The sequence below is a fragment of the Heloderma suspectum genome, chromosome 8 (genome assembly GCF_057233095.1).
Source record: "Heloderma suspectum isolate Gila_16-S chromosome 8, 16-S_ref, whole genome shotgun sequence".
Lineage (NCBI taxonomy): Eukaryota > Metazoa > Chordata > Lepidosauria > Squamata > Helodermatidae > Heloderma > Heloderma suspectum.
Genome location: NC_139465.1, coordinates 1,722,986 through 1,977,581, shown reverse-complemented (window position 1 = coordinate 1,977,581; position 254,596 = coordinate 1,722,986). Strand labels below are relative to the sequence as shown.

Here is a 254,596-nt window from a genome sequence, read left to right as displayed (position 1 = left end):
TAAGAATATACAGTGGAGGTGAGGAATAGATTTCAGGGATTAGACCTGATAGACAGAGTGCCTGAGGAACTATGGACAGAGGTCCGTAACATTGTTCAGGAGGCAACAACGAAATCCATCCCAAAGAAGAAGAAATGCAAGAAAGCCAAGTGGCTGTCTGATGAAGCTTTACAAGTAGCTGATGAAGGAAGGGAAGCGAAAAGCAAGGGAGAAAGGGGAAGATATATCCAACTGAATGCAGAGTTCCAGAGAATAGCAAGGAGAGACAAGAAGGCCTTCTTAAATGAACAATGCAAAGAAATGGAGGAAAACAGAATGGGAAAGACTAGAGATCTCTTCAAGAAAATCGGAGATCTCAATTTTTATTTATTTATTTATTATTAAATTTATTAATCGCCCATCTGGTTGGTCACCCAGCCACTCTGGGCGATGTACAACATACAATAAAACAGTTTAAAACAAAATTCTACAATAAAAACATTTCCTAAAATACCCTAACCCACCCCAAATGCCTGCCTAAACAACCACGTTTTTAATGCACGACGGAAGCTCATTAAAGAGGGGGCATGACGGAGTTCCCTAGGGAGGGAGTTCCACAACCTCAAGGGAAGGTTTTGTGCAAAGACGGGCATGATAAAGGACAAAGAAGGCAGGGACCTAACAGAAGCAGATGAGATTAAGAAGAGGTGGAAAGAATACACAGAAGAACTATACAGGAAAGATCTTAATGTCGCTGATAGCCATGATAGCGCCGTCACTGAACTTGAGCCGGACATCCTAGAGAGTGAAGTCAAGTGGGCCTTAGGAAGCATTGCTAACAACAAAGCTAGCGGAGATGAGATGACAGTATTCCAGCTGAGCTATTTAAAATCCTAAAAGATGATGCTGTTAAAGTGCTGCACTCAATATGCCAACAAATTTGGAACACTCAACAGTTGTCACAAGACTGGAAAAGGTCGGTTTACATTCCAATTCCAAAGAACAGCAACGCCGAAGAGTGTTCAAACTACCGTACAATTGCGCTCATTTCTCATGCCAGCAAGGTTATGCTCAAAATCCTACAAGCTAGGCTTCAGCAGCATGCGAACCGAGAACTACCGGAAGTACAAGCTGGGTTCCGAAGAGGCAGAGGAACTAGAGATCAAATTTATTTTTATTTATTTATTTATTTATTGCATTTATACCCCGCCTTTCTCCCTCTCGCAAGGAACTCAAGGCGGCTTACATTATCCTCCTCCTCACCGTTGTATCCTCACAACAACAACCCTGTGAGGTAGGTTGGGCTGAGAGTCTGTGACTGGCCCAAAGTCACCCAGTGAGCTTCCATGGCCAAGTGGGGACTAGAACCCGGATCTCCCGGCTCCCAGTCCGTCACTCTCACCACTACACTACACTGGCTCTCGCCTACATTCACTGGGTCATGGAGAAAGCAAGAGAATTCCAGAAAAACGTCTATTTCTGCTTCATTGACTGCGCTAAAGCCTTTGTGTGGATCACGACAACTCAGGCAAATTCTTAAAGTGATGGGAGTACCAGACCACCTTACCTGTCTCCTGAGAAACCTGTACGAGGGACAAGAAGCAACAGTAAGAACCGGACGTGGAACAACCGATTGGTTCCAAATTGAGAAAGGAGTACGACAAGGCTGCATATTGTCGCCCTGCTTATTTAACTTATATGCAGAGTACATCATGAGAAATGCCGGGTTGGATGAATCAGAGGTCGGAATTAAAACTGCCGGGAGAATTATCAACAACCTCAGATATGCAGATGACACCACCCTAATGGCAGAAAGCGAAGAGGATCTCAAGAGCCTCTTGTTGAGGGTGAAAGAGGAGAGTGCAAAAGCTGGCTTGAAACTCAACATTAAAAAAACTAAGATCATGGCATCTGGCCCCATCACTTCCTGGCATATAGAAGAGGAAGAAATGGAAGCAGTGACAGATTTTACTTTCTTGGTCTCCAAGATCACCGCAGACGGTGACTGTAGCCATGAAATTAAAAGACGCTTGCTCCTTGGGAGGAAAGCTATGGCAAACCTAGACAGCATAGTCAGAAGCAGAGACATCACCTTGCCAACAAAGGTCCATCTAATCAAAGCTATGGTTTTCCCAGTAGGAATGTATGGCTGTGAGAGCTGGACTATAAGGAAGGCTGAGCGCCGAAGAATTGATGCTTTCGAACTGTGGTGCTGGAGAAGACTCTTACGAGTCCCCTGGACTGCAAGGAGGTCAAATCAGTCCTAAAGGAAATCAACCCTGACTGCTCAGTGGAAGGACAGATACTGAAGCTGAAGCTCAAATATTTTGGCCACCTAATGCGAAGAGAAAACTCTCTGGAAAAGACCCTGATGCTGGGAAAGATTGAAGGCAAAAGGAGAAGGGGACGGCAGAGGATGAGATGGCTAGATAGCATCACCGATGCAATGAATATGAACCTGAGCACACTCCGGGAGAGAGTGGAGGACAGGAAGGCCTGGCATGCTGTGTTCATGGGGTCACGAAGAGTCGGACACAATGACTGACCAACGAGTGAAGTGGCCAAGTTTGCAGAAGACACCAAATTATTTAGGGTAGTTAAAATAAAAAGGGATTGTGAGGCGCTCTGAAAAGATCTCTCCGAATGGCAAATGCCGTTCAATATAAGCAAGTGTAAAATGATACACATTAGGGCAAAAAATCTCAGCTTCAAGTATAACCTGATGGGATCTGAGCTAGCGGTGACTGACCAAAAAAGAGATTTGGGGGTTGTGGTGGACAGCTCGATGAAAATGTCAACCCACTTCTGGCTGCTGTGAAAAAGGCAAACTCCATGTTAGGCATAATTAGGAAAGGAACTGAGAATAAAAGTTGCAGAGAAGTGCTACTAAAATGATCAAGAGGCTGGCGCAAAAGGAAGGACTTCTTCACACAGCACATAAACTATGGGATTTGCTATCTCAAGATGTGGTGATGGCCCTGAATTTGGATGGTTTTAAAATGGGGTTAGATAAATTCCTAGAGGAGAAGGCTATTGATGGCTACTAGGCTTGATGGCTATGTGCTACCTCCAGAACCAGAGGCAGTGAGCCTATGTACACCAGTTGCTGTGGCACATAGGTGGGAGGGTGCTGTTGCACTTGTGTCCTGCTTGTGGGACTTGTCAACAGCTGGTTGGCCACTGTGAACAGAATGCTGGACTAGTTGGACCCTTGGCCTGATCCAGCAGGGCTCTTACGTTCTTACATTTTTCTGTCTTGCCTTTTAACCCCTGCAAGTTCTGTTTTCTTTGTGTCCAGGAGAGGGTGCCCAAGAGCAGGTTTAGGAATGGCTGTTCTGTTTTGGATGATAATTCCATCCACCCTGTGGGCAGCCTTTACATTTTTCCATTTAGCATTGGCTCTGCCCAGTTGATGGAGCCAGGACAGCACCATGTGCTATTTTCCTGTTTGAATCTGGTCAGGAGGTATGCTGGGAATGATCAGAGATCTGCCTGGGCCAAGTGAGTCACTACAAAACATCCAGATACGTCCTTATCTAAGCTTCAAAGGCAGAAGGTTTATTTGCCTGCCATTCTAATTATTAGAAGGAAAGCCATAGTCTCTGGCCTTTGGAGAGAGAAATTCAAATGCAAAATCTTTAATTTCTTTTTTCACAAAATCTGGTGCAAAGTTGAACAAGCCAGCCTGTCTGTCTGTGTGGTTTGTGTGGCAAGCCAGAGAGACCCCCTCCTATACACATGTACACACACAGCACATGCAAAAGGGTGCTGCAGAAAGGAGAACGTTCCCTTCACCCAGCACCGCAGGACTGCACAGTTGGTGGGCCTGTCCCTTGTATGCAGTGCCAAAGAGATGTTGATCACGTGCTAGGAACAGCATCAGGCCTAGCTCTCTCCCCCAATTTTGTGCAATGCAGAGAAAGACATACCCAAGTCCTCTTGACATGAATGAGACATAAGAACGCCTTTAAACTTTTAACAGCCCAGACATCAGCACATGTTCTTAGAAGTCAGTTCCACAGAGTTCAGTGGGGCTTACTTCTGAGTAACATGTTCACAACTGTAGCGTACATTCCACTACTGTCCGGGGACTGAGGAACAACCATTTCCAACAGCCCGTAGACTATTACTTGGAAGTGATCTCCGCTGATCTTAATGGAAGCGTGTTCCCTTAGGGTCCTAGTCTTGCACATTTAATTTTTGCTTCAGGAGTGCCATCGACAGAGGCAACTCCAATATCAATGGGGCAAGCCGAAAAAGAAAGCCAAACTCTTCTCTAACCAGTTGCCACAGTCAGGCTACAATTTAGCATAACAGATCTTTGAAAACGTATTTGGGGAAAGTTGTGGCATTTTTATGCTTCCAAAGAGGTTGCAGTGAGAGCGGAACAGTCATTTAGAGATGGTGAAACAACTCGTGAGAATGACTCATCTTGCGCACCAGAACGGGTTTGTAAACTGGTTTTATGACACAAATCACAAAGTTTGTTCTTGGCCAGGGAGGAGGACGCCCTCAGGTAACAGAGCACATGGGTGGAACACCCATGTTTATGTCTTCCACATTTAAAATAAACACCCGCAGTCACCCTATTAAAGTGAGTCTAAAATGTCTGTATAAAAATTAATGTGAGACTCGCATTCCCCCCTCTTGTGAAGTCCCAAAAATAGTTTGCTTGGCAACATCATAGTAAGTCCTACTGGAACAGCGTAAATGCTTTTATTAGACCTGAAATTACAAATCATGAAAGCTTCAACTGCTGCAGCCAGGAATTACTTCCTGATTAATGTTTGAAAGGGTTTCTCTGCAGTTAACAAAGATGACACATGCAGAAGTGCAGTCCTTCCTTTATGCCAGGAGTGGGCAACTTTGGGGGGTCCCTGGGGCCACTTTCCACCCCCCGCCCAAAGGCTGCATTCTTGCTGCTGCTAGCAAAAAAAACCCTGGTGGCTTGCTGCCAAATTTCAGCAGCAAACGGCTATGGAAGCTTAAAAGGGTCAAATTTAGCTTGTTTTTGGCAGTGCGGTGGTGGCAGTGGAGGCTATGCCGGGGGAAGAAGGGTTGGATGTGGGCTGCAAACTGCATGTTGCCCACTCTTGCTTTATGCTTTAAAATCTTAGGGATATAGGTGACACCAGGGCAGGGTGGGGGAAATCTAAGAGGGCAAATGCCCACCAGAACAACTGCTTGCCCATCTTGAACTAATTAGAAAGAGGGAATGTGAAGTGCAGTCTTCCTCTTCTAGAAGACTGCAGTCTGCAAGACCAAGCTCACCCTCTCAGAAATTCCCTTGCCCCTTCTTTGCCCACCCTGTTTTTTTCTGAAGCTGCCTCTGCTAATGGACAGAGGCTGTAATGGCCAAAGGCCACATGCGGCATGTAGGAGTAGAGGTAAATCCAGCCCAGAATTCACTTTCTTTGTATAGATCTCATTCTGAGTACTGCTTGGCAGTGGGCACTGCTGGGGCCTCTGGATTTGCCTGAGGATGCTTGAAATCACCTTCTGGTGGCTGCCAGGTAATACAGCACACTCCTCTTATGCTAGATTTGTCTAATGCAGGAGGTGGATGGATGGCACATGGGTTGTAGCCTTTTTTTTCTTGCTTATCAAGTCTCAATAGTGGTGTTTATACGTTATACTGTTTTATATGAGTTGTTGGCCACCCTGGGTCCCTTGAGGGCGAGGTATCAATCCAACAAATCAAGCAGTAATAATGCATCATTATCTCTGCCGTAAGCAAGTGACGCACAAATTGAACACATGCCAAGGTTTCTCCTCCTTCCTCCAGCAACAGGCCCAACCTGATCCAAATGGCTGCACTGCACAATCCAAGATATACATCCCAGGATCTCTTGCAGTATCCCTGAGGAAGCTGGAATATACCTCTTGGATCATGTGCCTTTCCGTTGGTACCACTGCTTTAAAACCACAGATAGTCTGAACTCATTGTACAGCAGGCAAAGTGGAAAAAGCAAATTCAGTGTTGGTGATTGTTAAGAAAGGGGCTGAAAATAAAAGGGCAGGGCTGTACTGCTATTATATAACAAGACTCTGTGGTTTTAGTGGCCACATGTGAAATACTGCGGAGGGTTCTAGACACCTCATCTCAAAACAGGCTACCTGGAAAAGGGATAGAAAACGACGTCCCAAATGATAATGGCATTTTATTACCTAAAGCATTGGAGTTTTTTAGTTTAGGGGAAAAAAGGTGACAAAGGGCACAATCCTATGCATATTTAGACTGAAAAAAGTCCTACAACTCCCAACATTTAATGCTGGGACTTGTAGGACTTTTTTCTGTCTAAACATGCATAAGATTCTGCCCTAAGAGAGGATGTGATTGAGGGTTATCACGTTCTGAGCCACGCAGGGAGAGCGGATGGAGACAGCTGCTTGCTTCCTCTGGAATGGAGGGTCAATAGTGAAGTTAGCAGCAGTTCCTTCAGCATGGACAAAACAGGCCCTATTTCAGATGACATGCATATGCTTCCAAACAAGGCTTTTATTGTGAAGTTGCCCTGCCTCATTCATGGAATTTTACAGGGGGTCCAGATGTCATCTTCCACTTGTAAGCCTTCCATGTTTTCCCACCGCTTCTTCCATCGTTTTTCTTTACGCCACGACCACCAGCAACCTGCCAAAAAAAGAAATATTAAGGTACAAAAGGCAGAAAAGCAGCACAATATGTTTTGGTTGATAGTGCACTAGAAGCCGTGCGCTTGGAAGCACTGCCACTTAGCTGAAGGCAGCCTTCCCTAACCTCATGTTATCCAGATGTGTTGTTAGACTGCAACTCCCATCATTCCCAGCCAGCATGGCCAACAATGGGAGTTGCAGGCCAACACATCTGGAGGGCACTAGCTTAAGGAAGGCTGGCGTAGGGCACTCACTCTGCACATAGCACCATCTGAGAAGCATTAACGTGGCGTTCGTCTAGCTCAGGGAACAACTGAACCAGACAAACTGTTTTGTATAGGGCCACTTTATTGCTTTTGCTGATGAATACAGCTCTGATCTGAAGCCGCTGCTGCCATCTCCTCATGGACAATTATGGAAGGACTATTAGTATTATTAATAATAATAATCAATACTACATTTCTAATTTGCCCAATACCTAATGGTCTCTGGGCAGATTACAAACAGTAAAAAAACTAAAATGCCATAGAACAGTTAAAAATATAAAATACAATACAAATATTTAAAAGAATAAAATACAATACAAAACAATAAACAGCATAGGAATTGATAAAACAGCCATAAAAATCTAGAACTAGGTCTCCAAAATGCCTGGGAGAAAAGAAAGGTATTTGCCTGGTGCCGAAAAGATACTAATGTAGGCACCAGGCAAGCATCTTTAGGGAGTTTGTTCCATAAGTGGGGTGCCACCACTGAGGAGGCACTCCCTCTTGTGGCCACCTGTCTAGCTTTCTTCGGCAGGGGCACCCTAAGAGTCCAAGCAGGTACACGTGGGAGGAGACATTGCTCCCAAGCTGTTTAGGGCTTTAGAGGTCAACGCCAAACAAAATATATAGTTTGAGAACCCAACCTTTTTCTTGGAATGCCTTTTGTCTGTACTTCATTGCCAAATCACCTTAATGGAAGACCTCTGAAATGCCTGGCATTAAACAGTGTTTTTCTTTCATCAAACAATGTCACGGGTTTATTCAGTTATTGTTAAAAATTAAGGTGAATATTTTGGGAATGATCTTTTTTGAAAACCATGTCACCTTCCAACTCTCGCGTGACTTGCTGATTGAGAACTAGCTTGGCAGGTGCACCATGGAAACCCCTGTATCCTCTGCCCACCCCCCGCCCCCACTTTGTCCCCTGCAGCCATAAAAGAAGAGGAAGTGGGAGTGAATTCCTCCGATCTCTCTTGGGCCCTAATGAAACTCCCCTACAGCAGGAGGGAAAGCACAGTAATAATTATAAATAATAATACTTTTAAAAAAACAGAGCATGCCAAATGGAAAACCCTGAAGCAGTGAAGAGAGCCATTACTGATGGACACATTCATGCCATTCGGCATGAAGAGCATTCTTTAAAATGAGAGGAAGTTGCTTTTCTTCACCCTTCACTTGTAGCAAGCGCAGGATGCTGCAATCCATTCACAATGCAGAGGTTATTACAGAGGACAGCTTCCCTCAGACTGAAGGTGGTATTGCCGAGGAATGGCTAGAACTCCTGAGTCCACCCCTTTTCCTGGATAAAATGAATTGATGATCATGTGTCCAACTGGACTGCATTACTTGATTTTGCAAGAAGAGGTTATTTTATTTTGCACAGTGAAGTAATACATTCGGATAGCAAAAAAGCCAGGAAAAGCTTAGGGCAAGTTACAGAAATGCTTCCTATGCCTTAAAAGGCAAGTGTGTGTGGGAGGGGGGAAATGACCCCTGCAGTAGGCTTGATTGGAACAAGACTTTTCGGTTTGGTCATGGCAAGTCCTGATTCTGAAAACCGATTTTAACAAGCTGCTGGGTTAGTATCCCTAAATGTCATCCCCCAGGGTTCTTGGGGGAAGCCAGGGAAACAGGCTTAGAATTGTAGGGTGCTTCCAGATGAGACTTTTATTGTAGAATCACCTGCTCCGTTACCACAGGGTTTGGGGGGGGGGGGGGCTAGACATGGTCGTCTTCCATTTGCAGCGCTTCTGCGTTTCTCACTGCTTGTTCCATCTTTTCTCTCCCCATAAAAAATCCATTAAGGAGGGAAAGACGGAATAGCAGCACGAGGCCTCCTGGCGGGGGGTGCTGGGAGCCCTCCGTCTAGAACCACCCGTACTGCAGACATGTCCTTAAGGAGAATGGAGTTGTTCAGAAGTGCGCACAGTGATGCCAGCCCCTCCACAGGGCTGGTGATGGAGCCCTGCTGCCGAACGGACTTCTGTATCCCTCTGCTCACACTGTACACCTCACCACAGAGGGGAAGACTGCGACCAGGGCCCAACCCACATGGGAACGCTATGAGAAGCACTTTCATGTTATATCTGGATTTTCATTAACTCACTTTTGGTCTGTCAGGAGCACACGAATCAAGAAAAGCGGAGTATACACTACCTAAAAACCTCTTTTGTGTCACACAGCACTTGAAACCGCCAGACTTCAGGGTTGGGTGGGCAGAGTCCAGGGAGTAGAACTGAACGTCATCAACGCGTAGGTGCTACTCAGCTAATGAGAGAGGGTTGTTCCCCACCCCTGTCCACACTCGCCTGCTCAGGTAGATTTAATGGAAGTGCTGAATTAAGCCCCTGTAGTTTGCCCCGCATCTCCCCCTTCTCATCTACCAATGGGATATTGTGAATGATTAAAAGATACTGCGCTATTATGAATGGGAAAAACAGGCTACATACTGTGAATGGGTAAAGCGGCTACTGTGCTAGGCTATATATTGGGAAAACAGCTCTACTGCGATATAGTGAAAGGATGAAACAGTGCAGAGTAGTGCTAAGTGGGAAAGGAAGCCTGTGTCCAAAAGCACCCTACTGAGAAGTGGTGGGGAGGAAAGAGGGAATAGAGGGGCGGCCCCACCCCTTGATCACATCACTGCTAGGTCACAGCCAGGTCACAGAGGCATGCCCAGGATTTGATGTGAGGGGACGGAGCACACTGCAGCAGAATCACTTGGGAGCCGAGTTTAAGGAAAAAAGATGCACTGAAAGGACTTTCAGAAAATGCACCTTTTCTCGCTTCACACTATATCATCCGTGTAGATTTGCCCCTGATGATCTCGGTGCCTTGTTCAGCCTGCTGTCCAGATGCTAACTGGAGATGGGCAGCTTCAAGGCCTCTTTGCTCTCTTTCATCTTATGGTCCTTTATCTTTCAACCAGGCTTGGAGTGGATAGACCTTCAAGTAGAGGACTGTCCTCTGCAAAGTAGGACACATGGCTGCCCCCAATCAGGGAGGCCCTGCACTGCATTCTTGACCTCACTGAATGAGGAGACATGCCCACAATCAAGGCGGCTTCCATTTGTGCCCAGGTGGGGCGGGATTCTTCACTCTGGCATCCCTCGGGATAGGTGTGATTGCATTGCCCTGACTTCTTCCTATGACTTGGCTGGCTCTCAAGTGGCCAGATGCCCTGGTGTGGGAGGAACATTCCCCCATCCCCTGGGGTGATGGGACAGAAAGACGCCCTGATTAAAGGGAGCGCTCTGTGCGGGAGCTGTGTCTCTGTGTGGTGCAGGTCTGTGGCATGTGGGCATCCTTGGATGTGCATGAGAAATGAAAGGACCGGGGCTGAGATGACTGCAGTGAGGTGGGTGTCATTATGGGGAGAACAGCTCACAGAATGGTTGAGCCAGGCTCTTGAAGCAGCTGGAGAGAGATGAGTGCACCTTCCCCAACCTGGTGTCCTCCAGATGTTTTGAACTGCAACTCCCTGAACTCCCATAGTTACGGAAAACATGAGTACTTCTGGTGGGGGTGGTGTTGCTGATGAGATCCCCATGCTGCTTTGCCATGGAGTTCCATAGGGAAAGGGGAGTGTGTGTGTGTATTACATATATAATTTGTCTGAAAACCTTGTTTCCAACACGTGATCAGAGCCTTTGCTGAGTTATCTGAACAACTGATGCATAGTGCATACAGCTACAAGGAGTGTCAGACACACGTCGGTTACTGATCACGTTATTCTCCATCAAGCAGGATCGGGAGTGAGAGGATTGCCAGCATCCAGCTATCTCTTGGCACGTCTAAAAAGAAAGCGGAGGTGAGGAGGGTCAGCAGGCCGCCGTTGGCTCGCCCGCCTCCTCTCGCGGTGTCGTCATCACTTTCAGGCAGGAAAGCCTCTGGTTTTGCTGCGCCAAAAACAACAGTGGCCAGGAAGAAACAAATTGCAGTCCTGTTTTGGCTTTTTGTCTTGACTGTGTGATTTATGGGCCTCAGTGCAGCGATTAGAGATGAAAGAAAACATTCCAGCCTCAAGACCTGCACATTACCGAGGTCTCATGTGTCTGGCCTTCTGCATGAGTTACTGTAAAAAGGGGTGGATGGGAAGCAAACCCCCCCCTCAAAAAAAAGAAAAAGGGATTTTTTAAAAAGGGAAAATTACAAGGGCTCACTAGTCAGCAAGTACACCAGCCATCAACTGCCCAGCCACTGCTGTATAAAACCAAGGAAAACACCATCTCTGCCTGGAGGTGATCTGCGGTATTTGCTAGGCCCTTCTGGAGGTAACAGCCATGCAACGATCAAGGTCAACAAAGGCAATGTGGGAAAGTAAGCCAGGCACAGCTCGTGTGGAGGAAAGAGAAGGGGAGCTCGTGTGTCTCCCAGGAAAAGCACCAGCCGTGCGTCATAGGAGCAGATCAACAGCACCACCATCCGCTTAGGACAAGCGAAAAGATGCTTCTGTCTAACCACGCGGATGTTGCCGACTATGGACATGAACTTCCAAAAAGTAAATCCTACCAATGAGTGCCCTGATGCTTTCAGCCAAGTGCCACCAGCCCTTCTTTGTCATCAGGCTGCATTCCATATCTGTGCAAAATAAGTGATGGAAGGGGCCCTGTAGCCGATTAAACACCCTGCTATGGATGTCTGGTCATTCCGGTAATCAAACAAGCAGGGAAACATAAATATTGCTTAAGGACTAAGAACTGCCTTCTTGTACCAAGAGATATTCTAAAATGAGAAATTTGAGGGCCAAACTAGATGTGAATAACATGCATTAATGCAATTAACATGAGAGTCTGTATGGTGTAGTGGTTAGAGTGTTGAACTGGGAAGACATGGGTTCTAATCCCCACCTGGTCATGAAGGTCACTGGGTGTCTTTGGGCCAGTCCCTGGCTCTCAGCCTAACCTACCTCACAGGGTTGTTGTGAGGATAAAATGGAGATGAGAAGAATCATGTAAGCTGCCTTGGGTTCCTTGGAAGAAAAAAGGTGGGATATAGATAATAGTAGTAGTAATAATAATAATACTGCTGCAAATTTTTTGTTAAGTAAATAGCAGCTACCTAATGCAAATAGCAGCTCTGAGTGGAGGTGATTTTCATTGGGACTATGGTGTTGGCAAGAAGGGTTAAATTATCGCTCCTCACCCCGTGGCCCCAATGTTGGTTGTGCACACACACACATTAATTGTATACATGCAATTCATGTCATGTCTAGTTTGGCCTTGATCCTAATGCACAAAGTTGAACATGTGGGATAGGGCTTCTCCACACTAGGCTTTTTATCCTGCAACTTACTGGAGCTTCTGCTTCTAGATTCTTTGTGGGATTAAGATTGGCTCCTTACTCAGGCTAACACAGGCTTTTTTTTCTGGGACTTCCTTTGTCTGCAAGTTCTTTATGTTTCATTATACAGCCACGAGATGGTGCTGTGTTATGGCAGAAATGCACAGTTCCACACAGCCATTAAAGTGGACTAACATTTATTACTGCATTATCCCCGATCTTCTAAAAACCAGGATAAAGATCAGAAAGCACAGGAGACGCCCTGGAGGTTGACGATGTCGTGTAAAGACCTGCAAACTTTGGTGAGTGACCAATCACAAACATGCAATAAAAGCCTTGTGTAGAAATGCTCTTAATCACTACAGCTGAGTCCCAGAGCCTATTCTGAATGCTGGCTCATAATACAAGAACCCAGTGGGGTCAACCCATGAAGCTGAACAGTGGGAGATTAAGGACAGACAAAAGGAAAGTCTTCACATAGTGCATTGTTAAAGTATGCAATTTGCTACTGTAGGATATAATGCTGGCCACTAACTTGGACAGCTGTAAAAGGGGATTGGACAAATTCATAGAATCATAGAATAGTAGGGTTGAAAGGGGCCTACAAGACCATCTAGTCCAACCCTCTGCTCAATGCAGGAATCCAGGTCAGAGCATCCCTAACAGATGGAGCCTCATCTTGAATGCCTCTAGCGTGGGAGAGCCCACCACCTCCCTAGGTCATTGGTTCCACTGTCGTATTGCTCTAACAGTCAGACAATTGGTTCCATTGTCTGTTTCCCACCTCCCAGCTGAGCAGAGCAGAGCAAGCTGCTCCAGCTGGTCCAGAGACTACAGAAGCAAGCAAGCTCCCAGAGAGTGAGCGAACAGGGGGAGCAAACAGGAGTTGGCCAGGGGAGATTGGTAGGGGAGGCCCCTAACATTTTATTTTCTTTTTTCTTTTTTAACAAACTTTTTTTTCCATTTATTTGTCTTGTAACACACATTTCCACACCAGTGGGACTCTTCTTTTAACCTCCAGTGAGTAGAGGAGCAGGCACAGGCTAGTCTAGAACAATCACAAAGCTAGACACAAAAAGGGAAGAGGCTATGAAAGGACAAGACTCTCCAGTGGTGGTGACTTGCAAGGTGTGTGGAATGTTTGTTTTCTTGCCTGAGAACAACATGGCCTACACCTGCAACAAGTGCAAGTTGATCACACTGCTGGAAGAAAAAGTAAGTGGACTGGAGCGGCGACTGTTGACCCTCCGGGGAATCAGAGAACACGGAGAGTTCTTGGACAGAATGGGGGAACTACAGCAGCAAAGGGAAGACCAGAAGCTTGAAGAGCAACAGCAAGATGAGGCAGAAGTGGGAAATGCTGAGGTGAGGAAAAATGGAGTAGAGGATACTCCTTGGAAAAGGGTGACAGTTAGGAGCAGAACTAGATGCCACTCTGCACCAGTGGAAGCAGTGGAGCTGTAGAACTGATTACAGGTACTTGTGGATGAGACTGGAGGACAGCCTGCAGAGGAAGAATCACAGGGGAACCTGCATGAGAGTGAGCAAGAGGCTGAAGGTCAGTCAAGCAGAGGCGGTGAAACCCAGGCCTACAACAAGAAGAAGAGAAGAGTGGTAGTAGTGGGAGACTCCTTGCTGCGTGGGATCGAGACCCAAGTATGTTGTGAAGACCCGTGGACTCACCAGGTATGTTGTCTCCCGAGAAGACGAATTAGAGACGTGACTGAAAGGTTGCCTGCACTCATAAAGCCCACTGACAGGTATCCCTTTCTTCTCATCCATGTGGGGACAAATGATACCACCAAGCGGAGCTACGAAGAGATCACGTCAGACTTTGAAGCTTTGGGAAGGAAACTCAAGAACTTTGGGGCCCAGATAGTTTTCTCATTCATCCTTCCAGTAGTTAGAAGAGGGATAGAAAGGGAACGAAAAATACTCCGGGTGAATGACTGGCTACGAAGGTGGTGCCGACGAGAGAGATTTGGATTCTGGGACCACGGGCTATACTTCCTGGAAGATGGGCTGTTGGCAAGGGACGGGTTGCACCTCACAAAGGATGGGAAGAATGTGTTTGGCCACAGCATGAAGAACTTCATCAGGAGGGCTTTAAACTGAATCCTACGGGGAAGGGAGATGTAAAGTTGGGGGTAACAATGGACGTAGGCGCATGCACTGCAACAGAGAGAACAGCTCTGATAGCACCCAATAATAGTCTTCAGACACATGTAGGAAGAAAGCCAGACTATGAAGCACATGGTCTTCGATGTCTATATACTAATGCCCAGAGTATGTGAAACAAACAGAACGAACTTGACCTCTTAATACAGGAGGGAAATGTGTCTGGTGGTGAAAAGAAAATCCGATGCTGTAAATAACAATATTGTTTAGGAACCTGGAATGTAAGGTCAATGAATCAAGGTAAGCTGGAGGTGGTCAAGCATGAGATGGCAAGATTGAACATCAACATCTTGGGAATCAGTGAACTAAAATGGACAGGCATGGGCGAATTTAATTCAGGTGACCATCATATCTACTATTGTGGGCAAGAATCCCTTAGAAGAAATGGAGTAGTACTCATAGTCAACAAAAGGGTGGGAAAAGCAGTACTGGGGTACAATCTTAAAAATGATAGAATGATCTCAGTACGAATCCAAGGCAAACCATTCAACATCACAGTAATTCAAGTCTATGCCCCAACCACTGATGCTGAAGAAGCTGAGGTTGATCGGTTCTATGAACACCTACAACACCTTCTAGAACTAACACCAAAAAAAGATGTCCTCTTCATCATAGGGGATTGGAATGCTAAAGTAGGAAGCCAAGAAATCACCGGGATAACAGGCAAGCATGGCCTTGGTATACAAAATGAAGCAGGACAAAAGCTAATAGAGTTTTGCCAAGAGAACATGCTGATCATAGCAAACACACTTTTCCAACAGCACAAGAGACGACTCTACACATGGACATCACCAGATGGTCAATATCGAAATCAGATTGATTATGTCCTTTGCAGCCAAAGATGGAGAAGCTCTATACAGTCAGTAAACACAAGACCTGGAGCTGACTGTGGCTCAGATCATGAGCTTCTTGTTGCAAAATTTCGGCTTAAATTGAAGAATGTAGGGAAAACCACTAAACTACTGAGGTATGACCTAAATCATATCCCTTAAGAATATACAGTGGAGGTGAGGAATAGATTTCAGGGATTAGACCTGATAGACAGAGTGCCTGAGGAACTATGGACAGAGGTCCGTAACATTGTTCAGGAGGCAGCAACGAAATCCATCCCAAAGAAAAAGAAATGCAAGAAAGCCAAGTGGCTGTCTGATGAGGCTTTACAAGTAGCTCACGAAAGAAGGGAAGCGAAAAGCAAGGGAGAAAGGGGAAGATATATCCAACTGAATGCAGAGTTCCAGAGAATAGCAAGGAGAGACAAGAAGGCCTTCTTAAATGAACAATGCAATGAAATCGAGGAAAACAACAGAATGGGAAAGACTAGAGATCTCTTCAAGAAAATCGGAGATCTCAAGGGAACGTTTTGTACAAAGACGGGCATGATAAAGGACAAAGAAGGCAGGGACCTAACAGAAGCAGATGAGATTAAGAAGAGGTGGAAAGAATACACAGAAGAACTATACAGGAAAGATCTTAATGTCCCTGATAGCCATGATAGTGCGGTCACTGAACTTGAGCTGGACATCCTAGAGAGTGAAGTCAAGTGGGCCTTAGGAAGCATTACTAACAACAAAGCTAGTGGAGATGACAGTATTCCAGCTGAGCTATTTAAAATCCTAAAAGATGATGCTGTTAAAGTGCTGCATTCAATATGCCAACAAATTTGGAACACTCAACAATGGCCACAAGACTGGAAAAGGTCAGTTTACATTCCAATTCCAAAGAAGGGCAACGCCGAAGAGTGTTCAAACTACCGCACAATTGCGCTCATTTCACATGCCAGCAAGGTGATGCTCAATATCCTACAAGCTAGGCTTCAGCAGCATGCGAACCGAGAACTACCGGAAGTACAAGCTGGGTTCCGAAGAGGCAGAGGAACTAGAGATCAAATCGCCTACATTCGCTGCATCATGGAGAAAGCAAGAGAATTCCAGAAAAGCGTCTATTTCTGCTTCATTGACTACGCTAAAGCCTTTGATTGTGTGGATCACAACAAACTGTGGCAAATTCTTAAAGTGATGGGAGTACCAGACCACCTTACCTGTCTCCTGAGAAACCTGTACGAGCGTCAAGAAGCAACAGTAAGAACCAGACATGGAACAACCGAGTGGTTCAAAATTGGGAAAGGAGTACGACAAGGCTGCATATTGTCACCCTCCTTATTTAACTTATATGCAGAGTACATCATGAGAAATGCCGGGTTGGATGAATCAGAGGTCGGAATTAAGATTGCCGGGAGAATTATCAACAACCTCCGATATGCAGACGATATCACCCTCATGGCAGAAAGCGAAGAGGATCTCTAGAGCCTCTTGTTGAGGGTGAAAGAGGAGAGTGCAAAAGCTGGTTTGAAACTCAACATTAAAAAAACGAAGATCATGGCATCAGGCCCTATCACTTCCTGGCATATAGAAGGGGAAGAAATGGAAGCAGTGACAGATTTTACTTTCTTGGGCTCCAAGATCACCTCAGATGGTGACTGTAGCCATGAAATTAAAAGACGCTTGCTCCTTGGGAGGCAAGCTATGGCAAACCTAGACAGCATAGTAAGAAGCAGAGACATCACCTTGCCAACAAAGGTTCCTCTAATCAAAGCTATGGTTTTCCCAGTAGTAATGTATGGCTGTGAGAGCTGGACTATAAGGAAGGCTGAGCGCCGAAGAATTGATGCTTTCGAACTGTGGTGCTGGAGAAGACTCTTACGAGTCCCCTGGACTGCAAGGAGGTCAAATCAGTCAATCCTAAAGGAAATCAACCCTGACTGCTCAGTGGAAGGACAGATACTGAAGCTGAAGCTCAAATATTTTGGCCACCTAATGCGAAGAGAAAACTCTCTGGAAAAGACCCTGATGCTGGGAAAGACTGAAGGCAAAAGGAGAAGGGGACGGCAGAGGATGAGATGGCTAGATAGCATCACTGATGGAATGAATATGAACTTGAGCACGCTCCGGGAGAGAGCACAGGACAGGAAGGCTTGGCGTGCTATGGTCCATGGGGTCACAAAGAGTCAGACACAACTGAACAACTGAACAACAAAGGTATAACTGAGACTTGGTGGGATGACTCTCATGAGTGGAATACAGCAATGGAAGGATACAACTTGTTCGAAAAGAACAGGAGGAACAGAAAGGGAGGTGGGGTTGCACTGTATGTGAAAAATACGTATCTCTGCACAGAAATACAGGAGGAGGAGCTTGGCAGCCCCATTGAGACCATCTGGATCAAAATAACTGGAGCAAAGAATAAAAGGAACCTGATGGTCGGAGTCTACTACCGGCCACCCAATCAAGGAGAAGACAAGGATGAAACTTTTGAAAAGCAAATAGCCAATGTTTCAAGGAAGCATGATGTAGTAGTAATGGGGGACTTCAACTTCCCCACTATTTGTTGGGAGACAAATTCTGCAAAACATGGCCCCTCCAGGAAATTCCTGACTTGTGTGGTGGATAACTTCCTCCTACAGAAAGTAGAGGAAGGAGCTAGAGGATCGCCTAACCAACAGAGATGACTTGGTGGATAAAGTAGCAGTTACAGGAACTCTGGGGGAAAGCGACCATGTTGCACTTGAGTTCTTGGTTCTAAGGGAAGCAAAAGCTGAGTGTAGTCAAATGTGTAACCTGGATTTTAGGAAAGCTGATTTTAATAAACTCAAAACAATGTTCAGTAAGGTCCCATGGCAAGCGACTCTAATGAGAAAAGGAGCCCAAGATGGGTGGGAGCTTTTAAAAACTGAAATTCTCAAGGCACAATTACAAACCATTCCAACAAGAAGAAAAGGTGGAAGACAAAAGAAGAAGCCAATATGGCTTCACAAAAAGCTTAGAGATGACCTGAAAACAAAAAAGGACACATATAGGAAGTGGAAAGAAGGCCAAGCAACAAAGGAAGAGTACAGGCAGGTAGCACAGAATTGCAGGGATGGCGTCAGGAAGGCTAAAGCTGAGAATGAGCTGAGGTTAGCAAGGGATGCTAAAAACAACAAAAAGGCTTTCTTCAGAAGTGTGCATAGTAAAAGACAGAGGAAATAAATGGTTGTTCAGCTATTCAATAAGGATGGCAAAACGATAACAGATGACAAAGAAAAGGCAGAGGTGCTCAATTCCTACTTTGGCTCAGTCTTCTCCCAAAAGAGGGTCTATGACCCCCCTGGCAAAGGCGAAGTCCAGGCTGAAGGGGCAGGATTGCAGCTTGAGATCGACAGGCATATGGTCAAGGAACACCTCATTACTTTGAATGAGTTCAAATCTCCAGGGCCAGATGAACTGCATCCTAGAGTAATAAAGGAACTGGCAGAAGAGCTCACAGAACCGCTGTCTATTCTCTTTGAGAAATCATGGAGGACGGGGGAAGTGCCAGATGACTGGAGGAAGGCTAATGTCCCTATCTTCAAAAAGGGCAAAATGGAGGAATCTGGGAACTACAGACCAGTCAGTCTGACATCAATCCCTGGGAAAATTCTGGAGTAGATCATAAAGCAATCCATCTGGAAGCACCTTGAAAACAATGCTGTGATTACTCGAAGCCAACATGGATTTGTCAAGAACAAATCCTGCCAGACGAATCTGATCTCATTTTTTGATCAAGTCACCTCCCTTGTGGACCGTGCAAATGCTGTGGACAGAATATACCTCGACTTCAGCAAAGCTTTCGACAAAGTGCCCCATGATATCCTGATGAGCAAACTAGCTCAAAGTGGGCTAGATGAAACAACAATCCGGTGGATCCACAGTTGGCTATAGAATCGGACTCAAAGAGTGCTTATCAATGGGACCTTCTCGAACTGGGGAGAGGTAACGAGTGGGGTACCGCAGGGCTCAGTCCTGGGCCCAGTGCTCTTCAATATTTTTATTAATGACTTGGAGGAGGAGCAGGGAATGCTGATCAAATTTGCAGATGACACAAAATTGGGCGGGATAGCTAATACTTTGGAAGACAGAAACAAAATTCAAAGTGATCTGGATAGACTGGAGCGCTGGGCAGAAAACAACAGAATGACATTGAATAGGGATAAATGCCAAGTTCTGCACCTAGGAAAAAGAAACCAAATGCACAGTTACAAGATGGGGGATACGTGGCTCAACCACATGACAAGCGAGAAGGATCTTGGAATTGTTGTCGATCACAAGCTGAATATGAGCCAACAAGGTGATGTGGCTGCTAAAAAGGCCAATGCTCTTTTGGGCTGCATTAATAGAAGCTTAGCTTCCAAATCCCAGGAAGTACTAGTTCCCCTCTACTCAGCACTGGTTAGGCCTCATCTGGAGTACTGTGTCCAGTTCTGGGCACCACACTTTAAGAAGGATGCAGACAAACTGGAAAGGGTTCAGAGGAGGGCAACAAAGATGATCAGGAGACTGGAAACAAAGCCCTATGAAGAGAGACTGAAAGAACTGGGCATGTTTAGCCTTGAGAAGAGAAGACTGAGGAGGGGAGATATGATAGTGCTTTTCAAGTACTTGAAAGGTTGTCCCAGAGAGGAAGGCCAGGATCTCTTCTTGATCATCCCAGAGTGCAGGACACGGAATAATGGGCTCAAGTGACAGGAAGCCAGATTCCGGCTGAACATCAGGAAAAACTTCCAGAGTGTCAGAGCAATACAATGGAACATATTACCTGGGGAGGTGGTGGGCTCTCCCACACTGGAGGCCTTCAAGACGAGGCTGGACAGCCATCTGTCAGGGATGCTCTGACTTGGATTCCTGCATTGAGCAGGGGGTTGGACTCGATGGCCTTGTAGGCCCCTTCCAGCCCTACTGTTCTATGATTCTATGAAGTTTCCCTTGATGTTCAGCCGGAATCTGGCTTCCTGTAACTTGAGCCCATTATTCCGTGTCCTGCACTCTGGGATGATCAAGAAGAGATCCTGGCCTTCCTCTCTGGGACAACCTTTCAAGTACTTGAAGAGCGCTATCCTATCTCCCCTCAGTCTTCTCTTCTCAAGGCTAAACATGCCCAATTCTTTCAGTCCCTCCTCATAGGGCTTTGTTTCCAGTCCCCTGGTCATTTTTGTTGACCTCCTCTGAACCCTCCCCAGCTTGTCTGTATCCTTCTTAATGTGTGGTGCCCAGAACTGGACAGAGTACACCAGATGAGGCCTAGCCAGTGCTGAGTAGAGGGGAACTAGTACTTCCCGGGATTTGGAAGCGATGCTTCTATGAATGCAGCCCAAAAGAGCATTGGCCTTTTTTGCAGCCACATCACATGGTTGGCTCATATTCAGCTTGTGATCGACAACAATTCCAAGATCCTTCTTGCTTGTGGTGTTGTTGAGCCACGCATCCCCCATCTTTTAACTATGCATTTGGTTTCTTTTTCCTAGGTGCAGAACTTGGCATTTATCCCTATTAAATTTCATTCTGTGAAATTTCATGGAGGTTAAGGAGGATTCATGGAGGATAAGGCTAACAGTGGCTTCTAGTCAGGAAGGCTATATATTACCTCCAGCATCAGAAGCAGTAGGCCTCTGTATGCCAGTTGCTGGGGAACACGGGCAAGAGGGTGCTATTGCACTCCTATCCTACTTTTTGGCATCCCAGAGGCAGCTGGTTGGCCACTGTGTAAACAGAATATAGACTAGATAGGCCTTTGGTCTGATCCAGTACAGCTCTTCTGCTGTTCCTAATGCAAAGATTCAGTCTTGAAAGATTAAAGAAAACAAAGCAATTTGCCTCTCCCACTGATAGCCATTTCAAATGTGACAAAATTTCTATACCAGTAACACTTCCCTGCTTGAAAGAAGCACAACTGCACACAGCTGGTCATATTTAAAAATTGCACACACCTGTTTTCCTGCTTGTCCATTGAAGGATATAGACACATATGTGATAGGCAATAAATATGGTTTATATTTATTGCATTTTGCAATAAATATAAGTATATGCATTTTGCTACACAGCAGTGCTGTCCACAGAGGCAACTTGTTACATTCGAAGCTGAGGCCCTGAGTAACTGCAGCTCATATGTGGGGTGCTAGAGGAAACGTTTCTAACAGGATCACACCCCAGCACCTCTCCTTAGATCTTTTTTTAAAGATGTGTAAGCCACCTTTTGGGGTAAACTCTCCCAATGTGGTATACAATAAAAGGTTAAAACTGCAAAGACAATAAAGCAATGACAAAAACAATAATAAAAGTGATAAACTGTATCAGTTCTCCACAATCAGGGAGCTACTACCTAGAAGGCCCAGTCCGTCATACCTGCCAGCCAAATTGATTTTCAGGCGGGCACACAAGCAGGACCTCCCATGGTGATCTCAGAGTGCGGGCAGGTTCGTATGAGTGAACCACTGTTTGGCATGTCAATGAAAGCAGTTTTTGCCTTGTGCCAGATAGCGTCCCACAAAACTAAGGGTTAACAACCTGCTTGAGGAAAACCTTGATCTGCTCCAGAAGATGCCAAAGGTAGAAGGTCACAGGACAGGGGGATTCTAGGAATAAAAGGGCTTAAGCAACAGCAATTATCTCTCTTCAGCAGATCTATGGAGAACAAGAACAACTTGCAGATGAGGTGAGCTTCCCAGGTGGAATTTTTATTTTGGACTCCACACTCTTTTGCATCTTGGGCAGTGCCTTGTTGGTGCCATGACTTACTTTGTAACATCAGCTGCAACCAACTTATAGTAACAGTCAAAGGGAAATAGAAGTAGAGTTGTTGAAATTGATAAAATCTCTTTTACTGCTTCTGCTATCATTTGCTCAAAAAATATAACTAGATTTGAGATTGCCTCCGACATGGGCCACACAGGCAGCCTCCATGCCTTTTTGAGCAAAGCTTGCTGCACGTTCCTGGCAGATAATGAGGCCCCTGCTGGTGGGCTTGTTGAATCTGAAAGCTTGGGCCTCCCGTTCCTGCAGGTAGCTTTCAGAAATCCAAGTCAAATTTGTGTTAAACTACAAGCTTTAGTGAGATGACCATGAATCATTTTTTTCTGCATGCACTTCTGAAAGGAAGGCTGGAAACAAGGGAACAGCGTAGCGTCTTGCCCTGTTGGCCCACGGCTCCATTGTCCCCGATCTCAAAACAGCACGCCTCTGGTGTCGTCACCAGGTACACACCACTGCACATTTCTTGCATTGTGGGTAGAGATTCCACGACAGGGGGAGCAAAATTTATCAAAGGTCACAGGGACATTGGGTGCCACCTATATGGAGTCAGACCATTGGGCTATCTAGCCCAGTACTGTCAACAGTGACTGGCAGCAACTCTCCAGGGTGTCGGGCTCTCCAGGGGTTTCCAGCCTTGCCTGAAGATGCTGGGGATTGAACCTGGGACCTTCTGCATGCCAAGCAGGGGCTCCACCACTGAGCCATGGCTGTTCCCAAGTCAAACAGCTTGTTTTCAGATACATTTGAAACATAGGAATTTGTGCCTTTGAGATGTAAACACTGAACAGAAGCCCATGTAATTCAGCACAGAATCAGTGGATTGTACAGAAATATATATAGATGCTTCCAAAACATACGTCATCATGTGGTCTGAAAGACAGGAGGGGAAACTCATCAGCCTGACCCCCAAGATGCCATCCTTGAAACAGAGGCTTTCCCGAAAGCCCCAGATAACACGTGTGTCATCTTTCAGCAAATAACTGAATTGCTGCAATGAAAGGAATAGATTTGTCCCTACCTACATTTTTTGGGTTTTATTACTGCAGATAAGCTGGAGCCACCGTGCAGATAGGGAGGCATTATGATTATGTCTCTCTGGCCTGCCATTATCTCTGCCCATTCCAGCTCTCTGTAACATGATGGTAAATAAACGAAGAGGCTGCTGGGCAGGCCTCCAGCTCAGGCGGTTTGACTGGCTTGACTGGAAAATAAAGAGAAACGCACGTTTCCTGTGAAAAGGATGGCTTTCCACATATACCCCCCCTCCCCCGAACATATTTCCCGTGACTGAATAAACAGAGAACAGGAAGGCAAGACTGTCACTGGGGAATAATCAGGCAAAGGGAGAGGCACACACCCCATAATTCACTCAACTTTCATATCTGAGCCCCCTGGGCCTCCTTTCCTGTCCATTACCCTTGTCAAGGAGACCAGGTGAAGAATGTGGAAATATTGGCCTCCTAGAGCCAGTGCTTTTATAAAGGCATGTCAGATTAACCTGAGGGCTAAGTCACATATTAGGTTCCACTGCTTTCATTCTCCCAAACCCCATGATCTACTTGAATAACATGTGAATCAGGATTAAGTCCATGGAGCATTTGGGTCTTGAGTCTATAGCTCCAGAGGTTCTCTATTTCTTCTATTATTCCTGAATTGGATAGTTGCTCTATAGGAAATATTTCCAGGCCATCACAATTTTTGAAACACATTGCTTAATCCTTTTAGTCAAGTTTGTTGATTTGTGTTTTCTAAATTGAGTACAAAGGTCTGTTGTTTTTCCAATGTACTGATGGATGCATCATCCGAAGGATTTGCCTTCAACTATGTATGTCACAATATTAGACTTGCAGATGTTGTTCTCTTTAATGAAATAGATCTCACCAGATATACAATCTCCTTGAGAAAGGCAGGTCTCAATGACCACATTTCAAAAACAACAGAAGAGTTTACAGACAAAAGGTTACTTAGCAACAAATAGCTGATCTTCTTCTCAATCCTAATCTGATACCTGGAAGATTTTATGTATTGCCTCAAATCTCATAATCCTAATAGCCCATAATTCTCCATTGTTTCTGGCAACAACACAGGTATTGAAAGGAAATCCCTAAATATCGATTCACAAGTACAAGAGCTGGTTCAAAATCAGCCTATCATACATCAAGGATGCTAATGGTTTTCAATTGAGAACTGAAGTTGTAAATAAGTGGTATTAATTTGACACCACTACCATACTTGGAACATTTGATGTCATTTCACTTTACACTAATGTGCCAACTTACTATGATATTCAGGCTTAAGTGCATTTTTAAGTAGCCTTTGAGATGTAAACTCCTACGTCAGTTATCACCATCTTAGCTACACTGTTCCTTTCTTACAACATGGCATTTAACCAGAAACAGTACCTACAAATACAAGGCAGAGGCTGGTAGGGGCACATGCTTGGCTCCATTTTATGCCAATCTATTTATGGACAGCATGGAACCAGCCATCCTACAAAGGCAGGCCACTTGTAGAATGGTCGTGATAAACTGGCAACGGCCCAGTTTCCACATAACAATTAACTATGGGCTAAACAACCCATTCTTCAGCAAAGGAGATCGTCGTAGTGCTGGAGCTTGAGCACCTCAATGACGTCATGAGCTAAACTGTGAAGGGACACCCAAGATGGAAAGGTCATAGCAGAGAGGTCAGACTAAATACGATCCCTGGGGAAGGAAACGGCAACCCACCCCAGTATTCTTGCCATGAAAACTAACTGGATCAGTACAACCAGAGATATGTCGGTATACTATCGGAAGATGGGACTCCCAGGTTGGAAGATGGTCAAAATGCTACTGGGGAGGAACAGAGGATAAGTTCAACTAGCCCCAGATGTGATGACGCAGCTAGCTCAAAGCCGAAAGGACGGCTAGCAACCGATGGTGCTGGTGGTGAACGACGAATCTGATGTTCTAGAGATCAACACACCATAGGAACCTGGAATGTAAGATCTATGAGCCAGGGCAAACTGGATGTGGTTACTGGGGAAATGTCAAGATTAAATATAGACATTTTGGGAGTCAGTGAACTGAAATGGACTGGAATGGGCCACTTCACATCACATGACCACCAGATCTACTACTGTGGACAAGAGGACCACAGAAGAAATGGAGTAGCCTTCATAATTAAAAATAAAGTGGCTAAAGCAGTGCTTGGATACAATCCAAAAAACAATAGAATGATCTCAATTCGAATTCAGGGTAAGCCATTTAACATCACAGTGATCCAAATATACGCCCCAACCACAGATGCTGAAGAAGCAGAAGTAGATCAGTTCTATGAGGATCTGCAGCACCTACTGGACCAAATGCCAAAAAGAGATGTTATTTTCCTTACAGGAGACTGGAACACTAAGGTGGGTAGTCAAACGACACCTGGAATATAGAATTTTGCCAAGACAACTCACTGTGCATAACAAACACTCTCTTCCAACAACCTAAGAGATGACTTTATACATGGACTTCACCAGATGGTCGACACCGAAATCAGATTGACTACATCCTTTGTAGCCAAAGGGGACGGACATCTATGCAGTCGGTAAAAACAAGACCTGGAGCTGATTGTAGTTCAGATCACGAACTTCTTATTGCACAATTTAGAATCAGACTCAAGAGAATAGGGAAGACCCACAGATCAGTTAGATATGAGCTCACTAATATTCCTCATGAATATGCAGTGGAGGTGAAGAATAGATTTAAGGGACTAGATTTAGTAGATAGGGTCCCTGAAGAACTACGGACAGAAGTTCGCAACATTGTTCAGGAGGCGGCAACAAAAAAGTCCCGAAGAAAAAGAAAACCAAGAAGGCAAGATGGCTGTCTGCTGGGACACTAGAAGCAGCCCAAGAAAGAAGGAAAGCAAAAGGCAACAGTGATAGGGGCAGATATGCCCAATTAAATGCAAAATTCCAGAGGTTAGCCAGAAGAGATAAGGAATTATTTTTAAACAAGCAATGCACGGAAGTGGAAGAAGATAATAGAATAGGAAGGACAAGAGACCTCTTCCAGAAAATTAGAAACATTGGAGGTAAATTCCAGGCAAAAATGGGTATGATCAAAAACAAAGATGGCAAGGACCTAACAGAAGCAGAAGAGATCAAGAAAAGGTGGCAAGGATATACGGAAGATCTGTATAGGAAGGATAATAATATCGGGGATAGATTTGACAGTGTGGTCAGTGAGCTAGAGCCAAACATCCTGAAGACTGAGGTTGAATGGGCCTTAAGAAGCATTGCTAATAACAAGGCAGCAGGAGATGACGGTATCTCAGCTGAACTGTTTAAAATCTTGCAAGATGATGCTGTCAAGGTGATGCATGCCATATGCCAGCAAATTTGGAAAACACAAGAATGGCCAACAGATTGGAAAAGATCAACTTATATCCCCATACAAAAAAAGGGAAGCACCAAAGAATGTTCAAACTATCGAACAGTGGCACTTATTTCACATGCCAGTAAGGTAATGCTCAAGATGCTGCAAGGTAGACTCCAGCAATTCATGGAACGAGAATTGCCAGATGTACAAGCTGGGTTTAGAAAAGGCAGAGGAACTACAGTCCAAATTGCTAATATCCGCTGGATAATGGAGAAAGCCAGGGAGTTTCAGAAAAACATCTATTTCTGTTTTATTGACTATTCTAAAGCCTTTGATTGTGTGGATCATAACAAATTGTGGCAAGTCCTTGGTGGTATGGGGATACCAAGTCATCTTGTCTGCCTCCTGAGGAATCTGTATAACGACCAAGTAGCAACTTGGTCTGTAAGAACAGACCACGGAACAACGGACTGGTTTAAGATTGGGAAAGGAGTACGGCAGGGCTGTATACTCTCACCCTACCTGTTCAACCTGTACGCAGAACACATCATGCGACATGCTGGGCTTGATGAAGCCAAGGCTGGAGTTAAGATGGCATTAACAATCTCAGATATGCAGATGATACCACTTTGATGGCTGAAAGTGAGGAGGAGCTGAGGAACCTCATGACAAAGGTGAAAGAAGAAAGTGCAAAAGCTGGGTTGCAGTTAACCCTCAAAAAAACCAAGATTATGGCAACCAGCGTGACTGATAACTGGCAAATAGAGGGAGAAAACGTGGAGGCAGTGACAGACTTTGTCTTTCTAGGCGCAAAGATTACTGCAGACACTGACTGCAGCCAGGAAATCAGAAGACATTTACTTCTTGGGAGGACAGCAAGGACAAATCTTGATAAAATAGTTAAGAGCAGAGACATCACACTGACAACAAAGGTCCACATAGTTAAAGCGATGGCATTCCCCGTAGTAACTTATGGCTGTGAGAGCTGGACCATAAAGCAAGCTGAGCGAAGGAAGAGAGATGCTTTTGAACTGTGGTGCTGGAGGAAAATTCTGAGAGTGCCTTGGACTGCAAGAAGATCAAACCAGTCCATACTCCAGGAAATAAAGCCAGACTGCTCACTTGAGGGTATGATATTAAAGGCAAAACTAGAATAATAGAATCACAGAATAGTAGGATTGGAAGGGGCCTACAAAGCCATCGAGTCCAACCCCCTGCTCAATGCAGGAATCCAAGTCAGAGCATCCCTGACAGATGGCTGTCCAGCCTCGTCTTGAAGGCCTCCAGTGTGGGAGAGCCCACCACCTCCCCAGGTAATATGTTCCATTGTCGTATTGCTCTGACACTCTGGAAGTTTTTCCTGATGTTCAGCCGGAATCTGGCTTCCTGTCACTTGAGCCCATTATTCCGTGTCCTGCACTCTGGGATGATCAAGAAGAGATCCTGGCCTTCCTCTCTGGGACAACCTTTCAAGTACTTGAAAAGCACTATCATATCTCCCCTCCTCAGTCTTCTCTTCTCAAGGCTAAACATGCCCAGTTCTTTCAGTCTCTCTTCATAGGGCTTTGTTTCCAGTCTCCTGATCATCTTTGTTGCCCTCCTCTGAACCCTTTCCAGTTTGTCTGCATCCTTCTTAAAGTGTGGTGCCCAGAACTGGACACAGTACTCCAGATGAGGCCTAACCAGTGCTGAGTAGAGGGGAACTAGTACTTCCTGGGATTTGGAAGCTAAGCTTCTATTAATGCAGCCCAAAAGAGCATTGGCCTTTTTAGCAGCCACATCACCTTGTTGGCTCATATTCAGCTTGTGATCGACAACAATTCCAAGATCCTTCTCGCTTGTCATGTGGTTGAGCCACGTATCCCCCATCTTGTAACTGTGCATTTGGTTTCTTTTTCCTAGGTGCAGAACTTGGCATTTATCCCTATTCAATGTCATTCTGTTGTTTTCTGCCCAGCGCTCCAGTCTATCCAGATCACTTTGAATTTTGTTTCTGTCTTCCAAAGTATTAGCTATCCCGCCCAATTTTGTGTCATCTGCAAATTTGATCAGCATTCCCTGCTCCTCCTCCAAGTCATTAATAAAAATATTGAAGAGCACTGGGCCCAGGACTGAGCCCTGCGGTACCCCACTCGTTACCTCTCCCCAGTTCGAGAAGGTCCCATTGATAAGCACTCTTTGAGTCCGATTCTATAGCCAACTGTGGATCCACCGGATTGTTGTTTCATCTAGCCCACTTTGAGCTAGTTTGCTCATCAGGATATCATGGGGCACTTTGTCGAAAGCTTTGCTGAAGTCGAGGTATATTCTGTCCACAGCATTTGCACGGTCCACAAGGGAGGTGACTTGATCAAAAAATGAGATCAGATTCATCTGGCAGGATTTGTTCTTGACAAATCCATGTTGGCTTCGAGTAATCACAGCATTGTTTTCAAGGTGCTTCCAGATGGATTGCTTTATGATCTACTCCAGAATTTTCCCAGGGATTGATGTCAGACTGACTGGTCTGTAGTTCCCAGATTCCTCCATTTTGCCCTTTTTGAAGATAGGGACATTAGCCTTCCTCCAGTCATCTGGCACTTCCCCCGTCCTCCATGATTTCTCAAAGAGAATAGACAGCGGTTCTGTGAGCTCTTCTGCCAGTTCCTTTATTACTCTAGGATGCAGTTCATTTGGCCCTGGAGATTTGAACTCATTCCAAGTAATTAGGTGTTCCTTGACCATATGCCTGTTGATCTCAAGCTGCAATCCTGCCCCTTCAGCCTGTACTTTGCCTTTGCCAGAGGGGGTCATAGACCCTCTTTCGGGAGAAGACTGAGCCAAAGTAGGAATTGAGCACCTCTGCCTTTTCTTTGTCATCTGTTATCGTTTTGCCATCCTTATTGAATAGCTGAACAACCATTTATTTCCTCTGTCTTTTACTATGCACACTTCTGAAGAAAGCCTTTTTGTTGTTTTTAGCATCCCTTGCTAACCTCAGCTCATTCTCAGCTTTAGCCTTCCTGACGCCATCCCTGCAATTCTGTGCTACCTGCCTGTACTCTTCCTTTGTTGCTTGGCCTTCTTTCCACTTCCTATATGTGTCCTTTTTTGTTTTCAGGTCATCTCTAAGCTTTTTGTGAAGCCATATTGGCTTCTTCTTTTGTCTTCCACCTTTTCTTCTTGTTGGAATGGTTTGTAATTGTGCCTTGAGAATTTCAGTTTTTAAAAGCTCCCACCCATCTTGGGCTCCTTTTCTCATTAGAGTCGCTTGCCATGGGACCTTACTGAACATTGTTTTGAGTTTATTAAAATCCGCTTTCCTAAAATCCAGGTTACACATTTGACTACACTCAGCTTTTGCTTCCCTTAGAACCAAGAACTCAAGTGCAACATGGTCGCTTTCCCCCAGAGTTCCTGTAACTGCTACTTTATCCACTAAGTCATCTCTGTTGGTTATTTATTTATTGCATTTATATCCCGCCTTTTTTCCTCTTGCAAGGAACCCAAGGCGGCTTACATTATCCTCCGCCTCTCCATTTTATCCTCACAACATCCCTGTGAGGTAGGTTGGGCTGATAGCATGTGACTGGCCCAAAGTCACCCAGTGAGCTTCCATGGCCGAGTGGGGACTAGAGCCCAGATCTCCCAGCTTGCAGTCCAACACTCTTGCCACTACACCACACTAGTCAAGGATAGCCAATCCTCTAGTTCCTTCCTCTACTTTCTGTAGGAGGAAGTTATCCGCCACTCAAGTCAGGAATTTCCTGGAGGGGCCATGTTTTGCAGAATTTGTCTCCCAACAAATATTGGGGAAATTGAAGTCCCCCATTACTACTACATCCTGCTTCCTTAAAACATTGGCTATTTGCATTTCAAAAGTTTCATCCTCGTCTTCTCCTTGATTGGGTGGCCGGTAGTAGACTCTGACCACCAGGTTCCTTTTATTTTGTGCTCCATTTATTTTGATCCAGATGCTCTCGATAGGGCTACCAAGCTTTGGCCACATAATGAGAAACTGAAGTACTTTGGCCACATAATGAGAAGATAGGATACCCTGGAGAAGATGCTGATGCTAGGGAAAGTGGAAGGCGAAAGGAAGAGGGGCCGACCAAGGGCAAGATGGAGGGATGATATTCTGGAGGTGATGGACTCGACCTTGGGGGAGCTGGGGGTGGCGACGGCCGACAGGAAGCTCTGGCGTGGGCTGGTCCATGAAGTCACGAAGAGTCGGAAGCGACTGACCGAATAAACAACAACAAAACAACCCATTGCTAGCTGGGCCATGTGGCAGCAAGTATGCCTGCTGTCACTTGCCTGCTCACCACTTCGACTTTGCAGCCACTTTCTTCAACAATCCAGGAACAGCCCATTTCAGAAGCTGAAATGCCAAGTGGAACAGCCTCCTCCCCAACCAGGTGCCCTCCAGATGTGTCAAACTACAGCTATGCTGGCTGGGGGGTAGTGGGAGTTCTGGTCCAGCATATCTGGAGCTCTGCTAAATCAACGTCTGTGACGTCATTCCTTTGTTTTCATATATGACGTCATGTTTGACAATAGTCTCCTTAAACGACTAGGTCGGTTGCTTTTAAGGCTTTCAGGTGTGCGTGGACGGAGCCCTTCACCTGGAACTGGCCCTGCTGAGATTACTGACAGGTACCCCTCAACACGGATTTTTGCTCGTCCAGGCGAGCGGAAGACGGGACGTCATCACTCCCCAAAAGCCCGTATGAAGAACGCTCTAGCCCTGCTTATTTTCATAGAGTCTCTCCTTTGCCGCCTTCTGAAGGTCGGCATTTCATTGGCTGGCAGAGGGGCCGAGCGCGCGGATCCGATTGGCTGCTGCCTGCCCTGGCCTTCCTCCTCCCCTTCTCCCTCTCCCGAGCGGGCGCGGCTTAGGTACGGCGGCCCCGGAAGGCCAAGAGCCCTCTGTGGCGAGGCGGGCGCGTCTGAATGGGGACGCCGGGCGAGCGCGGCCTCGGCGGGGCCGGCCCGGAGCGCCCCCAGGGCGGGCCTTTCTTCAGGCTGGCCGAGGTGGCGAAGCGCAACACCGGCAATGAGGCCTGGCTGGTCATCCGCGGCCGCGTCTATGACGTCACCGGCTTCCTGGACGAGGTGGGGGCGGCGGCCGCGCCCCCGGCTGCAGGAGGGGCGCCCCGGCGGGCCTGGGGAGGGCGCTGTCCGGCCCCGGGGCGGCTTGTCGCACCCGAGCGCGCAGAGGCAGGCTGGCTTGCGCCCCCCGCCGTGTCGTGGACTGCCACTCCCGTCAGCCCCCGCCCGTTCGGCCAGTGGTCATGGACGATGGGAGTTGTAGTCGAAGAATCTGGTGGGCGGGGGGTCGCCTCCCCTTGTGCTGCCAAGGCCGCCGTGATGCTGGGGCTGGTTGCACAGGGCACTGATTTGGCATAAGCAACCTGGTACTCTCCAGAGGCTTTGGACTACAATTCCCATCAGTCCCAGCTAGCCTGGCCAGTGGTCAGGGACTGGGAGCTGTAGGCCATAACATCTGGAAGGCGCTGGGTTTCCCACCCCTGGATGGCAGCGATGTGGCCACCTCTCTCCCTAATCCTGCAGGCCTTGGCCCAGCCCAAGGAGCATGGCTAGCCACACGTGGGGGAGGGGCCGTGGCTCCGTGGCAGAGCCCTGCTTGGAATGCAGGTGGTCCCAGTTTCGATCCCCGGCAGCATCTCCTGGTAGGGCTAGGAAAGAACCCAGCCTGAAACCTTGGAGAGCCACTGCTGTCAGTCATTGCCAACAATACTAGTCTAGGTGGACCTAGGGGGCTGTCTGATTCAGTATAAGACAGCTTCTGGTGTTCCTGTGAGTAGCCTCCTGGCCTATCCATGTAAAACAGGGCTGCATTGACTGCATGAAAGAAGTAAAATGCAACAAAATAAAAACATAAAAACAGCTGGTCTTGGTACTGGCTGCTAGTATGATGGGGAGGGCTTGTATAACTTGGGGGATAGGGTAAAGTAAACACTTTGCATGCAGGAGGTCCTGAGTCCATTTCTAAGTATCTCCAGTTAAAGCAGAGGCAGGGCTCACCCTGAGATCCTGACTGGCTGGTATCATGGGCAGGGCCCACAGCTTAGCAGCTAATCTTTAGTCCTTGGTTTATTCTCCAATGAGTAATGCAGCCTTCCACAGGCTGGGCCCTCCAGAGGTGTTGTACTACAACTCCCACAATCCCCCAGTTAGCTCTGGGGTCTGACACTTCCAGAGGGCCTCACGTTCGGGAAGACTGGAATAATGGATCTCAATGATGTGGCTTGGAAAGACCCTGGAGAGCAGGGCAACCTTGTGCCCTCCAGATGTTTTGGACTATGACTGCTGTCAGCCCTAGCTGTATGGCCAATGGTTAGGGATGGTGGGAGTTGTACACTTTTAATACATCTGGAGAGCACCAGGCTAGATGGACCCAGTGCGCTGACTCCACACGGCAGCTTCACAGGCAGACACAAGTCTGTGTTCCTGGTGCCGACTTACTGATCTCTCTCTGTGATGGGAATGAATGCTTGCCAGGGGTTTGTTAAAGTGAAGTAATTCTTTGTGTGAACATGCTCCATTTTGCAACCTCTACTAACAGTTCAGAGCACAAAGGGGTGGTGTGAAAATGAATATGAGAAGGGTTGTCAAATATTTGGGATACTAAAAGGGCTATATAAATAGCTATTAGCAATATCAGTATTACAGGCATGATCCATTTTGCAGGAAGTGGTGCTGGCAGCTCTAATCAGAGTATTCTATATTTCAGTGCCTGGCAACAAGGTTATAATATGGTTTTAATTCTGATTTTCAGGGTGAATATGTGAAAATTCCCAATGCTGTTTCCTCAGAAACGTTGAAGTAACAGCAGTGTTGGGGAAAATTATTCAGCCACAGAGCAGTTATTTTAAACATACACAAAACAACTTTTCCCTCCCCTTCACTCTCCCCATATAGCAATCTACTCTGCCTAGACAAACAAGAAAAAGTCCTAAGCTTCTCGTGTTTGGGGGAAAGTGCCCCCCCCCCAGTATGAATCAGATCTAGATTGCAACTGCAAAAAGGGAGTGTGGTCTGGAGACTGAGGACTGTGGGTGGTCTGAAGGATTCTTTTTTCACTCTTAAGTTTGTAACCCGCTGTTCTCTCCTTAGCCCAAGCAGCTAAGAAGTATTGCATAAAAGCAATGCAAGACAACAACACAATACACAATTGACTTGGATTCCTGCATTGAGCAGGGGGTTGGACTCGATGGCCTTATAGGCCCCTTCCAACCCTACTATTCTATGATTCTAATATTGTATCATCAGTGTTTCATACCCCCCCCCCCCAATAATAACCTTTGGCCAATTACAGAGATAAAAACAAATGTCATGAAAACCACACACAATTGTAAAAGGCCTCCATAGGTTTCTCTGAATACATAATGCCTTGATGCCATGTTTCTAACTATTTACATGCTTTGGCTTTTTCAGTAATGTATTCCAGTGGTTTGGGACCACCACTGAGAAGACCCTACTGTACCTTGCACCGAACTGACGTCATGAGTGTGTGTGGGTGGAGACAGATTGAGAGAGAGAGAGAGAGAGAGAGTTTAAGCAGGGCCTCTCTTATTTGAAAGGATGGCACAGATGCACTCTCTGTGTGTCCCATCTTGAAGCTTCAGAAACTGCCTTGCACGCTCGTGCTAGCTAGTTTGTTGAATGTAGATTTCTCTTTTAGCTGTTCACGCTGCTAGGAAGCAAATCACAGGCAGCTGAGCAGTTAGTAAATTATCTTCTCTTCCTGAAACCTCCACACTGTTGTGACTGTTTCAGCAGGTGTTCCACTTATCCCTGCACTCTCCTCCAAGTTCCCTGTACTCTCTGCGGCATTTGCTCACTGAACCTCCCTTCTTGCTGCATGATAGTTGGATGGGATTGCAGTTCAGCCAGCCTGAAGGGCTACCACAGGCTCGTGGCATAAAGCAGAGAAGATCTCTTTGCTAAGAGATCACTGTACTCTGCTCCTGAGCTCAAACAGGCCCTGGTTCGACAGGCCAGACACTTGTTTAGTCAGTCTCTTTGAAGCCTGTCAGTTGCAAGGGAGATGATTTGAAACCAGTTTTATTTATAGTGTTGCATTAGAGCTTACATAATATAAATTAAGACAGTGGACTCTCGGATGGTAGAAGCTCATTGGAATGAGGGAGATCAGGCATCTCCAGAAAGCTCGGAATTGAATTCCTGAGTTGCTCAAGAGCTGTGTGTTTTATTTATTTATTAAAAATATTTTTAGGCTGCCCTTCATCTTCACAGATACTAGGGTGATATACATTGGACATGACAAAAACTAATAACTCAGTGATAAAAGAAACAAAACCTTCATAATAAACAGTTTCGAGACAGCTAAAACAATAGAGTTGACTAACCAACATGACCAAACTGAAATGAAACCGTTTTGACTTGGTGCCAAAAATATTATAGAATCATAGAATAGTAGGGTTGGAAGGGGCCTACAAGGCCATCGAGTCCAACCCCCTACTCAATGCAAGAATCCAAGTCAGAGCATCCCTGACAGATGGCTGTCCAGCCTCGTCTTGAAGGCCTCCAGTGTGGGAGAGCCCACCGCCTCCCTAGGTAATTGGTTCCATTGTCGTATTGCTCTTACAGTCAGGAAGTTTTTCCTGATGTTCAGCCGGAATCTGGCTTTGCTGAAGTCGAGGTATATGATGTCTACAGCATTCCCACGGTCTACAAGGGAGGTGACTTGATCAAAAAATGAGATCAGATTTGTCTGGCAGGACTTGTTTTTGACAAATCCATGTTGGCTTCGAGTAATCATGGCATTGTTGTCAAGGTGCTTCCAGATGGATTCCTTTATCATGTGCTCCAGAATTTTCCCAGGGATTGATGTCGGACTGACTGGTCTGTAGTTCCCATATTCCTCCTTTTTACCCTTTTTGAAGATAGGGACAACGTTAGCCCTCCTCCAGTCATCTGGCACTTCCCCCATCCTCCATGATTTCTCAAAGAGAATAGACAGCGGTTCTGGGAGTTCTTCTGCCAGTTCCTTTATGACTCTAGGATGCAGTTCATCTGGCCCTGAAGATTTGAACTCATTCAAAGGAATTAGGTGTTCCTTGACCATATGCCTCTTGATCTCAAGCTGCTATCCTGCCCCTTCAGCCTGCACTTCGCCTTTGCCAGGGGGGTCATAGACCCTCTTTTGGGAGAAGACTGAGCCAAAGTAGGAATTGAGCACCTCTGCTTTTTCTTTGTCATCTGTTATTGTTTTGCCATCCTTATTGAATAGCTGAACCACCATTTTTTTTTCTCTGCCTTTTACTGTGCACGTAGCTGAAGAAAGCCTTTTTGTTGTTTTTAGCATCCCTTGCTAACCTCAGCTCATTCTCAGCTTTAGCCTTCCTGACGCCATCCCTGCAATTCTGTGCTATCTGCCTGTACTCTTCCTTTGTTACTTGGCCTTCTTTCCACTTCCTATATGTGTCCTTTTTTGTTTTCAGGTCATCCCTAAGCTTTTTGTGAAGCCACATTGGCTTCTTCTGTTGTCTTCCACCTTTTCTTCTTGTTGGAATTGTTTGTGATTGTGCCTTGAGAATTTCCTTTTTTAAAAGCTCCCACCCATCTTGGACTCCTTTTCTCGTTAGCGTTGCTTGCCATGGGACCTTACTGATCATTGTTCTGAGTTTATTAAAATCAGCTTTCCTAAAATCCAGGGTACGCGTTTGACTACACTCAGCTTTTGCTTCCCTTAGAATCAAGAACTCAAGTGCAACATGGTCGCTTTCCCCTAGTGTTCCTGTAACTGCTACTTTATCCACTAAGTCATCTCTGTTGGTTAGGATCAAGTCAAGGATAGCCGATCCTCTAGTTCCTTCCTCTACTTTCTGTAGGAGGAAGTTATCCGCCACACAAGTCAGGAATTTCCTGGAGGAGCCATGTTTTGCAGAAAAACATTTTGCATATTGTAATGCCGGTGCCAATCGTACTCCTATGGAGAGGGTATTCCACAGTTGGGGTGCCACTATGGAGAAGGCTGTCTCCCTTGTTGCCACAAAATGTACTTCCCTTAACATGGAGAAAATTCTCCACTGAAGATCTTAGGACTTCCTATGATCAGACATGGGTATCTAGAATGTATTTTGGGGCAGGATATACTTGTTTCTGTGATCCTTGACTATGTGCTAAATTTAGGTCCCTTGTATTACTCTTGAAGAGTACAACTGCTCCTCCTTTTGTTCCAAATGTGCTCTGATGTGAGACTCTGGGAGTTTTAAAGCCAAAATCTGAATATCATTAGCACCAAGCAAAGAACCAAGGTTCCCCACTGTGGAGTGGCATAATCTTCTGGATGCGCCTCAACTTGGCTTGGCATATTGTGTTAAGAACATAATATGGATCAAACCAAGGGTCCATCTAGTCCAGCATTCTGTTCGCACAGTGGCCAACCAGCTGTCAGCTGGGAACCCACAAGCAGGACATGAGTGCAACAGCACGCTCCCACCCATGTTCCCCAGCAACTGGTGTACATAGGCTCACTGCCTCTGGTACTGGAGGTAGCACATAGCCATCAGGACTAGTAGCCATTGATAGCCTTCTCCAGGAATTAGTCTAGCCCCCTTTTAAAGCCACCCAAATTGGTGGCCATCACTACATCTTGTGGTAGTGAATTCCATAGTTTAAGTATGTGCTGTGTTCTACCGTTTGGCCACTTGGAGAAAAATTATTGTGGATGTGAACTGCCCAGACAGCTTTGGCTATGGGGCAGTATAGAAATATAAGAAATGAAATGAATGAATGGACTCTTGACTGTGAGTGAATTCAATATCTCAGTCTGCTCGTATATCAGATCATCTCTGGTTTTGAATCAGCTTTTCTAAGTGACATGGAAAACCAAGCTTTTGAGTCATACAAAGCTGTTTTTTAAGGGGAATCTTAAAACCAGAAGATACCAAGAAATTAAGGCAGCGCGACACAAGCCGGCCTTCTCCAAATGGTATCTTTATATTTACATTGCCTCTCCTCCTCTGGTAGTGTGAAAACCAAATTCAGTGCCAGAGAGGTATCAATCAGGGCTGTGTGCTCTCCATTCTAGGCCAAGCTGGTAGCTTTTGTTTAGACTCTTTCGATGCTCATCCTTAATTTGAAGTCCACAAAAACAAAGGAGAGAAGTCAATTGCTTTGGCTACTGGGCTGTATAGAAATGAAATAAATAAATTGTTGGTGGCCTCAATCAAGCCCTTACTGCGCGCTGCTTGTCTCTAGCTCCTTCTCTGTCTGGACCTTCTTCTGTGTCATTCTGGGGAGAAATGTGCGATCTGCCAAAGGGGGCAAGCTAGTGACGTCAATTGGAGATGACTCTCTTAACCTCTGCTCCCTGCCTCTCCCTTGGAGGAGTTTTACCCTGGGAGCAAACTCCACCGCAGGGCCCCTTTCAGCTCAATGAAGGTGTGCCTGGGCATGTTTTGCCTGCTCTGCACTCTCTGACCTGAAGCACTGTCTGTGGCTCCCGTTTTGTTGAAAGCAGATGGCACCGGGAGGTGGGGGGGGTGCAGGTAGAGGGGAACCGAACAACCGCTGGAAATCAAACATTGGCAATCTAGGAAGCTGCCTGAGATCATGTCAGCCTCTTTGTCTGCCTAGCCAAGTATTTGGCTCTCCGGGGGTCTTGGGAAGAGGGAGGCCTTTCCTTGAGATGGTTTTAGTTGAAATTGCCAGGGACTGAAGCTGGGACTTCCTGACCGCAAAGCAGGTGCCTCTGCCACTGAGCACGGGTGCCACTAAACATGTAGCAACAACAGTTCTGCCTTTGCTCAGTAATACCCATACTGCTAGCGAAGCAGCCTGCAAGCAGGGCTCCTGCATCCCACACCTTGGGAATCACCGAGAGACCAGAGCAACCAGGTGCCTGTTGCTGGCAAAGGGCTGTAATGCCACAGAGAGGGTTTGGAAAATGGAGGCAGGAGTCTTAAAGAGCTGGGAAAATATTTGTTTGTTTGCATTGAGTAGAAAGCTGGGCTAAACTAAAAGTGTACTCAAGGAGGCTCATAATAGAACAACAACTACACATCATGAAATACAAAATTATAACATACCAATATTGCAACTTTCCAAGTGTCAGAAGCACGTTTAAGGAACCATCATCAAAACATCTAAGCAGTAATCTGGCCAGCAATAAGGGGGGAAACCCCTTAAGATCATCAGTGCAGATCCTGCGTTTCTAGGTGCCTGAGTTCCCAGCAGCTGGTAATGTTTCAGGTGTGTTTGAGAAAGCTGAATGGCATTCTTGAGGCTTCAGATTGCAGCCCTGTACACATTTGCCTGAGTAGATATGTGTAGCATGGCACTGATGGAGCGCAAGCCTATGCATGTCTACTCAGAAGTAACTTGTATTGAGTTAAGTGGGCCTTACATTCAGATGAAGTACATCTTTAGAATTGTAGCCTTACATCCTCAGTGGGGCACATCTTGGGTCTTTGCTCCAGGAGGTGGTCAGTTGCGGCTGGCACTGTCTTTCCCATTCATGGCTTTTCTTTTTCACCATTCCCATGCTAAACTTTTCCAGCATCCAGGTGGAGAGGAGGTTTTGCTTGAACAAGCTGGTAGAGATGCCACAGAGAACTTTGAAGATGTCGGTCACTCTCTGGATGCCCAGGACATGCTGAAAGACTACCTCATAGGAGAGGTTCATCCGGTGAGGCCCCTTTGCATAAAACAGACTTCTTGTGGCTTTTGTGCTGTGTTTTCTTCCCTCCTCCTTCTCCTCGGAGGACACTCTTGGGACAGCCATTCTTTTTGTGGCCCATAAGAAGATCTTTTGGGGCTCCAGGGAGAAGGCGCGAGAGGCGCAAGCTGTTCTTTGCCACCTGATCTGTCAGGGCTTCTGGGGAGAGCGTGGTGATTCATGTAGCACCCTGTGCTGTCGGGTGGCTGTCACTTGTCCTGTCCAGAAGCCCATGGCTGAGGCCGTAGCTGTTAAGCTGTCTCTAGGAAACAGGAGGGATGGAAGCGTTGCTGCTCGGGTGGCACTGGCTCTTCTCAGAGGCTGGAGGGATTTCTTCCCAGGAGGTTTTAACAGCCTTTCCCTCTTTCCCTTTCTCTCTACAGTGTGACCGTGCACCCGATGCCTCCAAGGTAAGACCCACTCTTAGTGGTGTGTTTTCCCTTTCATTCTAAGATGGAAGAGTTCTTGGCAGCTGAAAACATGTCGTAAGCCCAGGCAGGTTGCTCCAGCTACTGCACGAGCAGGGATGGAGGGGAGCAACGGCAGAAGCAGGAGGACTGAACTTCTTTACGTCGCCGTGATTCTGCAGCTGAGGGCCTCCCTCTTGAAAGAGGGGTCATGGTTGGCTGGCTTCTCTCCTTCCTTGGGGGAGGTGTTGCAGCCCACTGGCATTTTCCGTAGGTGTTGCTCCTCAGAGCCAGGCTATTGGTGCCCTGCCAGCAAGGCTGGTGTTCGGCATGCAGTGTCTCCCCTTCTGCCTTGTGGCTTCAGTTAGATACTGAATAATTCCTTCAGCGCTATTCCTGAAGGCTGCTGCTCAGCTGTCTTCTACTGTGGGTGGAAAACACACCCCGGGACTCTGGAGTCTGTAGCACAGTACAGGCCTATCACTTCATCATCATCATCGTCATCCATGGCAGTATACCTCTGAATGCCAGAATGCTGGGGATTACAAGAGGGGAAAGGGCTAAGGCCTTCATGTGCTTGGGTTGGGGGCTTACACAGGAACATCAGAAGCCGCCGTAAGCTGAGTCAGACCGTGTGTCCATCTAGTTCAATAGTGCCTGCACTGACCGGTGGCAATGACCCTCTAGCATTTCAGGCAGGATTCTTTCCTAGCCCTACCTGGAGATGCTGGGGATCGAACCAGGGACCTTCTGCATGCAAAGCGGGGGCTCCACCCCTGAGCTATGGTCCTTCCACCTGAAGGCACCTGTTTGCCTACAGTGGGAAACAGGATGTTGGACTAGGTAGACCTTTGGCCTGATCCAGCAGGGCTGCTCTGATGTTCTTAGTAGGAGAAAAGGCTCTGGGGTAAAGGTCGTGGGTTTGAAGGCTGTTCATCTTTGCTGGAGAAACTAGGATTTCTTTGTCCTGCACCCAGCTGCCTTCAGTTGCAGCATGTGGAGTGGGTGGGGCTGGGAGCACTTCAGTTCTGGAACACCTGGGGATGTCTGAGCAACCCCTTCCACTCCCCAGTCCAGTGGCAAGGTCTCTGTGTGGGGCAGTCCCTGGGAGAACTCAGAACCTGACATTGCCAAGTAGTTCCCACGTTGGAGGGCCATCTGCTGTCTGTGTAAACAGAGCCGTGGGTTGCCCGAGCCACGCTGTGTGATGCCCAGGAGATCAATCATTGACAGCAAGGGGATTAAAACATTTCTCCAGCCTAGCTTGAAGCCCAGTCTGTGCATTGTCTTCTCTCTCCTGTCCCTCCCTGGCTTGTGTCAACAAAGGCTTGGAACGAGTGCAGTGTCCCAGCCAGCGGCTTACTGAACATGGCCTGAGAACATCAGGTTTTGATTCTGGATGGCACTCTTCCCCAACCTGGCACTCCTTAGATGTGTTTGACTGCAATTCCCATCATTCCCAGCCAGGATCATGGGAGTTGCAGTCCAACACCTCTGGAGGGTGTTGGATACCAGGCTGGGCAAGACCCAGGCACGTGCCACTCTGCCACTGGAGAGCGGCCTCCAGCTATTCCGGAAGGACCTGAGCAGATTCCCACTGCCTGGCGTGCGAGGCCAGCGTTGAAAATGGCCTTGTACCAGAAACCCTTCCCCCACCGCACCAATCCCCATGTGCAATATTAGTGTCTTAGGAAGCTGTAAAATAAATACCTTCTTGTGATTTATGGTACCCCTGGGGAGAAAAATAGCCTTGACCGTGTTGTTTCTACAAACATAAAAACACGCTGCAGCCGTTTCGTTTATAGACCCACCCAGATTTTAAAGTTTCATGGTATGAGATGAGCTGGGGATTCGGTGTTGTGTGTGTCAGCAAGCTAGAGAAGCAGGGCTGCCTTTGTCACTGCCGTCAGATGGCAAAGCTCCACTCGTTGACAGTGGGGCTAGCAGGGCTCCTGTGTTTTCCAGGCGCTTTGTCCCCATTTTTAAAAACAAAAAGTCAAAATGCTGCATGGGCACACCCACGTGTGTCCCTTTACACCAGAAGAGTGCCAGGCAAGCTGCTCTGGCACGAGTGCTGCGGAGCGAGTGCAAGTGGGCTTCTGGCTGGGTCCCGCTTACATCTGGTCTTGCCCAGGTGCCACTCACACGTGCACTCACTTCTGAGAAGTGGGATTTTTGCCAGGGGAGGGTGACGGGACACTGTGTGTGGTCAGGAGGCAGAATAATGCCCTGGCAGACGCATCTGAGAAAAGGCTCCCATGCTGTCTCCAACTTCAGGAAAAGACTTTGCCAGCTTCAGTGTCTATTTACTCCTTCGAATTGGTCACTCTGAAGAAGGGTTTGGACTGTTTGCCCCCCAACCTGGTGCTCTCCAGATCGTTGGACTGTAACTCCCATCAGCCCCAGCCAGTATGGCCAGTAGCCAGAATTCTAGGGGCTGCAGTCCAAAACCCCTAGAGGGCACCAGGTTTGGATATTGGGAGAGAAGCTGGCAGGTTTTCTGATGGCCTGTCTTCACCCCACCCCCTTTCATCATCCAGTTCCTGTAGTTTGTATCAGAATTTTCTGGGCCAGTTACAATGGGAAATCTTTTCTGCAGCGAAGCGAACAATCACACAAAGTAAATCCTGCCTGTCACTTCTGAGATCTCAAGCTGCATCAGCCATTATTTGTATTTGTCATTTTGAAATGGTCCCGTGCTACCCAACTGCTGCTTGCCAGCTGCTCCAGCATTGCAGAATGTGACAAACGCCCTTCTCAAGCCTGTCTTTGTGTCTTTTTCTCCCTCTGCCAGGCCTAACCGAAGGGTTGCTTTTGCATGCTCGCCTCCTCCCTAGCTGCTTGTTCAGTGTTGGCTTTCTCACTTTCTCTGCACACTCAGCTAAAGCCACTTCTGTGAGTCTCAAGAACTAATAACATCTTTTATAAGGGCAAATTGATGGGGCTAAGTAGTGCTTGCTCTTGCTTCGTCTTTTTAACAACAACAAAATATCTTAGCTAAAGGAGAAAACAGCCATTGCAGCTGGGGCCATTACAGGTTTTGCCCCTTGCAGTGGTGGGGAGACAGCTTTCCTACTGGTCTGAGCTGGTGACCAGAAATGCTCGAACTGTAGGGACCCAATTAGCAGCTAGCTAGCACCTGACGTTGCTATGAAGGTTATTTGCAAAAGCGATGCTGAATGTTGCAGAAGGACAATTGAATTGCCTTTAAGGTTAGCTTAGGGGTGGAGGGGGTTCTGATACAGCAAACACAGGCTGCTCCTGAGGCCAGTGGGGGTTTGCACAGGATTTGGGCCAACATTTCAGTTGGCTGTCACTTGGAAAGGGCTGTGAGTTGCCAGGGCAGAATAAGCTGTCAGGTCCTTCACTGGGAAGCAGACGGTGGTGATGCTGGTGGCCACAGCTTTGCTATGCCTTTTCTTGGGGGTGACAATGGGTCATTGATGAGGAAGTCTCGGGGTTCTTGTTAAAGTATAGCTCTGCTCATCTAGAGGAGCCTTCCCCCAACCTGGTGCCCTCCAGATGTGTTCCACTACAACTCCCATAATCCCCCAGCCAAAACATCTGGAGGGCACCAGGTTGGGGAAGGCTGATTGAGAGTGACCTCTAGATGTTGAAAACAAAAGTTTTACTTGACAGCTCCAGGAGTGAAGCTAAAAGACTTGGCGAGATTTGAGGTGCCTTACTTGCTCTTTCCCAGGGCCCAGTTCAGACATTCTTAGGTCTCTTGGGTGATGCAGCCACTCATATGAGTGGCTGGGATGCTCACACAACATTGCAGACATCTGTGTGCAGGGAAGTTAGCCCCCCCCCCCCCATTGGCTTGTGGGCTAACTCTTGTTAGCCACAGCATCTCCCCCCCCGCCCGCCCCTGGCTTAGATCCGCCTTCCACAATGGGGCATGTACATTGGAAGCACAGCTTCTGTGTGGCAAGGCTTCCTCCTTCTGGCTCACGTGAAGCTCTGAGGTCTTTGGGTTGGACTTTGTGGAAAGAGCCCTTGCTTGAGCAGCAGTCAAACCTCTTTCTAGATAAGGGGGGGCTTGTGGAGGGGCTCAGCAGGGGAATTGGCTTGAGAAATCAAGAGCGGGAGGTAGCTTCAGAAATAAATGGTGGCATGGCAGGAGGCAGAGACATGGGGCGGGGGGATAACAGAGAGCAGGGAGTACTACAAAATGGACTAGGAAAGCACATGTTGGAGGAGAGAGAGGGATGGAGGGAACTGACTGGGCAAAGCAATGGAAGGCTTTGAGAATCAGAGTTGGATCTATTCAAGAGGAACTTCCACTCCAATGTTGTGAGGTATGTTGCTCTCTTCACTGAAAGGCTTTGATCAGATTGACTTGATACAAACCTGGATCTCAAGCTAATACTTCTGCCTTTGCTGATGTCCATTGTTTGTGATGAATAGCAACCCCAAAAATTCGACTGTTGCTAAATTGCCTTCCTGCTCTTGGGTTGGATTTATCTGTTGGAGCAGCAAGTTTCTGTTTGCTGAAAGCCTTGCTTGGTTCCAAAACCAAGCCTGCTTTGCAAGCTCACCAGCGTATTTCAGAAAGTCTGTTGCACCTTCCAAAGCACCTCAGCATCTCTTCCTGTGGAATTCAGCTGAGCATTGCTGGTCCTTAAGCTCTTAAAATGTCAGAGCTTTAATTTCCATATTGAATTCTCTCTGAAAACCTCTCTTCCTAACTTTCCATGGAACTCTAGTCCTGTGGTTCCGCTTCTTACTGCAAATGCAAAGGTCTTCTCACCGTCCCTGTAAAACAACAGCGGTGCTTGTTCTGTAAGTTGACTGCAGACTGTGGGTTAATTTTGGGCATCTCATTTTGCAGCTTTTATTGTGCTGCTTTATAGTGGGGAAATAATGGAGAGAAATGCCACACTTGGCTCAGCCGTACAGGTCTTCTGAATAATAGTTATAATTGCCATCCTGTGCAGTCACGTTGGCCACCAGAAGCAGCAGACATTCCCAGTGCCCGAAAAGAAGCCTTCTGGTTGGGCTGCAGCATTTCCTCCATCAGTATTTGCTCTGATATTCTCTATGCTCGTGTTGTAACACTGAGTGGAAGAAATTCTCCCAAATGCCTCATGGTCCTCCTTGTATGAAAATCACCTGTTTTGAAAGTATTTTCTTGAACCTGGCACAAAAGAACCCCTGCAGGTAGAAATAAATTGTTCCCTCCAGCTTCTTTTATTTTCCTGCAAACAGCGGTTGGGTGCTGGAATGTGCCATCTACCACACAACACAAACCTACAAGCAAATGGCTTCTGTGTTGGTGTTCTAAACGCATGACTGTATCAGTGTGTTTGTTTGCACTACCACCGGCTATCTTAAATGTTAACAACTTAAAACAGTTGTTAATATTTGATTGTTGTTGTCATGGAATCTCTCGTGGTTTGTGCCTGCCCCCAGGAAGGGGAGTAGGAGAGAGTCCTTCTCCCTCCGCATCCCGGGGATTCTTTGCATCTCTCTCTTCTTTGCGGCAAGAGACGACCGGGGCCCCTTTTGTGCAGTCTGCCACCACCTGGGTAGAGGATGGAGCGCCAGCTCCTTGCTGTGCCCTGCTGGCCAAACCACCAGCACTGGATGCCCACCACTGCTGCCTGGACTTGGAAAAGCAAAGGAGCTGTGCTACTGCTGTGAGCAAGCAGCCTTGAGCCTTGCTGCTTGGAACTGGGATGACAGATTGGATGGAGACACCCACGTGGGAAGTGTGCCAGAGGAGGGATTAGGGCTGGGGCTAGAGAGGAGTGTGAAACAGGATCTCATGAAGGAGTTATGGGCATGCTTGACCATTGGCTGCTCTTAAAGGCAAAGGCACCTTTTGTAACTTTCCTCTTCAGCCAGACAATGGATAAGGCAGGTGGACAAGCTGGCCTTCTATGCTCTCCAGTTCTGAACTGAGGCCAAGCACTATGCTCTTTAAAAAGGGGGCTGGGGGTATTGGTGACTGCTGATGTAAGGCTGAGCCACTGTGGAAGAACACTGAGCTGCTTAACGCAGAGTTGCTGCTAAGAGATGTCTGGCTGGCACACCATGGGGGACTCACAAGCTAAAGCTAACACACAGGGCAAAAGAGCACCGTAACAAATAGCCCTCATGGTGGGCTGGAATCTCTTTGCTCAGGGAGCCCCATCATTTGCCAGTTAGCAGAGAGGAGCTCCATCATTGTTCATTGTACCAAATCGGAGAGCAAAAAAACAAAAGCCAGGGATGCATACATAATACCAATTGCTTAAGAACTTCCCTACCTCCAAGTGCTTGTAGATAGGACATGAGAGACTACAGAGATGGGAAGCTTGAAACTTGGTGGTATTGGTGGGAGAGCAAGCTAAGGAGTAAACGGGTAGATGAGAACCAAGACAGAGAATCTGAGCAAAGGTGGGTGATACCCTTGGGGAGACACTAGAAGAGGGAAGGAGGTGGGAGGATTGTTTTTTGGCTCTTCCTTTAGTAGCCAAGAATTAATAAAATATGTGTTTGTGTTTATCTTCTCAGGATCCAAACAATCCTCCCTCCAACGAGTCAAGGTAGGGTATTGTGTTACTAAAGTAAGCAAACACTTTTTCTAAGTAAGCTTGTTTTTAAAAAGAAGCTCCCAAACTGTGTGTGGATCAGCCTCCTGCATGCTGTGATCTGTGAAACAGCCATCTTCTTGTTGGAGGTGGCCACAGCAGCTTCAAACTGTGTGCATATGGAAGGTGGCTTGAATTAGGGGAACTTCTAGATGTATTTTTTATACATCTTTAGGTGATCTTTGAGGTTTTCCTTGCCAACTTTTGATGGAGGGCATGTTCATAATATTGTGCCATGGGTGTCACTCCTATGTAGCATGGGATTCCATGCCAACAGTGGTCATATCTTTAGCTGGTAACTACATGGCTTGGCTGCAACATATGGAAAGTTCTGGAAGCAACCCTGCTGGCCCAGTATGCATAAGTCACCCCAAGGGTGTATCTGTGCCTACAAACCAATGGCTATATAGTTCTGACATTACTCAAGGAACTGTGACAGCTGCAGCTCTGAAGGGTGTGTGAAGACTGCTGTGTGCAGAGGTCGCTGGCCTTCTTGCAGAACTTCAGTTCCCAGGGCTTGGTTGCTAGTTAAGCTGGTTTATGTTTATAGTGTAGACATGCCCTTGAGGAGTCATTGCCTCTGTCACCATCTCACATCTGTTGCTAAGCTGCACTGAGAAGGTCTTTCTTGTTTATCAGAGGTGGGCAATTTTGGGAGGTCTGGGGGCCATTTTTGCCCTCCCCCGACGCTAATTTTGAATTTTAAAAAAATTATTTACCACTAAAATGTAAAAAAAAAAAAAAGAGAGAGGGTCAAAATGGCTCCTCCAGTCTTTTTTTTTTTTAATTTTTTCTTTTCCAATTTTGGGGAGCAGTGGAGGCTGTATGCTGCCCAGCCCTGCTGTTTACAGTGCATTTAGCATAAATGTGTGTTAATGTTTTCCCTCTCTTCCCTTTTTCCTTAGTTTCTGGTCAGTCTGGTTGATCCCTATTCTAGGAGCATTGGTCCTCGGTGTAATGTATCGCTACTATATGATGGATGGCAAATCCTTGTGATTTGGCCCTTGCTGGACTGTTAGAACTGGAAAGCATGCAATGCTGTTGAAAACTGCGGGGTATCACTGCATTCTGGTGGCCTTCCAGATTCTGTCCGTCACGTTTATCAATCAATCTAGCAGCCCTGGTGCCTGCAAAGCCAAGCTGGAATCTGGGAGACCCACCATAATTTTTGTTGTAGTTGCAGAAACCGTAGCATCCTACCATTCCATTGTATTTCTTGATTCTGTCATCGGCTGACAGTCACATTTCATTCAGCAGCTTCTGGGTTGTTGTGGTGGATGCCTCTGATCTATGCCAGTCTGTCCTCTCAAGTACAGAAGGAGTTGGCACGCAGTTCACATTCCTCTTTAGAACAACGTTAGAGACACTGCTGCCTCTGTACGGGAGTTTTGAAATGGTTAAATAAGTATTTTTTAATGATCTTCTAGTTTATATAGTCCTAGTTGATCCTATGCCTTTTTAATAGGCCTGTTCTGTAATAAAGGACTCTCCAGTTACTTTGACTCTGCAGCCTCTGTTTTTCTGGCTGACTCTGCTATCACTTATCTGTCCTTCTGCCCTTGGTGTTGATGGCTACTTGCTTACATTTAGAACTCAAAGAAGCGTGTGTGGTTCAAAGTTGGCCCTTCCACCAACTTCCTACCAGAAAAGCTTCTGAACCCAAACAAGTAGGCATCAAAACCAAGGGAGAAGGAAGCAGTAGGAAACCTGCCTCTGGTATGAAACAAGCAATTATACTTTTTAGGCTTGAGCAGTGGCTGCTGGGGGTGGGGGGGGGGTGTTACTCACTGCTTCTGCTCTGGAGCCAGCCTCAAACAGTGCAAACAATCCGCACAAAATAGCCATTGTGTTGGGACACAGGGAAAAGCCCACTTCCCCCCTCATTCCCTCCAACGATGTTGCCTTGTGGTTCTAAGTTTGAATCCGAGATGTTAACTGAAGGGACAGCCATGAAATGAAGGTTGTCTCCTGAAGGTATTTCAACATTGCCTGTGTTCATAGAAGGTCAAGAACTACAGCTTCTTAAAAAAGAAATTTTAATATTTCATTTAAGACATTTCCATACCGTCCAATAGCCAAAGCTCCCTGGGCAGTTTACAAAGATTATAAACCTTACAAATGCAATATTGTACATAATATAAAACCATATATGTGCAGACATATGAGATAACTCCCTCTCTCACACATGTACATATGTATAAACTAACAATAAGACATCCTAGGAATACATCTAGTCTTTGTGAAAAAATGGCTTTTCCTTGGCTTGGCAGTCGTTCCTACCGGAGATCTTTTGGGTTTTAGGGTATGGAATTCCTGCCTTGAATGCAGCTGGTTTATGGTTCTGTGACCTTAGGCGGTGAATAAAAAACAATTCCTAGTGTAATCTTCCATTACATAGCCCACCAGCCATGTCTGAACAAGCCCTCCTGGTCTTTCCTCTGTTACCACACTGTCCACAGGTTTTCTCACCCGGTTGGTACTTTGATGAAATCAAGGCTCTTTTCCCAACACCTCTTGACCTCCAATATTTTGGAAAGAGGCTAGGCAACTGATATGCATAATAAAGTTTGTTTAAAATTGGCTTTCTAGCAGTGTTTCATCAACAACCATCCATCCTGTGTAGGTATCTGAGAGCCTAAAAGCCTTGACCATGGCCGGCAGTTAAACTGGTTGTATGGGCAACTCTATGGAAGCAGGCTTGAGTCTGTTTTTACGTGTTTGTTGAATTCCGCTGATAAGAAAATGTCTCTCGACTCTCTCCCTATCTGTAAATCCAGGGTTCAAATCTTGCCTTGGAAACTGATCCATCTGGAATAGCAGTTATGAAGGGAAACACTCAAGAAGCTATCTGGTTCTCAGAAGGGTTGGCTTGTGGAAAAGTCCTGCATCAAGGAAAACCATGTTGAGAGTGAGACTTGCTCAGATTTTTGTTCTTAAATCCTGAGCCTGTGTTAAGTGTTCATTGGCTATGTCACTCAAACATGCTGCTGCTTCTTGCGCTACCATCTTGGTGCTTATTTGTCATTTCCTGAAGGAGACAAACATCTGATTTTTCTTTGTGCAGGCCAACCTGCCAGGCATAGAGACAGAACAACCCTTTTATGAAGTTAACAAGTGGGCACCAACAAAATGTGGCAGTGTAGAGTGCTCAGGATTCCAGCCATTCCATTCTTCCTCTTCCCAGGTTTTCTGAATGCTCAGCTAGCATTCTGTGTGCCCTGAACATGCTCAATACTCATGGGGTTGTTTTTTAAGATCATCTCCTCCACCTCCGCCCTTCTGTGTTTGCTTTTCGCATAGATGTTTGGGTGCTTTTCTGCAAATCTTGGGGTTTCCCCAGGCTCCCTGATACCTCCCTCTTGTGTTTTGATAGTACCCTTTTGGCTACATAAGGACTGGAACTCAAGAGAACAAGTCTACATATGACGATTACAATGGTGAGTGAAGCTCGGTTTCCAATGCACAGCTCCCCCGTGGCTCTGCCTTGCTTCCAGTCAGACACCAGCCCTGCCTGACTTTGGGCCCGATTAAGAAGCCATGGAGGCCTATTGCATGGGAGATGGCGCTCCTCTCGCCTCCACCCTCTGCCTCATTTCGTTGAGGGAGGAGGTCTAACATGCAGAAGGTCCCAGGTTCACTTGCCAGCAGCATCTCCAGGTAGGGCCAGGGAAGACCCCTGCCTCAAACCTTGGAGAGCAGCTGCCTGATAGCGTCAGCAGTACTGAGCTAGGTGGGCCGATGGTCGGACTTGGTTCGAAGGCAGCCCCCTAGGTCCTTCCTTGGCGTTGCTGTGGACTGGAGCAGTGAGCAGTCCTTGAGTGGATACGTGGCTACCCAAGTTAGCCCTGCGATTTGGATGGCCACAAGGTGCCAAAGCAAACTGATGCCACCTCCAGCATGGGTGACTGGTTTTTCTAGTGGCTCAGTGCAGGGATGAGCAGCCTTCAGGGATCTACTTTGACTGTGCACTAGACCCAAGGAGCCACCAACCTGAGTCAGGGGGAGGAGACATAGTTAGAATTAAACACTGCTGAGACAGCTCCTGGTTACTCCCTCAAGGCTGTCTTCGTTTTAGCAGTCTAATTCTGTGTGGGGAGCCTCATGTTGTTGTTGCTATTGTTAAACAACTGGGAGTCAGAAACCCTTGCTGACGTACTACAGATCACACAGATCTACCACCAGACCCCAGTCGACCTTCTACGTAACCCTGGCTTACTGGACCTTGCCCAGTGTGCAATTGTGGTTGCCCATCTCCAAAAGGACATGGTGGAGATGGAAAAGGAGCACAAAGGGACAACCAAAATTGTCTGGGGCTTGGAGCACCTTCCCTATGTGGAAAGGCTAAATGGCGCTTTTTAGCTTACCCAAGAAGAAAAGATTAAGGATGCAATCAGCCCTAAACACTGTAGTGGGACTGTCAGTGGAATTCAACTTGGAATTCAAAGAGTTGCATCTTTGCCTGTGTTGTGAGGAAGTTTTACTCACACTCTCGGCCTCCCAGTAAAATGGATTGGCAGGAGATTCAGGACAGACAAAAGGAGGCACTTCTTCACACAATGCCCCATTAATTTCTGGCATTTGCTGCTACAAGATGCTGATAGCCACAGGATTAGGTGCCTTTTAAAATAGCATCATGGCAGAGGAAAGGTCTGTTGACAGCGACTGAATCATGGTGCTTAAATGGAGTTGGAGATCACATTTTTCTGACAACTGCAGGGGTTGGTTGCATTCATGTCCTGCTTGTGGGCTTCTGGGAGGCAGCTGGTTGGCCACTGGGTGAAATAGGATGGTGGTTTAGAAGGACGTGCCTTTGGTTTGATCCAGCCAGGCTTAGACTAGCCTTACTCAACCTGGCGCCCTCCAGATGTGTTGGACAACTTCCAGCATCCCCCAGATAGGTTGGGGAAGGCTGGCTTAGACTAAGAATAAAACCCTCCTTGAGAGAGAATGAAAAAAAAATATAGTTGAGAGATGAAAAGTCGAAACTTGATGAAGAGCTGCTGCCTTTCAAATACTTAAAACAACAAGTAGCCTGCCTTGAGCTGGAAAGGATTTATGGCAGGAACCAAAACAGCAACGCTTTGTCAACTTCCAACTGAAGGGTTGTGGGTTTGGGGAGGCTTTTCCATTAGTTCTTTTGTTTCTGGCCCAAGAGCAGGGAGTGGGACTATCTATATGTGCATGGAACTTCTGAAAGGAAGATGCATAGAGTAGGTTGCTGATGTTCTGGGTAGTATCCAGTGTTAGGCTTAACTTAAGTCCCATTCATTTCAGTACGTCTAAGTAGGATTAACATTTGATACAACCCACTGAGTTTGAGGAGGAATTGATGGTCTTTGATGGCGTTTTTCCCTCCTTTTCTCTCTTATTTTTACATAACTACGTACAGTGCAGTCCTGTGCATGCCTACTCCGAAGTAAGTTCCATTGCATTCAATGAAGCTGACTCCTAGGAAAGTCGGTATTGGACTGCAGCCTTCGAGAGTAACCCTGCAGTATCAAACAAGGCTAGTTCCTAAGCAAGTCTATACAGCACTGCAGCACTAGTCCATCTGGATCAAATTGCTTACCTGCCATGGGCTGTTTATGAGTGTAAACAGAAACGTCTGACTGAGCAGGATCCACTTGCTGGGCAGCTGAAGAGAGGCACCCTGGGCTCCTTGTTTTGCCAACTTGCCTGCCTCCTTCATCAAACAGGAGGAAGGAACCCTCTGCTGCTGCCCTTGCTCCAAGCGTTTATGGAAGATGGCAGGGAACAATCCGCCATGCATGAGAACTGGAGCTTTTTAAAAAAAACACTTTATCTAAATAAGTCTAACAAAATATATTACACAGGTTTGTGCAACACACAAATAACAGTTTTGCACCAGTTGCATTGGCTGCTGGCAGATTCCCGGGCCCAGTTCAAAGCACTCGAGTTAATGTGGCCCTGAGCTGTTTAGGGCTTTAAAGGTTATCTCAAGAAGGGGTGGGCAGAATCCAAGCTTTTGGGAATGACTTTGTTTTTTTACTAGAGCCCTGAGGTCCACTAATCAGAGCCAGGTGCAAAATGGGGGGGGGGGAGGCAGAAAGTAGAATCAATTATCTACTGCGCCCCATGAGACATACACTGTATATAGTACAAAGACAAACCTACATCTGAGGATTATAACAAAACTCTCAAAGCGGCCAGTTGAGCTGTACAAAGGCCTGGTCAAAGGCAACCAATGAATATTCCTTTTTACAGGTCAGGAACACAGGGAACTAAAATATGCAATTAGCACATGGTGATTTAATTTTTTAAACTTCCAATTTTACTTGCCCTTCTTAAAGTATTGAGAATGAAAAATCCTTGCAAATCACCTGGAGATCTACCTGGAGATCCCAATCTACCTTTTCTCACCGCTGATCTAAAGATCACCTTCACCCACACAATCCTGCCCATATGTTAAGATGAGCATAAGGTGGTTCTGCTCATATGCTTACCAGCTTGGCAGACACAATTCAAACAGGCCTTAAAAATGTTCCGGTTCCAGGCTATATTCCCCTAACAGTGCTCTATACCGCTTTTATTAAGCTCTTCAAATGTGCCTTGGGAACTTTTAATGGTATGGTCTCAGCATACACTTTTAACCTGGTGCCTTACATATTTGAGTGCCTCTCACTTTTTTCTGTACCCTGCCGTGTGACAGCTATGCCCAAAAAGGCAGCCTATAAATACTTAAACAAAACAAGGTGGCCAGTTACAAATGGGAAGAGATCTTAACCAATGGCTAAATTGTCCCGTCTTGCTCCGCCTACATGCGTGGGGAGATGGTGGAGTAATATAAAGGGGGAGATTTGTTCTGCAGTGTGGAAGGCACGCTGCAATTCCGGATTAAAAAACGACGACACCCCCCCCCCCCCCCGTGGAAGCAGCTTTGCTGAAAAGCAGCCCTAGGAAGGGGAGCCCGGAGAGGCTCCTTCCCAGTTGCCGCCAGCCCCGAGAGCGGGCCCGGCGCTTCTTCCGGCGGGCGCCGGCGCCCTGGCGCCGCCTTCCCCCGGCGGATGCCCCCCCGGGGTGAGGGCCTGCAGCTCCCAGCCGGGGGCGCGGGGCGTTGCAGTGCCACGCACCTGGCGGGCCCCGCCGGGGGCGGCCCCGAAGCGGCTCGCGCGGCCCCCGCGACATCGGCGCGCCTGCGGGGGCCCCGAGGCGGGCGAGGGCCCCGCCGCCCGCGCGGCCCTGCGCCCGCCGGGGTCTCGCTCGCAGGGGGCCGGCGCTCCTCCCTCCCTGGCGGCCCCGCGGGCGGCGCGATAAATACCTGCGGCCGGGCGGGCGCGCCGCGAAGGGAGGCGGGCAGCCGAGCGGAGCAGCGCCTCCCCCGGCCGCGGGACACGCCGGGCCCAGCGCCGCCGCCGCGCCGCGCCGCGGGCGAGCCCACCGGTGCCGCGGAGGCGCCCGTCGCCCGGCAGGCTGGAAGCGCGCCGGGGCCCCTGGCCCGGCCCGGCCGCCATGCGCTCCACGCTGGCCGACGGGGCCGCCCCGTGCGCCGCGCCGCTGCCCGCCTGGCCGTGGCGCGCCGTCGCGGGAAGAGCCGCCGCCGCCCCCCCAGGTAAGCCCGCGCGCCCTCCGCCGCGGACGCGGCCCCGCGCTGCTGCTGCTGCTGCTGCTGCTGCGCTCCTCGCCGGGCGGCGCGGCGGCGCGGCCTCTTCCCCAGGGGCGCCCTGGAGACGAACCCCGCCGCCCCCATGAGCTGGGCCACTGCGCCTCCCGTCGCCCCCAGGCAGGGGCCGTGACGAGGGGACGCGTAGCCCGACCCTCTGGGGAGCCCGCAGTCGGGGGAGCGGGGCCGCGCGGCCGAGGGGCAGACCGCGCCTCCCATCGCCCCTGGCCGCGGGCCACGCTGGCGGGGGGATGCTGGGGCGCGCGGCTGGAGCGGGCAGGCCGGCTTGAAGCGCCCGGGCCCCTGCCCGCCTGCCCGGCCGGCGCCTTGCACGGCGAGCCAAGGCCTTCGGGCGCCGCTGCTCTCCTGGCCGCCGGCCTCCGCAGTCGCGCGCTGGCTGGCCGCGGGAGCCGCTCCGGCTGCGAGCGACCGTCGGCGGCTGATCCCCGCCGAGGGCGGGACCCGCGGGCTCTCTTCCTGAGATCCCCGGAGCCCTGCGCCCATCTTCCTGACTTGGACGTATTCTGAGCCCCACGCCCCACTTTGCTCCCTGGCTCAGGCGTCATCTTTGCTGTGAGCAGCGCCTGTTTTGGTCATCAGCAACTGGAGCCCCCTCCCCGCCCGCCAGATCTGGCTACTGAGGAGTACCAGCTGCCCCCCACCCAAGGGCGCAAGAACAGCAGTAGCGCCAGAGATGGCACCCGGAGGAGGGCACTGGCCCGCCCCACACGAGTATGGAAGTAGCCCCCCCCAACAGCAACAACCCCAGAACACTAACTGCCGACCCCCCTTTGTACTTTGGCAAAACAGAGTTTCATAGGAAGATGTGTGGAAGGCAGGAAATGTGGAGTCCTGCTGTTGCTAATATTTATCTAGGGTCAGCACTTTGCTGTAGTTTTGGAAGTGAAGCGGTGGCTCTTCCCGCAGCGGAGTGACTGCCCTACACATAAATGGCAAAGAGTCTTGTGGCAAGACTAGCACATTTATGCTGGCAGAAGCTTTCGCGGACACTGTCCATTTCATGAGATGCTTGAAGAGTTAAACTCAAACTGGCAGATTTATGTACACAGGCCGTTTGGTGTTTGTGTGTGTGCGTGCGCGCGTGTGCATGCATGGGGCGAGGGGAGATGTAAACTGTGTTGTTGGAGAGAGAACTGAAATGCAGAAAGTGCAGCCAGGGAAAATTACCTAACAGTTGCCAATCACAAAACATTGTTGGATGAGAACACTGGCATCATTGCAATGGTGAGTCTACACATGGATTTATTTATTTATTTTAAAAAATTCTTGGCCACCTTTCAGGGCAGAAGCCCTCGCAAGGTGGCTCGCAACAATAAAATACATAAAAACAGTTAAAGTATTAAAAACAATACAAACATAAAACACAATAAAATAGCAATAAAAGCAACAATAAAAGCCGACAATAAGACCAGCAACAACAGCAGTGTTGTTCAAGATGTACTTGAATTAGGTCACCTGGCTTTCAATGCAAAAATGAAAAGTGCTCCAAGGGGTCCAACCCCCTACCCTTTTGTAATGACCCCCTTAGATATTGGTTTTACAAGGCTATGGCTAAACTTGGGGGAGTCAAGAGATTTGATTAAAGAGCCCATAATTTGAACACTGAATGTGAGGAATTTCTGATGCAAATTGGTAAGTGAGCTGTGAACAATTTGAGGGCAAAGTTCAATGATGTTGGCTCTTTTTAAAAATTATTTTTTAATTATTTTTGGTTAAGGAAAATGCCGTGACCTGTGGATCTTACACATCAAGAGGTTTTGGTCAGGCAAGAACTAACGAGAGAGCAGCCGGTACGGATGTTGAAGTGAAAATCCTGTTCTCCCAAGGGACATTATTTTTAATCTAGATTGATCTAGATCTAAGTAATATTTCTTAAATATCCCATCATAACCACCATTGGGAATGTAACATCAAAATAAAAGCTCAATCCTAAACTGAAACAAATGTAAAAAAATAATTGAAAGGCAGTGGTGCTTTATCTTACAAGATCAGAACATACCCAGGAACATAAAAGAATGCAATTAGGCAGTATAAATCGGCTTCCCAACTAATCCCCCGCCTCCAATATACTTATTTCTTCCCGCTCCAGGCCATCCGAATTCATTCTCTAGACCTTCTTCAGGGCTTTTTGAAATAAAGGCAATATCCCTATGTGCGTGTGTATGTCTTTATATTCAGCACTGACTTCCTGGTGGGGAGAGGGGCCAGGGTGGGGTGGAACTGTTTTGGCATCTTTCTTGATTCCCTAAGAAAAACTAGTACCCCCACCCATCGTCAAATCTAATATTCTCAGCTCATTTCCTTATAAGGTCAATCACCGTGCATCTCACCTTTTTCCCACGTGCCAGTCCGAAATGCATGGCTAAGAATGGCTAGTGCTAGATCCTCGGATGCAAGGACTGCGTCAGAAGTGCGAGAGTCCACACAAAATTTTGGGGGAAGAACTTCCCTTAGAGCTTGTGAGGTCTGTGGACAGAGTGGGGGGCTTACCTGCTAATGTCCAGGTTCAAAGACAGCAGGTATGGTGCAGGGGCTAGAATGTTGGATTTTAGAGTGCAGAGACCTCCCAGGTCCAAATATCAGCGGCTCAACCAGGAAGCTCACTCAGTTGTGAGGAGGGGATTGGAACTATGTGTCCATGGTGTCATGGCCCGTCTGATTCCACCAGCAAGTCAGGATCAATTCCTTGGGATGGCAGGAGGTAAATGGAGCAGTGCAAATGTCAAGTGCTCCGTGCCAGAATCCTGTGCAATGTTGGGACACAACACAACCCTTTCATCCAGGTGGGAGGCAAGAATTACACCCTGACATCTGCTGAAACATTGCGAGGGATCCTGGGATGACCCTTTTCGATCACCGTGTCAAACTGTTATGGAGATTATGAGCTGAGATGTAAGAGAAACGGCCCAAAAGATAAGTTGTGGAGAACTTTATGACAAGGAGTCTGCTCTGGAAGTGAGTTTCATTTATTTATCTTTATTTATTAATATTTAAATCCTGCCTTATTTGCTAACAAGTCATCGAGGCAGTGAACAACAATTTAAAACAATGCAGCCTTAACACAATAAAAAACAAGAACATTAAAAACAGTAAAACATTAAAACCACATAGTGGAAAAGGCTAAATTGAAAAGATGCATCTCCATGCCATTTCTAAAAGCCAAGGGAGTGGGGGCCAATTGCCATTCTTGAGGGAGCACACCCCCATTTGGGAGCAACACAGGCAAAAGCTGTTTCCTGTGTGCGCAACAAATGGCCCTCTGTGGGTAATGGTGTCCAAAAGGCTTCTCCTGCAGATCTTAATACTCAGACAGGTGAACCTAGCAATGTAGGCAGGCCCTTTGGTAGCCAGGTCCTACGCCACTTAGGCATTAAAGGTCAATTTATTTATTTATTTATTTTATTACTCGCCCATCTGACTGGTCACCCAGCCACTCTGGGCGATGTACAACCCACCATAAAACAATTTAAAACAATAAAATTTTACCATATATATTTTTTTTTAAATACCCTAACCCACCCCAAATGCCTGCCTGAACAACCACATTTTTAATGCACGACGGAAGCTCATTAAAGAGGGGGCATGACGGAGTTCCCTAGGGAGGGAGTTCCACAGAGTGGGGGCCACCACAGAGAAGGCCCTCTCCCTCGTCCCCACCAGTCTAGCTGTCCTGGCTGATGGGACAGAGAGAAGGCCATCTGAGGCTGATCTTGTTAAGCGGCCTGTCTGGTGTTGCTGGAGGCGCTCCTTAAGATAGGCTGGGCCGGAACCATATAGGGTTTTAAAGGTCAAAACCAACACCTTGAATTTGGCCCGGAAAACAACTGGTAACCAGTGCAACTCCTTCAGCACTGGAGTGATGTGATCTCGCCGGCGGCTGCCTTTAATCAGGCGAGCCGCCGCGTTCTGTACCAGCTGCAGCTTCCAAACCGTCTTCAAGGGTAACCCCATGTAGAGCGCATTACAGTAGTCTAAACGAGAGGAGACCAGGGCATGTACTACCGATGGGAGCAGATGGTCGGGAAGGAAGGGGCGCAGCCGCCGTATCAGATGGAGTTGATACAGCGCTGTCCGGCTCACAGCTGACACCTGAGCCTCCATGGACAGCTGGGAGTCCAAAATGACCCCCAGGCTGCGGACCTGGTCTTTCAAGGGTAGCCATACCCCATTCAACACCAGGTCAACATCCCCCAGCCTCCTCTTGTCTCCCACCAAAAGTACCTCGGTCTTGTCAGGGTTCAGCTTCAGCTTATTCCTCCCCATCCAGCCACTCACCGTCTCCAGACATTTGGACAGGGATTCTACGGCCAACCTTGGTGAAGATTTGAATGAGAGGTAGAGCTGCGTGTCATCCGCATATTGATGACACCGCACCCCAAACCTCCTGATGATAGCCCCCAGTGGCTTCACATAGATGTTAAATAGCATCGGGGAGAGGATGGAACCCTGTGGCACCCCACAAGTAAGTGGCCACGGGTCCGAAACCTCCTCTCCCAGTGCTACCCTCTGGTACCTGCCGGAGAGGAAGGACCGGAACCACCGCAATACAGTGTCTCCAATGCCCAACCCCTCCAGGCGGTCCAGGAGGATACCGTGGTCAACGGTATCAAAAGCCGCTGAGAGGTCGAGGAGAACAAGGAAGGACCATTCACCCCTATCCAGAGCCCTCCTCATATCATCCACCAAGGCGACCAAGGCCGTTTCTGTCCCATGCCCAGGCCTGAAGCCCGACTGAAATGGGTCTAGATAATCAGTTTCTTCCAAGTGTGCCTTCAACTGCACCGCCACCACCCGCTCAATCACCTTGCCCAAAAATGGCAGATTTGAGACTGGGCGAAAGTTGTTCAGAACTTGAGGATCCAAGGAGGGCTTCTTTAAGAGCGGTCTTATCACTGCCTCCTTGAGGGCTGATGGCATCACTCCCTCCTCAAGGGAGGCGTTCACCACCGCCCTGATCCCCTCACCCAGGCTCTCTCTGCAGCTCATAATGAGCCAAGATGGGCAAGGATCAAGTAAGCAGGTTAAAACCTTGAACTGTGCCTAGAAAGCAATTGGCAACCAGTGCCAGTCTTTCAGGATAGGTGTGATACAGTCCTGATACTGTGGACCAGTTAGCAGCCTAGCTGCTGCATTTTGCACCAATGAAAACTTCTGGGCACTCTTCAGGAGTAGCCCCATAGAGCACATTACATTAGTCTAACATTTTAGACAGAGGTGAAAGAATGGGGTTTGCAATATCACACAAGACTACCAGCATTCCTCACAGTCTTACACATTCACTGATCGATCCCTCTCTGTTTTGCGGGAAGGGGGGGGGGGCTTATGCGTGCAAGGGCTGCTGTGTGCATTCCTGCTCTTGTGCAAGCAATTCCAGTCAGTGGAGAGGAAAAGAGGCCAAAGGCCGGGGGGGGGGGGTCATTTACAGTATGCTTTTATATTGGGTGCTGCCGCCCTTCCACTTTGGGATTTTATTGTTTGCTTTGTGTGTCAGAACCAGGACCAGGACGCCTCAGCCGGGGGTGTAAAAAGCAGTAAACAAGGTCTTTAAAGAGTGCGGCTGCTGGTGACAGGGGCCTGGTTTCAAGGCATTGCACAACTTTTAAAGGTCTGCTTCAATAAAACACAGAGCACCGTGCCAGGAGAGGGCTGCCCTGGGATATGCAGTGGCATGCAGTTACAGAGCGTCTGCCTGGTGCGAGGCCAACCACCTCTGGGTCCCCCTGGGAAGTGGACTTGGCCCCACCAAGAGGCCTGCAGTGAGGTCTTGAGAGGTCAAAAATGAAGAGGTGCTGGCCTGACGGAGGAGAGCAAAGGTGCAGGGGAGGCTGAGCTGATGGCAGGGAACAGTCTTCTTGAAGTGCCCCACAAAGAGTGAAAGGGGGGAAGTTAGGAACACTGGAAGCTGCCTTATACTGAGTCCACCTATACCTTTGTCCGTCTAGCTCAGTATTAACATTGACTGGTAGCGGCTCTCCCTCCAGGGTTTCAGGTACGATTCCTTCCTGGCCCTAGCTGGGGATGCTCTCGGGGATTGAACCTAGAACCTTCTGCTTGCAAAGCAGGGGCCATACCATTGAGCTACAGCCCCTCCTGGGTGGCTGGCAGGACAGAGGCGGAGGGAAGATGGAAGCACTTGGGGCATCAGAAAGGCTGAGAGCACAGCACCAGCATTGACTGACTGGACATTTAATTACTGGAATACATTATTTCCAGGCTGGTGTGGCACCCTCACCATGACTGCGCTGTTCCATGGGCTGCACTTCGAAGTCCAGCCTGCCAGGATCTCTGCTAGGCCAGGGACGACAATACTGAGCAAAGAAGATCCATGCTTTGCCCTGAATCGTATTCCATAAGTTGTACAAGGATGCAGCCTAAAAAACTGATCAACTGGAAAGGAATAGAAATCACGTATGGAGCTGTTGCTTCCTTCAACACTTAGGTAAGCCCCAGAAAGGCCCCTTCATATGACGACCAGCCCTATTTAAAGAAAGTGTGGTGACGCACATGATGGGGACAGGAGCAGGAGCTGCCGGTTTATTATTTATAGTATTTTTATCCTGGTCCTGAGCCAAAAAGACTCCTGGAGTAGCTTACGTGCAAAACAAGACAGTTCCTGCCCAGAGGCTTACAATCTTAAAAGACATGACACACAAGGGAAAAGGGATGGGGAAGGAAGAGGAAAAAATTAAGCCACCTTTCAGCAGGGCGGGTGGAATGGAGAACTCAGACCCTGGATGCAGCTCCTTCGGGGATTCTGTGTTCTCATGAGCAAAGGCAAAGAGGATCCCGGAGACCAGCTGTCCCCAACCTGGGGCCCTCTAGGTTTGTTGGACTGCAGCTGCTGTTATTCCCAGTCAGCATGGTCAATGGAGGGAAACACACTGGCAGGGCCTGGGCCAGATTCCCTTCCACACAGACGGGGTGTTCCGGAGCAAGGCTATGCACTCCTCAAAGAGTGGCCCTGCCTCCCTCCTTGCTGCAACTCCTCCATTGCCCAGAACAGTTGTTGTTGTTCAGTCGTTCAGTCGTGTCCGACTCTTCGTGACCCCATGGACCATAGCACGCCAGGCCTTCCTGTCCTGCGCTCTCTCCCAGAGCATGCTCAAGTTCATATTCATTGCATCCGTGATGCTATCTAGCCATCTCATCCTCTGCCGTCCCCTTCTCCTTTGGCCTTCAGTCTTTCCCAGCATCCGGGTCTTTTCCAGGGAGTTTTCGCATTAGGTGGCCAAAATATTGGAGCTTCAGCTTCAGTATCTGTCCTTCCAATGAGCACTCAGGGTTGATTTCCTTTAGGATGGACTGATTTGACCTCCTTGCAGTCCAGGGGACTCGTAAGAGTCTTCTCCAGCACCACAGTTCGAAAGCATCGATTCTTCGGCGCTCAGCCTTCCTTATAGTCCAGCTCTCACAGCCATACATTACTACTGGGAAAACCATAGCTTTGATTAGACGGACCTTTGTCGGCAAGGTGATGTCTCTGCTTCTTACTATGCTGTCTAGGTTGGCCATAGCTTTCCTCCCAAGGAGCAAGCGTCTTTTAATTTCATGGCTACAGTCACCGTCTGCGGTGATCTTGGAGCCCAAGAAAGTAAAATCTGTCACTGCTTCCATTTCTTCCCCTTCTATATGCCAGGAAGTGATGGGGCCAGATGCCATGATCTTCGTTTTTTTAATGTTGAGTTTCAAACCAGCTTTTGCACTCTCCTCTTTCACCCTCAACAAGAGGCTCTTTAGATCCTCTTCGTTTTCTGCCATTAGGGTGGTATCGTCTGCATATCGGAGGTTGTTGATAATTCTCCCGGCAATCTTAATTCCGACCTGTGATTCATCCAACCCGGCATTTCTCATGATGTACTCTGCATATAAGTTAAATAAGCAGGGTGACAATACGCAGCCTTGTCGTACTCCTTTCCCAATTTTGAACCACTCGGTTGTTCCATGTCTGGTTCTTACTGTTGCTTCTTGACCCTCGTACAGGTTTCTCAGGAGACAGGTAAGGTGGTCTGGTACTCCCATCACTTTCAGAATTTGCCACAGTGTGTTGTGATCCACACAATCAAAGGCTTTAGCGTAGTCAATGAAGCAGAAATAGACGTTTTTCTGGAATTCTCTTGCTTTCTCCATGATGCAGCGAATGTTGGCGATTTGATCTCTAGTTCCTCTGCCTCTTCTAAACCCAGCTTGTACTTCCGGTAGTTCTCGGTTCGCATACTGCTGAAGCCTAGCTTGTAGGATTTTGAGCATCACCTTGCTGGCATGTGAAATGAGCGCAATTGTGCGGTAGTTTGTGACTAGCAAGTTCAGCAAGTTCAGTGACCGCACTATCATGGCTATCAGGGACATTCAGATCTTTCCTGTATAGTTCTTCTGTGTATTCTTGCCACCTCTTCTTAATCTCATCTGCTTCTGTTAGGTCCCTGCCTTCTTTGTCCTTTATCATGCCCGTCTTTGCAGAAAACGTTCCCTTGAGATCTCCAATTTTCTTGAAGAGATCTCTAGTCTTTCCCATTCTGTTGTTTTCCTCGATTTCTTTGCATTGTTCGTTTAAGAAGGCCTTCTTGTCTCTCCTTGCTATTCTCTGGAACTCTGCATTCAGTTGGGTATATCTTCCCCTTTCTCCCTTGCTTTTTGCTTCCCTTCTTTCCTCAGCTACTTGTAAAGCCTCATCAGACAGCCACTTTGCTTTCTTGCATTTCTTTTTCTTTGGGATGGATTTCGTTGCTGCCTCCTGAACAATGTTACGGACCTCCGTCCATAGTTCCTCAGGCACTCTGTCTATCAGGTCTAATCCCTGAAATCTATTCCTCACTTCCACTGTATATTCATCAGGGATATGATTTAGGTCATACCTGAACGGTTTAGTGGTTTTCCCGACGTTCTTCAATTTAAGCCGAAATTTTGCAAGAAGCAGCTCATGATCTGAGCCACAGTCAGCTCCAGGTCTTGTTTTTACTGACTGTATGGAGCTTCTCCATCTTTGGCTGCAAAGGACATAATCAATCTGATTTCGATATTGACCATCTGGTGACGCCCATGTGTAGAGTCGCCTCTTGTGCTGTTGGAAAAGAGTGTTTGCTATGATCAGCATGTTCTCTTGGCAAAACTCTATTAGCTTTTGTCCTGCTTCATTTTGTACATGCCTGCCTGTTATCCCGGTGATTTCTTGACTTCCTACTTTAGCATTCCAATCCCCTATGATGAAGAGGACATCTTTTTTTGGTGTTAGTTCTAGAAGGTGTTGTAGGTCTTCATAGAACCGATCAACCTCAGCTTCTTCGGCATCAGTGGTTGGGGCATAGACTTGAATTACTGTGATGTTGAATGGTTTGCCTTGGATTCGTACTGAGATCATTCTATCGTTTTTAAGATTGTACCCCAGTACTGCTTTTCCCACCCTTTTGTTGACTATGAGTGCTACTCCATTTCTTCTAAGGGATTCTTGCCCACAATAGTAGATATGATGGTCACCTGAATTAAATTCGCCCATGCCTGTCCATTTTAGTTCGCTGATTCCCAAGATGTCGATGTTCAATCTTGCCATCTCATGTTTGACCACCTCCAGCTTACCTTGATTCATTGATCTGACATTCCAGGTTCCTAAACAATATTGTTCTTTACAGCATCGGATTTTCTTTTCACCACCAGACACATCCACAGCTGAGTGTCCTTTCGGCTTTGGCCCAGCCGCTTCACTCTTTCTGGCGCTACTTGGAAATACCCTCTGCTCTTCCCCAGTAGTATATTGGACACCTTCCGACCTGAGGGGCTCATCTTCCGGCGTCATCTCTTTTAGCCTTGTGATACGTTCCATGGGGTTTTCTTGGCAAGAATACTGGAGTGGGTTGCCATTTCCTTCTCCAGCGGACCACATTTTGTCAGAACTCTCTGCCATGACCTGTCCGTCTTGGGTGGCCCTGCACGGCATAGCTTATGGCTTCACTGAGTTACGCAAGCCCCTTCGCCACAACAAGGCAGTGATCCATGAAGGGGGCCCAGAACAGTACAAGAGTTAAAAGCCTGTTAAGCACGGAAGCAATATTTTCTGCCAGTATGACTTGTATTGCTTTGCCTCAAATGCTCCAGGATGCTCCCTGCAAGGAGCCAACACCCCAGTCTTTACATCTGGAAATACAGAGCACGCATGCTCTGGCGGCAGAGCTCTGTAACCCTAGGTTTTAAACACGGTACCACAGCAGCAGCTTCTTGGGTTTGCCAAAGGCATTGTTAGCTTTGGCCTCGCAGGTCCACGGCCGTCCTTCCTCTAAGGATGCTGCCAAGAGAAAAAGTAACACACACAAATCCCTACCGAGCTTAGCAACTAGTCAGGAAGTGCCGGCGGAGCTGCTGACAGATTCTCATCATTTTCTGACTCATTTTTCCAAATGGTCATTGGAAAATAATCAACTACTTCATGCAGACTTTCAGGGAAGCACCTGCTAATTGTCCCCCCACCCCTTGATTAAAATAAAGACTGGTTTAAAAAGCCAATTAGCTCATCCCATTTAACCCCTGCATGTTGCATAATATGAACATAATATGGAGAGAGGGGAGAGAGGCAGCTGAGAAAGCCCTCAGGGCCTGTCCCAGCTGGATTCCCGGGGCCACCTGCCAGCAACAGCCCTTTGGGAAGGATTCAGAGGGGGGGGCAGTAGATGAGGATGACACCAAGCACCTGCTCCTGTTCCATCTGGACTGTTCCTGTCCCCAGGGCCCTGTGGGAAGGATCCTGATGAATTTTTTTTTTTTTAAATCATATTGTTTCTTGTGACTTTATTATTTTTATGTTACTTGTAAGCTGCCTTGCTAGGATTTGTATCCTGAAAAGTAGCATATGAATACATAAACATTCTGTTTCTATAGGAAGGCAGACATTTGTATTGCTCTTACTTCCTCTTAGGAGCACTTGCTAATTATTATGTTAACAGGACTGTAAAGCGAACACAGGTCGCTGCCCTATACTGAGTCAGACCATGGGTCCATCCAGCCCACAACTGGCTGTTCTGACAGGCAGTGACTCTCCAGGGGTGTCAGATGGGGGTCTTTCCCTGCCCCAGCTGAGCTGCCAGGGACTGAACCTGGAAAGCTCAGCATGCAAAGCAGGAGTTCGTCCGCTGAGCTATGGCCATTCCCGCAACAGCTAAGCCATTTAAAATAATTTGGGGGTGTTAACAATAAAAAGTGGTGTCCAAAAGCCCGTCCTGATCCTCACAAGCAAGTTTCACTGAAATTGATTAAACTTGTTCCTGGGTGTTTGGGGCAGGGCTATAAATGTGGAAGACTGGCTTCTTCCACGGCCCAGCCTTCCCCAACCTGATGTCCTCCAGAAGTGTTGGACTGCAACTCCCATCATTCCCAGCCAATGTGCTGGGAGTTGCAGTCCAGCACATCTGGAGGGCACCAGGTCGGAGAAGGCAGCTCTTCAAGGATGTTGCCAGTCCACAGCAACGTAAAAATATCCCACAATTAAGATTCAAAGGCCATTAAAAATAGAAACTTCCCACAACCTTCAGGATGCAATTTCAGCAGTATTTGAAAGTTGCCAGATATTATAGTTTTACTGTGATCCCCGTAACATTTGTGATTTCTCCCTAGCAGTTACAGATAGAGAGATTTTTGTGTGTGTCTAAGCTTAAAGAACAAGAAATCAAGGGGGTAAAGGAAAGTTAGGAAAAAATGCAGCCTAACTGTCCCAAAGTGTGGAGGAGGTTGAGGAAAAGGCAGCAAGAATGAAAAGCCTCTCAATGGAGAGAGATCGGAAAGATTGGGTTTGTTTCTTTTAGGAAGGACACACACACAAAAGTCTAAAGTCATGAATGGTATGAAGAAAACTGCTTATGACCTATTGTTTTTCTGATCTCCTACGATCCTGGGAACATTCGCAAAAAATGAATAATGGCGAATTCAGAACTGATAAAACAGAATTGTTTTTCCCACAGTGCTTAACTGGAATGCAGTAGGTTCATGGCTGCAGGGTGTAGCTGAGAACATGGATTTGGTGAGAAAGAGCTGGGTTCCAGGACACAGAGAGCAAGAATGGCCACAGCTCAGGAAGTGAATGCTTCCACATTTTGGATGGTCCCTATAAGCCAAGAGCAGATCCACATGCACTTTTCCTGCACTTTGGAGCTCAATTAGAAGTGCAGGAAGTGAGGCAAGAGAGGTGCCTCTCCGCAAGCACTGAACGTGTGTGTGACTCAGCCCTGCAGAGCGTGCGGTCTGCAGTCATCTCCTGTCTGCGGTTGAGGCAGGCGAGGACTGGCATGACTGAAGTCAGAGGACATGCGGACAGCGGGCGTTGACATACACAGCTCCCTTTCTTCAAAAACGGTAATGCAGGCACACCCTAATATCGCAGGGCAAAGCAACTTCCTCCATTGGCTGGGATTACATTTGACATGTGGTGGTGATGAGCCAGGAATATCGATATCCTTGGGAAGTGAGACTTAACTGGACACAGTCCCAACAAGGTAGATTGGATCTGGTCTTACAATTCCTGTGGACCAAGGTAAACTTGACTGTATTAAAACAACAACAAAGAGTCTTATGGCACCTTAAAGGTGGACACATGCATGTATTCTGGCATGAGCTTTCATGGCCACTTGCCAATGATGGACAGTGCCAATGAAAGCTTATGCCTGGGCAAAGAAATGTGATAGTCTTTAAGATGCCACAAGACCCTGTTGTTTTTGCTGGAACTAACACTGCTCCCCTCTGGAAATTGTTGACTCCATTTAGTTGCTTTTCAGTACTTTGCACTGACTAGACAGTGATGGTGAGAAGAAAACGGACTGTGGTTTTAGTGTTTTTGGTCAAAAATCATGCTGCTGTCCTCCTGTATGATTATTTGCAACCCAAGAAGGGTATAAAGGGGACACCTTGCACATTCTCAATTGCTCTTCTGCATTTATCGGAAGGGCCACATCTCTCCACATGCACCTCTCTGTACAAAGATCTTTAGCAGAGACCCTTCTCCAGAGACCCTGCTGCTTGAGGTGTGAGAGAGACTGGCTGCTGGGGAAAGGGCCTTCGCGGTGGGAGTGCCTCAGCTGTAGAATGTTCTCCGTAGAGAGGCTCACTTGGCACCTACCCTTGATGCCGGTTCAACATCTGGGAAAGACCTGTATTGAAACTGGCCCAGGCCTTTTAACATTAGGGTGTTTGGTCTCTGCTGATTACTTTTATAGTTTGTTCTGCTTTGAGCCTGGCTTTTCTTCATTTGCTGTTTTATTGTGTTTTGATCCTTGGCTGTAATCTGCCCTGGGAATTTATTTGAAGAGTGGGGTAAAAATTCCTATAATAAAGACATAATTATTATCCCATCGCTCCAATTAATGAGCTAATTGATGAGGGGATCATTACTATCTTACAGCAGCTTCCACAGCTTGGTGCCCTCCAGAGGTATTGGACTACAACTCCCCTCACCCCCAGCCAGGTTGGGGACAACTGTCTTATGGCTTCCATGGCACAGGCCAGAATAGGCACCCTCTCCGTTGCACATTTGGCTTCTCAACAGCTGGCCTGTGGACAGGCCAGAGCCACTGGCTTCAGAGCTGTGCATTTTTTCTTCCATGCTCCCGATGCCCTCGCTCCACCTCCCGCCACCCCAGCCTCCAGGCTTCCCTATGAGGCTGCCTATGCCTGCATAATTCCCAGCACGTGAGATTTAGAAAGGAAGGGCAGGGGGTAGCTATGTGTGAGCATATAAAGCCATGGGTCCATCTGCCTTAGTGCCGCCTATGGCAGCAATCTCCAAGGCCAGTATGAGCCAGTATGGTGTAGTGGCAAGAGTGTTGGACTGGGAGCTGGGAGATCCGGGTTCTAGTCCCCACTCGGTCATGGAAGCTCACTGGGTGACTTTGGGCCAGTCACACACTCTCAGCCCAACCTACCTCCCAGGGTTGTTGTTGTGAGGATAAAATGGAGAGGAGGAGGATAATGTAAGCCGCCTTGGGTTCCTTGCAAGAGGAATAAAGGCGGGATATAAATGCAATAATAAATAAAAATAATAATAAATAAGGCCTTTACCAGCACCTGCTACATGAGGTGTGGTTTTGTTTTTTTTTCCTTCTTGAACAGGGTCTTTGGCCTGTGCCCTTGTTTTTGTGCACAGAAAACTGGTGCTGTAGCACTGAGCTACCTCCCCTAACCAAAAGCAACAAGTGAGAGTCCTGTGGCACGTTAAAGAGGTGTAGATTCACGACAGCTTTCGTGGGCTAGAGTCCACGTCATCAGGTGCAAGCCCACAAACGCATCTGCCATAATATCAGAACAAACCTAGATGTGTTTGTGTGGACGTAAAGTCCCACCATGTCCAGTGTGGCTTGCTCCCTCGGAAGCGTGCTTAGGTCGCAGCCGCAAGCTCTGTTGCTATTTGCTGCCACAGATGGACAAGGTTGTGCCCCTCTGGAAGCTGCTCCCCCATCAAAAAAGGGAGCCTGGTTGTCCGCCTCCCCTCCCTCATCCAGGGCTGGGGCAGAACATGGGCAGCTGCCTTGTACGGCCAGACTGTTGGTCCGTCTGGCCCAGTATTGCTGACACCGACTGGCAGGAGCGGCTCTCCAAGGTTCCGGGCAAAGCTCCTTCCTGCCCCCACCGGGAGAGGCGGGGGATCAGGCCTGGGGCCTTCTGCATGCAGCGGGGCTCTGCCACCGGGCGATGGCCAGCTAACGGTACTAAGATCCCAGCCCTGGGGTTATGGACGAGGACTTCAGGAGGCACACGGGAAGCTGCCTTGTACGAAGCCGGCCGGCCCACGGCTGCCTAGCCAGCGGCGAGCGGGCGTTCAGCCACGGCGAGACGGCGGCTCGCCCGCCCGCCCCACGCGCGGCATCGGCCCGGGCAGGCAGATGAAGCGCGCGCGCGCGCGACGGGGCGGCGCCTTTCCGAGCCTGGGGCCGCAGGCGAGCGGCAGGGCCCGGAGCCGGCCGCGAGGCGCGCAGCTCCCCGCCGCCGCCTTGCTGCCGCCTCCCGGCCGCTGCCGCCGGAGCGCCGGGGCCTGGCCCAGCCCGGCGGGGCCTCCTGCCGGCCAGCAGGGCCTCTGCCGCGGCCCCGCCGCCGCCCGCTCCGGCGCACGAGCGCCAAGCAGCCCCCGGCCCGGCCGGCCCCCCGAAGGCGCAGCTGCGCCAGCCGCCCCCGCTCGCCGAAAGGCCCGCGGGCTTCGAGCGCGCGCGGGAGCAGCCGCCGGGGCCGCTTTCCCCGCGCGAGGGCGCAGGCGCAGGCGGACCGGCGCCGCCCAGGCTCATTTCTCGCTTCGCCTCTCCTTCCCCGTCGGCGGCCAAGGCGAGCGGCGCGCATGCGCGTCGAAGGCTCCCCAAAGCCGAGGATGTATTTATTCATTCTAATCCGGCGGAGGCCGCGGAGAAGGGGGAGGGGTGCGCATGCGTGGACCGTCGCCCCCGCGCCGCCTGTTGCCGGCTCCTTGTCTTTCCCCCTCCTGCTCCTCCGGTTTGAGGCTCTGCGCGTGCGCTCGGCTTCCGTGGAGTTTCGGGTCCCCTTTTCTTGCCCTCCGCCGCTCGTAAAGCGAGGGGTTGCGAGCTGGGGCGGCGCATGCGCAGTGTCCGCGGAGAGGGGGCGGTCCCGCTAGGCGGCAGCCACCGGATTCCTGTCAGGAGCGGCGGCGGCTGAAGAAGAGCCCGGTCCGCGCCTCCCTCTGCCCGCTTCCTCTCTCGCTCGCCGCCGCCGCCGCGGAGCCCCTCGGCCGCTCCGCCGCCGCCCTCCTCCGCGGCCTCCCCGCCCGCCCCGCCCCTTCCCCCCACCCGCCCCGCCCGGGCCTCGGAGCTGCGATGCCCTCGGACTTCATCTCTCTCCTCAGCGCCGACCTCGACCTCGAGTCCCCCAAGTCCCTCTACTCCAAGGGTGAGTCTGGGCCGCAGGGCGGCCGGCGGGGGGAGACCCCCGTCATTCCCCTCACGCCGCGTCGCTCGAGCGCTGCTGGGCCGGCTGCTTCGGAGCGGCCTGCCCGCTCGGTCTGCCGCCGCCGCCGCCGCCGCCGCAGGAATGCGCCCCGACGGGTTTCTCGGGCGGGGGGCGGCAAGAGAGGAGAGGCCGCTCTCGAGCGCCGCTGCCCCCCGCTGCCCCCCGCCCCGCGGCCTGCCCAGCCGACCCGTGGCGCCGCCTCGCAGCTTCCAGGGCAGGGGTGGCAGAAGGCCGCTTTTCCGGGCCGGTTGCGCTCTGCACGCGCCCAGAGGCGCTCCCTTGTCCTCCTCCACCTATTCTTAGTATTATTCCTCTTCGGCGCTGTAATGCCGCTTTCCCGCTCAAGTCCGTAAAGCGGCGGCTCGCGATTTCGTGGCCCCGAAGCTGCTAAGCCGCCCTCCGTCATCAGGACGCGGCCCCGTTATTTTCGTTTTTTAGAGAGCGGCCGTGTTAGCCTGTTGCGGCCAAGACGAGGTTGGTGGCATCTTAAAGACGAACAGTTATTCTGGCAGAAGCTTTCGTGGACTGTACAGATTTTGTCATATCAATTGGTCTACAAGTATTAGCAATAGATTAAATAAATAAATATAGCTGCGTGTAGTAGCTGCTGTAGTCCACAAAAGCTTGTGTCAAAATAAATCTATTAGTCTTTAAAGGTGCTACAAGACTGCGTTGTTTTTCATTTTTATAAATGTTTTCAGTCTTTCTCTCCCCCCACCCCCAATTTACAATACATAAATCAATCCCTCCCAAAGTAGGTCTATTTATCTACCATATTTATATCCAACCTTTCCTTCAAGGCTCTCAAAGCAGCATACATAGTTCTCCCCCTTTTTTGCATCTTCACAACAACCCTGCAAGTAGGTTAGGCTGAGATAGTGATGGGCCCAAAGATACTTGATGAGTTTCTTGGCTGAGTGCGGGTTTGAACCTGAGTTTCCCCAGTTCTAGTCTTATAGATGAGAGAATTGTGAAGATGAAAAAGCAGCCACGCACCTGTCAATGCTAGTTATGATCTTGGGCCAAGCCCACCATCTCAGGCTAGCCTAACTTGCAGAGTTGTTGTGAAGATAAAATGGCTGGGGGTTCAGTGTATACTGTCCTGTGCTTGGAGGAAGTGTGGCATAGAGATGTAATATATTTCTGATGGCAAATTGTCTCTTTCTCTCCCTCCCACTACCCCAAATTGGGCCTGGCAAGCCCTTCACTGATCTTCAGAAGGGGGGGGGGAGCGAATACAAAACAAACACTGAAGTGAGGCCAGCTAGCTCACCCCTTAAAATACTTTGTTCTGAAATAATGGTCAATGTCAGGTAACTCACCACACTTCCCCCTCCCCCGCATCACACAGGAGGCCCTTGAGGCCTCCCTTCTGAAGCAATGAAAGTGCAGTGTGTAGTATTTAAAGGGAAAGTATTTGCCCTCATCAACATGGGGTAGAAGTTTTTTTAAAAATTCAGTAGAATGTCCGATACAGTATGAGAAAATAAAGATATTTTGTTCTGTGTTGAGCACATACAATTAGATCATGGGGTTTTAAAAAAGAATTTTGCAGTTGCCTCAAAACAAGCACTGCGAACTCCAGAAACAAGAGGACTGATTCTACTAACTTTTTGCATTTTTTTCCTGCACAAAATGCAGGAGTTATTTCCATGCATGCCCCCAAGGAAAATAATTGAGTGAACTAGTTATATAGGTTTGTCAGTTATTTGTTTTTATTTCAGTTTACTTAGTATATTCTTTTCAGAATAAATTTTGTATCTTTAGACTAATTTCTAAAGATATTAGTCCTGAAAGCTAAAATAAATTTATATAAAGATATGGAGCCAAGGCAAGGCAGCTAGTGGCCTGCATACATACCGGTAGGTCTTGCAGTTATATGTGTACTATAGTTTCTGCTCCATTAAACTGAATACAATTAAATGATTGACTTTCAACATGTGATTTTTCCTTTTTTGTTCTGTCATGATACAGGAGACCTGTGATTCTTAAAATATGTTCAGGGACCCAATAAAAAGGGCATTGGATAGTTGCTGTGGTTGATATGAGCTTCTCCCTTCCTAGTTTATATACCTTATTGAGTGAGAATTCTGAAGTCCTCATCATCCCTGCTGTCAGTGAAATGCAGCAGCTGTGTGAGTTATTGATTTATTTTTGCATAGAAGGGGGAATAGGCATGACAAGTCTTTCAGTGAAGTGCTTATTAGGCCATGCTTTCCTTTGGCATCCTTAGCAGGATAGTTCTTCTGTTTTTTAGAGCTAGAAATAGGAGCTGCGGTTGGACTTTCCCTAGTCTAGTCTGTATTTGGGGCTCTGGGGTGAATTGGAGAGGTCAGCTTCTGTAGCAGAGCTCACCTGGAAGGTTCCTTTTAACGCGGACAGAACTAATGGAGTGCTTAGGCTGAGGCCCAGTGGCAACATATTCAGTTCTTGTTATATGATTATAATTATATTTAAATGTGTTTTGTTTCCCACTGCACAAAGCAGTCTTACACGCACAGTATAGAAATTCATGATTAATTTAAGAAAAAAAAACCCAAAACAATAAATGCCATAATCAGAAAATAATACAAATAAAGATAAATACCACAAAACATAGTCTAAAAACAATACAATATGAAGTGTTCATCCACAAATGCACAAAATCTTCCCCTATTCACAGCCTAGAATGAACGCCTCAAAAGCAGCCCACCACAGTTGACCCATAAATGTCCAGATGGCTGGGAAAATAAGTGCTGGAGAAGCTTCCTTGGGGAGAGTTCCATAAACATGGGGCTATCACAGAAAAGGTCCATTCTCAAACTGATGCTCCCTGAGCTTTTATCAGATGGGGGCATACAGAGAAGGGCCTTTAAAGCTGATCAGGGACTAGGTAGGTTCATATGGGAAGGTGGTCCTTGAGGTATTGGGGTCCTGGCTCACGTAGGGCTTTATAGGTTAAAATCTGCACCTTGAATTTGGTGTGGATTTTAACCAGAAACAAATTGGCAACCAGGCGAAGCAAGACTGGGCTTATATGATCACATTGCCTACCCCCAGTCAACAAGTTCGCTGCTAAATTCTACACTAGCTGCAGTTTCCAAACTGTCTTTAAAAGCAGCCCAACAATACAATGCATTGCAGTAATCTAACCTAGAGGTTACCAGATCATAGACAACTGATGTTAGGTTATCCCCATCCAGATAGGGTCTCAACTAGGCTACCAACCAAAGCTGATAGAAGGCACTCTGTGCCATGAAGGCCACCTGAGCCTCCAATGGCAATGATGGATCCAGGAGTATCCCCAAGCTGCACACCTTCTCCTTCAGGGGGAGTGTGACCCCATCCATAGCTGGTTGCACTTCCCCCACCGGACAGAGGAACCACCCGCCAGCAGAGACGCAGTCTTGTGTGGACTGAGCCTCGGTTTATTGGCACTCATCCAGCCCATTAGTTCAGCATCTCCACCACCACACCTGCTTGAGATGAAACGGAGATATAAAGTTGTGAGTCATTAACATACTGATGACAACTCCATCCCCCCAAACTCTGGATGACCCCACACAGCTGTTTCATGTAGATATTAAACAACGGGGGATAGAATCAGCTCATGTGGCCACAGACGAGGCTCCAAGGAGCTGAGCTAAGCACCACCCACTGGAAACCATACAGGTAGGAGTGAGACCATTGCAAAGCAATGGAAATACCTAATTCCCAACTCGGGCAGCTGCTCCAGAAGGATAGCATGATTTGATGGTATTGAATGCTGCTGAGAGTTCAAGGAGTATCAACAAGGACACACTTCTGTCTTTCCTGAGAGGTCATCATAGCAGGGCAGCCAAGGCAAAACGGCCTGAACCCCGAGTGAAATGGATCCAGAAAATCAGTCTCATCCAAAAATGCCTAGATCTGGCCAGAGACCACCTGCTCGAGGACCTTGCTCAGAAAGGGATCTGTGCAACAAATTGTTCAGATCTTCCAAATTCAAGGAGGGTTTCTAAAGGAGCAGGCTTACTGCTGCCTTTTTGGGGCGACCCACAACCACTCCCTGTTGTAAGGAGCCATTTATCACCTCCCTAGTGGGCAACATGTGGGAGGGCTTCTGCCCTGAAAGGTGGCCAAGAAATACTTTAAATAAATAAAATGTCCTCCAGATGCTTTGGCCTACAACTCCCCTTAGCCCTAGCCAGCATAGCCAATGGTGAGGGATCATGGTAGTTGTAGGCCAAAACATCTGGAAGGCCACAAGTTGCTCACCTTTGTAGAGCCTTATTTGAATGTCTGCAGACCCTTCCTCCCCCATTCAAGGTTGTGATCATGCAGACGCCATAACTTCAACATCAGGTCAGGTTTTCTCTCTGCCCTCGCCTTCCCAACCTGCATTTATTTATTTATTGCATTTCTATACTGCCCAATAGCTGAAGCTCTTGTAGCATCTTGCTTGATGAAGAGATTTCAAAAGCCTTTACATTTTTTTGGTGATCTTTTGGTTGGCAAGTGAATTTTGGAATTTTGCTTCTGGCCTGCATGGTCACCTTTGCTTTTTGTCTTCTTTGTAACACAAGAAACGAGAGGCATTTGATTGTGGAGGGTGGGGTGAAGCAAAAATAGATGACTAAAAAAAAAAAAGCCTAGTAAATACAGACTTTTGTTGCCAAAATATGTCAAAGGTCAAAATTAAGAGAGATTAGATTAAGAAAGGTATGTAAAGCCTCTGATAACTAGAACACTGGCATTTATGTGCTTAGTTTTGTTTTTAATCTTCTTGGCTCAAGGTGTAAACAAAAAAATTGACAAGGCTAGAAAAGAAAAGCCTGAACAGGTTGAAAGCACTCAGATGTTGTTTCAGGGGATGGTTTCTTGTGAAAAACTAGTTTTGGGTAGGACAATCTTGAACATTAGCCCTGTCTCTTCCCCCCCCCCCCCCCGCCCAATAATATACCACCCTAACAATTCAATCCTATACATTTCTCATAAAAAGTTAGTCCCTCTGAGTTTAATTTAGTTTACTCCCAGGTAAGTGAGTAGGATCGCAGCCCAAGTGGTGGTGTTGCCAGTGGGTTGGGATCTGGCTAGTAAAGTAAGCATAAAATTTAACATTGTGAACATACTCAAAACTGAGAAATAAGCTTGTTCTCTACTATGAAAAATTGGTATTTGGTGCTATAGTTCTGATAGTGTTTGCTTTACTAGTCAAAGCAGTAACTTCAAATGTTATCACTGTCAAGCTGTTGATTTATCAGTTATTCCAAAGGCTGAATCTCTGTGAACTTATGAATCTTATTGTCAAACTAGCAGGTTTGAAGTCACCAAGTCACTAAGGGCACAAGCCTATGCATGTTTAGACAGAAAAAAGTCCTACAACTCCCAGCATTCTGCAGCCAGTATGGCTGGCTGGAGAACACTGGGAGTTGTAGGACTTTTTTCTGGCTAAACATGTGTAGGATTGCAGCCTAATTTGTTGTTATGCAGATATGAGTGACTTCATCTTTAGTACTCTGCAATCTTTTATTAACCATTTTGTAATGTGTATCTGAGATTCTGAATCAAATGTTACTCTTGTTAATGGATTAGTAGTGCTTGCCTACTTGATCTGTGTAGGCTTGAGCTATGTGGGTTGCACATACCCTTCTAAAGTTGTATTTTAGTCCCCATTGGTATGCAATATTCTTTGAACATGATAGCATCTTTGATACTTATAAGCAGTTCCTAAATCTTTCAGAAAGCTTATTCTGAATGCCCATAGATAACGACTTACTTACTTACGTACGTACGTACTTACTTACTTATTTATGGCAGGGCTCTGATACCAGTTGTCATAGACTTAGAACACTTGGCTGTTGTAACTAGGCAAATACACTTAATCTTAGATTGTGTTTGCTTTTAGTAGTCGTTTTGAATGAATGATGGCAGATATTGCCCAAATGGAACACCCTAAGTAAACCTAAATCAAAATACTGGTTGTATTTATTGTAAGATGCCCAGAGAACTTTGTTATGGGGTAGTATGCAAATCTTGTAAATAAATAACATATAAGCCATACAACTTTAAAGAGCATTGGAAGGACCAATCGTATGGCCCCTATACAGTGTCTGGGGGCCATAGGATAATTCAGATTCCTGGATCTGAGGTCAGAGACAGTGCTCTGACTGCAGATCCACTAATCCACACTCCCCTCCACCTCGGAGCTGGTGCAGAGAGAACTGTGCTGGCTGCCTCTCCAAAGTTGCAAAGGAGAGGGGGTAAAGGGGGCATGCTGGTGGGCAGGGAGGGGAGGGGACTGGGGAAGCCAGGATGTAACGAATCCCCAGCTAGGTGGGGCAAAAAAGCCTGTCTAGCCAAAATGCAGGGTGAGAGGAGCACGGAGGCTTACAGGCATCACCATAGGATTCCACCCTGTGAATATCATAATGGTTTCTGTTTCAAAACACTGCAGAATAGCCCCTAAAGATACAGTAACATGAATTTTATCATCAATATTAAACACTTTGGAAGCAAATGAATTTATTACCTCAAACTTTCTAGGAGAGATTTGAAAACTAAATTGTTTAGAAAGCAGATGATTAATTTATCAGTTTACATTTAAATAAAGGTGTACATTAGAAGCTCTTAATATAGGTGCCTCTTTGAGTTAACTAACATTCAGTCTGATAAAACAAAGGCTTTTTTTAAACATTCAGCACATTCCTTTTATAGTAACCGACCAGAAGCAGAGTACCTTTAAATCATGGACAAGTTAAAATTGCTCTAAACCTTTAGCTGCTTGACCTACCAATTAAAGATCGCAGCTGAATGGGACTTTCAGCTCAGCTCATACTACAGCTGTGGCAGATGCCCCAAGGAAACCTTTGTCACTTGCTTAGAATCATAGAACCGTAGAATAGTAGGGTTGGAAGGGGCCTACAAGGCCATCGAGTCCAACCCAGTTGTTTTCCGGGCCAAATTCAAGGTGTTGGTTTTGACCTTTAAAACCCTATATGGTTCCGGCCCAGCCTATCTTAAGGAGCGCCTCCAGCAGCACCAGACAGGCCACTTAACAAGATCAGCCTCGGATGGCCTTCTCTCTGTCCCATCAGCCAGGACAGCTAGACTGGTGGGGACGAGGGAGAGGGCCTTTTTTGTGGTGGCCCCACTCTGTGGAACTCCCTCCCTAGGGAACTCCGTCATGCCCCCACTTTAATGAGCTTCCGTCATGCATTAAAAACGTTGTTCAGGCAGGCATTTGGGGTGGGTTAGGGTATTTTAGAAAATGTTTTTAATGTAGAATTTTATTGTTTTAAACTGTTTTTATTGTATGCTGTACATCGCCCAGAGTGGCTGGGTGACCAGCCAGATGGGCGATTAATAAATTTAATAATAAATAAAAAATAAATAAACCCCCTGCTCAATGCAGGAATCCAAGTCAGAGCATCCCTGACAAATGGCCGTCCAGCCTCGTCTTGAAGGCCTCCAGTGTGGGAGAGCCCACCACCTCCCCAGGTAATTGGTTCCATTGTCATATTGCTCTTACAGTCAGGAAGTTTTTCCTGATGTTCAGCTGGAATCTGGCTTCCTGTAACTTGAGCCCATGATTCCGTGTCCTGCACTCTGGGATGATCAAGAAGAGATCCTGGCCTTCTTCTCTGTGACAACTTTTCAAGTACTTGAAGAGCGCTATCATATCTCCCCTCAGTCTTCTCTTCTCAAGGCTAAACATGCCCAGTTCTTTCAGTCTCTCTTCATAGGGCTTTGTTTCCAGTCCCCTGATCATCTTTGTTGCCCTCCTCTGAACCCTCTCCAGTTTGTCTGCATCCTTCTTCAAGGGTGGTGCCCAGAACTGGACACAGTACTCCAGATGAGGCCTAACCAGTGCTGAGTAGAGGGGAACTAGTACTTCCTGGGATTTGGAAGCTATGCTTCTATTAATGCAGCCCAAAAGAGCATTTGCCTTTTTTGCAGCCACATCACCTTGTTGGCTCATATTCAGCTTGTGATCGACAACAATTCCAAGATCCTTCTCGCTTGTCATGTGGTTGAGCCACGTATCCCCCATCTTGTAACTGTGCATTTGGTTTCTTTATCCTAGGTGCAGAACTTGGCATTTCTCCCTATTCAATGTCATTCTGTTGTTTTCTGCCCAGCGCTCCAGTCTATCCAGATCACTTTGAATTTTGTTTCTGTCTTCCAAAGTATTAGCTATCCCGCCCAATTTTGTGTCATCTGCAAATTGGATCAGCATTCCCTGCACCTCCTCCTCCAAGTCATTAATAACAATGTTGAAGAGCACTGGGCCCAGGACTGAGCCCTGCGGTACCCCACTCGTTACCTCTCCCCAGTTTGAGAAGGTCCCATTGATAGCACTCTTTGAGTCCGATTCTGTAGCCAACTGTGGATCCACCGGATCATTGTTGCATCTAGCCCACTTTGAGCTAGTTTGCTCATCAGGATATCATGGGGCACTTTGTCGAAAGCTTTGCTGAAGTCGAGGTATATGATATCTACAGCATTCCCACAGTCTACAAGGGAGGTTACTTGATCAAAAAATGAGATCAGATTCGTCTGGCAGGACTTGTTTTTGACAAATCCATGTTGGCTTCGAGTAATCACGGCATTGTTGTCAAGGTGCTTCCAGATGGATTGCTTTATCACGTGCTCCAGAATTTACCCAGGGATTGATGTCCGACTGACTGGTCTGTAGTTCCCAGGTTCCTCCTCCTTACCCTTTTTGAAGACAGGGACAACGTTAGCCCTCCTCCAGTCATCTGGCACTTCACCCGTCCTCCATGATTTCTCAAAGAGAATAGACAGAGGTTCTGAGAGTTCTTCTGCCAGTTCCTTTATTACTCTAGGATGCAGTTCATCTGGCCCTGGAGATTTGAACTCATTCAAAGTAATGAGGTGTTCCTTGACCATGCCTGTTGATCTCAAGCGGCAATCCTGCCCCTTCAGCCTGTACTTCGCCTTTGCCAGGGGGGTCATAGACCCTCTTTCGGGAGAAGACTGAGCCAAAGTAGGAATTGAGCACCTCTGCCTTTTCTTTGTCACCTGTTATTGTTTTGCCATCCTTATTGAATAGCTGAACCACCATTTCTTTCCTCTGCCTTTTACTATGCACGTAGCTGAAGAAAGCCTTTTTGTTGTTTTTAGCATCCCTCGCTAACCTCAGCTCATTCTCAGTTTTAACCTTCCTGACGCCATCCCTGAAATTCTGTGCTACCTGCCTGTACTCTTCCTTTGTTACTTGGCCTTCTTTCCACTTCCTATATGTGTCCTTTTTTGTTTTCAGGTCATCCCTAAGCTTTTTGTGAAGCCACATTGGCTTCTTCTGTTGTCTTCCACCTTTTCTTCTTGTTGGAATTGTTTGTGATTGTGCCTTGAGAATTTCCTTTTTTAAAAGCTCCCACCCATCTTGGACTCCTTTTCTCGTTAGCGTTGCTTGCCATGGGACCTTACTGATCATTGTTCTGAGTTTATTAAAATCAGCTTTCCTAAAATCCAGGGTACGCGTTTGGCTACACTCAGCTTTTGCTTCCCTTATAACCAAGAACTCAAGTACAACATGGTCGCTTTCCCCCAGAGTTCCTGTAACTGCTACTTTATCCACTAAGTCATCTCTGTTGGTTAGGATCAAGTCAAGGATAGCCGATCCTCTAGTTCCTTCCTCTAATTTTTGTAGGAGGAAGTTATCCGCCACACAAGTCAGGAATTTCCTGAAGGGGCCATGTTTTGCAGAATTGCTTAGGGAAGGATTCAGCTTCCATAGAGGTAGTTGTGACATAAAATGGTTAATATTGTTTTATGTTTGAAACAATATTAAACACTTTAAGCCATAACCACCTCCCTGGAAGCTGAATCTTTCCTTGGGCAAGTGAGAAGGCTTTCCTTGGGGCATCTGCCACAGGAGTAGTATGAGTTGTAAACATCAGCACTTAATGTAAAAGTAGAGTAAAATGAAATGGTGCTTGTTATGTATTTATTTTATTTATACCCAACCTTTCCTCCAGTGGGCTCAAGGCAGTGTACGTGGTGTCTCTCCCTGCCCCCCCCCACACCCATTTTATCCTCACCGCAACTTTTTGAGGTTAGGCTGAAAGAGAGTGACTGGCCCAAGGCCTCCCTGCTTCTAGTCTGACACTCAGAGTCCAACGAATTCATACTGAAGTATCAGGGGATTTTTCCAGAGCTGATGTGTTCCTATAAGTTGCAGCAAACTGAATAACATTTATGACATTTATTAACATGCTTGGCTATGTAATTTTGTTTTTGTGGAGGCAATCTTGGTATGTGTATATATAGCAGGAGAGTTGCAGGCTTCTGATAAGGGTCAATGAGATCTGGCAGTAAGCCAGGGAAAGACATTGCTGTGATTGGAATGTATCCATCTTATCTGAAATAGTAGAAACTAAACTATGTGAATTGTAGGTATTGTGCTAGATTTTACACTTAGGCATTCTAGGAAGGAGATTGTGCTATACTCTATACCTAGTGTATTAATTTACAGTACTCAATAAACTTACAACATGATCTTATGCATGTTTATTCAGAAGTGTCCTACAGTGTTCACTGTGGCTTATTCCATAGTAAGTGTATTTACGGTTGCAGCCTTAATCAATGTAGTGAGGTTTCTTAATCTTACAAGTGTTCATCTGACGGTTCAAAATAGGCACCCTGGCACCCTCCAGATGTTTTGGAACACAAGTCCCATAATTCCTGGCCATTACCTATGCTGGCTGAGTCTGATGGGAGTTGTAGTCCCAAAACATCTGGAGGGTGCCAGGCTGCCTAGCCTATTTCATTGTTTCTTGCTCATTTGGGCATGGACATTTTAGCTGGGGTTTGAAATATGCCATTACCTTTGCTTTGGAGAGTCTTTTACATAGGTCTTGGATTTGTTCCCTATATGTGATATGTGCTACTTTGAGGTATTTTGGAATAGTCTGTTCCATCTTTTTGCTTATTTAAAAAGTGTGCAAGTTAATAATGAATGGTGGAAACTTATTTCTTATAGAGAAATCAGATCTGGGAAATATTTTCATGAGTAGTCTGTCTGTGTCCTGAACAATGCATATTTAAGATTTGTTTTATAGGAACCTTATTAAAAGCTACTTTGAAAACTAATTTCTAACCCAGTCTTTGTTTTAAACTTTTATTAGTCTATGCAGTCATGTTCCAGCTGTTATAGGCTGGACTCTTTTCAGTTAGGAAAATGCTAGTGAAATTCTGACTTTGGCTACTCTTTTTCCCTGAACTGTCTTCATTAGCAGCCATACCACCCATCTGCATCAGAGTGGGGAGGGGACGCAAGAAGGCCTACTCCATCTCCTTGGCTACACAAGGAGTTGTACCTGAATTTGCTTATTTAGTTCCTCCCTCCCCATTCCTTTTGCATTGTGTCTATTAAATTGTATGCCTATGGGCACGGCCTGTGTTTTTTAATTTTTATACAGCATCTAGAAATTTTAGGGGCTTATAAATAATAAGGTTCTGAATGTGCATGAATTATTGTTCATGCCAGTCATGTAGCCTTGGTCCAGTTTTCAGAGCCAGTGATGATGGGTGGGAAATTTTCTAGTGCTTTTTTTTTCTGCAGAAAATTTTCCGTTTCATAAGTTCATTAGTAAAAATAAATGTATGCCAGTTACATATACAGTATTAGGCAAGCTTGGCAGTTTCAAAGTTGTAATTAATGTTTTTTAGGTGATTATTCCAAGCAAATATGTGAGAGAATTCATGTTATTGAAATACATATGTGTCTCAGAGTGAAAAGGAACTAATATGTAGTAACAGTGAAACTGAAGGTGCTGCAACAACCTTCGCAGAAGAGAGTTGAACTCTGCTGTAAATTTTCCTGTGTAAATGACCCTAGGCAAATTAACGTAATTTGCACTGGAAAATTGTCCAGTTCAAAATTTTCTGGAAAACACACGTTACTCTTCAAAGCCCATCCAGTAGTGTGTTGCATTAGTCGAGCCTTGAGGTATGACAGTTGCTGATTCCAAATCTGGAAAGGAAGATGTGAGTTGCCATTTCAGGTGGTGATAAGTTTCCCTCACTTTTGCAGTAACATAACTCTGCAGATACACCAGAATTAGAGAATTCGGCTCTCTTGTAAAGTCTAAGGTGTTGCATATACTTTTAGTAACTTCAGGGAGTTGACACGTTCATTACTTTTACACAGCGTATTTATGTCAGTTAGCAGGGGTTTCAGATCCATAAAAACCCAGATCTGTTCATTCTTGTATTCAGTAGCTTATATATTGTAGATCCCATGCAAGTACTTTACTAGTTTTCCTTACATATAAGATCTGAAGTCAAAGAGGAGGTGATCATAGATGTTAAAAATAGGTTACAATTTGCTTTTACATTTTCTTGATCTTGATTAGTCTCCCAGTTGACTCAGTATACCAAATATTGCAACATACCAAATACCTCAAAGTCAAGTCCATTATAGTCTATAGTTGAGATGTGTACCTTCTATATATTCTAATTTGCTTATATGATATTTACAGTTGAGTTGTCTATAAGTCTTTTCTCTGAGTTTTGGCGGGATGTAGTTTGCACCTGAAATGTTTCATCCTTTATCTCTGAAAATGTTTCTGGGATAAAGAATAAGATAAAGAAATACTTAATCCTATAGTGATTGCAGTTGTTGTTGTTTATCCCTTATTAAAAAAAACTGAGGGAAGTAGATGAAGCTTGCTTGTAAATATCTCAAGGAATTGAAATGGCCAAGAAACTTTACTGTTTTGATAAATACATGGCATAAGGTCCTCTAACTGAAATGCTGCCCAACAATTCTTGTACAGCATATCAAGGCAAAATCCAACCAGACTAAAAACTTCAGTGGGGTGGTCATGTTAGCCTGTTGCAGCAAAAATAGTCTGTAGCAGTTTAAAAACTCATAGGCTTATTTATTTGTTTATGAAAGCTAATGCTGTAATAAATGTGTTAGTCTTTGAGGTGTTACAGGACTCCTTGGTTTTCCAACCTGAGTGGAAGGACCAACTTCCCTGCGATTTCCCAAGGCTTGCAGAGAAGTAAATGAACTTCTGGTTCTTCCCAAACAGCAATAAAAAACAATGTCCATGCTAACAAATCCACCAACTGCCTTGACAGGCTGTTTCTTTCTTTCATATATTTATATCCTGTCCTTCATATCCCGAAGAGTTCTCTTGAGTGGCTAACATTTAAACCAGTCAATTAAATTACATTGACCTGGTTCACACGACATGATGCAGCTCATTGTGGGTTATTTAACTCACGACAAGCTGCAGTGTCTGCAGGCGCCACTTTGCGTGTCCAACCCCCACTTGGGAGTTGTCGTGTTGTGTTAACCCAGAGAGTGTGGGTTATGCGAGGGCTAAGCAACCCTCACATAAACCATGGTCTGTTCTAAGTTTATGCGAGAGTTGTTTAACCCTCGCATTAACCACATTCACCGGGTTCACATGACACAATGACCTCTGAGCAGGGGTTGGATATATAAAATGGTGGACACACATGCTGCAGCTTCACCATGGTTAACCCACGGTGGGCTGTTGTGTTGTGTGAACTGGCCTGTTGTGATAAGAAAAAAAAATTCAATTGACATTTATTGGATGGGGGGAAACATCGATAACATTGTATTGACTGCTTCAGTAAAAAAAAAAAAAAGTAAAAATATTGCTACATCCTGAACAGAATTCTTACTGAAAGGAAAGTTGTAGTGTCTTAAGATCCAGCCACCAAATGATGATAAAGCTGGGATAATTGCTATATCTGTCAGTAATGCCGCTTCTCATATGTGACCTTTGAGGCATGAAGACAAAGAACATAGTGTTGCAGGTCAAACCACAGTGCATCCTAAACTTATTTATTTGAATATTTATGGACCACCCCATAACCATGGTTCTCAGTTAAAACCATAGAAATTAAAATACAGACATGTACTCTGAAACAGAATAAAATCAGCAACAGCAAAGCACCAAACCAAAATAATGGCAACAGGAGATGATAGTAGAACAAACCTTATAGCCTCATTAATATGGTTGAGACTGTGGTGTTGATGAATTAAGATTTTGCAGATTTGTTTTTGACTGTTTATTGCTAAAGATTTGGAATTTTTTTAAAGCGAAGTTGTCTCAGTTTTATACCCAAATGGAGTTTTTACAGATTCCAACTATTCTAACCTTAACCCATATAATTTTTTTTCCTGTTTGGTTACTTTTGTATTTACAGAGTTGGCTTATTTTCTGTTCTCCATTAGCTGACTAAAGAGTTATAGCCTTGATTGTCTAATTGTAAATATGGAATAGGAGTGATAAGTGCTGCATTTCAAAGATGTGTTAGACTTTTTTCTTCCAAATCGCCCAGGAGGCATGTAACGTTTTAAAGATTTACCTCCATCAGTGTAGCTTAATAGAAAATCAGTCTTGTCAATGCCAATAGTTTTGAAAAAGAACTTCTATAAATTATACATCAGCAAACCTGGGTAACTGTTAAGATTCTGGGTTAGGATCTCGTAGCCATGTAAGATGAATAAAGAACTTCCTTGAATGTAAACATTTTTGTAAAGGTGAACAGGTTTTTTTGTAATAAAAATTCCAGAGATCTGGAGGATGCAATCACTGATAGTAAATGTAACAATAAAACATAAACATAACAATAACAACGAAATGCTGCTCAGTTTTTGGACAGTTAATTATCAGACTTACAGCCTTCCCCATTTCAAAGGGAACCATAACTATCCAATTGTTTTTTATATAATTTTAAAGATAAATACTAAAACTATGCAGGCACAAGTTCTGTCCTATCCCTGGACATCAAAAGCCAGCTGAAAGTTTTTGCATCGTAGGAAAGTGACATTGATGGACTTGCTAACGTAGGCTGTGTTTACTACAGAAGGGGAGACTATAACCTGGCAAGCATTTGAGTAATAGTGAATACTATTTATAGACACATGCTGAGAAGCAGAGATCATGGAATCTGGCAAGGACCTGGACTTCCTGAGAGTTTGGGCATCTCCTTTGCTCCAGCACCCATCGTAGTGAAGGAAAATCTGATGTACTGGCGTTATTAGAGGGCCATGGGGGGCTCAGGCAGGACTTTTGGAGAATAGATGTCTTCCCCTGGTACCATGCCCTCTCATTTGCTCTAGCATAGAGCCCCCTGAGAGCTGCTGTCTGGCTTTTCAGTAACCATACTAACCCAGAGGCAATAGAAGGATTTGGGAAGTAGCATTTATGGCAATGGATTAGCTGCAGACTATTGGGGAGGGGGGCAGGATTGGGTCTTGGCCTATCAACTTCCCTCCCTTCTCATAGTTCATGACCAAGGCTCTAGTGCCTGCATCTACTGCCTACCCCATTTTGCAGAGTTCAAATTAATTTGCCAAATAATTTGCCAAATGATTGGGTAATAAGGCAAGGAGATTAATACTTCCGCAAATGACATACTTTGCACAATTCTAGTAGATGGATGAATGGGAGCTCCAGTTGGGGGATGGTGCAAGAGGGGTTATTCCAGCATGGTTAGTAGGAGTGACATTAATGGTTTAGCTGCTATACACTTTAGTCACAAAGGCTCGGCTATGACTCTAGGGTGCTTTCGATATCAGAGTTGAGTAAAAATAACTGTTTGGTACAAAGAGGAATTACAAGAATTAGTCAAGGAGTAGAAATTTTTAGCAGAGAACTTGGGAGTCTGTTGAGCATACATAAGGAAGGTTAATAGGCTAGGCAGTCTTCTTGAGGCACTTGTTTCTCTCGCTCATAGTTACTTTCCTGCTGCACATGCCTTTTCATGTGCCTGGTATGAATTTAGCTGAAACAATACAGCATACTCTGGTGTTTGCTTGGTTTGCTTCAAGGAACACTCCTGGTTAAACATTTGAGTATCTGTAAAATGCTAAAGCAAACAATAGTAAACAGTGTCTTCCTGCTTAAGCAGAAAAAGAAATATGAAGTGTTAAAATCAGTCTCTACATTATGGTCTGGGCTTGTTGGCTTGAAAATAAATCTTGTTTAGACTGTATGTTTTTTTTATGTTTAAACTTATATCTTGCTTTTCTGCCATATGGCCCCTCACAGCAAGCAGATTTGTGACTGAAGCGCCTCATGAGAAGTGAGAGAAGGTATAGATGGCTGAAGTGAGGGTATGGGCACTATGCATTTCTTGGCCCTGAACTTTCCAAGTTTCTGGAAACTTCCTTTTTTCTGTTTCCAAGCCAATTGGAGGAGATCCACAATTCTGAAAAAGAATTTATATGAAGTAGAACAACAGTGGCAAAAAAAAGAAGGGATACTTGTAGTAGAATGGAAGTATAAAGAGAGAACTTGTGGTCTGTTTTAAAGACAAATGGATACTCGCTGACAGGTAGTCTTGGACATATGAGTAAGGAAGCAGCCTGGGTATCGTGATGATAGAGCAGCAAATATTGGTCATTCAAATGTTACATTTCTGCACTGAATCTAATGTATCAGTTTCAAAACTCATTTTTATAACTTGTTCATTACTTCTAAAGTGTTGGAATAATTTTTAACAAAATAAGCCCATTTTGTTCAGTATACAAAAATGTATATCTATGTAAGGCTGTATTTTAGGGATGATTGATCTTGTTATCAGAGAAAATATTTAAACAGTATTGGCTGGGATCCAAAGAACTATTTCAGTCATACTAAATGTTTTTCATGCTTAGTAGAGTTTTTGACTACCTACTGCTTTTGAAATTTTCCTCAGTTTCAAAGTGGTTTGCTATGTGTTATGGCAGGTTCCTGTTAGAGAAGCAGAAGCCCTCAGCCACATTAGTTGCATTTGCCTAATTGTGTAATTATTTCAATCCTGGCTTGCGTTTCCAGGCTGGTAGCTACCTGGCTCAGTCTGCTGCTTTTGGAACAAAAGAGATGTGGAACAGACTACGTTAACTAGATGGCAGACATTTGGCTTTCACCCAAAGGGTTGGGTTTCTTTTAAATCCTTCAAGCAAATGAAAATATGCACGAAGTGAAAATATAATTCAGGAATAAAGTGCTTCTCTACCTTTCAGGTCTAAACAAAAGTAGGCATATTAGCAAATTTGGAGGCCAATTTGGAAAGCATACTATCTAAGATGACAATACAATTCAGATTCAGTGGTATTGCTTGGTACATGGAAACTTTAGTGTTACCCCTTCTTAGTAAAAGTCCTATTTTCAAAACTGTGCATATGCCTGGCATTGCACCACTTTAATTCAGCAAGCAATACTATAGTAAGATGCTAGATTATATGGAGAACACTTCCAGTTATTCTTGGCTGCCGCAATCTTTTAGAAAGCTAATGTGCAACAGACTTGTATGTTTTCCAGTGAAGTTTCCAGTCATGTTGAGACCCAAGCTTTAAATGTTTCCAACTGGACAAAAATGCTGCCTTGTTACATGGCAGGAACTGTTGGCAGAAAAAATGTTCTAAAACAATTGCCTTCAACGTTCCTAAGTGAAGATCAGCTGCTGAGGATTTTACTAATTTGAGAATAAAACACCTAAAGGTGCAATCCTATGCATGTTTAGACAGAAAAGAATTCCTATAACCCCCAGCATTCCCTAGCCAGCCATGCTGGTTGGGGAATGCTAGTCATTGTACAACTTTTTTTCTATCTAAACATGCATAAGAGTGCAACCGAAAACATTGAAAGCCATCTAAACTAGTAGCTATTGATATACGTTATGGCAATGAACTCTGCAAGTTGCATGAAGTACTTCCTTACATTCGTCTTGAAATTAAATGGTTAATTCCCACTAGGCATCCACAAATGTCGGCTTGGCTTGCCAGCCAGCCATTCTTGTTGTTGCCACTAATCCATTCCCTTCCCTTGAGTCCTCTGGTATGCACGGATGGCTTGGGAGAAAGACATGATTCTCTGTCATTTGTGCAGAGTTTTGAGAAGGTAAGACAGTCTCTTGCAGTACAGTTCCCTGTTGCTTGGAAAGGACTCCTACTGTTTCTTACCTGCTTGGAAACTGCAGGGGAAATGAGGCACCTCTAGGGTAGGGATCTGTGTGGTGCTGGATGCTTTTCTTGCCAGAGGGCTGAGTGCACTCACCATAGCAAGCTGGTTAGTGAATTTGTGGGTTCTTGTTGCCCACACTACTGGTTCATGATCCATTCAGTGCCCAGCGTGGGATTGAGATACATTTCCCCAAAGGGAAATATAACAGTGGAAGTGGGACCTACACCAAAATGTTGCATTGTGGGGTGCTCCCTGATCGGGATTCAAGTCACACTGTTTAGTTGAAGCTAGTTTTCTGGGTGAGCTTCTCAGCTGCGACAGTACTCTTTACTGGTGAGAACATTGGGGCACTACTTTGGCTGCTGTGTGAGGCCAGGATAAGCAGCACAGGAGTACCATGGTGCTCTTTTCAGGGAATACTTATTTCCAGAAGTGACTGTCAACTCCATTACTTCTCCTTATTTGTGCTTGGTTTAATTTAAATTGTAAAAACTATGCTTGATGACCTCCTAATGCCATTGCTTGGTAAGTGTAAATATGAATTTGTCTGGAGGTGTTGGATTCTGCCCCTCAAGCCTGCCATCCCCATCTTGGTGCCCTCCAGATGTTTTTAGATTACAACTCCCAGGATTCTTGACCATTGGCCATGCTGGCTGGGGCTGATAGGAGTTAAAGTCCAAAAACATCTGGGACCACCAAGTTGGTGAAGGCTGTTGCAGACAATGGATTTTGTGGTGTGTTCTAAGTGAAAACTGAAGGCATGTAAGTATGTATAGCAGTCGGTAGGTTTCTAATATAAGGTGGTGCTTGTATGCCTATTATATAGTTGCGCAGTAGTGTCCAGAAAATGAACCTGTTGTGTGAACTGGTCTATTTATTTATTTATTTATTTATTTATTGCATTTATACCCCGCCTTTTTTCCTCTTGCAAGAAACACAAGGCGGCTTACGTTATCCTCCTCCTCCATTTTATCTTCACAACAACAACCCTGTGAGGTGGGTTGGGCTGAGAGTCTGTGACTGGCCCAAAGTCACCCAGTGAGCTTCCATGGCCGAGTGGGGACTAGAACCTGGATCTCCCAGCTCCTAGTCCAACACTCTTCGTGGGTCGAAAGTTATTGATGTCCTGGTGGAACTGTCTGTGAGTCTAGGTAATAAAGTTGTCATCAGTGTATCTCAGGGGGAGAAGAGGCTTTGGGGCACAGGAGCTGAGAAAGCATTGTCCTAAGTCAGCCATGAAGTTGTTGACATGCTGTGTGAGTCCCCATGGCAGTGCCATTGATCTGAAGATATATGTTCTCCCCCATGCTGAAGTAATTGTGGGTAAGTACAAAGTGGCAGAGTTTGGTGGCTGAAAATGAGCCGCTTGGTTTGAACATACAGGGCCTAAACCTAGAGTAGAAACTTTACAGCACTGCTCAATGCTGATGTATTTGAAGACTTTTCCTAATGAAATCTGTGGTTTTAATTGTGTGTTAGGGAAGATTGGTCATTAGATCAAAGACTGCTTCAGTTACAAATCATCCAGTGTAATTTCCTCCTGCGCTCCAAGGCCTATTCAGTCAAAAGAGAGCAATAATGGAAAGATCTTTTGAAAACTGCTAGCCCCTTAAATCCACAGATGTTTATTGTTGATTTTCATATTTTGAGATCATTTTCAAACATCTGAAGGACTTGATGAGGAGAACTAAGTGTCTGTTATTTCTAGGCTTAAGTTGTCTGACGGTCAATCCACTTCCTTTCAAACATGCATAAGACTACAACCTACACATTGAAAGCCATCTAAACTAGTGGCTATTGACATACATTATGGCAATGAACTCTGCAAATTGCATGAAGTACTTTCTTACATTAGTCTTGATATGAAATCATTATTGCCCACTAGGCATCCACAAATGTCGGCTTGGCTTTGTTGTTGTTCAGTCGTGTCCGACTCTTTGTGACCCATGGACCAGAGCACGCCAGGCCTTCCTGTCCTGTGCTGTCTCCCAGAGTGTGCTTATATTCATTGCATCGGTGATGCTATCTAGCCATCTCATCCTCTGCTGTCCCCTTCTCCTTTTGCCTTCAATCTTTCCCAGCATCAGGGTCTTTTCCAGTGACTTTTCTCTTCGCATTAGGTGGCCAAAATATTTGAGCTTCAGCTTCAGTTTCAGTATCTGCCCTTCCAATGAGCACTCAGGGTTGATTTCCTTTAGGATGGACTGATTTGACCTCCTTGCAGTCCAGGAGACTCGTAAGGGTCTTCTCCAGCACCACAGTTCGAAAGCATCGATTCTTCGGCGCTCAGCCTTCCTTATAGTCCAGCTCTCACAGCCATACATTGCTACTGGGAAAACCATAGCTTTGATTATACGAACCTTTGTCAGCAAGGTGATGTCTCTGCTTCTTACTATGCTGTCTAGATTTGCCATAGCTTTCCTTCCAAGGACCAAGCGTCTTCTAGCCATTCTTGTTGTTACCATTAATCTGCTCCTTTCCCTTGAGTCCTCTGGTATGCATGGATGGCTTGGGAGAAAGACAGGATCCTCTCTCATTTGTGCAGGTATGATATTCCTGATGCCTTGTAGTCCATCTTTGTGGAGGATGTTGGTGTAAAGGGCCTCAGCGTCCATGGTAGGTAGAGTGGTGTTTTCTGAGAGATTGTATTGGTGGCATATGGTTAGAGAATGGAGTCCATATATCCGGAGACCCCAACCGTGATACTACCGATGCCCGAAACAATGGAACACCCAGTTTGGTTAGCAGATAGAAGACACCTGGTCAAGGCTTCTGAGATGTGTCTATGTAGATTTGGCCCTGCACATCTATGGGAAATCCCTTCATCAGATTGTATAGTTCATTCTGGTATTCCTAAGTGGGATCTGAAGATAGGGGCCTGTAAAATTAGGTGTTGCAGAGTTGACTCTCAGCCTCTTCTAAGTAGTCCAACTTGTTCATGATGTTGACAGCTCTTCCTTTGTTGACCTCTTTAATTATATCATTATTGTTTCTGACGCTGTGGATGGCATCATATGGATGGCATCAGCACTGAACAGCAAGGCATTTAGCATTATTTCTTAAAGATACTGAGCATTCAATTTAATCTTCTACTGACATCCTTGTAACTGTTGGACTCTCCCAGTTAGGGATGTATGAGATTCATTTCAGTATGTATTTTATCAGGATTTACCCACTTCGTACCTTCCAGACTGAACACGGACTCAGCTGCAATTTGTGGTCGAAGTCTTTATGTATAATAATAATTTCTGAGCTTGGAATGTGATTAGCAAACTAAAAATACTGTGTTCAACAGCATGCGTACTTTTGAAAAATGCACACAAATACTGTTTAATCAATGGAAGAAGAATGTGTACATTCCAAAGATGTGCACAATTGATGCTTACATTTGGAAAAATACGCATGACAATACGCATGGATTTTCATGCTCAAAGAAAAAAACAAAGCAATCTGATATGGACTTGAGTCGGAACGAGCTTCAAGATGGAATTCAGGGAATTTCAGCAAGCTTGAGTTTTGCTGATTTGCACATCCTTACTCCCAGTGCTTTTGGGGTTTTATCTGTAGTTTGTTGTTGTTTATTTGTTCAGTCGCTTCCGATTCTTCGTGACTTCATGGATCAGCCCACGCCAGAGCTTCCTGTTGGCCATCGCCACCCCCAGCTCCCCCAAGGTCCAGTCCATCACTTCCAGAATATCATCCATCCATCTTGCCCTTGGTCAGCCCCTCTTCCTTTTGCCTTCCACTTACCCTAGCATCAGCATCTTCTCCAGGGTATCCTGTCTTCTCATGATGTGGCCAGAGTACTTCAGTTTTGCCTTTAATATCATTCCCTCTGGTGAGCAGTCTGGCTTTATTTCCTGGAGTACGAACTGGATTGATCTTCTTGCAGTCCAAGGCACTCTCAGAATTTTCCTCCAGCACCACAGTTCAAAAACATCTCTCTTCCTTCGCTCAGCCTTCCTTATGGTCCAGCTCTCGCAGCCATAGGTTACTACGGGGAATACCATCGCTTTAACTATGTGGACCTTTGTTGTCAGTGTGATGTCTCTGCTCTTAACTATCAAGATTTGTCATTGCTATCCTCCCAAGAAGTAAACGTCTTCTGATTTCCTGGCTGCAGTCAGTGTCTGCAGTAATCTTTGCGCCTAGAAAGACAAAGTCTGTTACTGCCTCCACGTTTTCTCCCTCTATTTGCCAGTTATCAATCACACTGGTTGCCATAATCTTTGAATTTTTGAGGTTTAACTGCAACCCAGCTTGTGCACTTTCTTCTTTCACCTTCGTCATGAGGTTCCTCAGCTCCTCCTCGCTTTCAGCCATCAAAGTGATATCATCTGCATATCTGAGATTGTTAATGTTTCTTCCAGCGATTTCAACTCCAGCCTTGGCTTCATCAAGCCCAGCATGTCGCATGATGTGTTCTGCGTACAGGTTGAATAGGTAGAGTGAGGGTATACAACCTTGCTGTACTCCTTTCCCAATCTTAAACCAGTCCGTTGTTCCGTGGTCTGTTCTTACCATTGCTACTTGGTCGTTACACAGATTCCTCAGGAGGCAGACAAGATGACTTGGTATCCCCATCCCACCAAGAACTTGCCACAATTTGTGATGATCCACACAGTCAAAGGCTTTAGAATAGTCAATAAAACAGAAATAGACTTTTTCTGAAACTCCCTGGCTTTCTCCATTATCCAGCGGATATTGGCAATTTGGTCTGTAGTTCCTCTGCCTTTTCTAAACCCAGCTTGTACATCTGGCAATTCTCGTTCCATGAATTGCTGGAGTCAACCTTGCAAGATCTTGAGCATTACCTTACTGGCATGTGAAATAAGTGCCACTGTTCGATAGTTTGAACATTCTTTAGTGTTCCCCTTTTTTGTCATGGGGATATAAGTTGATTTTTTCTAATCTTATTTATTTATTTATTTATTTCATTTCTATACCGCCCAATAGCCGAAGCTCTCTGGGCAGTTCACAAAAATTAAAACCAAACAGCACACAACAAGCTGGTGGCCATTCTTGTGTTTTCCAAATTTGTTGGCATATGGCATGCATCACATCATCTTGCAAGATTTTAAACAGTTCAGCTGGGATACTGTCATCTCCTGCTGCCTTGTTATTAGCAATGCTTCTTAAGGCCCATTCAACCTCACTCTTAAGGATGTCTGGCTCTAACTCACTGACCACACTGTCAAATCTATCCCCGATATTATTATCCTTCCTATACAGATCTTCTGTATATTCTTGCCACCTTTTCTTGATCTCTTCTGCTTCTGTTAGGTCCTTGTCATCTTTGTTTTTGATCATACCCAGTTTTGCGTGGAACTTACCTCCGATGTTTCTAATTTTCTGGAAGAGGTCTCTTGTCCTTCCTATTCTATTATCTTCTTCCACTTCCGTGCATTGCTTGTTTAAAAATAATTCCTTCTCTCTTCTGGCTAACCTCTGGAATTTTGCATTTAATTGGGCATATCTGCCCCTATCCCTGTTGCCTTTTGCTTTCCTTCTTTCTTGGGCTACTTCTAGTGTCTCACCAGACAGCCATCTTGCCTTCTTGGTTTTCTTTTTCTTTGGGACGTTTTTTGTTGCCGCCTCCTGAACAATGTTGCGAACTTCTGTCCATAGTTCTTCCAGGACCCTGTCTACTAAATCTAGTCCCTTAAATCTATTCTTCACCTCCATAATTCTGTGCTATCTGCCTGTACTCTTCCTTTGTTGCTTGGCCTTCTTTCCACTTCCTATATGTGTCCTTTTTTGTTTTCAGGTCATCCCTAAGCTTTTTGTGAAGCCACATTGGCTTCTTCTGTTGTCTTCCACCTTTTCTTCTTGTTGGAATTGTTTGTGATTGTGCCTTGAGAATTTCCTTTTTTAAAAGCTCCCACCCATCTTGGACTCCTTTTCTCGTTAGCGTTGCTTGCCATGGGACCTTACTGATCATTGTTCTGAGTTTATTAAAATCAGCTTTCCTAAAATCCAGGGTACGCGTTTGACTACACTCGGCTTTTGCTTCCCTTAGAACCAAGAACTCAAGTACAACATGGTCGCTTTCCCCCAGAGTTCCTGTAACTGCTACTTTATCCACTAAGTCATCTCTGTTGGTTAGGATCAAGTCAAGGATAGCCGATCCTCTAGTTCCTTCCTCTCCTTTCTGTAGGAGGAAGTTATCCGCCAGACAAGTCAGGAATTTCCTGAAGGGGCCATGTTTTGCAGAATTTGTCTCCCAACAAATATCAGGGAATTGAAGTCCCCCGTGCCATTACTACTACATCATGCTTCCTTAAAACATTGGCTATTTGCTTTTCAAAAGTTTCATCCTTGTCTTCTCCTTGATTGGGTGGCCGGTAGTAGACTCCGACCACCAGGTTCCTTTTATTCTTTGCTCCATTTATTTCAACCCAGATGCTCTCGATGGGGCTACCAAGCTCCTCCTCCTGTATGTCTGTGCAGAGATATGTATTTTTCACATACAGTGCAACCCCACCTCCCTTTCTGTTCCTCCTGTTCTTTTTGAACAAGTTATATCCTTCAATTGCTGTATTCCAGTCATGGGAGTCATCCCACCAAGTCTCAGTTATACCTATCAGGTCATAATTTCCCTCTTGTATTAAGAGTTCAAGTTTGTTCTGTTTGTTTCTTCCCTAGCTTGCAGGCACATTTAACACTGCATCACAGTGATTTGGATCACTGTGATGTTAAATGGCTTACCCTGAATTCGAATTGAGATCATTCTATTGTTTTTTGGATTGTATCCAAGCACTGCTTTAGCCACTTTATTTTTAATTATGAAGGCTACTCCATTTCTTCTGTGGTCCTCTTGTCCACAGTAGTAGATCTGGTGGTCGTCTGATGTGAAGTGGCCCATTCCAGTCCATTTCAGTTCACTGACACCCGAAATGTCTATATTTAATCTTGACAGCTCCCCAATAACCACATCCAATTTGCCCTGGCTCATACATCTTACATTCTAGGTTCCTATGGTGTGTTGATCTTTAGAACATCGGATTCGTCGTTCACCACCAGCACCGTCGGCCGCTAGCCATCCTTTCAGCTTTGAGCTAGCTGCGTCATCACATCTGGGGCTAGTTGAACTTATCCTCTGTTCCTCCCCAGTAGCATTTTGACCATCTTCCGACCCGGGAGTCCCATCTTCCGATGGTATATCTACATATCTCTGGTTGTACTGATCCATTTAGTTTTTGTGGCAAGAATACTGGGGTGGGTTGCCGTTACCTTCCCCAGGGATCGAATTTAGTCTGACCTCTCTTCCATGACCTTCCTGTTTTGGGTGTCCCTTCATGGTTTAGCTCATGGCGTCATTGAGGTGCTCAAGCTCCAGCACCATGACAAGGTAACGATCTCCTTTGCTGGAGTTATCTGTGGTGCAGGGCTGTAAAACTGTCTTCTGTCTTTCGTTGGCCTTGACATTGCCTGTCCTATCAATTTTGAGTCCATTTATGAGAGACTGGAAATTTGACATTCTTGCTATTAACGCATGCTGTATTCTTGGAATAATAGTGTTTACTGCTCAAATATAGGTATACTTGGTCCTTGTCTTAAAAAAGCTTTTTTCTTTTTTTTTAGAATCTGTCTATGACCTTCTCCCTAAGGAGCTGCAGTTGCCATCTTCCAGAGAACTCTCTGTAGCATCCATGAGTCAAACAAGTGGTGGCGAGGCAGGTTCGCCCCCTCCGGGTGTAGTTGCTGCTGGTAAGTATTTCTCTTGAGTCAAATTAAGCTCTTAATGCATATTAATATTGTTGCCAACATGAGCAGTGCTGGAAAAGTTTGCAGTCTTAAATTATGAGAGAGGGAGAGAAACTAGAGGTAAATGAAATTTTAATGTATACCTCTCAGCCCCTCAAATGCCAATTTAGAACTGAGATGCAGTGTTAAATGTGCCTGCAAGGTAGGGAAGAAAATAAAATTTGCAATCGTGTTTTGGGTTTGTGAGTTCTGTTACACTACGTGAAGACAAATTTCATCCCCACCCCTGAGTTATGGTTAAACCATATTACTTGTAAATGTTACTTTTGCTTGTTTTCCTTTTTCACAAAATGAGGGCTTTTTTTTATTGCTTCTTTGGCAGTTGGTACCTGGAGCTCTTCCCAGCACTAGGTGTACATCTGGAAGCACCCATCTTGAGCTTTACAGTATTCTCGTTACTAGGTATATTTCATGGTTTTCCTCGCATAAGAACATAAAAAGAGCCCTGCTGGAGAGCACAAAGGATCCATCTAGTCCAGCATTGTGTTCACAGAGGCCAACCTGCCTCTGGTACTGGAAGTAGCATATAGCCATCATGACTAGTAGCCAATGATAGCCTTATCCTCTATGAGTTTGCCTAACCCCCTTTTAAAACCATCTAAATTGGTGGCCATCACTACATTTTGTGGTAGCGAAGTCCTTTTATCTGTCCTGAATCTCTCACCAGCTTCATGGGATGACCCTGGATTCTAGTATATTGAGAGAGGGAGAAAAATGGCTTCCTATCCACTTCCTCCACACCATGCATAATTTTGTACACCTCTGTCATGTCCCCCCTCACTCGCTTTTTTTTTAGCTAAATAGTCCCAGACGATGTAACCTTTCCTGTAGGGGAGTTGCTCCAGCCCCTTGATCATTTTATTCTTGATGCTCTCATGGGCCAGAAAATGCATGACAGACCATAACTGGCCTGTAAGCTTTGTAATAGAATATCAAATGTCTGGGAACAGAGAGGCTGTTGTCAGAGCACAGTGAGCTAAGCATGTTATGCAATGCATTACGCTTTGAGAGTGCCTTCTCCGGTACAGTTCAATGCTGAAAATGAGCCGCTTGGTTTGAACATACAGGGCTTAAACTTAGAGTAGAAACTTTACAGCACTGCTCAATGCTGATATATTTGAAGACTTTTCCTAATGAAATCTGTGGATTTAATTGTGTGTTAGGGAAGATTGGTCATTAGATCAAAGACTGCTTCAGTTACAAATCATCCAGTGTAGTTTCCTCCTGCACTTCAAGGCCAGTTCAGTCAAAAGAGAGCAATAATGGAAAGATCTTTTGAAAACTGCTAGCACCTTAAATCCACAGATGTTTACTGTTGATTTTCATGTTTTGAGATCGTTTTCAAACATCTGAAGGACTTGATGAGGAGAACTAAGTGTCTGTTACTTTTAGGCTTTAGTTGTCTGACAGTCAATCCACTTCCTTTCAAAAACTGAACATAACAGAGTTCATGTTAAAGAAAAAAAATTAGCATATGCTACAAGAATGTTTATAATAAGGACAGTATTACTTGAATCAGAAGGATTTTTCAGTACTGCTCTCAAAATATCTAGCAAATAATCTCTCCTCTTCAGACAAATATGGGTTAAATTTTTCTCTCGTATTTCAATTTTTAAAAAAATTCTAGCTCCCCAAAATTACCCTGAATTGCCATGGTTTGCATCCTAGAAAGCAGAGGTGGGCAACTCAGGGCTCTCAGAAGCTGCCAGTGCAGCCCACCATGGGTGCCCTGTCTTCCTGATTGTATCCCCTGCTCTAGTGCCACAATTGTGCTAGAGAAGCGGGCGCACCTGGATGACTATCCTCATACGCCCAGTTTCCCAGCACAATCAGGGTAAATGCTGGAAAACATGGCAAGCAAGGAGAGTCATCCCTGTGCACCCCTTTTCCTATCAGAATCTGGCTCCTGACAGGAGCACAATTTACATTATGCACCTCCCCCTGCCCAGCTGTTTGGGGTGAGGATTTATCTCTGCAGACAGGGAGGGGAAATTTAAACTTCCCATCACTGCATCCTGTGGGGGGCAGTCAGTCTGTATGGGAGTGTGTGTGCATGGCGGTGTAGAGAGAGTGTGTGTGTACGTCTGCATGCATGCATGCATGCATGTGGTCAGTCTTTGTATGGTCTGTGTGCAGTTGTGGTCCCCAACCTATAATCTACTGTCTATGCGGTTCTTGGGAGCCAAAAGGTTGCCTATCCCTGCTAAAAAGGTTGTGTTTGAAGTGGTGGTATATGCGTAATGCTTTCATCATATAGTCAGGATCCCTGGAAGTGTGGGTTAGAAACCAAGTGAGTGACCTTCATGTGTTTTAAAAATGTTTACTTATATGACAATAGTACTGGGTCCAGGCATGGTAGTGTATTAACATTCAAATCATTTGGCATGCAATTTTGTCAGTCCCAAGCATTAAAAAGACTCTGAAGGAAACCGTATTGTGTATGCAGATAGGAACAAGATCAATTAAGTGTGCCAGAAATCTTAAGCTAAAATGAGTTCTGACTTCTTCATTTGGATACTGACAAAATCAAGGAGAAGGCCACAAGCCCTTCAGAAAATAAAGAGGAGATGATACATGGAGGGAGTCCTAGTGTGTAGGTTACTGGGCTTAAAGGGCATAGGCCCTGCTCTCTGCCATTTGGATTCCTAAGAACAGTGTTTAAACTTGGCCCAATATCATAGACCCAAAGCAGATCCTTTTTCCCAGAGATGGGATAAGCTGAAGAAGAGGGCTAATCTGGTCACAGCACTGTGCCCAACATTCTTCCAGAGAGGCTGATGCTTCTTCCCAGGGGTAGTTCCCATTTCCAAGTGTGGGCCATTTCGTGATACTGTTTCCTTCCTTTTGAAGCAGCAACTTCTCTTGCAGCTCGATTTACCCAGGTGCCCTCAAACTGGATGGCAGCAGTAACTCTGGTTACCCCTTAGCCAGTGTCGGAGAGTCTCTTACAGTGGGCTAGTTACTTGTGGATGAAAAAATGAGCATAGGTCAGCCTCCACGTTAACCCCACAAGCTGGTGGTCTCTCTGTACAGAGCTGTTGTACTTGGCCTTGTCTTCTGCAGAAATCTACCTGGGGACATTCTCCCTGCTACCAAGAAAATCAGAGAAGGTTATGGCCAGGGAAGAGGGTACTTGTGAGATTAAAATTGAGACTGAAATCATTTTTAAAAGAGGACCAAGAGTCACTCTAAAGTCATTTTAGTCCTTCTATCAGGTGGACGAGGAAAGATTCCAATGGGCTACATTGTCAAGTGGCTGGAGGGGAAAGGTGACCTTGGGTGATTTAGAACTGTGGGAATCTATTCCTTTATGTCCCAAAAACAAATATATTGTTTTGTGTAGCTGTGTTGTATCTGCACTTATTTATCCTGATATGGCAGATTTATTGTAAGAATTCAAGTTTGTCACTTCAAACAACCCTTTTGGCTGCTGTTTCTTCACAAAACTAAGAAAGTGTTCTGTGGTTTGGCTACATGTAGAGCTCCATCTCCCTTTTTTAATCTGTCAAACTCAGTTGCCTTTACTGGTGCCAGTGACTAGATTAAGAGGTGAGGGCTGGTGAAAAATATTTTCCTTTATTTAAGACTTAACTTCATTTGTTCTCTGCTTCCCTAACCACAGGGTGACACAGTATCTGGTTGCAAATCAGATTGCCCCAGGTCTTTCTTTTATTGCGTTGATCTCAGGTTCTGGGACACATAAATGGGTTACATAAAAGTTTGCTGCAGTTAACTTCAGATTTCTGGAGGAACGGGATTGGCTGATCTCAGGTATGAGGGCCTGCAAGAACAGACTGCTAGTTCTGCTGTTACATTTGGCTTCCAATTTGCAAATCAGTCTAAACCATTTTAAAACTGGGTATTTGTAATTGGTATTTCAAGAGCACATTTGATTATTTTAGCACAAAAGGTGTGTTTCATGTTCATCAATCCAAATATGAGATGGTTTCTTTGCAAATCAGCCAACTAGCAATCTATAATTTTCAGATAGTCCTCAACGTCTTTCTGAACCTTCTTGATGTATTTTAGTTAAGCTAGAAAGAGGTGCCTATCTCTTAAAGTCAGATAGGCCTTGATAGTACCTGTGTGTGTCTGTCTAGAGAGCTTATTCCTTCCATGCCATCAGTCTGCTGCGAAGTGTATCTTGCCAAAAGGAGTTAAGGACTCAATAACCTAAATGTTTCTCTCTAGAGTCCTAGCAATGTGAGGAGGAAGAGGAAATGCTTTGAAAATGGGTTTTAGGAGTGAGCTGCCTCAAATCTTTCTAGGCAGTTTTCAGGTCTGTGACCTCACAAGGTAAATGATAACATAAACACATTAGTTAAACCAAACTTTCAGGATCCAGACTTTGTCATGCTTAGAGTAGACCCATTGAATTCAATGGGCCGTGAGTCATGACTAACTTAAGTCCCATTGATTTAATGGGTCTAATTAAGCATGACAAAGTCTGGATCCGACCCAATTTACTGTTCATCCTTGGTGTCTTATTAGGGATATGCAGTTTTTCAGAAACTGATTATAAAAGGGGCAAGAAGTCATTTTAACTTTACCATTTATCCAAATAAAGTATTGTCATCTCTGGATTGTCTTTATAATGGCTAAAATTCCTTCCTTCCCTTTTGATATGTTGATGAGACTTGAGACACAGCTTGGATAATGCCAAATTATACCCCAAAGCACTCACAATTAGAAGATAATTCTGGTAAAATACTCTAAGTAGTGATTTTCAGTTTGGAATTACCAGCAGTTTATGGCAAAGGGATACTTCAACTTATTTATTCTGTCTCCTGGGGGCAGGGTATTCTTCCTGTATGTTAGTGTGGTATCTGATCAAACTGTATGCACTGAGCAGTGACAATTGTCTTATTCTCATAATGGCATGCAAATGACCCCAAAGAGGGATAGGAGAGTTCAGTGTCTAGTTAGCTTTGTGTCGCTTCAGCTGTTTTAGGGAAAGCATCTGCCTGAACTGATTTGCAATTTGAACTTTTCATGTTCTCCACAATGCACTGAAGAATGGCCTCTATTATAAATGTTACCCCTACTTTTTATGTCCACTAGAAGCTTACCCCTTCTCCAGTTATAGGTATTTCTGTTTTCTTGGCTGACATAGTTATAGTAAAATATATATTCCCTAAGCTCCTGAACCAAACACTATTGTTGCTGTAGGAGCTGCTCTTTGGGATGAATTTGTTAGCTGTCAGTCTGTGCTTCTACTGAGCAATAGTTGCAGTGTTTTGCTAATACTTATAGTAAATTTACCTGTAGGATTATGACCACTGTGTCCCTTATCAGTTCAGAAAATGATGACCCTTGTGTGCATAAGTCTTGTGTAAAATTTAACCAGTTAAGGATGGCATTTTAGAAGGGATTGGGCCTGAGGGGACAGACATTTCCTATCTGGAAAAGTGTTTAAGTCTTACTGGTCAAGACATCATAGCACTGTTCATCTATTTTGTGTCTGGAGAGACAGGGTGGGGGAGAAGTAAGCGTGAGAGTCCTTAATTCCAGCTTGCTGGTTGGCTGTATCTGATTGTCACTCTTGCGTGTCAGACTCTGAATTGGTGAACCTGAACCACCCAACAAATGTTCCAGGTAAGAAATAACCACTTGTGCATCTGTAAACATGAGTGTTAAGTGATGGATTTTCTGTAGTCAAAGCAGACCGAATCCTGTCCTTATTCTATTAAATGCTGCTTGTTTTGGCATGTGGATGTAAGGGGGAATTTAATATTGTTTGGGGTTTAATGTAAGTAACCAACCTACTTTGAATCTGCCTTGAACTTTTAAAGTAAATTGGATTGCTTTATGATATTTGCTGGGATGCTAGTTGTTTTCTCTATTAATACACTTAACTTGCATTCTAGCTCCGCCATTCAGAGACAGGCATCGTGTGGTGGGTTGTGTGACAGTGTCTGTCAATAGTGAAGACAAATAGTACCAGAGACACTTAACCCATCCAATCTCACCCAGGGTATAGGTCGGTCTCGTTTTCAGACTTCTTCATAAGTCTTTCCTTTCTTTTTCTTTTTGTTTTGTTTATAAACAGTGGATTGACTGAAGTTAAACTCTTATAAAGGTTTTGACTTTACTTCAATAAATGAAGCTGAAAAAAGTAGAAAGACAAAGCTGGCACAGAAGGTGTCAAAAGCAGGTTTGCAGCCACTTTGTATGTCCTGGTTCATGCTTCTGCCTTTGACAACACAAGGGCTCATGTCCTTCTGTCTTTCCTCCAAAACTGTCTGTGTGTTCACTGGTTCTGCAAAATTCACGCACAAAAAGATTTGGAAAATATTGGAAGAGGAGACTGCCAAGAATAGAAAATGCAGTTTTATAAATGACACTTATATAGGGACAGGCTCTGGGAATCGGGACCTGTCAAAATCCCAGGGGTTCACCCTGTGTTGTTGAATGCTCATCTTTTTCATTCTGTTTCCTGAACAGCAAGTAGCAGACAGCATGGCAACCGTGCTAGGTTCTGGAAAGCACTGAGTTCTTCCATTGGCTGATTGTGCATTATAGTGTTTTGCATAAAGATGGCTAGAAATTTGCAAGGCACCACAAGTTTGGCTTTTGGTCTCCCATGTTCTCCACTTTGAGAGGTGACTTACATTGCAGGGTAGCTGCCAGTTACTTTCTCATCGCTAGATTGATGGTTGCTCCTCTTGGAAAGCCTTTTGTCCCTGAAGGGCTTATGTTGAGAGAGCGCCCCCAAAATATCTCAGGGATAGAAATGGCTTCATTTAAGCCCTGCCTAAAGAAAGTAAATCCCTTTGTGGCTTGCAGTGAGCTGTTGAAGGACAGAGACATTTAAAAGGGCTTTATAGTCTTAAGTCTCCCAAGGTTGTAGAAAGCTATTGTAGCTTTAGGTAGTAACTCAAGCAGCAGTTCATAACCTCTTTGATTAGGCCAGCTTCTCAGCTCCTAATTCAGAGGAGAGGAGAGGCCTGAAAAACTGCCTGACTGCCGTAAAAATGAAATTGGCGTTTAGGTTAAAAGCTGTTAGTGACTGGGAGGCGATGAGTGTGTGCATGAGCAAGGGTCATTGCCAACTTAGATAAACTCCTGCTCTGTCATGGTAGTATAGAACAGGGGGTGGCCCTTACTTTGTGCGGTGCTGGCTTGCTTTGATTTTTTCCTTTTCTAAAACAGAGAACTGAATCCAGCAAGGTTGCAGAAGCTTGCTGTGCATTCTTGAACTACATATTTTATTTCAGCTTGGAATATTGATGCTTTGGAGCTCAAAGGGTTTTTAGCTTCCAATGTGATCTCTCCTATTTGGATCTTGGATGAGTCAATTATCAAATGACTGGCACAGATACAGTGTATTGCAGTTTTTGTCACCATGCCCCTGGAGACTGTCATAAAACATACTTGGCATGTGATTGTAATTCTGAAATGGCATTAAGATGTAATTGATCCTTGTTAGCATGTAATCTTGTATTTCACAAAATGCAGTAAAGATATCCAACCCTCCCCCAACATCGAGTTTGTGCTTATTGGGCTGGGTCTCTTGGGTCCTAGAGAGTAATTTCAATCTTTGAAGTAAAAGGGAAATTCTTAAAGAGGGAAGATTCCACATTTGCTCTTGAATTAAGGTTGCCAGAGGGGACATGCTAGTAGTAACCACCTTCCTAGATCCAGCCAATTTCCTCCTGGCTTGGGCATAAGATAACTCTTAATGGCTGGCAATTTGGGGGAAGCAAAAATTGCACTCTGACCATCCTGACTTGGGGTCAAGTGGAAGAGTGTTTTTTTTAAAGTTTGATCGGGACTGCTTCAATGTAAAGTGATCAGTCAAGGGTTTGCCATTACATTTTAAACTCTTCAAATTGTACTTAACCACAGTTTGAGTGCAGTGTGAACTATGTTACATGAAAAATAAGCATTCATTTCAGTAATGCAATGCACTGATCTTTTGCTGAGCCTTATTCATCTCAAAAGTATGAAGTCTGTCTGCAAACTTCAAATACAGCAGTAAGATGTCGATCCTAGGTTACACTCTATTATACTTAAATCTTTGTGTACAGTCATATAATTCGTTCCTCTTAATTGGTGTGACTAAACTTGCTTATTTTTTAAAAATCTCTTAAAGCCTTTAGTTTGTAACTTGGCACAGCTGTGATTAAGTAAACCAAACAATTGTTTAACATGCTCTGACTTACCTTAGTTGCAATCTGCATGACTGATGCACAGGGCTAGCAATAGAAAAGTAGGCTCCTGATGTAAGAGCAAATTAATATTTCCTTTCAGTTTCTCTGTAAAATAGTATTAATTGGAGGGAGCTCCCAGCTATTTAACTTCCTGCTAACATTTTGTTCAATAAAATGTAGGAATCAATGACTTTCTTGATAGGATTTTTTTATTTCACATGAACTCCCTCTGCAGGGTATGAAACCTGCTTCACATAACTGCCCCAATGTGGACGGGTGTGAAAAATGCTAAACACTTCCATTTTAGATAGGCACGTGGGTGCTTCTTTTCCAGAGCTGGCACAGTGTTTTACCCACACTATCCACTGAAGGAAATGTGTGCCAGAATAATGGGCTGAACCTGGACACCCAGGCTCAGAGGATGAGCTCTCTATGCCTTGCATCAAAGATGAGGCAGCGTCCCTGCTTGCCTGTCCCTCTTGTGATCATCTTTGTTTTGGACAGAAATCCAAAGATGGTCACATTCTGCATGGGGTTTCCTTATTGAGGGAAACCATTGTCTGTGGCAATGCAAGTGCGCAGCATCCTTCCTGCATGCATTATGTTCCGCAGTGCATGTAGAACACCTAATGTATGCAAGCTGCATACTTGTATTTCTTGGTGGGTAAGTGTTTAAAAACAAAATAAAAGGTAGTGCTGTTTTAACAAAAGCTAGTTTAAAAAAACAAACATGTCTAGTAGCAACCTGTTCTAACTCAAAGTGGCTGCAAATCTGCAACTATAGTAACTGAAATTAGCGAATTTTATATCGTTCTAAGGAAAGCACTGCATTAATGCATGATACAAAAAAGGATTTGAGAAATGTGTTTTTTTTTTAATTAAAATGCAGTTTTGAGTGACTGAATCTTCCAATTTCAGCCACTGCATTTGCCAAGGAACAAGCTGGAAAATGGAACTGGTATCAGTCGGTGGCTCCAGATTATTCCAGAGATTAGCTGGAGATGGGGCTGGGACAGCTCTGAGGGAACAATGCACTGGTGGTACCCAGCAGATACGTTTTCTTCTGAGATCTTCATAACTAAAACTAAACAGAAGATTGATCTGTTTTCTCTTAGTCTACACTTTGGGGGCTTCTTAATGCAATACTAACTTTTTCACTTAGCCAAAATGTCAATATGTTTTTATCATTATGCCTTAAAATAAGCATATAGTTAGTTGCCTGTTAAATGCAATTTTTAAAACCTGCAAGGACCTTATATAGTCAGAACAGAGTTTATATACACTGAATTAATTCCATTTCATGTTGGTGACTCATTAGAAAAAGCCTTCACTTTTATATTAAGAGAAGTGCTAACCATCTTGTTTGCTCTCTTCAGCAGATATTACTGTCAATTTAATATGGCTATTAGTTAGCTGATTATTCTGAGATAGGGTGATGGGCCATTTTTGTTCTTCATTTGGTAGAATTCCGGGGCATATGCAGACAATTGCAGTCCACCATCTACTTAACTCAGAGCAGTTACTTTGATTTCAGGATTGCTACTGAGGAGTGAAGGTTCATCTTGTACCAAGAATCCTTCTTGCCCGTTCTGCTTGTAAGAAGCCCAAGTAACCATTATAGTATCTTATGGAAATCTGAATCGTAGGCAGACCAATACGCTTTCTGGCAGAATTGTTTAGCTATCATCCCTAACAACGTCCCTTCTGCTGAGGGATAGAGTTCTACCTGTGCCCTCAATCATGCTGAGTGACTTTATCTTTTTATGGGGTAGAACTAACAAATTCTTAGGGAGGTGGCTTGATCCTGCCTCTACCATCTTCTTGCCTTTCAGTGCCCAGCATGCTCTAATTTCAACTCTCGGCTGATTAATTTTTCTAAAGCCATACGTGGTGATTGGTACCAGTTCCATTTTGTTGCAGTTAAGTTATTTTTATATTTCATTTCTCATTTAATAATTGATATCTGGAATAACCAGCAGCTCTCTTCTCATTTATTTTCTCATATTTTTATTCCAGGATTTGCCTCTGAAGCAGGGAGTGTCTGCATTAAAAATGACCTGTAGTTCTCTGCTTCATAGGTTAGAAACTTATTTTAATACTTTGTGGCTAAGCACAGTCCCACCTTTTTCAAAAATTTCAGAAGCTGAATGATTGGCATTGAATGTGGCCTAAAAGCATACAATCTTGCATTGGGGTTTCTATCATTTTAGATAAAATGACTTAAACTCATAGTCCAGCTGAGGCAATAAAAGTGCCCTTGTTTGCTTGCAGCCTTTGTCTGACTTAAAGGATTTTTTTTAAAGCCTGATTGCCACACACACAAAATTGAAAGTACCATTTGGACACTTTTTCTGAATACTTCTGTGTTGCTTAAGCCTTATATCGCTTGAAGTGTTTAAATTCCAAAACAAGCCAAATTCTCAAACATTTGTTTGGGGAGGAAAAAAAAAGTTCACCAATCACATTATTTCAAAGGGACTGCTATAGCCAGCACAGTTGGAATCATGTACCCTGTATTTACTTCTGAATTGTACACCGCAGATGCTTCTTCAGCTCCCTCCTCTTCCTCCATGGGCGGTGCTTGCAGCTCCTTTACCACCTCTTCCAGCCCCACCATTTACTCTACCTCAGTCACTGACAGCAAAGCTATGCAAGTGGAGAGCTGCTCCTCAGCCATGGGGGTAAGTAACCGAGGGGTAAGTGACAAGCAGTTAACCAATAACACAGTCCAGCAGCAGCAACAACAGTCCACACCGAAGAGGCACACAGTGCTGTACATCTCGCCACCACCAGAGGATTTGCTGGACAACAGCCGGATGTCCTGCCAGGATGAGGGGTGCGGATTGGAGTCTGAGCAAAGCTGCAGTATGTGGATCGAGGATTCCCCCTCCAACTTCAGTAACATGAGCACCACTTCCTACAATGATAACACCGAGGTGCCACGTAAATCACGTAAACGAAATCCAAAGCAGAGGCCCGGGATCAAACGGCGAGATTGTGAAGAATCGACCATGGATATCTTTGATGCTGACAGTGCCAAAGCGCCTCATTATGTCCTTTCTCAGCTCAGCACGGACAGCAAAAGCAACTTGAAAGCAGGAAATGGGTTGGTATCTGCCTTTATGTTCTATCAACATGTGTTAAAAAAAACATTACTTTGACGTCTTCCTAGAGTTCAGCTCAGGTTCTCACTCAGAAATACAGGAGAGCTGATATGTGGAACTAAGTTCAATGGTTTCTTATGCTAAAACATAAGTACACGTTTGTGGTGTTAGAATATGTTCTAGGCCAATTTAGCAGCCATTGAACTAATCAGACCTGGAACAGTTGTCTAACACTTCCCTGTGGACCCTGATTAGTGGATAGGAAGCTTTCCAGTAAAACCATGTTAAAAACATAATACCTGAAGCTGAGATCGGCTCCTCCATGTCTTCCTCAACAGTGCCATACAAACTATTTGTGAGGATCTAAGTCTGCACTTCGCCTACTTCTGTTTCACTCTCTCCATCAATTAAAGGCAGCTGATACTGATCTTGTTATATTAACACTTACTGAAATGTTAAGGTATACTGGACCAAATTTATGTTCCGTGTCACTTCAGTTCTGTATTTGTTTTTTCAGAAATAAATCTCTAATCCTGTTTTTCTGTTTGCTTCTCGGGTGTGTGTGTGTGTGTGTGTGTGTGTGTTGTCTGTAGTCATGCCTGGATGATGGTTTCTCATCTCTTCCACTTCCCACTCTTCGCTTAATTGCATTTCAACTTAGAAACAATGGCTTAGCTCCAAAGATCCTGCTACATGAGCAGAAGAAACTTTAGCTCATATGGGTGTATGTGTGTTACTTATCCCCCCCCCCCGTAGTCCCTGCATCCCTAAAAGCAGGCTTCAGAAGGTCACAGGACCCTCAGTTGACCTTTGGGTGCTGGGGAGAGTGGGGCCACAGTTGCCTGAAAAATCAGTGACACCTGCACATGCATGCAAAGTGCTTTCTGCTCATAAAGGGGAATCTTTGAATCCAAGCCATTGTCCACTGGTTTATAATACTGTTAATTCTTGTGGATCATAATCAAACAGTGGGCTTATTTTACATTCTGTATGTATTTGTAGTATGTTCTCATATTTATGCTTGGGTTGGTGAATATTAAGTTGATGCGGGGCGGGGGGAACTTTCCCATCTAAAGGAAAAGCACCTTCAGTTTGTGTTTTCTTTGTTGTTCCAGTTCCATACTTAAAATACCACTTTGCAAAGGTGTTTTATAAGAAACTCTCCAGAGTGTTTTTTGTAATGTTGCCAAGGAGTCTTTTGGGATATGACTGGGTAGCCTTTTCCATGCAACCTGACCTGCAATCTTATGTTGCCTGTTCTCCCCACACAAAGCTGATAAAAACTCTACAAGGACAAAAATGGAATTAGAGGAAAATGTTAGTGCTTGTCCTGCAGATTCCAGAATTGGCAAGCATTCCCAAGGTCTTATTCAAAGTAAGATAAAAGATCTAGGCAAGGCTTACAGTAGGTGTGGAGAATCTGTGGACCTTCAAATGTTGTTGTACTCTAACTCCCATAATCCCTGACAATTGGCCACACTGTCTGAGGCTGATGGGATGGAGTCTAACAACATCTGGAGGGCCACCAGTTCCCCATCCCTGGTTTACAGGCAATGAAATTGTGAGTTCAAGGAAATAAGTTCAGTTTTGGAAGACTTAACAATGCAGTGTATGTCAGCTTAGAAGCAAGCCCAATGGAGTTCAGTGGGACTTACTGCTGGGTAAGTGTGTACAGGATTACTACCTAAAACTCTGTATACCTCTCCTAGCAAATGTGAGGAGCCCCTGTGTTATATAATGGAATTACTCTGGTAACATTGGGCAGCATAATGGCTGCTGGAATTCAGTGTTGGGATTGATTTAAAAGAAATACTTCTCACCCTGTTATAGGGATTGAGATTGATAGAGTCTTAGCACCTCACAATAACCACATGAAGTAGGTTAGGTTGAGAAACAATGGGACTGTTCACACAACACACTAACCCACACTCAATGGTTGAGTGTGGGTTGTTGTTGTTGAACTAAGGGTTGTTTGTTGAACTGTGAGTTAGCATGTTGTCTGAACCCAGGATATTTCCCGCAGGGTGGCTTGTTAACCGCCCTGAACAGCCCAGCAACAAACCATGGGTTCTCAAGGTGGCTTGTTTGAGAAATATAAGCCACCCTGCAGAAAATGTCCTGGGTTCAGACAGCATGCTAACCCACAGTTCAACAAGCAACCCACGGTTCTATAACCTACATTCAACCACTGAGTGTGGTTTAGTGCATTATAAGAACGAGGTCAATGACTTGCCCAGGGCTACCCCATGAACTTCATGACTAAGTTGAGGTTTGAACCTGGGTATAAAGTTGTCTATCAGCACAGACAGACATCCAAGTTGCCATGGATGATAACGATGGTGATAATAATTTATTGTTCCAGGCGGAGATCTAGAGTTATCAGGAATAGCTTTCTGGAAATGCAGCCGTTACAAAAGGCCAAGGGGTACATTGTGAGGACAGCATCCTGCTCTGTCTCCTGGAGGCATGATGCTAGCTTCATAGAATATCCATCTAACCCACTGGGTCCAATCATTAACTAGCAAAATGCGTGTTCACATTTTAGGTCCCTGAACATGGGTGGGAGGCAGGAAGGAAAAGGAGTATGTAGTAGAGTGGCTATTTGTATGGCAAGAGACCTTCAGTGTACTGAATTCTGGAGAATTCATAGCAGCCTCTTAAAATACCATTGTCAGTTTCTTGAGGGAAAAGGGGAAAGTTTCTATTTGTGCAGTAAAGTCGCATGCAATTTTCATGTAGGAAAAGCAATTTTAAGACTATAAAAGCAAAGAAAGGGGAAATTATAAACATGGATCATGGACCTTTGTGCTGTAGGTCTGTGACCTACCTTGAAGTACTCACATGACTTCCCCTAAGATTTGAAATATCCTCAAAATATATCCACAAATGCAAGAACTAACGAAAACATTTTTTTAAAGTAGGTTTTTGTACAGCTGCTACTTTGGTCTAGTCTACAGCTAAACACAGAATGTACCTTACCTGTCAAGTGATAATACTTGAGACATTATGGATTTTACTCAGTTTCCAAGCATGTAAAACAAGGCTGTACTGGGTTACCTACAATGTTCCATGCTGTGCTTTGAGCCTGGAAGGCAGATTTGAGTCCTGAAATGTAACTTACCTTCATGAACATGCATACAGTTCATGGAGAACTAGCTGGAAGGTTTATCAGTATCAAGCAGAGTTCTACATTTTTGCAGGGCCCTTAGGCAGCAGGAGCACAGTGGATGCCGGTTTTATGGCGTAGTAGACAAGTAGAGGCGTGCTCTGTGGGTAGAAGCAGAAATATAGCTTTCTTGGGTACACTGAGGACTTTACATGTGCCCTTGTACAGGGGTCTCAAGTGGTCTTTCCTATGGAAGTCTACTAGCAAACCCATCTCTAATGTGTTCCTAATGCTGCTCTGCTGTCCTGATTTAGGCCCGTTCTACTTCAAGGTAACCTTGCACAATGCTGCATCATGAGAGCTGGCTTAGGGCTTCCCATGCCCCTGGTGTGATCCTTTAGTGCACATCCAGGAGTGCAAGGAGGAAGGCAGGTGCTTTTGTCCACAGACCTGCAGTACTCGGGAGCAGTCAAGCATTCAGACAACACAACCCATCTTTGTCATCCATATGAGCCGGTGCGGACCTGCACAAACTGAAACTCGCTGCAGAGTTAGGGAATATTGAAACAGCCTTCCTGATCTTGAAGTTAAAGCCCCCGGGGCAAACTCTTACGCTCTCACGTGACACGACCATAATTCAGGTTGAGAGAGAGAGGGTTTTGTTGTTGTTGTTGTCTCCAATCTCAACATTTTGGGAAATATGAGGTGACCCTCCTGTTCATGATTTATCCAAAATTTCTACGCTGTCAGGTCAGATAGTTGGTCCCTGGGTGCCTAGGGATGGCCAAAAACCAATGTACTTTGGAGGGCTTCTTCAAACAGGTTTTAATTATGGAACTGCCTGTCCAATGCAGTTTCCAGACAACTCTGTTGGTAAGAGGCTGAGCCCTGTTGCATGTATTACTTCTGTTAAAGCAGACAGAGCAGCTAAAAAGAGATGGTTCTAAAACAAATAAATCAGCCTGATCCATCGCCATATAGTGTCTGTAAACTTGAACTGCTGCAAGGTCAGGAGCAAAGCAAGCGTGAAGCTGCCTTTCCTTTTAGCATGGAAATATATCACTTCACCTTGGATGCTACAAAGAATGTGCATTAGCAACAGCAGCTAGATGGTATTTTTACTCAATTTACTTCTGAAAAGAGCAGAGGCTGCTTCCTCTGTGTCGCTAAATAGAAACATGCTTAACTGGGTCTGTCTATGAGTAATTTCTCCTGCATCCAAACCAATGTCATACAACATGTTATGTTCTATAGTATTTTTTCAGCCTGGTGAGATGAATATGCAGTATTTTTCTTTTATTAATATGCTTGTTTTAAAGAGAAAGCGTAGCCACAGTGAAGCTTATTTAAGTGCCATTGGCTTCAGTAGGAAAGTTACGCACATGCTTAATCCTCTCCCCCTTGAAATTACCAGGAAGTTGCAAGTGCTGCTTGATTCAGTCCACTATATATAAAGAGAAAAATGCACTATGAAGCAGATGTAATCTTTGTTAAGACAGAAATAAGTAATATCCAGCAGCCATGTTTTCTGTGATCTGACCCAAATGTTCATAGTATGAATAGTCTTGTCACAGTATAGTAGTTCAAGAGACATTGTATTTTAATAGTCTAAAATATGTACATGATATTGTTGTAGCCTAACTATACCAGTTTTAAAGCTCACATTTCACGTAACGGACAGAGGTCTTAACATTCCACATTTAAAGTGTGAGTTCTGCTCAGCCACATGTATTTATTTACATAATTAGTGTTTAGGGAAATTTCTGCAAATATGCAATAACCACTGTTTGTTTGAAATGGTCACAATTAGTGAGGAAATGCATGGTAAACAGTTCAAGAATGCTTGTCATCTCATGCCAGCTGGCTGGATGTATGCAAGTATTGTTGCCTATACCACAGTGCATATTTTTCCTTACATTTAGTAATAAAACAGGTTTAAAAGGGCTTCAGTTTCAGGCTATATCCTTTAGTTGCAGTGATTTAATTTCTGTTGTCGGGGAGGGTACCACCTTCCCCCTCTATATTTCATCATATTCTTGCTCAGTGGTTTTAAATAGGCAGATTTAGAGATATGGCCCAGGTCTGTGTGTGTATCTCCCATTTATTTATTTATTTATTTATTTATTTCTATACCGCCCGATAGCCGAAGCTCTCTGGGCGGTTCACAAAAATTAAAACCAAACAACACACAATAAAACAATTTAAAATATATAGAACATTAAAACCACAATATAACAATACAACCACAATAAAACCTAGCACCAGTACAGGAGTTTAAAATACAGATTTAAAACAGCAAAGATAAAAATTTAGAAAGCTAAAATGCCTGGGAAAATAAAAAGGTCTTCACCTGGCGCCGAAAGGAGTACAATGTAGGCGCCAGGCGAACCTCACTAGGGAGCTCATTCCAGAGCCGGGGTGCCACAACAGAAAAAGCCCTCCCCCTAGTAGCCACCCGCCTCACTTCCTTTGGCAGGGGCTCACGGAGAAGGGCCGCTGATGATGATCTTAAGGTCCGGGCAGGCACATATGGGAGGAGGCGATCCTTCAGGTAACCTGGCCCCAAGCTGTTAATCTCCCATCACACACCCCCAGCCAGGCTTTGCTCATTTTTGAAGGAAAGCCTCTGGTAACATGTTCACTGGTCTGCTTTAACACCTCAGAACATCGGAAGCCCCAAAAACAACTGGAGGGAAGAAGAGCCCTATGTTATGTGGTCAGTACCCTGGTAAAACTGAGGGCAAGGAGCTGAAGATAGTTGTGCAGCCAGAGACTCAGCACAGAGCTCGCTACCTAACGGAGGGCAGCCGGGGCTCGGTGAAGGACAGAACACAGCAAGGATTCCCCACTGTCAAGGTATGCCAGACCTGGAGGGAGCAGGATGAGGGAAGAACCAAAGGGGTGCTAGCATTTGGGGGGAAGCACTAATTCTGGTCTCAGCTCTAGCCAACTCTGAATCCTAGGCAGGACTTGGTCTTAGTCCCCTAGGCGTTCATGGGCTTCCCTGCTGTGGCAAACCATTGCATCTAGACATGTGGTGTTGTTCAGTATTGATCTTGTCATTTTCAGTTTTAAATGCACTAAATTAGAATTTGTTTATACAGTTCCATATTTCTTAGGGATGTGGCTATTTTGTTGTTTAGAGAGCAGAGAACTGGATGTTTCTTGGCTTAGTACAGGGGAGCCTTTCTTGCTGGGTGGAGGATGTGTAAATATAGACCAATAGCTGCTCTCAGCTCTTAACGTTTAAATGAATGCACAGAGCACTGTCTGTGAGGCAGTTCACCAGGAACCAAGCAAACTGCAGTGTGCTCATGTACACCAGTGCCTCAGAAAAGGTATGAGGAAGCCCTCAAAGGCACTGCTGAAACTGAACAGGCCCTGTGCCTGCAATGGCTGTCTGCAGTCTGAATTGTAAAATATTATTGATTTTTAGCTTGGAGGAAGCGCAGAGCTCTGGGAGGTCATCTTATAGCTCCATAATGGATCTAGGAAATGCTACATGTTATTAATCCAGTTAACAGGTAAAGAACCTGTGGCCCTCCAGGCTACAACTCTCATCATTCCTGACCATTGGCCTGGCTGGCTGGCTGGAACTGATGGGAGTTGTGGCCCTCCAGATGTTGCTGGACTACAAGTTCCCCACACTGCTCGATGTGATGCATCCTGTTTTTGTATGCCCTCGTTGGTTTTGACCATTTGTGGATGTTACACATATAATGGAACAAAAGGTGGTGTGAATTAATCTTTTGGGAGGGTGGGGGCAGTTGGCTTAAAAACAAACCTTTAAATCACCTGGCTGCATAGTGATTTTTTTCCTGAGATATTATACAGCATTTTGCTTAATATTGTAGTAGAGTTTTTATTGACTGATTTTTTAAATTTGACTTGATTTGTACTGTACCTTTCCACCAAGAAAATGGCACTCAAGGTAGCTGCTTGGATGTCTGTACAGTGTCTAAAGAATATCTTAACATCTGGAATTAGTCGTAGAATCATAGGGTTGGAAGGGGCCTATAAGACCATCGAGTCCAACCCCCTGCTCAATGCAAGAAGCCTGATTCCCAGGTGGTCTCCCATCCAAGTACTAACCATGGCTGACCCTGCTTAGCTTCCAAGATCGTGTTGTTTAGGACTTTTGTGATAAGGTTTCTGTGTAATGCTTACCTGTTTAAAAAGTCCATCCATCTCCAAGGTAGTCCCTTGAAATACTCCCATGTTTGAAGGGGCTTTGGATTCATAATTAAAATACAGTAGGCACAATAAAATTAAGATGAAAGAGTTTCAATTTGGGAATGAAGTATGATTTGCTAATGTGTATAATCGATGCTGATACTTGTTTAGAAGCTGAAGGGTTCTACTTGCTGGAAAAGGAAGACATTCTACGTATCAGGTTTTACCCAACTAGATCCCTACCCAGCTAGGGATCTGATGTTGAAAAATATCCTTGTATTGTTGGCATTTGCAAATTAGTTGCGCTGCCTGTTGTAGTCTGTTAACTTTTGTATGCCTATGTTTTGGTTCCAGCTGGAAGGTCATAATGAACCTGTGACACTACAGGTATTTGTGGGGAATGACTCTGGTCGGGTGAAGCCTCATGGATTCTATCAGGCCTGCAGGGTTACCGGACGAAACACCACGCCTTGCAAAGAGGTGGACATTGAGGGCACCACAGTCATTGAGGTCGGCTTGGATCCAAGCAACAACATGACCTTGGCGTAAGTCACTGTTTCTCAGTGTACCATTTGTGGATCTGTTGCAGATACAGTTTGAAAATCAAGTTGATAATTCCTTCTCGGATCAGGCATTTCAAAATGCACAGAGAATGGGAATGCTCTATGCACACCATGTCTGTGCATGTATCAACCCTTGCCGTTGAAGTGAATGCAGCAGCCCCAGCTTGCCTGTGCAAATAGATCTCAACAAGTGCACGAGAATGCTTGCCAGCATGATTCAAAGCAATTGACTGGCTCAGTTGCATGTCACAGTAATCGATGGCTTTAGCAAGATGTGAGTGACCCTAGCTGACTCCTGAGCTCATGCATTCCCCTTCCGTTCTCCACATGAAGCTGTGAGGAAGACATCAAAAGCTTTGGCTTTGGGGTTAACCACAGTTTGCCATGTTGTCTGGATCCAGAACTGTGGTTAACATTTGCTATGGTTTGTTTAAGCCAAGTACATTTTAGAATCCATAGTTCGAGTAGGCTTGTTTGAAATTTAATATATAATGCTAACTACAGTCTGTTGCTCTGGATGATATGACAAGCCATAGTTGACCAAAAAGAAGGGAGAGTGCACACGCCCAGGAGAGGAGGCTAGGCTCATTCATGTCTATAGAAATATAATACATACATTTGTTGTTGTTCAGTCGTTCAGTCGTGTCCGACTCTTCGTGACCCCATGGACCATAGCACGCTAGGCCTTCCTGTCCTGCGCTCTCTCCTGGAGTGTGCTCAAGTTCATATTCATTGCATTGGTGATGCTATCTAGCCATCTCATCCTCTACTGTCCCCTTCTCCTTTTGCCTTCAGTCTTTCCCAGCATCAGGGTCTTTTCCAGAGAGTTTTCTCTTCGCATTAGGTGGCCAAAATATTTGAGCTTCAGCTTCAGTATCTGTCCTTCCAATGTGCACTCAGGGTTGATTTCCTTTAGGATTGACTGATTTGACCTCCTTGCAGTCCAGGGGACTCATAAGAGTCTTCTCCAGCACCACAGTTCGAAAGCATCAATTCCTCGGCGCTCAGCCTTCCTTATAGTCCAGCTCTCACAGCCATACATTACTACTGGGAAAACCATAGCTTTGATTAGACGGACCTTTGTCGGCAAGGTGATGTCTCTGCTTCTTACTATGCTGTCTAGGTTGGCCATAGCTTTCCTCCCAAGGAGCAAGCGTCTTTTAATTTCATGGCTACAGTCACCGTCTGCGGTGATCTGGGAGCCCAAGAAAGTAAAATCTGTCACTGCTTCCATTTCTTCCCCTTCTATATGCCAGGAAGCGATGGGGCCAGATGCCATGATCTTCGTTTTTTTAATGTTGAGTTTCAAACCAGCTTTTGCACTCTCCTCTTTCACCCTCAACAAGAGGCTCTTGAGATCCTCTTCGCTTTCTGCCATTAGGGTGGTGTCGTCTGCATATCGGAGGTTGTTGATAATTCTCCCGGGAATCTTAATTCCGACCTGTGATTCATCCAACCCGGCATTTCTCATGATGTACTCTGCATATAAGTTAAATAAGCAGGGTGACAATATGCAGCCTTGTCGTACTCCTTTCCCAATTTTGAACCACTCGGTTGTTCCATGTCTGGTTCTTACTGTTGCTTCTTGACCCTCGTAGAGGTTTCTCAGGAGACAGGTAAGGTGGTCTGGTACTCCCATCACTTTAAGAATTTGCCACAGTGTGTTGTGATCCTCACAATCAAAGGCTTTAGCGTAGTCAATGAAGCAGAAATAGACGCTTTTCTGGAATTCTATTGCTTTCTCCATGATGCAGCGAATGTTGGCGATTTGATCTCTAGTTCCTCTGCCTCTTCTAAACCCAGCTTGTACTTCCGGTAGTTCTCGGTTCGTATACTGCTGAAGCCTAGCTTGTAGGATTTTGAGCATCACCTTGCTGGCATGTGAAATGAGCGCAATTGTGCGGTAGTTTGAACACTCTTTGGCATTGCCCTTCTTTGGAATTGGAATGTAAACTGACCTTTTCCAGTCTTGCAGCCATTGTTGAATGTTCCAAATTTGTTGGCATATTGAATGCAGCACTTTAACACCATCATCTTTTAGGATTTTAAATAGCTCAGCTGGAATACCGTCATCTCTGCTAGCTTTGTTGTTAGTAATGCTTCCTAAGGCCCACTTGACTTCACTTTCTAGGATGTCCGGCTCAAGTTCAGTGACCACACTATCATGGCTATCAGGGACATTAAGATCTTTCCTGTATAGTTCTTCTGTGTATTCTTTCCACCTCTTCTTAATCTCATCTGCTTCTGTTAGGTCCCTGCCTTCTTTGTCCTTTATCATGCCCGTCTTTGCACAAAACGTTCCCTTGAGATCTCCGATTTTCTTGAAGAGATCTCTAGTCTTTCCCATTCTGTTGTTTTCCTCGATTTCTTTGCATTGTTCATTTAAGAAGGCCTTCTTGTCTCTCCTTGCTATTCTCTGGAACTCTGCATTCAGTTGGATATATCTTCCCCTTTCTCCCTTGCTTTTCGCTTCCCTTCTTTCCTCAGCTACTTGTAAAGCCTCCTCAGACAGCCACTTGGCTTTCTTGCATTTCTTTTTCTTTGGGATGGATTGAGTTGCTGCCTCCTGAACAATGTTACGGACCTCCGTCCATAGTTCCTCAGGCACTCTGTCTATCAGGTCTAATCCCTGAAATCTATTCCTCACCTCCACTGTGTATTCATAAGGGATATGATTTAGGTCATACCTGAATGGTTTAGTGGTTTTCCCGACGTTCTTCAATTTAAGCTGAAATGTTGCAACAAGAAGCTCATGATCTGAGCCACAGTCAGCTCCAGGTCTTGTTTTGACTGACTGTATAGAGCTTCTCCATCTTTGGCTGCAAAGGACATAATCAATCTGATTTCGATATTGACCATCTGGTGATGTCCATGTGTAGAGTCGTCTCTTGTGCTGTTGGAAAAGAGTGTTTGCTATGATCAGCGTGTTCTCTTGGCAAAATTCTATTAGCCTTTGTCCTGCTTCATTTTGTACACCAAGGCCATGCTTGCGTGTTATCCCGGTGATTTCTTGACTTCCTACTTTAGCATTCCAATCCCCTATGATGAAGAGGACATCTTTTTTTGGTGTTAGTTCTAGAAGGTGCTGCAGGTCTTCATAGAACCGATCAACCTCAGCTTCTTCGGCATCAGTGGTTAGGGCATAGACTTGAATTACTGTGATGTTGAATGGTTTGCCTTGGATTCGTACTGAGATCATTCTATCGTTTTTAAGGTTGTACCCCAGTACTGCTTTTCCCACCCTTTTGTTGACAATGAATGCTACTCCATTTCTTCTAAGGGATTCTTGCCCACAATAGTAGATATGATGGTCACCTGAATTAAATTCGCCCATGCCTGTCCATTTGAGTTCGCTGATTCCCAAGATGTCGATGTTCAATCTTGCCATCTCATGTTTGACCACCTCCAGCTTACCTTGATTCATTGATCTGACATTCCAGGTTCCTAAACAAAATTGTTCTTTACAGCATCGGATTTTCTTTTCACCACCAGACTCATCCACAGCTGAGTGTCCTTTTGGGTTTGGCCCAGCTGCTTCACTCTTTCTGGCGCTACTTGGAAATACCCTCTGCTCTTCCCCAGTAGTATATTGGACACCTTCCGACCTGAGGGGCTCATCTTCCGGTGTCATCTCTTTTAGCCTTGTGTTATGTTCCATGGGGTTTTCTTGGCAAGAATACTGGAGTGGGTTGCCATTTCCTTCTCCAGTGGACCACATTTTGTCAGAACTCTCTGCCATGACCTGTCCGTCTTGGGTGGCCCTGCACGGCATAGCTTATGGCTTCACTGAGTTGCGCAAGCCCCTTCGCCACGTAACACAAGGCTAAAAGAGATGAAGGGGAATACATACATACATACATAGTTTAGAATGATGTCCAAATGGAGCCACTGTGTTCTTGTTAGACCTAAGTTAGTTTTGTGATAAAGAGAATTGTCAGGTTTCCTTCCCAACAGTTCTCTCCCTTGCTTAGGCTGACATGTTATACACAAGAAAAACTTGTTTTCCAGTTTTCCCCCCTCTGACTTGGATGATGTGCTATAGATGACAGCTATAAGACATTGTAGGTGGAAGGCAAATATATGCATTTCCAGTTAACTTGACACTTTGGAAGCTGCTCATGAACTGGCTCTGGACTTATCAGTGGTTGGAAGCCTAGACACAGACATTAGCTATGTTCATGCCAAAAGGCCCTTTAACTAGGCTGCTATCTGAAGCTAGCAAAGTATTATATGATGAGGTACTCGCTCAATGCTGGCTCTGAGATGGTCACTCTTCTGAAGTGCTGAACAATGCAGTCTTTCAGCAACCACAAAGCTCTTGTAAACAGTTGCCACCATGCGGAGCGTTATGTGTGTGCTTGGAAGTTGTGGATTGCTTGTGACTCGGTAAATCTCATCTACTGTAACTATTAATCTGGATTTTGACTCCATCCCTAACATGGATCAACCTTTTAATTTAAAAACTGCTGTGGTCTAGTGACTGGATATCATATTGGACTAAGAAGAGACCTTTGTTCAAGTCTTTCCTCAGCTGTTGGTCCAAGTGGGTGGTTTTGAGCTTCGCGTCATCTCTGGAACTTGGCTCTTTGTGAAGAATAAAGACCTACTTCACATCAGCCTTTTTGTGAAGGTCACTGTTAAGAAATGGCCATTTTCTACTTTTATCACGGGTGGAGCTTGGGGCTATGAAATAAACCTGCACTTTAAGTTCCTATTTATTTTGACACAGCTGGTGTGTCCCATTGACTCAAGGCAAGTAACCGAAGATTCCCTGAATTCTGCCCTCATGTCAGCTTTGGATTTTTGCAGGTGCATGGGGAACACTAAGTATAGCAGCATTCCCCCTCCCTCTGTAACGTATGAAATAAAAATTCTGCAGTCAGCTTCCTCTTCCCCACACGGTGAGATGTTCAGATTCTCACTACTTTGGGAGCCTTGCACATGTCACTGGATGGGAGGTGGGTAGAGGAGGATATGGAATGTATGTATATTATGGATGTTAAAGGTAATCATTTGAATTGAAAAAAATGTGTTTGGCAATTTATAAGTGTGCTTCATTGATAAACTGGTCTCTTCAGTACCTCTCTGTATTGACAAATCTCTGTTTGCTTTTAAGCAAAAGAGAGATGCAAAATAATCTCCGAATAGTGACTGATTGTTCCAGGGATGAGCATTCAGCCAGCCAGCATAATTGAGTTGCCCAGATTACTTGTCTGATCTGTTGCCTGAAATGAGCTACAGTCAGATACCTCAGTTGAATCTAAAGTACTGCTGCCATCTTCTGTTTTCTCTGAAGGCAGCCTTTTTTGTTGGTGGCTGTTGACAAAAAAGGTAACCAGCTTTTTGCCCACTGGTTGTTTAAATGCCTTAGCCAACTGTCTCTGAATATATCTAAATAGGCAGGATTGATGTATTGTACATTACTTCTCAGTATATTGGGAGGAGGGGGGAAATAGATGATCATTTTAATTCCTGAAAAAAAAAGATATTTGGAAGTATCGGAACATTACTGCAGATTGCTTATTGCTGGAAATAGTGGAAGATTCTTTGGTCATAGCTCTTATTTTTATCCGTAAAAATTGTACCATGTGGCTAGTTTAAACTTTCTTCTTCCTTTCAAATGACATTTACTATCCTACGAAAGAAATCTGATTGTGTGCAATATTTTAAGAGCCTCCTGATGTCCTTTGATTGGTTAGCACTGTCTTCCAAGTGCAGCTGCTATTGTTAGAGGCACATTGGGTGGAAACCCAATAACTTTGTAGAAACCGGCCTCTTCTGGATTTACTGTTTCCATAGTTAAGCTTAATGTCCATTGTTATCTAGCATGAATAATATACAAAGTGATGGACTGTCATGCCCATAACACACTCTTGAGGCAAGTTGCTATATTCCCCTTTTATTGGTGGGAAAGTGATGCTGAAACTGAATTGCCCAAAGTCAGACAGTGTCTGTCTGTCTGAGCAGGGATTTTCACACATTCCTCCCCAATTCAGTTCTAGTACTTGATCTTCTGGGTGATGACACTGGCTCTGTGATAGTGGCTGCTGGAGTACATTGAGCTGAGATGACCTTCTTCTGGCTGTTTCCATTATCTTTACAAATGTGGAGGCATAGGCAGCTTTGGCTCTATTAAACAATTCTAGCTTAGGGTTAAAATACCAACTACTTCCTAGGAGTCCTAGGAACCTTTGTGCTTTCTATATAAAGGCAAGAATTAGATGGCCAACCTGAAGGTAAAAAATTCATGATCCACTTGAAGGGAAGTCAAGTTGGTAACGTTAATCCTTTGTTGCTAGGGTGGACTGTGTTGGAATACTGAAGCTGAGGAATGCAGATGTTGAAGCTCGAATAGGCATCGCTGGTTCTAAGAAAAAAAGCACTCGGGCCAGGCTAGTGTTCCGTGTTAACATCCCTCGGAAGGATGGCTCCACTCTGACTCTGCAGACGCCGTCCTCGCCCATTTTGTGCAGTAAGTGGCAAAGTCAAACTCGAAGGCTAGTCCCACTTTGATTTGTTGAGCTGTTCTGCATCTCAATTTTATCTCATTACAGAAGCTTGTGTTTTAAAAACAAAACAGAATAAAAATCCCAAATTAACCAGAAATTTAATGAACCATATTGCTGAGAGAATCAGTTCTCTGTTTTCAGTGGCATGAACAAAACATGGATAAACTGAGCTTTGCTACTGCACTAGTACGTCAGTTCAGAAGTAAATTCTGTTCTGATAATGGCAACAGGAATGTTTAACTACTTATGTTCAAGCTAATCTTCCATTTTTACTCCAGAAGAAAAAAAGATGCTGGGATACATCATTGCATTAATGCAGAGGATGTGTGCAATTGGGGTTGTTCCACACAATCCCCTGAATTGTTATAAAGGATCCTGGCAGGCATCGCTTGGATTACACACTGGAAAGAAGCCTTAAGCGACCGCCTGGGATGATTGTTATTGTCAGGCCAGCCTTGGTAGCAGTTGGCAGCAGATAAGGGGCCCTTTCTTCTTGGCTGAGGTTGGAGAAGCTATTACTTGTTGACTGGGACTTTCATCTGCTGGCTGCTAGGCAAGAGTGAATAATTTCATTCCATCTTAATGAAAAGCACAAGCCAGTGTTAAGCAAAACTTTTTGGGAGAGGTCTGCGTTACATGGAATGTAACGTACCCTGGGATTCAGCAAAGAAGTACATGTTGTTGCAGTAGAAGTGTAGTATACATACATATAGCACCTCTGCAAAGGAAAATGGCTGTTTCTGTCCTGAGGCAAGGGGCTTCTATCAAGGAAGCATTCATCACCAGCTTGAGGCAAGCTGCGTCTGGCTTAAACTGTATGCAGTCATGCCTAAAATGCCAACCTTTTGCCTCTGGGCAAAATGTCTTACTCCTGTGTAATATTGGTAGAGTTCATTTGTATTTAGAGACTTCCCAAAGCAGAAACTGGTTTAAAGGTCCAGTCAGTTAGTTTGGATTTTAAAGACCTCTTTGCTACTCAAAAATATATGTGGCAGTTAGTTGATTTTTGGAACTTCTTACACTAGCCCATTTTCAAACCAGAAAAACTGTGCCATTTCACTTTGATATTGCCTAGTGGTGAGGGATGTAAGCACATCCTGTAGATTTCAGTCCTGCACCAGCTCCCAGAGGATTTGTGTTGTGCTTTTCTCAGACAAAAGAAGACCTGGGATATTTTATTTAAACCTGGAATGTACTTTGCCCGAGCAGAAGTTTTACGAGTTATGTTCTGTTTCCCCATATGCTGTGCTAGCCAAAGGACTGGTTCACTACGGACCTCTTGAGGAATGTTGCTAATCAGTGCATGCTTTCAGTTAACATTCCTCTTCCTTTCAATTTGTAGCTCAGCCAGCAGGTGTACCGGAAATCCTAAAGAAGAGCCTACACAATTGTTCAGTGAAGGGAGAAGAGGAAGTATTTCTGATTGGCAAGAACTTTCTGAAGGGAACAAAAGTGATCTTCCAAGAGAACATGTCTGGTGAGTACCAAAGTTTGCGCACCCAGGCTGAGCAAGGGGAGACTAGTGTGGATGGCGTCGGGTTAATGGTTGGTCTCTTTGGGTAGTCAAGGAGTCAGCTGCCTCCTGTGACTACCTGGTCAGGAGCAAATAAGCTTAGCTGGGCATATGCAGTGACTCTTCCCTCTTTTGCTGTTGAACAGATGAAAGCTCTTGGAAAGCAGAAGCTGAAATTGACATGGAGCTGTTCCATCAGGTACTTTTTTAGGGGCCAAAGATATCTAGATGAACCTTTCCTGTTCATAGTGGGGATACAGTTCCTTATTTATTCTTGAAAGTATTCTTGAAAGTATTTGTTGAGAACAGTGTAAGCTTTAGCAAAGCAAAGGAAGGAAGCAGTGAGTTTTGGGGGGAGGGGGGCACATGCTTTTGGAAATGAAGAGGAGGGCATGCTAAGATGTTGTCTCCTGTGTACTCGCACCAGTGGTGACTATGCCCAAGACATTCAGCTTTGTGCTAGAATGAATGTCAGTCACCTAGTAACTGTTCAGTTTTTTTAGTACATGCCTCAGTACCTCGAATGTGATCTTTACCTGTTATGAATAAATCTTACAGCATTAACAGTCAGTGAAGAATAAATCCTGCAAAATTCTTTTTTGGATTCAGAATCATCTAATTGTGAAGGTGCCACCATATCATGACCAGCAAATAACAATGCCTGTTTCCGTGGGGATCTATGTGGTGACCAATGCTGGGAGATCGCATGACATACAGCCATTTACATACACTCCAGACACACGTATGTAAAAAGCAGTGAACTGTAGTGACGGCCTTGGAAAATATTTCTGCAGAACCTTCCTTGTCTTCAGCTTCTCAGTTCTTGGAGAAGCTGAGGAATAAAGCAAGACAGTTGGGTGGACAGCACCTCTTGCACTTCTTGACGGGTAGTGGCACTGGAGGCGCTGTTCCTATTGTGCAAACGAGGTCAGGCCCTCTGAGGCTTAAAGGGTGTTTGTGCGGAGGATGAGTTTGGCGCTACCTGACATCACTAGGGCCCATGTAAGCCTTCCCCAACCCAGTGTCCTCCAATTGTGTTGGACTGCAGTGGCCATGCTTGCTGGGAATGATGGGAGTTGCATTCCAACATATCTGTGGACACCAAATTGAGGAAGGCTGGCCAGTGTTGTGAAACTTTGTTGCAGCCATTTGCACTTGGAAACCTGTAGCTAGGGTTATTTTTCTGAAAGTGATACGAAACATTTTAAATGTTCCTTTTCTTGTATAAGAAGGCTTTGCTTTACACTTGTTTTTAAGTCGGTGATGTCTTTTGCATTAACAGCTGGTACTCTGAATGTGAATGTGAAGCAGGAAATATCCAGTCCGACACAGCCCTGCTCTTTTGATGAAGCAATCAAAGGTATTTTGATCGAAGCAATCAATCAGTGGTATTAAATCACTTCAGTCTGAACTTGCACCAGAAAGGGTCTTCATAAAACTATATTGTGGTCAAATAGATTAAGAGAATGCTGAATTTCCTGCAGGCACGTATCTCCTCCCCACGCACACTTACTTTTTGGGGGAAATAAATTAGCAGTGTTCTGGATGACAAAATGCCTTAGCTGAAGCACGACGCTGCTGCAGATAACCAGTTAGGCATTTCATGGAAAGGGTAATATAAGAGTTTTACCGCTGTTGAAAACCTCACCATTCAAAACACCGGATTATGGGATTAGTTGTTGGACAACAAATCTCCACGGTACCTGCAGCTGTGCTGTTTTCTTCAACATTCTTTGTGTGCTGCAGTGACTAGCCCCACTGGTATGTATGGCCTTATTTGTTAAAACAAATTGTGTGGCGAAGCTAATTAAGTTTCAGATCAAAAAGATGTGTGATTGAAGAGGAGCAGCATAAATAGTAAGGTCACGCATTTGGCAGCTTTCCAGGCTTGCAGCTGAAAACTGTTTAGCTAAGCTGTCCTGGGCCATTTCCAGCCAGCTAGGAACATCAGAAGCCACCTTGTACTGAGCCAGACCACCAGTCCGCCTGGCTCAGAACAGTCTACGTGGACTGGAAGCAGCTCTCCAGAGTGTGGGACAGGGGCTTTCCCAGCCATGTCTGGAGATGCCAGGGATTTAATTTGGGGGCCTTCAGCATGGAAAACAGTTGCTCTCCCATTTTGCTGTGGTCCTTCTCCAGGCTGCTGGCTTAGCATGCTGCATTTGGGTGCTTTCCAGAAGGCTAGAGGCATGTCTAAGACATGTTCTTTCTCCCTTCAGAGCCATCCTCTGTGCCTGGGTAACCATTTTTTGACCAGTTTAATTGTGTAAGTTGGGAAACATGAATGGTGTGGTGCCAAAGTGGATGATAAATGGGGCTGTTTCTTGCTATATTTTGTGTCCAATATTTTCCTCCACCTCCCAGTTTGTTCCTTATACTCTTGTCATCAGTTCAGGCCCTTGCTGATAACAAGTATGCAAAATTATATTTCTTGTTCTCATTTCATCTTTTCTTTTATCCTTGTATCAGTCCTGCATTATTGCAGTTTAATTTGTTGTCCTTGTTCTTTGTCAGCCACGGTGAAACGCTGATGCCTTTGACTCCAGTTTCTAATGTTAAACATTTGGCTCAGGCCTCTGGTGCTCATGACTGCAAGCTTTAATCTTGCACATGTTATTCGTAGGATTATTTCCATGGCAAACTGTTTTGCAGCTGAAGAAAGATTCCTGAAAAACGCTTGCTGTTTCCTTTACAGCCTTATTTTACTACCTTTTTACCTGTTACTTGCAACCCTTACTATAAGAAAGGACTTTAAAACTGATGCTTTCAGGAAAGAGCTGATATAGTGGAATAGAACAGAATGGAGGAAATTTAGTGGCCTGCAAAGAGATGGGACATCAGACATTGAAGAATTTGAGTCATTTTCCTGTAACAACAAGTTTATGGTTCCTTTGGTAAGGAGAGCTGAAAGCAGAGAACATTTTTTACTTGTCATGTCACAGAGTCTTGTGGTACCTTAAAGACTAATTTTTCTGTGGTATAACCTTTCATGGGCCAGAGATCACTTTGTCAGATGCATGATAAGATGGATTTGATGAAGTGGGCTGTAGCCTGTGAAAACTTAAGCCACAATAAATGTATTAAGGTGCGGTAAGACTCTGTGTTTGCTATAACAAATCTGTATTGACCTTGTCATACAGGTAACATTTTACCAGGTATAATGTCTCTCCAAGGTCATGCTGTGGTGAAAAAAAAAAGGGTAAAAAGAAAATTTAAAGGGGGAGTCAAAAGGATTAAATCCCTTCAAAATGCTTGGGGGTTACTCAAAACCACAGTAATAAAAGCTCAGCTAGAATGTATACCACAGATTAGGAAAGGTAGCACCAAATCCAAGAGGTCACCAGCGAGCAATGTTAACAAGCAATGTCAAGGAAACTATTAGGGAAAAGAAGGCTTCCTTCGGAAAATGGAAGTCTTCCTCAAATGAGGAGAACAAAAGGGAGTACAAACTTGAACAGAGGAGATGCAAGCAGACTATTAAAATGCAAAAAAGCATTTTGAGGAGCGTATTGCCAACAACATCTTGGCCAACAATAAAGACTTCTTTAAAAATATCATAAGCAGGAAACCAGCTAGCGAGGCAGTTGGACCATTGGATGACAACAGAGCACTAAAGAAGGATAAGGAGACTGTGGAGAAGCTGAATGAATTCTTCTCATCTGTCTTTACTGCAGAAGATGTAGGACAGATACCTGTGCCTAAACTGACGTTTTCAAGAAGGGAGTCTGAGGCAAATAGTGGTGACAAAAGATGAAGTTCTCAACCTTATTGACAAATTAAATGTGAATAAATCACCAGGCCTAGATGGTATCCATTCTAGAGTTTTTAAAGAACTCAACTATGAAATCGCCGATCTTCTGACAAAAATATGTAACATGTCCCCAAGATCAGCCTCAATGTAACACCAGTTTTTAAAAAGGAATTGGGGTGGGGGAGGATCCAGGAAATTACAGGCCAGTCAACTTAACGACTCTTCCAGGTGAATTGGTTGAAAGCATTATTAAAGATAAAATTAGTAAGCATATAGAAGGACAAGCGCTACTAAAAAAAATCAGCAAGGCTTCCAGAAAGGTACATCCTGTCTCACTAACCTTTTAGAGGTCTTTGAGAGTGTCAGTAAACATGTGGACAGGGCTGATCACCGCAGTAGACATTGTTTACCTGGACTTCCAAAAGTCTTCTGACAAAGTCCCCCACCAAAGACTCCTAAGTAAACCTAGGAGTCATGGAATAAGAGGAGAAGTCCTCTTATGGATGAGTAACTAGTTAAATAACAGCAGTGAGTTGGAATAAATGGTAAATTCTCCCAATGAAAGGACATAAACTGTGCACAGGGATCTGTATTGGGGCCAATGCTTTTCAACTTACTAATAAATGATCTGGAATTAGGTGTGATCAGTGAAGTGGCCAGGTTTGCTGATGACACCAAATTATTTAGGGTGGTTAAAACAAAAAGGGATTGTGAGAAGTTCCAAAAAGGATCTCTCCAAATTGGGAGAATGGGCATCCAAATGGCAAATGCAGTGCAGTGTAAACAAGTGTAAAGTGATGCACGGGGCAAAAAATCCCAACTTCACATATAAGCTGAAGGAATCTGAGCTAGGCTGACCAAGAAAGAGATCTTGGGGTTGTGGTGGACAGCTCAATGAAAACGTCAGCCCAGTGTGCAGCTGCTGTGAAAAAGGAAAATTCCATGTTAGTTATAATTAGGAAAGGAATTGAAAATATAACTGCCACACTTGGAATACTGTGCACAGTTCTGGTCACTGGACCTAAAAAAGGATATTGTAAAGTTGGAAAAGGTGCAGAAAAAGGCAACTAAAATTATCAAGGGGCTTGAGCAACTTCACTATGAGGAAAGGGTGCAACATCTGGGACTGTTTAGGTTACAGAAAAGTTGAGTAAGGGGAGACGTGATAGAGGTGTACAAAATGATGTCTGGTGTGGAGAAAGTGAATAGGGAGACATTTTTCTCCTTCTCTCATATAATACTAGAACCCAATGGGGTCATCCCATGAAACTGATTGGGGGGAGATTCAGGACAGATAAAAGGAAGGACTTCTTCACACAGTGCATGGTTAAACTATGGCATCCACTTCTACAAGATGTAGTGATAGCCACCAACTTGGATGGCTTAAAAGGGGATTAGACAAATTCATGGAGGATAAGGCTATCAATGGCAACTAGTCCTGGGGGCTATATGCTGCCTTCAGTATCAGAGGCAGTATGTCTATGTACACCAGTTGCTAGGAACATGGGCGGGAGCGTGCTTTTGCACTTGTGTTCGGCTTGTGGGTTCCTGGTCATCAGCTGATTGGCCACTGTGTGAACAGAATGCTGAACTAGATAGACCCTTGGTCTGATCCAGCATGGTTCTTCTTATGTTCTGTGTATTCAGAAAGTTCTTACAACCTTACTTTAGAACTGCATTTCTTGAGAGAGGAGAGGTAGCCCCAGCAATGGATCCTTCTCTCTCTCTCTGTCTCTCTCTGTCCCTGCACTTTGAGTCACATCCTCTGGTGGCATTTCAGGACTGCATTAATTTTGTATTTGTTATCTGCTACAGTGAATGTGAGTGGCTGTAACCTGGACAAGGTAAATATTCTTCCCAGTGCCTTGATAACTCCACTCAGGCCAAGCAGTATCGTTAAGAGCGAAGAGGCTGCTCCAATGGAGCTTGCAGCGGAAAAAAGGTCTCCTCCAATCTTTAACGTAAGTGGTGTTGACTGGTGATGTGGATTTTCTGGGGGAAATTTATTTATTTACAGCTTTTATATCCCACCCTTGAGCCAAACAGGCTACCAGACCAATTTACAAAGGTAAGTAGCATGATAGTCCCTGCCACCGGCCTTATAATCTAAATTTAAGACATGACACACAAGGAATCAGAGGTAGGCAGGGAAGATTTATATAATTAAAATTATTTTAAAAGCCTATTTAAGAGGTAGTGATGGTGACAGTTTACTTCCTCTTTCCCTCCAACTCACAGGGCAATTGGTTAGAGTTTTTTAAAAATTGAATTGTGAAATTTTCCACTGCACTTAAACTATGGAGATATGATTTAGCATGTTTGTTTGACATACCTTTTTAGTTTTGTTTACTAAATGTATGTCTGATTTTATGAGCTGTGAAAATATCTGCAGTTTTTTTTTCTAATAGCTAAAAGTAGTTGAATCAAAATATTTGATTGTGGAACTGCACTTAGTGCAAAATTCAATACTACACCTAGTGCAAAATAAATGTTTTTGTTGAAAATTATTTTTATTGGGATACTTGTAAATGTTTTGAAGCATGACAATTCAATATCATATACTTCCTTTACAATTGAAATAATTAAGGAAAAATAGGAAGGTACTGAAAGCTCTTAACACTAATGTTAGTCTTCCTGAAGATCTGTGTGCATGAATGTGTGCTTTTAAGGGCTAGTCACCTGAAAAAAGTGAATTACAATTTCTGGTTTTTGATTTGACTAATATATCCAGTGCTGTTGCCCAGTTTGATTTATATTTTGTTCATTCATTATGTTACTAATTAATGTTATAGAACACTGCATTTCTAAAAGTGGAAAATTTTCATGGAAAAATATAGTACAAAAGCATTTCTGCAGAAACCTTGGGCAATATCCAATGGGGCGCAGCTGCTAATGTAGATTAGTGTGAACTCCTCACGCGCAACTCCAGTAGCGTGAACTAGTGCACTGATTCCCCAGGAAATCATCATGCCAGCTAGCAGTGCTAGCAATGAGCTAGAGTAGTTTACACTACTGTAATGTAATTTCTGTTAGGGGTTGTACCCCATTGGACACTGGCCCTTTCCACCCCACACCACTAATGTTGACTTGTCGGGATGCTATTTATACTAGGGCTTCTCATACATTCTTTTTATGTGATATTAGCAACAAATGCATACAGATTACAGCTAGATTAGCACCAAATCCAAATAGATGCCAGATCAACTTTCTCTCTGGATTGTGTCTAGGCAGAGGAGTGTGAAAAGGTCAGCATTTTATTCCAAGGAGAATGTTTGTGTTAGTCTGAAATATGTTCGTGTCTCACCTAGTTGTATTCACACTTGCCTTGTCCAGCATGGAAATGTGCTATTTCATTTCATATTTATTCTTTACAAATAAAGAAGTGTAATTTTGTTCCTTTACTCAAAATGCACAAGCAGCCATATGAGCTAAAAGATAACCACCTAAGACAGGCCTATATTGCAACTTCCTTTGTGTTCTAAAAAGGCTGGTCTTGCTTTTTTGGTATAATGCTAGATAGATTTTTAGTTGCCAGATGCCACTTATCCCAGTTTTCTAGTTCAGTGTAATCTCCTCCATGGCAATAAATATTGATCCTGTTATCCATATTCTCCAGGGCATTGTGTAAATTATGTTGAACAGCTACTCTTTCTCTTTTTTTAGTGAGGCTTTGGTCTCCTGTAGACCATTGTGTTTGTGGCTGCAAGGGACTAATGCTGGAGAGGCACAAAGGCATTATTTCCATGCTTTCTGTCTTCAGCTTGGAGGTAGCTCTGTTGAATCCTAATGCAACTTACTAATGTGCTCTCCTATTACTGCGTGTGTTTCTCTTCAGACAACCAATGTGGTTGCACCATCTCAAGTAACGTTAGAGACCAACATGTCCAGCATATTGGGGAATGGCACTTTCTCCTCTTCTCCTGCTCATTTAGCTTCAGAGAGTGAAAAGCAGCAGTTGCCGCCCAAGGTGTATACGCCAGAAGCAATGCCCAGCCTCCAGACACAGGACATGGTGCAGCCTGGCAGCTTCCCAGCAGTCTCTGCTCCCAGCCAGCTGCAGAACAGCGACACCTTGCTGCAGCAGGCATCCCAGTTCTCCTCGAGGGAATCCCAGCCGAGAGAGGTGTTGCAGCCAGACAGCTCAGTCATGGCTTTGTCTCAGCTGACGGAGGCATCCCAGCAGCAGCCGCCGCTTCAAGAGACAGCACAGGCATTGCAGCAGCAGATATCATCAAGCATGTTCTCATCAGCCAGCGGGGTGAGTCAGCTACAGAACACAATCCAGCAACTGCAAGCAGGCACCTTTCAATCCAGCGCTGCTAGCAGCAGCAGTAGAAATGTCGACTTGGTCCAGCAGGTCCTGGAAGCGCAGCAGCAGTTGTCGTCTGTCTTGTTTTCTGGGTCCGATAACGAGGATGTCCAAGAGCAACTTAACGTAGAGATTTTCCAGCAGGTCAGCCAAATCCAAAATGGAGTCAGCCAGGGGTTGTTCTCCTCTTCTGACACAGTCCACTCAAGGGCTGAAGACCTTCTCTCTGGCAGAACTGAGAATGTTCACCCGCAGCCTGAGAGTTCTTTATCCAGCCAGCAGCAGCAACAAGCCATGGAGACTTCTGCAGCGATGGTGATTGAGATCCAACAAGGTCTCTGCCAGGCAGCCAGCCAGATGCAGTCAGACTTGTTCTCCTCCTCCTCTGCAGGAAATGGGAACATCCAGCAGTCCCCTGTGTACCAGCAAGCTTCCCACATAATGGGTGGGCTGTCAACAAACGAAGACATGCAAATGCAGTGTGAGTTATTCTCTTCAGCCAATGTTTCTGGCAATGAAGCTGCTACTCCGCCGCAGCCGCAGCAGCAGCAGGTGACTGCTAATGGCCCACCTTTGTTTCAGTCTTCAGGCTCCACTGAAGGCGAAGAAGCTTCAGGTCAGGCAAAACAGATTCAGAGCAATGTCTTTCAGGCCATGGTCCAAATGCAGCACAGTGGGGAAAGTCAGGCTCAGGTCAGCCTTTTCTCTTCCTCGGAGAACATGATGGCCACTGTTCAGGGTAGTGGAGCCCAGCAGCAGGGTGGGAGCCTCTTTCAGCAGAGCGGGGAGATGATCTCTCTGCAGTCCGGAAGCTTCTTGCAGCAGGCTCCCCACTCACAGGCTCAGCTTTTCCACTCCCAGAGCCCTATTGGAGATGCCCAGAACATATCCCAGGAGACGCCCAACTCTCTCTTCCGCAGCCAGAGCTCCGCCTCTTCCTCGGAACAGTTGCAGCCTCCGATGTTCCACTCCCAGAGCACCATGGGGGTTGTTCAGGACCAGCAGGCAAGCAACTTGTTCCTTTCCCAGAATTCAATGAGTGGCTCAGTCGCACAGGAGGAGCAGATGCCCTTCTTTACCACCCAGAATTCCATGTCTTCGCTGCAGGCTTCTGCTAATGCTGAGCAGCAGTCCTCATTCCAGCAGCAGCAGCAGCAGCAGACTCCACTCTCACACCTCCAGAGCCCGATGCTTACCCAAGAGCAGCCCCCCCCACCACCGCAGAGCATGTTCCAACCGCAAGTGCCCCTAGGTTCCCTCCCTCCTTCAGGGGTGCCCCCAAGCCAGCAAGGCACCATGTTCCAGTCTCCTCATTCAATGGTGGCTCTTCAGAGCAGCACCCCCACCCAAGAGCAGCAGCAGCAGCAGAATATGAGGTTCAGCAGCCAGAATGCCATGGGCCCAATGACATCCCAGGAGCAGAACATGATGTTCAGCTCCAGCCCCAACCCGATGGCCAGCCAAGAGCAGCAGCAGCAGCAGAACCAGTCTCTGTTCCACCCCCAGAGCAGCATGGCACCAATGAATCAGGATCAGCAGCCTATGCAGTTCCAGAGCCAGAGCCCAGGCTCCACCCAAGCTGAGCCACAGCAGCAACCTGCCTTATTCCACAACTCCCCCCAGATCCAGCTGGTCCAAGGATCCCCCAGCTCTCAGGAGCAGCCAGTCGCCCTCTTCATATCATCGGCTTCCATGTCTGCCTTGCAGAACAGCATGAGCCAGCAAGAGTTGCAGCAGCAGCAGCCCCCCCTCTACTCTTCACAGAACAGCATGTCTGGCATCCAGGGGGCTCCATCACCCCCCCAGCAGCAGCAGCAGCAGGCAGCTTTGTTCCACAATGCAGCTGGAGGTGGCTCCATCAACCAGCTGCAGAACTCCTCGGCTTCATCTCGGCAGACCTCTGGGATATTCCTCTTTGGCATCCAAGATAGTAAGTTTTAAGCATGGAATGACCAGGCTTGTCCTTGGCTTCAATGGTAGATGAGTGCTTTTGCCAAAAGGCCTTTAACAAAGTCTCTCACCAAAGACTCCTGAGCAAACTTAGCAGTCATGGAATTAGAGGAGAGGTAAATTCTTCCAGTGCAGGGATGTAAACAGTGGGATCCCACAGAGATCTGCATTGGGACCAATGCTTTTCAACTTGTTCATAAATGATCTGGAATTAGGTGCGAGCAGTGAAGTGGCCAAGTTTGCTGATGAAGCCAAATTATTTAGGGTGGTTAAAACAAAAAGGGATTGTGAGGAGTTCCAAAAAGCATCTCTCCAAACTGGGAGAATGAGCATCCAAATGGCAAATGAGGTTCAATGTAAGCAAGTGTAAAGTGATACACGTTGGGGCAAAAAATCCCAACTTAAAGTATAGCCTGATGGGATCTGAGCTAGCAGTGACCAATCAAGACAGAGCTCTGTAGGGACTCTGTAGGTCAGCCTTCCATAACCTGGCGCCCTCCAGATGTGTTGGACTACAAATCCCAGCAGCCCCAGCCACATCTGGAGGACAACAGGTTGAGGAAGACTGCTGTATATGTTGCAGAGACCTGTGCAGTGTGAACTGGAATTGGTTCCCTCTAAACCTGTTCGCATGACACACCGGCCTCATTGTGGGTTGTTGTCTTAAAACGGGGCCTGGTCTAGCCAGGACCCACACACTAAACAGATTTGAAGGTTCTAATGTGACTCATGTCTACTTGTGTGAAAGAATGATAGTTTATTGATGGAAAATGGATGCAGATATTAAAAAGCAAAAGAAAGCTTACACACAGCCCTCTAGCTCTCAGCTGTAGTCTGGTTCCTAAGAAGGTGACAGGCATGGCCTTAGGGCTGGTTACCAGAGCAGGTGGTGTGCCTTCCCCCTCTCAGGTGATAACAGGTAGCAGTCCAATCTGCTCAAGATTTTATAAGGCAAGTCTCATTGGACTGTTGGAACTCACACACACACACCTCCCTTTACCCAGAAGGAGAAAGGGGGAGCTTTCCTCTTGGCAGCAAAGGCAGTTTCTCACAGCATAGGAAGAAACATCCTTTATCAGCTAAAAGGTACAAACCATACAGCTACTGTGCAAAGCAACTACTGTGCATTGTTTTAGCTTTTGTTAGTAGCAAAAAGCATGGCCTTCACTGTATGTGAAAACGGCTAAGAGAACCAAGTCTAAAATCATAAAAATTGCCAATTGCGCTAACAAATTAGTATACTTGTGCTACTATACATTGCATATGATTTTTGTGAACCGCCCCGAGAGCTTCGGCTATTGGGCAGTATAGAAAATAAATAAATACATAAATAAAATATGACTGGAAATTCGCACCTGACTTCCTGCCATTCTTCCAAATCCAATGCAGTTGCTTAACCCACTATGGGCAGTGGCACATGCCAAGCAATGTTTTGAATATAGAGTCCCTGATTGCGGGATTGCTGTGTCGTGCGAACCCAGCCAGCGTGAGTTATTTGAAGGTTAAATGACTCTTCCGAACCCTCAGATTGTAGTAGGGTTTAACCCTCAAATAACCCACAGTGCCCAGGTTCACATGACACAGCAACTCCCCAATCAGTAGTTGCATATTCAAAATGTCACCTGGCACACACCGTGGCTCATCATAGGTTAAACAAGCCCTGATGAGCCCAGCATGTTGTGTGAACCAGGCCTCTGAGTCCCCATTAGTCACTTGTGCTCAGGATGGAAATCCACACTTTGTTCTGAGTTATGCTTTCATAAGGCTGATGGTCTTCTGGCCTGAGGAGCCCTTTGAAAAGGCCTTTGATTTTTAAATGAATCTTCTCTCTCTCAATAGGCTGTGGCCAGCTCTTAACATCTGGACCAGGTTCAATGTCAGATCCAATGATCACCATAAGCCAGCCACAGGGTGAGGCACAGCCATCCGTCACAACCCTCCTGTCCCAGCAGATGTCGGAGAGCTCTCAGCTGTCTTCTGCTATGGCCACCAATCAGAATATGAAGAAGATCGATGACCTGCTTGTGTCGCTACAGAACCAGGGGAACAATAACATGGCTGGCTCCTTCTAGCTGGCCAGGTGAGCTAGGTATTGGCGCCCGAGCCACTTCAGCCAAGCTGAGATGCTCTCCCTTTTTTTGCTCTAGCCATTCATGGCGCATACGGAAGTCTCCATGCTACTGCTTCCCTGAAATGAAAATATTTGGTGTCTGTTTTGAGAATAGATGAGTGTTTCAGCTAGATTCTTAAGTCAGTTCTTGTTCTGTTGGCTCTTGGTGTAGTTCAGTGGAATGATATACACTTACAGTAATGTCTTGCAGCTCTGTGGCAACTGGTGTTGGTTGCCACTGAAGGGCATTGCTCAAAAATCATGGTGCGGATTGAGGTTTCTTGGCCTTGAAACTAACCTCAGGCTGAAATAAGCAATTCTGTAGCATTGCCCAAGGTAGGCTGCTTCCTACAGCATGGGAGGGCTGCTTGGGCAGGGCTGCTTTTGCTTAATATGTGCAGGGACAGGAGGTCAGGGCTGCATACATTTTTATATATACATTTATATTTATATTTTCCACCCAGAATACATTATGCAGAGCAAGCAAATTTGCAAAGAGTGGCTTCTGCATAATTTTGTTTCTACTAGCACTGATTGGTGGAAGTCATGCTCTGACTCTGAGACTTTAAGGGTCAACCACTGGAGTCATAGTCATAGAATAGTAGGATTGGAAGGAGCCTATAAGACCATCGAGTCCAACCCCTTCTTATCTTAAGAAGATAACCTTCTTAGCCATTAGAGCAAGAAAATTACTTTAAGAACACACAATCCTGAGGCTCTTAAGATGTTGAATTCTACCAAGTTCTGTACCACTGGTGCAGTTATAGAAAAAACGCTCACCTTCCTGAACCATAACGCCAGGAGTGTGGCTTTCATTCTAGCCCCAGAGTATACATCCGCCTCCACAGAGTTCATCCCAGCTGGGTAACACTGATGGGTGGCAATGATTATTTTATTTATTTTGTTTATAATACTTCTTTTCTGCTTATATTAAAATCCCTAAGTGGTTCACATTAAAATACAAGATAAAAACAATAAATAATTAAAAACTTTACAACACCATAACAATAAAACAAAATAGTAACAATCCCTCGCAGGTCAGGGAAAACCTGTGTGAACACATGTGTTTTCAAGAGGCATTTATCTTGCATTCTGCCTCTTGAACTACATGAGGAAGAGTGTTCCAAGGGTGGGTGCCACCACTCAGAAAGCCTGCTTACGTACTGTTACCAGGCAACCTTCCATTGGCCACAGAATTATTAGTAAAGTCTCCTCAGAAGATCTCATGGGTCGACTGGGTATATATAGAGGAAAACAGCTAGGTGTTCAGGTCCCAAGTCATTTAGGACTCTGTATGTCAATAACAAAACCTTGAACATGGTTCAGTAGCTAATAGGCAGGCCGTGCAGTTCTTTTAACACAGGCACAATATGTGTATATCTCAGTGCTCCACTGAGCATCCTCGCTGCTGCATTCTGCACTAGCTCTAGCTTCCAAACCAGCTGCATGTAGAGAGCATTACAGTAGTCTAATCATGAGATCACTGGTGCATGGATCACATTGACTAGGCTATCCCAGTCCAGGAATGAGCATGGTTTCCACCCCAGCTAATGCTAGTAATAGGCACTCCGAGCCACTGAGGTTACCTGATATCAGATGCAAAGCAGTCAGTGTTAGCTTCAGCATGGAGGGAAATACCCAGTTGTTGGGTGCTGTTGAATTACAGGGCTTCGGGAAGGGTGGGACTCTCTCAGTTATACTTAAACTTTGTCTTTTTGTTTTCTCTCCTTTTACTTGTTACTTCAGGAATCCTGTGGTGGACAAGCAGATTTTCAAGATTCCTTTAGCTCTTGTGACTCTGGAATGGAGGGTGTTGTGAGTTAAATTTCCTCTGTCAAAGGACGGCCTGAACCCAAGGGAAAATGCAGCCTTCGCCCGTGCCAAGCCTGGGAAACAGCTGTTGAGCATCGGAGAGAGACCTCTTGGAGCTGAGAGAGGCAGAACAGCTGTGCTTTGTGTTGCCCAAGCCTGGGTTGGATGGTTACCCCCATCTCTCTAGCCCTGCTGTGAGGATGCAGAGCATGGCTGCTCAGCTGTCATTGCAGCTAGGCAAGGAAAGAATGTGGAATCGTGTCTCTCCTCCCCCTGCCCCCATTCTCTCTTTCCAGCCTTCACAACTCTTTGGTCAGGTTGTGAAGCATGCAGGAATATCTTGTGTCCTGAAATGGTTTGGTTATACTGGCGTCTGATTTGCACATTTGTGCTCATCACTTGATTTGCAGCTGAACGTGTAACTGGATTCCATGTTGCTGGAGGCAATGTGAAGTAACATAAGGGTTTATTCTGTGGTCATGAACATCACACGTGCCGATCATTGCTTGGTGCTGCCGTTGTCAAGTGGTGAACATGCTAGTGTGAATTTGGCCCCAGTGTTGAATGGGAGCTGCTGCTGGCTTCTTAATAGAATGGAGAAAACTGTGAATTAGCGCCCAGGGAGGGGGCAGCCTGTACAATAGACAGGCAGAGTCTCCCATGGCATTGGGGCACAGCCAGAAGGATGGCAGGAGCACATCCAAGAATGTGACTTCAGCTTCCTGAGGGGCTGGATGTAAATGGACAGGTTGCTCCAAGGGGGGACTTCCTCTTCCCTTGCAGAGGGGGGGTGAGGAATGGACTCCCTCCTGAGTCCTGTCTTGATGGGACCCCAGCTGAATCGCGTTCCTCTCAGTCCCCTTTCTGTATCTTTCCTCTTGTAAATATGCTGTCATCTCTAGAAAGCTGAACTCGCCTTTGAGGTGGCCCGAAAGCCCATTGCTTTGGGATGGAGGAAAGGCCAAGCTGGTGGACAGAGACCTCAGTGTTGGGGGGCGGGGGTGTTCTGCTTCCCAACCCCTTTTCTAATTGGTGCTGGTATCAAGTCTTAAGTACAAACCCAATTGGGGGCAGGGAGCGGATGACAGCTCCCTGTGGGCCCTTGACGCAGCGCCTCTGTGGCCCCGCAGTTCCTCTGAGGCAAGCAGCAGCCCTCTTGCAAGGCGCCAGTGGCGGTGCTGAACTTTCACCCGTCTCAGCATAAAAGGCGATGCTCAGGCCTTGCAATCCCAGCCCCTGGGACAAGTGCCATGTCAGGCGTTCTCCAGGGGGTGCTTGCTGCAGCCTTCCATTTCCAGGTTTATGTTTCCCTCTCCTGCACATCCAGTGCTGTGTGGGGTGTCAGTCACCCACCAGCTTTCGTGTGTAGCTCTCACTGGCCTTGGGGATTGTGGTTTTTATTAAGCGTTAGTGTTCATTTTTTGTCTTGTGTAGAGAAGAGTTTCACTTGTCCACGGTTTTATAGGCTCCCCCTTGTGTGTTTTTTCTAACTTGTGGGTGTCACCTTGAGCTATGTAGAGCCATGCGTGTTTTTTTGTTCTCATTCTTGTCGTCCTGTTAAATACCAGTCCATCTCTGATATTTGCAGTCGGTGGTTCGTTCTGTCTGTCTGTCTCTCCTTGAGAGGCTTGAGTTATGTTTTCAGTAGTACAGGCTATTTTGCCGATATGAAGGGAACTTTTCAGAAAGAGACCTGCTCTAGGTCATTTAATTTTGAAAACAGTTTTCAATCGTTCAAGTTTTGGATGATTTATATCTAATGTGTGTTTCATTTTTTTGGAAAGCTCTATTTTGTATTTAGGAAATGATGAACTATTTTGCTATTTGTACTGAGTGAGTACATTGGCATAAATATAATATATATATAAATATATATATACATATTCACACACATATATTCTTCTTGCCACAGATTTTTGTGGTAAGTGTGTGAGTTTATCGTCTGTTCTCCCACAACATGGTGTTTAGTAACTGGGGGAGGGGCGGGAGGAGGGGTTGTTAAGTACGAAGTATTTAAGTACTTTTTGCAGCTTGCATAATTTGTTCATCTCTGGCCATTCCATCAGGCAGCATCTGTACTGATTGGCTGTGAGGAAGGCAGCTTTACTGCAAAAGTGACATGTCTCACCCTGCAGTGTGACCTTGCAGAGGACCCCCTCGGGCTGACTTCTTGGGGGTTGGGGTTCCATTCAGCATGAACCATTCAGCTTTTACTCATGGTTAATGTCTAATATTTTATTGCTAGCTTTTTAATTTATAATAACACTACAAATTCACAATTGGAACCCGCTTTCCCTCTTTCATAATGACAGTAGCTACATGGAGCATACTTCTCCTGCAGTATTTTGTATTTGCTGAGAGGATGTTGAGGATGAGAAGGAGCAGCCATGTGCCTCTTATTAACGGTGACTGGGGAGACGGAGAAGGAATGTACCAAGTCAGTGGCTTTGGCTTACGCTTTAGGGGAACCTACAGCTGTGCCAGAGACTGGGCCAGCTTCGGGAAGAGACACTTGGTCCCAGACTATGGAGCCTTTATGAGGCGGAAGTGTGCAAAGAGGGGTGAGGAGGGGCAGATGGACCTGTGCACTGCTGTGTCTTGTTCACGTCTGTGGCAGGACTTTCCTTGAGGGACAGGGCCAAGTCACCAGGGACCAATCCTCTATTGAACCAAGATTTCTGCCCAGATCCACCTAGCCACTTTCCCCAAACCGCTCCAGCTGTACAGCATGGACATCCATCTCTGGTTTGTAGTAAGGGCTCCTGCTGCTCAGTGTGAAACAGTGACATTCGTGTTTTTTGGTCGGTTTCTTTCTTTACTTTCTTGGTCCATTTTAGGTCAATATTTAAATGTACAACATTTTGAGTATGTGATTTGGTTACAAAAAGTATGTCTTTGAAACCAAGGGCCTGCTCCGCGGCTCGTGGGATCTGGTGCTGCACCTTTCCTGCATCTTTTTGCGGGGGGGGGGGGGGGAACTGTGGTGGCAAAGCTTGTAAAGACAGCTTTGTCATGGCAGACTCCTATTGCCCTGTCAAGTGCACCTTGCTTCTTTTCTGTTCTTGGTCCCAGCATGGCTGTTTGGAGCTTATCCTGTGTCCGTTCATTCATTCTTGCCCATTGCATCTGGTTCTTTTCAGTATGGCTGCTCAAGAAGGGTCAGATCAGGAGATGGCAGGAGGGCGGGATCACCTCATTACTTCACAGAGAGTCCCAAACTGCAGGGGGCGACTCCTCCCTCATGGGTGCAGTGTCTTCCCACCAGGCACTCTGGATGAAGCCGCACTGAGAATTAATTTTTGAAGAACTATAAAAGCCCGGATGGGAACAAGAGGAAGCAGTACCTTGAAAGACACCCCCCCATATCTCTTACTGTCTTGCTCCACTGCAAACAAACATGAACAGCCAAGTGGTTCTGTGTCCCATCCTCAACAAGCTCACAAGAAGCCTTGAGCCCCTTGCATCGGAGCAGTGCTTGACTGGCTGGGATGGGCGTTTCTGCTTGGCCTTCCCCTACCTGTCAGTGAGCAAGTTGGCCATGACCCCTTTGCCCTTCCCTCACCTCTGCAGCAGACGCAGCCCACCTGGGTGCAGCCACCACTGCCAAATTGTCTTTTGGGCCCCATCCCAAGTGCTGCTTGCACCCTTCAGCTCTTGCCTGACAGCTTGGCCGCCAGCTGGGGTCAGTTTCCTCTGTCAGTCACCATTTGTACTGGGGCTCTGGACCATGGAGTCCAGCTCGTTCAGAATGAAGTCCCATTTGGGCGAGGCGAGGCTTCACCTTTCATGCCAGATGCTCAACAATTCCTGGATACTGCTATTTGGGCTGGTTCCCTGAGCCTGCTGAGAGGATGCTCTCTGCATCTCTCTGCCCCAGCTTGCCTGATCAGCTCTCTCATGAGGGTTTCCCCACAGAGCTCCATTTCCTCTCAGGAATGTGTCTGCTCAAAGTGGCCTGAAATCAGAGCTATCCACCTCCTGTCAATCTTGGTGCGTAACCCTGATGCACTCCCCACTCCCTCTTTCTCCCAAGTGGTTTCTCAGCCTTCCAGCCATGTTGGCGTCGAGCAGCACCCAGACAGACCAGCCGCTGAACAGCCTCTTCCGATATCCTGCAATGTGAATGTAGCCTCAGATGGCCCCTTGTGTATTTTGTGTGTCCCTGGCTTGTGTAGGTGGGTTTCTCAGAGCACTGATACCAGTTTTCAGTTTATTCTGGGGGGGAGGGGGAGGGGCTGGGAAGGGCAGGTCCTCATTTGCATTTGTTTTTAGCTATTCTGTGATAACTCGTTGAATATTAAAAAGAGATATTTTGCTTCTATTGGGACATTTGTATACTTGCAACTATATTTCTGTACACAGCTGCAGTCAAGAATAAAACTTTGAAAGTTTTCATTTTGCAGTGTATAAGTACCGTGGCCTGTTCTTTCCAGCATCTTGGGGTCAAGATACTGAAAGCAAATCAGGAGCCTGCTTGAGAGTCTTAAAAGGGGTGTTTAAGTTCCTTGTGCAGCTCTGAGCCCCTCCCTCTTGCGCACAGCGGCTGGATGCTCAGATGCCTCACAACACAGAAAAGTTGCAAACGAGACTGGAGACCCTGTAAGAAGAGGCTGTCTTATGGATCCCCTCCTGCATCCACCAGAGCCCTTCCCCTCTCCCTTGCTGCTGTGCTCCTCCTGCTGCTTGTGGTTGCTGCTGCTGCTCATATTTGCAAAGATGCACGCCTGGCACAGTAAGCAAATTGAGCCAGGTTGAGGGTCCTGGCAGCCAGCAGCGACCAAACATGGGTGGCAGACACCCCCCCCACACACAAACTGATCTGGGGGGCCAACCAGCTTACACATTTGAGTTATGTTGGGGGACGTCCCAGACACTTTACTGCCATTATGAAAAAACACATTATAGAGTGAAATAGTCAAGCTGGGCCAGGCTCCTCCTCAAATGGTTCAAGTGGGATTTGCCCTGCATTTTCCTGTAAGTAAATGTGACACCGACAGACTTTTCAGGCTGACATTGGCGGCAGTGGTGGCAGCGCTGGTGCCCTCTGCTTGGGGTAATGCAGCTTGAGAATGTCAAATATTAGAACCACACAAACCTCCTACAAAGCACATGCAAGTAAAAATTGTGCCCTGAGATGCCGTTTGGGCACAGGGACTTGAGCCTCTGGCCAAAGCTGTTAATCTTTCCAGTGCCCAATTCCTCCCCCAACTTGCAAGGGTGCCCATGCCGGTGCCCACTACTAATCTCTAGTTTTGAAACTCATCACGTATGCAAACTATTGCCCAAGGCTGTAATTGGTGTATTCTTCCCCATCAGCAGGAGTCCACAGCACTTGCTCCTCTCTGCACCAGCACACACACACTCCTGGTTTCGCCTCTCAATGGGACTGTTGTGCTTTGTGCGCAGTCTTTGCTTTCATGTGACTAATCACTGCTTAGAGCAAACATTTACAGTCAGGGCCATAAATATTGGAACAAGGATAACTGTTTTGGCAGTTGGCCTCTGTACACCACATTGAAGCTGAAAGGAAACACACCCAGATGGGAGCAAAGTCAGGACTTTCAGCTGTAATTCAAGGGGTTTGACAAAAGTGGGGCACTAACCATTCAGGAAGTACAGCCAGTGGCATACACACACACCCATTGTTGGTGACTCATAAGTAATGGAACAAATCAACATCATTTCAAACTTAAGGATCGCCTTTAATACCTGGATGAAAATCCTTTGCCGTCAATGACTGCCTGAAGCCTGGAACCCATGGACATGACCAAATGTGGAGTTTCCTCCCTCGAGATGCTTTGCCAGGCCTTTACCGCAGCTCCCTTCAGCTGCTGCTTGTTTGTGGGTCTTTCTGCCTTCAGTCTTGGCTTCAGTAAGTGAAAAGCATGTTCTATTGGGTTGAGGTCAGGTGACTGACTTGGCCATTGAAGAACATCCCCCTTCTTTGCCTGGAGAAACTCTTGGGTAGCTTTTGCTGTATGTTTTGGGTCATTACCCATCTGCAATATGAAGCGGCGCCCTATCAGTTTGGCAGCATTCGGCTGAATCTGAGCAGAAAGTATAGCCCTATACACTTCAGAATTCATGCTGCTGCTTTTATCAGCAGTCAGGTCATTAATAAACACCAGTGACCCGGTTCCATTGGCATCCATACATGCCCATGTGATAACACTGCCTCCACCATGTTTGCCAGATGATGTGGTATTCTTTGGATCATGAGCTGTTCCTTCTCCATACTTTTCCCATCATTCTGGTACAAGTTAATCTTGGTTTCATCAGTCCAAAGAATCTTATTCCAGAACTGGGCAGGCGTTTTTTAGGTGTTTGCTGGCAAAGGCTAATCTGGCCTTTCTGTTCTTGAGTGTTACCAGTGGTTTGCACCTTGTTGTGAAGCCTCTGTATTTACATTCATAAAGCCGTCTCTTGACTGTAGATGTTGACAATGACATGCCTACCTCCACAGGAGCGTTCTTGACCTGGCTAGATGTTGTGAAAGGGTTCCTCTTCACCATGAGCAGCATTCTGCGGTCATCCACTTTAGTTGTCTTCCGTGGTCTTCCAGGCCTTTTGCTGTTGCTGAGCTTGCCAGTTAATTCCTTCTTTTTCAGGGTGTTCCAAACTGTTGTGTTGGCCACTCCCACTGTTTTTGCTATCTCTCTGATGGGTTTATTTTGTTTCCTCCACCTGATGATGGCCTCCTTCACTCGCATGGGCACCTCTTTGGACCTCATGTTGGGAGTTCCAGTGAACAGCTACCAAATGCAAATGTAACACTCGGAACTACCTCCAGGCCTTTTATCTGCTTGATTGGTCATGGGGTACCCAGGAAACAGGCCACACCTGGCCATGCCGCTGCTTATCAGCCATTCGTTCCATTACTTATGAGGGTGTGTGTGTATGCCACTGGCTGTCCTTCCTGAATGGTTAGTGCCCCACTTTTGTCACATCCCTTGAATTACAGCTGAAAGTCCTGACTTCGCTCCCATCTGGGTGTGTTTCCTTTCAACTTCAGTGTGGTGGTGTACAGAGGCCAAGTGCCAAAACAGTTATCCTTGTTCAATATTTCTGGCCCTGACTGTATATATCAACCTCAGACCTGACATACCTAAAAGGTTCTCACCCCACACCGATGTTTGTGACGCACAGAGTGAACAGCCCCAGAGGGGCAGCCATGTTCATCTGTTGTAACAAAAACAGGGAGTCCGATGACGCCTTAAAGACCAACAGATCCCTTGTGGATGATAGCCACAAGTGAGCAGCCATTTTTGATGAGGGCAGAGCACGAATCCGGGTTGCTTGTGATGCAGTGGCACTGAAAGAAGGACTCTGTTCAAACAACTATTCCAAACACCAGGCCAAGTACGTAAGTCTTTTATACACCACATCTAAACAGATTCTGGAATGGTGAACAATAAAGGATAAAAAGAATAAAATACCATATTAAAACAAAGAATAAAACAACATGTTGAAAGTTTTAAAAAACTTGAGTACCGATTAAAGCTGTGGCTGATCAATCAAGGAAGGCTTCTTGTAATAAAGATGCCTCCACAGGTACCGAGAACAACACACTGTTGGTGCCTGCCTGACCTCCAAAGGCAGAGAGTCCCACAGAAGGGGAGGCACCACACTGAGGGCTGTACTCCAGGTGGATTCCAGTCGGGCCATAGGTCGATGCAGAGCCACCAGGAGCATCCCATCTGATGACCTCCGTGACTGGGCAGTGACAAAGGAGAAGGTGCGCCCTCAAATAATTTAGTCCCAAGTTGTTTACAGCTTTATACACTAGTAGCAAATCCTTGAAGCTGGCCCGGTAGTGAACAGGCAGCCAGTGCAGTTCCCTCAGCAAGAGTTGCATGCTGAAAAGGGGCAGCAGCTGACAACTCCCAGCTGTCCATGGAGGCTCAGGTGTCAGCTGTGAGCCGGACAGCGCTGTATCAACTCCATCTGATACGGCGGCTGCGCCCCTTCCTTCCCGACCATCTGCTCCCATCGGTAGTACATGCCCTGGTCTCCTCTCGTTTAGACTACTGTAATGCGCTCTACGTGGGGTTACCCTTGAAGACGGTTCGGAAGCTGCAGCTGGTACAGAACGCGGCGGCTCGCCTGATTAAAGGCAGCCGCCGGCGAGATCACATCACTCCAGTGCTGAAGGAGTTGCACTGGTTACCAGTTGTTTTCCGGGCCAAATTCAAGGTGTTGGTTTTGACCTTTAAAACCCTATATGGTTCCAGCCCAGCCTATCTTAAGGAGCGCCTCCAGCAACACCAGACAAGCCGCTTAACAAGATCAGCCTCGGATGGCCTTCTCTCTGTCCCATCAGCCAGGACAGCTAGACTGGTGGGGACGAGGGAGAGGGCCTTCTCTGTGGTGGCCCCCACTCTGTGGAACTCCCTCCCTAGGGAACTCCGTCATGCCCCCTCTTTAATGAGCTTCCGTCGTGCATTAAAAACGTGGTTGTTCAGGCAGGCATTTGGGGTGGGTTAGGGTATTCCTGATGCTGGGAAAGACTGAAGGCAAAAGGAGAAGGGGACGGCAGAGGATGAGATGGCTAGATAGCATCACGGATGCAATGAATATGAACTTGAGCACGCTCCGGGAGAGAGCGCAGGACAGGAAGGCCTGGCGTGCTATGGTCCATGGGGTCACGAAGAGTTGGACACGACTGAACGACTGAACAACAACAGGGTATTTTAGAAAATGTTTTTATTGTAGAATTTTATTGTTTTATATTGTTTTATTGTATGCTGTACATCGCCCAGAGTGGCTGGGTGACCAGCCAGATGGGCGATTAATAAATTTAAATAAATAAATAAATAAACAGCCAAGCTGCTGCATTCTACACTAGCTCCAGCTTCCAGACCAGCCTTAAGGGCAGCCCCACATAGAGCGCACTACTGCAATGCAGCCCTGAGGTTACTAGCACCTGTACCTCTGTGGCCAAGCTATCCCTGCGCAGGAGAGACGCTAGCTGGCGTACCAGTCAAAGCTGGTAAAAGGCTCTCCAAGCCACCATGGCTTGTTAGGCCTCCAGCGACAGTGATGGGTCTAGGAGTACTCCCAGACTACGAACCTGATCTTTCAGAGGGAATGCAACCCCATCCAGAAAAGGCAGTGAGCCTATCTCCTGGGCTCGGGAACCACTCACCCTAGCTTCCGTCTTGCTCGGGTTCCGCTTCAATTTATAGGCCCTCATTCAGCCCATTACTGAGTCTGGGCACCGATTCTGGACTTGCACAGCCTCACTGATTCAGATATTACGGAGATACAGCTGTGTGTCATCAGCATACTGATGGCACCCGGCTCCAAATCCCCTAATGACCACTCCTAGCAGCTTCAGCTAGATGTTGAACACCGGGGACAAGATGGTGCCCTGCGGCACCCCATAGCTCAATTGCCAAGGGGCCGAGGAATGGTCCCCCAATGTTACTCTCTGGAACAGAGTCACAAGCAATTGGGCAGCAGGAGCCCAGACTTAGTCAATGGCTGGAGGGTCAGCCACTCATGGTTTGGCCTCAGCTTGCTTTATTTACTGCCCAAGGGGGGGAGGGGTTAACCCACAGTGAGGCTGCGGTGCATGTGGCTGCCATCTTGAATATACACCCCCCCTTGGGGGTTGTTGTTATGTGCACACTTGGCAAATGTGGGTTATGTGAGGGTAAGCCACAGTCGGCCTAATTAACCCTTGCATAACCCACTCACTGGGTTCACACAACATGACCCCCCCGCCTGCGTGCAGGATGCATATGCAGGTGCCCTGTCTTGTCATAGGTTAAATAACCTACAATGATCTGCAGCATGGCATCTAAACTTGGTCATTGGCTCCTGAAGCAGCTTGCATCCACAAAAGAGAGATTGGGCACCAGGCTTACAAGCTAGAAAGACAAGGCACACAAGGGGAGGCGGGGAGAGAGGAAGGAGATCTGTTTTTCAGAGCCAGGAGGTGGTGGGCAACGAGAGGGCGCTTAACCACGCTCTGGCCAGGCTAACATCCCCTCGCTGGTGCTCATGTTGGAACAGCAATTGGTGGCGCTTGTTCCTTTGGCCCACAGATGGGACCAGCACGTTCTTCCCCTTTACTTCTGCGGTCCCAGGGCAGCCATCCATTGGAGTGTCCCTTCTGGCAGGGAGGGGGGCACGCGCTCCTTGCCACTGCTCCTCTGGCCAACCGAGGGTCAGGTTGCTCTCTCCCTTGGCTTGGTATCCTTCTTGGGAAGTAGTGGGCCCAGTCTCCCGGTGTCCCCAGGCTGAAGCCAGAGAGCGCGTCCTTAGTGTGCGTCAGCTACAGATCGTCACATTCCAAAGCAGGGCTTCCGCCTGACTTTTAAAAAGCACAGGTTAGAAGGGTTTAGGGCTGCAATTTGTCTGCACCAAAGGGTACCTGACTGCAAGAGCTACACCAGTGAGTCACATTCTGCTGACCCTCTTTTCCCCTCACTGTAGCAGATTATTTACTCTTTAATGGGGTCTTGCAAAAACCTTTTGGTCCTCTTGGAACAGAAAACCTACACCTGAGAGACGTGCCGGGCGATGGGCGAAATTTGGCCAGGGTTCTGTCTGCCTACGAAACATTTGCTGCACCCCTCCTATCTACAGAAGGCCCAGACAAGCTAGTAGCGTCAGATCTCTTTCGCTTGTCTCATGCACAGGGGAAATAACCTGTGTGTAAATCCATCCTTTGCAGTGCCCATCTCCAGCTGGTACCATATCGCTAGCTGGGTGTGGCATAGGAGCAGGAGAGCCCCACATGCAGGCCCAAACTGCGTAAGTGCTGTCCCACACAACGTAGGCCTTTCTGCTTTCAATTGTGGTGGTCCTAATTCTGCTGGTTAAATGAAGACAGCGGCCAGAGGTAGTGAAAAGATCATTTTATTTAATGTAAAGTCTGTCTTGTATATGCACAGACTTCTAAAAGAGAAGCGCTACTGACCACATTCCAACAACCCTAAGTAGAAAGGAGACAGCCCCTAGCTCTGTACTTAAAACCCATGGATGCTATCACTTCCTTAGAGAAACCCAAAGAGGTTTTTATCCTTACCCTCAGCTAGTCCAAAAACTGAGGATTAATCATGAAATGAACAGAATAATGCAGACTCCATTTTAGAGGGAAGTGTTTCTCACAAGAGAGAACACCTGGGTGGTTGCAGCTCCTGGAGAAACCCTAAGCAGACTTTCCCAGCTTGGTGCTGTCCAAATGTCCAGGGTCACATTGAGTAGTTGCTCAATGTCCTTGTGCACCTGGAACTTGTGAGATCTTTTGCAGAGGTGTGATGTGTACACGCTAGATAGTGCATTTACTTTCCTTCAACAAAAGTGGGGAAATTAACTCAAGAGCCCTGGCAACTGAAGTACGGAAGTTGTATTTTACCTTAAATACAGAAAGGAAAGCATAGATCAGTACACTGTCCCCTAGCACTGGACGAGGAGGCTTCCTAATAACCGTAATTATTATTTACGGTAAAAGATTTCTATATTTCACTTGCATGGAAAGTAAATGTGCAGTCTGAGAAGAGACAATGGCATGGAATTACAGCTGGCCGAATAAGGCACAGGGAGGGCACTTGCGGGAGGCAGCCTTTGGGCTTTAAGCACAACAGGCATAACTAGTTTCACTGCCACAGGCGTTGGCCACATGGCAGCCAGAACAGGTTTAGGGCAGGGAGGGGGAGCATGTGACCCCCCCAGATGATGTTGGACTGCACGTCCCATCATCCCTCACTATTGACTCTGCTGGCTAGGGCTGATGGGAGTTGCAATCCAACAACAGCTGGAGGGCCACATGTTTGCTCTCCCTGATCTAGAGCTGCATCAAGAGATAGAAAAAAGTTGGAGTGAGTGTTTCCACTTTGTTTCAGAGGACAGTTAAGGTGAGGACACTTCAGGATGGGACCGTGCTTCTTGCCAAGGCTTTAGATTGGTCAATACAGAGGGGCCCTCATGAGTTCCTTGACTAAGGTGGTGACGTGTTGGTCAGGAAGGCATTTGCACGGAGCCGGTGTCCTCAAGCTCTGTGCCTTACAGGAGGGCAACTCCTCGTAAGTCAGGGTAGAGGATGTCCAGGCCACGAGCTTCAGTTAGAACAAAGGCAGGTAGCCTAGCGTGCTCTCATCAGGATCCTTTTGCTCCTAGCTGCCACGGACTCCATACTCACACAGCCTTTCCCAGAACAAGACCTATGACACACATTAGAGCAGGTGCTAGGGTGAAGCCACAGGTACAGGATATACATGTACAAGCCATCAATCAGTACTACCAGCAAGGCAGTGGAAAACCCTTCACCCAGAAGCCATTTCTGACCAGACTGCCCTGCATCCCTATCTGATTGTGCCTGCTGCACTTTGAACAAGGTGCACGCTTCAATGGGTCTAAGAGGAGGGCGGCTGTGAGCGCGCTCAAACTATTCCCAGGAGGGAGGAGTAAGGCTGGTGCTGCTCAGCAACACAAGACCGGCACATCTTGAATTGCCCACTCACTCCAGAAGATGCCCCCCTCTGCCCCACTGCCTGCAGAGGCTATTCCTGCTGGGCTTTGACCTGATTATTGGGCAGAAGTGGCTTCCCCAAATGCTGACCGACCGTCAGCCCGTGTTTCTGGTCTGCCTGCTGCTCCCTGACCTCTTTCTTCAGCACAAAGCCCCCAGCAAAGCTCAGCTCAAAGTCGCTGACTGGGGCAAAGTGGAGGGGCTTCTCCTCCCAGATGGTCGCCAGCCTCTTCTTCCATCCCTCCAGGATTTGGGAGCGGATCTCCGCTGGGGTGTGGCCAATACTGAAAGCAATCTGGGGTTCCAAGACTTGGAAGCCACAGAAATGGAGAGTGCCGCTCTGGGAGGGCGAGAACCATTGCAAAACACAATCAAGGCCTGTTCCTCTAGCACAGGAGTGATGTACAACTCAGAGCAGGTCTGGTGAAGAGCTCCACCCCGGCACTTCCAGGACGTGTTTGAGGAACCACCACCACTCCAGGTTAGTTCCTTCAATATCTGTACGGAAATGTTACTCTGCTTACTGTGCACGTTCAAAAATGTGCACCTGAAGCAAGGGTTCTCTGGGTAAACCAGAAACCTATACCATCTAATGGAGTTTTATTTTAAACCAAGTCTTAACTCTTACCGAAGCTTTGCCCACAGATTTTGCTTTCTTACCTGTATTGGCCAGAGAATGATGTTGACATCTCCGTGGACGCCTTCAGGGGTGTACATGGAGCCTGTTCCACCAGTGGTGAAGGACAGCACAGCCTTCTTTTTCTGTAGGGAACCAAACCTCAGTCATGCCCCGTGCGATGGCTGCAAGGCTGCAGCGTAAGGAGTCAGAAAGGTCAGCACCAGATCGGCAGGGGACGGGTACTCTGCAGTGGGCTGGGGGGGGGGCACAACTGCTGACCTCTAGCGAGTGGCTCTTCTTTGTGCCCTGCCTCACCTGCTCCTGGTCCATGCCTGCACTGTGCCCCGGGCTGCTGAGGCCAAGAGACGGGGGCAATGCAGAATCTGACCCAAGTCCGTTGCTGCCCCACCCTCTCGCACAGGGAGCACCTAAGGCAGCCTTCCCCAAACGGATGCCCTCCAGATGTGTTGGACTAGAACTCTCAGCATCCCCCAGCCAGCACGGAGAAGGCAGACCCAAGAGATGGTCAGCAGGCCTCACATGCAGAAGACAGGCTGCAGCAGCTGGCCAACGCGAGAAACATGGGGAGCAGCACTGCAGTCAGCTCAAGTGCGGGAAGACATGCACCGCCCACTGCCGGAGCCGCACGATTCGCCACTGCCGCCCTCTCCCCCTCCCCCCCGAGCAGACCCACCTGGAAGGGCCCCTGGTCATACAGGGCACTGTAGGAGTAGGCAAAGCCGCCCGTGAGGATCCGGTCAAACCAGCCTTTCAAGATGGCTGGTAAGCCAAACCACTGGATGGGAAACTGGAACAAAAGCAGAGCATTGGGCCCTTTCCACAAACCCATTTCATTGCACAGGCGATGCTCGTCTGGCTGGGACCCTGCTGCCTGCCTGCCCTCCGGGCCCTCCTGCTTGCAGCCTTCCCCATTTCTGTAGGACCGAGCCACTAGCCCAGATTTCCGTCCCAATGGCAGCTGGAGTAGAGGCTAGGGAAATCTCTCCAGCCGAGGCACCAGCATCATGCTTGAAGGGCCAGCCCCACACAGGGATTCTACATGTTTGCCAGAGTCCAATTTCTAGATCCTGATGTGTCTACAATTCCCCCCCATGCCCCCCACTCAATTAGGGTTTCCTATGTTTTATCTTGTGCCTCCAGAATTTCTACTCCAATAAGCCACATGACCGAAAAATGTGACTGAATTTTCACAGCAAAATTTATAGACTCCCAGACTTGGAAAGGACCCTTGGGGCTGACCCCCTGCTCAGTGCAAGGAACCAATTTCAGGCATTTCATAGATGGCTCTCTTGTCTCTGCTTGGATACCTCCAGTGATGGAGACCCCCGCCCCCTAGCCAGTTAGTTCCACTGTCTGACTGCTCTGACCATTAGGTAGTTTTTCCCGTTGTTCAACCAAAATCTGCCTTCCTGTAACTTAAGGTTGTTATTTTGTGCCCTACAGTACTGGAAGATGGAGAACAGGTTGCGGCCCTCTTTTGTGTCATAACTCTTTAGGTACTTGAAGAGCGCCCTCAGCTCCGCCCTCAGTCTTCCCTTCACAAGGGTAAATATCCTCAGCTCCTCCTATCATTCCTCGCAGTTCTTGGTTTCTAGTCCCTTGATCATCCTTGTTGCCCTTCTCTGAACTCGTTCCAATTCTCTTTTGTGGTGTCCAGAACTGGACCCAGTATTTGAGGTGAGTAGAGTGGAACTATGACTTCCTGTGATTTAGAAATTATACTTCTATTGATGCAACCTAAAATTGCATTTGCCTTTTTTGCAGCCACATCACGCTGCTGGTCTCGTATTCAGGTTGTGATCAGCTACAATTTTACAATTCTCAGGTCAAACACTTTGGAATGTGAGCTAGCCTGCAGCGACCCAGCAGCTCTCCCTGGGAGGGAGCGTCCCAGCGAGCAGCCACCTGGAAGATGACGAGATCCGCGGCTTTCAGCTTGTTCTGTTCCTCCACGATGTCACTGCCCAGGCGGCCTTCTTTCCACGCCAGCCCTGTCTCTGTGGCATAGTTGAAGCTGTGGGGGTCCTTTGGGCTGCCTGAGAGAGGAGGAGAGCGGTGGGTGTCTGGTGACGGGGCACCTCTGTGCCTGGCGCAGGGGGGAGCAGCAGGCTGCTGAGCAGCTCCGTACCAGTGACGTCCTCCCGAGAAAGGACCGGGTTGAACTTCATGGCATAGAGGTCGGAGACAGTGACGCTCCACCCAGCCTTCTGCAGGGCCTCCACAGCCGCCTCCTTCATGGCGTAGTTGAAGGACGTCCTCTCGGGGTGGGCCAGCACGACCAGGGCCTTCCTGGCTGCAGAGAGAGACCGCCGGGCCCCAGACGGCTTGTTTGTCTGAGGCAGAGCAGCAGAGGGTCCCCGCTGCAGGCGGAGGTGCAAGGCCAGTGCCAGGGCCGCCCTTGGGGCAGCTGAGGCACAAGAGCCCGCAGACACTGCCCCGCCAGCCCTGCTGACACTACGGGAACAGCAGATGCCATGGCGGGCCGGTGCTTCGCCTCCCCGACCTGCCCACCTGCTGCCTCACTCTGCGGGGGGGGGGGCTGCCCTGCCTTCCGGGGCAACAAGGCTGAGGTTGGTGGCTGCCGGTGCCCACTGGGGCGGGGGGCAGAGGCAGGCAGAGCCTGGGGGGAAGGGAGGGAGGCGGAGCCAGGAGTAAAGGCTGCAGTCCCACCCAACGCCTACGCAGGCAGGCGATTGCGGTCACACAGGCAAGCGTCCACGGGCACCCAGGCAGGTGCCTTGATGGAGTCGTGGGGTTGGACGGGGCCTCCGAGATCATCTAGTCCAACCCCCGGCCCAAGGCAGGCTCTGCACTGCAGGGCGCAGCCCTGTGTCCCCGCCCGCCCGCTGCCCGTCCGGCCTCTGCTTCAATACTCGGCGACGGAGAGCCCGCCCCTCCGGCGGCAGCGGCTGCCCCGCTGCTGAGCGGCTCTCGCGGCTGGAGGTTCCCGGTGCGGAGCCGAAAGCTGCCGCGCGGCCCGCCCCGCCCCGCCCCGCCCCGCCCCGGGGAGCACGGAGAACGGCCCTGCTCCGCCTGCGGCGCGGCAGCCTTTCGGGCAGGCGAGAGCTGCCAGCGCGCCGCGCCGCGCCGCGCCGCTCCTCGGCGGACTCAGCCGGCGGACCCTCCGCGCGCGCAGCCGAAGAGGCGCCGCGCCTGCGAGGCCCCGGGGCTCTTCCGCGGCGCCCTGCCCGCCCGGCTCCCGCCGCGGAGCCCTCTCCCGGCCCCTCCCGCGGCGCCGGGCCCCGCCGCCGGGCTCGCGGGAGCGCGCGGGCGCCCCGTCCCGGCCGGCCGGCCGAGGAGCCTCACCAGCCATGGCGACGCGCGGCGGCGGCGGCGGCGGGCGGGCCGCGGCTCTTATTCGGGGCGGAGGCGGGCCTGCCGCGGCCCCGGGGCGCGGAGCGCCCGCCTGAGCCAATGCCCGCTGCGGGGCCCGCCCGCGCCAGGCGCTCGGAGCGGGGCGGGCGCTGCGCGGGCAGCCGTCGAGCGCCGGCGCCCCGCCCCCCGAACGGGCCCCGCCCCCTTTGCCCGGCGCCCGAGCTGGCGGCCAGCGCTGCGCCCTGGGCGGCGAAGCTGCGCTCCGACTCTGCGCGGGGCGGAGGGGCCTGCCTTTGCGCTGCCCTGAGTCGCCCACCGTTAGGAACAGAGGGAGCGCCCTGCTGGGTCAGACCAGGGCCCATCCAGGCCGGCCAGCCAGCTGGCGACCACGAACCCACAAGCGGGGCCTGAGCGCACCAGCGCCCTCCCGCCCGTGTTCCCCAGCCAGTGGCATACACAGGCTCACTGCCTCTGGTACCGGAGGGAGCACAGAGCCGTCAGGACTAGTAGTCATCGATAGCCCTCTCCCCCAGGAATTTGCCCAACCCCCTTTTAAAGCCATCCAAATTGGTGGCCATCGCTTGGTCCTGTGGAAGTGGATTTCCTAGTTTGACTCTGCGCTGTGTGAAGAAGTCCTTCCTTTTACCTGTCCTGAATCTCCCACCAATCAGCTTCATGGGAGGACCCCTTTGGGGTCAATATCGAAATCAGATTGATTATGTCCTTTGCAGCCAAAGATGGAGAAGCTCCATACAGTCATTAAAAACAAGACCTGGAGCTGACTGTGGCTCAGATCATGAGCTGCTTCTTGCAAAATTTCGGCTTAAATTGAAGAACGTTCAGGTATGACCTAAATCATATCCCTGATGAATATACAGTGGAGGTGAGGAATAGATTTCAGGGATTAGACCTGATAGACAGAGTGCCTGAGGAACTATGGACGGAGGTCCGTAACATTGTTCAGGAGGCAGCAACTCAATCCATCCCAAAGAAAAGAAATGCAAGAAAGCAAAGTGGCTGTCTGATGAGGCTTTACAAGTAGCTCACGAAAGAAGGGAAGCGAAAAGCAAGGGAGAAAGGGGAAGATATACCCAACTGAATGCAGAGTTCCAGAGAATAGCAAGGAGAGACAAGAAGGCCTTCTTAAATGAACAATGCAAAGAAATCGAGGAAAACAACAGAATGGGAAAGACTAGAGATCTCTTCAAGAAAATCGGAGATCTCAAGGGAACGTTTTGTGCAAAGACGGGCATGATAAAGGACAAAGAAGGCAGGGACCTAACAGAAGCAGATGAGATTAAGAAGAGGTGGCAAGAATACACAGAAGAACTCTACAGGAAAGATCTGAATGTCCCTGATAGCCATGATAGTGCGGTCACTGAACTTGAGCCGGACATCCTAGAGAGTGAAGTCAAGTGGGCCTTAGGAAGCATTAGTAACAATAAAGCTAGCGGAGATGACAGTATTCCAGCTGAGCTATTTAAAATCCTAAAAGATGATGCTGTTAAAGTGCTGCATTCAATATGCCAACAAATTTGGAACACTCAACAATGGCCGCAAGACTGGAAGAGGTCAGTTTACATTCCAATTCCAAAGAAGGGCAACGCCAAAGAGTGTTCAAACTACCGCACCATTGCGCTCATTTCACATGCCAGCAAGGTGATGCTCAAAATCCTACAAGCTAGGCTTCAGCAGTATGCGAACCGAGAACTACCGGAAGTACAAGCTGGGTTTAGAAGAGGCAGAGGAACTAGAGATCAAATCGCCAACATTCGCTGCATCATGGAGAAAGCAAGAGAATTCCAGAAAAACGTCTATTTCTGCTTCATTGACGACGTTAAAGCCTTTGATTGTGTGGATCACAACAAACTGTGGCAAATTCTTAAAGTGATGGGAGTACCAGACCACCTGACCTGTCTCCTGAGAAACCTGTACGAGGGTCAAGAAGCAACAGTAAGAACCAGACATGGAACAACCGAGTGGTTCAAAATTGGGAAAGGAGTACGACAAGGCTGCATATTGTCACCCTGCTTATTTAACTTATATGCAGAGTACATCATGAGAAATGCCGGGTTGGATGAATCAGAGGTCGGAATTAAGATTGCTGGGAGAATTATCAACAACCTCCGATATGCAGACGATACCACCCTAATGGCAGAAAGCGAAGAGGATCTAAAGAGCCTCTTGTTGAGGGTGAAAGAGGAGAGTGCAAAAGCTGGTTTGAAACTCAACATTAAAAAAACGAAGATCATGGCATCTGGCCCCATCACTTCCTGGCATATAGAAGGGGAAGAAATGGAAGCAGTGACAGATTTTACTTTCTTGGGCTCCAAGATCACCGCAGACGGTGACTGTAGCCATGAAATTAAAAGACGCTTGCTCCTTGGGAGGAAAGCTATGGCCAACCTAGACAGCATAGTAAGAAGCAGAGACATCACCTTGCCGACAAAGGTCCGTCTAATCAAAGCTATGGTTTTCCCAGTAGTAATGTATGGCTGTGAGAGCTGGACTATAAGGAAGGCTGAGCGCCGAAGAATTGATGCTTTCGAACTGTGGTGCTGGAGAAGACTCTTACGAGTCCCCTGGACTGCAAGGAGGTCAAATCAGTCCATCCTAAAGGAAATCAACCCTGAGTGCTCATTGGAAGGACAGATACTGAAGGTGAAGCTCCAATATTTTGGCCACCTAATGCGAAGAGAAAACTCCCTGGAAAAGACCCTGATGCTGGGAAAGACTGAAGGCAAAAGGAGAAGGGGACGGCAGAGGATGAGATGGCTAGATAGCATCACCGATGCAATGAATATGAACTTGAGCACGCTCCGGGAGAGAGCGCAGGACAGGAAGGCCTGGCGTGCTATGGTCCATGGGGTCACGAAGAGTCGGACATGACTGAACGACTGAAAACAACAACAACTCTGAGAGAGGGAGAAAAATGTCTCCCTATCCACATTCTCCACAGTTTTGTAGACCTCCATCATGTCTCCCCTTACCCTCCTTTTTTTCCAAGCGAAACAATCCCAGCTGTTGAAACCTTCCCTCATAGGGGAGATGCTCCAGCCCCTTGAGCATTTTAGTTGCCCTTTTCTGCACTTTTTCCAGCTCTACAACATATTTTTTTAGGTGTGGTGACCAGAACTGGACACAGTATTCCAAGTGTGGCCGCACCATAGATTTGTATAGGGGCAGTGTGATGTTGGCAGTTTTATTCTCAGTCCCTTTTCTAATTATGCCTAACATGGAGTTTGCCTGTTTTACAGCAGCCGCACACTGGGCTGACATCTTCACTGAGCTGTCCACCACAGCCCCAAGATCTCTTCCCTCGTTGGTCACTATTAGCTCAGACCCCATCAGGCTACACTTGAAGTTTGAACTTTTTGCCCCAATGTGCATCACTTTACACTTGCTTACATTGAACCTCATTTGCCATTTAGATGCCCGTTCTCCCAGTTTGGGCAGATCCTTTTGGAGCTCCTCACAATCCCGTTTTAACCACCCAAAATAATTTGGTGTCATCGGCAAACTTGGCCGCTTCGCTGCTCACTCCTAACTCCAGATCATTCGGCTTCATGGGAGGAGAGGAACACCCCCGCCACCGGTCTTAGCATTGTGAGAGAGGGAAGAAAATGCCCTCCTCTCCACTTTTCCACACCAGGCACCATTTCCTGCACATCAACCATCCCCCCCTCCACTCGACTTTTTTCTAAGCCAGAAAGCCCCGAACGCCGCACCCTCTCATCCAGCCCCCTGAACATTTTGGTTGGCCTTTTCTCCAGCCCTTGTTGAGGCGCAGTGACCAGCGCTGGCCACAGCAGTCCATATCATGGCATCATAGAACAGTAGGGTTGGAAGGACCCTACAAGTCCATCGAGTCCAACCCCCTGCTCGATGCAGGAATCCAAGTCAGAGCATCCCTGACAGATGGCTGTCCAGCCTCGTCTTGAACGCCTCCAGTGTGGGAGAGCCCACCGCCTCCCCGGGTAATTGGTTCCATTGTTGTATTGCTCCAACAGTCAGGAAGTTTTTCCTGATGTTCAGCCGAAATCTGGCTTCCTGTAACTTGAGCCCATTATTCCGTGTCCTGCACTCTGGGATGATGGAGAAGAGATCCTGGCCTTCCTCTCTGGGATAGCTTTTCAAATCCTTGAAGAGCACTATCCTATCTCCCCTCAGTCTTCTCTTCTCAAGGCTAAGCATGCCCAACTCTTTCAGTCCCTCCTCATAGGGCTTTGTTTCCAGTCCCCTGATCATTTTTGTTGACCTCCTCTGAACCCTCTCCAGCTTGTCTGCATCCTTTTTAAAGTGTGGTGCCCAGAACTGGACACAGTGCTCCAGATGAGGCCTAGGCAGTGCTGAGTAGAGGGAACTAGTACTTCCCCGGATTCAGAAGCTATGCTTCTATTAATGCAGCCCAAAATAGCATTTGCTTTTTTTGCAGCCACATCACCTTGTTGGCTCATATTCAGCTTGTGATTGACAACAATTCCAAGATCCTTCTCGCTTGTAGTATTGTTGAGCCAAGTATCCCCCATCTTTTAACTGTGCATTTGGTTTCTTTTTCCTAGGGGGCCCCCTCTTTCGGTGGTGCGATATGATGCTGCAAGGCATGCTAAGCCAGCCCTGCTGTCTGTCCAGGCCCCCAATCCTGCCCTGGCGGCACCACTCATGAGAAGAGCCCCTGCCACTCCTCTTCCCCAGCAGCCAGGGCTGCTTGTGCTTTGGAGGCAACACAGCACTCGGACAGAGGAATGTCCAAACCTGCCTTGTATGTATTGAGCCCAGTTTAGTCTATTCTGCCGGGCCAAAGTCTTTTACCCGCTCTGCTTCCCAGGAGCCTTTCAACTGGCATTGCACCTTGGCCTTGCTTGCTGCACGCCATGCAGGGCTCTGCCACTGACCTTGGAGCCCGTCGGCCTGCCCGGCCCCTCATCTCAAAGTGCAAGCACTGGGAAAATGCCCCTTGTTTTTATGCACTGATGTGAAGACAAGCGGTCTGGCCCCACAGCTGCGCAGCCTGTCCAAAGCCTGGCACACCTCCTCCCCCCCCCCCCTGCCAGGATCTTTTGTGCAGCTCAGAGCAGGGGCTGCGGCACTGGCGTTTTGAGTTCTCGACAACGCTGGGTGGGGGAGTAGAAGAACATGCAAGTGACTGCGCCATCTCCTCTGAGAATGGGAGAAGGCAAGATAAACAAGCAGAGCCTCCTGCCAAGGGACACCCGCACTATTGGGAGGCATCAAGAACAGCAGTTGGTATCCAAAGCAATCGGAGGTCCCCAGGGCCTCCAGTGATGCCACATTTCTTGCTCCAGTCATAAACAAGGAGAACAGGCCTGCCAGTGGAACTCCAGGCAGGCCAGACACCTATGGCAGGAGGCACCTAGAAGCTCAGCACAGCACCGGTATTGATGGCTGGCCCAGTTTGCAGAAACAACCCAAGAGAGCGCACATGCAGTGCCACACCCCTGCAGCCTCTGCGCCATTGCAAGGGGTCCTGTGTAGAGTGCTTGGATAATGTACCAAAGTACCTTGGGGGTGTCCCCAAACTGGCTGTTTTGCTGCTGCATGCGGGGGATATTGTCTTGTTAGCTTTTAACAGGTTGGATTCAGAAGACATCGGGGGATTGGACCCAATGGTCTTCTAGGCCCCTTCCAACCCCACTACTCTATGATCCAATGACATGGCAGTGTGACACCTGGGTGATTGGGGGGGTCTCAAGAGAATGGTAGCGAATAGTCCGAATGCGCCGACCTGCCCCACCTCTGGCAAGGCCACATGCCTGGAAGTCTCCCCCCCCCCCCCCCCGATGTGTTAGCAGAATTCTCATCAGCTGATTAGGGGAACACATTACCAAGAGGAAGAAGCACTTTCTGCTCTCAGCGCTGAGCAACCTGGGGCTGGACAGGGGCCAATGCGAGACACCCAGCTCCACTGCGGCAGCCCCTGCCTGAGGACACAGACCTCTGCCTCCATGCCCCTTAGCTACTTCAGTGCTGGCCTCATCCGACAGACCTTTGGTGTCTGCATGGCCGATTCAGAATAAAGCACAGAAGTCCTGCCAGACAAATCTGATCTCATTTTTTGATCAGGTCACCTCCCTTGTAGGCCATGGGAATGCTGTAGACATAACATACCTCGACTTCAGCAAAGCTTTCGACAAAGTGGCCCATGATATCCTGATGAGCGCTCAAAGTGGGCTAGATGAAACAACGACCTGGTGGATCCACGGTTGGCTACAGAATCGGAGTCAAAGAGTGCTTATCAATGGGACCTTCTCAAACTGGGGAGAGGTAACGAGTGGGGTACCTCAGGGCTCAGTCCTGGGCCCAGTGCTCTTCAACATTGTTATTAATGACTTGGAGGAGGAGGTGCAGGGAATGCGGATCCAATTTGCAGATGACACAAAATTGGGCGGGATAGCTAATACTTTGGAAGACAGAAACAAAATTCAAAGTGATCTTGACAGACTGGAGCGCTGGGCAGAAAACAACAGAATGACATTTCATAGGGATAAATGCCAAGTTCTGCACCTAGGAAAAAGAAACCAAATGCACAGTTACAAGATGGGGGATGCGTGGCTGAACAACACGACAAGCGAGAAGGATCTTGGAATTGTTGTCGATCACAAGCTGAATATGAGCCAACAATGTGATGTGGCTGCAAAAAAGGCAAATGCTATTTTGGGCTGCATTAATAGAAGCTTAGCTTCCAAATCCCGGGAAGTACTAGTTCCCCTCTACCTGGCACTGGTTAGCCTCATCTGGAGTACTGTGTCCAGTTCTGGGCACCACACTTGAAGAAGGATGCAGACAAAGATGATCAGGGGACTGGAAACAAAGCCCTATGAGGAGAGACTGAAAGAACTGGGCATGTTTAGCCTTGAGAAGACTGAGGGGAGATAGGATAGCGCTCTTCGAGGACTTGAAAGGTTGTCACAGAGTGGAAGGCCAGGATCTCTTCTTGATCATCCCAGAGTGCAGGACACGGAATAATGGGCTCAAGTTACAGGAAGCCAGATTCTGGCTGCACATCAGGAGAAACCTCCTGACTGTCAGAGCAATACGACAATGGAACCCATGACCCAGGGAGGCGGTGGGCTCTCCCACGCTGGAGGCGTTCAAGACGAGGCTGGACAGCCATCTGTCAGGGATGCTCTGACTTGGATTCCTGCATTGAGCAGGGGGTTGGACTCGATGGACTTGTAGGCCGCTTCCAACCCTACTATTCTATGATTCTAAGCTGAAATTGTCTACGAAGGTGGCATTGCCATAGCTAGAGGCCATAAAAATGCTTGTGGCCCATCCCAGAAACAGTTGCCGCTGCACCTGTATTTGAAATGTTCCTGCCCAGATTTGCTTTGTGTTAAAAGGAGGGAGCGGCGCTCTGTTGGCACCGCAAACAGGGCGGAGTAGCAAGGGTGGCCTGCAGACTGGGCCCGGCCCTCTCTTTACACTGTGCATCCCAGCTAATCAGCAGCCACTGCCAGTTGGTTTTGCTTCTGGCTATCGTGTGACTCGACTATCTAGTTGTGGCACGCCAAGGCACAGTCAGGAGGAACGTACGGTGCCTGCCTCGAGCAATTGGCTGCTAACAAGCTCTTTTTTTTTTTGGAGAAGTAGGCAACGCTACAGAACAAGGAAGGACTGAACAGTCTGCATTTGCTGCAGCATGACACAGAAAGCAGGAGAAAAAGGAGCAAAACCACGTGGTGGAAAGGTTTCACCCCTCTCCCCAGACTTCGAGCAAGTGGCAGCCCCACTGAACAGCAAACACAACACAAGGCAAATGAAGTGATGTCTTCACTAGGTTAGCTCATGCTCACTGCCTTGAGGGAATGCCTGGATGGGACAGCAGAGTAAAAACAGTGTGCTGTATTTCTTTTACGACAGTGGAAGCAAGATTCTGAGCTGCGCTGAAGAATTTTTCCAGGGCAGGCATTCAGAACAAAAAAACAAGGAGGATCTTACAGATTCCTGGCAAGATGAATCTAGCAAAGGTGTTTGGGGGCTAATCATAGATCTGGCCATAGACTCTTGTTCCTGTTGGCTTTGAACACCCCTGCCCACCCAAAACCTCACAGCCAGCCACTTGGCATGACACGGCTGAGCAGCCGTGGCCCCCTCCGGCCCACACCTGGTAGGAAAACAAAGGGAGGGGCCCGGGCGAGGCCTCTGCTCTTGGCCACTAGTCAGGGCACAGAACCATCAGGCAGTGCAGACGTCAGACCACAAGAGGGTGGGAGGGTCTAGGGGGCCTGCCTGGCCCATCGGACCAAACTCTACCCAGCCCAGTTGGCGGCCTTTCCTCCTGGCACCTGAAAACAACGGCGTTCCCAACGTTACGGAAGACAGAGAGAGAATGCAGAGGGCCCTGGTTTATTAAGAACACTGCTGCTGCACAGTCTTTTGCCTGGGAGACGCCACAAGGCCACCCTCACTTTCCAGACTGCTTGGGGGACGGCACTGTCTTCCCCAGAGATGCCACTCACTCCCCTCCCCTTTCCGTCCACTGCCGCAGAAACACGGCGCATCCGTCCGCAAACACTTTGGCCAAGGGTCGAAGACTCCTACCGTCTCCCAAGCCATTGGAAAAAGAAAAGCGTCCTCTCGCAGCCAGCAGCCTGGGCAGACGGCCGTCCCCCCCCTTCATCTCCTCTTCACAAACTTTTTGGGGGCTGCGTTGGGATTCAGGCGCCTCCTGCCTGCACCCAGCGCCGCATCCCGGATCTGCAGGTTGGCCGCCCGGCTGTAGATGTCGTTTTCCACAAACGGAGAGACGCCCGCGACGTAATCGGGGTCGAAGACATCAGTCTTCTGCCTGGCCTTGCGGGAGAGCCGCTGCTGGGGGAAGTGCTGGTCCTCCGTCAGGTGGGGATTGCTTGCGTGCTTGCCGCCTTGAGGAGCAGGGAGGGAGTGCTGCAGACAGGGACACATAAGAAGAGCCATGCCGGGTCAGACCAGGGTCCATCCAGTCCAGCATTCTGTTCCCACAGTGGCCAACTGGCTCCTCAGGGAAACCTACTAGCAGGACAGGAGGGGAACAGCACGCTCCCACCTATGTTCCCCAGCAACTAGTGTACAGAGGTATCATACTGCCTCTGGTATTGGAGGTAGCCATCAGGACTAGTCGCCATCGATAGCCTTCTCCTCCAGGAATTTGTCTAACCCCCTTTTAAAGGCATCCAAATTGGTGGCCATCACTACATCCTGTGGAAGTGAATTCCATAGTTTGACTATGTGCTGTGTGAAGAAAGACTTCCCTTTATCAGTCCTGAATCTCCCAGCAGTCAGCTTCATAGGATGACCCCATTGGGGTCATCTAGTATTTTGAGAGAGAGAGAGAGAGAGAGAGATCTATCCACATTCTCCACACCAGGCATCGTTTTGTACATCTGTCACATCTCCCCTTAGCCTCCTTTTTTCCAAGCGAAACAATCCCAGCTGTTGTAGCCTTCCCTCATAGGCAGGATGCTCCAGCCCCTTGAGCATTTTGGTTGCCCTTTTCTGCACTTTTTCCAGCTCTACAATATACTTTTTTGGTGTGGTGACCAGAATGCTACACCATGTTCCAGGTGTGGACACACCATAGCAGGATGATGCTGGCAGGTTTATTCTCAGTTCCTTTCCTAATTGTGCCTAAAATGAAGTTTGCCTTTTTAGAGCAGCTGCACACCGGGTCGGCAATTTCACTGAGCTTTCCACCACGACACCCAGATCTCTTTCTTGGTCAGTCATCGCTAGCTCAGGTCCCATCAGGTTATGTGTGAAGTTGGGATATTTTGCCCCAACGTGCCTCACTCTGCACTTGCTTGTGCTGCCTTTGCCATCTGATGCCCATATGCCCACGTGTAAACACACACTCAGTAAACCACGGCCTGTCCCGGCGTCCCTCCCCAGATGGTCAACCAGAGCAGCAGGCAGAGGTCCCTCGTGCTTGGCGTGCCCTCTTCATGGGCTGGAAAGCCGCAGGGCGGAACTGGCGGGCTCCACGAGTCTTCCTGTCCCCAGAGTCTATCAGTCGGGATGGATGGCCAGGGGGGCCTCTCGCTGCTCTTGCCCCAGGCACATTTTGCATGAGGAAATGTGGGGTGGGGCATGGGGCACTGGCAGCCCCTGCAGCAGCAGAGCGGAGCATGGGACACCCACAGCAGGACAGCAACAGGGGTGCGTGGCGCTCAGGCAGCACGTCCAGAGCAGAGCCCCACTCACCCGGAGCCCACGCGGGTTCAAGACCTTCGGGTTCTGGGAAAAATGCACCCGGAGGCCGCCATCATCCTCCACAGTCACCGCCACCTTCTTCAGTGTCTTGTTCCCACAGCGGGGGCAGAAGAGCCGGGTCATTTCAGATGTGGTCCTAGAGGAAGCAGAGAAGCCAGGTGAGTGTCCTGACGGCTCCAGCAGCAGCGGCAGCCTGAGCACCTCTGGCAGCTCCCAAAGGGCCTGGGGACGGCTGCTGTCCATGCACGGGGGGCAGCCCCCTGCAAGAGACCTACATGAAACAGCCGTGGCAACGCAGGATGTAGCTCCGGGCGTGCCGGACCAGCAGACCATCCACCGCCAGCACGTGCAGCCCCATCTGCAGCAGGACATTCTGAAAAAGGAGCAGAGGGAAGCCGCATCAAAGGGGACGTCGGAGACCCAGGGGCTTACCCCCCCCCGCAGCTAGTGTCAGCGGGGGAAGGTCCCTCTTAGGCCCAGCAGGGGTCAGGAATGGCCTGAGTTGAAGTTTGGAGCCTGGACTGCTCTTGGAGGGGGCAGAGCTGAAACAGCGAGGGCTCGCGCTGGGTTTGGGAGTTTGCTCTGTTCCTGCTATTGGATTGACTCTGTTCCACACCTCAGTGCAAGTTCCAAGCCACCTGTGCTTCACGCCACCATTTAGTTCAAATCAGGACACAAAAGCTGCCTCGCCTCCCCTCCGGCTCCTTGGTCTCCTCCCCATCATGGAGCAGCCTTCTGGACCCACATCGCTGCCCCCCGGGGCCCTTCCCTCATCTCCAGGAGACCCCGGCCCCGGGTCTTCTGCACAGATCCCTGAGCTCCCCCTTTCCTCGAGCCCCTCATCAATCAAACCCACGAGAGCCCCGGCACCCTTTCCACTCGTCCCCACGGCGCTCCAAAGTCAGTCCAGTAAAGCTCTGCTTTCAGCGCTGGCCTCCTCCTCACACTAAGTTATTTCATTTCATGGAAGCTTGTTTGGACGGAGGTCCAGGAAGCATTTGGCAGATCCATGCTCCTCGAACAAGCCTGCGTGGATGGAAACAGGGCCGGCTGGGCCTGTAGCCACCCTGCACCTCTGGGGCCCACCTGGTCTCACACAGCCCACACTTGCCTGCATGGCGAAGTCGGTGGTGACGCAGCCAACCTGCACGCCGGCTGGTTCATCACCCCGGCCCAGGTCCTGCTGGATCTGCTGGAGGTTGCTGGGCGTGATCCAGCCCTCCTCCTCTTCGCAGTACTCTCCGCTCCCCGCCTCACCATTCTCCTGGCTGTCAGGGGCCTTGGGCTCGGCAAGGACCACTTCGGCTTGCTGCAAAAGACAGACAGGCTGGGCGGGACCGATGGAGTGCTTGCCCAGGCGGCGCCCGTGCTCAGCGAAGCGGCCACCCGTGTCCAGGCAGGAAGGGGAGCGCACGGGGCCTCTCACCAGCAAGGCCTGCAAGTCCTCCTCGATACTGGGTAGAGGAGTCCTCCAGAAGAGGAAGGAGCCAAACTCGGAGGCTGCGAGCCCTGCTCCGGCTGCACATTCCTGGCTGTCCACAGCTGATGGGGGTTTTTCACCCCCAGGGCGCTTGGTCTAGGGTGGAAGGTGCCAAAGAAGAGTTAGTGCACGCCACTCACCAGAGGATGCGGGGGGGAGCCCTCAGTCCAGCTAGCTCCGTACTGCTGACGCTGGCTGGCAGCAGCGGATTTCCCAGCCCCCCTGGAAATGCTGCCAGGGCCTGGGCCAGCACTAAGCGGCAGCCCTTCTCCACTGGCTGTCATGGAGGGACCAAGTGAAGCTGCATCTCCCTCTAAACACCCGGAAGAGGCCAAAGGGCTACTGGACCGTGACAGGTGGCGAGGGGGAAGGGGCTGCATGCCGCAGCCGCTTGGCAGGCGCTCCAGGCTCTTTCCAATGCTCAGCCCTGGGAGGAGCAGTTCACTCTCCCCAGGACCAAGACCAGGCCATCACCTGCTACCATCCTGGAGGGAAGACGCTCCATCCGGGTGTGCCACACTTGCCCCCTCTTCCTCCCTTCCATGAAGAACAGGTCAGAGCTGGGGTTGCTAGGGCGGAAAGTTACCTTGGAAGGGAGGTGGAAGCCAGCAACATGCACTGGTGCCTCTGGGTGCTGGTTCGTCGAGCTGAGCGTTACCTGCAGGGATTGGGGGGAGGGGGGCAGTGCATCAAACGGGGCGGGGCAGATTGCAGGTCTTCACAGCAGCAGCTGCTTCCTTAACCCCCCCGCTGACCTGCCATAGTCTGGTCAGCTTTGAAACAGCAATGACTGGAAGAAGGTGTTGCACTCAAGCCAGAGCACAGCACAGAAGGGAATCAAAGAGGCAGCGCTTAACTGGCCTCCTTGGAACTTGCAGCCGGGGCAAAGAGAGCAACCCAGGCTGCTAGTCTTTGCGGCTGGTGGCTATGGAGTCCCACATTTTGACAGCAGCTCCCCTTCACCTCCAAGAGTCCTTGAAACTAAGCTGAATGTTCTGCCAGCATTCAGGTAGAACTGGGCCAAGCCACTGCATTCAGGACCCAGCTCTTGCACTCTAGTCACACAAACAAGGTTCGCTACAGTGCAAACATCCACGCTCATGGAGTGGCTTGCTGAACGGCAGATACATGGAGACTCTGGCTCCTATTCTGGATGTGGAAGCTCTCCTTTTAATTATGTGAGCCCAGACAGCTGAGTGATTAGAGCTTCAGACTAGGGAGACCAGAGTACAATCAGCCATGAAGCTCACTGGGTAATCTTGGGCCAGACCCAATCTCTCAGCCTAACCTACCTCACAGGGTTGTTGCGAGAATAAAAGGAGGGGGGCAGGGAGGACCATATACGCTGCCTGGGCTCTCTGGAAGAAAAGCGGGATAAAAACATAATGGCCTTTTATTTATGAGCTTGACTGAGTTTTGATTTTAGTAATGTTACGGCTTTGGGACGGGAAGGGAACGAAATCCAAAGTGAATGAACTGAACTCTACTATTGGCCGGGGGCCCAAGGCTCTTGGGAAGTGGTGTCCCCTGCCCCCTCCCAGGAAGAGCCTCATCATGGCAAGCAGAAGAGCCGCTTGGCCCATCCAGCGGCCAGAGGAACAGCCGCCACAGGAGCCGGCTTCCCCCTTCCCTGCCAGGAAGAACACGCAGCTCCAACGGCCAGTGAACCCAGGACAGCCAAGGCGAGCAGAAGGCGGGCACACTAGCCTGTACCCTGGGTCAGAACAGACTTGCCCAACCTGGCGCCGTCCAGATGTGCTAGATCACAACTCCGATTATGGGAACTGTAGTCCTGCACATCTGGAGGGCACCATGTTGGGCAAGGGATGCTGGATGAGTTGCAGCAACCCAAGCAAGACCCCCACAGCAAAGGAAGGTCACCTTGGCCCCAACTAGGCAGAAATGCCTGGTTGAAACTTGCCACTTCGTAAGAAAATGTTAGTCATTTGGCAGAATGCAACTGTGATGAACAAATCAAGTAAATACATTGCTAGATAAATAATACAAAAAGAATAGCCCACCTTCTGCTCTGGCTCTTTCTTCAAGTGGGCCACACCAACATTCTCGGCTTCCAGCTGGTAGGTCAAGGCCAGAACTTGGATGTCTGTGACCGAGAGACTGGGGTAGTCGCCTGTCTTCTTGGAAAACTCCGTCACTAAAAACAAAAGAGGGTTTTGTAAGTTAATCCACATGCAGAGAAGCAACTCAAGGATGTCACATACTTTCATAGGGGGGGGCTTTCCCCAAAGGGGAAACACGGAAGAGCAGCGCGGCTCACCCAGAACAGCCAGCCCAGGACTCTGCTCCTGGACTTGCTTTAGTTTACTCATCTACAGAAAATGTTTAATAGCTGCTCTTCTGCAGAAAATCTCAAAGCAGCTTCCAAAATAAGAGAGTCCACAACAAAAAGAGCACACAAGAAAAACAAGTCAGGACAGAGTAGAACAAAGTACTAGTATGAATCGCCACAGACTACAAACAAGCCCCTAAGAAACCTCGGCAAATTAGGTTTCACTCAGTGTTGAAAAGAGAACACAGGTGGTGCCACGCAAACTTCCTGGGGAGGGAATTCCAGAGGTGGCGGGGGGCCACCTCTGAAGAGGCCATTGATCTTAACCCCTGGGCGGGTCCGTGTGGGAAAAAGCAGCCCTTTGAGCATCAAGCAGATTGGGGCTTCATAGGTCAAAACCAGAACTCGGAACGGTGCTCAGAAACAGACTAGTGGAGCCAGGTGACAGCTGCTGAAATGCTCTCTGTGCACCCTGTCCCAGTGCATCAGCATGCTGCTGTGTCGTGCGTGGCCGCTTCCGAACTCCCCGCCCCCCCAACCCTAAACCGTACTGCTGGGACCAAGAAAGCTCAGGGGAGCCAGGAGCGGATGTGGAAGGCCTGAGAGCGCCCTTCCGTTCCGACACACAACAAAGCCCTGGGCTCGGGCTTGGTTAACGTGGGGCGCTCGCCTCTGCTGGTGGCAACGGGGCCCTCGTGAATGACAGCGCCGGCTCCGCAAGCCTGAGGCCGCCCCGAGGTGCTGCCGGAGCAGTGGTGCGCACCAGGCGGTGGCGTCTGGCTCTCGCTAGTCATGGCCGAGTCGCATTCGGAGAAGCCGTCTGAACACGGCCGGAGGAGGGCCGGCGGGGGCAAAGAGGGCACTCACCCAGGCGCACGTATTCGGGGAAAGGCTGCTTGAAGTGGAGCTGGTAGGGCAGCACCGCCAGCCGCCGGCGGGCCTCCTTGTCCCGGATCTCAGCCACCACGTCGCGGATCGTGTACACGTTCCTGCCAATCTCCTGCCGGCGGGAAAAGGCACGCGGGGGCCGCCGTCAGGGGAGGGGCCGGCTGGGCGCCAAGGGGCCCCCGCTGGGCGGGGCGGGGGGGAGGGGGGCCCGCCTTTCCTCCCCTGCGGGGCCAGGGCAGCGCAGGGTGCAGCCAGCGGCCCCGAAGCGCCTCCCGCAGCGCCGCGGGAAGGAGCGAGGCGCTGCCCCGGGGCGGCTTTGGGCCGCGGCTCCCAGCGCCCCGCCAGCACGGCCGCGGCCAGGGATGACGGGCGCCGCAGCCCAGACACCCGGAGCGCGCTGGGGCGGGGCGGGGCGGCCCGGTGCCGCTCCGCGGCAGCCCCGCCCTCGGACGCGGCCCTGCGGCCGGGCCGGCGGCAGCCCGGCCGCCCGTACCTGCAGCGGGGCTCCCCGCAGGAACGCGCCGGCGTCGGCCACGACGTGCTCCACGGGAGCCATCTTGCCCGGGCCGCGGCGGCCTCCCGCGCGCGGCACGCCGGGAGGCGTAGTCCCCCTCCCCGGAGCGCGCCGGGAGCTGTAGTGCGGGCTGGCCGGGCCGCGGGCGCGCCGCGCCTTCGTCGGCAGCCCCTGGCGCGCCGCGGCGCGCGCCGCGCATGCTGGGACAGGGGCCGGCCGGGCGCCGCGGGCTTGTTCGCGCCCGGCGCCGCAGCCGGGGCGCGCGCGGGCCGCTGGCTGCGCGGGGGCGCGCGCACGGGCCGGGGCCTCCGCGCCCGGCGCGCTGCCGAGGCGCGTGTCATGTGACGCGCCTCTGGTCACATGACCGGTGCCTGCGGGAGGCGGAAGTGGGACGGAGCTGAGCTGTCGCCGGTGAGTCCGGCGGCCGGGGGCGGCGGGGCGGCGCGCAGCTCCCGCCAAGGCGCGGGGCGGCCGGCGGCCCTCCGAAGCCGGCGGCCGGCGAGGGCCGCTTTCAGCGGGGAGAGCGGTCGGCGGCCCGCCGGACGGCTGCTCCCCCCGGCGGGCGGGCGGCTGCCGCAGCGCTCCCCGGCTAGAAAGAGAAGCGCGGCCTCCCGCGCAGGGCGCCCGGCGGGCGCGTGCGGAGAGAGGAGCCCGTGGGGACACTTCCGCCGGCCAGGCCCGGAGCCCCCGGGGCCGGCGCCGTTGGAAGGCCGCGCGCAGCCCCTTCCTGGCTGCCCTGGCCGCTTTCTTCGGCCGCTTCCGGAAGGCGCTCAGGCTCAGGCTTTGGCGAGCGCAAGAGCTCGTTCTCTGCAGTCTGAGCTCCGCCGCTGGGAAGGAGGTATCCTTGAGGTATTTGGGCGGGCGCGGCCGGGGTGGGGGAGACTGCCGTAGGGAAAAGAGGCAGCGGTATCCTCCGAGGCGAGCAGGCCCGGGCCTTTTCAGGCGTTTTGCCCGGACTGCTATTAGGAGCCTCTGTAGACAGTGCCCCCCCCCCCCGCCGCCGCCGCCGCCGAAAAATGTGCTTCTCTGAGCTCCAGGTGTGTGGGTGGTGATGGGGGGAAGAGGGCACCAGGCTGCCCTCTTCTGCACCAGTGGAAGTGTCCCGACAGTCCATATGTTATGTGTTCTGCAGCTGCCTTGTTTCGCAAACCCTTGCTGGAAGGGGGTGGGCAGGCCCGTGTTGCACCATTGGGTGCTCTTTGTTTTTCTTTTAGGCGACTGCCGGATGGCCTTTGCTAGGGGTGCCATGACTTTCTTGGGGTGTGCAAAGGGGATCCATTCCACTCCTTTGTTTTGCTCTAAGGGGAAGTTTGCACTGCTCCCTTTGTTGCATTGTTTATAGTTTGGAATTTTCTGTCAGAACACTTCTTCACGTGCTGAATGCATGAATGTGCAAAGACTGAGGCATTTTTGCTTCTTGAGATGGCCTGGTTGGCTGCTATGTGTGAGCAGGCATAGCCTTGTGACCTGTGTGACACTGTTTGAACAAAGTGGGGCAAATAGTCTAGTGATTTCTTTCCTGGTCTTGCAAGGGCTGTTGTAGGAAATGGTGTACTTCTTTAAAGGCATGCCAGTGTTCCCAGCTAGGAAGAATCCTGGGAGTAACATGCTATTTCAGTACGAGGCAAGGACGCGGCCTCCAGCGCTCTGTCGGGTGAACGACTGCTGACACGGGCATGACTTGGGATGGTTGAGCAGCTGTTGCTGCTGCCCCCTGCAGCAACATGCCTGGACTCCTTGTTTGCCTCTTGTGTTTTCTGCAGAACGGAGCAATCAATATGGCTGCTGTTTGGGTATAGCTGGGCCTTAGCCAGACATGGCATCGATCTCAGCCCACCCCTTTCCCACACTGCTGGACTTGGTCTTTGGGTCGAGCTCTATCCAGAGGGTTACCTGGGGCCATTGGGGATGAAGTGAATTGCTGTGAGCACCACCCATTCACCTCCACACCGTGCTGGGCTCACAGTAGAGCAGCACGTGTTGGCGCTGGAATGCGTTAATGATTAGTTGGGTTTGTTGGGTTCCTGCTGAGCAGCTTGTGTGGCTGCCAAACGCGTGTCTGTGTTGTTATGAGCCAGCTCTGTTTTCTGCTCTGGTGCTCTTGGAGATCTGTAGGCAGAATTGACCAGCTCCGGGGGGGGGGGGGGGCAAAGTGAAGGAGGAAACCCAGCCAGGAGGGAGCTTCCTGTTTTCCTTTGCTTATCTCACTGGCACATCTGTCATTCAGAGGCTTAAGCACACAGGCAGGCACCCCACATTGGGTCCTAACAGCTCACAGCTCAAGCCTGCAGAAGAGGTTGCATTTGTTTAAAATCTGGTGCTGCTGCTAGCTGAGCCAGAGGCCCCCTCAGCTTCTCCTAGTTGGAACTTGCCATGAGGGGGGTGGGTTGTGTAGGAGCAATGCTGGTAGTGCCTGAGTTGCACTGCAACCTGTTCCTCTGTGCCCTGGAGCTCTCCCCTCCCTTGTACCTTTGCCAGGGATGAGAATCCTGCCCGCCCCCTGCAAGGGCCTAGTGACTGCAGGAAGTGGTTCCTTTCCCCTGAGCTGTTGTTGAGCCTGGGGTTCTGTGGGTTGTCCAGGTTTCAAAACCCAACAGCTGGATGAGCCTGGAACATGGAGGGCACAGAGTGCCCCAGCTATAGGCGGCAGTTGTTTGGGTGGCGAGGAGGGAGAGCAAAACGTTACCTGTGCTGGGCCGAAGGGGCAACGTCGAGGGAAGCAACAGGAAGCAAATTCCCGGGTCTGGCCAGGCACACACCAGGCCCTTGCTGCCATTCAGGTGCTGTGTGACATGGGCTCAAATGGAGGAGCATCTTCTGGGGGCTGCCTTGCTCCGCCCCAGGGCTGACAGCCCTGCTCTGGGTCTAGGGCCAGAGCTCAGAGGGGACTCCCTTACTGCCTCAAAGGCCATGGGTCGCATATTTCTCTTTTGCAGGCTCCCGATGATAAAATGGCTTCTGCGGGGCTGTCTGGAGAGAAATCTCTGCTTACTGTGAAAGGTGAGTCTCGGGGAAGCTCTGTGGCACTTGAGCGGGGAAGCTTGTTCAACGTGATCCAAGTCCCATCAGCTTCAGTGGGTCTTTGTATGAGAGTAGCTGGGCAGCAGGGGAGGGGGGTGTCATTGGCCAATCTCAGATCAGAATATTAGGAACCCTTTAAGACCGACAAAGTGAGTGAGGTGTTTTGTTTTGTCGCTTTGACAAACATTCGAAATGCTGGATGGGAGCTTTTCAGTTAAACACAACTCAGAACTAATTCTGCTGAGCAAACACCTTTTTTTGTGCTGGGAGGTCAGTGGAAGGTGCAGGGAGAGATGATTTCATGCATCTGAGCTGGCGTGAGTGTTCTTAAAAATGAAGAATAGGTTGCTTTATACCCTTCTGTCTTTGGTTTAAGCACCTGACTCTGAAAAAGAGTCTTGTATCACTTGAAAGATTGCACTGCGCTCAGCGGTTGGGGCACTGGCTAGGCCCATGGAAGGCCTCTGCCTCACCGGCTGTTGTCTTTCAGCCTCAGCTGCTTGCTTGCCTGCCTCTTTGTGGTCCCCAGAGCAGGGCTGACTTTTTCTCGGCGTGAGCCAGAGTTTCCCTGCCTGTGGGGAAATCCCTTCCGGTGTGTGTGCTGTGTGTGCTCCGTCTTGCCAGTTAGCAAGCGGGGCTTATTCTGATCTGTTCTCTAGAGCAGCTTTCCCCAGCTGGTGCCCTCCAGAGGTGGTGGACTTCAGCTCCCATCATTCTGCTGGGAATGGTGGGAGTTGTAGTCCCAACACATCTTGAGGGCACTGGGTTGGGGAAGGCTGCTCTAGAGCTTCCCAAGATGGCCTGGACTTCACAGTCCTCCTTCCCTTGTGCTGTCTGATAAGGATGGGGCCGAAAGAGGCTCCCCTCTCAGCTTTGTTCAATACACATGCAGGTGGGGGGCAGGACTGTTCCTAAGAGGAAGGGCGCTTTCCTGATCCTGGAAGCATTGGGCCCAGGTCAGGCTTAGGCAGGCTTGCTCATGGGGCCCTTCCAGTCCCAGCAGCCATTGCTCTCCGCCCTCCACGAACGTGAGGCCCTCCAAGCCTCTTACATTCTGGTACAGGGACATGGAGAGTTTAATTCTTCAGGTTGCCTTCCAGCTACAAGGGTTAAAAATGATGCCTGTAGGCTCCCCCGTTGCCTTCTGGTTGACCCTGAGCCAGCAACACACAGCTAGGTCACCCCTAAGGACTGATGTGACGCTCTCCCCGCCCCAAACAGACTCTGCCTGCTGGCTGTGCAGGGGGTGCCAGGCCCTGCAGGAGGTGTCGCCTGCCTGTCCCCCAGGGAGAGGGCGTGGTGGACCAGGAGGGCCCCTCTTGCAGTGAGCAGCAGCAGCCCCCTGTGCCACCAGGGGGCGCCCCACACCAGCACGTGCTTGCGCTTTCCTCGCAGCCGCAGCAGCGTGGCTGGCTCTCCTGCCGGCGGCCTGGAGGACCAGTCCTGGCTCCCTGGGCTCCCAGCAGCTTTCGGAGCACTCCAGCCAGGGTCTGGCTCTGGATCCCAAGGAGGAGACCCTCCACAGCTGCAAGGGGGCGCCCAGTTTCAGTTCCCACAGTGGGAGTCTGGGCACGTGTCTGGACTATAACGCTTGGTTTGGAACACAGGGACTTGCTTGCGGAGAGGTTTCTCAGCATCCACAGACACTGTACTTCCCAGGATGCTTTTCATGAAGCCATGACCATTCAAACACATTGAAGCCGAGAACATTGCACCACTTGGTCATAGTCATAGCATAGTGGGGTTGGAAGGGGCCTAAAAGACCCTCGAGTCCAACCCCCTGCTCAGTGCAGGAATCCAAGTCAGAGCATCCCTGACAGAGGGCTGTCCAGCCTCGTCTTGAAGGCCTCCAGTGTGGGAGAGCCCACCGCCTCCCCAGGGAATGGGTTCCATTGTCGTATTGCTCTCACAGTCGGGAAGTTTTTCCTGATGTTCAGCCGGAATCCGGCTTCCTGTAACTTGAGCCCATTATTTTGTGTCCTGCACTCTGGAATGATCAAGAAGAGATCCTGGCCTTCTTCTCTGTGACAACATTTCAAGTCCTTGAAGAGTGCTATCCTATCTCCCATCAGTCTTCTCTTCTCCAGGCTAAACATGCCCAGTTCTTTCCGTCTCTCTTCATAGGGCTTTGTTTCCAGTCCCCTGATCATCTTCATTGCCCTCTCTCCAGCTTGTCTGCATCCTTCTTAAAGTGCAGTGCCCAGAACTGGACACAGTACTCCAGATGAGACCTAAGCAGTGCTGAGTAGAAGATCTAGTACTTCCCGGGATTTGGAAGCTATGCTTCTATTAATGCAGCCCCAAATAGCATTTGCCTTTTTTGCAGCCACATCACATTGTTGGCTCATATTCAGCTTGTGATCGACAACAATTCCAAGATCCCTCTCTCTTGTAGTGTTGTTGAGCCACGTATCCCCATCTTGCAACTGTGCATTTGGTTTCTTTTTCCTAGGTGTAGAACTTGGCATTTATCCCTATGAAATGTCATTCTGTTGTTTTCTGCCCAGCGCTCCAGTCTATCAGGATCACTTTGACTTTTAGTATTAGCTATCCTGCCCAATTTTGTGTCATCTGCAGATTTGATCAGCATTCCCTGCACCTCCTCTTCCAAGTCATTAATAACAATGTGGAAGAGCACTGGGCCCAGGACTGAGCCCTGCGGTACCCCGCTCATTACCTCTCCCCAGTTTGAGACGATCCCGTTGATAAGCACTCTTTGCGTCCGATTCTGTAGCCAACTGTGGATCCACCTGATCGTTGTTTCATCTAGCCCACTTTGACCTTGGGGTCTTGTGCTTGCGCAAAGGAGAGATGAGGATCCGGGCAGGTGGATGTGGCTGTGGGGGGAGGGGGCAGAGGGCCCTGGCTGGCAGTGTCCTCATTCTTAGCATGCAGATAGATCAGGCTTGCCCCAAAGCCCTGACATGGAGTGTTTGCTAGCCTGCCCACCTGCCTGGACTGTGGGGAAGCCCCTCAATTCTCCCCTTCCTCCCTCCAGTTGTGTCGGCAAAGCCCAAGGTGCAGGGCCGCCAGTCACGGATCACCTCCTTCGTGGAGGTGACGGCAGATGGGCTCGCCAGCGAGACCAAGAAGACAGGGAAGCGGATCGGGAGCTCTGAGCTGCTATGGAATGAGACCCTTCTGCTGTAAGGAGCTGGGGCTCTGGAGAGAAGGGGGGCAGGACTGAGCTGGGGCAGGTTCTGGGTTTGCCCACTCAAGTCTGTGCTGGCCCTCGATGCTCAGGCAGGCAAGAGGATGCAGGCCTCTAGGAAGCAGCCTTGACCGGAGTCAGACCTTGGTCCATCTGGCTGACTGTTGCCTGCACTGACTGGCAGGAAAGGCCCTCCAGGGCCAGAGCTTACTGGGATCGGGCCTGGGGCCTCCTGCATGTGAAGCGGGGGCTCTCCCCCTGAGCCACGGCCCTGTCCGGCGCGTGCAGCAGCAGAGAGGCGCTGCAGTGGGAATTGCCAGAGGCAGAGGTGCTGGCAAAGCCAAACCTCCTTTGCTGGCCCTATGGCTTCGGCGCCTCCTGGCCCACACCGTCGTATCCGTGGCCTCTTAAGCCTGCACGGTGTGCCTGGCCACCCGTTGACGGCCTTTGCAGAATTGATGTGGCTCTGGATGCCCAGTCGGTGCAGCCTCTCCCCTCACTGCCTGGGCTGACTTGCCTGCTCTTCTTATGCTCGGGAAGCCTCACGGCGGCGTCAGAATACCGTGTCCTTGCATTCCTTTCTTTTGCTTAGTCCGACACGCTTCATGGTTTCTGTTGAACTGCTTTGCTGCCACGTCAGCCTTCCCCAACCTGGTGGCTGGTGCCCTCGAGATGTGCTGGGCTGCAGCACCCACTGCTGCCAGCCAGTGCAGCGGGAGTTGCGGCCCAACTTATCCTGGGGCACCAGTTTGGTGTGCCCACTGGCCCCGAGCATGCAGTCTCGCCACTCTTGCACATGCTTGCTTTCTTCCTTCTTCCCCAGGAGCGTCACGGCTCAGAGCCACCTCGAGGTGAAGCTCTGGAGCTGCCACACCCTGCGCAATGAGCTGCTGGGCACGGCCTCCATCAGCCTCTCCAGCGTGCTGAAGCCGAGCAAGGGGAAAGGTATGCCCCCTCGGCTGAGGCGCCCTCGGCTGGGTTCCCCCCGGGCCCTGCGCTCTCGGCTCCTCTCAAGTGGCCGCCCTCTCCTTCCTCTTGCTCGTTCGGTGCCTGCCCTCGGAGAGCGCTCCCTGGGGGCGGCGGTGGCGGTGGTGGGGGCAGCCTGGCCCCGGAGGGAACAAGGCCTCATTGTGAGGGGCTGGGCGGCCTGTCAGGCGTGCAGGGCTGCTGCTGCTGGTGTGTGTGATGGCCCGCCAGCCTACCCAGCCTCTCCAGGCCCTTCGGCTGCCTGCTGCCATTTGTGGTCGCTGGAGTGGCCCACGGCAGCCGCCGCCGCATAATGGCTTCTATTCAGGGGGCTCAGGGCAGGGAAAGGCTCCCTCCGTCGTCTCCTCCATGCCAAACCCCTCTCTCCCGCCCCCTGCCCCGGATCACAGACCACAGGCCTCATGTTGAGAGGTGCTGCGCCTGGGGAAAGAGGGGGCGTCGGAGCTAAGCCCTGGCCGTTTCCTTGGGCTCTCTGGGCTCGCTGGGTCTGAGCTTGCCACAGCCCCTTGGAGCGTGTTCTCTGGGGGCATGTGGAGCTGGAGCAGAGAGGCCCTGCTGCCTTGGGAAAGGCGAGGGTGGGAAGAGAGCCCCCACGTCCCCAAACAGCTGTTCTGCGGGGGGGGGGGAGGTCCCTCGAGGCCTGAGCCTCCTCTGTGCCTTCTCTTGCAGCTCAAGAATGCCTGGCCCCACGGGCCTCTCAGAGCAAGGGCTGGGCCAGGCATTAGTGTGGCTAGAGGCATCAGGGGCGCAGTGGGGCTGCCCTGTCTGGACCGGGTGGGGCGCTGGAGAGCCTGTCTGATGGGGCTGTGGGCCATTCTAGAACAACCCCCGCCCCTGGGCCCGTTTGCACTCCCTTCCCCGCCTGGGCCCTCCTCCTCCTACTTGTGTGCTGGACACAAAGCTCCTTTCACGAGGCTAGGAGCCGTTTTGGGAAGCAAATGGAAATGGCTCCACTGGATCCCAGCATGGACGGAGTTTCCCCCTGTGCGGCTGTGAGGGGAGGCTCCTTAAAGTGACAGTGCAGCCTTTGCGCGGGGAGCACTAGGGCATGTGCCGGTCCGGTGGCCGAGGTGCGGGCTCTCTGTCCCCGTGACCCGAAATAGAGGCGGTTCAGGCCCAGGCTGGCGGGGAAGCAGAGGGAGTGGCCTCCACCCCGCCCTCTCCGCATGAGCCTCCTCAGTGCTCCAGCGAGCACACAGCCAGAGCGGCCCCTGCTTCCCTGTGCAGTGGGGGCTGCAGCCCTTGGCCCCTGCTGCTCAGAGGAGCAGTGGCAGCTTCCTGAGGTGCTGCCTGCCCATCCCTAGGGCTCCAGGCAGGTTTCCAGACACAAGGTGCACAAAGAATGAGGAAACGAGCGGATGCCCCTGCAAGACCCTGGATGGCAGCCTGGCTCTTGCTCCCATCTGTTGGCTTGCCTGGGGCATTGCTGGCCCGCTCTTCAGCAGGAGAGGCCCTCGGAGTGGCCCGCGAGCAGTCTGCAACAGCAGGCAGCCCCTGCCCATGGACGTGCCTCCTAAAACGCACGGCGCACACGGGGGTGGGCAGGGAAGGGGGAGGCGCGGGCGGCCCCCATCTGAAAGCTCTTGTCTGGGGCCAGAGAGGACAGCTTGAAGCCCCCCGATGGGACAGGGGGAGGCCTGGGCCGTCCCTCCCGTGTGCCAGGCCCCTACAGTGGGCTTCCAAGGCAAGCCCCCGAGGAGCTCTGGGGGAGTGGCACGGGCGGCTTCCTCCTCACCAGGTGCTGAGCATGGGGGGTTGGCCCTGTAGAGCACCCTTCCCCATCTTGGCACTTTCCAGAGGTGTAGGACCAGCTGGATCTGGAGGGCGCCAGGCCCTAGAGGCGGCCTGGGAAGAGACTGGCCCAAGGATGCCCAGCCGTTCCTGGATGAACCAGGATTTGGTTTTGGGCTGCCCAGTGGCTGAGGCGTGGGGCCGTCCTGGGGGAGAAGCCTTGGCCGCAGCTGGAGCGGGGACAGGCCCAGCCAAGGGTTTTCTGACATGGCGGGAGGCGTCCAGCTGTGTCCGGAGCCTTTGTGGTGCTCGTGCCGCTGTCTGCAGGTGGACATGTTGCTTGAGCAGCGACTTCCCTTGGCCACATGCAGATACTCCGTGCTGCCTGCAGCCCCAGGGCCAAGCACCAGGTTCCAAAACGGGGCCCTCTGACCTGCCCTGCCTTGCTCCTTGGCCGTCCTTGGCAGAATCTCTCCGCCTGGGCTGGAGCCAGGCAGCCCTTGCGGAGCTCCGGGAGGAGTGCGCATTTGGGGAGGTGGAGGGTGGGGTGCAAATCGGTTTAATCGGAGCCAGCCGGCTACTGCCTTGACTGGAGCAGCTCCCAGGCCCCCCATCTAACACCTCGTTTGCGGCTCCAGCCCCCCTTCCCCCTCCAAAGGGGCTCTTTGTTCTCAGGCCTGCTCTGGGCACCGGCTGAGAAGCCCTGGGCCAGGGCTGCTCCCTGCCCTCTCCCTGCTGTGTGAGTACCGTGGAAGCTGTCTTTGGATCGCTTCTTCTCTCCCGCCAGCTAGACTGGGAACGGGGCCTTCTGCCAAGGCTCCCGTGGCAGCTGAGACCCGAATTGTGGCGGTACCCAGAACAGGGGGGGTAGCCCAGAAGAACAGGGTGTGCGTGCACGTGTACGCAAAAACATGTTCTCTTGTGCCCACTCTGTTTGACTGCTAAAATGAGGGGTGGGGAGCCTGCCAGGCTGCTGCAGTGTGCAAGCAATGCTCCCCCCGCCCCGTTTGCATCAAAAGGTTCTTGTTTAGGGAGCCTCCCCCCCCACCATGCTTTTACAGCAGAGGCCTGTGAATGTGCTTCCCATTCTGCCGTGCCGGCTGCTGGAGCTGCAGCCGCAAAGAATTTGTCCAGGAAGAAGCCAGACCCAATTCCTCCGCCCCACCCCCATCCAAGGCTGTAGGAAAGCTCTGGCGACAGGGCCGGAGGAGGGCGGCGTAACCCAAGTGGCTGGCTGCTTGTCCCACAGCCAGCCCCGCAGGAGCTCCCTGCCGACAGCTTCCCCAAACTGCAGCCTGCCTTTGCCAGGTGGGGCACCCCTCACACATGATCCCACGCTGCAGGAAATGGAGTGCCGGGGTCCCACATCCAGGGCTGCCCCTCCCCTGCGCTTATCCTCCACACACACCACCTTGCCCTGGTGAAGGCCACACGCCCAGGCCAGTGCAGCCGGCGACTCTGCGGGCGCCGTCCTTGCCTCCGCCTGGCCCTTGAGTGCCTTGCATAGGCCGGAGCGTGTCCTGCCCCCAAGTCCCGTGCAAGCAGCTTCCTGAGAGGGTCTGTCTCGCTCCCCCAAGAGGGCGGGGCCTGTGGCAGTTCCTGTTCTTCAGGAGCGCCTCTGCCAGGAGGGGGGTGCTGTGTGTGGTCAAGCACCATTTCCTGTAGCCATTTCCAGGCCTCGGAATAAGTGTCTGCACAGACAGACATGGCCTCTGTTTGGGCTTCATGAGCTTTTGGGGGGAACAGCCAAGAACCCTGTGGCACCTGAATATTGAACTTGGGGGTTTGGCAGCCTTTGGGGGCCTGTGCGTACATTTGGCAAACTGAGGAATTGTCCTGGGCGCCACCTTCTTAGGGGCTGGACATGCTGCAGAGGAAAGCATCAGCCTCCCGACTCCCTCGTTGCCTCCAAGTGTCTCTGAGCCCCACGTGGGGCCTAAAGGCCTTCATGGGGCATGAAGATGGCAGCCGCTGGAGGCCCTGATGTGGCCTCAAGCGATCCCAGCTGCTGGTAGGAAATATGTTAATTTGAAAGTGGAGGAGCTCCACAGATGCCAAGAAAAGTGTCCGAGGCGCACTGGTGCCTGGTCTAACCATTTATGACCCCAGTGTGGTGTAGAGGTGAGAGTGTTGGACTGGGGCTCAGGGGACCCAGGCTCTATTCCCCACTCGGCCGTGAAGCTCTCTGGGTTACTTTGGGCCAGTCCCTGACTCTCAGCCTGACCTACCTCACAGGGTTGTTGTGAGGATAAAATGGAGAGGAAGAGGACCATATTAGTCACCTTGGGTTCCTTGCAAGAGGAAATAAGGCAGGATATAAATAAAAATAAAAATTGTGGCATAAGCTTTCATAAGCCTGACTTTATCAGACAACCGAGTGGGCATACCATGAAAGAGTCAGCCACAGTAAACTGTTGTTTTTCAGGTGCCACAAAGATGTCTTGGGGATGCACAGACTTTGCCCTCACATTTATGTGGGGTTTTTTTTTCTCTCATCTGGCCTCGACCTTCCAAACCAGGGGTTTTTCCTTGCCTTTAAGCCTACCTGTGCTTAGCTACATGAGCTGCTCCCAGCCCCTTAGCTCGTAATCACAGAGGGGATCAGAATAGGGAAATGGGGGCGTGGTGGTGGTGGTGTCTGTGCATAGGAGTGACTGTAAATAGAGAACCAGAAGTTGACCTGGACTGGGGCTGACTAACCAGGGAAAGGACCTTGGAGTTATGGTGGATAAACTCCATGAAATGTCAGTGAGCTGCAGCTGTGAGGAGGGCACATTCTGTGCTTGGGTTTAGCAGGAAAACTGCCCATATTGCAATACTCTCCTATTGGCCTTCCCCAACCTGGTGCTCTCTGGATGTGTTGGACTACAACTCCCAGCGTCCCCAGCCAGCTGGGAGTTGTAGTCCAGACATCTAGGGGGCGCCGGGTTGGGGAAGGCTGCCTAATACAAATCTAGGATGTGGTCTCAATTATTTAAATTGATGTATGTAGAAGGTTTATATCCTGCCTTTCAATCAAATTATCCTCAAGGCGGCTCGCTGTAGAGTATAGCAGCGCGCGCACAAAACCCGCGCAGCCCAGCGATTCTGGGTCCCCTGGGCGACAGCAGAGGCGGCTGTCCTCCTCCCGCTCGCTTTGGCTGCCCCGGGTCCGCTGGCTGTTGGAGCCGCTCCTGGCAGGGAGGAGGGGGAGCCAGCTCCCTGCAGCTGCTGCTGCTCCCACGGATGGGCAGGCGGCTCTTTGCAGTTCTTCCTGGGAGGGGGCAGGGGGCGCCACCTCCCAGGAGCCCTTGGGCCCCTGGCTGCCTGGCAGGGCAGCCTGTGTCTCTCCTCAGCTCCACAGCCCCAGGGCAGCATCCTGAATGTTCTGTACGCTTCTGGTTACCCCATCTCAGACAGGATATGGTGGCGCTGGAAAAGGTGTGGAAAAATTATTTCTTTATTCATTTGTCACATTTATATTCCACCCTTCCTCCAAAGAGCCCGAGGTGGCTTACATGATCCTCCATTTTATCCTCACAACAACCCTGTGAGGTAGGCTAGGCTGAGAAGTCAGAGACTGGCCTTCATGGCTGAGTGGGGACTTGAACCCGGGTCTCCCCAGTCCAACACTAGTCTAACCACTACATAACACTGCCTCCCCAAAAAGACAACTAAAATAATCGGGCTGAAGTAACTTATCCTCCCCCCCCAAAAAGGCAAGCACTGGGGGCTTTTTCTTAAGAAAAAAAGACTGAAGAGGGAGAAAGTAGAAAGGGAGCCATGTCGCCGCAGAGCTAGACCATGGAACGCGGCGTCTCAGGATGTGGGGTGATGGGGGTCCCACAGATGGCTTTAAAAGGGGGTTAGACAAGGGGGCGCGGGCGAGCCGCCAGCACCTCTTAGCCCAGGACAGCTCAGTAGACGCGCCGGGTGCCAAGGCCGCCATGGCGCCCCTGGATGGCGGTTGCGGGGGCTGGCCTCGCTGCCCCGCTTGGGCTGTTTGCATGCCGCCCCCCCCCCCGCCCGGTTCCGAGAGGCGAGGCGGGAGGTTCCCTCGCTTCCGCCGCCGCCGCGTCCAGAGCAGGAGCGCGTCTCTGGGTCGGGGCGCCTCTCTGCGGAGGCTGCGGAGGGGCCGTAGGCGCCCCTCCGCCTCGTTTCCATAGGATGCGCCTCTCCAGGCCCATCCACCGTGGGCCCGCGAGAGCTCCAGCGGGCACCGGCCTCCCCGTGAGCGCCGACGGGCGCTGCTGCCGGCGGCGGCGGCGCTTCCTCGCGCACTCCCCGGGAGCGCGGCCCTCGAATGGCCCGGCCGGGAATGCCCGGCTCGAGCGGAGCGCTGCGGCGGAGGCCGTGCGCGGGGCCGCGGCGCCCCTTCCCCAAGCCCCGCAGTGCCGCGCGCTGGCAGCCTGGCTTTGTGCGCGGCCGCGGGGACCTGGGCTGCCGCCACAGCGAGGCCCTTTGTGAGGGGCGCGCGGCCAGTGTTTATTTTGCTTCGGGGAGGGCAGCGCGGTGCGCCCCGCCCCGCCGGAGACACAGGCAGCTTGTCTTGGGCGGGGACAAGGGGGGCCTGTGCGGCTGCCGCGCGAGCCGGCGGGCGAGGGGCCACGCGGCCAGGCACCTGCTCGGCAGGCCGCGCTCGAGCGGCGAGCGCCGCTTGTGCTTCGCCAGCCCCGGCTCCAGCTGAGCCTTCGGCAGACCGGCTTTGCACGGGGCCCCCGGAGGTCCCCTGGCCGCGTCGCCGGGCCTGGCCCTCGCAGGGGGCACGTGCCTCCGGGTGACTTTCCGCCAAGCCCTCTCGTTGCGCCCGTTCAAAACGCGCCCGCGCAGCCCGAGGGCGGCTGCTGCGCCTGGCACAGCCGGCGAAGGGCGCGCCGGGGTGACTCGCGGAGCCTGGCCCAGGAAGGGGCAGGGCAGGGAGGGTGTCCTGTGGGGCAGCAGCAGGCGCTTCCTGCTGCTGCAGGGGCGGACTGGCGCTTTGGCGTGGGCCGGAGGACCTGGCTTGCCACCATGAGGCCCCGTGGCCGAGTTTCTCCTCGGAGGGGATCCGTCCTCCCGGAAGAAGCGCTGCTGCTGGCTGCAGAGATGGGAGCTGCTGGCAGAGGAGGCTCAGCAGGGCGGGAAGGGGCCAGGCGCTCTGCACACGCTCTGCGCCACAGGCCCAAATGCTTCAGGGCTCATTGGCGAAGCCGCAGCTGTGCTGCGATGCCCCGAGAGGATGGCGGGCCCAAAGGGCGTGGTGGTGGCCAGGTGAGGGGGCTGGGGGTAAGCGGGCCCCACCGCGAGGGCTCTGAGCGGCTCTCCCAGGTAACGCTTCCCTCCTGTCACCCTCGTGCCTCACAGTGGAGAACAAGCAGCTGACCTTGAACCTGCAGATGGAGAACAAAGGCAGCCTTGTCTCTGGCGGGGAGCTGACGATTTTCCTGGACGGGCCCGGTGTTGACGTGGGAAGCGTGCCGAATGGCAGCATCATGACGGAGGGTGAGCGGAGAGCAGGGAGGCTGACATCTCTGCTGGCTGGGCCTGCCTGGCTGCAACCTGGGCAGTCGCCGAGGCTGGGGCCAGGGGGAGCTGTTCGTGGAGCCAAGGCAGCAGGGTGTGCCCGTGTGTCAGATCTGTGAGGGAGTCTCAGCCAGAAGCCCTCCCTGCACCCCAATCCCAGATGGGTGCTGTCTGGTGGTGGGGAAGGAAAAGCACTCTTTGGATGCTCAGAGGCACTGTTCACAGATGCTTCCTGTGATACTGGAGAACGAGGACAGGTTCAGGACTGAGCCCCGGAGTGACCACTGCTCTTCCACTCCTTTTTGGGGCCTGGCACAGCTTGTGCAGACTGCGTGGGGCCTTGTGCCCAGGCAGGTGACCCTGGCAAGAGAGGCCAGTGAAAAGTAAAGGGACACTCCTGCCCTGGAGAGGACCCCTCTCTTCCTTTCCAGAAGGCGTAGTTGGGGCCGCCTTGGATTGGAGCGTGGTTATTTCTGTATTATATTTCTATACTACTCAGTAGCCAGAGTACTTTGAGCAATTCACAGCAACGAAACTATAAAATGCAGCATGGTAAGGTATGTATATGCACACACTACAGTATAAAAGCAAAGTAAAAACCGCCACCACTGTAAAGATTTAAAAATGCAGTAACAGATTTAAACACAACAAAAACAAAAATGCCTGGGAGAATGAGTTCAGCTGGTGCCAAAACAATCACAACGTAGGCGCCAGGTGAGCCTCTCTGGGAAGGCCTTCCACACACGGGTGCCGCTACTGAAAAGGCCCTTTCCGTAGTTAGCACCCACCTCCCCTCATCTGTTGGGGTACCTGGAGGGCATCTTTCTCGCCTGTCGCAGGCAATCAGAGGAGCCGCAGTTGATGGGAGGAGCGAAGTAAATGGCGGGAGCTAAAGATGGCATGACTCCTGGGAAGAGGGGGGCTGCAGAGGGGGAAGGGAGGGGAACCCCACTTGCCACAGGGCAGGGGGGCGCTTGTGGGAGGCCTGCCAGGGCAAGGCTGCCTTGAGGACATCGGCCCCGCCAGGCTCTGACCTTGTGGCTGAATCCCTGAGGAGCCCCTGTGCGTCTCCAACAGCATCCCTGCTTCAGGCCCCACCCCCCGCCGAGCGTTGCTTCCTCCCACTCGCAGCCTTCCTCATCCCCTGGCTTCAGCCTGCCTCCCCCAGCCTTGGTCCCTCTAGCTGTGTTGGACTGCAACTCCCATCATCCCCAGCCAGCAGGGCTGCTGATGCCCAACACACCTAGGGGGCTTCCGATTGGGGAAGGCAGGCTGAAGGCTGCGGCCATAAAATGCTGCTGCTGCTGCCCCTCCCCAGTGGTATCGGCATGGAGGGCTACAGGCAGAGGCTGCTAGGCCACCTCGGACAAGCGGCCGGCCTCAGTCACTGCAGGGCGGCTTGCCCAGCTGCATGGAACGCCTTAGGACGACACCTGGCCGGCTGTGCCAGGGCTGGGCTTCTGGCACGCCGTGGCCCTTTCTGATCTTTTTCTCGCTTCCTTGCTCCTTCAGGGTCCCAGGTGGCTGGGAGGGACCCCGGTGGCCCGGTGCCATCCCCAGAGAACCGACACCAGGCCCCCAGCACTAACTGCTTTGGCAACAGATCCAGGTAAGGGGCTGCTGACGTGCCGGTTGGGTCATCAGCAGGAGTCCTCAATGGGGACTCCTCTGTGGCGGTTGTGACAAGCGGCACCCAGCACAGGCGGAAGTGGTGGCAAAAGACATACAGGTGCCCTGGAGCCACGGGGCACAGCCAGGAAGGGCTGTGGGCAGCAGAGGATGGGAGGAGCCAGGGCAGGTTTTTAGTAGCCAGGCTGTGCATGCTGGGGAGGCTGAGTGACTGCTGCTGCTGGGGGGCTGGGGAGGCATTTGGCATCGTGGGAGTTGCTGCCTGAAGACGCCGGGGGGGGGTGCAGTTGGGAGTGAAATGGGGTCCCAGTCTTGTCCTCTGCTCTGCTCCTGGTGTCTCGCAGCGCACCTTATCTGGTGTGTGCGGGAAGTGCAGGCGATTGTTGGAGCGGGTGTCCTTTGGTTTTAGAGCTGAGTGCCCTGGAGATGGAGGCTCCTCCTTCCCCCAGAGCCTGCCTGCCTTCTTGCCAGGTGCTTGCAGAGGAGGCCTTGCCTGGGCCCCGGGCCACGCCCTGGCCTGCACTTGCCAGCTGAAGTCTCTGCTGGCCACGCTTAGGGAAAGGCGTGTTGTCTCACCAGCCTGGAACTGAATTTAACACCTCATTTTGCTCTACAGAGGAGTGCAGGATGATCAGCTGCATGCAGCAGGGGGGCGAGGGGCTGCTGCTGGTACCCCCTGTGAGGGAGGCAGAGTGTGGGGCCCCTCACTGCTACCCATCTCCACCCACAGAGCAGCGGGGCCTTGGAAGGAGTGGCAGTGGCAGCCACTTGTCCTGGGCTGCCTGGTTGCTGTCCTGCTTCACTGGCCGGAGGGCCGAGGAAAATCTCTTGCCCCAACCTCTTTCTCCTCCGTGGCATCTTCTTCAGACCTCACTGGCTCTGTGTGCGTGTGCACGTGCATGCGCAGAGCCACAAAAGCACCCCACCAAGGAAAGTCAGATTTGTTCTGCCGAATAAAATGCACGGGGAGAGGAGATTTCCATGGGCTCGCCTCTTGGGCCAGACTTGCTTCTGCGTGCATGTGCATGCACATGCCCGCGCACACACACACGAGACTTTACAATGCACTGAACTGGAACTCCCCCTTCCAAACCCACACACTTGCACATCTGATTTCTGCTATCTCACCTGGTGCTGCTCACAAATTTCCAGGCTGACTTGCTGAACCTCGAAAAGTTGTCTGGAGCCTTAGACCCCTGCTCAGATGCTGAAGCAGAGCCATCAGAGGCGGGCTGAATTCAGGCTGTCCCGAGGCTGTACAGCAGCCGTTGGATCCAGGGCCCAGAAGGATCCCAGAAGAGCTCCCCACGTTAGCCAGGAGAGTCCCACAGCTTCTCGGATGGATGCATCCGCTGGGGCCTGCGCCTTCAGAGGCCCCTGGGCGCCCGATGGAGCAGCCGGCTCTTGCAGAAGAAAGTACAAGACAACACATTGTTAGGGCAGGGATGCCTGTGGGGGCCTAGAGCTGCCTTCCCCAGCCTGGCCCCCCCCAGATGTGTTGGCCTGCAACACATCTGGATGCCCCCAGGTTGGGGAAGGCTGGCCTTGGCACTGGATGCAGCCTCTGAAGCATCCTTGCCTGGCAGCTCTGCGTTGGCTGGCTTTCCAGGCAGTTCTGTGTCCCCCACCCCCCGATTTAATTCTCTGCTTTCAGGGAAAGACGTGTTTTTTCATTATTGCCACTGATGCGGGTGTTGAGGGGCGAGGAGAGAGAAACGTGGTGATCAGTCTTTGCCCCCTGCCTGTTTCTCCCTTGTACCGCATATCCACCGAGCCTTCTCAGCAGGTGTGGCCTCTCGCAAGGGCCTGTAAAACCTTTTGTCTTGGGGTGCCACATTCCCCAGTGAGAAGCTGCTCTGAAGCTAGACTGGTATGGGTGGAAACAGTGGCGGGGCGGGCAGGGCTCCTGACTCCTGCCGGGGTCAGACCCTTGTCAGTCTAGGTGAGGCCCTCACTCACTGTTAGGGAGGCCACAGAAATGGATTTGTTTTCCTATTTGTGCGTTGCTCTTTCTAAAACTCATTTGCACTTAGGGCAGCAGCTGAGAAATGCCTCTGGGAGGGTCACACACCCTTGGCCCATCTAGGCGATGGAGCGAGGAACATAGGATGAAGCTAGGAACGCCGGAAGTTGCCTTTTACGGAGTCAGAACGCCCCCCCCCCCCCCGGTCCATCTAGCCCAGTACTATTTGCACTGACTGGCAACAAAGGCTCGCCCTCTCTCCAGGGTTTCAGGCAGGAGTTTCTCCAGCCTTACCTGAGGTGCTGCCGGGATCAAACCCGGGACCTTCTGCATGCAAAGCAGGGCTCTGCTGCTGAGCTATAGCCCCTCCTGTTTGTCCCTCCCTCTAGTGCCAGCAGCTCATATTCGGAGGCAGCCCCTCGATCACGGGGTCCCATTTCTTGGGGTCACAGCTGGTGGCTCCTCCCGCCCCCAGTGTGTCTTGGGAAGCAGCTTCTGAAGCTCTGTGGGGCAAGGGTGCCACGGAGCCCCTGCTTCTGGGCAGAAGCAGCCCTCGCTCGGCAGCTGGCTCCTCTCACATACTGGAGGAATCTCCCAGGCTGGCGCTGCGAGGGGTCAGCCGTTCCCCAGCTGGGGAGAGAGCGCAGCTCCTGCCTGCTATCCTGTCATGGCTTCTTGTTGGCGTTCGCTGGCAAAGTGCTGTTCGGTTGTCCCTGCCTTTGCCTCCTCATGGTCCTAGAGGGCTGCCCATGAGGAGCTGAGGTGGCAAAACAGGCTTTTCCATGGCAGAATGGGGGTCAGGCTGGGGCGCTGCACTGGCTGTTCCCTGCAAGCAGTGGATTTTCATAGAATCATAGAATGGTAGGGCTGGAAGGTGCAGGAATCCAGGTCAGAGCATCCCTGACAGGTGGCTGTCCAGCCTCGTCTTGAACGCCTCCAACGTGGGATAGCCCACTGCCTCCCCAGGTAATTGGTTCCATTGTCGTATTGCTCTAACAGTCAGGACATTTTTCCTGCTGTTCAGCCTTGCGCACTCTCAGCCCCTTTGGCTTTGCCCCTTGCCATGTGGCTGCTTTCTGGCTCCAGCAGGCCTACACCTACACACTCACGCCAGGGCCAGCGTGGCTCCATCGCAGGGGCTCTGCTCTGCCTGCTGTCTTCCCTGGGCTGTACACAGAGGGGAGCCCCGGGGACATGGAGCACTGGGGGATTGTAGATGTTGCCCCTTTCTCTCTCAAGCAGCCTGGCTCTCCGGCCCTCAAAGCAGGATCTCTGGCGCTTTCCTTGCATGTCCAGGCACAGGGGTGTGGGGACTGGGTCCCTTCCAGGGAGAGGATCGAAAGGGCTGGGCCTTTCCTCTGTCTTGGCTCTCTCCTGCCCTCCTCTCCGCCCGCCCCTCGGTTTGCTCACTCTGTGGGCAAACTGCCCCGTCCCACCCCCATCTGCTCTTCCTGCCGGCTTTGCCTGCTCCTATTTTAAGCAGCTGCTGCCACCGCCGCTGCTCTCGGTACACTCTGCCATGTGACCACTTCTGGTTTATTTCCACACAGCTATTAAAAGACGGTCCCAAGCTAGGATCTCCGTAGGAAGCCGGCCTCAGCAGGGTGGCCTATTTGGGACTGCTCAGGCTGTGCAGCCCGACAGTGCTTCAGAAATGGCCTGTTTGGGTTTCTAAAAACACCCCTGGAGGCTCTGAGCTTGTTTATCCCCGAAGGAGGGATGAGCACGTTGCAGCCTCCTCCTTCCACCATTCCTGGTGATGTCTGAGCAGATCCTGTGCCAAAATCTGGACCAGCTCACACCGTGCACGTTCATTCGAAATGATGTCAGTGTTGCACAGTTATTGTTGTAGCTCTGCTCATTTTGGACCTTGTTTGGCTCTATGAAAACAGAGGGCTACGAGCCCAGTCTCAAGGGCTGCTGGTGTCCAGCGAGGGTGGGGTGGGGTGGGGTGGGGGTGGAGGGCTGGGCTGGGCTGGGACTGGGAAGGCCACGGTTCAACTCCCCATTCAGTCATGGAGCTCACTGGGTGAATTTGGGACAGTCAGCCTCTCACCCTGTCATACTTCACAGGGTTGCTGTAGGAAAAAAATGTGGAGAGGGAGGTCAGCCACATCACCTTGTTGGCTCATATTCAGCTTGTGATCGACAACAATTCCAAGAACTTTCTCGCTTGTAGTGTTGTTGAGCCACATATCCCCCATCTTGTAACTGTGCATTTGGTTTCTTTTTCCTAGGTGCAGAACTTGGCATTTATCCCTATGTAATGTCATTCTGTTGTTTTCTGCCCAGCGCTCCAGTCTATCAAGATCACGTTGAATTTTGTTTCTGTCTTCCAAAGTATTAGCTATCCCGCCCAATTTGGTGTCATCTGCAAATCTGATCAGCATTCCGTGCACCTCCTCCTCCAAGTCATTAATAAAAATGTTGAAGAGCACTGGGCCCATGTATGCTGCCTTAGAACATCCCAGGCCAGGCCCTTGCTCCATCTAGCTCAGTACTGTCCACGTCAGAGGCAGGCAGCCTGGTGCCCTCCAGATGTTTTGGACTACAACTCTCATCAGCCCCAGCCAGCACGGCCAGTAGTTGGGGATTGTGGGAGTTGTAGTCCAAAACATCTGAAGGACAGCTGGTTGCCTGCCCCTGGTCTGCAGTGACTGGCAGTGACTCTCTAGGGCTTCTGAGAAGGCTCTTTCCCAGCCCTCCCTTGGTATGCCTGGGATTGCACCCGGGACATCCTGCATACCAAGCAGGTGTTCAGCCACTGAGCCACAGCTTGAGATCCATGGAGGAAGAGCAGGATAAAACCTCAACCACACCCTCCATTCTCTGCTGCCAAGACTGAATTCTGCACAGTCCCACTCTGTGCAGAGAATGTCTCATCCGGAGAACCCTCTTACCTTTTTTTTTTTCATTCTGGCTTCTAGCCCTTAGGGCTGTTGATGGGAACTTGACAAAACCATGTGTGAGTGCAGGTGAGAGAGAGAGCAGGACTTGCATGCCCTGCACAGTTCCTTGTTGCCCCCTTCCATGTCTCAGGAGCAAACGGAACTGTGCAGAATAGATACCCACTGAGTCAGGCAGCAGGACCCATGCTGTCTTGGCGCAGAATTCGATGTGGGTATGGAGCAGACAGGCCAGCATCCCACCTTCTGTCATAAGAGGAGAATTCGGGGCAGGGGTCCAAGTGGATCTCAGGAGATGCTCCTTTACCATCTCTTGCCTCTTTCCTTCACAGAGCACACAGACACGCATCTGGAACGGCCAGGCAGAGCATGGCCAACAGGGAGCAAAGCCCGAGTCCCCGAGTGTCGCCCCAGCTGGCAGGCAAGAGCCAGGGCACCACTGTGAACAGCGCAGGTGGGAGTGGGGCGAGGGGGCGGCCACGTCCCTGCTGCTGCAAAGAGGAGGGCGCGTGAAGGCACCTGCAGCCCTGCCTCGACTGCCCTGCTCTGTCTTTCCAGTGAACGGAGAGCCGGCCAGGTCTGCCCCCGATGCCGAAGAGGTACCAGCTGTGCCCCCTGCGGCTGTGTCCAGCGTGACCCCCAGCTCGGACACAACTCTGGAGCCAGCCGAGGCCGAGGAGTTGACCCCTGGCTCAGCAGCCCAGCCAGCCAGCCAGGCCCCAGAGATGCTGCCCCCCGGGTAAGTGGAGCCCTGCTGCAGGGCCATGACATGACTTGGGTCAGCCAGCCGATGCCTTGGAGAGGAAAGGGGGAGCTGGGGCTGGTTTATGCATACCGTTCATGGTGCATGGTGGTTGTCCTTCGATAGTCCGATAAATAACTTCAGTGTATTTATAAACTTAAATATAGAGAGAACTTCTGTCTCCATAATAAGGACTTTGATTTGCTGACTCTCTTGACTCATCCACAGATCAGTCTGTTTCTCTCTGTAACTATGACCAGTCTCCTGGCCTACCTTGCAAAGCTGGTGTAGAGATTCCTGAGACAGTGTCTGTGAATCTCTTTCTCCATTTAAGGAAGGGCTACGTGAACGCTAAGAACTGTCAGTAGAATGTAGAATATTTTGGCAAGTTCTGGGATTTTGAGAAGGAAGGGAGCTAGGGTCAGGGGAGAAGGCACAGGTTTGTGGGTGCCCCATTTGGGATCAGGGCCTGATTACTCGAGGTAAGCGTCTTTGTCCTGATCCCCTTCCTTGGCAGTTTTCTCTTTGTGGAGGGCTGTGTGTATTGGGGTGTGGTTCTGGAGGGCTCCTTGCCTCCCTTGCCTCTTCTGCTCAGCTGGCCCTCAACCACACCTGTTACCCTTCCTCTCCGGCCCTGCGATGTGGCCACTTCTGTGGAGTCTTCCTTCGTGGCGCTCCCCAGCGCCTCCTTCTGACTCTGGGTTTTCTCCAGCGGCCTCCTGCATTTCCGATGAAGGGAGCCGTTTGTTTGCCTTCTGGCCTCTCAATTCAGAGCCTCACGTGTGTTGCTCACAGGTAATTGGGTGCCAGAGCTCAGTATGCCTTTATGTGGGGTGTGTGAGCGCTACTGTGTTCAGGCCTCAGCCGCTTCCTGTTTGCAGACTGCTGGAAAAGTCCAGGCCTCTCAAAAGCTCTTTCTTCCCCCCGGAGCTCCCCCTCCCCGCCGTGCCTTCTGCTCACATACTGCAGTGTGCTGTGGGTCCGGGAGGAGAGGGGGCCTCTTGGTTGATGCAGAAGCTCTCCTTGGGCGCAGAATGTCCTGTTGCCTGGTCTCCCGCACCCTTCCTTTCAGAAACTCACGGCTGGGTTTGTGGGAGTTGTGCGTGGGGGAAGGGACAGTTGTGTGTCTTGTGTGGTCAAGCCACATTTCCCTTTGCTGCTCTCCATCACTGCCCGTGGCTGAGGAGGCATCCCGGTGCCTCTTGGGGCAAGGCCCTGGACGCTTCCAAGGCCCAGCTGGGTGCACACGCTGCCCACGGTCTCCAGCTCCTTCTCTTCCTGGCAGCCCAGGGGTGCTTTGCTTGGTGGCGGTGAGCACATGCTTCAAGCCCACCCCATTTGCACGGGCAGCCCATGGGGGAAGCAGGGTGGTTGTGGGGCAGAGGGCTCCCTTCACGCTGCTCTCCTCAAACATCTGCCCTCAGCGTGGCCAGCACAAAGGCTTCATTACATGCTGCTGGAGTGGGGAGAGCTGGAGGCTGTGGGGTGAAAGTAGTGGGGCTAAACTGTTCCAGATGAACACCCCTTTTCCTGAGAGCCATGCAGAGGCTGTGAGCCGGGACCAGAAGGGCAGCAGCTGCTGCTGCTGCTGCTGCTGCTGCTGCTGCTGCTGTGCAAGGTTCAGATCCTTCGCAGGGGAGTGTCCCACTGTCATGCTCACAGACATGCGTGCTCCTCTGTCGCTCTCTCTGGGTGGACAGCAGAGCAGACGCTGTGTCCTCCCCCCACACGCACACACCCCGCATCTGGTTCCTATCAGTGCTGCTTCTGCAGCAGGGACAGCGGTCCTCATTAACACGGCATGTACACCAGTTCGCGCCTCGTCTCGCACGCACAAAGAGGCGCATTATGCTCCCTGGCAGCAGACACAGGCTGTGGTTCCTGCATAAGGCAGGGCGTCTTGCTTGGATGGCAAGGTAACCCAGCGCTGCTGCCGTCTTGCTACAGCAAGCCTTGTCTGGTGCGGCTGGGGTGGAGGTAGCCGAGGAGGCAAGCAGGCTGGCCGGCCGGCCAGCCATCTTCCTGGGCCAGGTCTTGGCTTTATCTTTTATTGATTCATCATTTGATTTGATCAATTTATATACTGCTTATTATAAAAAGAAACCCAAAGCGGCTTACAGTACAAAATCAGGCAGTAGAATACATGATCATGATAAAATAAAAATAGTTGTTAGCTGAAACACTGAAATGAGAAAGCTCAGAACACAGCAGTGAACAAACTGCAGTGAACAAACTAGGCAGCAGAATTGTTCAAGGAAGACTTGGGTAACAAGATGCGTCATCAGCAGGAGTCTAAAACATGCCACATTTGACGCCTCCTCAATACCAGGGTGCAGTGCATCCCATGTGGCGGGTTCTGCCACGGGGGAAACCCACGCCAGATTACAATCTGCAGGTTGCGGCACAACAAACAAGGCCTCCTCCGATGACCTTAGCGATTTCACGGGTCTCTCCTGGGGAAGGCGATCCGCCGGGTCTCCCGATCCCAAGTTGTTAGGGCTTTATCTGCCTACAGCAAGACCGTGAGCTAATAGGTAGCCAGTGTTGTTGTTTCCACGCTGCTGTAATACATGCTTGGCCAGGTGCCCCACTCAGCCTCGATTGGGACCCTCAGGTGCAATGAGGTGGCCACACTCGCCTTCCAGCCAGCTCTGCCCCCTTGCTGGCCTTGCCAAGGCACGGGCTGTATATTACCCGGGAGGGAGGCCTGGTGCCGCCTTGTGCTTTGGAGCGGAAGGTGTTCCTGCTGGTTGGAGTTTGGCTGGGGAGGTTTTAGAGGCAGCTCTCTGTGCATTCTGCATCTCCACAGTGATGCTTCTAAAGCATGGAACTCATTCTTGTCCATCCTGAGAATCGAAATTCATTTGTACAGTCAAGGCTCCAGCACGTATGTGCTTGAAAACAGGCAGCCAGGTCTTGAGGAAGGAGGTGCCCAGCCAGGCTTTCAGGTGGTCGGGGCGGCCTCTTGATTTCCCCATGGCTGGCTGACACAAAATGAGCAAAGATACGCAGACGTCTCCTGGACAGCCGTGCCCCCTGCTGAGGTGGTTAGGATCCCAAAGTGTGCCTAAGCACCCTTGGGTCTGGCCGGACTGCTGAGGTGCAGTGGGAGAAGGTCCTGGGTTTAGAATTCTGGGGGCCTGAATCTGTGCTCGTCCAGACAGTTCTTGGAGCAGCTTGAGTAAGTGTCAGTAACCCAGTTCGCATAATCACCATGGCTTAAACAAGCCACGGTGGCTTGTTTGAATAATCACCACTTAGGCTTGGCTTGGAGTGTCCTCTGAACCCAGGTGGCATGGCTTGTTCGAGGGTTGAACAATCCCAAATAACAAGTGGGCTGTTGCTGGGTTACTTGATGATTGTTTAACCCTGAGCAACCCATACCGCCTGGGTTTGGACGACAGAAGCCGTGCCCAGGCAGTGATTATTCAGAATGCATGGCTTAGACAAGCCACTGTGGCTTGTTTAAGCTGCAGTGATCGTGCGAACCGGCATCTGCCTCACAGGGCTGATGGAACAACAGATAAGAGTTGTAAACTACTTTGTGTGCTGACAAATTCTAGAAATAAGAAATAACAATAAACATTGCCTTGACCAAAAATGGGACCCCCCTCCATTCCACTGTAACCCCCACACCCCACCCTGTGCCTCTCTTTCCCTCAGGTGGGAGCAACGGGAGCTGCCGAATGGGAGGGTCTATTACGTGGACCACAACACAAAAACCACCACCTGGGAACGCCCTCTTCCGCCAGGGTAGGGGCTCTGAAATAAAGGAGCTTTGTGGGGTCTGATTTGTGGACAAGCGAGTGCAGAGTGTCCTTCAGCAAGGGTGGGGCGTGGAAAGCTGGTGGCCTCAGCAACAGGGATCGGAGCACTGGGAGGGGGCAGGGGGAGTGAAGGCAAAAGTGTTGTGGATCTTCCTTCAAAGGAAGGGCTGGGGGGGGGGCAGGAAGGAAACGGGTCTATGGTCCCATTCAGCCTGCCGTACCTGGTGTGGCGTATGTGGATCATGACCTCTTGGAGGCCATCTGTATGAGGCAAACCAAGAGTTCAGCTGCTCAGGAGAGGTGGTCCTCAAAGCCAGCTGGTGTGCGTGTTCATTTGTTTGCTTATTTAATTACACAAAAAAGTGTATCTCACCCTTCAATCTGAAGGCTGTTGGAGCGCCTTACGGGGGAAATGCAAATAACAGCATTAATGAGTTAAAACAGCAGCAGCACTGTCCCCCAAAACACACGACCTGTAAAACTCTTGCATTAAAACAGAGTTTAAATAGTTAGCATGAAATAGCCTGGACAGCAGCATTGGAACGACTGCCGTCTGCTCCAGGTGAGCTCTCCCTGGGGAGGAGACGATCCCACACCTGGAGAGCCCCAACAGAAAAAGCCCTTCAGGAGGCAGGAAGGGGAGCCTGGGCAAAGGCCTGCAGCGGCGATCCTAAAGCTCAGGCAAGCTCCTGAGGGAGAAGGCAGGCCCTTCAGGTCCCTGGGTCCTAAGCCCTGTGAAGGGGAGAGGCAGCGCCTTGGATTGTGCCCAGAAACACACCGTTGATTTGTGGCTGGCAAGATGTGTTCTGCACCCCCGCTCCCAGTTAGCTGCCAAGCTGCCTACGAAGGGAAGTCTCTGAGCAGTCTTCGCAGGCAGCCCCATGTTGAAACCAGTACAGCGGCCCCAGCCAGACCGTGGAATAACTGGCTAGGAGCTCCCTGTCTAGGAAAGGTTTCAGCGGGCAACCCCAGACCTAGCTGGTTGAAAGGTCTAGAAGTTGCTTGGGCAACTAAAGACAGGGTCAGATTTAACAGGACCCCCAGGCTGCAGGCCTCATCCTGCAGGGGGAGTGCACGTCTGTCCAGAGAAAACTCGGCACCGCTTCCCAAGCCTGTTACCTCTTGCAGTGGGTGCGTGGAAAGGGGTTAATCTTTCTTTGGAGGTTGTAGTAGGCATGGGAGATCTTTGGGGCGCCTCTTGTGCGAGGCAGAATCATCCTTGCGCCAACCCCGAAAGCCCCCTCTGCCCCAGGAATAATGACTGGCAAACAAAATGGCCATGGTGGTAGGAAAAGGGTTAATCTGCCTCCGAGTGTGTATGTGAAATAGAGAGATGGGTCTCCTCACGAGGCTCCCCTTGTCTGTGCAGGTGGGAGAAGCGTGTGGACCCCCGTGGCAGGTACTACTATGTGGACCACAACACCCGCACCACCACGTGGCAGCGCCCCACCGCCGAGTACGTGCGCAACTACGAGCAGTGGCAGAGTCAGCGCAGCCAGCTTCAGGGAGCCATGCGGCAGTTCAGCCAGAGGTTCCTCTACCAGGTGAGGGAGGGGCTTCTCCCACAGGGAGCAGCGGGGAGGGTGCCCAGGGCAGGGTGGCCGGTGGCCCCAAGCCACCGGCCCCTTCCCTGGAACGCAGAGCAAGGGGCTGAGGACTGAGCGCCATCCAGGGCAGGCAGCAAGCGCCTCCCCAGATGGCTCCTGCCTGGGTGCACGGGGGGTGGGGGCCTGCTGGCAGCGGCAGCAAAGGTGGGGTTGCGTTGCTGGAGGGGCCGTGGGGGGCTTTGTTGAGTTGGCCCAGGCATGTGCCCCTTCCTCAGCCCGGCTCGCATTGGCAGCCCCACCCCGTCACCTGCTGGCCTTCTTGACCCGGGCCCTGCGGCTTCCTAGGGTTGCTGTGTGGCCTGTGACTGGGTGGGGGTGCCTGATTTCAGAAGATGAGGAGGATTTTGTTGGCTTTATTTTTTTACCAGTATTTATAGACAGTCCTGTAAGAGTTCCCAAGGCAGCTCACAGCCAAAACTTAAAACAAGCTAAACCTCGATAGCAACAAACGAAAACAGCAATAAGAATCGAATGCTGCCTGAAAGCACGGGTGGCAGAGAGGGAGACAGGCCCCAGCGAGGGCCGCGGGAGCCTGCCCCACTCAGGAGCCCTCACCCGGCCAGGGCTGCGAGGGTGGGAGGTGGCTTGGCTGCCGAGGCCTCTGTGTTCCAGCCGGGCCTGAGCAACGTCTCCCCTCCACTTTGTGGCAGGGCTGGGCGGGAGGAGGCCAGCCCTCTGCGCAAATGGGGCGGGGCGGGGAGCTGCATTTCCTTGGTCCCACGAACAGGCCTGGTCTTAAGGCTGGAGACACTTGTGGCCACTGGCAGCTGCGTGCTGCCTCCCAAGCAAAGGTGGTGTCCTGAAGTTCCTCCTGGGAGCCTGGCCCCTTGCACTAGGTCAGGTGTGCCCCCGCCCCCCACCACTGAAATTCAGTGGCGCAGCAAAGGCAAAAAAGAGGCAATTTTTCTTTAAAACAAGGCATGGAGGCAGCAGAAATTGGTTGTTGGTGCAGCAGCACGGGCAGCGGGCAGCCCTCAGTGGGTGCCGGGAGCAGGAAATTGGCCCCTGGAAGTTGCCCAACCCCGCACCGGATAGTGATGGGCTCTTCCAGCAGGTGAAAGCATGAACATCTGCGGGGGCTGGATCAGGGCTTGTGGTGGGAGCCTGGGCACCCATCCTTGGGCTGCTTTGGGCTGTGCTCTGCTCCCCACCTCCAGGGCCCTGATCTGCTCTGGGCTCCTGGGCAGCTGGCCGAGCAGCTCTGACAGCCCCACCTGCAGCCAGCCAGAGGCACAAATCCCTGGTGGCCCCCACGGTTGTTCCCCTGGACACCTGTCCCATGTCTGCTGTTGGGCCTCTATGTTGTGGCTTCTGTGGATTCCCTTGGCTGGGTGTTTACAGCAAGCCCACAGGCCGTTCTCTGCCTCTGCAGCCACCACACGTGGCCAGTACTGTGGAGCAGCTGTTCCGGCGTGGTAAGAAAGGCTCCCTCCACGCAGGAAGGCCCCAGGCTAGCTACCTGGAACAGGCGCCCTTGGTGAACCAGGCCACCCCCACCCCAAGAGCAGACCTAGGCTGAGGTTTTGGTGAAGTGGGAAATATTTTGCCCTTTTCCATTTAAGGAAGACGCGGGGCGAGGGGTGCAGCATCCACAGAAGCAGACCCGCCGGCATCCGTAATCGAAGGCGCCCCAAATGGGTCTTTGTTTTACTAGGCGCCGCTCAGCCCGGAGGACCTGACAGCAGCCGCCCTGGAGGCCAGAGCAGCCGCCTGCTCTGCGAAGGGAGGCTGGCTGGGTGCAGCGACGTGGCCGCCAGGCGCCGCCCGCCCCTCGGCTCAGCCCCGCGAGGGCAACCGAAGTGGCGGCGCTCGGGCGCCTCCCACCCCTGCCTCCAACGGGGAGCAGCAGGGAGCCAGAGGCTGTCCCACGTCACGGGGGGAGGCCAGGCGGGGGGGCTGACTCAGCCCCGCCCTCACCAGCCGGCCCCTTGCTCGCTGCCGCAGCCTCGGTCGTGTTCCCTCTGCATGCGCACAGGAATTGGAATAATGGCATCTTCATTTTTATTTTTATTTTTTTGTATTTTCCCCCTCAAATTTGGTGCCCCACTTCAGTTGGCACCCCAGGCGGCGGCTGGTTCGCCTCTCTGCACGGGCCGCCCCTGCAGGAAGGCAGTCAAGTGGCAGAATTGTTCGCCTGAGAAAACGGAGGCGGCCAAAGTCACCTTTGCAGGTGACTTTCTTGCAGGATGGGGGCCTCGCTGAGAACTGCGGAGCCCTTCCTAGGGAGGCAGCCGCTGCTCTTTGAGTGTGCGTGTGCTGTGCCTTATTTTGGGACCACGACACATTCTTTTTGGACATGGGTGAAGTCTTTGACGTGAGCCTGGAGCCTCCCAGGTCCTGTCTGGCTTTTGCGTCTGGCTGCTCTCTCCAGAGACCCCAGAGGGGAGCCTGGGAGGGGGACTAATCTAAACAGCCCTGCTGCTGTCGCCACCGCCCCCGAGGCATTGTATCCCCCTCCCCAGCTGGCCATCAGGGCTGCCTGCGTGTCCTGGCCCAGCCCAGGCTGCCTGGAGCTGGATAAAGGTGCTTTGTATGGGGCCAACCTGTGGGGGGCTGGGGGGAAACGCCTGTCTGTGTGGCATGAATGTTCCCTCAGTCTGAGAGCATCTCGCGCCCGGCCGTTGGGCTTCACAGCCCACTGTGAGGGGGGAGGGGGGGCAGCCCGCGGACCGAGCCAGGAAGCTCTGGGCGTGGACAGGGCTTGTGGGAATGATTTCATTGGAAAGGCCTGCAATATTTTTCCCCTCTTGTGTGTGGTTCTCGGAGGAGGTTGGAGGTGGGACTGTGGTGGGGCGCTCAGTCGCCTCGGCCAGCAACGGGGGTAGCAGCAGCTGCCTGCCTGCCTGCCTGCCACTGGACTTTCGCAGCCCGTCCTCTCCCGTCCTCTGCCCCCAGCTGCACGCATTCAGGCCGGCAGTTTGCCCTCCCCACAGTTGGCTGGGACGTTTTGTTTAGCGGACTTGGGTGAGGGGAGGGGGGTGGGAGAAAGGGCTGGGGGGGCTCTCATTCCACGTTCCAGCTCTCCCCCTTCAGTAACCGGGTGGTGTGTGTTTTGCCCCCCTAGTCATCGGGCGCCCCGGCTGACAGTGACCCTCTTGGGCCGCTTCCTCCGGGCTGGGGTAAGTACCGTCTCTTCTTTGCCTCCTTGTTGGGCTCAGGGCATCTGTTCCTGCAGGACCTGCTCCTTCAGGCTTCTTCCCTTTACAGGTATGCAGGAAGGGTCTCTGTGTTACTTGAATCAACTAGACCTGCCTGGGCTCTGGGTTCAAATCCTGACTTGTTGCAAACATGCCTGCTTTCCAGTCTCCTGAGCCCAGAGATGCTGCTGCTGCTGCTAGTTTGCAGGTTTCTTTTTAGCCCCCGTGCCCCCCTCTTCTGTTTCTCCTGTGCGTGAGGGCTACAGCAGAGGGAGGGAGGGGAGGGGGAAGACGGAAGGATGCCGAGCGAAAGCTTTCTGGGTTGTCAAGACGCTTCTGCTGCCTCTCCTGCAGCTGCTGTGAATCCTGCCTTGCTCTTGTTGCACCTGAGTGAGCTGTGCTGGAGTAGGGGAGGCTGGTGGGCTGGGTGTGGGGGCTGTTTGGTGGGACGGAGCGAACCGTGACAGGAACATCTTGGGTAGGGTGAGAGGTGCATTCGCTAGGGTGGCTGTGGCTGGAGATGGAACGATGGCAGAAGCTGGGGAGGAGGCGTCCCAGTGGTCAGGCCTCACGCTGCCCTGGGAAGGGCGGGGGGCACGTGGCTTCCCATTGGATGGTGGCCCAGTTGGAATGAACCAGGGGGTGTGAACAGCCATCCCCCCACCCCCAGCAAGGGAATTTGGAAGAAGCCCTGAGGGGTTGCAGGGGCCAGCTGGAATCTCCGATGTGAATCTGTTAATGCCACTGGGCGGCGGCAGCAGGGAGCTCAGGGGCTGAGGGGCCATTCTAGTGGGACAGTGGAGGATTGGGGATCCAAGCCTCTTTGAGGCGCTGCGCCGCCCCCCCCCCCCCCCCCCCGCTTTGGGACTAAAGACCCAGCCTGGTGAGCATAGCTCAGTTAAACTGTGGAATTCACTTCCACAAGATGATGTGATGGCCAGCAACTTGGATGGCTTTAAAAGGGGGTTGGACCAATTCCTGGAGGAGAAGGCTCCCAATGGCTTCCAGTCCTGATGGCCCTATAGATCCCCTCCGGTATCGGGCAGTGTGCCTCTGCTTTCCAGTTGCTGCAGAGCACTGGGGGGGGGGGGCTGCTGTGCTCCTGCCCACTTCTGGGTTTCCCATGGGAGCATCTGGCTGGCCGCAGTGGGAACAGAATGCTGGGCTAGAGAAGCCTTTGGTCCCACCCAGCAGGGCTCCTCTTACATCCTGACCTGGGGCGGAGGGGCTGTCCGGGGCGGCAGGGTGTCCAGTGGCCGTGGGGAGCCGGGCGCTCAGGTGCCGGGAGGCAGGTGGCTCTTGCTGGGAGCTCCTGGCCTGTTCCAGCCCAGCCCCTGCTGGGCCTCTGAGACCGTTGCCTGAGCAGCCCAGGGAACGGCGTGCAGCGGGCAGAGGGGGAACGTCTGCTGGGGCAACTTGGAGAGGCTCAGCATCCAGCCTCACAGCAACAGTACCCTGCCCCTGGAGAGTGGAGAGCCTGCCCCTCCTCAGGGCTGCCTGGGCCTGGAGGGCCTCCCGTGTGGGCAAGAGATTGCCAAGAGCCAAATCCTGAGATTGCCATCCCCCCGCCCCCGCTCTCGCTAGCGCTCCCAGCGCCCTGGGGGAAGGAAGGGGCAGACAGACAGCTCTTGGAGTTCCCAGTAACCCGACATCTGCCTGGCAGCCACTAGTTTGTGGCCATGACCGTGACGGTTTCTTGGATCCACACTTTGCCTCTTCCTCAGCAGCCGTCCAGGGCAGGGGCAGCTGGTGGGGGCATGGGAGTGCGGCGAGGTCTCTCCAGCAGAAGCAAGGGGTCTGTCTTGCTGCAGGCCCAAATGCCTCTTCAGAGGGCTGAGGTTGCACCCTGCCTAGTCTCACCACCCAGGGAGCTCAGCTGAGTCTGGAAGGAGAACAGCAGGCAGGGCAGGGCAGCGGGAGCTGGGAGGTCGGGGGGCTTGAGCTCCAAGGGCCAGTGGAAGGAAGGCTGCCTGCTGCTTTCGACAAGGGGCTGGTGTGGGCAGGGCAGCCAGGGCCCCTGGTGGCCCTGGAGCTGGGTTGCCTGCTGCATGGGAAGCAGCCAGGGCTCCAAGAGCTGAACCGGGGGGTCCATGCAAGGGGAGCACCCCCTGTCGTAGGGCAGAGGTGAGCTTGAGCGAGTGAGCAGAGCAGGGGAGAGGGAGAGAGATGCCCTGCGCATGAGGGAGGATGTGGCATCCTTTGCGCGTAAACCCAAAGCTGGACCCCAGGGCTGGGGGCAGAGTGGTGTGTGGATGTGCTGTGTGCTGGCCAAGGGGGCTGGGTGGGGTGGGGTGGCGACTGGGGCATTGAGGCTGGCGTGAGGAAGAAGCTGGCATGGCCGGAGCCTTGGCAGGGCAGGCCTGGGATCTTTCAGCTGCTTCCCCTGCAGGTCCTGCAGACGCCCAGCAAGTGGGAGGCAAGTGTGTGTTTGTGCTGTGGCGGAGGGCGTGCTGGAACACCCTGGGGTGCCCAGCCAACACCACCTTCTGAGCTTGGCCCAGGCAGAGTGTTGCAGTGGCTTTTGCAGTGCTGTACCGCTTTGCCTCCTCCTGTGGGGCCTCTGTCCGGAACAACGGCCACAAGAGGAAGACTAACGTTGCCGCTCCTTTGCTCTCCTTCCAGAAAAGAGACAGGACAACGGGCGAGTGTACTACGTGAATCACAACACCCGCACCACACAATGGGAGGACCCTCGCACCCAGGGGTAGGAGGCCTGTCCTGCTGGCTTGTGCTCGAAAGCGGCTGGCTTGGGAGCCTTTGGCAGCAGCTTCAGGGGGCATCCTTGAGGCCTCCTTAGTGGCCGGAGAGGCATCTGCAGCCTGCAAGGGGTCTGAAGCCTTCCCTGGAGCCCAGGGAGGACCACAAGCCTCTCAGTCCCCAGGGGGCAGAGGAGTGCTTCTCCCCGACCCTGCTGCCCTGTACACAGAGGCCCAAGCCCAGAGTGCCAGCTTGGAATGGCGCAAGGACCACGCACAGCAAGGCTGCTCCTGCCCCTTGGTCCCTGTGCAGAGCCAGACAGAGAACTAGTGTGGGAGGCGGGGGTGCACTTTGCAAGCTGGGGAGGCAGGCTGGTCAGAGCCACCAGGGCTCTAGTTGTCTTTGACAGCGGCTGTGGGGTGGGGAGATGCACAAACGTTGGCCAAGACATGCCCCTTGATGCACTCCTCCCTCTCTGGCCAGGATGATCCAGGAGCCAGCTCTGCCACCCGGCTGGGAGATGAAATACACGAACGAGCGGGTGCGCTACTTCGTGGACCACAACACCCGCACCACCACCTTCAAGGACCCCCGGCCTGGATTTGAGTCAGGGTAAGTCCCGCCGGCACCTCCTGCGCACTCCTCCGCCCCTTGGACGCTCCTGATGTGCCTTCGCACAGTGCCTCGAGACCTTGAAGGTTTGTTTCCGTGAGGAGTCACTGACAGTTTTGTTGAGGTGAGGATCCGAGGCCGCCTGGCCCTCGCTTGCCTGGTCACGGCTGGGGGAGGCTCACTAGAGGGGTGGTGCGGCGCATTGTGGGAGCATCTGAGGCCTTCCGGAGACATTGCTGAGGGCGGTGGGATATCAGCTCTCTGTCCTTGGAACTATTTCCCCAGCCTGGCGCCCTCCAGATGTGTGAGATGACACTTCCCAGCATCCCCCAGCCAACTATGTAGTTCCATTCTCACACGTCTGGAGGAGGCCAGGTTGGGGACAGCTGCCTTGGAGGAGGCCTGGTGAGCCCGGAGTGTTCACACAAGCTCAGGTTCTGGGAGAGAAGGTACTCGGCCTCAAGAGCACATCAGTGGGAATTCCAAGGAACGTCTGCCGCATGGACCGTTCTCCTCAATTGCGCTCCTTTGTTGTAAGCTGCAGACGTCAGGATGTGGCCCGTGATGGAGGACTCTCTCCGCCTGCTGGTTTTCTGCCCCTCTAGACTCCCCAGGAGCACCTGAGCGGACTGCCCTGCTTCCCGTTTCTCAGGCTTCCGTGCAGGGATGTGTGTGGCAGCTCCTTCCCCGAGTCCGCAGAGGCACAGCCGGGCCCGTGTTTCCTCAGAGGCCTTGGCTGTGGCCTGGTGTGGCTGCCCAAGCCCCTGCCAACCCCCTCTACACAGCTGCTGCTCAGCAGGCTGGGAGAGAAGGACGGTGATGGGGAAGAGTTGTGTGCATCTGTGGTCTTTCCCAAGTGTGGTCCTCCCTGTGTACGCCGTGCTCTCCCCAGACCACTCCACAGACGTGTGGCAGGACAGGAGGAGCGCAGCTGTGGTGGCAAGGGCAGTGTCTGGGGAGCATCATCCCCTCACGCATCTTCCCCATTTAAAGTGCAGCCCCCCGCTGATCAGCACTTTTCTCAGCACCAGTCAGCAGGGCTGTGTGCAGGGGGAGATGAGCAGTGGGAGCTGAGCACAAGGGAGGGAGCCTTAAACCTCCTTATCCCTGTGCACTGAGGTGGGGGTTGTGGGGGGGGGAATCCAGCAGCCCTAGCCTTGCCCTCTAGGTGCAGGCAGTCCCCGACCCACTGCCACAGGCATCCCTCTGGAGCAAAAGGGTTTACCCATGTCCTTCCTTGCTGTTGCAGGAGTAAGCAAGGAGGTTCCCCCGGAGCGTATGACCGAAGCTTTCGCTGGAAGTTCCACCAGTTCCGTTTCCTGTGCCACGTGAGTGGTCTTCCATCTTGTTCACCGCAGGGCAGGAGGGGAAGAATCGGGGCCTCCTCAGGGGGCGGGAGCATGGGCAGGTTTGGGGGACTGTATTTGGGCCTCTCAGCCTGTGCTTCCTCCACAGTCGAACGCACTCCCCAGCCACGTCAAGATCAGTGTCTCGCGGCAGACGCTGTTCGAAGATTCCTTCCAGCAGGTGAGGCCTGTGCCGCAGGGCGGGGCGGGGCGAGCAGGCTGGTCAGGCCAGCTTGCCGTTGTGTGGGGCACCTCTTTCTCCCCACCCAAATCGCTCCTCCTCCTCCCGGCCCAGATCATGAACATGAAGCCTTACGATCTGCGCCGCCGCCTGTACATCATCATGCGTGGGGAGGAGGGCCTAGACTACGGCGGCATTGCCCGGTGAGTGGGGAGGCCTAGGCTGCCGGCCTCCCTTCTGGTGGTCTTCCTGTGTGTTGGGCCTTGTCCCGCCTCGGGAGGGGCAGAGCGGAGATGGCGATGGGGCCACGGCACCGCGGAGGTGGCTGGGGCACTGGCCCTGCAGGGACAGGGGCCGCTCACCGCTCCACAGCCTCAGGTGCGGGCGGCCACCTGGTCTCTGCATTCCAGCCCGGCCCCTGGCCGCCGCTGCTTCTCCTGCTCCAGGTGGCAGCCGCTCCCAGTCCTGGCGTGCCAGAACTTCTGGCGCCTCTCTCTGCGTCCTGCCAGTGGTTTTACCCTATGGTAGGTTACGTCATGCTGTTCTACCACAGGGTAGAACCACGGACAGGATGCCGGGGCTCTCTGCGTCAAAGGAAGGATGCGTCTGGGCGAGGGTGGCGGGCCCTGTGCAGGGCACCGCGACACACCGGGCGTGGCCCACGTGGGAGCAGGCGTGGTTGAACGTGCCTTCCAGGGCCTCTGGGCCAATCTGGGCTGGGTCTCATTGGCCTCTCCCCCCGCTCTCCCCACCCCACAGCGAGTGGTTCTTCCTCTTGTCCCACGAAGTGCTCAACCCCATGTACTGCCTGTTCGAATATGCCGGCAAGAACAACTACTGCCTGCAGATCAACCCGGCCTCCTCCATCAACCCTGACCACCTCACCTACTTCCGCTTCATTGGCAGGTTCATTGCCATGGTGAGCAAGGCTGGAGTGGCTCCCCTTGGGGTTGCCGGGGATGGGGCCGGGGGGGAGGCAAGCGGTCTCTTTCTCTCAAGGTGTTTGTGCAGGAGGGGCGTGATTGAGGCCAGGGGGGCTTGCTGCCTTGCTCTTCCCTGGCATCCTGCTCCACCTCCTGGATCTGTTGGCTGCTGCTTATTCGTGGTGGCTGTGATTTGTACAGAATTGTCGTGGATGGTGCGGCTTCCTTCTCATGGTCACTTGTTCCCCCGGTTTGCCATTTTTTTATACACCCAGGTATAGGCAAAGGGGGTGGGGCCAAGAATACCTGCATATTTTATCTGAAAGCTCTTACCACTCATAGCTAAGCCTTAGGAGAGGCATTTCAGCCTCTTAGCATGGGAGAAAAAAACACACAAAAGCCAGGGAACACCAGTTGATTGGTACTGGGCGAGAGGGGGCAGGGCCAGGAGAAGGGGGAGTGGCCATCTGTAGAAAGCTGCAAGGCTGGATTTGGCCCCCAGGCCTGAAGTTATACACCCCTGGGTTCACACAACATGACAACCGCACCCAAGGATGATTATGGGTTGACTATGGCTTGTTGAAACATGGGTTATTGTGTTGTGTTAACCCATCCGTGCTACCCAACAATGGTTTGTTAACCACAAACAACCCATAAACACATGGCTTGTTCTTGGGTTGTGGACTGTGGGTTGTTCGTTGTTAACAAACCTTGGTTTGTTAGTGCAGCTAGTTTCACACAACAGGGCTGTTTGCATGACATGACAGCCCATGGGGAGGCTGTGGCACGTGCAGGGTGTCTGTGGCTGCCATTTTGAACGTGCAACCCCCACTCAGGGGTTGTCGTGCTGTGTGAACCTGGTTATGTGAGGGTTAAACAACCCTCACATAACCCATAGTCTGCTGTGGGTTGTGCAGGGTTGTTTAACCGCCGCATCCCCCAGGCTCGCATCCCCCAGGCTCGCATCCCCTGAGCAGGGCTGGCCTATGCAGTCTGGCGCCTCCAGGCACCATAGTTTGTGGTGGGTTAAATATGCCAGGGCGAGCTGCAGCGTGTCATCTGAAGCCAGTCAGCACAGCAACCCATATTTCAATGACAGCCCACACTCAGCCCACACTGAGCCTTGAGAGCGTGTTGTCGTGTTTTGTGAACTCAGACATTGACTGGCAGCCACCGTCCTGGGTTTGAGGCAGGGCTCTTTCAGGCCCTGGCAGTCCACAGAACCTTCTGCCACCATAAAAAGGCCAGACTTTCATGGGCCGCCAAGAGCTTTCTGGCTCCCATAGACATAACCCAGCCCCCACTCTGGGGTTTGGCATTGAGCTTAATGCCAGGTGGGTAAGAAAACCAAATACTTTGGATGGAGGTGCCCAGCTGCTCTCAGAGGGGGCGGCACCCCCCACCCCCACAGGACCAAGTGTGCAGTTTGGGAGTTCTCCTGGAGTCGGCACTACCTGGGGCTGCTGGGGGGCGGGGCGGTGGCAGCCAGGAGCACTTCTTAGCTGCTTGGGCTGGTTCGCTTCCTGCAGCCCCACCTTGAGAGGGACAGGACTCCGGGGGGGCCACCGTAGTGTGCTCTAGGTGGAGCTCTCTTTAAAGGTTGTTCAGAAACCACGACTGTTGCAGAATGCGGCCACCTGAGCGTCAGTGGGGGCCAGCTGGTTGGATCACGAGACACCTGCACGGCTGGCTTTAACTTTTAAGCCTCCAGCCTTCCCCAACTGGGAGCCTTCCAGATGTGTCAGACTGCATCTCCCAACCTTCCCAGCCGGCGTGGCCATGGGAGTTGCAGTTCAACCCATCTGGAGGGCTCCTGGTTGGGGAAGGCTGTCCTGAGCAGTCTCGTAGGATGGCCTCCGCCCACCAAAGCCTCGCCACACCACAGGTTCGCCTCATGTGCCACCAAGGAGAGCAGTCAGGCTGGCGGCCTGAGGGAAAACAGTGTGGTTTTCTGTGGCTTCTTAAAAGATTTTTTTGTTGGGCTGCTGTTCATTTTAGCTGCATTTGTTTATTGGCTTTTAGTATCTTCCATGGATCGGTGTTTCGGGATGTTGTTGTTGCTGGTTCTTGCTTTTGTTTTAAGTAGATGGTATTTTGTTTTGGAAGACACCTTGAGAGGGTTTTTTTAATCGTCAAAGGCAACCTACAGATCTGTTGTTCATATGTACGTGCACGCCGGCAGGAGAGGCTACTGTGACATTTGCAGTGTGGTGCACCAGATTTTTGCCCCTGGAAGCGGTTGAGGGGAAGGGTGGCAGCTGCCCCTGCCCCGCCAGGCCCACCGCCGCTCAGCCTTTGCCCTGCCCTCTCCCCAGCTGCTACTCTGGTGCCATTTTATTTTTGGCTATTACTTCTCCGAGTTCTTCCAGCCAACCAGGGAACATGCAGGAAACTCTATGATGTCACAGCACTACTAGCCAAAAGAAGCTGGTGCTTTTTAGTCTCAGGCTAAATTAGAGGCGGGGGGGGAACTGTCCCTGTCACCAAGGCAACCATGCTGTGCGTTGGTATGGTCTCTTTGGCAACAGGAACACATTCCTGCCTCCAACAGTTGCTGGAAAAGGGCGTGCTTCTGAGGGAGGGGCACATAAAAGCTTGGCCCCCTTTCGCTCAGCTCTCGTCTGCAGGATCAGCCTCCAGCCGTGGGGCAGATTCGCTTTGGAGGTGCTTCCAAAGAACCCTCGGGGCGCTTGTGGGCTGGGAAGGCAACTAATGTTTGAGGAGTGGGAGAAAACCTTGGGGTCTGAGGAGCAGAGCCAGCACACCCACACCGCCAGCAGGGAGCTCGCGAGAGAGCTGGACCTGTAATATATGGAGACATTTTGAAAGCGTGGGAAAGAAAAATCTGCTCCCCCCCCCCCCCCGAAGAGAACATGGAGGGGGGTTTGTGGAGGGGGATGAAAATATTTGCATTTTTAAAAACTTAATTTATCCAAAGGACTTTGTATCCTTTGTGTTTAGAAATGGTACGTAAACTAACCTGGCTTGACTTTGTCAGGCAGAAGAGAAGTGGCCGGAAAGAGGATCTGGTCAGGTGGCCCTTGCATGCCAAAGTGTGTCATGGAGCAGGCCCTCCTTTCATTTCTCCAAGTCCTGAGTTTTTGTTCCTTAGCAGAAAAGGAGTGTGCTTCCTTTCTCACGATCCCCCCAGCAAAAAGGGGAGGGGGTGTCAGGCCTTCCCTCTGGCCGGGCGAGGCTGCAGGAAGACACCGAGGTTGCTGCCTTGCCTCGCTCTGCCTGGCCTGCAGGGAAGCTCCCACCCTGGGCATTTCTCCCCCAAAGGGCTCAGCAGAACTGGCTGAGCAGGAGCCTGGATGGTTCCGCCCTGCTTGGGTCTTGGGGAGGGGGAGGAGAGATCTTCCCCCAAGCCTGGGTCTCCCTTCCCCCCACTCCCTCTTCCACCCAAACCCCAGACTATTACTCACCACCCGGCTGGCCTCCCCCAGACGCGCAGAAGCGTCTGCGTTATTCTTGGCTTCGCGGAGGCAGGCTGTGGCCTGGGAGCTCTGGTTAAACAAACGCTGCTGTGGCACTGTTTGGGGAGCACGCTGGCCGCCTCTGCTGCCCGGGGTGGGGGAGGGGAGATTTGGGTATCTGCAGGGAGGCAAAGGGTGCATGTGGGGCCCTGCCAGCCCCCGGGGCTGTCAGCATTTGGAGCCCTTCATAGTGTGGGACCAAGCACCCCAGGGCCATCTTCCCCCCATCAACCTGCCCAGGCACATGCAGATCTTCCGCTGAGGCCCCTCTCAGAGTGCTGCCGCCATGAGAGATCCAGTTGGGTGGCAACAAAGGAGAGGGCCTTTGAGGAACACCAGAAGCTGCCTCAGACCCTCAGTCCATCTCGCCCAGTGCTGTCGACGCTGACTGACAGCAACGGCTCTCCGGGGTTTCGGGCAGGAGTTTTTCCAGCCCTTCCTGGAGATGCTGCTGGGATCGAACCAGGGACCTTCTGTGTGCAAAGCAGGGCTCTGCTGTCGAGCCACAGCCCATCCCTTTTCTTCCAGGGTGCTTTGGTTGTGGGACTCTGTCTCTTGCCTGGGGCCCACTTATTATCCTTTAGGGGCCAAGATAAGATGTTTCTATTCTGTCAGGCTTTTTAAGGAGGTGCATTATACACCTTGGAAATGGAGTTTTTCTTCAGCTGTTTTATCTGATTATTTGCATTTATTTTCTTGATTTTAATGGTCTTATTGTATATTTTATTGTTGTTTGGCTGTTGTGCTCTCTGTGAGACTTACACCTTCAACCACCCTGGGCTAAATATTTATGAAGGGTGGTACATAAATGTATATAAAAATGAAAACTGCAGCCTGGTGTTGGAGGTGGGGAAGAGAAACAGATGGACAGCATCTCCTCCCTGTTGGGGTCTCCCACCTCCCTAGGCGGCTCTTGGGTCATTTCAGTTTTTTCCCTGTGGTCCCCTCCTGCTGGGGTTTGGCGCTGAATGCTCTAGACAGGGCATGCGTGACTGATGTGCTTTTGGGGGCGGGGGTATCTCCTTGACTTGCAGGCTTTATACCACGGCAAGTTCATTGACACGGGCTTCACCCTGCCCTTCTACAAGCGCATGCTGAACAAGCGCCCCACCCTCAAGGACCTGGAATCCATCGACCCCGAGTTCTACAACTCCATTGTCTGGATCAAGTCAGTACCCCCATTCCCCATGCCAGCCCTCCTGGTCTTCTGAGGGGCCCAAGTTCCTCCCAGGTCCCATCAAGCCATGCATGAATGAATGCATTGTTTGTTGAGGTCACAAACCAGTACAAATGTTGAGACAAAGAGCAAATAAAACTCGTTAAGAACATTGAAATAAGACAGATATGTTTAAAAGGAGGCTGATAATCCCCACACACCCCTAATTTGCAGTGAAGTGAAAAAAGTTTTGCAACCCTCTCAACAATTGAAAGAGAATCTTCCCTTGGGCAGAGGCATACCAGATCTTCAGAAGATTGTCCCAAGAGAGTTCTTAGTAGAGGGAGAATCAAATTCTTTCTGCAATCTCTGTACAAATTGCAGTGCAGGAGTACATGGTTAACAGACTTACTAGTCTAGTTTGGCACAGAGATAGGCATTTGTTAACCAGGATCTTATAAAACTGCCCACTTAACAATGCAGAGGGCAACACATTGAAGCAAGTGAGCGTAAATGCTCTCCTGTATTTAAAAATCCCTCATGGCCTGCGCAGCCTTGGTTTTAAACTTGGCCCTGTGAGCTGGCTGTAGTGACCTTGCAGCACCCAGTAGAGGACCCTGCCCCTGCCCAGGGGGGCATTGCTGTTCCTTGCTGCCTCTCAGGAGTATCTGTTGCTTAGCCATTTTGATTTATTTCTGTGTTCCACATGCCCCAAAGCTTGAAGGTGGTGTAAGGGCATCCTGGACGCCACGTGAGGAGCATGGGTGGGCTAAGGGAGGCAAAGACGGCGGAGCAGTGGCACTTCCAGATGAGCCCAGAGAAACTACCCTGATCCAGATGTGGCAGTTACGAGGAGGGACAGAGGGAAAGAGAGGGAGCCCAGCACCCAAAGGCCCTGGGCAGAGGCTGCTCCTGGCAAAGAGCAAAGGGATTGCGGCTTGTGTGCTGCATGGGGGCAGGGATGTAATGGCAGGTAGGGGGAGAGTGGGTGCGTTGAAACCTGCCAGGGGTGAGGAGGAGAAGCCAAGTGACTGATTCTGCAGGGGCCATTTTGTCCAGGTGTGCACCACGCCTGTGCCTCAGGAAAGCTTGTAATCGACAGCAGCCATGAACGGCCACAAAGTGGTCTGTGATCTTTGGCCTCCCGTAGCACGTCTGGGCTGGAATTCCCCCTGCCCCAGCCGCTGGCCCGGATATCACCTACTGCTGCTAATCCAGCTGTCCCCCCCCCCCCCCCGCTTTCTTTCAGGGAGAACAACTTGGAGGAGTGTGGGCTCGAGCTCTACTTCATCCAGGACATGGAGATCTTGGGCAAGGTGACCACCCACGAGTTGAAGGAGGGTGGCGAGAGCATCCGTGTCACCGAGGAGAACAAGGACGAGTACATCTTGTGAGTTCTGCCTTTGGGCTGGAGGCAGAAGTGGCTGTGGCCTTGCATCAGGGAGCGGGGTGGCTGCCAGAGACCGCTCAGCCAGAGGGCCCACCGTTCTGCGTGCCACTGAGCTCCTCCAAATGCCTCCATGCTGGGCTGCCTTGGAGGCAGCATGGTCCAGTGGGTAGGCCTTAGAGTAAGTTCAAATGGCCCTCCACTGTGGAAGCTACTCAGGGAGCCTTGGACCAGCCTTGTCTGGGGCTCAGTTCCCCATCTGTTAAATGGGAACATTCTGGACCAGCCTCACTGGGTGCTTCTGGGGATAGCCGACAGGGATGGTAAAGCCTCTGGTATACCTGAATGCGCTCCGTCCGTGACAAAAGGGCCATGGAGGGAGTTACGGGGGAGACGCGGGCAAAGCTCGCCTCCTCCCCCTACCCAAAGGCACGTAGCTGTTCCTGAGCTCCTCCAAGGGGCATGGCTCGGGGCAGGACCAGATCCGAAGTGGCCTGGGGGTGTTGAGTGGCCAGTCTGTCCTTGCAGGCTGCTGACGGACTGGCGGTTCACGCGGGGCGTGGAGGAGCAGACGAAGGCCTTCCTGGATGGCTTCAATGAGGTGGCGCCGCTGGAGTGGCTGCGATACTTTGATGAGAAGGAGCTGGAGGTGAGCTGGGCGCACATGCAGTGCCCCTTCCTCTCCCGCCGCAGAGCCCGCCTGTGCGCGAGGAGGGCCGCATCCATTCTCGTGCAGCCTGTGAGGTGTTGGGCTCGAGAGCGATGGACTGGCCCTCTGGCTCCTCAGTGCTCCTTGTAAATGGGAGAACTCCACATCTGAGAAAGCGACTGACAACCCTTTAGACGCCGGACTGTCCATTGGGAAGCAAGCTGATTTTTTCTCTCCCTTATTCTTCACGGCAGCCCCCCTCAGGGGCTGGGTGGCAGGGGACGCCTTTTGCGTGGCATGCCGCTGCCTCCACACTGGAGCAGGAGGCCTCTTTTGAGGCTGTGCCTGTCTGGACGCACATCACCCAGGGACGGAGCGCCTTGTCCTTCACGAGTCATGCCTGATTGTACGTGAATGTATGCGCACTAGGTTAACCATGCCCGTTGTAGTCCCTTCATTGATCCAGAGAGAGGCGTTCACGTTGAGGGGTGGCCCTATTTCCCTCCGGTGTGTCAGGTCGGCAGGGCAAGTTCAGCTGCCGCTTTCGAGCCTCGTTTGCCGCTCGGGAGTCAGCAGGGCGCCGGCAGCTTTGCCCAGACGCGGGCCGTGCCGTGCCGCGGCAGTGTGCCCCGTACTCAGCAGGGCTCAGGCTGAGCGGTCCACGGCCCCTTCCCTCCCCAGCTGATGCTGTGCGGCATGCAGGAGATCGACACGAACGACTGGCAGAAGAACACCGTCTACCGGCACTGCAGCAAGAGCAGCAGGCAGATCCCGTGGTTCTGGCAGGTGGGCTCCTTGCGGAGGGTGCCCGGTCTGGCCCAGCTCAGCTGCAGCGGGGCGGGGCGGGGCGGGGCGGGGCTGCGTTCCGTTGCTAGGGGACAGCGGGGCGGCTCCCGTGGGGGCGGCAGCGGCGGCTGGGGAGTGGATCACGCCCTGGGCATTGCCCTGCAGTCTGGTCAGGACTCACTCTTGAACACGTAGAATAATGACCAAGGAACTGCCCCTGAGCAAGTGCAGAGAGCGCTTCCTCTAGATAAGCGCAGCACGTGCCCCACAGGCAGGGCTGGAGGCCAGGGCCTCCGCTGCGAAGGCCTGGCTTCCAAGCAGCTGTCAACCCCGGGACTCGTGGGTTGCTGTTGGACTCCCCTGCGTGCCAGATGCTTTGTGAGGCCCTCAGGGGCCCGTCTCTGCTCCTGCCTGCACCCCTTTGGGGGCAGAGGCGCCCGCTCTTACGCCTCCCAACCATGTGGGTTGCAGGTGGTCAAGGAGATGGACAACGAGAAGAGGATCCGCCTGCTGCAGTTTGTGACGGGGACGTGCCGGCTGCCGGTTGGAGGATTTGCAGAGCTCATTGGTACTTGCGTGGCTGGCTGCTACCCAAGGGAGGGTCTGCGTAGGGGGCTTCCAGCTGGGCAGGAGGGAACACCTGGGGGGTTGGAGAAGCTGGATCGAAGCACTGTGTGGTTGCGGCTGATTTATCCTGCCCGTCTGGCCTGGGACAAGCAGCTCTGCACGGCACCTTTTAACTCCTCCCAGGCCTGCTTTTTTGCTCTCCTGGCTTCCAGCTAAGGAACCTGGGAATTCTGTACTTTGGCTCAGAGCTGTCTGGGGGAAAAGCCACTAGAGCTTTCCACTGGGTTTCCAGCTGCTCTGTGCTGCCATATCCTACTGGGCTCAACGGGGGACACTGTGCTCCTTTCCTTCAGGCAGCAACGGGCCCCAGAAGTTCTGCATCGACAAGGTGGGCAAGGAGACCTGGCTGCCTCGTAGCCACACGTGGTGAGTGAGTCCCCCAGCTCCTCTCCTCCACCCTGTCCCCTGCCTGGCCATGCTTGGGACAGGGTGGGCAAGACCCCTTGGCTTGGCCAGCGCCAGGTGCTGAGGGGCCATCTTTGCCTTTTGCAGCTTCAACCGCCTGGATCTGCCTCCTTACAAGAGCTTTGAGCAGCTGAAGGAGAAGCTCCTTTATGCCATCGAGGAGACGGAGGGCTTCGGGCAGGAGTGACGGGCACTTGGGCCCCCAGGAGATCCTTGGGGAAAGCCACCCCAAATCCCTGGAATTGGAGCAAAATCCATGGGAAGAGGGATGGAGGACTGAGTTTTGCCCTGGCCTGGGTCTTGCAGCTGGGAGTGGGAGGCTGCAGGAGGTTCCCCTCCCTCTTCCCCACAGCCTGGGCCGTAGCCGACTCTCCCCACCGTCGCATTCAGTCGAGTTGCTCTTCACCAAAGCGGGAGCCTGATTTCCTGTTCTCCCACACCCTTGTCCTTGCACCGAATTCAGCCCCCTCCCTGGGCATCAGGGCGTCTTGTCACAGATGCCTCTTGAGCAAACCAGAAGGCCCCCCACCCCCCGGAGCTCTTCCCGTCAGGACAGCCTGAGCATTCTCTGCACCAGGAAGCACTCAGTACAGGAGAATGAGCACTTTTGAGACCCCGCCCCCCAACTGCCTGTTTCACAGCTGTCGGGGATGGTGGAGCTCTGTCAAGGCTGGGCCCTGCCAGGGACTGGTCGAATCCAGGGTGGAATTCCCACCAATTTCCCCAAGCCCCCCCCCCCCGCACTTCTCCAAGGCCTTCTCCCGCTTCCTGTGCCAAGGAAGTCAGGTCTGTGCTCCCTCCAGCCCAGCTGATTTTCTGCTCTGCACGTCGGAGTGGGCCTGGCTACGCACGCCGGGCTCCTTCCCAAACGCATCCAGTGGAAGACACGACTTGGGGCGCAGCCCTGCATAGCCCTCGGAGCCTTTTGCTGCACTGCACAGCTCAGGTGCAGGTCTTGCTGTATCATGGAGCAGCCTCTGGGCTATTAAAGCCAGCAAAAGTTATCCCACGCAGCCCAAAAAATTTTCAGCCTGAAGGCTTTGGGAAGGGAGAGGAGGCCTTTGAGGGTGGTGGGGCGGGGCGGGATGGGGGCTGAGCCTGGCCCTCAGGAAATAGGGAGACACCCCCTGGGTCCCTTAGTTTCAGCCCTCTGAATCTTGCAGGAACTGGCATTCCTTCTTTTTCTGGAAGCATCGGTACCCCGAGAGTGGCAGAACCGTAGGGAGGTCTTACCTTGAATTTCTACAAAACAAATTAGCCAAAGCGTAGAACTGTGGACTTGCATGTCCTGAAAGACAGGAAGAAGAGGGGGCAAACTAAAAGAATCCTGCGGTCTTGGTGTGTATGTATGCTTGTTTTAAAACTATGGTGGTTTGTTCGAGGCCTGATTCTTGGAGTGTGTGGCTGGCAGGCCCGAGACTGGTGGTGAATACAAGCGTGGAAGAGCGTGCTCGGGCTCGGGGGGGGGGGGGGTATCCTGTAGCGACATGGTGGGGTGCCTCAACTTCCATGGAGAGAGAGCGCGCGTGCGTGTACATATATATAAATATATAAATGTCTGTGGATACAACGAATTGCAATTGCTTTTGATGGGGATCCTGGATAGTTTTGTACTGCACCATCCTGCCTCAGTGATGCCAGTTTCTTGTGCAATAAACAGTCCGCAGCTGCTTGTGGTCTTCGTGCCTCCTTCTGTGCTTTAGGTAGCCAGCAGGGAGGTCAGGAGGTTTCCACAGTTTGCTGTCCTGGGTGTTGCGTGGGGCGGTTTCCCAAAGTGGGTGCATGTGGAGGAGGTTGCAGCTGCGTTGAAGGGCCTCAGTTCCAGGGGAGAACAAACGGGTTAGGGGACCCTTGTGGGAGCAGCAGCTCATGTCATCCTTCGGGTGTGCTGTGCCCTCCTGCAGGGCTGGGCATAGTTCCTGCCCTTCTTGCTGCCCTGGGGATCATATATTCCGTGCAGCTTCTTGTTGGTAGAAGGGTTGGGCGCCCTGGCCCTGGTGCCCTGGCCAAAAGGGGGTCAGGGAGAAAGACCACGTGCTTTTATGGACGGACACGGAGGAGCAGCACTGGCCATATGGGCTTTCTCTGCTTAAGCACATCAGCCAGCCCACCATTGTGGGACAGAAGCTGGTGTGGAAATGCTGCTTCAATCATGAAGCTGGCTGGGTGGCTGCTCTCCCCTCCCCATATCATCTGCTTCAGCTCTTGAGGAGAGGTGTACATTCCCAGACACAAACAAGGAACCGCATCAGCAGGCCAAGAGCCCTGCAATGCCTTTCCTGCCCTGGGTAAATGCCCAAATGAGGGCAGCAGCGGATGTGACAGCCAGGGGCTGGGGCAGCCTGCTTGGGCTTGTTCCTTTTCCCATGTGTGTCTTGAAAGTCTCTTTCCGGGAGGTGACTGGGGAGTCTTGGGTTCCGATCATGCTGGAAAAGGAGAGCTACATCTTGCGACAGCCCCAGGACTTCTTTCCCAGTTGCCTTCTCTCCTGTTAATGCCTGCTCCAGTCTGAGAAACCGAACCACCTAAGCTAGGCTGGCGCCAGGGAGCCACTGCAGTGATGGCACACAGGCTGCTGGTTTGGGCCAAGGTCCACAAGGAGCTCAGCTGGGCTGGCTAGGGGTTGATGAGGGTCATAGTCCGACACCTCTGGCGGGCACCAGGGTGAGAAGGCAGAGTTAGTGGCGCTCTCGTGCTATTGGAAGTGCTGGGGGCGGGGTGAGGACATGCCATTTCCCCCATGGACGCAAGGAGCAACAACTCGGGCAGGGATGGGTGTCTCAGGGATTGTTTGGTGCCAGAGGTGGGAAGGTCCCAGAGCTTGCTCACCTCTGAGGGGGAGAGGGAGGGTGAAGGCTTCGGTGTTGTTTGGGTGGCATTTGGCCCCATGAATGTGTTTTGGCAGGGTGGGGAGAGATCCTCTGCCAGCAAAACAGCCAGCTCCAAGGGAGGGGGAATTGGATTCTGCTCAGAAGGGCCGCTCCCCCTCTCCTCCCCTGGCTTTCAAAGCACCAAGCTGTCCCTGAAGGCAGAGAGCAGCCCTGTGTTGTGAGCAGAGGAAAGGCTGGCCGAAGGAGCAGCAAAAACATGTTTAGTTTGGCCGGGAGGAACAGGCTGGCTTTCTGCACTCTGCTACAGGGAAAGAGGATCACCCTGTTCTCTGGGGAAGCAAACCACCCATATGTTCCTGCTGCTTTGGTGGGGCCGGATTAGCTCCACCCCTCTAGGGGAGCCACCCTGCAAAGTTGGGATGCCGGGCCTGTGCCCCTTTTTGGCCTGTGAAAACTCCCACCCGCCAACCTGGAGGTGAGCCTGTTCCCTGCCCCACTGGGGTGTGATGGCTTGGAAGGTATCTGTTCTAGCTTTGCCATCTTCTACGCCCACAAGCTATTTTGCGTTCTGCTCCATCTCCCAAGGGGGGAACAGAGCAGTCAAGCCAAGAGGCAGCAAAGTGGCCCCATGGGGGGGGGGGGCAGGCATGGGGACAATGTAAAACATACACGGCTGGGCCAAAGGGGAGAGGGCAGCGACTATTTTAGAATCTGCATGATTCAGCTGCCTGCGGTGGCTCCCTCGGAGATAATGTGAAGCTTCGGGGGACCAGACTTTTATTTATTTATTATTAAATTTATTCATCGCCCATCTGGCTGGTCACCCAGCCACTCTGGGCGATGTACAACACACAATAAAAACAGTTTAAAACAATAAAATTCTACAATAAAAACATTTTCTAAAACACCCTAACCCACCCCAAACGCCTGCCTGAACAACCGCGTTTTTAATGCACGAAGGAAGATCATTAAAGAGGGGGCATGACGGAGTTCCCTAGGGAGGGAGTTCCACAGAGTGGGGGCCACCACAGAAAAGGCCCTCTCCCTCGTCCCCACCAGTCTAGCTGTCCTGGCTGATGGGACAGAGAGAAGGCCATCCGAGGCTGATCTTGTTAAGCGGCCTGTCTGGTGCTGCTGGAGGCGCTCCTTAAGATAGGCTGGGCCGGAACCATATAGGGTTTTAAAGGTCAAAACCAACACCTTGAATTTGGCCCGGAAAACAACTGGTAACCAGTGCAACTCCTTCAGCACTGGAGTGATGTGATCTCGCTGGCGGCTGCCTTTAATCAGGCGAGCCGCCGCGTTCTGTACCAGCTGCAGTTTCCGAACCGTCTTCAAGGGTAACCCCATGTAGAGCGCATTACAGTAGTCCAAACGAGAGGAGACCAGGGCATGTACTACCGATGGGAGCAGATGGTCAGGAAGGAAGGGGCGCAGCCGCCGTATCAGATGGAGTTGATACAGCGCTGTCCGGCTCACAGCTGACACCTGAGCCTCCATGGACAGCTGGGAGTCCAAAATGACGCCCAGGCTGCAGACCTGGTCTTTCAAGGGTAGCCGTACCCCATTCAACACCAGGTCAACATCCCCCAGCCTCCTCTTGTCTCCCACCAAAAGTACCTCGGTCTTGTCAGGGTTCAGCTTCAGCTTATTCCTCCCCATCCAGCCACTCACCGTCTCCAGACATTTGGACAGGGATTCTACGGCCAACCTTGGTGAAGATTTAAACAAGAGGTAGAGCTGCGTGTCATCCGCATATTGATGACACTGCACCCCAAACCTCCTGACGATAGCCCCCAGCGGCTTCACATAGATGTTAAATAGCATCGGGGAGAGGATGGAACCCTGTGGCACTCCACAAGTAAGTGGCCACGGGTCCGAAAACTCCTCTCCCAGTGCTACCCTCTGGTACCTGCCGGAGAGGAAGGACCGGAACCACCACAATACGGTGTCCCCAATGCCCAACCCCTCCAGGCGGTCCAGGAGGATACCGTGGTCAACGGTATCGAAAGCCACTGAGAGGTCGAGGAGAACAAGGAAGGAGCATTCACCCCTATCCAGAGCCCTCCTCATATCATCTACCAAGGCGACCAAGGCCGTTTCTGTCCCATGCCCAGGCCTGAAGCCCGACTGAAATGCATCTAGATAATCTGTTTCTTCCAAGTGTGCCTTCAACTGCACCGCCACCACCCGCTCAATCACCTTGCCCCAAAATGGCAGATTTGAGACTGGGCGAAAGTTGTTCAGAACTTGAGGATCCAAGGAGGGCTTCTTTAAGAGCGGTCTTATCACTGCCTCCTTGAGGGCTGATGGCATCACTCCCTCCTCAAGGGAGGCGTTCACCACCGCCCTGATCCCCTCACCCAGTCTCTCTCTGCAGCCCATAATGAGCCAAGATGGGCAAGGATCAAGTAAGCAGGTGGTCGGCCTTACAGATGAAAGCACCTTGTCCACTTCATCAGGAGGAAGAAGCTGGAACCGATCCCACAAAACCGGTTTGCCACAGGCCGCCTCTTGCTCACTAACTGTATCCACAGTGTGCAGAGTAACACACCTAATCTGATCAATTTTATCTGCAAAGTGCCTTGCCAAGGCCTCACAGGAGGCCTTAGAATGCTCCAGTGGTTCCGGAGCCACAGGACCGACCGGGCTCCGGACCACTTGGAACAGCCTCGTGGGACAGCACTCTGCAGACGCGATGGAGGCAGCATAATATTCCTTTTTTGCTGCCTTCACCGCCACGTGATAGGCTGAAGATACAGCTCTAGCCCGTGTCTGATCGTTTTTGGAGCGAGACTTCCGCCACCGGCGCTCTAACCGTCTCACCTCCTGTTTCAGAGCTCGTAACCGCGGATTGAACCATGGTGCGGTCCGAGCCCTGTTCAGGCGGAGAGGGCATTTCGGAGCCACCTGATCTAATGCCCCAGTGATTGCGGCATTCCAGCCACCCACCAGGGTCTCGACCGAGTGGCCGTTGGCATGCCCCAGAGAATCCCCAAGCGCGTTCAGGAATCCATTTGGATCCATAAGACGCCTGGGGCGGACCATTTTAATGGGTCCTCCACCCCTGCGGAGGGGTTGTGGAACCGAGAAGTCCAACGTCACCAGATAGTGATCTGACCATGACAAGGGGGTGGTGGATATACCCCCGACTTCCAGATCACTCCCTGCTTCTCCAGAAACAAACACAAGGTCTAGTGCATGACCGGCTACATGGGTGGGTCCAGTTAGAATATGGTGCAGCTCCCAGGAGGCCATGGTCTCCATGAAGTCCCGAGGTGCTCCTGTAAGGATGGCCTCCGAATGTACGTTGAAGTCCCCCAACACCAGTAAGTTAGGGGACTGCACACGCACATCAGAGACCACCTCAAGCACCTCGGCCAGGGAGTCAGTTGTGCACCGGGGTGGACGGTACACGAGCAGAATCCCCAGACTGCCCTTCGGGCCCAACCTCCAGTACATGCACTCAGCAACCTTGGTCTCCCGGAGAGGGGGTCTGGTGAAGACCAAGGACTCTCGGTAGATAACAGCCACTCCCCCTCCCGGATCCCCAGCCCTCGTCTGCTGTGCATACGAAAATCCAGCTGGACACATGGCTGCAAGGGTTGGAGCAGCAGCCTCGGCCAGCCAGGTCTCCGTAATACATGCCAGGTCTGCACCCTCATCCAGGATCATGTCATGGATGAGGGAGGTTTTCTGGGTAACAGACCTGGCATTGCAGAGCAGCAAACGAAGGCCAGAAGATGGGGTCACGCCTCCCCCAGCCATCCTTTGGCTCTGGACAGGCCCGGAGCAGGGGACAGATACTACACATCTCTCCCTTGTTCCCCTTACCTGGCATGGCCTGCCCCTAGCGCTCCGCCAGCGCCTGCTGCCCAGCCTCGGTATCTTCTGGCCCCCAACACTCCCTCCACTGCCTCCATCAGGTGGACACATGCCCACTCGCTCCCGCCTATCAGGCAGGCTACCCACCCCTAAAACCACAACAAAATCCCCCAAGAAAAAGAAAACACACACACCCACACACACCAATTAAAAATCCCCTTAAAAATAATGCCAGGCCGGAGTCCACAGGGAAGGCCAGGTGGTGGTGGTGGTGGCAGCGGCAGCAGCCGCTGCCACAGGCCCAGCAGCAGCAGGCGTGCCTCTTCCCCGGTGATGGTGGTGGCCTCTCCTGCAGGCCCTGGCTCTCCCAGGCCACCTCAGCCAGCCAGCTTATGTAGCCCCTCCAGGGAGGGCAGGTGGAGCAGCACAGCTGGCTCGGTACCTGGGGGCCTGGTACCTCTTTTAGGAAAGAGGGAGGGGCCAGAGCTTGGGGGCTGAGCACATCCTTTCCATGCAGGCAGCCCCAGGTCAAGGGTCGCAGGGAATGGAGCTGAGAAAGACCTCTCCCTGCCCACGAGCTGGAACAGTTACTGCCTGCCAGCTGGTGGAGACAATACTGGGCCGGATGGACCAATGCGCCAACTCCCATGTCAAGCACCATGTCAACTGGCCATGTCTGAATTGGGAGAACACACGTTTGCCCGCACCAAGTCCAGGGTTTGAGTCTCTGGCCTCTCCACTTGAAGGACGAGCTAGGTGCTCCCACTGTCAGAAGAAACAGACAATACTAGCCCAAGTGGCTCTGTTATAACAGCCTTCCCCAAGCTGGTGCCCTCCAGACGTGTTGGACTACAACTTCCAGCACCCCCCAGCTTTCTATGCTGGCAGCTGATGCTCAGCACATCTGGAGGGGACCGGGCTGCGGGGAGGCCGTGTTCTAAGGCAGCTTCCCTTGCTCCTCAGAAGGGCGGCCTCTCACATTGCATATCATCTGGGGCATCCTAGCAGGCCCAGCAGGACCACTAGCCTAAAGCAAGCAATTGCCCACCCTGCTCCAGGACAGTCCTTTGAACTCAATCGGCTGCAGAGGGGTGACTTGCTACGTCCCTCCCCCTCCGATGTTTCTGCCACCTACACACTTAGCTAGCAGCACACCTGAATTCTTGATTGAAGCCAGCAGATGTTGAGTTGCGCACACAGCAGATTCCTGTCAACAGATGTGGGTGACCTCCCTCTGCCCGACAGAGCCTCTCCGTCATGGCATGGAGTAGCCCCCCACCACCACCTGGTACCCTCCAGATGTTTTGGGGTGACAACTCCCTGGAGTCCTGACCATGGGCAATGCTGGCTGGGGTTGATGAGAGTTGAAGTCCAAAACCTCTGCAGGGCACCAGCTTGGGGAAGGCTGGATGGAGGTTGCCCGATTGACAGGAGGCAACAAATCCCCATTCCTGAGCCCATCTCACCCAGAACTGAAGCACGGCTGTTTCCCCACAAGGCTCTCATTCTCCACCAAAGCCAGTCACTTGGCCAACCAATGAATCCCGACCTAGCCTTGCAGAGTCCAGCCCACAGAGTTTGAGGTTATTTCCATGCAGCTGCATCACCTAGAGCTGCAGCCCTTCCACCAGCACTTATGTGCCGTGCTCACAACGAATGTCTGCAGTTGACTTGCAGAGACTCCGAGGAGGGTGTCGCCTTGCCCCCGGCCCCAGCTGCCTGGCTCCGGCCAGCTGACCTGCGCCCTGCTTTGCAGAACAGCCCCATTGGTTTCCATTGGCACCTTGCCAAAGCTGCATGGGGGAGGTGCTGCCAGGCCTTCAGAGGCAGTTTCCTTTGTAATTCGAGGGCGCTGCTGGGGGTGGGGGTCAGTTTGCAGCCATCGTTGTCATGGCTGTCGTCGCTGCTTTGGGAATGGGGTGGGGATAATGGCAGCCCCCAACTTTACTGGCAGGCCAAAGAGCAAGCCTGAAACCTAGAAATTCCTAGTCCAGGAACAAGCATCTTTCAGAGGGAGATCTCAAGACAGCTCATGGCTGTGTGTGTGGCCTATTGTTAGAAGAGCAGCTTAAAAGTCTCCACAGAGGCTCTCTCCATTTCTTCACAGGTTTGAACTTGACCTGAGCTTGTTCTTCAAATCTCTCTGTAGGAGAGGCAGGAACTAGGAAAAGCAATTGGAAAACACGAATTCTCACTATCACTGTCTCAGCCTTGAAGAAAAAGATCAGCAAAAAAAGCAAGTCGGGGGAAAATCAAGGCTGCTTGAAATGTCTGGTGTGGGAAGTAATCTCTCTCCCCCACTGCCCCCGCTCCATCACAAAACCAAGAGCTCAGGCCCTGCTTGTGGGCTGTCATCAGGGAATCTACTTGGCCAAAAAGGGCACTGAACTAGATACACAGCTTAAATAAGTGAGCCAAGCTACATGCAACTATAGAAGGAAAAGAACTCAGGTCACTAGACCATTTGACATTGGGGGGAGGACTCCTTCCTGACTCACATCTGTAGCAAAAATATTCTTGATGTGGGTAGTTCGAGGCTGGTGTCTTTGAATACCAGTTCTTGGGGAACACAGGTGGGCGGGTGCTCTTGCCCTCACGTCCTGTGCATGGGCATCTGGTTAGCTACTGTGGGAACAGAATGCGGGGCCAGGTGGAGCTTTGGCCTGTTCCCTCAGGCCTCCTCCTGCCTTAATTTGTTCTCTCCCCAGCTGCCATTAATTTCAGGAATTCAAGACTACGCCTCTATCCATCTCCAACGTTCAGGGTAGATTATACTTTCCATATCCCATTTTGTTTACACCAATGCGGCTGTGAAGCAGGACGCCAGTGTGGTATAGTGGCAAGAGTGTTGGACTAGGAGCTGGGAGATCTGGGTTCTAGTCCCCACTCGGCCATGGAAGCTCACTGGGTGACTTTGGGCCAGTCACAGACTCTCAGCCCAACCCACCTCACAGGGTTGTTGTTGTGAGGATAAAATGGAGAGGAGGATGATAATGTAAGCCGCGTTGGGTTCCTTGCAAGAGGAAAAAAGGCGGGGTATAAATGCAATAAAAAAAATAAAATAAAATAAATACTTGCTGGAGCCAAACCATCTCACCTTAATACTACCACCTAGTTTGAAGGCATCCATTGGAAGCCCCTTCCCCAAACGGCCCTTTTAGCCCCAGGATTTGGGAGCTGCTTCTTAGCCAGGGTGGCTAGGAGATATTCCAAGTGGTGGTGCTGGGGGATTGCTCAATGGAAGCAGAGTTGAGGGTCCCCTATGCTTTAATCATCAATGGGAAGCTTCTCGGGGAGGTAACAGGCTAGTCTGTCATGACCAGCTTTATCTCTCTCTTCCATCTAAGCCAGGTGGGCTGGTTACACCCTTGCAGGACTGTCTGGAGTTGATAACAGATTGAATGAGGTAAAGAAATTGAAGCTTGCTCTAGCCAGGACAGAATTGCTCCCAGCATGCTCAGATTGAGGCAGTGGCCAGGACTTTATTGTACTGGCTTGGCTCATTTGTCAACCCTGTTCTCCCTGAAAGAGGGATTTGGCTACTGTGGTGCACGCCCTGGTAACCTTTCATCTAGAGTACAATAACACTCTTTACCTGGAGCTGCCCTGGGAGGGAACAGAAAACAGATTCTGCATGAACGTCATTGGTTAAGTTTGCTACTAGCCGAAATTTGAGGTGCCAGTGCTCACCTTTAAAGCCCTTTACGGTACAGGGGCCAGGATATTCGAGGAAGAAAGCCTTTGGTTGGTGGCTGGCCACCACGGAGTGGGCACTCTGTGTAGCAGGACTCCCCCCCCCCCCCCAACACACACACACTTTGTCTTCAGGCAGCTGCTGAGAAGGAGCAAGGATCTTCTGAAGAGGCCAAGACTTGCCTTCTGGCAATAATGTGCCCCTTTCGTTTACTTGGGTCTAATTGCCTGCTGTTGTTTCTCTGCTTATTGTTTCAGCATGGCTTTAACTGCTGTCCCCACTTTTGAGGATCACAGTACTGAAAGGCAACTTATGCATTTTCTAAACAAACAAACAAAAATTCCATGAGAACCAGGTTTACAAAGCAATGGGCACAAGAGCTACTGCTGCCACCTGGTGATGGAAGGTCACCATCACACGAGCCCCAGCCAAGAAAGCCGAAGTCCTGACCTGGAATGAAAGCCGAAGTCCTGACCTCCTTAGGTTTGCCGTCAGCAGACTCTGCATCTTGCTGCACCTCAGGACAAGGTGGGAAGAGGAGCTGCCCTCTGCTCTGCCTTTGGTGCTACTGCAGACACCAAAACCAAGATAGCAGCACCACTGCAGGCCTCACCCTTGTGGGACTGATACCTCCCAATGGCTGTATGTTGGACAGACCCAGTGTCATGGCGCGTGTGGCTGGCTGGCTTTCAAATGTTTCAGGTGAACCATACCAAGCGAGAGAGGACTAGTGTGGCAGGCATTATGCCACAAATGTGCTTACTGCTCTTGAACCCTCGCCTCTCACATCCTAAAGCACGGGCCAACCAGGTGCTCTTTCCACTAGTGGCATTTCCTGCTCCGAGTAGGATAAATAGTCCATTTACAGAGAGATCCCCCAGTGTGCGTCCCTTTCTATCCAGCTCCAGCCCAAAGCAGCTCCGGGGACTTCCCAAGCCTCTACTAAGAAAGAACCTTCAGCAATGGCACCAGTTCACAAGACTTTAATTTACAAATACGAAATCCTCCTACTTTACTTCTTCTCCTTCTTCTCCTCTTTCTTGGCATCGCTTTTCTCCTTGTCTTTCTCTTTCTCATCTTTCCGCTCCTTCTTGCTCTCCTCCTTCTCCTGCCCCTCCTTCTTCTCTGCATCCCTGTTGGCAATCTTGTTGTTGATGAGGTTGTGGAGGGCGACCACAGAGCGGATGAGCGAAGCCAAATAGACCACCACCATCTGGTCATTGGTCTTCAGGTAGAAGGCCTTGACGAACTCTTGCAAGTTGACATCCGGCAGCAAATTGAAGACATCCTGGAGCTGGTAGATGATCTGGTGGTTAATGGGAAGTTTGCCCATGGCCACTCTCTCCAGGTAGCTCCTGATGTCAAGAAGCTTGGAGTTCAGTCCCTTCAAGCCGTGCACCTGGTTTGTGATGCGCTGGGAAAGAGTGCCCACGGTGGTGTCTTTAATATCGCTGGAACAGCCAGGAAGGGAGAGAAGAGTCAGAACAAGGGGCTCAGATGGCAGAAGAGGCTGGACACAATAAAAGAGGATTTCTTTACTACATTTAGGGTGCAATCCTATGCATGTTTAGACAGAGAAAAGGCCTACACCTCCCAGCATTCCCCAACCAGCATGCTGGGAGGTATAGGCCTTTTCTCTGTCCAAACATGCATAGGACTGCACCCTTAGAAAGTCAAGGTGAGACATCCTTATTGGCTGCATCTGCAGCCTCTTCTGGCCCAACAACATTACACAAAGTTACTAGGAGATGTCAAGGAAGGGGTCACACTGCTTTATGGGATGTACCACCTCTGAGGCCCCAGCCAAGGGAGCAGCACCACCAGAGTGGGAAGGCTGAAGCCTCTACAGAGGAGCTCTTCCTGAAAGAAGTGGGCCTTGGCTTTGACAGAGATGTCTCCAATATGGAGATAGTGGGAGTCATGGGCATCTCACATCCATTTTTCACCTGCAAGAAGGGAACCACTGACAGCTGCCTTGAGGAATAAGATACACAGCAAAGCACAAGCTAAAAAACCTTAAGCAGCATGCAGCTGGAAGATGCTTTACCGTAGCAAGTGCTCAACCCCAACTTCCTCTGCTTCCTCCGCTCCTATTTCACTGGTCACATGTTCAAAGGTCTTGGAAGTCGGCGTCCCGTCCTTTGGGGTGCGAAAGCACGCAATTACCAGTCATGATGAAATAAGAGGCAAATAGCACCATCCATCTACTTCTAGGAAGGCGGGGGGAGGATGGGGGGAGAGTATTCAAAAAAACCCGGAAGCTGACTTTGTTGCAGGCCAGCCAGTTGAGAGCTGCACAACACGATCAGGACCAGAAGAACTGACCAGTGGAAAAGATGCACTAACCCTCACCTTCCTCCCAAAAGGAAGCAGCAATAGAATTAATGCTCAAAAATAGTGAGCTATCACACCATATGCAGAGCTTCTTTTGGGGGAGCTCTCTCCTGAGTCCTGCTTACAAGGATGCGGCATGAGGAAGGTGTGGCCAGCATCCCTGTTACTGCTCTGCCTCAGTGTAAACCTGGTGCCTTGGCAACCCAACAGATGTACTCTTTGGCTGACCCTGAAATGTAAAAGGGAAAAAGCAGCTTGACATGTATGAATCCCAGATACTCACGTCATGAACTTCTTCCACAGAGATGTAGGCTTCTGTGGGCAAGCCCAGGTCCTTTGGCTTCACATCGATAATGACCAAAACCTGTTTGGACATAAACCCATTAGCGCCCACCAGCAGGAACTCCTCCTCCTCCAAAGGAGTGGGAGGAAGCCTTCCAGGGAAACTCACCACCAGCTCTCTCCGGCAGGGAGAACCTGCAGCCTGCTGCTGCTCAGAGGATCCTCCAGCCACTGCCTATTCATGCCAGAAGGCAGCTTCAAAACGCAGTTTGTGTCACTTGCAATGAGCAACTAGCAGTGGCGGGGCTCTCGCTCGCTTGGCCGGATTCGCATGTTCTGAGAGGGTCCTTACCGAGTTTGAACAGTATCTCTTCATGAGTTCGTTGATAGCAATATCATTCTTGTGCAGCTTGGGGCCTGTGTGGTACCATCCCATGATTCTTTCCCTGGCTAGGGAAAAAGACACAGAAAGCAAAAGTCTGAACAAGCCCAGATTCTTCTGGTGCCTCACAGGAAGTGGGACTTTGTTAACAAAGCATCCATTATGAAGTCCTTAGGAAGGAAGTACTCCAGGTACAACAGCGTCATAAAGCAAAAGGGATGCGATACTCAGCATTTCTCAAAATCTGAGCCCACCATTTGTATTTGGCATTGCTAATATTTAAGGTTCTACACCAGCTTCCAAATAAATTTTCTGAAGAATACAGAGCGCTGCGCTTCGAGTGCTGGCAAAATGCACAAGACGAGCCCAACCTTCAGGGGACAAGCATGCTGAACTCATGAGCATTTATTGCACACACAGATGCGGTGAGATCCTTATTTTTAAGAATGTGTTGGAAGAGCCCTGCTAGATCATACCAAAGGTCTGTCAGTTCAGCATCCCTTTTCCCACAGTGGCCAACCAGATGCCCCAACGGAAACCCACAAAAGCAGAAGGTGAGCCATCTCCTGGTGTTTGTTGCCCAGTGGATGGTATTCAGAGGCATGCATGGAGGATAAGGCTATCAATGGCTACTAGTCACGATGGCTATAAACTACACCCAAGATCAGAGGCAGTACATAGCCATCATGACTAGTAGCTATTAACAGCCTATTAACTAGTAGCTATTATTTCCATGAAATAGCATGCAGTCTAAAATGTTTATTTTTATTTTTTTGCTGGAGCAAAGTGAGGAGTTCTGTAGAACATGAGGAGTTCTGTAGAACTGGATGTTTTATGATGACACTGTGAAGGGTCACCAGTTTGTTTTCTCTCTACCACAGCAGTTTTCCTCCTTGGAAAATTCCAAGTATATCAGACTTAATCCACTGATGGATTTCCTTAATAATTAAGCATTTGTGAAGAGTCAGAGCAAAGCTATTCCAAGGACATCATTTGGCTTTTCAAAGTGACGGATTTAGCCATGGCACGCTCCTCTGGCAAGCTGAGCACTGCTTACCATTGACCTTCTTGAACATCCCATACATGTTCTCCAGATAGTCATGGTCTAAAAACCATACGGAGTCATCTTTATCATCTTCATCAAAGGGGACTGTGGAGAAAAGAGAGAGAAGGTAGCTCATTATTTTACAGCCTGAATGTCCAGCCCCCAAAGGACTAAGATGCGCAAATGGCATCCATGTGGTGAGAAACCTAGAAAGGGGTCCAAGCAGCTGCAGTCCCTTGCTCCCAGGCAGCCCAGGGCTCCATCCAGCCCGGCACTGCCTATTCTGGCTGACGCCGAGTCCCCAGGATCTCAGGTGGGAGCGTTTCCCATCATCTGCTGCCTGACCCTTTCAGCTGGAGGTCTGTACCGACACACAAAGCACGTGCTGTTGTTGCTGTGTTACGGGTCCTTCCTATCACAGAACTGACAGCAGCATTTGGTATGCTCCACGGGCACGTGCTGTTGTTGCAGCCCACGCAGTCAATGATTACTACAGATTACAAGCCCGCAGAACTGGACGGATTCCGATTTAAAGTAAAGTCAAATGAGAGAATGAGTCTTCACTGGAGAGCCCAGGCCAGGCCAGCTTCTGAACCACCTGGGGAGTCCGAGAGGCCCAGAGTTCTGCTTTAGCCACACACAACTCAGCACGCTTTGTAAAGCAATAACCCAGAAAGGTCTAGTTGTCAGAGGCTTCTTGAACCCCAATACTTTTGTCATGAAGCCAGTTTTAACTAAGACTGATGGCGATTCATTTATTAAATTTATATTCTGCCCAACTGACAAATGCCCTTGGGATGGTTTACATCATTAAAAAAATTCTTATGTATTTACTTATTATATTTCTATACCACCCATTAGCCTAAGCTCTCTGGGCAGTTCACAAAAAAGCCAAAACAATAAATGCAACTAATGAAAATATTAAAATATTAATGATATTAAGAAGCCAGCAGTAAAGTTAATAATCAGAGCAACAGATTAAAGATTAAATGCCAGAAAAGGGCTCTGCTTTTCTGGATCCGGAGGGAGATCCGTCCTCTCTGCATTGGTGCCCATGCATCATTTTAGAGGCAAATGCCAGGTTTCCCCAACCCATGAAGGGCAAAAAGGGATAGTGGGCAGGAAAGTATTTGCCACAGCTGGCTTGCAAGACCACCATTAAGAACTCGGAGCCCCCTCTACCTGCAAAGCTGTTGGACACATCCAAAATCTTCTTCTGCCACGAACCCAGGAGGACGCCTACCACTCGCTTCTGGTTTCCAACTTTTCCTATCCTAAATTGGAAGGATGAGATCAAGAGAAGGATGAGTCACATTTGATGCTCAGTACAAAACAGGCCACACTGGAAGACAGTGGAAGGCAGCATCTGAGGCCACGACATTGGGAGAACGGGAGGGGAGGAAGCAGGCTGCCCAGGTGCGAAGACTGTTCCAGGAGGAGTCCTGGTAGCCTTTGGGAAGGGGGTCGCTGGGCTGGACAAGCTTGTCTTTTTCTGAAGGCATCTGGAGGCCAACTGAGAAGGCAACTGAACTCTGCCTTCCTGTAACTTAAGGCCATTACTTCCTGTCCTACAGTCTTGGACAACAGACAACCAGTTGTGGCCCTCTTCTGTGTGATAGCCCTTTAGGTACTTGAAAAGTGCTATCATATTTCCCTCTTTTCTCAAGAGTAAACACACCCAGCTCCTTCATTTTTTCCTCGTAGGACTTAGTTTCTAGTCCCCTGTTCATCTCTGTTGCCCTTCTCTGAAGGCACTCCAATTTATCTGAATCCTTCTTAAATTGTAACGTCCAGAACTGGACACAGTATTTGAGGTGAGCTTCGACCAGCGCAGAGTGGAACTATTACTTCCTGTGACTTAAAAACTGTACTTCCGTCGATGCAACCTAAAATTGCAGTTGCCCTTTTTGCAGCCACATCACGCTGCTGACTCACAGTCAGCCTTCCACCAAGTCAGACTATTGGCTGGTTGGTCGATTCATTAAATTTATATATTGCTCAACTGGCAGATGCCCTCGGGCACTTTACATTCATAAAACCCCCCAAACAGCAATAACGCAACAGCCAAAACCATAAACACAGCCATGAAAACATCGACATATCAAAACGCGAGAAATGCCGAGAGCCAGCAGCAGGGTTAGCAATCGAAGGGTTCAGCGCCGCGAGCAGAGACCTTCGCCGGCGGGGGTGTCTCCGGCCGCCCAGTCCACGCGGCGCCTGCCCGGCCCGCCGCTGGACTGCAGCGCCCATCATCCCCAGCCAGCGCGGCCAAAGGCTGGGGCTGGCGGGGCTGCAGCCCGGGAGCCGCGGGCTGGGCAAGGCTGGCGTCGACCAGCGCCGCGGCGCGCCCCTCCGCTGCTCCTTCGACGCGGGGCTGCCCGCGGCGGGCCTGAGAGCGGCGCGGCCCCTGCCCACGTGCAGAGCGCCGCCCCAGGCGGGGGCGGCCTCCGTCGGCCGTGACGCAGCGCCTGCCGGGCCCTCACCGGTTGAAGTGGTCCACCACGCTGAGCAGCACCAGCGGGTGAACCACCACGCGCTCCACGGCCAGCTCCGGCATGACGGCGGCGGCGGGTTCTCGGCTCGGCGGCAAATGGGCGGCGGCGGCGGCTCCTCCTCGCCGCTCGGTCGCGCTGCTCTCCCGGCATGCACTGCGGCGCCTCGGAGCGGCGCGGGCGCCGGGCGTGAGGCGGCGGCGCCGTGGGCGGCGCCATCTTGGGGCGGGGCGGCGCCATCTTGGCGGCTCGCTGCGCCCCGGCGGCCTCGCCGTTGTGCTGCGGCCGCGCGCCCCCCCCGCGCCGCTCGCCGCAGGCCGCGCCCGGAGGGCGATCGGAATCGGAAAGGGGCGGGGGCTTTTCGCGGGTTGAGGGAGCCCCAGAGGCGCTGCCGGGCCCGGCCCGGCCCGGCCCGCGGGAGGCGGCGCGGATGGCTGCCGCGCCCGGTCGCGCGCGCGCTCCTTCTGGGCGGCCGCCCGGGGCTCGGGCCTTGGCCGCCGTCAGCCCCAGGCCGCGTGGGCAGCGGCCGAGGCCCTGGGCGCGCAGTCCCTCCCCGGCGAGGAAGGGCGGCGGCGTGCGGGCCCTTGGCCTTAGGCAGCAGGCGCGGGGCTGGCGGCGCGAAGAGGTGCCGAAAATGTGTGGTGTGGGGGACGTGGGCCCTTCATACTTCGGCGTAGGCCCCCTATTTGATTTATTAGCCGCCTGTCTGGCTGGCTACCAGGCCACTCCAGGTGGCACACGATGCTAGTAACGACTTTACATAAGCATAACAATTCATGGAGGACAAGCCCATCAGTGGCTGTTAGTCCTGATGGCTATGTGCCACCTCCAGTACCAGAGACACTCCGCCTCTGTACACCAGTTGCTGGGGAACATGGGTGGGAGGGTGCTGTTGCCCTCTCGTCCTGCTTGTGGGTTTCCCGTGGGTATATTAGAACCCAACGGGTCGTCCAGTGAAGCTGATGGGTGGGAGATTCAGGACAGATAAAAGGAAGGACTTCTCCACCCAGGGCACAACTTACTATGGCATTCACTTCCATAAGATGTAGCGATGGCCACCAATTTGGATGGCATTAAAAGGGGGATGGACAAATTTGTGGAGGAGGATAAGGTGCAACCCAGCGTGCAGCTACTGTGAAAAAGGCAAATAACAAGCATAATTAGGGAAGGAATTGAAAATAAAACTGCCAAGATCATCCTGTCCTTACACAAATCTATGGTGTGACCACACTTGGAATACTGTACACAGTTCTGGCCACTGCACCTAAAAAAGGGATACCGTAGAGCTGAAAAAAAGTGCAGAAGAGGGCAACCAAAATGATCAAGAGCCTGGAGCATCTCCCCTATGAGAGAAGGTTACAACAGCTGGAATTGTTTAGCTTGGAAAAAAGGAGGGTAAGGAGAGATGTGATAGAGGTCCACAAAAGTATGCATGGTGTGGAGAATGTGGATAGGGAGACATTTATCTTCCTCTCCCATAATACTAGAACCCAGTGGGGTCATCCCATGAAGCTGATTATGGGAGATTCAGGACATAGTCAAACTATGGAATTTACTACCCACAAGACATAGTGATAGCCACCAATTTGAATGGCTTTAAAAGGGGATTGGATTAATTCTGGACCTAGATGAGTAGGGTTCAGGTTAACTGAAAGACCGTATTCTCCTGTATGAGCCTGCTCATGCCCTGAGATCTTCAGGGGAGGCCCTTCCCGCGTTCCCACCACCATCACAGGTTCACCTGGTGGGAATGTGGGAGAGGGCCTTCTCGGTGGCTGCCCCAAGGCTCTGGAACTCCCTTCCCAGGGAGGCAAGAGGGGCACCCTCCTTGGTATGTTTTTGCAGGCAGGCAAAAACTTTTTTTGTTCCGATAGGCCTTTAGGGCTAGATAGTTTGGACCTGATGGATATGATAGATCTTATTGTTTATATTGTTGTTGGCCTTTTTACATTCTAAAATGTTATGAAATTTTAATATTGATTTAATCATATTTTTCATTCTTGTATATTTCTATTTATATGTTTTAACTGTACAAGTTTTTAATGTTGTAAAGCCACCTTGAGCCCCAGTATTGGGGAAAAGGCAGGGTATTATTTTGTTGTTGTTGTTGTTGTTGTTATTCATGGAGGACAAGCCCATCAATGGCTATTAGTCCTGATGGCTATGTTCTACCTCCAGTATCAGAGACAATATGCCTCTGTACACCAGTTGCTGGGGAACATGGGTGGGAGGGTGCTGTTGCCCTCTTGTCCTGCTCGTGGGTTTCCCGTGGGCAGCCATTTGGCCACTGGAAACAGAATGCTGGACTAGATGGACCTTAGCCCGATTCAGCTGGCTCATCTTGTGTTGTTAAAGCCCTGGAGAACACAACAGTTGTAGAAACTTATTTATAAATAAACATTAGTTCAGACAGTTAAAAATAAACACTGAAATGACAAACAATGTTAACGTTGCATTTTTGGAAACCATATTAATTCCCCCATGTCCAGTAGTAAGGCCACAGTTTGAACATGTAGGCATTAAGTGGCTAGTCTCGACTTCTTTGAGTCCACCCACAGGAGGGCATGTGGTGGGTGCCTGACACATCCTGTGGGGCTGTTAATGTAGGTCACTTTGAGACTGCTGCAACTGAGCACAACTCTGGTTTGAGGCAAATCACTTAGAGCACAGAAAGGAATCCACTGTGATCTCTGCAAACCATTTACTTGGCTGTTGCAAGAAGTTTGCAGGTCCTTTACGTGATGTCATTGTCATCCAAGGCCTGTCCCGTTCTTTATAACCATTATCAGGGATTTTTCATGACAAGGAAAGCCTAGTATTTTCTCTCTGTGGAATAGTGACTTGTACAAGGTCACACACAGGTGAGACCTATTCTCAACCCAGATTTCTTAGGCACAAGCCCAAATCTCCTGTGCCCCTTGCTTGATGCTCTAACTTAATATTGCAATTTCTCAGACTAATGATACCTCTGAGGAAAGACAGTGTTGTAGAATTACCCAACTAGACATCATTTTTGCAAAAAGTGCCTGCTTGTTTCTGACTCACTGAATTAGAATATCCATTAATTAATCCCATGTGAAGTGTGTACAGGCAGGTAGCACAGAATTGCAGGGATGGCGTCAGGAAGGCTAAAGCTGAGAACGAGCTGAGGTTAGCGAGGGATGCTAAAGACAACAAAAATGCTTTCTTCAGCTACGTGCATAGTAAAAGGCAGAGGAAAGAAATGGTGGTTCAGCTATTAAATAAGGATGGCAAAACGATAACAGATGACAAAGAAAAGGCAGAGGCGCTCAATTCCTACTTTGGCTCAGTCTTCTCCTAAAAGAGGGTCTATGACCCCCCTGGCAAAGGTGAAGTACAGGCTGAAGGGGCAGGATTACAGCTTGAGATCGATAGGCATATGGTCAAGGAACACCTAATTCCTTTGAATGAGTTCAAATCTCCTGGGCCAGATGAACTGCATCCTAGAGTAATAAAGGAACTGGCAGAAGAACTCTCAGAGCCACTGTCTATTCTCTTTGAGCAATCATGGAGGACGGGGGAAGTGCCAGATGACTGGAGGAGGGCTAATGTCCCTATCGTCAAAAAGGGTAAAAAGGAGGTACCTGGGAACTACAGACCAGTCAGTCTGACATCAATCCCTGGGAAAATTCTGGAGCAGATGATAAAGCAATCCATCTGGAAGCACCTTGAAAACATTGCAGTGATTACTCGAAGCCAACATGGATTTGTCAAGAACAAATCCTGCCAGACGAATCTGTTCTCATTTTTTGATCAAGTAACCTCCCTTACCCCTTCATGGATCACTGCCTTGTTGTGGCGAAGGGGCTTGCGTAACTCAGTGAAGTCATAAGCTATGCCGTGCAGGGCCACCCAAGACGGACAGGTCATGGCAGAGAGTTCTGACAAAATGTGGTCCACTGGAGAAGGAAATGGCAACCCACTCCAGTATTCTTGCCAAGAAAACCCCATGGAACGTATCACAAGGCTAAAAGAGATGACACCGGAAGATGAGCCCCTCAGGTCGGAAGGTGTCCAATATGCTACTGGGGAAGAGCAGAGGGTATTTCCAAGTAGCGCCAGAAAGAGTGAAGCGGCTGGGCCAAACCCGAAAGGACACTCAGCTGTGGATGTGTCTGGTGGTGAAAAGAAAATCCGATGCTGTAAAGAACAATATTGTTTAGGAACCTGGAATGTCAGATCAATGAATCAAGGTAAGCTGGAGGTGGTCAAACATGAGATGGCAAGATTGAACTTTGACATCTTGGGAATCAGCGAACTAAAATGGACAGGCATGGGCGAATTTAATTCAGGTGACTATCATATCTACTATTGTGGGCAAGAATCCCTTAGAAGAAATGGAGTAGCACTCATAGTCAACAAAAGGGTGGGAAAAGCAGTACTGGGGTACAATCTTAAAAATGATAGAATGATCTCAGTACGAATCCAAGGCAAACCATTCAACATCACAGTAATTCAAGTCTATGCCCCAACCACGGAGGCCGAAGAAGCTGAGGTTGATCGGTTCTATGAAGACCTACAACACCTTCTAGAAATAACACCAAAAAAAGATGTCCTCTTCATCATAGGGGATTGGAATGCTAAAGTAGGAAGTCAAGAAATCGCCGGGATAACAGGCAGGCATGGCCTTGGTGTACAAAATGAAGCAGGACAAAAGCTAATAGAGTTTTGCCAAGAGAACATGCTGATCATAGCAAACACTCTTTTCCAACAGCACAAGAGGCGACTCTACACATGGACATCACCAGATGGTCAATATCGAAATCAGATTGATTATGTCCTTTGCAGCCAAAGATGGAGAAGCTCCATACAGTCAGTCAAAACAAGACCTGGAGCTGACTGTGGCTCAGATCATGAGCTGCTTCTTGCAAAATTTCGGCTTAAATTGAAGAACGTCGGGAAAACCACTAAACCGTTCAGGTATGACCTCAATCATATCCCTGATGAATATACAGTGGAGGTGAGGAATAGATTTCAGGGATTAGACCTGATAGACAGAGTGCCTGAGGAACTATGGACGGAGGTCCGTAACATTGTTCAGGAGGCAGCAACTCAATCCATCCCAAAGGAAAAGAAATGCAAGAAAGCCAAGTGGCTGTCTGATGAGGCTTTACAAGTAGCTGAGGAAAGAAGGGAAGCGAAAAGCAAGGGAGAAAAGGGAAGACATACCCAACTGAATGCAGAGTTCCAGAGAATAGCAAGGAGAGACAAGAAGGCCTTCTTAAATGAACAATGCAAAGAAATCGAGGAAAACAACAGAATGGGAAAGACTAGAGATCTCTTCAAGAAAATTGGAGATCTCAAGGGAACGTTTTGTGCAAAGACGGGCATGATAAAGGACAAAGAAGGCAGGGACCTAACAGAAGCAGATGAGATTAAGAAGAGGTGGCAAGAATACACAGAAGAACTATACAGGAAAGATCTGAATGTCCCTGATAGCCATGATAGTGCGGTCACTGAACTTGAGCCGGACATCCTCGAGAGTGAAGTCAAGTGGGCCTTAGGAAGCATTAGTAACAACAAAGCTAGCGGAGATGACAGTATTCCAGCCGAGCTATTTAAAATCCTAAAAGATGATGCTGTTAAAGTGCTGCATTCAATATGCCAACAAATCTGGAACACTCAACAGTGGCCACAAGACTGGAAAAGGTCAGTTGACATTCCAATTCCAAAGAAGGGCAACGCCAAAGAGTGTTCAAACTACCGCACAATTGCGCTCATTTCACATGCCAGCAAGGTGATGCTCAAAATCCTACAAGCTAGGCTTCAGCAGTATGCGAACTGAGAACTACCGGAAGTACAAGCTGGGTTTCGAAGAGGCAGAGGAACTAGAGATCCAATCGCCAACATTCGCTGCATCATGGAGAAAGCAAGAGAATTCCAGAAAAACGTCTATTTCTGCTTCATTGACTACGCTAAAGCCTTTGATTGTGTGGATCACAACACACTGTGGCAAATTCTGAAAGTGATGGGAGTACCAGACCACCTGACCTGTCTCCTGAGAAACCTGTACGAGGGTCAAGAAGCAACAGTAAGAACCAGACATGGAACAACCGAGTGGTTCAAAATTGGGAAAGGAGTACGACAAGGCTGCATATTGTCACCCTGCTTATTTAACTTATATGCAGAGTACATCATGAGAAACGCGGGGTTGGATGAATCACAGGTCGGAATTAAGAGTGCCGGGAGAATCATCAACAACCTCCGATATGCAGACGATACCACCCTAATGGCAGAAAGCGAAGAGGATCGAAAGAGCCTCTTGTTGAGGGTGAAAGAGGAGAGTGCAAAAGCTGGTTTGAAACTCAACATTAAAAAAACAAAGATCATGGCATCTGGCCCCATCACTTCCTGGCATATAGAAGGGGAAGAAATGGCAGCAGTGACAGATTTTACTTTCTTGGGCTCCAAGATCACCGCAGACGGTGACTGTAGCCATGAAATTAAAAGACGCTTGCTCCTTGGGAGGAAAGCTATGGCCAACCTAGACAGCATAGTAAGAAGCAGAGACATCACCTTGCCGACAAAGGTCCGTCTAATCAAAGCTATGGTTTTCCCAATAGTAATGTATGGCTGTGAGAGCTGGACTATAAGGAAGGCTGAGCGCCGAAGAATTGATGCTTTCGAACTGTGGAGCTGGAGAAGACTCTTACGAGTCCCCTGGACTGCAAGGAGGTCAAATCAGTCAATCCTAAAGGAAATCAACCCTGAGTGCTCATTGGAAGGACAGATAATGAAGCTGAAGCTCCAATATTTTGGCCACCTAATGCGAAGAGAAAACTCTCTGGAAAAGACCCTGATGCTGGGAAAGACTGAAGGCAAAAGGAGAAGGGGACGGCAGAGGATGAGATGGCTAGATAGCATCACGGATGCAATGAATATGAACTTGAGCACGCTCCGGGAGAGAGCGCAGGACAGGAAGGCCTGGCGTGCTATGGTCCATGGGGTCACGAAGAGTCGGACACGACTGAACGACTGAACAACAACAAACCTCCCTTGTGGACCGTGGGAATGCTGTAGACATCATATACCTCGACTTCAGCAAAGCTTTCGACAAAGTGCCCCATGATCTCCTGATGAGCAAACTAGCTCAAAGTGGGCTAGATGAAACAATGATCCGGTGGATCCACAGTTGGCTACAGAATCGGACTCAAAGAGTGCTTGTCAATGGGACCTTCTCAAACTGGGGAGAGGTAACGCGTGGGGTACCGCAGGGCTCAGTCCTGGGCCCAGTGCTCTTCAACATTGTTATTAATGACTTCAAGGAGGAGGTGCAGGGAATGCTGATCCAATTTGCAGATGACACAAAATTGGGCGGGATAGCTAATACTTTGGAAAACAGAAACAAAATTGAAAGTGATCTTGATAGACTGGAACGCTGGGCAGAAAACAACAGAATGACATTTATCAGGGATAAATGCCAAGTTCTGCACCTAGGGAAAAGAAACCAAATGCACAGTTACAAGATGGGGGATAGGTGGCTCAACAACACGACAAGCGAGAAAGATCTTGGAATTGTTGTCGATCACAAGCTGAATATGAGCCAACAAGGTGATGTGGCTGCAAAAGAAGGCAAATGCTCTTTTGGGCTGCATTCATAGAAGCATCGCTTCCAAATCCCGGGAAGTACTAGTGCCCCTCTACTCAGCACTGGTTAGGCCTCACCTGGAGTACTGTGTCCAGTTCTGGGCACCACACTTAAAGAAGGATGCAGACAAGCTGGAGAGGGTTCAGAGGAGGGCAACAAAGACGATCAGGGGACTGGAAACAAAGCCCTATGAGGACAGACTGAAAGAACTGGGCATGTTTAGCCTTGGGAAGAGAAGACTGAGGGGAGATAGGATAGCGCTCTTCAAGGACTTGAAAGGTTGTCACAGAGAGGAAGGCTAGGATCTCTTCTCGATCATCCCAGAGTGCCGGACACGGAATCATGGGCTCAAGTGACAGGAAGCCAGATTCTGGCTGAACATCAGGAAAAACTTCCTGACTGTTAGAGCAATACGACAGTGGAACCAATTCCCTAGGGAGGCTGTGGGCTCTCCCACACTGGAGGCATTCAAGATGAGGCTGGACAGCCATCTGTCAGGGATGCTCTGACTTGGATTCCTGCATTGAGCAGGGGGTTGGACTCGATGGTCTTGTAGGCCCCTTCTAACCCTACTATTCTATGATTCTATGTGTTCTTGATATGTAAGGACAGTTCTAGTCCATCGAAGATACCTATATAAATTCATTTAGTTCTTTCAAGCTATAAGTTGATTAGGGTCTCTTGCTGTAGTTTCAAAGCCTTCCCCCACTCCCCTTGAAAGGTGAAAAAACAGTTTTTATGATTCATCCACCCACTGGAGGAATTCTCAGAGGAAGAAGTAGAGCTCCCAGAAACTGAGGGCACCCCAGATCAGTCACTATCACTAGACCAGAAGAAGCCTGGCCCTGGGGTGGGGGGGCAGGGGATGGCTGCAGGCCCATGCCTGCCAGGGGACTCCGCCTCTAAGGCAGAGGCTGAGCAACCCCCTGGCCCCCAAGAGCGTTTTCCCCTCAAGCAACAGGCCAGTAGGGCTCCCATGAGGAGTGCACATTTGCAAAGAAGACCTCCTCAAGTGAAAGTGACTCAAGAGTAGGGCTCTGACCAGAGTGCTCTAAAGGACTGCAGCTGAGTCCTGGGTGGGGCTCATCGGGCTCTGGTATTGAAAGCCTTCAGTGTCCCCCTAGCCAGTGCTGGAAACAATGCCTTTACCAGCTCCTACTTCTGTGTATCCTGTTTTCCTACCTTGCCTTCTGGTTAAACTCTATGCTACTGACTCTGGACTCCTGCTTGACTCTGCTTCTTGGGATGTGTGTTGTATCTGATTGTTTTTCTGTGTTTTGACCTTGGCTGTGCTTCAGACCTCTCTTTTGGATTAAGAATATAAGAAGAGCCATGCTGGATCAGACCAAGGGTCCATCTAGTCCAGCACTCTGTTCATACAGTGGCTCCCTCTTGGCTGATAAAACTGTGCTTTTGCACAGCTTCCTGCTGATTGCTTTTCAATTGCCCCTTAGTTTAACCTGAGCCTCATCCAGCCATAGCAGGACCCGTGAATACTCTCAAGTATGGGTCTACTGTAATGCACTCTATGTGGGCTTCTGAACCTTGCGCCTGGTTCAGAAGCTGCAGCTGGTACAGAATGCAGCAACAAGGATGTTCAGTGACTGAAGAGGAAAGAGATTTTGGAGCTGTGGTGGACAGCTCAGTGAAGATGTGAACCCAGTGTGCAGCCACTGTAAAAAAGGCAAACTCCATGTTAGGCATAATTAGAAAAGGGATTGAGAATAAAACTGCCAATACCATACTGCCCCTATACAAATCTATGATGCGACCACACTTGGAATACTGTGTCCAGTTCTGGTCACCACACCAAAAAAAGATATTGTAGAGCTGGAAAAAGTGCAGAAAAGGGCAACTAAAATGCTCAAGGGGCTGGAGCATCTCCCCTACGAGGGAAGGTTACAACAGCTGGGATTGTTTAAGCAGACGATACCACCCTCATGGCAGAAAGTGAAGAGGATCTAAAGAGCCTCTTGTTGAGGGTGAAAGAGGAGAGTGCAAAAACTGGTTTGAAACTCAACATTAAAAAAACGAAGATCATGGCATCTGGCCCCATCACTTCCTGGCATATAGAAGGGGAAGAAATGGAAGCAGTGACAGATTTTACTTTCTTGGGCTCCAAGATCACCGCAGACGGTGACTGTAGCCATGAAATTAAAAGACGCTTGCTCCTTGGGAGGAAAGCTATAGCAAACCTAGACAGCATAGTAAGAAGCAGGGACATCACCTTGCCAACAAAGGTCCGTCTAATCAAAGCTATGGTTTTCCCAGTAGTAATGTATGGCTGTGAGAGCTGGGCTATATGGAAGGCTGAGCGCCGAAGAATTGATGCTTTCGAACTTTGGTGCTGGAGAAGACTCTTACGAGTCCCCTGGACTGCAAGGAGGTCAAATCAGTCCATCCTAAAGGAAATCAACCCTGAGTGCTCATTGGAAGGACAGATCCTGAAGCTGAAGCTCCAATATTTTGGCCACCTAATGCGAAGAGAAAACTCCCTGGAAAAGACCCTGATGCTGGGAAAGACTGAAGGCAAAAGGAGAAGGGGACGGCAGAGGATGAGATGGCTAGATAGCATCACCGATGCAATGAATATGAACCTGAGCACACTCCGGGAGAGAGTGGAGGACAGGAAGGCCTGGCGTGCTATGGTCCATGGAGTCACGAAGAGTCTGAACGACTGAACTACAACAACAACAAAGAGAGATGTGATACAGGTCTACAAAATTGTGTATGGTGTGGAGAACGTGGATAGGGAGACATTTATCTCCCTCTCCCACAATACTTGTACCCAGTGGGGTCATCCCATGAAGCTGATTATGGGAGATTCAGGACATAGTCAAACTATGGAATTTACTACCACAAGAGGTAGTGATGGCCACCCATTTGAATGGCTTTAAAAGGGGATTGGACAAATTCCTGGAGGAGAAGGCTATCAATGGCTACTAGTCCTGATGGCTATGTGTACCAGTTGCTGGGGAACATGGGCAGGAGGGTGCTGTTACGCTCGTCTCCTGCTTGTGGGCTGCTGGTCAACAGCTGGTTGGTGGCTGTGTGAACAGAATGTGGGACTAGATGGACCCTGGTCTGTTCCAGCATAGCTCTTCTTATGTTCTCAGTGAAGCACCTAGCTAAACACACATTACATCTGTGTTAAAAGGACAGTACTGTTAGCTACCTAGCTATGGCCAAGGTTCTGTCGTTGTCATGCAATGCCGTAAATAACTTGGGACCAGAATACCTAGCAGATTGCCTTCCCCTATATACACCCAGTTGCCCCTGAGATCTTCAGAGGAGGCCTTATTGGTCATTCTGCGGCCAATAGAATGTCACCAGGTAATATTAGTGGGCCTTCTCAGTAGTGGGTCCTACCCTCTGAAACATGCTCCCACATGTGCTTTGAGAGGCAGAAACGGACAAGCTTCAAATGCCTCCTGAAAACTTATTTGTTTACTCAGGCTTTCCCTGATCCATAAGGGACTATGAGGCTTCCCTGTCTTATTATTGTCTTTACTGTAATGTGTTTATTATTTAATATTGTTTTTATATTACATTGTTGTTGTTGTTGTTCAGTCGTTCAGTCATGTCTGACTCTTCGTGACCCCATGGACCATAGCACGCCAGGCCTTCCTGTCCTGCGCTCTCTCCCGGAGCGTGCTCAAGTTCATATTCGTTGCATCGGTGATGCTATCAAGCCATCTCATCCTCTGCCGTCCCCTTCTCCTTTTGCCTTCAGTCTTTCCCAGCATCAGGGTCTTTTCCAGAGAGTTTTCTCTTCGCATTAGGTGGCCAAAATATTTGAGCTTCAGTATCTGTCCTTCCAATGAGCACTCAGGGTTGATTTCCTTTAGGATGGACTGATTTGACCTCCTTGCAGTCCAGGGGACTCGTAAGAGTCTTCTCCAGCACCACAGTTCGAAAGCATCAATTCTTCGGCGCTCAGCCTTCCTTTTAGTCCAGCTCTCACAGCTATACATTGTTGTTGTTCAGTCGTTCAGTCGTGTCCGACTCTTCATGACCCCATGGACCATAGCACGCCAGGCCTTCCTGTCCTGCGCTCTCTCCCGGAGCGTGCTCAAGTTCATATTCATTGCATCCGTGATGCTATCTAGCCATCTCATCCTCTGCCGTCCCCTTCTCCTTTTGCCTTCAGTCTTTCCCAGCATCAGGGTCTTTTCCAGGGAGTTTTCTCTTCGCATTAGGTGGCCAAAATATTGGAGCTTCAGCTTCATTATCTGTCCTTCCAATGAGCAGTCAGGGTTGATTTCCTTTAGGATGGACTGATTTGACCTCCTTGCAGTCCAGGGGACTCGTAAGAGTCTTCTCCAGCACCACAGTTCGAAAGCATCAATTCTTCGGCGCTCAGCCTTCCTTATAGTCCAGCTCTCACAGCCATACATTACTACTGGGAAAACCATAGCTTTGATTAGACGGACCTTTGTCGGCAAGGTGATGTCCCTGCTTCTTACTATGCTGTCTAGGTTTGCCATAGCTTTCCTCCCAAGGAGCAAGCGTCTTTTAATTTCATGGCTACAGTCACTGTCTGCGGTGATCTTGGAGCCCAAGAAAGTAAAATCTGTCACTGCTTCCATTTCTTCCCCTTCTATATGCCAGGAAGTGATGGGGGCAGATGCCATGATCTTCGTTTTTTTAATGTTGAGTTTCAAACCAGCTTTTGCACTCTCCTCTTTCACCCTCAACAAGAGGCTCTTTCGATCCTCTTCGCTTTCTGCCATTAGGGTGGTATCGTCTGCATATCGGAGGTTGTTGATGATTCTCCCGGCACTCTTAATTCCGACCTGTGATTCATCCAACCCCGCGTTTCTCATGATGTACTCTGCATATAAGTTAAATAAGCAGGGTGACAATATGCAGCCTTGTCGTACTCCTTTCCCAATTTTGAACCACTCGGTTGTTCCATGTCTGGTTCTTACTGTTGCTTCTTGACCCTCGTACAGGTTTCTCAGGAGACAGGTAAGGTGGTCTGGTACTCCCATCACTTTCAGAATTTGCCACAGTGTGTTGTGATCCACACAATCAAAGGCTTTAGCGTAGTCAATGAAGCAGAAATAGACGTTTTTCTGGAATTCTCTTGCTTTCTCCATGATGCAGCGAATGTTGGCGATTGGATCTCTAGTTCCTCTGCCTCTTCGAAACCCAGCTTGTACTTCGGTAGTTCTCGGTTCGCATACTGCTGAAGCCTAGCTTGTAGGATTTTGAGCATCACCTTGCTGGCATGTGAAATGAGCGCAATTGTGCGGTAGTTTGAACACTCTTCGGCGTTGCCCTTCTTTGGAATTGGAATGTAAACTGACCTTTTCCAGTCTTGCGGCCATTGTTGAGTGTTCCAAATTTGTTGGCATATTGAATGCAGCACTTTAACAGCATCATCTTTTAGGATTTTAATTAGCTCAGCTGGAAGACTGTCATCTACGCTAGCTTTGTTGTTACTAATGCTTCCTAAGGCCCACTTGACTTCACTCTCGAGGATGTCCGGCTCAAGTTCAGTGACCGCACTATCATGGCTATCAGGGACATTCAGATCTTTCCTGTATAGTTCTTCTGTGTATTCTTGCCACCTCTTCTTAATCTCATCTGCATCTGTTTGGCATACCTGCCTTCTTTGTCCTTTATCATGCCTGTCTTTGCACAAAACGTTCCCTTGAGATCTCCGATTTTCTTGAAGAGATCTCTAGTCTTTCCCATTCTGTTGTTTTCCTCGATTTCTTTGCATTGTTCATTGAAGAAGGCCTTCTTGTCTCTCCTTGCTATTCTCTGGAACTCTGCATTCAGTTGGATATATCTTCCCCTTTCTCCCTTGCTTTTCGCTTCCCTTCTTTCCTCAGCTACTTGTAAAGCCTCCTCAGACAGCCACTTGGCTTTCTTGCATTTCTTTTTCTTTGGGATGGATTGAGTTGCTGCCTCCTGAACAATGTTACGGACCTCCGTCCATAGTTCCTCAGGCACTCTGTCTATCAGGTCTAATCCCTGAAATCTATTCCTCACCTCCACTGTATATTCATAAGGGATATGATTTAGGTCATACCTGAATGGTTTAGTGGTTTTCCCTACGTTCTTCAATTTAAGCCGAAATTTTGCAACAAGAAGCTCATGATCTGAGCCACAGTCAGCTCCAGGTCTTGTTTTGACTGACTGTATAGAGCTTCTCCATCTTTGGCTGCAAAGGACATAATCAATCTGATTTCGATATTGACCATCTGGTGATGTCCATGTGTAGAGTCGTCTCTTGTGCTGTTGGAAAAGAGTGTTTGCTGTGATCAGCGTGTTCTCTTGGCAAAACTCTATTAGCTTTTGTCCTGCATCATTTTGTACACCAAGGCCATGCCTGCCAGTGATTTCTTGACTTCCTACTTTAGCATTCCAATCCCCTATGATGAAGAGGACATCTTTTTTTGGTGTTAGTTCTAGAAGGTGTTGTAGGTCTTCATAGAACCGATCAACCTCAGCTTCTTCGGCCTCAGTGGTTGGGGCATAGACTTGAATTACTGTGATGTTGAATGGTTTGCCTTGGATTCGTACTGAGATCATTCTATCGTTTTTGAGATTGTACCCCAGTACTGCTTTTCCCACCCTTTTGTTGACTATGAGTGCTACTCCATTTCTTCTAAGGGATTCTTGCCCACAATAGTAGATATGATGGTCACCTGAATTAAATTCGCCCATGCCTGTCCATTTTAGTTCGCTGATTCCCAAGATGTTGATGTTCAATCTTGCCATCTCATGTTTGAACACCTCCAGGATTCATTGATCTGACATTCCAGGTTCCTAAACAATATTGTTCTTTACAGCATCGGATTTTCTTTTCACCACCAGACTCATCCACAGCTGAGTGTCCTTTCGCCTTTGGCCCAGCCGCTTCACTCTTTCTGGCGCTACTTGGAAATTCCCTCTGCTCTTCCCCAGTAGTATATTGGACACCTTCCGACCTGAGGGGCTCATCTTCCGGCGTCATCTCTTTTAGCCTTGTGATACGTTCCACGGGGTTTTCTTGGCAAGAGTACTGGAGTGGGTTGCCATTTCCTTCTCCAGTGGACCACATTTTGTCAGAACTCTCTGCCATGACCTGTCCGTCTTGGGTGGCCCTGCACGGCGTAGCTTATGGCGTCACTGAGTTACGCGAGCCCCTTCGCCACAACAAGGCAGTGATCCATGAAGGGGTTATATTGCATTACATATGCATTTTAATGTGAACTGCTTAGAGATTTCATTGTATGGTCTAGACGTATAATAAATAAGGGCATCCCTTTCTGCAAAAGCTCAGAGAGCAAGACTGACTTCATAGCGTGTCCTGAATTCAGCCCACGTCTCGTGAAGGAGGAGCCACATGCCACTACCAGTAGTCTCTCCAGAATGTATTTCACTGCCTCTACCTTCTTGTAAAATTTATTTTATTTATTTAAGCTGTTTCTATACCGTTTGATGTCCCAGCATCTCCAAGCAGTTTACATAAAAATGCATACAATATAAAAAAGAAATTTGAAAACCGTATAAAACAATAATTATCTTAAACATTACAACAAAAGCAGTAAACCTGAGCAGTGTTGTGATCAATTATAAGCAGCAAATAGCTTAAAAGCTAAAAGCTGGTCTGAATAAAAACATCTTTGCCTGCCAGTTCTCATCCTGTCCTAGCCTTGCACCTCTCTGCACTGATCAAGGAGCCAGTGAGGAGATGCTGCTTGCCTATGGAGAGATGCCTCCAAAGGTTCTTCAAGAGTGACTCCTAGACCTTATGGATGCTGTTTCTCCTATGCCAGCTTCCATCAGTAAAATCCCCAAAAGCGGAAAATTGAAGTGTCCTTGCAGAAATCTCTGCACCCCAGACTTTTGATACTAATTTCTTTTTTAAAAAGTCTTAAAGTATGATAGACTGAAATATGGGAAGCCAATGATGCTTCACTGGAGATTCCACAGCGAAGGACGGCCTTTGGCAGTGGTATTTCCCCCACAAGACCCTGCAATATGGGCTTGCAATATGAGATCTTATTTGGATCGATTTCAGTCTCTTAAGGGAAGCAGTTGACCTTTTGTGATTTGGATTTCTGGTCAGAGATTATTCCTCATAAGAAACAGAGAAAACTTTGCTAACCTGATGGGAACTGAGGTTATCATTCCAGGGTTCACACTCAAGTACTGTGGGAGAGCGGGTTGTTGGAGATAATTCTCAAAGCACTTCATTTATTTTCTTTTTAACTTTGAGTATTTTTTACAGGAGGATCAAGTCCAACCAATTTGCAAAGCTCTCACCGCCATGTGGTAAAACGTTTTTTTGTGTGGTGTTTCCAAGGAGACGTTAAGTGCTTCTGGAATGGTTCCCACAAACATTTTGGCTCCATTCAGACATAACATCAAATCTTGGTTTGGAAACTGGGAGTGCTCCTGCAGGCGTGTGGATGCCTCCTTGGCTTCTGCTGACTATAATCGGATGTCGCAGCTGGAGAGGCGAACTGGTCAGCGCCCTGCCCCCAAATTGTTGCCGGAAGTGGTTTTGAGGCTAATGGGAAAGGGCTGTAGCTCAGTGCTGGACCACCCGCTTTGCTCACATCAGGGTCTGAGTCCAGGGGCTCCTGCACACGGAGCGTTTCTCTTGCGAAGAAGATTGCTCCTTCATGGAAGTTTGCAGGCTCTTTATATGACACCATGATCGTTCAAGGCATCTCCTGCACTAAATGCCCTTTGCTCTGTTTTTAAATAGCTCGCAGATAATGAGCTATCAAATTACCCCGTTGTGTTCCGCTTCAGTTTCCCCTGTGAAAAGAGTAAAAGTGGCAAGAAGAGGAGTGAGATCAATGAAAGATAATGGAAGACTCAGATATGGGGGGAGGGGTGGGGAAGGAAGCACATGAAAAAGGGAGTTGTGAGCCTGCATTTAAAATGAAAGCAGAAAGCCCTGTTTTAAATGCAGGATTTTAGGCTGGTGTAGAGATGCCCACAGAGTCACAACTGCAAACCTGACCGCCACAAGGGAGCAGCCTCTTCAGCAACAATATGGCTCAGATGAACAGTCTGCATAAGAGCTGAACACTCCTTCCTGGCTCTCATTTGGGTCCTGATCCAAACAGGCGTCTCACAGGCTCCCTGATCCTTCCGAGTGGTCTCACACAAGAGGTTGTCTCAGGTGGCTAGCTAGGTGTTGCATGGGTGGTCCTGAAGCTCCTGCCTGGCTTGCCTGAGGTGATGCAAGTGATGCAAGGGGGTGCAAGATCCACCTGTGGGCCCAGGCAATGACTGTGGAGGCCACTAGTGCTGTGGCTGAAATGTCAGAAGTCAAAGGCTCTGCAGCTTTCCCTGCTCCTGTAAGGAGATGCCAGTCCAGAGTCTAGGCACAGCTGGGCATCTCCAGCTAGAAGGATCATGTAGTGGGTGACAGGAAACAGCTTTGCCAAGACCCTAGAGAGCCACTGTCAGAGTAGAACATACTGGTCAAGAAAGGCGAATGCCCTGGCCAGTTATAAAGCGGCATCTAGTGTTCCTAACTAGGCTAGCGCTGCAAACCATAGTTTGCCACTTTGGATGTCATGGCAAACTGTAAGTGAAATGAGCGAACAGGAGAAGGCAGAGGAGGAGGAGGGAGAACACTGGAGGGATCACACCAGCCGATGTGGGTTTGGCATTATGTCTGAATGGAGCCAATGGCAGAGTTATGGAATGCCCTTGCCTGGGGCCTATGTTGTTGGCATTTCCACGCACTTGTTTTATTTTTCTCTGGTGGTGGTTTTTATGCTGGTCTGCCATTGCTGTTTCAGGTTTTGTCATTTGTTTTTATTGAATGTTACTATTATAGTATTGCTTTCATTCTGCTCTGTAAGCTGTCCTGGGACACTTTTTGACAGGTAGGATACAAATCCTTAAATAACAAACGCATATGAACTTTTCAGGGAAGATCCATGAGTGGGATACCAGATTTCTGCCTGTGATTGCTCCTGGGCCTTTCCCATCCATCTGCCTTCCAAGGTTCATTCCAAAAGGGCTCCTCCCACAGAAGAATGGAGAGCACCTGCTTTGCATGCAACAGGGCCAACCCTTGGCACTTCCAGCTAGCAAGCGATGAGAAAGTCCGCTCTCTGCTGGAGACCCTGGAGGCCACTGCCAGTCAGAGAAGACCATGTTGGGCTAGCTCAGCCTTCCCCGGCCTGGTGTCCTCCAACGCCTGTGTTTGCAGGGAATGATGGGAGTTGCAGCCCAACACATCAGGAGAGCACCAGTTGAGCTAGCTGGACAGAGAGCCTGGCCTGATAGAAGGGAGCGTCCCAGGTTCCTGCGTTGCCTGAATCAGTCTGAAGTTATGTGCAGTATGAAAAGAGCAAGGGCCCCCTTGTGGCATTTCTAGAAATTGCATCATATCCTTTTCTGTCCTTTTATTTTTCTTCTGGGCAGAATTTTTACTTCTTTACAGCAGGGGGAGACATTTGACCATACTTTGAAAGCTCGTTTTTCTCAATATACATATAAAACTCAATGTTCAAATTAACTAGTTCAATAAGTAATTTAGCTCATTGATTTTTGGGCATATCCTAAGTGCCGTTACAAGCTACGGATATTTTAAATGCCATTACCTAATAGAAGGAATGTTTTAAGCACCTTCTATTGATTTTATTACTGCTTTATTTTGCTGTCTTGGTTTAAAATCATTTTAACCACTCGGTAATCAAGAAGAAATATATCGTTGGTGAAATACAGTCAATTTCCTAAAACCTTTGACATCGTTAAATAAGGAATTACAGTTGTTAAATCATGTCAGGCAATAACCGAGGGACAGAAAAGATCTACCGTTTGGAGCAATGGGCCAGCTTTACCAGTAAGCTGTTTTGACCTCTGCCATTCAGACTCTATGTATATGACAATCACACCCTACTTCTCTTTTTGGCTCTTACATCAGCCTGTTTGGCAAGAAGTACAGCAGAAAGCATTCATCAAACTAGTCGTCACATTAATTAATTCATTAATCGCAAATTCAAAATGTGGCTTTTAAATCAGACAAATCAGTGCTGCCTTTAGTTGAAGGACATTTGGTGCAGATGTTATGAATGGTCATTTCTTGTACTTGGAATTATCTTTTGACAAGAAGATTAGTCTGTGTTAATTTCATGGGAGGAGCTGTTATCTCCATTAGGTATCCTTAACTGTCACATGTATAGAGAAAACTGGGATGTTTGTTTTAATTGGGAAATTAAGCACTGTTCAGTTAAGAAGGAAGATAGTTAATTTGACTAAAAATAGTCAGTGGATAGCTTCACTAAGAAGACGTTTAAAATATAAGGAGGTTGCTGAATGCTAGAAGAGTATGATCAAGAGAAAGGTAAAGGGTATTTTAATGACATGCAGTGCCTTCTTGTTCAAATCACTCTCTAGCTTAGCAAATGGGATTTTTCATTTGCTTGGTGATATTGCTGATAATGTTGCATACTGACATTATGCCCCCAAAGATGTAAATTGAGCATGCTCCAAGGAATTCCAGCCCAAATGCCTTTAGGATGAGCATGAATGAACAGATTAACTGTACCCCTGAGCTAATCATTTGGTAGATGCAGACTGCAAATATAGTCTATATGTTGCCTAATCAAAGGATCGCAAAAGAAGGCAGTGAGCTTTGCAGCTCAATAAAAGCCAGCTAATGAGATGATTAAATTGACTTCTGATAAGATTTAACTATAGAGTAGCAAACATCAATACCTCTATACAATTTGGCAAGTGGTTCTCGAGTTATGATGTGAGAGTTTCAAGGGACTCTACTGTTGGGGAACAAACACTAGTCACTAACCAGCACCGGAGACTAGATTTTGCAGAGTCGAGGGCTCTAATTGTTAGTAGCCTTCTTTTCTTTTCTGCTGCTCCAAGTTGCAATTGGAGGGGAACACGTGATTAGATTCTGCCGGCCAGGGCAAGAATGAGCCCTGGAGACAATGGACCGAGGCTGCTTGAAAGGGAACAGGACTGCTTGGTTCTTAGAAGCTATAAAGGAATTGAATTTGCCTCCATCCAGGGATTGCCCTGTGTGAGGTGTGGCCTTGTGGGTGCAGAACACATTTTCTACACATGTGAATCCCACAGGGACCCACTGAGGAGAACAAGAAACAGATCCTGTGAGTCAGGTGCCCACCATGCGCACAGGTTGTTGCGGGACTCTACTGTTTGTGAGCAGACCAAGCAGTCTGCAGAATGGGCAGTGGAGCTTCTGCGCCATCTGTGACGGGCCCGATCCTGTGCATGCCAGCGTGACCCCAGCACCACTGCTGCGGATGTCTGAGCATGTAGTTCCCGGACATCTCTCACGTGTGTCCAAATCTGATCTGTATGGTGTTCTACTCGATCTTTCTGCATATGCTCCTAGCCCTGCACAATGCTTTGCTGCCTATGAGCACCTTAATATTAGAGCCACTATGGGAAGATATGGGATATTAATTTTTAAAAAGATTGGCCATAGCTGTATTAAATAACTGTTACGCCTACCATTTATCTTCTTCCGATAATTTCAGAATTACAATGCCTAATGCACATGGCCCGGTGCATAGAGATACATTTGGGAAAATGCATGCAGTTGCTCACATTGCTAGATGCGGTCCGTCAGGTCCGTCATCCCCGACTCGGCAGGGTTTTCCATATCTAGTACAGCAGTTCTACATGCTGAAATCCATTTCCACATGCCGATTGTATTCCCTGGACTGGGGCAAATGTCTTTAGAACTGCAGTGCCATTTGTTCTCTGGGTAACCCAGAATGAGGCTATCACTGTAAGGAAAGATAGGTGTCTGTCTAATACACATTCAGAATATGGATTGTCCTATTATGGCAGCTTTGTTCTTTTGTGCTATCTCCTTTCTTTATAGAATAGAATGGTTTTCCATCCCATTCAGGAGGTGAACTGGCAGTCAACATGATCCTCTCTGGTATCTGCTAGTATTTGGACTCCTCACTCTTAATAGATGCACAACCTTCTATTTGCCTTGGTTACAAAAGATGCAGCACACAATTGCCCAGTTATTACCAGCTGTAAAAATCTTTGTCCTTTCTCCTGCATATGCAGGAATTTGCTCCCCCACCCCACCCCACCCAATCCCAAAGCTTAGAAATACAAAAGCCAATGACCATAAGACAGAGTTGTTGTGTTCTGATCTGAAAGGCAAATTAAAATGGCTATTTAGTTCATCACCTCATGTTCTTAACACACAAACTCCCCCCCCCAATATAAAAAAGAAACCGTGCAGCTGAAAAACAGGCTTTACCTGCAATAATTTTTCCACACCTTGAGGACTAGCAAATTCTTTAATATGAGGCTTTATTTGTACAAAGCAAAACTTCAAAACCACTCAAAAGCTTTCTTATTAACTGCTGTCAGTCCTGTGATTTACAAGGGCAATAAAGATCTGGAGGGGGCACATTCATCATGGAGTTCAGTGCACCAGGAGCCATTTTCTCAGGCAGCAAAGCCAAGTGATAAAACGAGTTCTTTTGTTCCATACCCTCCTTAAGCAGTGTGTGTCGGTCCCTCTGGCTTGCAGCTTGGCTGTGCCCCTGTAGCTCCCCATCTCTCTGTGATGACGGACTGTGCTGGTGCTGGTGGCGCATCTGGAGCAGCAGGTTCTCTGAGTCATACAAATCTACTTCCTGTGTTCTATTAGTTGCCAGCATTATGTATTCCTCTGATCTTAATTTTTATTTTATTTGCATAGCACTTTTGAAATTGGGTGGGAGAAACCATCATATCCTTCTTTCTTAAGAAAACTCAGATAATTCTGATTTAGGAGAATATACAGTCCTTATGTTTATACCAAAGAACTCTTCTTATGATTTGTGCGATGTGGATGTTGGGAAGCAAAACTCTGTTGTTCTGCATTTTAACACACTCTCTCCGGTTGACAGTGATAGTTTTTGTTTTTGTCCTCCAGTAATAGTAGATGGGAGAACATGTTCATTTGTAAAAACACCACCACAACCACCACATAGGCAGCCTTGTTGGTGCTTGCTTGGCACCCTGAGGAACGATTAATTAATGAAAGTAACTGAACTGTAGCTAAATTAATTGAGGTTTAAGCCAATTGGTGCACAAAACAAGCTTTTAAAAATGTGTATGTTTTATTTAAAACAAAAACTAATTACAGTATCATAGGTGACTGTCAGAAGGAAGAAAATAACAATTGTGGTTCAGCATTATCTTCACCGTGATCATTCCCGTACCACACAAAGATGGTCTTGTTTTCCACAATTTTGTCTTCAGACATTGTTAAAACAGGCCTGACTTGGCATTGCTCTGCCAAAAAGAACAACTTGCATGTCTTCCAAAAATGAAGGCAATTAAAAATTATTACAAATAACAGGTAGATTAGCTGCCATTAATAGATTACACAAGTTAACCAGCATCACATAATTTAGATTGTGAGGTCTTATTTATTTATTTATTTATTTATTTATTTATTTATTTCATTTCTATACCGCCCAATAGCCGAAGCTCTCTGGGCGGTTCACAAAAACTAAAACCAAACAACACACAATAAAACAATTTAAAATATATAGAACATTAAAACCACAATATAACAATACAACCACAATAAAACCTAGCAGCAGTACAGGAGTTTAAAATACAGATTTAAAACAGCAAAGATAAAAATTTAGAAAGCTAAAATGCCTGGGAAAATAAAAAGGTCTTCACCTGGCGCCGAAAGGAGTACAATGTAGGCGCCAGGCGAACCTCACTAGGGAGCTCATTCCAGAGCCAGGGTGCCACAACAGAAAAAGCCCTCCTCCTAATAGCCACCCGCCTTACTTCCTTCGGCAGGGGCTCACGGAGAAGGGCCGCTGACTATGATCTTAAGGTCCGGGCAGGCACATATGGGAGGAGGCGATCCTTCAGGTAACCTGGCCCCAAGCCGTTAAGGGCTTTGAATGTCAACACCAGCACTTTGAATCGGGCCCGGAAATGGACTGGCAGCCAGTGCAGCTGGAAAAGTACTGGCGTAATATGAGCTCGCAGGCCAGTCCCTGTTAACAATCTTGCTGCCCTATTTTGGACCAGCTGAAGTTTCCGGACCATTTTCAAAGGCAGCCCCACGTATAACGCATTGCAGTAATCCAGACGAGAAGTTATCAGAGCATGGATAACTGTAGCTAGGCTCTCTCTGTCCAGATAAGGGCATAGTTGGTATACCAGCCTAAGCTGATAAAAAGTGCTCCGTGCCACTGAGTTCACCTGTGCCTCAAGTGACAGTTCTGGATCCAAGAGCACCCCCAAACTATGAACCTGATCCTTTAGGGGGAGTGCAACCCCCTCCAGAACAGGTTGAATATCACCTAGCCGGGCAGACGAACCACCCACTAACAGTACCTCCGTCTTGTCTGGATTGAGTTTCAGTTTATTAGCCCTCATCCAGTCCATTACCGTGCCCAGGCACTGGTTCAGAACAGCCACTGCCTCACCTAGTTTTGATGAGAAAGAGAGGTAGAGCTGGGTGTCATCCGCATATTGATGGCACCTCAGCCCACACCTCCGGATAACCTCCCCCAGCGGTTTCATGTCGATGTTAAACAGCATGGGGGATAAAATAGAGCCCTGTGGAACCCCATGGCACAATTGCCATGGCACAGAGCAATAATCCCCCAGCACCACCTTCTGGAATCGGCCATCCAAGTAGAAGCGGAACCACTGTAGTGCAGTGCCTCCAACTCCCAACCCAGACAACCTATCCAGAAGGATACCATGGTCGATGGTATCGAAAGCCGCTGAGAGGTCCAGGAGAATCAACAGGGTCGCACTCCCCCTGTCCCTCTCCCGGCAGAGGTCATCCCACAGGGCGACCAAGGCAGTTTCCCTTCCAAAACCAGGCCTGAAGCCCGATTGAAATGGATCTAGATAATCCGTTTCATTCAAGAGTGCCTGGAGCTGTCCTACAACCACCCACTCAAGCACCTTGCCCAGGAAGGGGATGTTGGCCACTGGCCTATAATTGTTAACATCCTCTGGGTCCAGGTTAGGCTTTTTCAGGAGTGGTCTAATTACTGCCTCTTTTAAAGCAGCAGGCACCACTCCCTCTCTCAAGGAGGAATTTACAACCTCCTGGACCCAGCCGGACAACCCCTCCTTGTTTGATTTAATAAGCCATGAAGGGCAAGGGTCAAGCACACAAGTGGTCGATCGGACTTGGCCAAGCACCTTGTCCGCATCCTCAGGCCTCAGTAACTGAAACTCATCCAATAAAACTGGACCAGACGGTGCTCTGAACGCCTCTACCAATGGAACTGCATTAATGGTGGTGTCCAATTCATGACGAAACTGAGCGACTTTATCCTCAAAGTGCCGCACAAACTCGTCACAGCGTGCTACCGAGGGTTCCACGGTCTCTCTCCCTGGCCCAGAATGTAACAGGCCGCGAACCACTCGGAAAAGCTCCGCCGGACGACACTGAGAAGATGCAATGCTGGTGGAAAAGAACTGTCTCTTTGCCACCCTCACCGCCACAGAGTAGGCTCGATAGTGGGCTCTTACCTGTGTTCGGTCAGACTCAGCACGAGTTTTCCTCCACCTGCGTTCTAGCCGTCTCCCCTCTTGCTTCATTGCCCTCAGCTCAGGTGTATACCAAGGAGCTGGCCGGGCTCTGCTCAGAGGGAGAGGGCGCTTGGGCGCGATCGTGTCAACCGCCCGAGTCATCTCTGCATTCCACAGATCGACCTGGGCTTCGACAGGAGCACCAGCCATACCAGCAGGAAAATCCCCCAGAGCCCTCTGGAATCCATCGGAATCCATTAATCTCCGGGGGCGGACCATTTTAATAGGTCCCCCACCCTTGCAGAGGGGAAAGGCCGCCAGGAGTCTAAACCTCAACAGGAAGTGATCTGACCATGGCAAAGGGACAGATGTTAATTCCTCCACTTTCAGATCACCATCCTCCTGCCCAGTCGAGAAAACCAGATCAAGCGTGTGTCCTTTTATATGCGTTGGGCCGATGACATGTTGGGACAGCCCCATGGTTGTCATGGCGGCCATGAAGTCCTGAGCCGCCCCAGATACAGCGGCCTCGGCATGGAAGTTGAGATCCCCCAGGACCATTATCCTGGGGGTCCTCAACACCAAGTCCGAGACCACCTCCGTCAGCTCAGGCAGGGAGTGTGATGGGCAGCGGGGTGGGCGGTACACCAACAGAATCCCTAATCTGTCCCGGGTACCCAACGCAAGGTACAGACACTCAAGATCTGCGCTCGAATGAGCAGGAAGCCTGGAGAGGGAGATTGAATTCCTATAGACCACGGCAACCCCCCCTCCCTGACCCTCAAGTCGGTGTTGGTGCTGCACCGAGTACCCAGGAGGGCACAGCTGGGAGAGAGTGACCCCTCCCAGTTCCCCCACCCAGGTCTCAGTAACTTGGGAGGTCCTTTGTTTATTAAATGAACCCCCACCTCTATATGGTGCAATGACCACTTAATAAAGTGGATATATTTGCAGCCTCCCAAGTTCGATGGAAGAACAACTAACTCCCGCATTTGGGTGTCTGTTCCAATTTGCTTATAAGGCTCAGTGCAGCTGGAGGTTTTGGCCACAATCCAGAGCCTGGTCGGTCTAGTTGCTCCAGAACCGCTGGAGCATTCTAAGGCCTCCTGTGAGGCCTTGGCAAGGCACTTGGCAGATAAAATTGATCGGATTAGG

At 49.5% G+C, this 254,596-nt stretch overlaps 6 protein-coding genes across 40 annotated transcripts; 3 read left to right on the top strand and 3 right to left on the bottom strand.

Annotated features, from left to right (window-relative positions):
- The first annotated feature begins 31,202 nt into the window (after positions 1–31,202).
- CYB5B (cytochrome b5 type B) lies at positions 31,203–48,974 on the top strand. 3 transcript variants are annotated; one of them, XR_014784688.1, is made up of 6 exons: positions 31,203–31,386; positions 38,825–38,953; positions 39,367–39,393; positions 42,185–42,285; positions 45,892–45,923; positions 46,874–47,476. XR_014784688.1 is itself a non-coding variant. In XM_084812596.1 (5 exons), the coding sequence occupies exons 1-5, from the start codon at positions 31,225–31,227 to the stop codon at positions 46,962–46,964; spliced, it is 441 nt and encodes a 146-aa protein (XP_084668722.1). In that variant the 5' UTR covers positions 31,203–31,224; the 3' UTR covers positions 46,965–48,974. The 3 variants fall into 3 exon arrangements, 2 of the variants coding, with proteins under 2 accessions (XP_084668722.1, XP_084668721.1); XM_084812596.1 differs by lacking the exon at positions 42,185–42,285 and having other exon boundaries at positions 46,874–48,974; XM_084812595.1 differs by lacking the exons at positions 31,203–31,386; positions 42,185–42,285 and having other exon boundaries at positions 38,512–38,953; positions 46,874–48,969.
- A 3,975-nt stretch (positions 48,975–52,949) lies between these two features.
- NFAT5 (nuclear factor of activated T cells 5) lies at positions 52,950–141,807 on the top strand. 18 transcript variants are annotated; one of them, XM_084812572.1, is made up of 14 exons: positions 52,950–53,538; positions 95,034–95,159; positions 105,911–106,475; positions 112,243–112,435; positions 114,107–114,297; positions 120,615–120,787; positions 122,167–122,301; positions 122,484–122,536; positions 122,947–123,079; positions 123,620–123,697; positions 127,904–128,049; positions 129,924–132,327; positions 134,187–134,436; positions 136,204–141,807. In XM_084812572.1, the coding sequence occupies exons 1-13, from the start codon at positions 53,439–53,441 to the stop codon at positions 134,417–134,419; spliced, it is 4,530 nt and encodes a 1,509-aa protein (XP_084668698.1). In that variant the 5' UTR covers positions 52,950–53,438; the 3' UTR covers positions 134,420–134,436; positions 136,204–141,807. The 18 variants fall into 18 exon arrangements, with proteins under 18 accessions (XP_084668698.1, XP_084668697.1, XP_084668699.1 ...); XM_084812571.1 differs by having other exon boundaries at positions 52,953–53,538; positions 134,187–134,427; XM_084812573.1 differs by lacking the exon at positions 52,950–53,538 and adding an exon at positions 68,956–69,468 and having other exon boundaries at positions 134,187–134,427.
- Positions 141,808–143,272: 1,465 nt separating this feature from the next.
- NQO1 (NAD(P)H quinone dehydrogenase 1) lies at positions 143,273–152,819 on the bottom strand. 3 transcript variants are annotated; one of them, XM_084812591.1, is made up of 7 exons: positions 152,694–152,819; positions 151,516–151,680; positions 151,293–151,423; positions 150,061–150,174; positions 149,408–149,509; positions 148,800–149,087; positions 143,273–146,583 (listed from the first exon to the last, which is right to left on the bottom strand). In XM_084812591.1, exons 1-7 carry the CDS (start codon positions 152,698–152,700, stop codon positions 146,545–146,547), a joined length of 846 nt encoding a protein of 281 aa, XP_084668717.1. In that variant the 5' UTR covers positions 152,701–152,819; the 3' UTR covers positions 143,273–146,544. The 3 variants fall into 3 exon arrangements, with proteins under 3 accessions (XP_084668717.1, XP_084668716.1, XP_084668720.1); XM_084812590.1 differs by lacking the exon at positions 143,273–146,583 and adding an exon at positions 147,120–148,439; XM_084812594.1 differs by lacking the exons at positions 143,273–146,583; positions 148,800–149,087 and adding an exon at positions 147,120–148,439.
- Positions 152,820–161,056: 8,237 nt separating this feature from the next.
- Positions 161,057–168,145, bottom strand: NOB1 (NIN1 (RPN12) binding protein 1 homolog). Of its 6 annotated transcripts, XM_084812490.1 has the most exons (10): positions 168,066–168,145; positions 167,552–167,684; positions 166,416–166,549; positions 165,687–165,752; positions 164,981–165,052; positions 164,341–164,490; positions 164,026–164,223; positions 163,190–163,287; positions 162,906–163,050; positions 161,057–161,612 (listed from the first exon to the last, which is right to left on the bottom strand). In XM_084812490.1, exons 1-10 carry the CDS (start codon positions 168,126–168,128, stop codon positions 161,343–161,345), a joined length of 1,329 nt encoding a protein of 442 aa, XP_084668616.1. In that variant the 5' UTR covers positions 168,129–168,145; the 3' UTR covers positions 161,057–161,342. The 6 variants fall into 6 exon arrangements, with proteins under 6 accessions (XP_084668616.1, XP_084668614.1, XP_084668619.1 ...); XM_084812488.1 differs by having other exon boundaries at positions 164,026–164,490; XM_084812493.1 differs by lacking the exon at positions 165,687–165,752.
- Positions 168,146–168,364: 219 nt separating this feature from the next.
- On the top strand, positions 168,365–214,122 carry WWP2 (WW domain containing E3 ubiquitin protein ligase 2). 9 transcript variants are annotated; one of them, XM_084812485.1, is made up of 24 exons: positions 168,365–168,497; positions 171,023–171,086; positions 174,106–174,253; positions 175,082–175,203; positions 182,299–182,436; positions 183,970–184,066; positions 189,288–189,376; positions 189,514–189,694; positions 193,361–193,450; positions 194,834–195,008; positions 198,136–198,190; positions 200,831–200,912; positions 201,389–201,517; positions 202,767–202,845; positions 202,973–203,044; positions 203,159–203,247; positions 203,804–203,963; positions 208,478–208,611; positions 209,849–209,989; positions 210,515–210,635; positions 211,317–211,421; positions 211,893–211,989; positions 212,342–212,414; positions 212,541–214,122. In XM_084812485.1, exons 1-24 carry the CDS (start codon positions 168,447–168,449, stop codon positions 212,638–212,640), a joined length of 2,592 nt encoding a protein of 863 aa, XP_084668611.1. In that variant the 5' UTR covers positions 168,365–168,446; the 3' UTR covers positions 212,641–214,122. The 9 variants fall into 9 exon arrangements, with proteins under 9 accessions (XP_084668611.1, XP_084668610.1, XP_084668607.1 ...); XM_084812484.1 differs by having other exon boundaries at positions 189,288–189,409; XM_084812480.1 differs by having other exon boundaries at positions 168,375–168,935.
- Positions 214,123–223,771: 9,649 nt separating this feature from the next.
- On the bottom strand, positions 223,772–229,434 carry PSMD7 (proteasome 26S subunit, non-ATPase 7). The gene is made up of 7 exons (XM_084812495.1): positions 229,330–229,434; positions 228,029–228,120; positions 226,859–226,951; positions 225,772–225,869; positions 225,421–225,501; positions 224,851–224,942; positions 223,772–224,254 (listed from the first exon to the last, which is right to left on the bottom strand). The coding sequence occupies exons 1-7, from the start codon at positions 229,401–229,403 to the stop codon at positions 223,816–223,818; spliced, it is 969 nt and encodes a 322-aa protein (XP_084668621.1). The 5' UTR covers positions 229,404–229,434; the 3' UTR covers positions 223,772–223,815.
- Positions 229,435–254,596: the final 25,162 nt, after the last annotated feature.

Excerpts from the sequence above, each read along its gene's own strand:
- PSMD7 (XM_084812495.1), bottom strand. The coding sequence starts at position 229,403 with ATGCCGGAGCTGGCCGTGGAGCGCGTGGTGGTTCACCCGCTGGTGCTG. Across the intron at positions 224,943-225,420 it reads CTGTGGAAGAAGTTCATGAC|GACGGGACGCCGACTTCCAA; the intron begins GTGAGTATCTGG and ends CGCACCCCAAAG. Across the intron at positions 224,255-224,850 it reads GGGGTTGAGCACTTGCTACG|CGATATTAAAGACACCACCG; the intron begins GTAAAGCATCTT and ends TGGCTGTTCCAG.
- CYB5B (XM_084812595.1), top strand. The coding sequence starts at position 38,591 with ATGTGTAGCATGGCACTGATGGAGCGCAAGCCTATGCATGTCTACTCA. Across the intron at positions 39,394-45,891 it reads GTGCACCCGATGCCTCCAAG|GATCCAAACAATCCTCCCTC; the intron begins GTAAGACCCACT and ends TTATCTTCTCAG. Across the intron at positions 45,924-46,873 it reads CCTCCCTCCAACGAGTCAAG|TTTCTGGTCAGTCTGGTTGA; the intron begins GTAGGGTATTGT and ends CTTTTTCCTTAG.
- NQO1 (XM_084812590.1), bottom strand. Across the intron at positions 151,424-151,515 it reads TTCTCGGGAGGACGTCACTG|GCAGCCCAAAGGACCCCCAC; the intron begins GTACGGAGCTGC and ends CTCCTCTCTCAG. Across the intron at positions 149,510-150,060 it reads ATGACCAGGGGCCCTTCCAG|AAAAAGAAGGCTGTGCTGTC; the intron begins GTGGGTCTGCTC and ends GGTTCCCTACAG.
- NOB1 (XM_084812488.1), bottom strand. The coding sequence starts at position 168,128 with ATGGCTCCCGTGGAGCACGTCGTGGCCGACGCCGGCGCGTTCCTGCGG. Across the intron at positions 165,753-166,415 it reads AGAAAGAGCCAGAGCAGAAG|AGAGCCCAGGCAGCGTATAT; the intron begins GTGGGCTATTCT and ends CTTTTCTTCCAG. Across the intron at positions 164,491-164,980 it reads GCTTCCACCTCCCTTCCAAG|ACCAAGCGCCCTGGGGGTGA; the intron begins GTAACTTTCCGC and ends CTTCCACCCTAG.
- NFAT5 (XM_084812572.1), top strand. The coding sequence starts at position 53,439 with ATGCGCTCCACGCTGGCCGACGGGGCCGCCCCGTGCGCCGCGCCGCTG. Across the intron at positions 120,788-122,166 it reads GTCCTCGCCCATTTTGTGCA|CTCAGCCAGCAGGTGTACCG; the intron begins GTAAGTGGCAAA and ends TTCAATTTGTAG. Across the intron at positions 123,698-127,903 it reads TTTTGATGAAGCAATCAAAG|TGAATGTGAGTGGCTGTAAC; the intron begins GTATTTTGATCG and ends TATCTGCTACAG.
- WWP2 (XM_084812479.1), top strand. The coding sequence starts at position 168,447 with ATGACCGGTGCCTGCGGGAGGCGGAAGTGGGACGGAGCTGAGCTGTCG. Across the intron at positions 208,612-209,848 it reads AACTCCATTGTCTGGATCAA|GGAGAACAACTTGGAGGAGT; the intron begins GTCAGTACCCCC and ends GCTTTCTTTCAG. Across the intron at positions 212,415-212,540 it reads CTGCCTCGTAGCCACACGTG|CTTCAACCGCCTGGATCTGC; the intron begins GTGAGTGAGTCC and ends TGCCTTTTGCAG.